Genomic DNA, 288,358 nt, shown 5'->3' on the forward strand with positions numbered 1-288,358 from the left:
TTCATGAAACCTGCGCTTCCCCTACAAGAGTTCGACCTACCATTATAGGAAAACGTGTTTTCGTGAAGAAATCATGACAAACTAACACAAAATGAAGATTTCATTATAACTTGACATTCTGAGTTGATTTCATGAAACCTGCGCTTCCCCTACAAGAGTTCGACCTACCATTATAGGAAAACGTGTTTTCGTGAAGAAATCATGACAAACTAACGCAAAATGAAGATTTCATTATAACTTGACATTCTGAGTTCATTTCATGAAACCTGCGCTTCCCCTACAAGAGTTCGACCTACCATTACAGGAAAACGTGTTTTCGTGAAGGAATCATGACAAACTAACACAAAATGAAGATTTCATTATAACTTGACATTCTGAGCTCATTTCATGAAACCTGCGCTTCCCCTACAAGAGTTCGACCTACCTTTATAGGAAAACGTGTTTTCCTGAAGAAATCATGACAAACTAACACAAAATGAAGATTTCATTATAACTCGACATTCTGAGTTCATTTCATGAAACCTGCGCTTCCCCTACAAGATTTCGACCTACCATTATAGGAAAACGTGTTTTCCTGAAGAAATCATGACAAACTAACACAAAATGAAGATTTCATTATAACTTGACATTTTGAGTTGATTTCATGAAACCTGCGCTTCCCCTACAAGAGTTCGACCTACCATTATAGGAAAACGTGTTTTCCTGAAGAAATCATGACAAACTAACACAAAATGAAGATTTCATTATAACTTGACATTCTGAGTTCATTTCATGAAACCTGCGCTTCCCCTACAAGAGTTCGACCTACCATTGTAGGAAAACGTGTTTTCGTGAAGAAATCATGACAAACTAACACAAAATGAAGATTTCATTATAACTCGACATTCTGAGTTCATTTCATGAAACCTGCGCTTCCCCTACAAGAGTTCGACCTACCATTGTAGGAAAACGTGTTTTCGTGAAGAAATCATGACAAACTAACACAAAATGAAGATTTCATTATAACTTGACATTCTGAGTTCATTTCATGAAACCTGCGCTTCCCCTACAAGAGTTCGACCTACCTTTATAGGAAAACGTGTTTTCCTGAAGAAATCATGACAAACTAACACAAAATGAAGATTTCATTATAACTCGACATTCTGAGTTGATTTCATGAAACCTGCGCTTCCCCTACAAGAGTTCGACCTACCTTTATAGGAAAACGTGTTTTCCTGAAGAAATCATGACAAACTAACACAAAATGAAGATTTCATTATAACTCGACATTCTGAGTTCATTTAATGAAACCTGCGCTTTCCCTACAAGAGTTCAACCTACCATTATAGGAAAACGTGTTTTCGTGAAGAAATCATGACAAACTAACACAAAATGAAGATTTCATTATAACTCGACATTCTGAGTTCATTTAATGAAACCTGCGCTTTCCCTACAAGAGTTCAACCTACCATTATAGGAAAACGTGTTTTCGTGAAGAAATCATGACAAACTAACACAAAATGAAGATTTCATTATAACTCGACATTCTGAGTTCATTTCATGAAACCTGCGCTTCCCCTACAAGAGTTCGACCTACCTTTATAGGAAAACGTGTTTTCGTGAAGGAATCATGACAAACTAACACAAAATGAAGATTTCATTATAACTTGACATTCTGAGTTGATTTCATGAAACCTGCGCTTCCCCTACAAGAGTTCGACCTAACATTATAGGAAAACGTGTTTTCGTGAAGGAATCATGACAAACTAACACAAAATGAAGATTTCATTATAACTTGACATTCTGAGCTCATTTCATGAAACCTGCGCTTCCCTTATAAGAGTTCGACCTACCATTATAGGAAAACGTGTTTTCGTGAAGAAATCATGACAAACTAACACAAAATGAAGATTTCATTATAACTTGACATTCTGAGTTGATTTCATGAAACCTGCGCTTCCCCTACAAGAGTTCGACCTACCTTTATAGGAAAACGTGTTTTCGTGAAGGAATCATGACAAACTAACACAAAATGAAGATTTCATTATAACTTGACATTCTGAGTTGATTTCATGAAACCTGCGCTTCCACTACAAGAGTTCGACCTACCATTATAGGAAAACGTGTTTTCGTGAAGGAATCATGACAAACTAACACAAAATGAAGATTTCATTATAACTTGACATTCTGAGCTCATTTCATGAAACCTGCGCTTCCCTTATAAGAGTTCGACCTACCATTATAGGAAAACGTGTTTTCGTGAAGAAATCATGACAAACTAACACAAAATGAAGATTTCATTATAACTTGACATTCTGAGTTGATTTCATGAAACCTGCGCTTCCACTACAAGAGTTCGACCTACCATTATAGGAAAACGTGTTTTCGTGAAGGAATCATGACAAACTAACACAAAATGAAGATTTCATTATAACTTGACATTCTGAGTTCATCTCATGAAACCTGCGCTTCCCCTACAAGAGTTCGACCTACCATTGTAGGAAAACGTGTTTTCGTGAAGAAATCATGACAAACTAACACAAAATGAAGATTTCATTATAACTTGACATTCTGAGTTCATTTCATGAAACCTGCGCTTCCCCTACAAGAGTTCGACCTACCATTATAGGAAAACGTGTTTTCGTGAAGAAATCATGACAAACTAACGCAAAATGAAGATTTCATTATAACTTGACATTCTGAGTTCATTTCATGAAACCTGCGCTTCCCCTACAAGAGTTCGACCTACCATTATAGGAAAACGTGTTTTCGTGAAGAAATCATGACAAACTAACGCAAAATGAAGATTTCATTATAACTTGACATTCTGAGTTCATTTCATGAAACCTGCGCTTCCCCTACAAGAGTTCGACCCACCATTGTAGGAAAACGTGTTTTCGTGAAGAAATCATGACAAACTAACACAAAATGAAGATTTCATTATAACTTGACATTCTGAGTTCATTTCATGAAACCTGCGCTTCCCCTACAAGAGTTCGACCTACCATTATAGGAAAACGTGTTTTCGTGAAGAAATCATGACAAACTAACGCAAAATGAAGATTTCATTATAACTTGACATTCTGAGTTCATTTCATGAAACCTGCGCTTCCCCTACAAGAGTTCGACCTACCATTGTAGGAAAACGTGTTTTCGTGAAGAAATCATGACAAACTAACACAAAATGAAGATTTCATTATAACTTGACATTCTGAGTTCATTTCATGAAACCTGCGCTTCCCCTACAAGAGTTCGACCTACCATTATAAGAAAACGTGTTTTCGTGAAGAAATCATGACAAACTAACGCAAAATGAAGATTTCATTATAACTTGACATTCTGAGTTCATTTCATGAAACCTGCGCTTCCCCTACAAGAGTTCGACCTACCATTATAGGAAAACGTGTTTTCGTGAAGAAATCATGACAAACTAACGCAAAATGAAGATTTCATTATAACTTGACATTCTGAGCTCATTTCATGAAACCTGCGCTTCCCTTATAAGAGTTCGACCTACCATTATAGGAAAACGTGTTTTCGTGAAGAAATCATGACAAACTAACACAAAATGAAGATTTCATTATAACTTGACATTCTAAGTTGATTTCATGAAACCTGCGCTTCCCCTACAAGAGTTCGACCTACCATTATAGGAAAACGTGTTTTCGTGAAGAAATCATGACAAACTAACGCAAAATGAAGATTTCATTATAACTTGACATTCTGAGTTCATTTCATGAAACCTGCGCTTCCCCTACAAGAGTTCGACCTACCATTATAGGAAAACGTGTTATCGTGAAGAAATCATGACAAACTAACACAAAATGAAGATTTCATTATAACTTGACATTCTGAGTTCATTTCATGAAACCTGCGCTTCCCCTACAAGAGTTCGACCTACCATTATAGGAAAACGTGTTTTCGTGAAGAAATCATGACAAACTAACACAAAATGAAGATTTCATTATAACTTGACATTCTGACTTGATTTCATGAAACCTGCGCTTCCCCTACAAGAGTTCGACCTACCATTATAGGAAAACGTGTTTTCGTGAAGAAATCATGACAAACTAACGCAAAATGAAGATTTCATTATAACTTGACATTCTGAGTTCATTTCATGAAACCTGCGCTTCCCCTACAAGAGTTCGACCTACCATTACAGGAAAACGTGTTTTCGTGAAGGAATCATGACAAACTAACACAAAATGAAGATTTCATTATAACTTGACATTCTGAGCTCATTTCATGAAACCTGCGCTTCCCCTACAAGAGTTCGACCTACCTTTATAGGAAAACGTGTTTTCCTGAAGAAATCATGACAAACTAACACAAAATGAAGATTTCATTATAACTCGACATTCTGAGTTCATTTCATGAAACCTGCGCTTCCCCTACAAGATTTCGACCTACCATTATAGGAAAACGTGTTTTCCTGAAGAAATCATGACAAACTAACACAAAATGAAGATTTCATTATAACTTGACATTTTGAGTTGATTTCATGAAACCTGCGCTTCCCCTACAAGAGTTCGACCTACCATTATAGGAAAACGTGTTTTCGTGAAGGAATCATGACAAACTAACACAAAATGAAGATTTCATTATAACTTGACATTCTGAGTTGATTTCATGAAACCTGCGCTTCCCCTACAAGAGTTCGACCTACCATTATAGGAAAACGTGTTTTCGTGAAGAAATCATGACAAACTAACGCAAAATGAAGATTTCATTATAACTTGACATTCTGAGTTCATTTCATGAAACCTGCGCTTCCCCTACAAGAGTTCGACGTACCATTGTAGGAAAACGTGTTTTCGTGAAGAAATCATGACAAACTAACACAAAATGAAGATTTCATTATAACTTGACATTCTGAGTTCATTTCATGAAACCTGCGCTTCCCCTACAAGAGTTCGACCTACCATTATAGGAAAACGTGTTTTCGTGAAGAAATCATGACAAACTAACGCAAAATGAAGATTTCATTATAACTTGACATTCTGAGTTCATTTCATGAAACCTGCGCTTCCCCTACAAGAGTTCGACCTACCATTATAGGAAAACGTGTTTTCGTGAAGAAATCATGACAAACTAACGCAAAATGAAGATTTCATTATAACTTGACATTCTGAGCTCATTTCATGAAACCTGCGCTTCCCTTATAAGAGTTCGACCTACCATTATAGGAAAACGTGTTTTCGTGAAGAAATCATGACAAACTAACACAAAATGAAGATTTCATTATAACTTGACATTCTAAGTTGATTTCATGAAACCTGCGCTTCCCCTACAAGAGTTCGACCTACCATTACAGGAAAACGTGTTTTCGTGAAGAAATCATGACAAACTAACGCAAAATGAAGATTTCATTATAACTTGACATTCTGAGTTCATTTCATGAAACCTGCGCTTCCCCTACAAGAGTTCGACCTACCATTATAGGAAAACGTGTTATCGTGAAGAAATCATGACAAACTAACACAAAATGAAGATTTCATTATAACTTGACATTCTGAGTTCATTTCATGAAACCTGCGCTTCCCCTACAAGAGTTCGACCTACCATTATAGGAAAACGTGTTTTCGTGAAGAAATCATGACAAACTAACACAAAATGAAGATTTCATTATAACTTGACATTCTGAGTTGATTTCATGAAACCTGCGCTTCCCCTACAAGAGTTCGACCTACCATTATAGGAAAACGTGTTTTCGTGAAGAAATCATGACAAACTAACGCAAAATGAAGATTTCATTATAACTTGACATTCTGAGTTCATTTCATGAAACCTGCGCTTCCCCTACAAGAGTTCGACCTACCATTACAGGAAAACGTGTTTTCGTGAAGGAATCATGACAAACTAACACAAAATGAAGATTTCATTATAACTTGACATTCTGAGCTCATTTCATGAAACCTGCGCTTCCCCTACAAGAGTTCGACCTACCTTTATAGGAAAACGTGTTTTCCTGAAGAAATCATGACAAACTAACACAAAATGAAGATTTCATTATAACTCGACATTCTGAGTTCATTTCATGAAACCTGCGCTTCCCCTACAAGATTTCGACCTACCATTATAGGAAAACGTGTTTTCCTGAAGAAATCATGACAAACTAACACAAAATGAAGATTTCATTATAACTTGACATTCTGAGTTGATTTCATGAAACCTGCGCTTCCCCTACAAGAGTTCGACCTACCATTATAGGAAAACGTGTTTTCCTGAAGAAATCATGACAAACTAACACAAAATGAAGATTTCATTATAACTTGACATTCTGAGTTCATTTCATGAAACCTGCGCTTCCCCTACAAGAGTTCGACCTACCATTGTAGGAAAACGTGTTTTCGTGAAGAAATCATGACAAACTAACACAAAATGAAGATTTCATTATAACTTGACATTCTGAGTTCATTTCATGAAACCTGCGCTTCCCCTACAAGAGTTCGACCTACCATTGTAGGAAAACGTGTTTTCGTGAAGAAATCATGACAAACTAACACAAAATGAAGATTTCATTATAACTTGACATTCTGAGTTGATTTCATGAAACCTGCGCTTCCCCTACAAGAGTTTGACCTACCTTTATAGGAAAACGTGTTTTCCTGAAGAAATCATGACAAACTAACACAAAATGAAGATTTCATTATAACTCGACATTCTGAGTTCATTTAATGAAACCTGCGCTTTCCCTACAAGAGTTCAACCTACCATTATAGGAAAACGTGTTTTCGTGAAGAAATCATGACAAACTAACACAAAATGAAGATTTCATTATAACTTGACATTTTGAGTTGATTTCATGAAACCTGCGCTTCCCCTACAAGAGTTCGACCTACCATTATAGGAAAACGTGTTTTCGTGAAGGAATCATGACAAACTAACACAAAATGAAGATTTCATTATAACTTGACATTCTGAGTTGATTTCATGAAACCTGCGCTTCCCCTACAAGAGTTCGACCTACCATTATAGGAAAACGTGTTTTCGTGAAGAAATCATGACAAACTAACGCAAAATGAAGATTTCATTATAACTTGACATTCTGAGTTCATTTCATGAAACCTGCGCTTCCCCTACAAGAGTTCGACCTACCATTATAGGAAAACGTGTTTTCGTGAAGAAATCATGACAAACTAACGCAAAATGAAGATTTCATTATAACTTGACATTCTGAGCTCATTTCATGAAACCTGCGCTTCCCTTATAAGAGTTCGACCTACCATTATAGGAAAACGTGTTTTCGTGAAGAAATCATGACAAACTAACACAAAATGAAGATTTCATTATAACTTGACATTCTAAGTTGATTTCATGAAACCTGCGCTTCCCCTACAAGAGTTCGACCTACCATTATAGGAAAACGTGTTTTCGTGAAGAAATCATGACAAACTAACGCAAAATGAAGATTTCATTATAACTTGACATTCTGAGTTCATTTCATGAAACCTGCGCTTCCCCTACAAGAGTTCGACCTACCATTATAGGAAAACGTGTTATCGTGAAGAAATCATGACAAACTAACACAAAATGAAGATTTCATTATAACTTGACATTCTGAGTTCATTTCATGAAACCTGCGCTTCCCCTACAAGAGTTCGACCTACCATTATAGGAAAACGTGTTTTCGTGAAGAAATCATGACAAACTAACACAAAATGAAGATTTCATTATAACTTGACATTCTGAGTTGATTTCATGAAACCTGCGCTTCCCCTACAAGAGTTCGACCTACCATTATAGGAAAACGTGTTTTCGTGAAGAAATCATGACAAACTAACGCAAAATGAAGATTTCATTATAACTTGACATTCTGAGTTCATTTCATGAAACCTGCGCTTCCCCTACAAGAGTTCGACCTACCATTACAGGAAAACGTGTTTTCGTGAAGGAATCATGACAAACTAACACAAAATGAAGATTTCATTATAACTTGACATTCTGAGCTCATTTCATGAAACCTGCGCTTCCCCTACAAGAGTTCGACCTACCTTTATAGGAAAACGTGTTTTCCTGAAGAAATCATGACAAACTAACACAAAATGAAGATTTCATTATAACTCGACATTCTGAGTTCATTTCATGAAACCTGCGCTTCCCCTACAAGATTTCGACCTACCATTATAGGAAAACGTGTTTTCCTGAAGAAATCATGACAAACTAACACAAAATGAAGATTTCATTATAACTTGACATTCTGAGTTGATTTCATGAAACCTGCGCTTCCCCTACAAGAGTTCGACCTACCATTATAGGAAAACGTGTTTTCCTGAAGAAATCATGACAAACTAACACAAAATGAAGATTTCATTATAACTTGACATTCTGAGTTCATTTCATGAAACCTGCGCTTCCCCTACAAGAGTTCGACCTACCATTGTAGGAAAACGTGTTTTCGTGAAGAAATCATGACAAACTAACACAAAATGAAGATTTCATTATAACTTGACATTCTGAGTTCATTTCATGAAACCTGCGCTTCCCCTACAAGAGTTCGACCTACCATTGTAGGAAAACGTGTTTTCGTGAAGAAATCATGACAAACTAACACAAAATGAAGATTTCATTATAACTTGACATTCTGAGTTGATTTCATGAAACCTGCGCTTCCCCTACAAGAGTTCGACCTACCTTTATAGGAAAACGTGTTTTCCTGAAGAAATCATGACAAACTAACACAAAATGAAGATTTCATTATAACTCGACATTCTGAGTTCATTTAATGAAACCTGCGCTTTCCCTACAAGAGTTCAACCTACCATTATAGGAAAACGTGTTTTCGTGAAGAAATCATGACAAACTAACACAAAATGAAGATTTCATTATAACTCGACATTCTGAGTTCATTTCATGAAACCTGCGCTTCCCCTACAAGAGTTCGACCTACCTTTATAGGAAAACGTGTTTTCGTGAAGGAATCATGACAAACTAACACAAAATGAAGATTTCATTATAACTTGACATTCTGAGTTGATTTCATGAAACCTGCGCTTCCCCTACAAGAGTTCGACCTAACATTATAGGAAAACGTGTTTTCGTGAAGGAATCATGACAAACTAACACAAAATGAAGATTTCATTATAACTTGACATTCTGAGCTCATTTCATGAAACCTGCGCTTCCCTTATAAGAGTTCGACCTACCATTATAGGAAAACGTGTTTTCGTGAAGAAATCATGACAAACTAACACAAAATGAAGATTTCATTATAACTTGACATTCTGAGTTGATTTCATGAAACCTGCGCTTCCCCTACAAGAGTTCGACCTACCTTTATAGGAAAACGTGTTTTCGTGAAGGAATCATGACAAACTAACACAAAATGAAGATTTCATTATAACTTGACATTCTGAGTTGATTTCATGAAACCTGCGCTTCCCCAGCAAGAGTTCGACCTACCATTATAGGAAAACGTGTTTTCGTGAAGGAATCATGACAAACTAACACAAAATGAAGATTTCATTATAACTTGACATTCTGAGCTCATTTCATGAAACCTGCGCTTCCCTTATAAGAGTTCGACCTACCATTATAGGAAAACGTGTTTTCGTGAAGAAATCATGACAAACTAACACAAAATGAAGATTTCATTATAACTTGACATTCTAAGTTGATTTCATGAAACCTGCGCTTCCCCTACAAGAGTTCGACCTACCATTATAGGAAAACGTGTTTTCGTGAAGAAATCATGACAAACTAACGCAAAATGAAGATTTCATTATAACTTGACATTCTGAGTTCATTTCATGAAACCTGCGCTTCCCCTACAAGAGTTCGACCCACCATTGTAGGAAAACGTGTTTTCGTGAAGAAATCATGACAAACTAACACAAAATGAAGATTTCATTATAACTTGACATTCTGAGTTCATTTCATGAAACCTGCGCTTCCCCTACAAGAGTTCGACCTACCATTATAGGAAAACGTGTTTTCGTGAAGAAATCATGACAAACTAACGCAAAATGAAGATTTCATTATAACTTGACATTCTGAGTTCATTTCATGAAACCTGCGCTTCCCCTACAAGAGTTCGACCTACCATTATAGGAAAACGTGTTTTCGTGAAGAAATCATGACAAACTAACACAAAATGAAGATTTCATTATAACTTGACATTCTGAGTTGATTTCATGAAACCTGCGCTTCCCCTACAAGAGTTCGACCTACCTTTATAGGAAAACGTGTTTTCGTGAAGGAATCATGACAAACTAACACAAAATGAAGATTTCATTATAACTTGACATTCTGAGCTCATTTCATGAAACCTGCGCTTCCCCTACAAGAGTTCGACCTACCATTATAGGAAAACGTGTTTTCGTGAAGGAATCATGACAAACTAACACAAAATGAAGATTTCATTATAACTTGACATTCTGAGTTGATTTCATGAAACCTGCGCTTCCCCTACAAGAGTTCGACCTACCATTATAGGAAAACGTGTTTTCGTGAAGAAATCATGACAAACTAACGCAAAATGAAGATTTCATTATAACTTGACATTCTGAGTTCATTTCATGAAACCTGCGCTTCCCCTACAAGAGTTCGACCTACCATTGTAGGAAAACGTGTTTTCGTGAAGAAATCATGACAAACTAACAAAAATGAAGATTTCATTATAACTTGACATTCTGAGCTCATTTCATGAAACCTGCGCTTCCCCTACAAGAGTTCGACCTACCATTATAGGAAAACGTGTTTTCGTGAAGGAATCATGACAAACTAACACAAAATGAAGATTTCATTATAACTTGACATTCTGAGTTGATTTCATGAAACCTGCGCTTCCCCTACAAGAGTTCGACCTACCATTATAGGAAAACGTGTTTTCGTGAAGAAATCATGACAAACTAACGCAAAATGAAGATTTCATTATAACTTGACATTCTGAGTTCATTTCATGAAACCTGCGCTTCCCCTACAAGAGTTCGACCTACCATTGTAGGAAAACGTGTTTTCGTGAAGAAATCATGACAAACTAACACAAAATGAAGATTTCATTATAACTTGACATTCTGAGTTCATTTCATGAAACCTGCGCTTCCCCTACAAGAGTTCGACCTACCATTATAGGAAAACGTGTTTTCGTGAAGAAATCATGAGAAACTAACGCAAAATGAAGATTTCATTATAACTTGACATTCTGAGTTCATTTCATGAAACCTGCGCTTCCCCTACAAGAGTTCGACCTACCATTATAGGAAAACGTGTTTTCGTGAAGAAATCATGACAAACTAACGCAAAATGAAGATTTCATTATAACTTGACATTCTGAGTTCATTTCATGAAACCTGCGCTTCCCCTACAAGAGTTCGACCTACCATTGTAGGAAAACGTGTTTTCGTGAAGAAATCATGACAAACTAACGCAAAATGAAGATTTCATTATAACTTGACATTCTGAGTTCATTTCATGAAACCTGCGCTTCCCCTACAAGAGTTCGACCTACCATTATAGGAAAACGTGTTTTCGTGAAGAAATCATGACAAACTAACGCAAAATGAAGATTTCATTATAACTTGACATTCTGAGTTCATTTCATGAAACCTGCGCTTCCCCTACAAGAGTTCGACCTACCATTATAGGAAAACGTGTTTTCGTGAAGAAATCATGACAAACTAACACAAAATGAAGATTTCATTATAACTTGACATTCTGAGTTGATTTCATGAAACCTGCGCTTCCCCTACAAGAGTTCGACCTACCATTATAGGAAAACGTGTTTTCGTGAAGAAATCATGACAAACTAACGCAAAATGAAGATTTCATTATAACTTGACATTCTGAGTTCATTTCATGAAACCTGCGCTTCCCCTACAAGAGTTCGACCTACCATTACAGGAAAACGTGTTTTCGTGAAGAAATCATGACAAACTAACACAAAATGAAGATTTCATTATAACTTGACATTCTGAGTTCATTTAATGAAACCTGCGCTTCCCTTATAAGAGTTCGACCTACCATTATAGGAAAACGTGTTTTCGTGAAGAAATCATGACAAACTAACACAAAATGAAGATTTCATTATAACTTGACATTCTGAGTTGATTTCATGAAACCTGCGCTTCCCCTACAAGAGTTCGACCTACCTTTATAGGAAAACGTGTTTTCGTGAAGGAATCATGACAAACTAACACAAAATGAAGATTTCATTATAACTTGACATTCTGAGTTGATTTCATGAAACCTGCGCTTCCCCAGCAAGAGTTCGACCTACCATTATAGGAAAACGTGTTTTCGTGAAGGAATCATGACAAACTAACACAAAATGAAGATTTCATTATAACTTGACATTCTGAGCTCATTTCATGAAACCTGCGCTTCCCTTATAAGAGTTCGACCTACCATTATAGGAAAACGTGTTTTCGTGAAGAAATCATGACAAACTAACACAAAATGAAGATTTCATTATAACTTGACATTCTAAGTTGATTTCATGAAACCTGCGCTTCCCCTACAAGAGTTCGACCTACCATTATAGGAAAACGTGTTTTCGTGAAGAAATCATGACAAACTAACGCAAAATGAAGATTTCATTATAACTTGACATTCTGAGTTCATTTCATGAAACCTGCGCTTCCCCTACAAGAGTTCGACCCACCATTGTAGGAAAACGTGTTTTCGTGAAGAAATCATGACAAACTAACACAAAATGAAGATTTCATTATAACTTGACATTCTGAGTTCATTTCATGAAACCTGCGCTTCCCCTACAAGAGTTCGACCTACCATTATAGGAAAACGTGTTTTCGTGAAGAAATCATGACAAACTAACGCAAAATGAAGATTTCATTATAACTTGACATTCTGAGTTCATTTCATGAAACCTGCGCTTCCCCTACAAGAGTTCGACCTACCATTATAGGAAAACGTGTTTTCGTGAAGAAATCATGACAAACTAACACAAAATGAAGATTTCATTATAACTTGACATTCTGAGTTGATTTCATGAAACCTGCGCTTCCCCTACAAGAGTTCGACCTACCTTTATAGGAAAACGTGTTTTCGTGAAGGAATCATGACAAACTAACACAAAATGAAGATTTCATTATAACTTGACATTCTGAGCTCATTTCATGAAACCTGCGCTTCCCCTACAAGAGTTCGACCTACCATTATAGGAAAACGTGTTTTCGTGAAGGAATCATGACAAACTAACACAAAATGAAGATTTCATTATAACTTGACATTCTGAGTTGATTTCATGAAACCTGCGCTTCCCCTACAAGAGTTCGACCTACCATTATAGGAAAACGTGTTTTCCTGAAGAAATCATGACAAACTAACACAAAATGAAGATTTCATTATAACTTGACATTCTGAGTTCATTTCATGAAACCTGCGCTTCCCCTACAAGAGTTCGACCTACCATTGTAGGAAAACGTGTTTTCGTGAAGAAATCATGACAAACTAACACAAAATGAAGATTTCATTATAACTTGACATTCTGAGTTCATTTCATGAAACCTGCGCTTCCCCTACAAGAGTTCGACCTACCATTGTAGGAAAACGTGTTTTCGTGAAGAAATCATGACAAACTAACACAAAATGAAGATTTCATTATAACTTGACATTCTGAGTTGATTTCATGAAACCTGCGCTTCCCCTACAAGAGTTCGACCTACCTTTATAGGAAAACGTGTTTTCCTGAAGAAATCATGACAAACTAACACAAAATGAAGATTTCATTATAACTCGACATTCTGAGTTCATTTAATGAAACCTGCGCTTTCCCTACAAGAGTTCAACCTACCATTATAGGAAAACGTGTTTTCGTGAAGAAATCATGACAAACTAACACAAAATGAAGATTTCATTATAACTCGACATTCTGAGTTCATTTCATGAAACCTGCGCTTCCCCTACAAGAGTTCGACCTACCTTTATAGGAAAACGTGTTTTCGTGAAGGAATCATGACAAACTAACACAAAATGAAGATTTCATTATAACTTGACATTCTGAGTTGATTTCATGAAACCTGCGCTTCCCCTACAAGAGTTCGACCTAACATTATAGGAAAACGTGTTTTCGTGAAGGAATCATGACAAACTAACACAAAATGAAGATTTCATTATAACTTGACATTCTGAGCTCATTTCATGAAACCTGCGCTTCCCTTATAAGAGTTCGACCTACCATTATAGGAAAACGTGTTTTCGTGAAGAAATCATGACAAACTAACACAAAATGAAGATTTCATTATAACTTGACATTCTGAGTTGATTTCATGAAACCTGCGCTTCCCCTACAAGAGTTCGACCTACCTTTATAGGAAAACGTGTTTTCGTGAAGGAATCATGACAAACTAACACAAAATGAAGATTTCATTATAACTTGACATTCTGAGTTGATTTCATGAAACCTGCGCTTCCCCAGCAAGAGTTCGACCTACCATTATAGGAAAACGTGTTTTCGTGAAGGAATCATGACAAACTAACACAAAATGAAGATTTCATTATAACTTGACATTCTGAGCTCATTTCATGAAACCTGCGCTTCCCTTATAAGAGTTCGACCTACCATTATAGGAAAACGTGTTTTCGTGAAGAAATCATGACAAACTAACACAAAATGAAGATTTCATTATAACTTGACATTCTAAGTTGATTTCATGAAACCTGCGCTTCCCCTACAAGAGTTCGACCTACCATTATAGGAAAACGTGTTTTCGTGAAGAAATCATGACAAACTAACGCAAAATGAAGATTTCATTATAACTTGACATTCTGAGTTCATTTCATGAAACCTGCGCTTCCCCTACAAGAGTTCGACCCACCATTGTAGGAAAACGTGTTTTCGTGAAGAAATCATGACAAACTAACACAAAATGAAGATTTCATTATAACTTGACATTCTGAGTTCATTTCATGAAACCTGCGCTTCCCCTACAAGAGTTCGACCTACCATTATAGGAAAACGTGTTTTCGTGAAGAAATCATGACAAACTAACGCAAAATGAAGATTTCATTATAACTTGACATTCTGAGTTCATTTCATGAAACCTGCGCTTCCCCTACAAGAGTTCGACCTACCATTATAGGAAAACGTGTTTTCGTGAAGAAATCATGACAAACTAACACAAAATGAAGATTTCATTATAACTTGACATTCTGAGTTGATTTCATGAAACCTGCGCTTCCCCTACAAGAGTTCGACCTACCTTTATAGGAAAACGTGTTTTCGTGAAGGAATCATGACAAACTAACACAAAATGAAGATTTCATTATAACTTGACATTCTGAGCTCATTTCATGAAACCTGCGCTTCCCCTACAAGAGTTCGACCTACCATTATAGGAAAACGTGTTTTCGTGAAGGAATCATGACAAACTAACACAAAATGAAGATTTCATTATAACTTGACATTCTGAGTTGATTTCATGAAACCTGCGCTTCCCCTACAAGAGTTCGACCTACCATTATAGGAAAACGTGTTTTCGTGAAGAAATCATGACAAACTAACGCAAAATGAAGATTTCATTATAACTTGACATTCTGAGTTCATTTCATGAAACCTGCGCTTCCCCTACAAGAGTTCGACCTACCATTGTAGGAAAACGTGTTTTCGTGAAGAAATCATGACAAACTAACAAAAATGAAGATTTCATTATAACTTGACATTCTGAGCTCATTTCATGAAACCTGCGCTTCCCCTACAAGAGTTCGACCTACCATTATAGGAAAACGTGTTTTCGTGAAGGAATCATGACAAACTAACACAAAATGAAGATTTCATTATAACTTGACATTCTGAGTTGATTTCATGAAACCTGCGCTTCCCCTACAAGAGTTCGACCTACCATTATAGGAAAACGTGTTTTCGTGAAGAAATCATGACAAACTAACGCAAAATGAAGATTTCATTATAACTTGACATTCTGAGTTCATTTCATGAAACCTGCGCTTCCCCTACAAGAGTTCGACCTACCATTGTAGGAAAACGTGTTTTCGTGAAGAAATCATGACAAACTAACACAAAATGAAGATTTCATTATAACTTGACATTCTGAGTTCATTTCATGAAACCTGCGCTTCCCCTACAAGAGTTCGACCTACCATTATAGGAAAACGTGTTTTCGTGAAGAAATCATGAGAAACTAACGCAAAATGAAGATTTCATTATAACTTGACATTCTGAGTTCATTTCATGAAACCTGCGCTTCCCCTACAAGAGTTCGACCTACCATTATAGGAAAACGTGTTTTCGTGAAGAAATCATGACAAACTAACGCAAAATGAAGATTTCATTATAACTTGACATTCTGAGTTCATTTCATGAAACCTGCGCTTCCCCTACAAGAGTTCGACCTACCATTGTAGGAAAACGTGTTTTCGTGAAGAAATCATGACAAACTAACGCAAAATGAAGATTTCATTATAACTTGACATTCTGAGTTCATTTCATGAAACCTGCGCTTCCCCTACAAGAGTTCGACCTACCATTATAGGAAAACGTGTTTTCGTGAAGAAATCATGACAAACTAACGCAAAATGAAGATTTCATTATAACTTGACATTCTGAGTTCATTTCATGAAACCTGCGCTTCCCCTACAAGAGTTCGACCTACCATTATAGGAAAACGTGTTTTCGTGAAGAAATCATGACAAACTAACACAAAATGAAGATTTCATTATAACTTGACATTCTGAGTTGATTTCATGAAACCTGCGCTTCCCCTACAAGAGTTCGACCTACCATTATAGGAAAACGTGTTTTCGTGAAGAAATCATGACAAACTAACGCAAAATGAAGATTTCATTATAACTTGACATTCTGAGTTCATTTCATGAAACCTGCGCTTCCCCTACAAGAGTTCGACCTACCATTACAGGAAAACGTGTTTTCGTGAAGAAATCATGACAAACTAACACAAAATGAAGATTTCATTATAACTTGACATTCTGAGTTCATTTAATGAAACCTGCGCTTCCCTTATAAGAGTTCGACCTACCATTATAGGAAAACGTGTTTTCGTGAAGAAATCATGACAAACTAACACAAAATGAAGATTTCATTATAACTTGACATTCTGAGTTGATTTCATGAAACCTGCGCTTCCCCTACAAGAGTTCGACCTACCTTTATAGGAAAACGTGTTTTCGTGAAGGAATCATGACAAACTAACACAAAATGAAGATTTCATTATAACTTGACATTCTGAGTTGATTTCATGAAACCTGCGCTTCCCCAGCAAGAGTTCGACCTACCATTATAGGAAAACGTGTTTTCGTGAAGGAATCATGACAAACTAACACAAAATGAAGATTTCATTATAACTTGACATTCTGAGCTCATTTCATGAAACCTGCGCTTCCCTTATAAGAGTTCGACCTACCATTATAGGAAAACGTGTTTTCGTGAAGAAATCATGACAAACTAACACAAAATGAAGATTTCATTATAACTTGACATTCTAAGTTGATTTCATGAAACCTGCGCTTCCCCTACAAGAGTTCGACCTACCATTATAGGAAAACGTGTTTTCGTGAAGAAATCATGACAAACTAACGCAAAATGAAGATTTCATTATAACTTGACATTCTGAGTTCATTTCATGAAACCTGCGCTTCCCCTACAAGAGTTCGACCCACCATTGTAGGAAAACGTGTTTTCGTGAAGAAATCATGACAAACTAACACAAAATGAAGATTTCATTATAACTTGACATTCTGAGTTCATTTCATGAAACCTGCGCTTCCCCTACAAGAGTTCGACCTACCATTATAGGAAAACGTGTTTTCGTGAAGAAATCATGACAAACTAACGCAAAATGAAGATTTCATTATAACTTGACATTCTGAGTTCATTTCATGAAACCTGCGCTTCCCCTACAAGAGTTCGACCTACCATTATAGGAAAACGTGTTTTCGTGAAGAAATCATGACAAACTAACACAAAATGAAGATTTCATTATAACTTGACATTCTGAGTTGATTTCATGAAACCTGCGCTTCCCCTACAAGAGTTCGACCTACCTTTATAGGAAAACGTGTTTTCGTGAAGGAATCATGACAAACTAACACAAAATGAAGATTTCATTATAACTTGACATTCTGAGCTCATTTCATGAAACCTGCGCTTCCCCTACAAGAGTTCGACCTACCATTATAGGAAAACGTGTTTTCGTGAAGGAATCATGACAAACTAACACAAAATGAAGATTTCATTATAACTTGACATTCTGAGTTGATTTCATGAAACCTGCGCTTCCCCTACAAGAGTTCGACCTACCATTATAGGAAAACGTGTTTTCGTGAAGAAATCATGACAAACTAACGCAAAATGAAGATTTCATTATAACTTGACATTCTGAGTTCATTTCATGAAACCTGCGCTTCCCCTACAAGAGTTCGACCTACCATTGTAGGAAAACGTGTTTTCGTGAAGAAATCATGACAAACTAACAAAAATGAAGATTTCATTATAACTTGACATTCTGAGCTCATTTCATGAAACCTGCGCTTCCCCTACAAGAGTTCGACCTACCATTATAGGAAAACGTGTTTTCGTGAAGGAATCATGACAAACTAACACAAAATGAAGATTTCATTATAACTTGACATTCTGAGTTGATTTCATGAAACCTGCGCTTCCCCTACAAGAGTTCGACCTACCATTATAGGAAAACGTGTTTTCGTGAAGAAATCATGACAAACTAACGCAAAATGAAGATTTCATTATAACTTGACATTCTGAGTTCATTTCATGAAACCTGCGCTTCCCCTACAAGAGTTCGACCTACCATTGTAGGAAAACGTGTTTTCGTGAAGAAATCATGACAAACTAACACAAAATGAAGATTTCATTATAACTTGACATTCTGAGTTCATTTCATGAAACCTGCGCTTCCCCTACAAGAGTTCGACCTACCATTATAGGAAAACGTGTTTTCGTGAAGAAATCATGAGAAACTAACGCAAAATGAAGATTTCATTATAACTTGACATTCTGAGTTCATTTCATGAAACCTGCGCTTCCCCTACAAGAGTTCGACCTACCATTATAGGAAAACGTGTTTTCGTGAAGAAATCATGACAAACTAACGCAAAATGAAGATTTCATTATAACTTGACATTCTGAGTTCATTTCATGAAACCTGCGCTTCCCCTACAAGAGTTCGACCTACCATTGTAGGAAAACGTGTTTTCGTGAAGAAATCATGACAAACTAACGCAAAATGAAGATTTCATTATAACTTGACATTCTGAGTTCATTTCATGAAACCTGCGCTTCCCCTACAAGAGTTCGACCTACCATTATAGGAAAACGTGTTTTCGTGAAGAAATCATGACAAACTAACGCAAAATGAAGATTTCATTATAACTTGACATTCTGAGTTCATTTCATGAAACCTGCGCTTCCCCTACAAGAGTTCGACCTACCATTATAGGAAAACGTGTTTTCGTGAAGAAATCATGACAAACTAACACAAAATGAAGATTTCATTATAACTTGACATTCTGAGTTGATTTCATGAAACCTGCGCTTCCCCTACAAGAGTTCGACCTACCATTATAGGAAAACGTGTTTTCGTGAAGAAATCATGACAAACTAACGCAAAATGAAGATTTCATTATAACTTGACATTCTGAGTTCATTTCATGAAACCTGCGCTTCCCCTACAAGAGTTCGACCTACCATTACAGGAAAACGTGTTTTCGTGAAGAAATCATGACAAACTAACACAAAATGAAGATTTCATTATAACTTGACATTCTGAGTTCATTTAATGAAACCTGCGCTTTCCCTACAAGAGTTCAACCTACCATTATAGGAAAACGTGTTTTCGTGAAGAAATCATGACAAACTAACGCAAAATGAAGATTTCATTATAACTTGACATTCTGAGTTCATTTCATGAAACCTGCGCTTCCCCTACAAGAGTTCGACCTACCATTGTAGGAAAACGTGTTTTCGTGAAGAAATCATGACAAACTAACACAAAATGAAGATTTCATTATAACTTGACATTCTGAGTTCATTTCATGAAACCTGCGCTTCCCCGACAAGAGTTCGACCTACCATTATAGGAAAACGTGTTTTCGTGAAGAAATCATGACAAACTAACGCAAAATGAAGATTTCATTATAACTTGACATTCTGAGTTCATTTCATGAAACCTGCGCTTCCCCTACAAGAGTTCGACCTACCATTATAGGAAAACGTGTTTTCGTGAAGAAATCATGACAAACTAACACAAAATGAAGATTTCATTATAACTTGACATTCTGAGTTCATTTCATGAAACCTGCGCTTTCCCTACAAGATTTCGACCTACCATTATAGGAAAACGTGTTTTCGTGAAGAAATCATGACAAACTAACGCAAAATGAAGATTTCATTATAACTTGACATTCTGAGCTCATTTCATGAAACCTGCGCTTCCCCTACAAGAGTTCGACCTACCTTTATAGGAAAACGTGTTTTCCTGAAGAAATCATGACAAACTAACACAAAATGAAGATTTCATTATAACTCGACATTTTGAGTTCATTTCATGAAACCTGCGCTTCCCCTACAAGATTTCGACCTACCATTATAGGAAAACGTGTTTTCGTGAAGAAATCATGACAAACTAACACAAAATGAAGATTTCATTATAACTTGACATTCTGAGTTCATTTAATGAAACCTGCGCTTCCCCTACAAGAGTTCAACCTACCATTATAGGAAAACGTGTTTTCGTGAAGAAATCATGACAAACTAACGCAAAATGAAGATTTCATTATAACTTGACATTCTGAGTTCATTTCATGAAACCTGCGCTTCCCCTACAAGAGTTCGACCTACCATTGTAGGAAAACGTGTTTTCGTGAAGAAATCATGACAAACTAACACAAAATGAAGATTTCATTATAACTTGACATTCTGAGTTGATTTCATGAAACCTGCGCTTCCCCGACAAGAGTTCGACCTACCATTATAGGAAAACGTGTTTTCGTGAAGAAATCATGACAAACTAACGCAAAATGAAGATTTCATTATAACTTGACATTCTGAGTTGATTTCATGAAACCTGCGCTTCCCCTACAAGAGTTCGACCTAACATTATAGGAAAACGTGTTTTCGTGAAGGAATCATGACAAACTAACGCAAAATGAAGATTTCATTATAACTTGACATTCTGAGCTCATTTCATGAAACCTGCGCTTCCCTTATAAGAGTTCGACCTACCATTATAGGAAAACGTGTTTTCGTGAAGAAATCATGACAAACTAACACAAAATGAAGATTTCATTATAACTTGACATTCTGAGTTGATTTCATGAAACCTGCGCTTCCCCTACAAGAGTTCGACCTACCTTTATAGGAAAACGTGTTTTCGTGAAGGAATCATGACAAACTAACACAAAATGAAGATTTCATTATAACTTGACATTCTGAGTTGATTTCATGAAACCTGCGCTTCCCCTACAAGAGTTCGACCTACCATTATAGGAAAACGTGTTTTCGTGAAGGAATCATGACAAACTAACACAAAATGAAGATTTCATTATAACTTGACATTCTGAGCTCATTTCATGAAACCTGCGCTTCCCTTATAAGAGTTCGACCTACCATTATAGGAAAACGTGTTTTCGTGAAGAAATCATGACAAACTAACACAAAATGAAGATTTCATTATAACTTGACATTCTGAGTTGATTTCATGAAACCTGCGCTTCCCCTACAAGAGTTCGACCTACCTTTATAGGAAAACGTGTTTTCGTGAAGGAATCATGACAAACTAACACAAAATGAAGATTTCATTATAACTTGACATTCTGAGTTGATTTCATGAAACCTGCGCTTCCCCAGCAAGAGTTCGACCTACCATTATAGGAAAACGTGTTTTCGTGAAGGAATCATGACAAACTAACACAAAATGAAGATTTCATTATAACTTGACATTCTGAGCTCATTTCATGAAACCTGCGCTTCCCTTATAAGAGTTCGACCTACCATTATAGGAAAACGTGTTTTCGTGAAGAAATCATGACAAACTAACACAAAATGAAGATTTCATTATAACTTGACATTCTAAGTTGATTTCATGAAACCTGCGCTTCCCCTACAAGAGTTCGACCTACCATTATAGGAAAACGTGTTTTCGTGAAGAAATCATGACAAACTAACGCAAAATGAAGATTTCATTATAACTTGACATTCTGAGTTCATTTCATGAAACCTGCGCTTCCCCTACAAGAGTTCGACCTACCATTATAGGAAAACGTGTTATCGTGAAGAAATCATGACAAACTAACACAAAATGAAGATTTCATTATAACTTGACATTCTGAGTTCATTTCATGAAACCTGCGCTTCCCCTACAAGAGTTCGACCTACCATTATAGGAAAACGTGTTTTCGTGAAGAAATCATGACAAACTAACACAAAATGAAGATTTCATTATAACTTGACATTCTGAGTTGATTTCATGAAACCTGCGCTTCCCCTACAAGAGTTCGACCTACCATTATAGGAAAACGTGTTTTCGTGAAGAAATCATGACAAACTAACGCAAAATGAAGATTTCATTATAACTTGACATTCTGAGTTCATTTCATGAAACCTGCGCTTCCCCTACAAGAGTTCGACCTACCATTACAGGAAAACGTGTTTTCGTGAAGGAATCATGACAAACTAACACAAAATGAAGATTTCATTATAACTTGACATTCTGAGCTCATTTCATGAAACCTGCGCTTCCCCTACAAGAGTTCGACCTACCTTTATAGGAAAACGTGTTTTCCTGAAGAAATCATGACAAACTAACACAAAATGAAGATTTCATTATAACTCGACATTCTGAGTTCATTTCATGAAACCTGCGCTTCCCCTACAAGATTTCGACCTACCATTATAGGAAAACGTGTTTTCCTGAAGAAATCATGACAAACTAACACAAAATGAAGATTTCATTATAACTTGACATTTTGAGTTGATTTCATGAAACCTGCGCTTCCCCTACAAGAGTTCGACCTACCATTATAGGAAAACGTGTTTTCCTGAAGAAATCATGACAAACTAACACAAAATGAAGATTTCATTATAACTTGACATTCTGAGTTCATTTCATGAAACCTGCGCTTCCCCTACAAGAGTTCGACCTACCATTGTAGGAAAACGTGTTTTCGTGAAGAAATCATGACAAACTAACACAAAATGAAGATTTCATTATAACTCGACATTCTGAGTTCATTTCATGAAACCTGCGCTTCCCCTACAAGAGTTCGACCTACCATTGTAGGAAAACGTGTTTTCGTGAAGAAATCATGACAAACTAACACAAAATGAAGATTTCATTATAACTTGACATTCTGAGTTCATTTCATGAAACCTGCGCTTCCCCTACAAGAGTTCGACCTACCTTTATAGGAAAACGTGTTTTCCTGAAGAAATCATGACAAACTAACACAAAATGAAGATTTCATTATAACTCGACATTCTGAGTTGATTTCATGAAACCTGCGCTTCCCCTACAAGAGTTCGACCTACCTTTATAGGAAAACGTGTTTTCCTGAAGAAATCATGACAAACTAACACAAAATGAAGATTTCATTATAACTCGACATTCTGAGTTCATTTAATGAAACCTGCGCTTTCCCTACAAGAGTTCAACCTACCATTATAGGAAAACGTGTTTTCGTGAAGAAATCATGACAAACTAACACAAAATGAAGATTTCATTATAACTCGACATTCTGAGTTCATTTAATGAAACCTGCGCTTTCCCTACAAGAGTTCAACCTACCATTATAGGAAAACGTGTTTTCGTGAAGAAATCATGACAAACTAACACAAAATGAAGATTTCATTATAACTCGACATTCTGAGTTCATTTCATGAAACCTGCGCTTCCCCTACAAGAGTTCGACCTACCTTTATAGGAAAACGTGTTTTCGTGAAGGAATCATGACAAACTAACACAAAATGAAGATTTCATTATAACTTGACATTCTGAGTTGATTTCATGAAACCTGCGCTTCCCCTACAAGAGTTCGACCTAACATTATAGGAAAACGTGTTTTCGTGAAGGAATCATGACAAACTAACACAAAATGAAGATTTCATTATAACTTGACATTCTGAGCTCATTTCATGAAACCTGCGCTTCCCTTATAAGAGTTCGACCTACCATTATAGGAAAACGTGTTTTCGTGAAGAAATCATGACAAACTAACACAAAATGAAGATTTCATTATAACTTGACATTCTGAGTTGATTTCATGAAACCTGCGCTTCCCCTACAAGAGTTCGACCTACCTTTATAGGAAAACGTGTTTTCGTGAAGGAATCATGACAAACTAACACAAAATGAAGATTTCATTATAACTTGACATTCTGAGTTGATTTCATGAAACCTGCGCTTCCACTACAAGAGTTCGACCTACCATTATAGGAAAACGTGTTTTCGTGAAGGAATCATGACAAACTAACACAAAATGAAGATTTCATTATAACTTGACATTCTGAGCTCATTTCATGAAACCTGCGCTTCCCTTATAAGAGTTCGACCTACCATTATAGGAAAACGTGTTTTCGTGAAGAAATCATGACAAACTAACACAAAATGAAGATTTCATTATAACTTGACATTCTGAGTTGATTTCATGAAACCTGCGCTTCCACTACAAGAGTTCGACCTACCATTATAGGAAAACGTGTTTTCGTGAAGGAATCATGACAAACTAACACAAAATGAAGATTTCATTATAACTTGACATTCTGAGTTCATCTCATGAAACCTGCGCTTCCCCTACAAGAGTTCGACCTACCATTGTAGGAAAACGTGTTTTCGTGAAGAAATCATGACAAACTAACACAAAATGAAGATTTTATTATAACTCGACATTCTGAGCTCATTTCATGAAACCTGCGCTTCCCCTACAAGAGTTCGACCTACCTTTATAGGAAAACGTGTTTTCCTGAAGAAATCATGACAAACTAACACAAAATGAAGATTTCATTATAACTCGACATTTTGAGTTCATTTCATGAAACCTGCGCTTCCCCTACAAGATTTCGACCTACCATTATAGGAAAACGTGTTTTCGTGAAGAAATCATGACAAACTAACACAAAATGAAGATTTCATTATAACTTGACATTCTGAGTTCATTTAATGAAACCTGCGCTTTCCCTACAAGAGTTCAACCTACCATTATAGGAAAACGTGTTTTCGTGAAGAAATCATGACAAACTAACGCAAAATGAAGATTTCATTATAACTTGACATTCTGAGTTCATTTCATGAAACCTGCGCTTCCCCTACAAGAGTTCGACCTACCATTGTAGGAAAACGTGTTTTCGTGAAGAAATCATGACAAACTAACACAAAATGAAGATTTCATTATAACTTGACATTCTGAGTTCATTTCATGAAACCTGCGCTTCCCCGACAAGAGTTCGACCTACCATTATAGGAAAACGTGTTTTCGTGAAGAAATCATGACAAACTAACGCAAAATGAAGATTTCATTATAACTTGACATTCTGAGTTCATTTCATGAAACCTGCGCTTCCCCTACAAGAGTTCGACCTACCATTATAGGAAAACGTGTTTTCGTGAAGAAATCATGACAAACTAACACAAAATGAAGATTTCATTATAACTTGACATTCTGAGTTGATTTCATGAAACCTGCGCTTCCCCTACAAGAGTTCAACCTACCATTATAGGAAAACGTGTTTTCGTGAAGAAATCATGACAAACTAACACAAAATGAAGATTTCATTATAACTTGACATTCTGAGTTCATTTCATGAAACCTGCGCTTTCCCTACAAGAGTTCGACCTACCATTATAGGAAAACGTGTTTTCGTGAAGAAATCATGACAAACTAACGCAAAATGAAGATTTCATTATAACTTGACATTCTGAGCTCATTTCATGAAACCTGCGCTTCCCCTACAAGAGTTCGACCTACCTTTATAGGAAAACGTGTTTTCCTGAAGAAATCATGACAAACTAACACAAAATGAAGATTTCATTATAACTCGACATTTTGAGTTCATTTCATGAAACCTGCGCTTCCCCTACAAGATTTCGACCTACCATTATAGGAAAACGTGTTTTCGTGAAGAAATCATGACAAACTAACACAAAATGAAGATTTCATTATAACTTGACATTCTGAGTTCATTTAATGAAACCTGCGCTTTCCCTACAAGAGTTCAACCTACCATTATAGGAAAACGTGTTTTCGTGAAGAAATCATGACAAACTAACGCAAAATGAAGATTTCATTATAACTTGACATTCTGAGTTCATTTCATGAAACCTGCGCTTCCCCTACAAGAGTTCGACCTACCATTGTAGGAAAACGTGTTTTCGTGAAGAAATCATGACAAACTAACACAAAATGAAGATTTCATTATAACTTGACATTCTGAGTTGATTTCATGAAACCTGCGCTTCCCCGACAAGAGTTCGACCTACCATTATAGGAAAACGTGTTTTCGTGAAGAAATCATGACAAACTAACGCAAAATGAAGATTTCATTATAACTTGACATTCTGAGTTGATTTCATGAAACCTGCGCTTCCCCTACAAGAGTTCGACCTAACATTATAGGAAAACGTGTTTTCGTGAAGGAATCATGACAAACTAACGCAAAATGAAGATTTCATTATAACTTGACATTCTGAGCTCATTTCATGAAACCTGCGCTTCCCTTATAAGAGTTCGACCTACCATTATAGGAAAACGTGTTTTCGTGAAGAAATCATGACAAACTAACACAAAATGAAGATTTCATTATAACTTGACATTCTGAGTTGATTTCATGAAACCTGCGCTTCCCCTACAAGAGTTCGACCTACCTTTATAGGAAAACGTGTTTTCGTGAAGGAATCATGACAAACTAACACAAAATGAAGATTTCATTATAACTTGACATTCTGAGTTGATTTCATGAAACCTGCGCTTCCCCTACAAGAGTTCGACCTACCATTATAGGAAAACGTGTTTTCGTGAAGGAATCATGACAAACTAACACAAAATGAAGATTTCATTATAACTTGACATTCTGAGCTCATTTCATGAAACCTGCGCTTCCCTTATAAGAGTTCGACCTACCATTATAGGAAAACGTGTTTTCGTGAAGAAATCATGACAAACTAACACAAAATGAAGATTTCATTATAACTTGACATTCTGAGTTGATTTCATGAAACCTGCGCTTCCCCTACAAGAGTTCGACCTACCTTTATAGGAAAACGTGTTTTCGTGAAGGAATCATGACAAACTAACACAAAATGAAGATTTCATTATAACTTGACATTCTGAGTTGATTTCATGAAACCTGCGCTTCCCCAGCAAGAGTTCGACCTACCATTATAGGAAAACGTGTTTTCGTGAAGGAATCATGACAAACTAACACAAAATGAAGATTTCATTATAACTTGACATTCTGAGCTCATTTCATGAAACCTGCGCTTCCCTTATAAGAGTTCGACCTACCATTATAGGAAAACGTGTTTTCGTGAAGAAATCATGACAAACTAACACAAAATGAAGATTTCATTATAACTTGACATTCTAAGTTGATTTCATGAAACCTGCGCTTCCCCTACAAGAGTTCGACCTACCATTATAGGAAAACGTGTTTTCGTGAAGAAATCATGACAAACTAACGCAAAATGAAGATTTCATTATAACTTGACATTCTGAGTTCATTTCATGAAACCTGCGCTTCCCCTACAAGAGTTCGACCTACCATTATAGGAAAACGTGTTATCGTGAAGAAATCATGACAAACTAACACAAAATGAAGATTTCATTATAACTTGACATTCTGAGTTCATTTCATGAAACCTGCGCTTCCCCTACAAGAGTTCGACCTACCATTATAGGAAAACGTGTTTTCGTGAAGAAATCATGACAAACTAACACAAAATGAAGATTTCATTATAACTTGACATTCTGAGTTGATTTCATGAAACCTGCGCTTCCCCTACAAGAGTTCGACCTACCATTATAGGAAAACGTGTTTTCGTGAAGAAATCATGACAAACTAACGCAAAATGAAGATTTCATTATAACTTGACATTCTGAGTTCATTTCATGAAACCTGCGCTTCCCCTACAAGAGTTCGACCTACCATTACAGGAAAACGTGTTTTCGTGAAGGAATCATGACAAACTAACACAAAATGAAGATTTCATTATAACTTGACATTCTGAGCTCATTTCATGAAACCTGCGCTTCCCCTACAAGAGTTCGACCTACCTTTATAGGAAAACGTGTTTTCCTGAAGAAATCATGACAAACTAACACAAAATGAAGATTTCATTATAACTCGACATTCTGAGTTCATTTCATGAAACCTGCGCTTCCCCTACAAGATTTCGACCTACCATTATAGGAAAACGTGTTTTCCTGAAGAAATCATGACAAACTAACACAAAATGAAGATTTCATTATAACTTGACATTTTGAGTTGATTTCATGAAACCTGCGCTTCCCCTACAAGAGTTCGACCTACCATTATAGGAAAACGTGTTTTCCTGAAGAAATCATGACAAACTAACACAAAATGAAGATTTCATTATAACTTGACATTCTGAGTTCATTTCATGAAACCTGCGCTTCCCCTACAAGAGTTCGACCTACCATTGTAGGAAAACGTGTTTTCGTGAAGAAATCATGACAAACTAACACAAAATGAAGATTTCATTATAACTCGACATTCTGAGTTCATTTCATGAAACCTGCGCTTCCCCTACAAGAGTTCGACCTACCATTGTAGGAAAACGTGTTTTCGTGAAGAAATCATGACAAACTAACACAAAATGAAGATTTCATTATAACTTGACATTCTGAGTTCATTTCATGAAACCTGCGCTTCCCCTACAAGAGTTCGACCTACCTTTATAGGAAAACGTGTTTTCCTGAAGAAATCATGACAAACTAACACAAAATGAAGATTTCATTATAACTCGACATTCTGAGTTGATTTCATGAAACCTGCGCTTCCCCTACAAGAGTTCGACCTACCTTTATAGGAAAACGTGTTTTCCTGAAGAAATCATGACAAACTAACACAAAATGAAGATTTCATTATAACTCGACATTCTGAGTTCATTTAATGAAACCTGCGCTTTCCCTACAAGAGTTCAACCTACCATTATAGGAAAACGTGTTTTCGTGAAGAAATCATGACAAACTAACACAAAATGAAGATTTCATTATAACTCGACATTCTGAGTTCATTTAATGAAACCTGCGCTTTCCCTACAAGAGTTCAACCTACCATTATAGGAAAACGTGTTTTCGTGAAGAAATCATGACAAACTAACACAAAATGAAGATTTCATTATAACTCGACATTCTGAGTTCATTTCATGAAACCTGCGCTTCCCCTACAAGAGTTCGACCTACCTTTATAGGAAAACGTGTTTTCGTGAAGGAATCATGACAAACTAACACAAAATGAAGATTTCATTATAACTTGACATTCTGAGTTGATTTCATGAAACCTGCGCTTCCCCTACAAGAGTTCGACCTAACATTATAGGAAAACGTGTTTTCGTGAAGGAATCATGACAAACTAACACAAAATGAAGATTTCATTATAACTTGACATTCTGAGCTCATTTCATGAAACCTGCGCTTCCCTTATAAGAGTTCGACCTACCATTATAGGAAAACGTGTTTTCGTGAAGAAATCATGACAAACTAACACAAAATGAAGATTTCATTATAACTTGACATTCTGAGTTGATTTCATGAAACCTGCGCTTCCCCTACAAGAGTTCGACCTACCTTTATAGGAAAACGTGTTTTCGTGAAGGAATCATGACAAACTAACACAAAATGAAGATTTCATTATAACTTGACATTCTGAGTTGATTTCATGAAACCTGCGCTTCCACTACAAGAGTTCGACCTACCATTATAGGAAAACGTGTTTTCGTGAAGGAATCATGACAAACTAACACAAAATGAAGATTTCATTATAACTTGACATTCTGAGCTCATTTCATGAAACCTGCGCTTCCCTTATAAGAGTTCGACCTACCATTATAGGAAAACGTGTTTTCGTGAAGAAATCATGACAAACTAACACAAAATGAAGATTTCATTATAACTTGACATTCTGAGTTGATTTCATGAAACCTGCGCTTCCACTACAAGAGTTCGACCTACCATTATAGGAAAACGTGTTTTCGTGAAGGAATCATGACAAACTAACACAAAATGAAGATTTCATTATAACTTGACATTCTGAGTTCATCTCATGAAACCTGCGCTTCCCCTACAAGAGTTCGACCTACCATTGTAGGAAAACGTGTTTTCGTGAAGAAATCATGACAAACTAACACAAAATGAAGATTTCATTATAACTTGACATTCTGAGTTCATTTCATGAAACCTGCGCTTCCCCTACAAGAGTTCGACCTACCATTATAGGAAAACGTGTTTTCGTGAAGAAATCATGACAAACTAACGCAAAATGAAGATTTCATTATAACTTGACATTCTGAGTTCATTTCATGAAACCTGCGCTTCCCCTACAAGAGTTCGACCTACCATTATAGGAAAACGTGTTTTCGTGAAGAAATCATGACAAACTAACGCAAAATGAAGATTTCATTATAACTTGACATTCTGAGTTCATTTCATGAAACCTGCGCTTCCCCTACAAGAGTTCGACCCACCATTGTAGGAAAACGTGTTTTCGTGAAGAAATCATGACAAACTAACACAAAATGAAGATTTCATTATAACTTGACATTCTGAGTTCATTTCATGAAACCTGCGCTTCCCCTACAAGAGTTCGACCTACCATTATAGGAAAACGTGTTTTCGTGAAGAAATCATGACAAACTAACGCAAAATGAAGATTTCATTATAACTTGACATTCTGAGTTCATTTCATGAAACCTGCGCTTCCCCTACAAGAGTTCGACCTACCATTGTAGGAAAACGTGTTTTCGTGAAGAAATCATGACAAACTAACACAAAATGAAGATTTCATTATAACTTGACATTCTGAGTTCATTTCATGAAACCTGCGCTTCCCCTACAAGAGTTCGACCTACCATTATAGGAAAACGTGTTTTCGTGAAGAAATCATGACAAACTAACGCAAAATGAAGATTTCATTATAACTTGACATTCTGAGTTCATTTCATGAAACCTGCGCTTCCCCTACAAGAGTTCGACCTACCATTATAGGAAAACGTGTTTTCGTGAAGAAATCATGACAAACTAACGCAAAATGAAGATTTCATTATAACTTGACATTCTGAGCTCATTTCATGAAACCTGCGCTTCCCTTATAAGAGTTCGACCTACCATTATAGGAAAACGTGTTTTCGTGAAGAAATCATGACAAACTAACACAAAATGAAGATTTCATTATAACTTGACATTCTAAGTTGATTTCATGAAACCTGCGCTTCCCCTACAAGAGTTCGACCTACCATTATAGGAAAACGTGTTTTCGTGAAGAAATCATGACAAACTAACGCAAAATGAAGATTTCATTATAACTTGACATTCTGAGTTCATTTCATGAAACCTGCGCTTCCCCTACAAGAGTTCGACCTACCATTATAGGAAAACGTGTTATCGTGAAGAAATCATGACAAACTAACACAAAATGAAGATTTCATTATAACTTGACATTCTGAGTTCATTTCATGAAACCTGCGCTTCCCCTACAAGAGTTCGACCTACCATTATAGGAAAACGTGTTTTCGTGAAGAAATCATGACAAACTAACACAAAATGAAGATTTCATTATAACTTGACATTCTGACTTGATTTCATGAAACCTGCGCTTCCCCTACAAGAGTTCGACCTACCATTATAGGAAAACGTGTTTTCGTGAAGAAATCATGACAAACTAACGCAAAATGAAGATTTCATTATAACTTGACATTCTGAGTTCATTTCATGAAACCTGCGCTTCCCCTACAAGAGTTCGACCTACCATTACAGGAAAACGTGTTTTCGTGAAGGAATCATGACAAACTAACACAAAATGAAGATTTCATTATAACTTGACATTCTGAGCTCATTTCATGAAACCTGCGCTTCCCCTACAAGAGTTCGACCTACCTTTATAGGAAAACGTGTTTTCCTGAAGAAATCATGACAAACTAACACAAAATGAAGATTTCATTATAACTCGACATTCTGAGTTCATTTCATGAAACCTGCGCTTCCCCTACAAGATTTCGACCTACCATTATAGGAAAACGTGTTTTCCTGAAGAAATCATGACAAACTAACACAAAATGAAGATTTCATTATAACTTGACATTTTGAGTTGATTTCATGAAACCTGCGCTTCCCCTACAAGAGTTCGACCTACCATTATAGGAAAACGTGTTTTCGTGAAGGAATCATGACAAACTAACACAAAATGAAGATTTCATTATAACTTGACATTCTGAGTTGATTTCATGAAACCTGCGCTTCCCCTACAAGAGTTCGACCTACCATTATAGGAAAACGTGTTTTCGTGAAGAAATCATGACAAACTAACGCAAAATGAAGATTTCATTATAACTTGACATTCTGAGTTCATTTCATGAAACCTGCGCTTCCCCTACAAGAGTTCGACCTACCATTGTAGGAAAACGTGTTTTCGTGAAGAAATCATGACAAACTAACACAAAATGAAGATTTCATTATAACTTGACATTCTGAGTTCATTTCATGAAACCTGCGCTTCCCCTACAAGAGTTCGACCTACCATTATAGGAAAACGTGTTTTCGTGAAGAAATCATGACAAACTAACGCAAAATGAAGATTTCATTATAACTTGACATTCTGAGTTCATTTCATGAAACCTGCGCTTCCCCTACAAGAGTTCGACCTACCATTATAGGAAAACGTGTTTTCGTGAAGAAATCATGACAAACTAACGCAAAATGAAGATTTCATTATAACTTGACATTCTGAGCTCATTTCATGAAACCTGCGCTTCCCTTATAAGAGTTCGACCTACCATTATAGGAAAACGTGTTTTCGTGAAGAAATCATGACAAACTAACACAAAATGAAGATTTCATTATAACTTGACATTCTAAGTTGATTTCATGAAACCTGCGCTTCCCCTACAAGAGTTCGACCTACCATTATAGGAAAACGTGTTTTCGTGAAGAAATCATGACAAACTAACGCAAAATGAAGATTTCATTATAACTTGACATTCTGAGTTCATTTCATGAAACCTGCGCTTCCCCTACAAGAGTTCGACCTACCATTATAGGAAAACGTGTTATCGTGAAGAAATCATGACAAACTAACACAAAATGAAGATTTCATTATAACTTGACATTCTGAGTTCATTTCATGAAACCTGCGCTTCCCCTACAAGAGTTCGACCTACCATTATAGGAAAACGTGTTTTCGTGAAGAAATCATGACAAACTAACACAAAATGAAGATTTCATTATAACTTGACATTCTGAGTTGATTTCATGAAACCTGCGCTTCCCCTACAAGAGTTCGACCTACCATTATAGGAAAACGTGTTTTCGTGAAGAAATCATGACAAACTAACGCAAAATGAAGATTTCATTATAACTTGACATTCTGAGTTCATTTCATGAAACCTGCGCTTCCCCTACAAGAGTTCGACCTACCATTACAGGAAAACGTGTTTTCGTGAAGGAATCATGACAAACTAACACAAAATGAAGATTTCATTATAACTTGACATTCTGAGCTCATTTCATGAAACCTGCGCTTCCCCTACAAGAGTTCGACCTACCTTTATAGGAAAACGTGTTTTCCTGAAGAAATCATGACAAACTAACACAAAATGAAGATTTCATTATAACTCGACATTCTGAGTTCATTTCATGAAACCTGCGCTTCCCCTACAAGATTTCGACCTACCATTATAGGAAAACGTGTTTTCCTGAAGAAATCATGACAAACTAACACAAAATGAAGATTTCATTATAACTTGACATTCTGAGTTGATTTCATGAAACCTGCGCTTCCCCTACAAGAGTTCGACCTACCATTATAGGAAAACGTGTTTTCCTGAAGAAATCATGACAAACTAACACAAAATGAAGATTTCATTATAACTTGACATTCTGAGTTCATTTCATGAAACCTGCGCTTCCCCTACAAGAGTTCGACCTACCATTGTAGGAAAACGTGTTTTCGTGAAGAAATCATGACAAACTAACACAAAATGAAGATTTCATTATAACTTGACATTCTGAGTTCATTTCATGAAACCTGCGCTTCCCCTACAAGAGTTCGACCTACCATTGTAGGAAAACGTGTTTTCGTGAAGAAATCATGACAAACTAACACAAAATGAAGATTTCATTATAACTTGACATTCTGAGTTGATTTCATGAAACCTGCGCTTCCCCTACAAGAGTTCGACCTACCTTTATAGGAAAACGTGTTTTCCTGAAGAAATCATGACAAACTAACACAAAATGAAGATTTCATTATAACTCGACATTCTGAGTTCATTTAATGAAACCTGCGCTTTCCCTACAAGAGTTCAACCTACCATTATAGGAAAACGTGTTTTCGTGAAGAAATCATGACAAACTAACACAAAATGAAGATTTCATTATAACTTGACATTTTGAGTTGATTTCATGAAACCTGCGCTTCCCCTACAAGAGTTCGACCTACCATTATAGGAAAACGTGTTTTCGTGAAGGAATCATGACAAACTAACACAAAATGAAGATTTCATTATAACTTGACATTCTGAGTTGATTTCATGAAACCTGCGCTTCCCCTACAAGAGTTCGACCTACCATTATAGGAAAACGTGTTTTCGTGAAGAAATCATGACAAACTAACGCAAAATGAAGATTTCATTATAACTTGACATTCTGAGTTCATTTCATGAAACCTGCGCTTCCCCTACAAGAGTTCGACCTACCATTGTAGGAAAACGTGTTTTCGTGAAGAAATCATGACAAACTAACACAAAATGAAGATTTCATTATAACTTGACATTCTGAGTTCATTTCATGAAACCTGCGCTTCCCCGACAAGAGTTCGACCTACCATTATAGGAAAACGTGTTTTCGTGAAGAAATCATGACAAACTAACGCAAAATGAAGATTTCATTATAACTTGACATTCTGAGTTCATTTCATGAAACCTGCGCTTCCCCTACAAGAGTTCGACCTACCATTATAGGAAAACGTGTTTTCGTGAAGAAATCATGACAAACTAACACAAAATGAAGATTTCATTATAACTTGACATTCTGAGTTGATTTCATGAAACCTGCGCTTCCCCTACAAGAGTTCAACCTACCATTATAGGAAAACGTGTTTTCGTGAAGAAATCATGACAAACTAACACAAAATGAAGATTTCATTATAACTTGACATTCTGAGTTCATTTCATGAAACCTGCGCTTTCCCTACAAGAGTTCGACCTACCATTATAGGAAAACGTGTTTTCGTGAAGAAATCATGACAAACTAACGCAAAATGAAGATTTCATTATAACTTGACATTCTGAGCTCATTTCATGAAACCTGCGCTTCCCCTACAAGAGTTCGACCTACCTTTATAGGAAAACGTGTTTTCCTGAAGAAATCATGACAAACTAACACAAAATGAAGATTTCATTATAACTCGACATTTTGAGTTCATTTCATGAAACCTGCGCTTCCCCTACAAGATTTCGACCTACCATTATAGGAAAACGTGTTTTCGTGAAGAAATCATGACAAACTAACACAAAATGAAGATTTCATTATAACTTGACATTCTGAGTTCATTTAATGAAACCTGCGCTTTCCCTACAAGAGTTCAACCTACCATTATAGGAAAACGTGTTTTCGTGAAGAAATCATGACAAACTAACGCAAAATGAAGATTTCATTATAACTTGACATTCTGAGTTCATTTCATGAAACCTGCGCTTCCCCTACAAGAGTTCGACCTACCATTGTAGGAAAACGTGTTTTCGTGAAGAAATCATGACAAACTAACACAAAATGAAGATTTCATTATAACTTGACATTCTGAGTTGATTTCATGAAACCTGCGCTTCCCCGACAAGAGTTCGACCTACCATTATAGGAAAACGTGTTTTCGTGAAGAAATCATGACAAACTAACGCAAAATGAAGATTTCATTATAACTTGACATTCTGAGTTGATTTCATGAAACCTGCGCTTCCCCTACAAGAGTTCGACCTAACATTATAGGAAAACGTGTTTTCGTGAAGGAATCATGACAAACTAACGCAAAATGAAGATTTCATTATAACTTGACATTCTGAGCTCATTTCATGAAACCTGCGCTTCCCTTATAAGAGTTCGACCTACCATTATAGGAAAACGTGTTTTCGTGAAGAAATCATGACAAACTAACACAAAATGAAGATTTCATTATAACTTGACATTCTGAGTTGATTTCATGAAACCTGCGCTTCCCCTACAAGAGTTCGACCTACCTTTATAGGAAAACGTGTTTTCGTGAAGGAATCATGACAAACTAACACAAAATGAAGATTTCATTATAACTTGACATTCTGAGTTGATTTCATGAAACCTGCGCTTCCCCTACAAGAGTTCGACCTACCATTATAGGAAAACGTGTTTTCGTGAAGGAATCATGACAAACTAACACAAAATGAAGATTTCATTATAACTTGACATTCTGAGCTCATTTCATGAAACCTGCGCTTCCCTTATAAGAGTTCGACCTACCATTATAGGAAAACGTGTTTTCGTGAAGAAATCATGACAAACTAACACAAAATGAAGATTTCATTATAACTTGACATTCTGAGTTGATTTCATGAAACCTGCGCTTCCCCTACAAGAGTTCGACCTACCTTTATAGGAAAACGTGTTTTCGTGAAGGAATCATGACAAACTAACACAAAATGAAGATTTCATTATAACTTGACATTCTGAGTTGATTTCATGAAACCTGCGCTTCCCCAGCAAGAGTTCGACCTACCATTATAGGAAAACGTGTTTTCGTGAAGGAATCATGACAAACTAACACAAAATGAAGATTTCATTATAACTTGACATTCTGAGCTCATTTCATGAAACCTGCGCTTCCCTTATAAGAGTTCGACCTACCATTATAGGAAAACGTGTTTTCGTGAAGAAATCATGACAAACTAACACAAAATGAAGATTTCATTATAACTTGACATTCTAAGTTGATTTCATGAAACCTGCGCTTCCCCTACAAGAGTTCGACCTACCATTATAGGAAAACGTGTTTTCGTGAAGAAATCATGACAAACTAACGCAAAATGAAGATTTCATTATAACTTGACATTCTGAGTTCATTTCATGAAACCTGCGCTTCCCCTACAAGAGTTCGACCTACCATTATAGGAAAACGTGTTATCGTGAAGAAATCATGACAAACTAACACAAAATGAAGATTTCATTATAACTTGACATTCTGAGTTCATTTCATGAAACCTGCGCTTCCCCTACAAGAGTTCGACCTACCATTATAGGAAAACGTGTTTTCGTGAAGAAATCATGACAAACTAACACAAAATGAAGATTTCATTATAACTTGACATTCTGAGTTGATTTCATGAAACCTGCGCTTCCCCTACAAGAGTTCGACCTACCATTATAGGAAAACGTGTTTTCGTGAAGAAATCATGACAAACTAACGCAAAATGAAGATTTCATTATAACTTGACATTCTGAGTTCATTTCATGAAACCTGCGCTTCCCCTACAAGAGTTCGACCTACCATTACAGGAAAACGTGTTTTCGTGAAGGAATCATGACAAACTAACACAAAATGAAGATTTCATTATAACTTGACATTCTGAGCTCATTTCATGAAACCTGCGCTTCCCCTACAAGAGTTCGACCTACCTTTATAGGAAAACGTGTTTTCCTGAAGAAATCATGACAAACTAACACAAAATGAAGATTTCATTATAACTCGACATTCTGAGTTCATTTCATGAAACCTGCGCTTCCCCTACAAGATTTCGACCTACCATTATAGGAAAACGTGTTTTCCTGAAGAAATCATGACAAACTAACACAAAATGAAGATTTCATTATAACTTGACATTTTGAGTTGATTTCATGAAACCTGCGCTTCCCCTACAAGAGTTCGACCTACCATTATAGGAAAACGTGTTTTCCTGAAGAAATCATGACAAACTAACACAAAATGAAGATTTCATTATAACTTGACATTCTGAGTTCATTTCATGAAACCTGCGCTTCCCCTACAAGAGTTCGACCTACCATTGTAGGAAAACGTGTTTTCGTGAAGAAATCATGACAAACTAACACAAAATGAAGATTTCATTATAACTCGACATTCTGAGTTCATTTCATGAAACCTGCGCTTCCCCTACAAGAGTTCGACCTACCATTGTAGGAAAACGTGTTTTCGTGAAGAAATCATGACAAACTAACACAAAATGAAGATTTCATTATAACTTGACATTCTGAGTTCATTTCATGAAACCTGCGCTTCCCCTACAAGAGTTCGACCTACCTTTATAGGAAAACGTGTTTTCCTGAAGAAATCATGACAAACTAACACAAAATGAAGATTTCATTATAACTCGACATTCTGAGTTGATTTCATGAAACCTGCGCTTCCCCTACAAGAGTTCGACCTACCTTTATAGGAAAACGTGTTTTCCTGAAGAAATCATGACAAACTAACACAAAATGAAGATTTCATTATAACTCGACATTCTGAGTTCATTTAATGAAACCTGCGCTTTCCCTACAAGAGTTCAACCTACCATTATAGGAAAACGTGTTTTCGTGAAGAAATCATGACAAACTAACACAAAATGAAGATTTCATTATAACTCGACATTCTGAGTTCATTTAATGAAACCTGCGCTTTCCCTACAAGAGTTCAACCTACCATTATAGGAAAACGTGTTTTCGTGAAGAAATCATGACAAACTAACACAAAATGAAGATTTCATTATAACTCGACATTCTGAGTTCATTTCATGAAACCTGCGCTTCCCCTACAAGAGTTCGACCTACCTTTATAGGAAAACGTGTTTTCGTGAAGGAATCATGACAAACTAACACAAAATGAAGATTTCATTATAACTTGACATTCTGAGTTGATTTCATGAAACCTGCGCTTCCCCTACAAGAGTTCGACCTAACATTATAGGAAAACGTGTTTTCGTGAAGGAATCATGACAAACTAACACAAAATGAAGATTTCATTATAACTTGACATTCTGAGCTCATTTCATGAAACCTGCGCTTCCCTTATAAGAGTTCGACCTACCATTATAGGAAAACGTGTTTTCGTGAAGAAATCATGACAAACTAACACAAAATGAAGATTTCATTATAACTTGACATTCTGAGTTGATTTCATGAAACCTGCGCTTCCCCTACAAGAGTTCGACCTACCTTTATAGGAAAACGTGTTTTCGTGAAGGAATCATGACAAACTAACACAAAATGAAGATTTCATTATAACTTGACATTCTGAGTTGATTTCATGAAACCTGCGCTTCCACTACAAGAGTTCGACCTACCATTATAGGAAAACGTGTTTTCGTGAAGGAATCATGACAAACTAACACAAAATGAAGATTTCATTATAACTTGACATTCTGAGCTCATTTCATGAAACCTGCGCTTCCCTTATAAGAGTTCGACCTACCATTATAGGAAAACGTGTTTTCGTGAAGAAATCATGACAAACTAACACAAAATGAAGATTTCATTATAACTTGACATTCTGAGTTGATTTCATGAAACCTGCGCTTCCACTACAAGAGTTCGACCTACCATTATAGGAAAACGTGTTTTCGTGAAGGAATCATGACAAACTAACACAAAATGAAGATTTCATTATAACTTGACATTCTGAGTTCATCTCATGAAACCTGCGCTTCCCCTACAAGAGTTCGACCTACCATTGTAGGAAAACGTGTTTTCGTGAAGAAATCATGACAAACTAACACAAAATGAAGATTTCATTATAACTTGACATTCTGAGTTCATTTCATGAAACCTGCGCTTCCCCTACAAGAGTTCGACCTACCATTATAGGAAAACGTGTTTTCGTGAAGAAATCATGACAAACTAACGCAAAATGAAGATTTCATTATAACTTGACATTCTGAGTTCATTTCATGAAACCTGCGCTTCCCCTACAAGAGTTCGACCTACCATTATAGGAAAACGTGTTTTCGTGAAGAAATCATGACAAACTAACGCAAAATGAAGATTTCATTATAACTTGACATTCTGAGTTCATTTCATGAAACCTGCGCTTCCCCTACAAGAGTTCGACCCACCATTGTAGGAAAACGTGTTTTCGTGAAGAAATCATGACAAACTAACACAAAATGAAGATTTCATTATAACTTGACATTCTGAGTTCATTTCATGAAACCTGCGCTTCCCCTACAAGAGTTCGACCTACCATTATAGGAAAACGTGTTTTCGTGAAGAAATCATGACAAACTAACGCAAAATGAAGATTTCATTATAACTTGACATTCTGAGTTCATTTCATGAAACCTGCGCTTCCCCTACAAGAGTTCGACCTACCATTGTAGGAAAACGTGTTTTCGTGAAGAAATCATGACAAACTAACACAAAATGAAGATTTCATTATAACTTGACATTCTGAGTTCATTTCATGAAACCTGCGCTTCCCCTACAAGAGTTCGACCTACCATTATAGGAAAACGTGTTTTCGTGAAGAAATCATGACAAACTAACGCAAAATGAAGATTTCATTATAACTTGACATTCTGAGTTCATTTCATGAAACCTGCGCTTCCCCTACAAGAGTTCGACCTACCATTATAGGAAAACGTGTTTTCGTGAAGAAATCATGACAAACTAACGCAAAATGAAGATTTCATTATAACTTGACATTCTGAGCTCATTTCATGAAACCTGCGCTTCCCTTATAAGAGTTCGACCTACCATTATAGGAAAACGTGTTTTCGTGAAGAAATCATGACAAACTAACACAAAATGAAGATTTCATTATAACTTGACATTCTAAGTTGATTTCATGAAACCTGCGCTTCCCCTACAAGAGTTCGACCTACCATTATAGGAAAACGTGTTTTCGTGAAGAAATCATGACAAACTAACGCAAAATGAAGATTTCATTATAACTTGACATTCTGAGTTCATTTCATGAAACCTGCGCTTCCCCTACAAGAGTTCGACCTACCATTATAGGAAAACGTGTTATCGTGAAGAAATCATGACAAACTAACACAAAATGAAGATTTCATTATAACTTGACATTCTGACTTGATTTCATGAAACCTGCGCTTCCCCTACAAGAGTTCGACCTACCATTATAGGAAAACGTGTTTTCGTGAAGAAATCATGACAAACTAACGCAAAATGAAGATTTCATTATAACTTGACATTCTGAGTTCATTTCATGAAACCTGCGCTTCCCCTACAAGAGTTCGACCTACCATTACAGGAAAACGTGTTTTCGTGAAGGAATCATGACAAACTAACACAAAATGAAGATTTCATTATAACTTGACATTCTGAGCTCATTTCATGAAACCTGCGCTTCCCCTACAAGAGTTCGACCTACCTTTATAGGAAAACGTGTTTTCCTGAAGAAATCATGACAAACTAACACAAAATGAAGATTTCATTATAACTCGACATTCTGAGTTCATTTCATGAAACCTGCGCTTCCCCTACAAGATTTCGACCTACCATTATAGGAAAACGTGTTTTCCTGAAGAAATCATGACAAACTAACACAAAATGAAGATTTCATTATAACTTGACATTTTGAGTTGATTTCATGAAACCTGCGCTTCCCCTACAAGAGTTCGACCTACCATTATAGGAAAACGTGTTTTCGTGAAGGAATCATGACAAACTAACACAAAATGAAGATTTCATTATAACTTGACATTCTGAGTTGATTTCATGAAACCTGCGCTTCCCCTACAAGAGTTCGACCTACCATTATAGGAAAACGTGTTTTCGTGAAGAAATCATGACAAACTAACGCAAAATGAAGATTTCATTATAACTTGACATTCTGAGTTCATTTCATGAAACCTGCGCTTCCCCTACAAGAGTTCGACCTACCATTGTAGGAAAACGTGTTTTCGTGAAGAAATCATGACAAACTAACACAAAATGAAGATTTCATTATAACTTGACATTCTGAGTTCATTTCATGAAACCTGCGCTTCCCCTACAAGAGTTCGACCTACCATTATAGGAAAACGTGTTTTCGTGAAGAAATCATGACAAACTAACGCAAAATGAAGATTTCATTATAACTTGACATTCTGAGTTCATTTCATGAAACCTGCGCTTCCCCTACAAGAGTTCGACCTACCATTATAGGAAAACGTGTTTTCGTGAAGAAATCATGACAAACTAACGCAAAATGAAGATTTCATTATAACTTGACATTCTGAGCTCATTTCATGAAACCTGCGCTTCCCTTATAAGAGTTCGACCTACCATTATAGGAAAACGTGTTTTCGTGAAGAAATCATGACAAACTAACGCAAAATGAAGATTTCATTATAACTTGACATTCTAAGTTGATTTCATGAAACCTGCGCTTCCCCTACAAGAGTTCGACCTACCATTATAGGAAAACGTGTTTTCGTGAAGAAATCATGACAAACTAACGCAAAATGAAGATTTCATTATAACTTGACATTCTGAGTTCATTTCATGAAACCTGCGCTTCCCCTACAAGAGTTCGACCTACCATTATAGGAAAACGTGTTATCGTGAAGAAATCATGACAAACTAACACAAAATGAAGATTTCATTATAACTTGACATTCTGAGTTCATTTCATGAAACCTGCGCTTCCCCTACAAGAGTTCGACCTACCATTATAGGAAAACGTGTTTTCGTGAAGAAATCATGACAAACTAACACAAAATGAAGATTTCATTATAACTTGACATTCTGAGTTGATTTCATGAAACCTGCGCTTCCCCTACAAGAGTTCGACCTACCATTATAGGAAAACGTGTTTTCGTGAAGAAATCATGACAAACTAACGCAAAATGAAGATTTCATTATAACTTGACATTCTGAGTTCATTTCATGAAACCTGCGCTTCCCCTACAAGAGTTCGACCTACCATTACAGGAAAACGTGTTTTCGTGAAGGAATCATGACAAACTAACACAAAATGAAGATTTCATTATAACTTGACATTCTGAGCTCATTTCATGAAACCTGCGCTTCCCCTACAAGAGTTCGACCTACCTTTATAGGAAAACGTGTTTTCCTGAAGAAATCATGACAAACTAACACAAAATGAAGATTTCATTATAACTCGACATTCTGAGTTCATTTCATGAAACCTGCGCTTCCCCTACAAGATTTCGACCTACCATTATAGGAAAACGTGTTTTCCTGAAGAAATCATGACAAACTAACACAAAATGAAGATTTCATTATAACTTGACATTCTGAGTTGATTTCATGAAACCTGCGCTTCCCCTACAAGAGTTCGACCTACCATTATAGGAAAACGTGTTTTCCTGAAGAAATCATGACAAACTAACACAAAATGAAGATTTCATTATAACTTGACATTCTGAGTTCATTTCATGAAACCTGCGCTTCCCCTACAAGAGTTCGACCTACCATTGTAGGAAAACGTGTTTTCGTGAAGAAATCATGACAAACTAACACAAAATGAAGATTTCATTATAACTTGACATTCTGAGTTCATTTCATGAAACCTGCGCTTCCCCTACAAGAGTTCGACCTACCATTGTAGGAAAACGTGTTTTCGTGAAGAAATCATGACAAACTAACACAAAATGAAGATTTCATTATAACTTGACATTCTGAGTTGATTTCATGAAACCTGCGCTTCCCCTACAAGAGTTCGACCTACCTTTATAGGAAAACGTGTTTTCCTGAAGAAATCATGACAAACTAACACAAAATGAAGATTTCATTATAACTCGACATTCTGAGTTCATTTAATGAAACCTGCGCTTTCCCTACAAGAGTTCAACCTACCATTATAGGAAAACGTGTTTTCGTGAAGAAATCATGACAAACTAACACAAAATGAAGATTTCATTATAACTTGACATTTTGAGTTGATTTCATGAAACCTGCGCTTCCCCTACAAGAGTTCGACCTACCATTATAGGAAAACGTGTTTTCGTGAAGGAATCATGACAAACTAACACAAAATGAAGATTTCATTATAACTTGACATTCTGAGTTGATTTCATGAAACCTGCGCTTCCCCTACAAGAGTTCGACCTACCATTATAGGAAAACGTGTTTTCGTGAAGAAATCATGACAAACTAACGCAAAATGAAGATTTCATTATAACTTGACATTCTGAGTTCATTTCATGAAACCTGCGCTTCCCCTACAAGAGTTCGACCTACCATTATAGGAAAACGTGTTTTCGTGAAGAAATCATGACAAACTAACGCAAAATGAAGATTTCATTATAACTTGACATTCTGAGCTCATTTCATGAAACCTGCGCTTCCCTTATAAGAGTTCGACCTACCATTATAGGAAAACGTGTTTTCGTGAAGAAATCATGACAAACTAACACAAAATGAAGATTTCATTATAACTTGACATTCTAAGTTGATTTCATGAAACCTGCGCTTCCCCTACAAGAGTTCGACCTACCATTATAGGAAAACGTGTTTTCGTGAAGAAATCATGACAAACTAACGCAAAATGAAGATTTCATTATAACTTGACATTCTGAGTTCATTTCATGAAACCTGCGCTTCCCCTACAAGAGTTCGACCTACCATTATAGGAAAACGTGTTATCGTGAAGAAATCATGACAAACTAACACAAAATGAAGATTTCATTATAACTTGACATTCTGAGTTCATTTCATGAAACCTGCGCTTCCCCTACAAGAGTTCGACCTACCATTATAGGAAAACGTGTTTTCGTGAAGAAATCATGACAAACTAACACAAAATGAAGATTTCATTATAACTTGACATTCTGAGTTGATTTCATGAAACCTGCGCTTCCCCTACAAGAGTTCGACCTACCATTATAGGAAAACGTGTTTTCGTGAAGAAATCATGACAAACTAACGCAAAATGAAGATTTCATTATAACTTGACATTCTGAGTTCATTTCATGAAACCTGCGCTTCCCCTACAAGAGTTCGACCTACCATTACAGGAAAACGTGTTTTCGTGAAGGAATCATGACAAACTAACGCAAAATGAAGATTTCATTATAACTTGACATTCTGAGCTCATTTCATGAAACCTGCGCTTCCCCTACAAGAGTTCGACCTACCTTTATAGGAAAACGTGTTTTCCTGAAGAAATCATGACAAACTAACACAAAATGAAGATTTCATTATAACTCGACATTCTGAGTTCATTTCATGAAACCTGCGCTTCCCCTACAAGATTTCGACCTACCATTATAGGAAAACGTGTTTTCCTGAAGAAATCATGACAAACTAACACAAAATGAAGATTTCATTATAACTTGACATTCTGAGTTCATTTCATGAAACCTGCGCTTCCCCTACAAGAGTTCGACCTACCATTGTAGGAAAACGTGTTTTCGTGAAGAAATCATGACAAACTAACACAAAATGAAGATTTCATTATAACTTGACATTCTGAGTTCATTTCATGAAACCTGCGCTTCCCCTACAAGAGTTCGACCTACCATTGTAGGAAAACGTGTTTTCGTGAAGAAATCATGACAAACTAACACAAAATGAAGATTTCATTATAACTTGACATTCTGAGTTGATTTCATGAAACCTGCGCTTCCCCTACAAGAGTTCGACCTACCTTTATAGGAAAACGTGTTTTCGTGAAGAAATCATGACAAACTAACACAAAATGAAGATTTCATTATAACTTGACATTCTGAGTTGATTTCATGAAACCTGCGCTTCCCCTACAAGAGTTCGACCTACCTTTATAGGAAAACGTGTTTTCCTGAAGAAATCATGACAAACTAACACAAAATGAAGATTTCATTATAACTCGACATTCTGAGTTCATTTAATGAAACCTGCGCTTTCCCTACAAGAGTTCAACCTACCATTATAGGAAAACGTGTTTTCGTGAAGAAATCATGACAAACTAACACAAAATGAAGATTTCATTATAACTCGACATTCTGAGTTCATTTCATGAAACCTGCGCTTCCCCTACAAGAGTTCGACCTACCTTTATAGGAAAACGTGTTTTCGTGAAGGAATCATGACAAACTAACACAAAATGAATATTTCATTATAACTTGACATTCTGAGTTGATTTCATGAAACCTGCGCTTCCCCTACAAGAGTTCGACCTAACATTATAGGAAAACGTGTTTTCGTGAAGGAATCATGACAAACTAACACAAAATGAAGATTTCATTATAACTTGACATTCTGAGCTCATTTCATGAAACCTGCGCTTCCCTTATAAGAGTTCGACCTACCATTATAGGAAAACGTGTTTTCGTGAAGAAATCATGACAAACTAACACAAAATGAAGATTTCATTATAACTTGACATTCTGAGTTGATTTCATGAAACCTGCGCTTCCCCTACAAGAGTTCGACCTACCTTTATAGGAAAACGTGTTTTCGTGAAGGAATCATGACAAACTAACACAAAATGAAGATTTCATTATAACTTGACATTCTGAGTTGATTTCATGAAACCTGCGCTTCCCCTACAAGAGTTCGACCTACCTTTATAGGAAAACGTGTTTTCGTGAAGGAATCATGACAAACTAACACAAAATGAAGATTTCATTATAACTTGACATTCTGAGTTGATTTCATGAAACCTGCGCTTCCACTACAAGAGTTCGACCTACCATTATAGGAAAACGTGTTTTCGTGAAGGAATCATGACAAACTAACACAAAATGAAGATTTCATTATAACTTGACATTCTGAGCTCATTTCATGAAACCTGCGCTTCCCTTATAAGAGTTCGACCTACCATTATAGGAAAACGTGTTTTCGTGAAGAAATCATGACAAACTAACACAAAATGAAGATTTCATTATAACTTGACATTCTAAGTTGATTTCATGAAACCTGCGCTTCCCCTACAAGAGTTCGACCTACCATTATAGGAAAACGTGTTTTCGTGAAGAAATCATGACAAACTAACGCAAAATGAAGATTTCATTATAACTTGACATTCTGAGTTCATTTCATGAAACCTGCGCTTCCCCTACAAGAGTTCGACCTACCATTGTAGGAAAACGTGTTTTCGTGAAGAAATCATGACAAACTAACACAAAATGAAGATTTCATTATAACTTGACATTCTGAGTTCATTTCATGAAACCTGCGCTTCCCCTACAAGAGTTCGACCTACCATTATAGGAAAACGTGTTTTCGTGAAGAAATCATGACAAACTAACGCAAAATGAAGATTTCATTATAACTTGACATTCTGAGTTCATTTCATGAAACCTGCGCTTCCCCTACAAGAGTTCGACCTACCATTATAGGAAAACGTGTTTTCGTGAAGAAATCATGACAAACTAACGCAAAATGAAGATTTCATTATAACTTGACATTCTGAGTTCATTTCATGAAACCTGCGCTTCCCCTACAAGAGTTCGACCTACCATTGTAGGAAAACGTGTTTTCGTGAAGAAATCATGACAAACTAACACAAAATGAAGATTTCATTATAACTTGACATTCTGAGTTCATTTCATGAAACCTGCGCTTCCCCTACAAGAGTTCGACCTACCATTATAGGAAAACGTGTTTTCGTGAAGAAATCATGACAAACTAACGCAAAATGAAGATTTCATTATAACTTGACATTCTGAGTTCATTTCATGAAACCTGCGCTTCCCCTACAAGAGTTCGACCTACCATTATAGGAAAACGTGTTTTCGTGAAGAAATCATGACAAACTAACGCAAAATGAAGATTTCATTATAACTTGACATTCTGAGTTCATTTCATGAAACCTGCGCTTCCCCTACAAGAGTTCGACCCACCATTGTAGGAAAACGTGTTTTCGTGAAGAAATCATGACAAACTAACACAAAATGAAGATTTCATTATAACTTGACATTCTGAGTTCATTTCATGAAACCTGCGCTTCCCCTACAAGAGTTCGACCTACCATTATAGGAAAACGTGTTTTCGTGAAGAAATCATGACAAACTAACACAAAATGAAGATTTCATTATAACTTGACATTCTGAGTTGATTTCATGAAACCTGCGCTTCCCCTACAAGAGTTCGACCTACCTTTATAGGAAAACGTGTTTTCGTGAAGGAATCATGACAAACTAACACAAAATGAAGATTTCATTATAACTTGACATTCTGAGCTCATTTCATGAAACCTGCGCTTCCCCTACAAGAGTTCGACCTACCATTATAGGAAAACGTGTTTTCGTGAAGGAATCATGACAAACTAACACAAAATGAAGATTTCATTATAACTTGACATTCTGAGTTGATTTCATGAAACCTGCGCTTCCCCTACAAGAGTTCGACCTACCATTATAGGAAAACGTGTTTTCGTGAAGGAATCATGACAAACTAACACAAAATGAAGATTTCATTATAACTTGACATTCTGAGTTGATTTCATGAAACCTGCGCTTCCCCAGCAAGAGTTCGACCTACCATTATAGGAAAACGTGTTTTCGTGAAGGAATCATGACAAACTAACACAAAATGAAGATTTCATTATAACTTGACATTCTGAGTTCATTTCATGAAACCTGCGCTTCCCCTACAAGATTTCGACCTACCATTATAGGAAAACGTGTTTTCCTGAAGAAATCATGACAAACTAACACAAAATGAAGATTTCATTATAACTTGACATTTTGAGTTGATTTCATGAAACCTGCGCTTCCCCTACAAGAGTTCGACCTACCATTATAGGAAAACGTGTTTTCCTGAAGAAATCATGACAAACTAACACAAAATGAAGATTTCATTATAACTTGACATTCTGAGTTCATTTCATGAAACCTGCGCTTCCCCTACAAGAGTTCGACCTACCATTGTAGGAAAACGTGTTTTCGTGAAGAAATCATGACAAACTAACACAAAATGAAGATTTCATTATAACTTGACATTCTGAGTTCATTTCATGAAACCTGCGCTTCCCCTACAAGAGTTCGACCTACCATTGTAGGAAAACGTGTTTTCGTGAAGAAATCATGACAAACTAACACAAAATGAAGATTTCATTATAACTTGACATTCTGAGTTGATTTCATGAAACCTGCGCTTCCCCTACAAGAGTTCGACCTACCTTTATAGGAAAACGTGTTTTCCTGAAGAAATCATGACAAACTAACACAAAATGAAGATTTCATTATAACTCGACATTCTGAGTTCATTTAATGAAACCTGCGCTTTCCCTACAAGAGTTCAACCTACCATTATAGGAAAACGTGTTTTCGTGAAGAAATCATGACAAACTAACACAAAATGAAGATTTCATTATAACTCGACATTCTGAGTTTATTTCATGAAACCTGCGCTTCCCCTACAAGAGTTCGACCTACCTTTATAGGAAAACGTGTTTTCGTGAAGGAATCATGACAAACTAACACAAAATGAAGATTTCATTATAACTTGACATTCTGAGTTGATTTCATGAAACCTGCGCTTCCCCTACAAGAGTTCGACCTAACATTATAGGAAAACGTGTTTTCGTGAAGGAATCATGACAAACTAACACAAAATGAAGATTTCATTATAACTTGACATTCTGAGCTCATTTCATGAAACCTGCGCTTCCCTTATAAGAGTTCGACCTACCATTATAGGAAAACGTGTTTTCGTGAAGAAATCATGACAAACTAACACAAAATGAAGATTTCATTATAACTTGACATTCTGAGTTGATTTCATGAAACCTGCGCTTCCCCTACAAGAGTTCGACCTACCTTTATAGGAAAACGTGTTTTCGTGAAGGAATCATGACAAACTAACACAAAATGAAGATTTCATTATAACTTGACATTCTGAGTTGATTTCATGAAACCTGCGCTTCCACTACAAGAGTTCGACCTACCATTATAGGAAAACGTGTTTTCGTGAAGGAATCATGACAAACTAACACAAAATGAAGATTTCATTATAACTTGACATTCTGAGCTCATTTCATGAAACCTGCGCTTCCCTTATAAGAGTTCGACCTACCATTATAGGAAAACGTGTTTTCGTGAAGAAATCATGACAAACTAACACAAAATGAAGATTTCATTATAACTTGACATTCTAAGTTGATTTCATGAAACCTGCGCTTCCCCTACAAGAGTTCGACCTACCATTATAGGAAAACGTGTTTTCGTGAAGAAATCATGACAAACTAACGCAAAATGAAGATTTCATTATAACTTGACATTCTGAGTTCATTTCATGAAACCTGCGCTTCCCCTACAAGAGTTCGACCTACCATTGTAGGAAAACGTGTTTTCGTGAAGAAATCATGACAAACTAACACAAAATGAAGATTTCATTATAACTTGACATTCTGAGTTCATTTCATGAAACCTGCGCTTCCCCTACAAGAGTTCGACCTACCATTATAGGAAAACGTGTTTTCGTGAAGAAATCATGACAAACTAACGCAAAATGAAGATTTCATTATAACTTGACATTCTGAGTTCATTTCATGAAACCTGCGCTTCCCCTACAAGAGTTCGACCTACCATTATAGGAAAACGTGTTTTCGTGAAGAAATCATGACAAACTAACGCAAAATGAAGATTTCATTATAACTTGACATTCTGAGTTCATTTCATGAAACCTGCGCTTCCCCTACAAGAGTTCGACCTACCATTGTAGGAAAACGTGTTTTCGTGAAGAAATCATGACAAACTAACACAAAATGAAGATTTCATTATAACTTGACATTCTGAGTTCATTTCATGAAACCTGCGCTTCCCCTACAAGAGTTCGACCTACCATTATAGGAAAACGTGTTTTCGTGAAGAAATCATGACAAACTAACGCAAAATGAAGATTTCATTATAACTTGACATTCTGAGTTCATTTCATGAAACCTGCGCTTCCCCTACAAGAGTTCGACCTACCATTATAGGAAAACGTGTTTTCGTGAAGAAATCATGACAAACTAACGCAAAATGAAGATTTCATTATAACTTGACATTCTGAGTTCATTTCATGAAACCTGCGCTTCCCCTACAAGAGTTCGACCTACCATTGTAGGAAAACGTGTTTTCGTGAAGAAATCATGACAAACTAACACAAAATGAAGATTTCATTATAACTTGACATTCTGAGTTCATTTCATGAAACCTGCGCTTCCCCTACAAGAGTTCGACCTACCATTATAGGAAAACGTGTTTTCGTGAAGAAATCATGACAAACTAACGCAAAATGAAGATTTCATTATAACTTGACATTCTGAGTTCATTTCATGAAACCTGCGCTTCCCCTACAAGAGTTCGACCTACCATTATAGGAAAACGTGTTTTCGTGAAGAAATCATGACAAACTAACACAAAATGAAGATTTCATTATAACTTGACATTCTGAGTTGATTTCATGAAACCTGCGCTTCCCCTACAAGAGTTCGACCTACCATTATAGGAAAACGTGTTTTCGTGAAGAAATCATGACAAACTAACGCAAAATGAAGACTTCATTATAACTTGACATTCTGAGTTCATTTCATGAAACCTGCGCTTCCCCTACAAGAGTTCGACCTACCATTACAGGAAAACGTGTTTTCGTGAAGAAATCATGACAAACTAACACAAAATGAAGATTTCATTATAACTTGACATTCTGAGTTCATTTAATGAAACCTGCGCTTTCCCTACAAGAGTTCAACCTACCATTATAGGAAAACGTGTTTTCGTGAAGAAATCATGACAAACTAACGCAAAATGAAGATTTCATTATAACTTGACATTCTGAGTTCATTTCATGAAACCTGCGCTTCCCCTACAAGAGTTCGACCTACCATTGTAGGAAAACGTGTTTTCGTGAAGAAATCATGACAAACTAACACAAAATGAAGATTTCATTATAACTTGACATTCTGAGTTCATTTCATGAAACCTGCGCTTCCCCGACAAGAGTTCGACCTACCATTATAGGAAAACGTGTTTTCGTGAAGAAATCATGACAAACTAACGCAAAATGAAGATTTCATTATAACTTGACATTCTGAGTTCATTTCATGAAACCTGCGCTTCCCCTACAAGAGTTCGACCTACCATTATAGGAAAACGTGTTTTCGTGAAGAAATCATGACAAACTAACACAAAATGAAGATTTCATTATAACTTGACATTCTGAGTTGATTTCATGAAACCTGCGCTTCCCCTACAAGAGTTCAACCTACCATTATAGGAAAACGTGTTTTCGTGAAGAAATCATGACAAACTAACACAAAATGAAGATTTCATTATAACTTGACATTCTGAGTTCATTTCATGAAACCTGCGCTTTCCCTACAAGAGTTCGACCTACCATTATAGGAAAACGTGTTTTCGTGAAGAAATCATGACAAACTAACGCAAAATGAAGATTTCATTATAACTTGACATTCTGAGCTCATTTCATGAAACCTGCGCTTCCCCTACAAGAGTTCGACCTACCTTTATAGGAAAACGTGTTTTCCTGAAGAAATCATGACAAACTAACACAAAATGAAGATTTCATTATAACTCGACATTTTGAGTTCATTTCATGAAACCTGCGCTTCCCCTACAAGATTTCGACCTACCATTATAGGAAAACGTGTTTTCGTGAAGAAATCATGACAAACTAACACAAAATGAAGATTTCATTATAACTTGACATTCTGAGTTCATTTAATGAAACCTGCGCTTTCCCTACAAGAGTTCAACCTACCATTATAGGAAAACGTGTTTTCGTGAAGAAATCATGACAAACTAACGCAAAATGAAGATTTCATTATAACTTGACATTCTGAGTTCATTTCATGAAACCTGCGCTTCCCCTACAAGAGTTCGACCTACCATTGTAGGAAAACGTGTTTTCGTGAAGAAATCATGACAAACTAACACAAAATGAAGATTTCATTATAACTTGACATTCTGAGTTGATTTCATGAAACCTGCGCTTCCCCGACAAGAGTTCGATCTACCATTATAGGAAAACGTGTTTTCGTGAAGAAATCATGACAAACTAACGCAAAATGAAGATTTCATTATAACTTGACATTCTGAGTTGATTTCATGAAACCTGCGCTTCCCCTACAAGAGTTCGACCTAACATTATAGGAAAACGTGTTTTCGTGAAGGAATCATGACAAACTAACACAAAATGAAGATTTCATTATAACTTGACATTCTGAGCTCATTTCATGAAACCTGCGCTTCCCTTATAAGAGTTCGACCTACCATTATAGGAAAACGTGTTTTCGTGAAGAAATCATGACAAACTAACACAAAATGAAGATTTCATTATAACTCGACATTCTGAGTTCATTTCATGAAACCTGCGCTTCCCCTACAAGATTTCGACCTACCATTATAGGAAAACGTGTTTTCCTGAAGAAATCATGACAAACTAACACAAAATGAAGATTTCATTATAACTTGACATTTTGAGTTGATTTCATGAAACCTGCGCTTCCCCTACAAGAGTTCGACCTACCATTATAGGAAAACGTGTTTTCCTGAAGAAATCATGACAAACTAACACAAAATGAAGATTTCATTATAACTTGACATTCTGAGTTCATTTCATGAAACCTGCGCTTCCCCTACAAGAGTTCGACCTACCATTGTAGGAAAACGTGTTTTCGTGAAGAAATCATGACAAACTAACACAAAATGAAGATTTCATTATAACTTGACATTCTGAGTTCATTTCATGAAACCTGCGCTTCCCCTACAAGAGTTCGACCTACCATTGTAGGAAAACGTGTTTTCGTGAAGAAATCATGACAAACTAACACAAAATGAAGATTTCATTATAACTTGACATTCTGAGTTGATTTCATGAAACCTGCGCTTCCCCTACAAGAGTTCGACCTAACATTATAGGAAAACGTGTTTTCGTGAAGGAATCATGACAAACTAACACAAAATGAAGATTTCATTATAACTTGACATTCTGAGCTCATTTCATGAAACCTGCGCTTCCCTTATAAGAGTTCGACCTACCATTATAGGAAAACGTGTTTTCGTGAAGAAATCATGACAAACTAACACAAAATGAAGATTTCATTATAACTCGACATTCTGAGTTCATTTCATGAAACCTGCGCTTCCCCTACAAGATTTCGACCTACCATTATAGGAAAACGTGTTTTCCTGAAGAAATCATGACAAACTAACACAAAATGAAGATTTCATTATAACTTGACATTTTGAGTTGATTTCATGAAACCTGCGCTTCCCCTACAAGAGTTCGACCTACCATTATAGGAAAACGTGTTTTCCTGAAGAAATCATGACAAACTAACACAAAATGAAGATTTCATTATAACTTGACATTCTGAGTTCATTTCATGAAACCTGCGCTTCCCCTACAAGAGTTCGACCTACCATTGTAGGAAAACGTGTTTTCGTGAAGAAATCATGACAAACTAACACAAAATGAAGATTTCATTATAACTTGACATTCTGAGTTCATTTCATGAAACCTGCGCTTCCCCTACAAGAGTTCGACCTACCTTTATAGGAAAACGTGTTTTCGTGAAGGAATCATGACAAACTAACACAAAATGAAGATTTCATTATAACTTGACATTCTGAGTTGATTTCATGAAACCTGCGCTTCCCCTACAAGAGTTCGACCTACCTTTATAGGAAAACGTGTTTTCGTGAAGGAATCATGACAAACTAACACAAAATGAAGATTTCATTATAACTTGACATTCTGAGCTCATTTCATGAAACCTGCGCTTCCCTTATAAGAGTTCGACCTACCATTATAGGAAAACGTGTTTTCGTGAAGAAATCATGACAAACTAACACAAAATGAAGATTTCATTATAACTTGACATTCTGAGTTGATTTCATGAAACCTGCGCTTCCCCTACAAGAGTTCGACCTACCTTTATAGGAAAACGTGTTTTCGTGAAGGAATCATGACAAACTAACACAAAATGAAGATTTCATTATAACTTGACATTCTGAGTTGATTTCATGAAACCTGCGCTTCCACTACAAGAGTTCGACCTACCATTATAGGAAAACGTGTTTTCGTGAAGGAATCATGACAAACTAACACAAAATGAAGATTTCATTATAATTTGACATTCTGAGCTCATTTCATGAAACCTGCGCTTCCCTTATAAGAGTTCGACCTACCATTATAGGAAAACGTGTTTTCGTGAAGAAATCATGACAAACTAACACAAAATGAAGATTTCATTATAACTTGACATTCTAAGTTGATTTCATGAAACCTGCGCTTCCCCTACAAGAGTTCGACCTACCATTATAGGAAAACGTGTTTTCGTGAAGAAATCATGACAAACTAACGCAAAATGAAGATTTCATTATAACTTGACATTCTGAGTTCATTTCATGAAACCTGCGCTTCCCCTACAAGAGTTCGACCTACCATTATAGGAAAACGTGTTATCGTGAAGAAATCATGACAAACTAACACAAAATGAAGATTTCATTATAACTTGACATTCTGAGTTCATTTCATGAAACCTGCGCTTCCCCTACAAGAGTTCGACCTACCATTATAGGAAAACGTGTTTTCGTGAAGAAATCATGACAAACTAACACAAAATGAAGATTTCATTATAACTTGACATTCTGAGTTGATTTCATGAAACCTGCGCTTCCCCTACAAGAGTTCGACCTACCATTATAGGAAAACGTGTTTTCGTGAAGAAATCATGACAAACTAACGCAAAATGAAGATTTCATTATAACTTGACATTCTGAGTTCATTTCATGAAACCTGCGCTTCCCCTACAAGAGTTCGACCTACCATTGTAGGAAAACGTGTTTTCGTGAAGAAATCATGACAAACTAACACAAAATGAAGATTTCATTATAACTTGACATTCTGAGTTCATTTCATGAAACCTGCGCTTCCCCTACAAGAGTTCGACCTACCATTATAGGAAAACGTGTTTTCGTGAAGAAATCATGACAAACTAACGCAAAATGAAGATTTCATTATAACTTGACATTCTGAGTTCATTTCATGAAACCTGCGCTTCCCCTACAAGAGTTCGACCTACCATTATAGGAAAACGTGTTTTCGTGAAGAAATCATGACAAACTAACGCAAAATGAAGATTTCATTATAACTTGACATTCTGAGTTCATTTCATGAAACCTGCGCTTCCCCTACAAGAGTTCGACCTACCATTGTAGGAAAACGTGTTTTCGTGAAGAAATCATGACAAACTAACACAAAATGAAGATTTCATTATAACTTGACATTCTGAGTTCATTTCATGAAACCTGCGCTTCCCCTACAAGAGTTCGACCTACCATTATAGGAAAACGTGTTTTCGTGAAGAAATCATGACAAACTAACGCAAAATGAAGATTTCATTATAACTTGACATTGAGTTCATTTCATGAAACCTGCGCTTCCCCTACAAGAGTTCGACCTACCATTATAGGAAAACGTGTTTTCGTGAAGAAATCATGACAAACTAACGCAAAATGAAGATTTCATTATAACTTGACATTCTGAGTTCATTTCATGAAACCTGCGCTTCCCCTACAAGAGTTCGACCCACCATTGTAGGAAAACGTGTTTTCGTGAAGAAATCATGACAAACTAACACAAAATGAAGATTTCATTATAACTTGACATTCTGAGTTCATTTCATGAAACCTGCGCTTCCCCTACAAGAGTTCGACCTACCATTATAGGAAAACGTGTTTTCGTGAAGAAATCATGACAAACTAACGCAAAATGAAGATTTCATTATAACTTGACATTCTGAGTTCATTTCATGAAACCTGCGCTTCCCCTACAAGAGTTCGACCTACCATTATAGGAAAACGTGTTTTCGTGAAGAAATCATGACAAACTAACACAAAATGAAGATTTCATTATAACTTGACATTCTGAGTTGATTTCATGAAACCTGCGCTTCCCCTACAAGAGTTCGACCTACCTTTATAGGAAAACGTGTTTTCGTGAAGGAATCATGACAAACTAACACAAAATGAAGATTTCATTATAACTTGACATTCTGAGCTCATTTCATGAAACCTGCGCTTCCCCTACAAGAGTTCGACCTACCATTATAGGAAAACGTGTTTTCGTGAAGGAATCATGACAAACTAACACAAAATGAAGATTTCATTATAACTTGACATTCTGAGTTGATTTCATGAAACCTGCGCTTCCCCTACAAGAGTTCGACCTACCTTTATAGGAAAACGTGTTTTCGTGAAGGAATCATGACAAACTAACACAAAATGAAGATTTCATTATAACTTGACATTCTGAGTTGATTTCATGAAACCTGCGCTTCCCCTACAAGAGTTCGACCTACCTTTATAGGAAAACGTGTTTTCGTGAAGGAATCATGACAAACTAACACAAAATGAAGATTTCATTATAACTTGACATTCTGAGTTCATTTCATGAAACCTGCGCTTCCCCTACAAGAGTTCGACCTACCATTATAGGAAAACGTGTTTTCGTGAAGAAATCATGACAAACTAACACAAAATGAAGATTTCATTATAACTTGACATTCTGAGTTGATTTCATGAAACCTGCGCTTCCCCTACAAGAGTTCGACCTACGTTTATAGGAAAACGTGTTTTCGTGAAGGAATCATGACAAACTAACACAAAATGAAGATTTCATTATAACTTGACATTCTGAGCTCATTTCATGAAACCTGCGCTTCCCCTACAAGAGTTCGACCTACCATTATAGGAAAACGTGTTTTCGTGAAGGAATCATGACAAACTAACACAAAATGAAGATTTCATTATAACTTGACATTCTGAGTTGATTTCATGAAACCTGCGCTTCCCCTACAAGAGTTCGACCTACCTTTATAGGAAAACGTGTTTTCGTGAAGGAATCATGACAAACTAACACAAAATGAAGATTTCATTATAACTTGACATTCTGAGTTGATTTCATGAAACCTGCGTTTCCCCTACAAGTGTTCGACCTACCTTTATAGGAAAACGTGTTTTCGTGAAGGAATCATGACAAACTAACACAAAATGAAGATTTCATTATAACTTGACATTCTGAGTTGATTTCATGAAACCTGCGCTTCCCCTACAAGAGTTCGACCTACCATTATAGGAAAACGTGTTATCGTGAAGAAATCATGACAAACAAACACAAAATGAAGATTTCATTATAACTTGACATTCTGAGTTGATTTCATGAAACCTGCGCTTCCCCTACAAGAGTTCGACCTACCATTATAGGAAAACGTGTTTTCGTGAAGAAATCATGACAAACTAACACAAAATGAAGATTTCATTATAACTTGACATTCTGAGTTGATTTCATGAAACCTGCGCTTCCCCTACAAGAGTTCGACCTACCATTATAGGAAAACGTGTTTTCGTGAAGAAATCATGACAAACTAACGCAAAATGAAGATTTCATTATAACTTGACATTCTGAGTTCATTTCATGAAACCTGCGCTTCCCCTACAAGAGTTCGACCTACCATTGTAGGAAAACGTGTTTTCGTGAAGAAATCATGACAAACTAACACAAAATGAAGATTTCATTATAACTTGACATTCTGAGTTCATTTCATGAAACCTGCGCTTCCCCTACAAGAGTTCGACCTACCATTATAGGAAAACGTGTTTTCGTGAAGAAATCATGACAAACTAACGCAAAATGAAGATTTCATTATAACTTGACATTCTGAGTTCATTTCATGAAACCTGCGCTTCCCCTACAAGAGTTCGACCTACCATTATAGGAAAACGTGTTTTCGTGAAGAAATCATGACAAACTAACGCAAAATGAAGATTTCATTATAACTTGACATTCTGAGTTGATTTCATGAAACCTGCGCTTCCCCTACAAGAGTTCGACCTACCTTTATAGGAAAACGTGTTTTCGTAAAGGAATCATGACAAACTAACACAAAATGAAGATTTCATTATAACTTGACATTCTGAGTTGATTTCATGAAACCTGCGCTTCCCCTACAAGAGTTCGACCTACCATTATAGGAAAACGTGTTTTCGTGAAGGAATCATGACAAACTAACGCAAAATGAAGATTTCATTATAACTTGACATTCTGAGTTCATTTCATGAAACCTGCGCTTCCCCTACAAGAGTTCGACCTACCATTATAGGAAAACGTGTTTTCGTGAAGAAATCATGACAAACTAACACAAAATGAAGATTTCATTATAACTTGACATTCTGAGTTGATTTCATGAAACCTGCGCTTCCCCTACAAGAGTTCGACCTACCATTGTAGGAAAACGTGTTTTCGTGAAGAAATCATGACAAACTAACACAAAATGAAGATTTCATTATAACTTGACATTCTGAGTTCATTTCATGAAACCTGCGCTTTCCCTACAAGAGTTCGACCTATCATTATAGGAAAACGTGTTTTCCTGAAGGAATCATGACAAACTAACACAAAATGAAGATTTCATTATAACTTGACATTCTGAGTTCATTTCATGAAACCTGCGCTTTCCCTACAAGAGTTCGACCTATCATTATAGGAAAACGTGTTTTCCTGAAGGAATCATGACAAACTAACACAAAATGAAGATTTCATTATAACTTGACATTCTGAGTTGATTTCATGAAACCTGCGCTTCCCCTACAAGAGTTCGACCTACCATTATAGGAAAACGTGTTTTCGTGAAGAAATCATGACAAACTAACGCAAAATGAAGATTTCATTATAACTTGACATTCTGAGTTCATTTCATGAAACCTGCGCTTCCCCTACAAGAGTTCGACCTACCATTGTAGGAAAACGTGTTTTCGTGAAGAAATCATGACAAACTAACACAAAATGAAGATTTCATTATAACTTGACATTCTGAGTTCATTTCATGAAACCTGCGCTTCCCCTACAAGAGTTCGACCTACCATTATAGGAAAACGTGTTTTCGTGAAGAAATCATGACAAACTAACGCAAAATGAAGATTTCATTATAACTTGACATTCTGAGTTGATTTCATGAAACCTGCGCTTCCCCTACAAGAGTTCGACCTACCATTATAGGAAAACGTGTTTTCGTGAAGAAATCATGACAAACTAACACAAAATGAAGATTTCATTATAACTTGACATTCTGAGTTGATTTCATGAAACCTGCGCTTCCCCTACAAGAGTTCGACCTACCTTTATAGGAAAACGTGTTTTCGTAAAGGAATCATGACAAACTAACACAAAATGAAGATTTCATTATAACTTGACATTCTGAGTTGATTTCATGAAACCTGCGCTTCCCCTACAAGAGTTCGACCTACCATTATAGGAAAACGTGTTTTCGTGAAGGAATCATGACAAACTAACGCAAAATGAAGATTTCATTATAACTTGACATTCTGAGTTCATTTCATGAAACCTGCGCTTCCCCTACAAGAGTTCGACCTACCTTTATAGGAAAACGTGTTTTCGTAAAGGAATCATGACAAACTAACACAAAATGAAGATTTCATTATAACTTGACATTCTGAGTTGATTTCATGAAACCTGCGCTTCCCCTACAAGAGTTCGACCTACCATTATAGGAAAACGTGTTTTCGTGAAGGAATCATGACAAACTAACGCAAAATGAAGATTTCATTATAACTTGACATTCTGAGTTCATTTCATGAAACCTGCGCTTCCCCTACAAGAGTTCGACCTACCATTATAGGAAAACGTGTTTTCGTGAAGAAATCATGACAAACTAACACAAAATGAAGATTTCATTATAACTTGACATTCTGAGTTGATTTCATGAAACCTGCGCTTCCCCTACAAGAGTTCGACCTACCATTGTAGGAAAACGTGTTTTCGTGAAGAAATCATGACAAACTAACACAAAATGAAGATTTCATTATAACTTGACATTCTGAGTTCATTTCATGAAACCTGCGCTTTCCCTACAAGAGTTCGACCTATCATTATAGGAAAACGTGTTTTCCTGAAGGAATCATGACAAACTAACACAAAATGAAGATTTCATTATAACTTGACATTCTGAGTTCATTTCATGAAACCTGCGCTTTCCCTACAAGAGTTCAACCTATCATTATAGGAAAACGTGTTTTCCTGAAGGAATCATGACAAACTAACACAAAATGAAGATTTCATTATAACTTGACATTCTGAGTTGATTTCATGAAACCTGCGCTTCCCCTACAAGAGTTCGACCTACCATTATAGGAAAACGTGTTTTCGTGAAGAAATCATGACAAACTAACGCAAAATGAAGATTTCATTATAACTTGACATTCTGAGTTCATTTCATGAAACCTGCGCTTCCCCTACAAGAGTTCGACCTACCATTGTAGGAAAACGTGTTTTCGTGAAGAAATCATGACAAACTAACACAAAATGAAGATTTCATTATAACTTGACATTCTGAGTTCATTTCATGAAACCTGCGCTTCCCCTACAAGAGTTCGACCTACCATTATAGGAAAACGTGTTTTCGTGAAGAAATCATGACAAACTAACGCAAAATGAAGATTTCATTATAACTTGACATTCTGAGTTGATTTCATGAAACCTGCGCTTCCCCTACAAGAGTTCGACCTACCATTATAGGAAAACGTGTTTTCGTGAAGAAATCATGACAAACTAACACAAAATGAAGATTTCATTATAACTTGACATTCTGAGTTGATTTCATGAAACCTGCGCTTCCCCTACAAGAGTTCGACCTACCTTTATAGGAAAACGTGTTTTCGTAAAGGAATCATGACAAACTAACACAAAATGAAGATTTCATTATAACTTGACATTCTGAGTTGATTTCATGAAACCTGCGCTTCCCCTACAAGAGTTCGACCTACCATTATAGGAAAACGTGTTTTCGTGAAGGAATCATGACAAACTAACGCAAAATGAAGATTTCATTATAACTTGACATTCTGAGTTCATTTCATGAAACCTGCGCTTCCCCTACAAGAGATCGACCTACCATTATAGGAAAACGTGTTTTCGTGAAGAAATCATGACAAACTAACACAAAATGAAGATTTCATTATAACTTGACATTCTGAGTTGATTTCATGAAACCTGCGCTTCCCCTACAAGAGTTCGACCTACCATTGTAGGAAAACGTGTTTTCGTGAAGAAATCATGACAAACTAACACAAAATGAAGATTTCATTATAACTTGACATTCTGAGTTCATTTCATGAAACCTGCGCTTTCCCTACAAGAGTTCAACCTATCATTATAGGAAAACGTGTTTTCCTGAAGGAATCATGACAAACTAACACAAAATGAAGATTTCATTATAACTTGACATTCTGAGTTCATTTCATGAAACCTGCGCTTCCCCTACAAGAGTTCGACCTACCATTATAGGAAAACGTGTTTTCGTGAAGAAATCATGACAAACTAACGCAAAATGAAGATTTCATTATAACTTGACATTCTGAGTTCATTTCATGAAACCTGCGCTTCCCCTACAAGAGTTCGACCTACCATTATAGGAAAACGTGTTTTCGTGAAGAAATCATGACAAACTAACACAAAATGAAGATTTCATTATAACTTGACATTCTGAGTTGATTTCATGAAACCTGCGCTTCCCCTACAAGAGTTCGACCTACCTTTATAGGAAAACGTGTTTTCGTGAAGGAATCATGACAAACTAACACAAAATGAAGATTTCATTATAACTTGACATTCTGAGTTGATTTCATGAAACCTGCGCTTCCCCTACAAGAGTTCGACTTACCATTATAGGAAAACGTGTTTTCGTGAAGAAATCATGACAAACTAACGCAAAATGAAGATTTCATTATAACTTGACATTCTGAGTTGATTTCATGAAACCTGCGCTTCCCCTACAAGAGTTCGACCTACCATTATAGGAAAACGTGTTTTCGTGAAGAAATCATGACAAACTAACACAAAATGAAGATTTCATTATAACTTGACATTCTGAGTTGATTTCATGAAACCTGCGCTTCCCCTACAAGAGTTCGACCTACCTTTATAGGAAAACGTGTTTTCGTGAAGGAATCATGACAAACTAACACAAAATGAAGATTTCATTATAACTTGACATTCTGAGTTGATTTCATGAAACCTGCGCTTCCCCTACAAGAGTTCGACCTACCATTATAGGAAAACGTGTTTTCGTGAAGGAATCATGACAAACTAACACAAAATGAAGATTTCATTATAACTTGACATTCTGAGTTGATTTCATGAAACCTGCGCTTCCCCTACAAGAGTTCGACCTACCATTATAGGAAAACGTGTTTTCGTGAAGGAATCATGACAAACTAACGCAAAATGAAGATTTCATTATAACTTGACATTCTGAGTTCATTTCATGAAACCTGCGCTTCCCCTACAAGAGTTCGACCTACCATTATAGGAAAACGTGTTTTCGTGAAGAAATCATGACAAACTAACACAAAATGAAGATTTCATTATAACTTGACATTCTGAGTTGATTTCATGAAACCTGCGCTTCCCCTACAAGAGTTCGACCTACCATTATAGGAAAACGTGTTTTCGTGAAGAAATCATGACAAACTAACGCAAAATGAAGATTTCATTATAACTTGACATTCTGAGTTCATTTCATGAAACCTGCGCTTTCCCTACAAGAGTTCGACCTACCATTATAGGAAAACGTGTTTTCCTGAAGGAATCATGACAAACTAACACAAAATGAAGATTTCATTATAACTTGACATTCTGAGTTCATTTCATGAAACCTGCGCTTCCCCTACAAGAGTTCGACCTACCATTATAGGAAAACGTGTTTTCGTGAAGAAATCATGACAAACTAACGCAAAATGAAGATTTCATTATAACTTGACATTCTGAGTTGATTTCATGAAACCTGCGCTTCCCCTACAAGAGTTCGACCTACCATTATAGGAAAACGTGTTTTCGTGAAGAAATCATGACAAACTAACACAAAATGAAGATTTCATTATAACTTGACATTCTGAGTTGATTTCATGAAACCTGCGCTTCCCCTACAAGAGTTCGACCTACCATTATAGGAAAACGTGTTTTCGTGAAGAAATCATGACAAACTAACGCAAAATGAAGATTTCATTATAACTTGACATTCTGAGTTCATTTCATGAAACCTGCGCTTCCCCTACAAGAGTTCGACCTACCATTGTAGGAAAACGTGTTTTCGTGAAGAAATCATGACAAACTAACACAAAATGAAGATTTCATTATAACTTGACATTCTGAGTTCATTTCATGAAACCTGCGCTTCCCCTACAAGAGTTCGACCTACCATTATAGGAAAACGTGTTTTCGTGAAGAAATCATGACAAACTAACGCAAAATGAAGATTTCATTATAACTTGACATTCTGAGTTGATTTCATGAAACCTGCGCTTCCCCTACAAGAGTTCGACCTACCATTATAGGAAAACGTGTTTTCGTGAAGAAATCATGACAAACTAACACAAAATGAAGATTTCATTATAACTTGACATTCTGAGTTGATTTCATGAAACCTGCGCTTCCCCTACAAGAGTTCGACCTACCATTGTAGGAAAACGTGTTTTCGTGAAGAAATCATGACAAACTAACACAAAATGAAGATTTCATTATAACTTGACATTCTGAGTTCATTTCATGAAACCTGCGCTTTCCCTACAAGAGTTCAACTTATCATTATAGGAAAACGTGTTTTCCTGAAGGAATCATGACAAACTAACACAAAATGAAGATTTCATTATAACTTGACATTCTGAGTTCATTTCATGAAACCTGCGCTTCCCCTACAAGAGTTCGACCTACCATTATAGGAAAACGTGTTTTCGTGAAGGAATCATGACAAACTAACGCAAAATGAAGATTTCATTATAACTTGACATTCTGAGTTCATTTCATGAAACCTGCGCTTCCCCTACAAGAGTTCGACCTACCATTATAGGAAAACGTGTTTTCGTGAAGAAATCATGACAAACTAACACAAAATGAAGATTTCATTATAACTTGACATTCGGAGTTCATTTCATGAAACCTGCGCTTCCCCTACAAGAGTTCGACCTACCTTTATAGGAAAACGTGTTTTCGTGAAGGAATCATGACAAACTAACACAAAATGAAGATTTCATTATAACTTGACATTCTGAGTTGATTTCATGAAACCTGCGCTTCCCCTACAAGAGTTCGACCTACCATTATAGGAAAACGTGTTTTCGTGAAGAAATCATGACAAACTAACGCAAAATGAAGATTTCATTATAACTTGACATTCTGAGTTGATTTCATGAAACCTGCGCTTCCCCTACAAGAGTTCGACCTACCATTATAGGAAAACGTGTTTTCGTGAAGAAATCATGACAAACTAACACAAAATGAAGATTTCATTATAACTTGACATTCTGAGTTGATTTCATGAAACCTGCGCTTCCCCTACAAGAGTTCGACCTACCTTTATAGGAAAACGTGTTTTCGTGAAGGAATCATGACAAACTAACACAAAATGAAGATTTCATTATAACTTGACATTCTGAGTTGATTTCATGAAACCTGCGCTTCCCCTACAAGAGTTCGACCTACCATTATAGGAAAACGTGTTTTCGTGAAGGAATCATGACAAACTAACACAAAATGAAGATTTCATTATAACTTGACATTCTGAGTTGATTTCATGAAACCTGCGCTTCCCCTACAAGAGTTCGACCTACCATTATAGGAAAACGTGTTTTCGTGAAGGAATCATGACAAACTAACGCAAAATGAAGATTTCATTATAACTTGACATTCTGAGTTCATTTCATGAAACCTGCGCTTCCCCTACAAGAGTTCGACCTACCATTATAGGAAAACGTGTTTTCGTGAAGAAATCATGACAAACTAACACAAAATGAAGATTTCATTATAACTTGACATTCTGAGTTGATTTCATGAAACCTGCGCTTCCCCTACAAGAGTTCGACCTACCATTGTAGGAAAACGTGTTTTCGTAAAGAAATCATGACAAACTAACACAAAATGAAGATTTCATTATAACTTGACATTCTGAGTTCATTTCATGAAACCTGCGCTTTCCCTACAAGAGTTCGACCTACCATTATAGGAAAACGTGTTTTCCTGAAGGAATCATGACAAACTAACACAAAATGAAGATTTCATTATAACTTGACATTCTGAGTTCATTTCATGAAACCTGCGCTTCCCCTACAAGAGTTCGACCTACCATTATAGGAAAACGTGTTTTCGTGAAGAAATCATGACAAACTAACGCAAAATGAAGATTTCATTATAACTTGACATTCTGAGTTGATTTCATGAAACCTGCGCTTCCCCTACAAGAGTTCGACCTACCATTATAGGAAAACGTGTTTTCGTGAAGAAATCATGACAAACTAACACAAAATGAAGATTTCATTATAACTTGACATTCTGAGTTGATTTCATGAAACCTGCGCTTCCCCTACAAGAGTTCGACCTACCTTTATAGGAAAACGTGTTTTCGTGAAGAAATCATGACAAACTAACGCAAAATGAAGATTTCATTATAACTTGACATTCTGAGTTGATTTCATGAAACCTGCGCTTCCCCTACAAGAGTTCGACCTACCTTTATAGGAAAACGTGTTTTCGTGAAGGAATCATGACAAACTAACACAAAATGAAGATTTCATTATAACTTGACATTCTGAGTTCATTTCATGAAACCTGCGCTTCCCCTACAAGAGTTCAACCTATCATTATAGGAAAACGTGTTTTCCTGAAGGAATCATGACAAACTAACACAAAATGAAGATTTCATTATAACTTGACATTCTGAGTTGATTTCATGAAACCTGCGCTTCCCCTACAAGAGTTCGACCTACCATTATAGGAAAACGTGTTTTCGTGAAGGAATCATGACAAACTAACGCAAAATGAAGATTTCATTATAACTTGACATTCTGAGTTCATTTCATGAAACCTGCGCTTCCCCTACAAGAGTTCGACCTACCATTATAGGAAAACGTGTTTTCGTGAAGAAATCATGACAAACTAACACAAAATGAAGATTTCATTATAACTTGACATTCTGAGTTGATTTCATGAAACCTGCGCTTCCCCTACAAGAGTTCGACCTACCATTGTAGGAAAACGTGTTTTCGTAAAGAAATCATGACAAACTAACACAAAATGAAGATTTCATTATAACTTGACATTCTGAGTTCATTTCATGAAACCTGCGCTTTCCCTACAAGAGTTCGACCTACCATTATAGGAAAACGTGTTTTCCTGAAGGAATCATGACAAACTAACACAAAATGAAGATTTCATTATAACTTGACATTCTGAGTTGATTTCATGAAACCTGCGCTTCCCCTACAAGAGTTCGACCTACCTTTATAGGAAAACGTGTTTTCGTGAAGAAATCATGACAAACTAACGCAAAATGAAGATTTCATTATAACTTGACATTCTGAGTTGATTTCATGAAACCTGCGCTTCCCCTACAAGAGTTCGACCTACCTTTATAGGAAAACGTGTTTTCGTGAAGGAATCATGACAAACTAACACAAAATGAAGATTTCATTATAACTTGACATTCTGAGTTGATTTCATGAAACCTGCGCTTCCCCTACAAGAGTTCGACCTACCTTTATAGGAAAACGTGTTTTCGTGAAGGAATCATGACAAACTAACACAAAATGAAGATTTCATTATAACTTGACATTCTGAGTTGATTTCATGAAACCTGCGCTTCCCCTACAAGAGTTCGACCTACCATTATAGGAAAACGTGTTATCGTGAAGAAATCATGACAAACTAACACAAAATGAAGATTTCATTATAACTTGACATTCTGAGTTCATTTCATGAAACCTGCGCTTCCCCTACAAGAGTTCGACCTACCATTATAGGAAAACGTGTTTTCGTGAAGAAATCATAACAAACTAACACAAAATGAAGATTTCATTATAACTTGACATTCTGAGTTCATTTCATGAAACCTGCGCTTCCCCTACAAGAGTTCGACCTACCATTATAGGAAAACGTGTTTTCGTGAAGAAATCATGACAAACTAACGCAAAATGAAGATTTCATTATAACTTGACATTCTGAGTTGATTTCATGAAACCTGCGCTTCCCCTACAAGAGTTCGACCTACCATTGTAGGAAAACGTGTTTTCCTGAAGGAATCATGACAAACTAACACAAAATGAAGATTTCATTATAACTTGACATTCTGAGTTCATTTCATGAAACCTGCGCTTTCCCTACAAGAGTTCAACCTATCATTATAGGAAAACGTGTTTTCCTGAAGGAATCATGACAAACTAACACAAAATGAAGATTTCATTATAACTTGACATTCTGAGTTGATTTCATGAAACCTGCGCTTCCCCTACAAGAGTTCGACCTACCATTATAGGAAAACGTGTTTTCGTGAAGAAATCATGACAAACTAACGCAAAATGAAGATTTCATTATAACTTGACATTCTGAGTTCATTTCATGAAACCTGCGCTTCCCCTACAAGAGTTCGACCTACCATTGTAGGAAAACGTGTTTTCGTGAAGAAATCATGACAAACTAACACAAAATGAAGATTTCATTATAACTTGACATTCTGAGTTCATTTCATGAAACCTGCGCTTCCCCTACAAGAGTTCGACCTACCATTATAGGAAAACGTGTTTTCGTGAAGAAATCATGACAAACTAACGCAAAATGAAGATTTCATTATAACTTGACATTCTGAGTTGATTTCATGAAACCTGCGCTTCCCCTACAAGAGTTCGACCTACCATTATAGGAAAACGTGTTTTCGTGAAGAAATCATGACAAACTAACACAAAATGAAGATTTCATTATAACTTGACATTCTGAGTTGATTTCATGAAACCTGCGCTTCCCCTACAAGAGTTCGACCTACCTTTATAGGAAAACGTGTTTTCGTAAAGGAATCATGACAAACTAACACAAAATGAAGATTTCATTATAACTTGACATTCTGAGTTGATTTCATGAAACCTGCGCTTCCCCTACAAGAGTTCGACCTACCATTATAGGAAAACGTGTTTTCGTGAAGGAATCATGACAAACTAACGCAAAATGAAGATTTCATTATAACTTGACATTCTGAGTTGATTTCATGAAACCTGCGCTTCCCCTACAAGAGTTCGACCTACCATTGTAGGAAAACGTGTTTTCGTGAAGAAATCATGACAAACTAACACAAAATGAAGATTTCATTATAACTTGACATTCTGAGTTCATTTCATGAAACCTGCGCTTCCCCTACAAGAGTTCGACCTACCATTGTAGGAAAACGTGTTTTCGTGAAGAAATCATGACAAACTAACACAAAATGAAGATTTCATTATAACTTGACATTCTGAGTTCATTTCATGAAACCTGCGCTTTCCCTACAAGAGTTCAACCTATCATTATAGGAAAACGTGTTTTCCTGAAGGAATCATGACAAACTAACACAAAATGAAGATTTCATTATAACTTGACATTCTGAGTTCATTTCATGAAACCTGCGCTTCCCCTACAAGAGTTCGACCTACCATTATAGGAAAACGTGTTTTCGTGAAGAAATCATGACAAACTAACGCAAAATGAAGATTTCATTATAACTTGACATTCTGAGTTCATTTCATGAAACCTGCGCTTCCCCTACAAGAGTTCGACCTACCATTATAGGAAAACGTGTTTTCGTGAAGAAATCATGACAAACTAACACAAAATGAAGATTTCATTATAACTTGACATTCTGAGTTGATTTCATGAAACCTGCGCTTCCCCTACAAGAGTTCGACCTACCTTTATAGGAAAACGTGTTTTCGTGAAGGAATCATGACAAACTAACACAAAATGAAGATTTCATTATAACTTGACATTCTGAGTTGATTTCATGAAACCTGCGCTTCCCCTACAAGAGTTCGACCTACCATTATAGGAAAACGTGTTTTCGTGAAGAAATCATGACAAACTAACGCAAAATGAAGATTTCATTATAACTTGACATTCTGAGTTCATTTCATGAAACCTGCGCTTCCCCTACAAGAGTTCGACCTACCATTATAGGAAAACGTGTTTTCGTGAAGAAATCATGACAAACTAACACAAAATGAAGATTTCATTATAACTTGACATTCTGAGTTGATTTCATGAAACCTGCGCTTCCCCTACAAGAGTTCGACCTACCTTTATAGGAAAACGTGTTTTCGTGAAGGAATCATGACAAACTAACACAAAATGAAGATTTCATTATAACTTGACATTCTGAGTTGATTTCATGAAACCTGCGCTTCCCCTACAAGAGTTCGACCTACCATTATAGGAAAACGTGTTTTCGTGAAGGAATCATGACAAACTAACGCAAAATGAAGATTTCATTATAACTTGACATTCTGAGTTGATTTCATGAAACCTGCGCTTCCCCTACAAGAGTTCGACCTACCATTATAGGAAAACGTGTTTTCGTGAAGGAATCATGACAAACTAACGCAAAATGAAGATTTCATTATAACTTGACATTCTGAGTTCATTTCATGAAACCTGCGCTTCCCCTACAAGAGTTCGACCTACCATTATAGGAAAACGTGTTTTCGTGAAGAAATCATGACAAACTAACACAAAATGAAGATTTCATTATAACTTGACATTCTGAGTTGATTTCATGAAACCTGCGCTTCCCCTACAAGAGTTCGACCTACCATTGTAGGAAAACGTGTTTTCGTGAAGAAATCATGACAAACTAACACAAAATGAAGATTTCATTATAACTTGACATTCTGAGTTCATTTCATGAAACCTGCGCTTTCCCTACAAGAGTTCAACCTATCATTATAGGAAAACGTGTTTTCCTGAAGGAATCATGACAAACTAACACAAAATGAAGATTTCATTATAACTTGACATTCTGAGTTCATTTCATGAAACCTGCGCTTCCCCTACAAGAGTTCGACCTACCATTATAGGAAAACGTGTTTTCGTGAAGAAATCATGACAAACTAACGCAAAATGAAGATTTCATTATAACTTGACATTCTGAGTTCATTTCATGAAACCTGCGCTTCCCCTACAAGAGTTCGACCTACCATTATAGGAAAACGTGTTTTCGTGAAGAAATCATGACAAACTAACACAAAATGAAGATTTCATTATAACTTGACATTCTGAGTTGATTTCATGAAACCTGCGCTTCCCCTACAAGAGTTCGACCTACCTTTATAGGAAAACGTGTTTTCGTGAAGGAATCATGACAAACTAACACAAAATGAAGATTTCATTATAACTTGACATTCTGAGTTGATTTCATGAAACCTGCGCTTCCCCTACAAGAGTTCGACCTACCATTATAGGAAAACGTGTTTTCGTGAAGAAATCATGACAAACTAACGCAAAATGAAGATTTCATTATAACTTGACATTCTGAGTTGATTTCATGAAACCTGCGCTTCCCCTACAAGAGTTCGACCTACCATTGTAGGAAAACGTGTTTTCCTGAAGGAATCATGACAAACTAACACAAAATGAAGATTTCATTATAACTTGACATTCTGAGTTCATTTCATGAAACCTGCGCTTCCCCTACAAGAGTTCGACCTACCATTATAGGAAAACGTGTTTTCGTGAAGAAATCATGACAAACTAACGCAAAATGAAGATTTCATTATAACTTGACATTCTGAGTTGATTTCATGAAACCTGCGCTTCCCCTACAAGAGTTCGACCTACCATTATAGGAAAACGTGTTTTCGTGAAGAAATCATGACAAACTAACACAAAATGAAGATTTCATTATAACTTGACATTCTGAGTTGATTTCATGAAACCTGCGCTTCCCCTACAAGAGTTCGACCTACCTTTATAGGAAAACGTGTTTTCGTGAAGGAATCATGACAAACTAACACAAAATGAAGATTTCATTATAACTTGACATTCTGAGTTGATTTCATGAAACCTGCGCTTCCCCTACAAGAGTTCGACCTACCATTATAGGAAAACGTGTTTTCGTGAAGAAATCATGACAAACTAACGCAAAATGAAGATTTCATTATAACTTGACATTCTGAGTTGATTTCATGAAACCTGCGCTTCCCCTACAAGAGTTCGACCTACCATTGTAGGAAAACGTGTTTTCCTGAAGGAATCATGACAAACTAACACAAAATGAAGATTTCATTATAACTTGACATTCTGAGTTCATTTCATGAAACCTGCGCTTCCCCTACAAGAGTTCGACCTACCATTATAGGAAAACGTGTTTTCGTGAAGAAATCATGACAAACTAACGCAAAATGAAGATTTCATTATAACTTGACATTCTGAGTTGATTTCATGAAACCTGCGCTTCCCCTACAAGAGTTCGACCTACCATTATAGGAAAACGTGTTTTCGTGAAGAAATCATGACAAACTAACACAAAATGAAGATTTCATTATAACTTGACATTCTGAGTTGATTTCATGAAACCTGCGCTTCCCCTACAAGAGTTCGACCTACCTTTATAGGAAAACGTGTTTTCGTGAAGAAATCATGACAAACTAACGCAAAATGAAGATTTCATTATAACTTGACATTCTGAGTTGATTTCATGAAACCTGCGCTTCCCCTACAAGAGTTCGACCTACCTTTATAGGAAAACGTGTTTTCGTGAAGGAATCATGACAAACTAACGCAAAATGAAGATTTCATTATAACTTGACATTCTGAGTTGATTTCATGAAACCTGCGCTTCCCCTACAAGAGTTCGACCTACCTTTATAGGAAAACGTGTTTTCGTGAAGGAATCATGACAAACTAACACAAAATGAAGATTTCATTATAACTTGACATTCTGAGTTGATTTCATGAAACCTGCGCTTCCCCTACAAGAGTTCGACCTACCATTATAGGAAAACGTGTTATCGTGAAGAAATCATGACAAACTAACACAAAATGAAGATTTCATTATAACTTGACATTCTGAGTTCATTTCATGAAACCTGCGCTTCCCCTACAAGAGTTCGACCTACCATTATAGGAAAACGTGTTTTCGTGAAGAAATCATGACAAACTAACACAAAATGAAGATTTCATTATAACTTGACATTCTGAGTTGATTTCATGAAACCTGCGCTTCCCCTACAAGAGTTCGACCTACCATTATAGGAAAACGTGTTTTCGTGAAGAAATCATAACAAACTAACACAAAATGAAGATTTCATTATAACTTGACAATCTGAGTTCATTTCATGAAACCTGCGCTTCCCCTACAAGAGTTCGACCTACCATTATAGGAAAACGTGTTTTCGTGAAGAAATCATGACAAACTAACACAAAATGAAGATTTCATTATAACTTGACATTCTGAGTTCATTTCATGAAACCTGCGCTTCCCCTACAAGAGTTCGACCTACCATTATAGGAAAACGTGTTTTCGTGAAGAAATCATGACAAACTAACGCAAAATGAAGATTTCATTATAACTTGACATTCTGAGTTGATTTCATGAAACCTGCGCTTCCCCTACAAGAGTTCGACCTACCATTGTAGGAAAACGTGTTTTCGTGAAGAAATCATGACAAACTAACACAAAATGAAGATTTCATTATAACTTGACATTCTGAGTTCATTTCATGAAACCTGCGCTTTCCCTACAAGAGTTCGACCTATCATTATAGGAAAACGTGTTTTCCTGAAGGAATCATGACAAACTAACACAAAATGAAGATTTCATTATAACTTGACATTCTGAGTTCATTTCATGAAACCTGCGCTTCCCCTACAAGAGTTCGACCTACCATTATAGGAAAACGTGTTTTCGTGAAGAAATCATGACAAACTAACACAAAATGAAGATTTCATTATAACTTGACATTCTGAGTTGATTTCATGAAACCTGCGCTTCCCCTACAAGAGTTCGACCTACCTTTATAGGAAAACGTGTTTTCGTGAAGGAATCATGACAAACTAACACAAAATGAAGATTTCATTATAACTTGACATTCTGAGTTGATTTCATGAAACCTGCGCTTCCCCTACAAGAGTTCGACCTACCATTATAGGAAAACGTGTTTTCGTGAAGGAATCATGACAAACTAACACAAAATGAAGATTTCATTATAACTTGACATTCTGAGCTCATTTCATGAAACCTGCGCTTCCCTTATAAGAGTTCGACCTACCATTATAGGAAAACGTGTTTTCATGAAGAAATCATGACAAACTAACACAAAATGAAGCTTTCATTATAACTTGACATTCTGAGTTCATTTCATGAAACCTGCGCTTCCCCTACAAGAGTTCGACCTACCATTATAGGAAAACGTGTTTTCGTGAAGAAATCATGACAAACTAACACAAAATGAAGATTTCATTATAACTTGACATTCTGAGTTGATTTCATGAAACCTGCGCTTCCCCTACAAGAGTTCGACCTACCTTTATAGGAAAACGTGTTTTCGTGAAGGAATCATGACAAACTAACACAAAATGAAGATTTCATTATAACTTGACATTCTGAGCTCATTTCATGAAACCTGCGCTTCCCCTACAAGAGTTCGACCTACCATTATAGGAAAACGTGTTTTCGTGAAGAAATCATGACAAACTAACACAAAATGAAGATTTCATTATAACTTGACATTCTGAGTTGATTTCATGAAACCTGCGCTTCCCCTACAAGAGTTCGACCTACCATTATAGGAAAACGTGTTTTCGTGAAGAAATCATGACAAACTAACACAAAATGAAGATTTCATTATAACTTGACATTCTGAGTTGATTTCATGAAACCTGCGCTTCCCCTACAAGAGTTCGACCTACCTTTATAGGAAAACGTGTTTTCGTGAAGGAATCATGACAAACTAACGCAAAATGAAGATTTCATTATAACTTGACATTCTGAGTTGATTTCATGAAACCTGCGCTTCCCCTACAAGAGTTCGACCTACCTTTATAGGAAAACGTGTTTTCGTGAAGGAATCATGACAAACTAACACAAAATGAAGATTTCATTATAACTTGACATTCTGAGTTGATTTCATGAAACCTGCGCTTCCCCTACAAGAGTTCGACCTACCATTATAGGAAAACGTGTTATCGTGAAGAAATCATGACAAACTAACACAAAATGAAGATTTCATTATAACTTGACATTCTGAGTTCATTTCATGAAACCTGCGCTTCCCCTACAAGAGTTCGACCTACCATTATAGGAAAACGTGTTTTCGTGAAGAAATCATGACAAACTAACACAAAATGAAGATTTCATTATAACTTGACATTCTGAGTTGATTTCATGAAACCTGCGCTTCCCCTACAAGAGTTCGACCTACCATTATAGGAAAACGTGTTTTCGTGAAGAAATCATAACAAACTAACACAAAATGAAGATTTCATTATAACTTGACATTCTGAGTTGATTTCATGAAACCTGCGCTTCCCCTACAAGAGTTCGACCTACCATTATAGGAAAACGTGTTTTCGTGAAGAAATCATGACAAACTAACACAAAATGAAGATTTCATTATAACTTGACATTCTGAGTTCATTTCATGAAACCTGCGCTTCCCCTACAAGAGTTCGACCTACCATTATAGGAAAACGTGTTTTCGTGAAGAAATCATGACAAACTAACGCAAAATGAAGATTTCATTATAACTTGACATTCTGAGTTGATTTCATGAAACCTGCGCTTCCCCTACAAGAGTTCGACCTACCATTGTAGGAAAACGTGTTTTCGTGAAGAAATCATGACAAACTAACACAAAATGAAGATTTCATTATAACTTGACATTCTGAGTTCATTTCATGAAACCTGCGCTTTCCCTACAAGAGTTCGACCTATCATTATAGGAAAACGTGTTTTCCTGAAGGAATCATGACAAACTAACACAAAATGAAGATTTCATTATAACTTGACATTCTGAGTTCATTTCATGAAACCTGCGCTTCCCCTACAAGAGTTCGACCTACCATTATAGGAAAACGTGTTTTCGTGAAGAAATCATGACAAACTAACACAAAATGAAGATTTCATTATAACTTGACATTCTGAGTTGATTTCATGAAACCTGCGCTTCCCCTACAAGAGTTCGACCTACCTTTATAGGAAAACGTGTTTTCGTGAAGGAATCATGACAAACTAACACAAAATGAAGATTTCATTATAACTTGACATTCTGAGTTGATTTCATGAAACCTGCGCTTCCCCTACAAGAGTTCGACCTACCATTATAGGAAAACGTGTTTTCGTGAAGGAATCATGACAAACTAACACAAAATGAAGATTTCATTATAACTTGACATTCTGAGCTCATTTCATGAAACCTGCGCTTCCCTTATAAGAGTTCGACCTACCATTATAGGAAAACGTGTTTTCATGAAGAAATCATGACAAACTAACACAAAATGAAGCTTTCATTATAACTTGACATTCTGAGTTCATTTCATGAAACCTGCGCTTCCCCTACAAGAGTTCGACCTACCATTATAGGAAAACGTGTTTTCGTGAAGAAATCATGACAAACTAACACAAAATGAAGATTTCATTATAACTTGACATTCTGAGTTGATTTCATGAAACCTGCGCTTCCCCTACAAGAGTTCGACCTACCTTTATAGGAAAACGTGTTTTCGTGAAGGAATCATGACAAACTAACACAAAATGAAGATTTCATTATAACTTGACATTCTGAGCTCATTTCATGAAACCTGCGCTTCCCCTACAAGAGTTCGACCTACCATTATAGGAAAACGTGTTTTCGTGAAGAAATCATGACAAACTAACACAAAATGAAGATTTCATTATAACTTGACATTCTGAGTTGATTTCATGAAACCTGCGCTTCCCCTACAAGAGTTCGACCTACCATTATAGGAAAACGTGTTTTCGTGAAGAAATCATGACAAACTAACACAAAATGAAGATTTCATTATAACTTGACATTCTGAGTTGATTTCATGAAACCTGCGCTTCCCCTACAAGAGTTCGACCTACCTTTATAGGAAAACGTGTTTTCGTAAAGGAATCATGACAAACTAACACAAAATGAAGATTTCATTATAACTTGACATTCTGAGTTGATTTCATGAAACCTGCGCTTCCCCTACAAGAGTTCGACCTACCATTATAGGAAAACGTGTTTTCGTGAAGGAATCATGACAAACTAACGCAAAATGAAGATTTCATTATAACTTGACATTCTGAGTTCATTTCATGAAACCTGCGCTTCCCCTACAAGAGATCGACCTACCATTATAGGAAAACGTGTTTTCGTGAAGAAATCATGACAAACTAACACAAAATGAAGATTTCATTATAACTTGACATTCTGAGTTGATTTCATGAAACCTGCGCTTCCCCTACAAGAGTTCGACCTACCATTGTAGGAAAACGTGTTTTCGTGAAGAAATCATGACAAACTAACACAAAATGAAGATTTCATTATAACTTGACATTCTGAGTTCATTTCATGAAACCTGCGCTTTCCCTACAAGAGTTCAACCTATCATTATAGGAAAACGTGTTTTCCTGAAGGAATCATGACAAACTAACACAAAATGAAGATTTCATTATAACTTGACATTCTGAGTTCATTTCATGAAACCTGCGCTTCCCCTACAAGAGTTCGACCTACCATTATAGGAAAACGTGTTTTCGTGAAGAAATCATGACAAACTAACGCAAAATGAAGATTTCATTATAACTTGACATTCTGAGTTCATTTCATGAAACCTGCGCTTCCCCTACAAGAGTTCGACCTACCATTATAGGAAAACGTGTTTTCGTGAAGAAATCATGACAAACTAACACAAAATGAAGATTTCATTATAACTTGACATTCTGAGTTGATTTCATGAAACCTGCGCTTCCCCTACAAGAGTTCGACCTACCTTTATAGGAAAACGTGTTTTCGTGAAGGAATCATGACAAACTAACACAAAATGAAGATTTCATTATAACTTGACATTCTGAGTTGATTTCATGAAACCTGCGCTTCCCCTACAAGAGTTCGACCTACCATTATAGGAAAACGTGTTTTCGTGAAGAAATCATGACAAACTAACGCAAAATGAAGATTTCATTATAACTTGACATTCTGAGTTGATTTCATGAAACCTGCGCTTCCCCTACAAGAGTTCGACCTACCATTATAGGAAAACGTGTTTTCGTGAAGAAATCATGACAAACTAACACAAAATGAAGATTTCATTATAACTTGACATTCTGAGTTGATTTCATGAAACCTGCGCTTCCCCTACAAGAGTTCGACCTACCTTTATAGGAAAACGTGTTTTCGTGAAGGAATCATGACAAACTAACACAAAATGAAGATTTCATTATAACTTGACATTCTGAGTTGATTTCATGAAACCTGCGCTTCCCCTACAAGAGTTCGACCTACCATTATAGGAAAACGTGTTTTCGTGAAGAAATCATGACAAACTAACACAAAATGAAGATTTCATTATAACTTGACATTCTGAGTTGATTTCATGAAACCTGCGCTTCCCCTACAAGAGTTCGACCTACCTTTATAGGAAAACGTGTTTTCGTGAAGGAATCATGACAAACTAACACAAAATGAAGATTTCATTATAACTTGACATTCTGAGTTGATTTCATGAAACCTGCGCTTCCCCTACAAGAGTTCGACCTACCATTATAGGAAAACGTGTTTTCGTGAAGGAATCATGACAAACTAACACAAAATGAAGATTTCATTATAACTTGACATTCTGAGTTCATTTCATGAAACCTGCGCTTCCCCTACAAGAGTTCGACCTACCATTATAGGAAAACGTGTTTTCGTGAAGGAATCATGACAAACTAACGCAAAATGAAGATTTCATTATAACTTGACATTCTGAGTTCATTTCATGAAACCTGCGCTTCCCCTACAAGAGTTCGACCTACCATTATAGGAAAACGTGTTTTCGTGAAGAAATCATGACAAACTAACGCAAAATGAAGATTTCATTATAACTTGACATTCTGAGTTGATTTCATGAAACCTGCGCTTCCCCTACAAGAGTTCGACCTACCATTGTAGGAAAACGTGTTTTCGTAAAGAAATCATGACAAACTAACACAAAATGAAGATTTCATTATAACTTGACATTCTGAGTTCATTTCATGAAACCTGCGCTTTCCCTACAAGAGTTCGACCTACCATTATAGGAAAACGTGTTTTCGTGAAGGAATCATGACAAACTAACACAAAATGAAGATTTCATTATAACTTGACATTCTGAGTTCATTTCATGAAACCTGCGCTTCCCCTACAAGAGTTCGACCTACCATTATAGGAAAACGTGTTTTCGTGAAGGAATCATGACAAACTAACGCAAAATGAAGATTTCATTATAACTTGACATTCTGAGTTCATTTCATGAAACCTGCGCTTCCCCTACAAGAGTTAGACCTACCATTATAGGAAAACGTGTTTTCGTGAAGAAATCATGACAAACTAACACAAAATGAAGATTTCATTATAACTTGACATTCTGAGTTGATTTCATGAAACCTGCGCTTCCCCTACAAGAGTTCGACCTACCATTGTAGGAAAACGTGTTTTCGTAAAGAAATCATGACAAACTAACACAAAATGAAGATTTCATTATAACTTGACATTCTGAGTTCATTTCATGAAACCTGCGCTTTCCCTACAAGAGTTCGACCTACCATTATAGGAAAACGTGTTTTCCTGAAGGAATCATGACAAACTAACACAAAATGAAGATTTCATTATAACTTGACATTCTGAGTTCATTTCATGAAACCTGCGCTTCCCCTACAAGAGTTCGACCTACCATTATAGGAAAACGTGTTTTCGTGAAGAAATCATGACAAACTAACGCAAAATGAAGATTTCATTATAACTTGACATTCTGAGTTGATTTCATGAAACCTGCGCTTCCCCTACAAGAGTTCGACCTACCATTATAGGAAAACGTGTTTTCGTGAAGAAATCATGACAAACTAACACAAAATGAAGATTTCATTATAACTTGACATTCTGAGTTGATTTCATGAAACCTGCGCTTCCCCTACAAGAGTTCGACCTACCATTATAGGAAAACGTGTTTTCGTGAAGAAATCATGACAAACTAACGCAAAATGAAGATTTCATTATAACTTGACATTCTGAGTTCATTTCATGAAACCTGCGCTTCCCCTACAAGAGTTCGACCTACCATTGTAGGAAAACGTGTTTTCGTGAAGAAATCATGACAAACTAACACAAAATGAAGATTTCATTATAACTTGACATTCTGAGTTCATTTCATGAAACCTGCGCTTCCCCTACAAGAGTTCGACCTACCATTATAGGAAAACGTGTTTTCGTGAAGAAATCATGACAAACTAACGCAAAATGAAGATTTCATTATAACTTGACATTCTGAGTTCATTTCATGAAACCTGCGCTTCCCCTACAAGAGTTCGACCTACCATTATAGGAAAACGTGTTTTCGTGAAGGAATCATGACAAACTAACGCAAAATGAAGATTTCATTATAACTTGACATTCTGAGTTCATTTCATGAAACCTGCGCTTCCCCTACAAGAGTTCGACCTACCATTATAGGAAAACGTGTTTTCGTGAAGAAATCATGACAAACTAACGCAAAATGAAGATTTCATTATAACTTGACATTCTGAGTTGATTTCATGAAACCTGCGCTTCCCCTACAAGAGTTCGACCTACCATTGTAGGAAAACGTGTTTTCGTAAAGAAATCATGACAAACTAACACAAAATGAAGATTTCATTATAACTTGACATTCTGAGTTCATTTCATGAAACCTGCGCTTTCCCTACAAGAGTTCGACCTACCATTATAGGAAAACGTGTTTTCCTGAAGGAATCATGACAAACTAACACAAAATGAAGATTTCATTATAACTTGACATTCTGAGTTCATTTCATGAAACCTGCGCTTCCCCTACAAGAGTTCGACCTACCATTATAGGAAAACGTGTTTTCGTGAAGAAATCATGACAAACTAACGCAAAATGAAGATTTCATTATAACTTGACATTCTGAGTTGATTTCATGAAACCTGCGCTTCCCCTACAAGAGTTCGACCTACCATTATAGGAAAACGTGTTTTCGTGAAGAAATCATGACAAACTAACACAAAATGAAGATTTCATTATAACTTGACATTCTGAGTTGATTTCATGAAACCTGCGCTTCCCCTACAAGAGTTCGACCTACCTTTATAGGAAAACGTGTTTTCGTGAAGAAATCATGACAAACTAACGCAAAATGAAGATTTCATTATAACTTGACATTCTGAGTTGATTTCATGAAACCTGCGCTTCCCCTACAAGAGTTCGACCTACCTTTATAGGAAAACGTGTTTTCGTGAAGGAATCATGACAAACTAACACAAAATGAAGATTTCATTATAACTTGACATTCTGAGTTGATTTCATGAAACCTGCGCTTCCCCTACAAGAGTTCGACCTACCTTTATAGGAAAACTTGTTTTCGTGAAGGAATCATGACAAACTAACACAAAATGAAGATTTCATTATAACTTGACATTCTGAGTTGATTTCATGAAACCTGCGCTTCCCCTACAAGAGTTCGACCTACCTTTATAGGAAAACGTGTTTTCGTGAAGGAATCATGACAAACTAACACAAAATGAAGATTTCATTATAACTTGACATTCTGAGTTGATTTCATGAAACCTGCGCTTCCCCTACAAGAGTTCGACCTACCATTATAGGAAAACGTGTTATCGTGAAGAAATCATGACAAACTAACACAAAATGAAGATTTCATTATAACTTGACATTCTGAGTTCATTTCATGAAACCTGCGCTTCCCCTACAAGAGTTCGACCTACCATTATAGGAAAACGTGTTTTCGTGAAGAAATCATAACAAACTAACACAAAATGAAGATTTCATTATAACTTGACATTCTGAGTTCATTTCATGAAACCTGCGCTTCCCCTACAAGAGTTCGACCTACCATTATAGGAAAACGTGTTTTCGTGAAGAAATCATGACAAACTAACACAAAATGAAGATTTCATTATAACTTGACATTCTGAGTTCATTTCATGAAACCTGCGCTTCCCCTACAAGAGTTCGACCTACCATTGTAGGAAAACGTGTTTTCGTGAAGAAATCATGACAAACTAACGCAAAATGAAGATTTCATTATAACTTGACATTCTGAGTTGATTTCATGAAACCTGCGCTTCCCCTACAAGAGTTCGACCTACCATTGTAGGAAAACGTGTTTTCCTGAAGGAATCATGACAAACTAACGCAAAATGAAGATTTCATTATAACTTGACATTCTGAGTTGATTTCATGAAACCTGCGCTTCCCCTACAAGAGTTCGACCTACCATTATAGGAAAACGTGTTTTCGTGAAGAAATCATGACAAACTAACACAAAATGAAGATTTCATTATAACTTGACATTCTGAGTTGATTTCATGAAACCTGCGCTTCCCCTACAAGAGTTCGACCTACCTTTATAGGAAAACGTGTTTTCGTGAAGAAATCATGACAAACTAACGCAAAATGAAGATTTCATTATAACTTGACATTCTGAGTTGATTTCATGAAACCTGCGCTTCCCCTACAAGAGTTCGACCTACCTTTATAGGAAAACGTGTTTTCGTGAAGGAATCATGACAAACTAACGCAAAATGAAGATTTCATTATAACTTGACATTCTGAGTTGATTTCATGAAACCTGCGCTTCCCCTACAAGAGTTCGACCTACCTTTATAGGAAAACGTGTTTTCGTGAAGGAATCATGACAAACTAACACAAAATGAAGATTTCATTATAACTTGACATTCTGAGTTGATTTCATGAAACCTGCGCTTCCCCTACAAGAGTTCGACCTACCATTATAGGAAAACGTGTTATCGTGAAGAAATCATGACAAACTAACACAAAATGAAGATTTCATTATAACTTGACATTCTGAGTTCATTTCATGAAACCTGCGCTTCCCCTACAAGAGTTCGACCTACCATTATAGGAAAACGTGTTTTCGTGAAGGAATCATGACAAACTAACACAAAATGAAGATTTCATTATAACTTGACATTCTGAGTTGATTTCATGAAACCTGCGCTTCCCCTACAAGAGTTCGACCTACCATTATAGGAAAACGTGTTATCGTGAAGTAATCATGACAAACTAACACAAAATGAAGATTTCATTATAACTTGACATTCTGAGTTGATTTCATGAAACCTGCGCTTCCCCTACAAGAGTTCGACCTACCATTATAGGAAAACGTGTTTTCGTGAAGAAATCATGACAAACTAACACAAAATGAAGATTTCATTATAACTTGACATTCTGAGTTCATTTCATGAAACCTGCGCTTCCCCTACAAGAGTTCGACCTACCATTGTAGGAAAACGTGTTTTCGTGAAGAAATCATGACAAACTAACACAAAATGAAGATTTCATTATAACTTGACATTCTGAGTTGATTTCATGAAACCTGCGCTTCCCCTACAAGAGTTCGACCTATCATTATAGGAAAACGTGTTTTCGTGAAGAAATCATAACAAACTAACACAAAATGAAGATTTCATTATAACTTGACATTCTGAGTTCATTTCATGAAACCTGCGCTTCCCCTACAAGAGTTCGACCTACCATTATAGGAAAACGTGTTTTCGTGAAGGAATCATGACAAACTAACGCAAAATGAAGATTTTATTATAACTTGACATTCTGAGTTGATTTCATGAAACCTGCGCTTCCCCTACAAGAGTTCGACCTACCATTATAGGAAAACGTGTTTTCGTGAAGAAATCATGACAAACTAACGCAAAATGAAGATTTCATTATAACTTGACATTCTGAGTTGATTTCATGAAACCTGCGCTTCCCCTACAAGAGTTCGACCTACCATTATAGGAAAACGTGTTTTCGTGAAGAAATCATGACAAACTAACACAAAATGAAGATTTCATTATAACTTGACATTCTGAGTTGATTTCATGAAACCTGCGCTTCCCCTACAAGAGTTCGACCTACCATTATAGGAAAACGTGTTATCGTGAAGTAATCATGACAAACTAACACAAAATGAAGATTTCATTATAACTTGACATTCTGAGTTGATTTCATGAAACCTGCGCTTCCCCTACAAGAGTTCGACCTACCATTATAGGAAAACGTGTTTTCGTGAAGAAATCATGACAAACTAACACAAAATGAAGATTTCATTATAACTTGACATTCTGAGTTCATTTCATGAAACCTGCGCTTCCCCTACAAGAGTTCGACCTACCATTGTAGGAAAACGTGTTTTCGTGAAGAAATGATGACAAACTAACACAAAATGAAGATTTCATTATAACTTGACATTCTGAGTTGATTTCATGAAACCTGCGCTTCCCCTACAAGAGTTCGACCTACCATTATAGGAAAACGTGTTTTCGTGAAGAAATCATAACAAACTAACACAAAATGAAGATTTCATTATAACTTGACATTCTGAGTTCATTTCATGAAACCTGCGCTTCCCCTACAAGAGTTCGACCTACCATTATAGGAAAACGTGTTTTCGTGAAGGAATCATGACAAACTAACGCAAAATGAAGATTTTATTATAACTTGACATTCTGAGTTGATTTCATGAAACCTGCGCTTCCCCTACAAGAGTTCGACCTACCATTATAGGAAAACGTGTTTTCGTGAAGAAATCATGACAAACTAACACAAAATGAAGATTTCATTATAACTTGACATTCTGAGTTGATTTCATGAAACCTGCGCTTCCCCTACAAGAGTTCGACCTACCATTATAGGAAAACGTGTTTTCGTGAAGAAATCATGACAAACTAACACAAAATGAAGATTTCATTATAACTTGACATTCTGAGTTCATTTCATGAAACCTGCGCTTCCCCTACAAGAGTTCGACCTACCATTATAGGAAAACGTGTTTTCGTGAAGAAATCATGACAAACTAACACAAAATGAAGATTTCATTATAACTTGACATTCTGAGTTCATTTCATGAAACCTGCGCTTCCCCTACAAGAGTTCGACCTACCATTATAGGAAAACGTGTATTCGTGAAGAAATCATGACAAACTAACGCAAAATGAAGATTTCATTATAACTTGACATTCTGAGTTCATTTCATGAAACCTGCGCTTCCCCTACAAGAGTTCGACCTACCATTATAGGAAAACGTGTTTTCGTGAAGAAATCATGACAAACTAACACAAAATGAAGATTTCATTATAACTTGACCTTCTGAGCTCATTTCATGAAACCTGCGCTTCCCCTACAAGAGTTCGACCTACCATTGTAGGAAAACGTGTTTTCGTGAAGAAATCATGACAAACTAACACAAAATGAAGATTTCATTATAACTTGACATTCTGAGTTCATTTCATGAAACCTGCGCTTTCCCTACAAGAGTTCAACCTATCATTATAGGAAAACGTGTTTTCCTGAAGGAATCATGACAAACTAACACAAAATGAAGATTTCATTATAACTTGACATTCTGAGTTCATTTCATGAAACCTGCGCTTCCCCTACAAGAGTTCGACCTACCATTATAGGAAAACGTGTTTTCGTGAAGAAATCATGACAAACTAACGCAAAATGAAGATTTCATTATAACTTGACATTCTGAGTTCATTTCATGAAACCTGCGCTTCCCCTACAAGAGTTCGACCTACCATTATAGGAAAACGTGTTTTCGTGAAGAAATCATGACAAACTAACACAAAATGAAGATTTCATTATAACTTGACATTCTGAGTTCATTTCATGAAACCTGCGCTTCCCCTACAAGAGTTCGACCTACCATTATAGGAAAACGTGTTTTCGTGAAGAAATCATGACAAACTAACGCAAAATGAAGATTTCATTATAACTTGACATTCTGAGTTGATTTCATGAAACCTGCGCTTCCCCTACAAGAGTTCGACCTACCATTATAGGAAAACGTGTTTTCGTGAAGAAATCATGACAAACTAACACAAAATGAAGATTTCATTATAACTTGACATTCTGAGTTGATTTCATGAAACCTGCGCTTCCCCTACAAGAGTTCGACCTACCATTATAGGAAAACGTGTTTTCGTGAAGAAATCATGACAAACTAACGCAAAATGAAGATTTCATTATAACTTGACATTCTGAGTTGATTTCATGAAACCTGCGCTTCCCCTACAAGAGTTCGACCTACCATTATAGGAAAACGTGTTTTCGTGAAGGAATCATGACAAACTAACACAAAATGAAGATTTCATTATAACTTGACATTCTGAGTTGATTTCATGAAACCTGCGCTTCCCTTATAAGAGTTCGACCTACCATTATAGGAAAACGTGTTTTCGTGAAGAAATCATGACAAACTAACACAAAATGAAGATTTCATTATAACTTGACATTCTGAGTTGATTTCATGAATCCTGCGCTTCCCCTACAAGAGTTCGACCTACCTTTATAGGAAAACGTGTTTTCGTGAAGGAATCATGACAAACTAACACAAAATGAAGATTTCATTATAACTTGACATTCTGAGTTGATTTCATGAAACCTGCGCTTCCCCTACAAGAGTTCGACCTACCATTATAGGAAAACGTGTTTTCGTGAAGGAATCATGACAAACTAACACAAAATGAAGATTTCATTATAACTTGACATTCTGAGTTGATTTCATGAAACCTGCGCTTCCCCTACAAGAGTTCGACCTACCATTATAGGAAAACGTGTTTTCGTGAAGGAATCATGACAAACTAACACAAAATGAAGATTTCATTATAACTTGACATTCTGAGTTGATTTCATGAAACCTGCGCTTCCCCTACAAGAGTTCGACCTACCATTATAGGAAAACGTGTTTTCGTGAAGAAATCATGACAAACTAACACAAAATGAAGATTTCATTATAACTTGACATTCTGAGCTGATTTCATGAAACCTGCGCTTCCCCTACAAGAGTTCGACCTACCATTATTGGAAAACGTGTTTTCGTGAAGAAATCATGACAAACTAACACAAAATGAAGATTTCATTATAACTTGACATTCTGAGCTGATTTCATGAAACCTGCGCTTCCCCTACAAGAGTTCGACCTACCATTATAGGAAAACGTGTTTTCGTGAAGGAATCATGACAAACTAACGCAAAATGAAGATTTCATTATAACTTGACATTCTGAGTTGATTTCATGAAACCTGCGCATCCCCTACAAGAGTTTGACCTACCATTACAGGAAAACGTGTTTTCGTGAAGGAATCATGACAAACTAACATAAAATGAAGATTTCATTATAACTTGACATTCTGAGTTCATTTCATGAAACCTGCGCTTCCCCTACAAGAGTTCGACCTACCATTATAGGAAAACGTGTTTTCGTGAAGAAATCATGACAAACTAACACAAAATGAAGATTTCATTATAACTTGACATTCTGAGTTCATTTCATGAAACCTGCGCTTCCCCTACAAGAGTTCGACCTACCATTATAGGAAAACGTGTTTTCGTGAAGAAATCATGACAAACTAACACAAAATGAAGATTTCATTATAACTTGACATTCTGAGTTCATTTCATGAAACCTGCGCTTCCCCTACAAGAGTTCGACCTACCATTATAGGAAAACGTGTTTTCGTGAAGAAATCATGACAAACTAACACAAAATGAAGATTTCATTATAACTTGACATTCTGAGTTCATTTCATGAAACCTGCGCTTCCCCTACAAGAGTTCGACCTACCTTTATAGGAAAACGTGTTTTTGTGAAGGAATCATGACAAACTAACACAAAATGAAGATTTCATTATAACTTGACATTCTGAGTTGATTTCATGAAACCTGCGCTTCCCCTACAAGAGTTCGACCTACCATTATAGGAAAACGTGTTTTCGTGAAGGAATCATGACAAACTAACACAAAATGAAGATTTCATTATAACTTGACATTCTGAGCTCATTTCATGAAACCTGCGCTTCCCTTATAAGAGTTCGACCTACCATTATAGGAAAACGTGTTTTCGTGAAGAAATCATGACAAACTAACACAAAATGAAGATTTCATTATAACTTGACATTCTGAGTTGATTTCATGAAACCTGCGCTTCCCCTACAAGAGTTCGACCTACCTTTATAGGAAAACGTGTTTTCGTGAAGGAATCATGACAAACTAACACAAAATGAAGATTTCATTATAACTTGACATTCTGAGTTGATTTCATGAAACCTGCGCTTCCCCTACAAGAGTTCGACCTACCATTATAGGAAAACGTGTTTTCGTGAAGGAATCATGACAAACTAACACAAAATGAAGATTTCATTATAACTTGACATTCTGAGTTCATTTCATGAAACCTGCGCTTCCCCTACAAGAGTTCGACCTACCATTATAGGAAAACGTGTTTTCCTGAAGAAATCATGACAAACTAACACAAAATGAAGATTTCATTATAACTTGACATTCTGAGTTGATTTCATGAAACCTGCGCTTCCCCTACAAGAGTTCGACCTACCATTATAGGAAAACGTGTTTTCGTGAAGGAATCATGACAAACTAACACAAAATGAAGATTTCATTATAACTTGACATTCTGAGTTGATTTCATGAAACCTGCGCTTCCCCTACAAGAGTTCGACCTACCATTATAGGAAAACGTGTTTTCGTGAAGAAATCATGACAAACTAACACAAAATGAAGATTTCATTATAACTTGACATTCTGAGTTGATTTCATGAAACCTGCGCTTCCCCTACAAGAGTTCGACCTACCTTTATAGGAAAACGTGTTTTCGTGAAGGAATCATGACAAACTAACACAAAATGAAGATTTCATTATAACTTGACATTCTGAGTTGATTTCATGAAACCTGCGCTTCCCCTACAAGAGTTCGACCTACCATTATAGGAAAACGTGTTATCGTGAAGTAATCATGACAAACTAACACAAAATGAAGATTTCATTATAACTTGACATTCTGAGTTGATTTCATGAAACCTGCGCTTCCCCTACAAGAGTTCGACCTACCATTATAGGAAAACGTGTTTTCGTGAAGAAATCATGACAAACTAACACAAAATGAAGATTTCATTATAACTTGACATTCTGAGTTCATTTCATGAAACCTGCGCTTCCCCTACAAGAGTTCGACCTACCATTGTAGGAAAACGTGTTTTCGTGAAGAAATGATGACAAACTAACACAAAATGAAGATTTCATTATAACTTGACATTCTGAGTTGATTTCATGAAACCTGCGCTTCCCCTACAAGAGTTCGACCTACCATTATAGGAAAACGTGTTTTCGTGAAGAAATCATAACAAACTAACACAAAATGAAGATTTCATTATAACTTGACATTCTGAGTTCATTTCATGAAACCTGCGCTTCCCCTACAAGAGTTCGACCTACCATTATAGGAAAACGTGTTTTCGTGAAGGAATCATGACAAACTAACGCAAAATGAAGATTTTATTATAACTTGACATTCTGAGTTGATTTCATGAAACCTGCGCTTCCCCTACAAGAGTTCGACCTACCATTATAGGAAAACGTGTTTTCGTGAAGAAATCATGACAAACTAACACAAAATGAAGATTTCATTATAACTTGACATTCTGAGTTGATTTCATGAAACCTGCGCTTCCCCTACAAGAGTTCGACCTACCATTATAGGAAAACGTGTTTTCGTGAAGAAATCATGACAAACTAACACAAAATGAAGATTTCATTATAACTTGACATTCTGAGTTCATTTCATGAAACCTGCGCTTCCCCTACAAGAGTTCGACCTACCATTATAGGAAAACGTGTTTTCGTGAAGAAATCATGACAAACTAACACAAAATGAAGATTTCATTATAACTTGACATTCTGAGTTCATTTCATGAAACCTGCGCTTCCCCTACAAGAGTTCGACCTACCATTATAGGAAAACGTGTATTCGTGAAGAAATCATGACAAACTAACGCAAAATGAAGATTTCATTATAACTTGACATTCTGAGTTCATTTCATGAAACCTGCGCTTCCCCTACAAGAGTTCGACCTACCATTATAGGAAAACGTGTTTTCGTGAAGAAATCATGACAAACTAACACAAAATGAAGATTTCATTATAACTTGACCTTCTGAGCTCATTTCATGAAACCTGCGCTTCCCCTACAAGAGTTCGACCTACCATTGTAGGAAAACGTGTTTTCGTGAAGAAATCATGACAAACTAACACAAAATGAAGATTTCATTATAACTTGACATTCTGAGTTCATTTCATGAAACCTGCGCTTTCCCTACAAGAGTTCAACCTATCATTATAGGAAAACGTGTTTTCCTGAAGGAATCATGACAAACTAACACAAAATGAAGATTTCATTATAACTTGACATTCTGAGTTCATTTCATGAAACCTGCGCTTCCCCTACAAGAGTTCGACCTACCATTATAGGAAAACGTGTTTTCGTGAAGAAATCATGACAAACTAACGCAAAATGAAGATTTCATTATAACTTGACATTCTGAGTTCATTTCATGAAACCTGCGCTTCCCCTACAAGAGTTCGACCTACCATTATAGGAAAACGTGTTTTCGTGAAGAAATCATGACAAACTAACACAAAATGAAGATTTCATTATAACTTGACATTCTGAGTTCATTTCATGAAACCTGCGCTTCCCCTACAAGAGTTCGACCTACCATTATAGGAAAACGTGTTTTCGTGAAGAAATCATGACAAACTAACGCAAAATGAAGATTTCATTATAACTTGACATTCTGAGTTGATTTCATGAAACCTGCGCTTCCCCTACAAGAGTTCGACCTACCATTATAGGAAAACGTGTTTTCGTGAAGAAATCATGACAAACTAACACAAAATGAAGATTTCATTATAACTTGACATTCTGAGTTGATTTCATGAAACCTGCGCTTCCCCTACAAGAGTTCGACCTACCATTATAGGAAAACGTGTTTTCGTGAAGAAATCATGACAAACTAACGCAAAATGAAGATTTCATTATAACTTGACATTCTGAGTTGATTTCATGAAACCTGCGCTTCCCCTACAAGAGTTCGACCTACCATTATAGGAAAACGTGTTTTCGTGAAGGAATCATGACAAACTAACACAAAATGAAGATTTCATTATAACTTGACATTCTGAGTTGATTTCATGAAACCTGCGCTTCCCTTATAAGAGTTCGACCTACCATTATAGGAAAACGTGTTTTCGTGAAGAAATCATGACAAACTAACACAAAATGAAGATTTCATTATAACTTGACATTCTGAGTTGATTTCATGAATCCTGCGCTTCCCCTACAAGAGTTCGACCTACCTTTATAGGAAAACGTGTTTTCGTGAAGGAATCATGACAAACTAACACAAAATGAAGATTTCATTATAACTTGACATTCTGAGTTGATTTCATGAAACCTGCGCTTCCCCTACAAGAGTTCGACCTACCATTATAGGAAAACGTGTTTTCGTGAAGGAATCATGACAAACTAACACAAAATGAAGATTTCATTATAACTTGACATTCTGAGTTGATTTCATGAAACCTGCGCTTCCCCTACAAGAGTTCGACCTACCATTATAGGAAAACGTGTTTTCGTGAAGGAATCATGACAAACTAACACAAAATGAAGATTTCATTATAACTTGACATTCTGAGTTGATTTCATGAAACCTGCGCTTCCCCTACAAGAGTTCGACCTACCATTATAGGAAAACGTGTTTTCGTGAAGAAATCATGACAAACTAACACAAAATGAAGATTTCATTATAACTTGACATTCTGAGCTGATTTCATGAAACCTGCGCTTCCCCTACAAGAGTTCGACCTACCATTATTGGAAAACGTGTTTTCGTGAAGAAATCATGACAAACTAACACAAAATGAAGATTTCATTATAACTTGACATTCTGAGCTGATTTCATGAAACCTGCGCTTCCCCTACAAGAGTTCGACCTACCATTATAGGAAAACGTGTTTTCGTGAAGGAATCATGACAAACTAACGCAAAATGAAGATTTCATTATAACTTGACATTCTGAGTTGATTTCATGAAACCTGCGCATCCCCTACAAGAGTTTGACCTACCATTACAGGAAAACGTGTTTTCGTGAAGGAATCATGACAAACTAACATAAAATGAAGATTTCATTATAACTTGACATTCTGAGTTCATTTCATGAAACCTGCGCTTCCCCTACAAGAGTTCGACCTACCATTATAGGAAAACGTGTTTTCGTGAAGAAATCATGACAAACTAACACAAAATGAAGATTTCATTATAACTTGACATTCTGAGTTCATTTCATGAAACCTGCGCTTCCCCTACAAGAGTTCGACCTACCATTATAGGAAAACGTGTTTTCGTGAAGAAATCATGACAAACTAACACAAAATGAAGATTTCATTATAACTTGACATTCTGAGTTCATTTCATGAAACCTGCGCTTCCCCTACAAGAGTTCGACCTACCATTATAGGAAAACGTGTTTTCGTGAAGAAATCATGACAAACTAACACAAAATGAAGATTTCATTATAACTTGACATTCTGAGTTCATTTCATGAAACCTGCGCTTCCCCTACAAGAGTTCGACCTACCTTTATAGGAAAACGTGTTTTTGTGAAGGAATCATGACAAACTAACACAAAATGAAGATTTCATTATAACTTGACATTCTGAGTTGATTTCATGAAACCTGCGCTTCCCCTACAAGAGTTCGACCTACCATTATAGGAAAACGTGTTTTCGTGAAGGAATCATGACAAACTAACACAAAATGAAGATTTCATTATAACTTGACATTCTGAGCTCATTTCATGAAACCTGCGCTTCCCTTATAAGAGTTCGACCTACCATTATAGGAAAACGTGTTTTCGTGAAGAAATCATGACAAACTAACACAAAATGAAGATTTCATTATAACTTGACATTCTGAGTTGATTTCATGAAACCTGCGCTTCCCCTACAAGAGTTCGACCTACCTTTATAGGAAAACGTGTTTTCGTGAAGGAATCATGACAAACTAACACAAAATGAAGATTTCATTATAACTTGACATTCTGAGTTGATTTCATGAAACCTGCGCTTCCCCTACAAGAGTTCGACCTACCATTATAGGAAAACGTGTTTTCGTGAAGGAATCATGACAAACTAACACAAAATGAAGATTTCATTATAACTTGACATTCTGAGTTCATTTCATGAAACCTGCGCTTCCCCTACAAGAGTTCGACCTACCATTATAGGAAAACGTGTTTTCCTGAAGAAATCATGACAAACTAACACAAAATGAAGATTTCATTATAACTTGACATTCTGAGTTGATTTCATGAAACCTGCGCTTCCCCTACAAGAGTTCGACCTACCATTATAGGAAAACGTGTTTTCGTGAAGGAATCATGACAAACTAACACAAAATGAAGATTTCATTATAACTTGACATTCTGAGTTGATTTCATGAAACCTGCGCTTCCCCTACAAGAGTTCGACCTACCATTATAGGAAAACGTGTTTTCGTGAAGAAATCATGACAAACTAACACAAAATGAAGATTTCATTATAACTTGACATTCTGAGTTGATTTCATGAAACCTGCGCTTCCCCTACAAGAGTTCGACCTACCTTTATAGGAAAACGTGTTTTCGTGAAGGAATCATGACAAACTAACACAAAATGAAGATTTCATTATAACTTGACATTCTGAGTTGATTTCATGAAACCTGCGCTTCCCCTACAAGAGTTCGACCTACCTTTATAGGAAAACGTGTTTTTGTGAAGGAATCATGACAAACTAACACAAAATGAAGATTTCATTATAACTTGACATTCTGAGTTGATTTCATGAAACCTGCGCTTCCCCTACAAGAGTTCGACCTACCATTATAGGAAAACGTGTTTTCGTGAAGGAATCATGACAAACTAACACAAAATGAAGATTTCATTATAACTTGACATTCTGAGCTCATTTCATGAAACCTGCGCTTCCCTTATAAGAGTTCGACCTACCATTATAGGAAAACGTGTTTTCGTGAAGAAATCATGACAAACTAACACAAAATGAAGATTTCATTATAACTTGACATTCTGAGTTGATTTCATGAAACCTGCGCTTCCCCTACAAGAGTTCGACCTACCTTTATAGGAAAACGTGTTTTCGTGAAGGAATCATGACAAACTAACACAAAATGAAGATTTCATTATAACTTGACATTCTGAGTTGATTTCATGAAACCTGCGCTTCCCCTACAAGAGTTCGACCTACCTTTATAGGAAAACGTGTTTTCGTGAAGGAATCATGACAAACTAACACAAAATGAAGATTTCATTATAACTTGACATTCTGAGTTGATTTCATGAAACCTGCGCTTCCCCTACAAGAGTTCGACCTACCATTATAGGAAAACGTGTTTTCGTGAAGGAATCATGACAAACTAACACAAAATGAAGATTTCATTATAACTTGACATTCTGAGTTGATTTCATGAAACCTGCGCTTCCCCTACAAGAGTTCGACCTACCATTATAGGAAAACGTGTTTTCCTGAAGAAATCATGACAAACTAACACAAAATGAAGATTTCATTATAACTTGACATTCTGAGTTGATTTCATGAAACCTGCGCTTCCCCTACAAGAGTTCGACCTACCATTATAGGAAAACGTGTTTTCGTGAAGGAATCATGACAAACTAACACAAAATGAAGATTTCATTATAACTTGACATTCTGAGTTGATTTCATGAAACCTGCGCTTCCCCTACAAGAGTTCGACCTACCATTATAGGAAAACGTGTTTTCGTGAAGAAATCATGACAAACTAACACAAAATGAAGATTTCATTATAACTTGACATTCTGAGTTCATTTCATGAAACCTGCGCTTCCCCTACAAGAGTTCGACCTACCATTATAGGAAAACGTGTTTTCGTGAAGAAATCATGGCAAACTAACACAAAATGAAGATTTCATTATAACTTGACATTCTGAGTTGATTTCATGAAACCTACGCTTCCCCTACAAGAGTTCGACCTACCTTTATAGGAAAACGTGTTTTCGTGAAGGAATCATGACAAACTAACACAAAATGAAGATTTCATTATAACTTGACATTCTGAGTTGATTTCATGAAACCTGCGCTTCCCCTACAAGAGTTCGACCTACCATTATAGGAAAACGTGTTTTCGTGAAGGAATCATGACAAACTAACACAAAATGAAGATTTCATTATAACTTGACATTCTGAGTTGATTTCATGAAACCTGCGCTTCCCCTACAAGAGTTCGACCTACCATTATAGGAAAACGTGTTTTCGTGAAGAAATCATGACAAACTAACACAAAATGAAGATTTCATTATAACTTGACATTCTGAGTTGATTTCATGAAACCTGCGCTTCCCCTACAAGAGTTCGACCTACCTTTATAGGAAAACGTGTTTTCGTGAAGGAATCATGACAAACTAACACAAAATGAAGATTTCATTATAACTTGACATTCTGAGTTGATTTCATGAAACCTGCGCTTCCCCTACAAGAGTTCGACCTACCTTTATAGGAAAACGTGTTTTCGTGAAGGAATCATGACAAACTAACACAAAATGAAGATTTCATTATAACTTGACATTCTGAGTTGATTTCATGAAACCTGCGCTTCCCCTACAAGAGTTCGACCTACCATTATAGGAAAACGTGTTTTCGTGAAGGAATCATGACAAACTAACACAAAATGAAGATTTCATTATAACTTGACATTCTGAGTTGATTTCATGAAACCTGCGCTTCCCCTACAAGAGTTCGACCTACCATTATAGGAAAACGTGTTTTCCTGAAGGAATCATGACAAACTAACACAAAATGAAGATTTCATTATAACTTGACATTCTGAGTTGATTTCATGAAACCTGCGCTTCCCCTACAAGAGTTCGACCTACCATTATAGGAAAACGTGTTTTCGTGAAGGAATCATGACAAACTAACACAAAATGAAGATTTCATTATAACTTGACATTCTGAGTTGATTTCATGAAACCTGCGCTTCCCCTACAAGAGTTCGACCTACCATTATAGGAAAACGTGTTTTCGTGAAGAAATCATGACAAACTAACACAAAATGAAGATTTCATTATAACTTGACATTCTGAGTTCATTTCATGAAACCTGCGCTTCCCCTACAAGAGTTCGACCTACCATTATAGGAAAACGTGTTTTCGTGAAGAAATCATGACAAACTAACACAAAATGAAGATTTCATTATAACTTGACATTCTGAGTTGATTTCATGAAACCTACGCTTCCCCTACAAGAGTTCGACCTACCTTTATAGGAAAACGTGTTTTCGTGAAGGAATCATGACAAACTAACACAAAATGAAGATTTCATTATAACTTGACATTCTGAGTTGATTTCATGAAACCTGCGCTTCCCCTACAAGAGTTCGACCTACCATTATAGGAAAACGTGTTTTCGTGAAGGAATCATGACAAACTAACACAAAATGAAGATTTCATTATAACTTGACATTCTGAGCTCATTTCATGAAACCTGCGCTTCCCTTATAAGAGTTCGACCTACCATTATAGGAAAACGTGTTTTCGTGAAGAAATCATGACAAACTAACACAAAATGAAGATTTCATTATAACTTGACATTCTGAGTTGATTTCATGAAACCTGCGCTTCCCCTACAAGAGTTCGACCTACCATTATAGGAAAACGTGTTTTCGTGAAGAAATCATGACAAACTAACACAAAATGAAGATTTCATTATAACTTGACATTCTGAGTTCATTTCATGAAACCTGCGCTTCCCCTACAAGAGTTCGACCTACCATTATAGGAAAACGTGTTTTCGTGAAGAAATCATGACAAACTAACGCAAAATGAAGATTTAATTATAACTTGACATTCTGAGTTCATTTCATGAAACCTGCGCTTCCCCTGCAAGAGTTCGACCTACCATTATAGGAAAACGTGTTTTCGTGAAGAAATCATGACAAACTAACACAAAATGAAGATTTCATTATAACTTGACATTCTGAGTTGATTTCATGAAACCTGCGCTTCCCCTACAAGAGTTCGACCTACCTTTATAGGAAAACGTGTTTTCGTGAAGGAATCATGACAAACTAACACAAAATGAAGATTTCATTATAACTTGACATTCTGAGTTGATTTCATGAAACCTGCGCTTCCCCTACAAGAGTTCGACCTACCATTATAGGAAAACGTGTTTTCGTGAAGGAATCATGACAAACTAACGCAAAATGAAGATTTCATTATAACTTGACATTCTGAGCTCATTTCATGAAACCTGCGCTTCCCTTATAAGAGTTCGACCTACCATTATAGGAAAACGTGTTTTCGTGAAGAAATCATGACAAACTAACACAAAATGAAGATTTCATTATAACTTGACATTCTGAGTTGATTTCATGAAACCTGCGCTTCCCCTACAAGAGTTCGACCTACCTTTATAGGAAAACGTGTTTTCGTGAAGGAATCATGACAAACTAACACAAAATGAAGATTTCATTATAACTTGACATTCTGAGTTGATTTCATGAAACCTGCGCTTCCCCTACAAGAGTTCGACCTACCATTATAGGAAAACGTGTTTTCGTGAAGAAATCATGACAAACTAACACAAAATGAAGATTTCATTATAACTTGACATTCTGAGCTCATTTCATGAAACCTGCGCTTCCCCTACAAGAGTTCGACCTACCATTATAGGAAAACGTGTTTTCGTGAAGAAATCATGACAAACTAACACAAAATGAAGATTTCATTATAACTTGACATTCTGAGTTCATTTCATGAAACCTGCGCTTCCCCTACAAGAGTTCGACCTACCATTATAGGAAAACGTGTTTTCGTGAAGGAATCATGACAAACTAACACAAAATGAAGATTTCATTATAACTTGACATTCTGAGTTCATTTCATGAAACCTGCGCTTCCCCTACAAGAGTTCGACCTACCATTATAGGAAAACGTGTTTTCGTGAAGAAATCATGACAAACTAACACAAAATGAAGATTTCATTATAACTTGACATTCTGAGTTGATTTCATGAAACCTGCGCTTCCCCTACAAGAGTTCGACCTACCTTTATAGGAAAACGTGTTTTCGTGAAGGAATCATGACAAACTAACACAAAATGAAGATTTCATTATAACTTGACATTCTGAGTTGATTTCATGAAACCTGCGCTTCCCCTACAAGAGTTCGACCTACCATTATAGGAAAACGTGTTTTCGTGAAGGAATCATGACAAACTAACGCAAAATGAAGATTTCATTATAACTTGACATTCTGAGCTCATTTCATGAAACCTGCGCTTCCCTTATAAGAGTTCGACCTACCATTATAGGAAAACGTGTTTTCGTGAAGAAATCATGACAAACTAACACAAAATGAAGATTTCATTATAACTTGACATTCTGAGTTGTTTTCATGAAACCTGCGCTTCCCCTACAAGAGTTCGACCTACCATTATAGGAAAACGTGTTTTCGTGAAGAAATCATGACAAACTAACACAAAATGAAGATTTCATTATAACTTGACATTCTGAGTTGTTTTCATGAAACCTGCGCTTCCCCTATAAGAGTTCAACCTACCATTATAGAAAAACGTGTTTTCGTGAAGAAATCATGACAAACTAACACAAAATGAAGATTTCATTATAACTTGACATTCTGAGTTGTTTTCATGAAACCTGCGCTTCCCCTATAAGAGTTCAACCTACCATTATAGAAAAACGTATTTTCGTGAAGAAATCATGACAAACTAACACAAAATGAAGATTTCATTATTACTTGACATTCTGAGTTGTTTTCATGAAACCTCCGCTTCCCCTACAAGGGTTCAACCTACCATTATAGGAAAACGTGTTTTCGTGAAGAAATCATGACAAACTAACACAAAATGAAGATTTTATTATAACTTGACATTCTGAGTTGTTTTCATGAAACCTGCGCTTCCCCTATAAGAGTTCAACCTACCATTATAGAAAAACGTGTTTTCGTGAAGAAATCATGACAAACTAACACAAAATGAAGATTTCATTATTACTTGACATTCTGAGTTGTTTTCATGAAACCTGCGCTTCCCCTACAAGGGTTCAACCTACCATTATAGGAAAACGTGTTTTCGTGAAGAAATCATGACAAACTAACACAAAATGAAGATTTCATTATAACTTGACATTCTGAGTTGTTTTCATGAAACCTGCGCTTCCCCTACAAGAGTTCGACCTACCATTATAGGAAAACGTGTTTTCGTGAAGAAATCATGACAAACTAACACAAAATGAAGATTTCATTATAACTTGACATTCTGAGTTGTTTTCATGAAACCTGCGCTTCCCCTACAAGAGTTCGACCTACCATTATAGGAAAACGTGTTTTCGTGAAGAAATCATGACAAACTAACACAAAATGAAGATTTCATTATAACTTGACATTCTGAGTTGTTTTCATGAAACCTGCGCTTCCCCTACAAGAGTTCGACCTACCATTATAGGAAAACGTGTTTTCGTGAAGAAATCATGACAAACTAACACAAAATGAAGATTTCATTATAACTTGACATTCTGAGTTGTTTTCATTAAACCTGCGCTTCCCCTACAAGAGTTCGACCTACCATTATAGGAAAACGTGTTTTCGTGAAGAAATCATGACAAACTAACACAAAATGAAGATTTCATTATAACTTGACATTCTGAGTTGTTTTCATGAAACCTGCGCTTCCCCTACAAGAGTTCGACCTACCATTATAGGAAAACGTGTTTTCGTGAAGAAATCATGACAAACTAACACAAAATGAAGATTTCATTATAACTTGACATTCTGAGTTGTTTTCATGAAACCTGCGCTTCCCCTACAAGAGTTCGACCTACCATTATAGGAAAACGTGTTTTCGTGAAGAAATCATGACAAACTAACACAAAATGAAGATTTCATTATAACTTGACATTCTGAGTTGTTTTCATGAAACCTGCGCTTCCCCTATAAGAGTTCAACCTACCATTATAGAAAAACGTGTTTTCGTGAAGAAATCATGACAAACTAACACAAAATGAAGATTTCATTATTACTTGACATTCTGAGTTGTTTTCATGAAACCTGCGCTTCCCCTACAAGGGTTCAACCTACCATTATAGGAAAACGTGTTTTCGTGAAGAAATCATGACAAACTAACACAAAATGAAGATTTCATTATAACTTGACATTCTGAGTTGTTTTCATGAAACCTGCGCTTCCCCTACAAGAGTTCGACCTACCATTATAGGAAAACGTGTTTTCGTGAAGAAATCATGACAAACTAACACAAAATGAAGATTTCATTATAACTTGACATTCTGAGTTGATTTCATGAAACCTGCGCTTCCCCTACAAGAGTTCGACCTACCTTTATAGGAAAACGTGTTTTCGTGAAGGAATCATGACAAACTAACACAAAATGAAGATTTCATTATAACTTGACATTCTGAGTTGATTTCATGAAACCTGCGCTTCCCCTACAAGAGTTCGACCTACCATTATAGGAAAACGTGTTTTCGTGAAGGAATCATGACAAACTAACGCAAAATGAAGATTTCATTATAACTTGACATTCTGAGCTCATTTCATGAAACCTGCGCTTCCCTTATAAGAGTTCGACCTACCATTATAGGAAAACGTGTTTTCGTGAAGAAATCATGACAAACTAACACAAAATGAAGATTTCATTATAACTTGACATTCTGAGTTGTTTTCATGAAACCTGCGCTTCCCCTACAAGAGTTCGACCTACCATTATAGGAAAACGTGTTTTCGTGAAGAAATCATGACAAACTAACACAAAATGAAGATTTCATTATAACTTGACATTCTGAGTTGTTTTCATGAAACCTGCGCTTCCCCTATAAGAGTTCAACCTACCATTATAGAAAAACGTGTTTTCGTGAAGAAATCATGACAAACTAACACAAAATGAAGATTTCATTATAACTTGACATTCTGAGTTGTTTTCATGAAACCTGCGCTTCCCCTATAAGAGTTCGACCTACCATTATAGAAAAACGTGTTTTCGTGAAGAAATCATGACAAACTAACACAAAATGAAGATTTCATTATTACTTGACATTCTGAGTTGTTTTCATGAAACCTGCGCTTCCCCTACAAGGGTTCAACCTACCATTATAGGAAAACGTGTTTTCGTGAAGAAATCATGACAAACTAACACAAAATGAAGATTTTATTATAACTTGACATTCTGAGTTGTTTTCATGAAACCTGCGCTTCCCCTATAAGAGTTCAACCTACCATTATAGAAAAACGTGTTTTCGTGAAGAAATCATGACAAACTAACACAAAATGAAGATTTCATTATTACTTGACATTCTGAGTTGTTTTCATGAAACCTGCGCTTCCCCTACAAGGGTTCAACCTACCATTATAGGAAAACGTGTTTTCATGAAGAAATCATGACAAACTAACACAAAATGAAGATTTCATTATAACTTGACATTCTGAGTTGTTTTCATGAAACCTGCGCTTCCCCTACAAGAGTTCGACCTACCATTATAGGAAAACGTGTTTTCGTGAAGAAATCATGACAAACTAACACAAAATGAAGATTTCATTATAACTTGACATTCTGAGTTGTTTTCATGAAACCTGCGCTTCCCCTACAAGAGTTCGACCTACCATTATAGGAAAACGTGTTTTCGTGAAGAAATCATGACAAACTAACACAAAATGAAGATTTCATTATAACTTGACATTCTGAGTTGTTTTCATTAAACCTGCGCTTCCCCTACAAGAGTTCGACCTACCATTATAGGAAAACGTGTTTTCGTGAAGAAATCATGACAAACTAACACAAAATGAAGATTTCATTATAACTTGACATTCTGAGTTGTTTTCATGAAACCTGCGCTTCCCCTACAAGAGTTCGACCTACCATTATAGGAAAACGTGTTTTCGGGAAGAAATCATGACAAACTAACACAAAATGAAGATTTCATTATAACTTGACATTCTGAGTTGTTTTCATGAAACCTGCGCTTCCCCTACAAGAGTTCGACCTACCATTATAGGAAAACGTGTTTTCGTGAAGAAATCATGACAAACTAACACAAAATGAAGATTTCATTATAACTTGACATTCTGAGTTGTTTTCATGAAACCTGCGCTTCCCCTACAAGAGTTCAACCTACCATTATAGAAAAACGTGTTTTCGTGAAGAAATCATGACAAACTAACACAAAATGAAGATTTCATTATTACTTGACATTCTGAGTTGTTTTCATGAAACCTGCGCTTCCCCTACAAGGGTTCAACCTACCATTATAGGAAAACGTGTTTTCGTGAAGAAATCATGACAAACTAACACAAAATGAAGATTTCATTATAACTTGACATTCTGAGTTGTTTTCATGAAACCTGCGCTTCCCCTACAAGAGTTCGACCTACCATTATAGGAAAACGTGTTTTCGTGAAGAAATCATGACAAACTAACACAAAATGAAGATTTCATTATAACTTGACATTCTGAGTTGTTTTCATTAAACCTGCGCTTCCCCTACAAGAGTTCGACCTACCATTATAGGAAAACGTGTTTTCGTGAAGAAATCATGACAAACTAACACAAAATGAAGATTTCATTATAACTTGACATTCTGAGTTGATTTCATGAAACCTGCGCTTCCCCTACAAGAGTTCGACCTACCATTGTAGGAAAACGTGTTTTCGTGAAGGAATCATGACAAACTAACACAAAATGAAGATTTCATTATAACTTGACATTCTGAGTTGATTTCATGAAACCTGCGCTTCCCCTACAAGAGTTCGACCTACCATTATAGGAAAACGTGTTTTCGTGAAGGAATCATGACAAACTAACGCAAAATGAAGATTTCATTATAACTTGACATTCTGAGCTCATTTGATGAAACCTGCGCTTCCCTTATAAGAGTTCGACCTACCATTATAGGAAAACGTGTTTTCGTGAAGAAATCATGACAAACTAACACAAAATGAAGATTTCATTATAACTTGACATTCTGAGTTGTTTTCATGAAACCTGCGCTTCCCCTACAAGAGTTCGACCTACCATTATAGGAAAACGTGTTTTCGTGAAGAAATCATGACAAACTAACACAAAATGAAGATTTCATTATAACTTGACATTCTGAGTTGTTTTCATGAAACCTGCGCTTCCCCTATAAGAGTTCAATCTACCATTATAGAAAAACGTGTTTTCGTGAAGAAATCATGACAAACTAACACAAAATGAAGATTTCATTATAACTTGACATTCTGAGTTCATTTCATGAAACCTGCGCTTCCCCTACAAGAGTTCGACCTACCATTATAGGAAAACGTGTTTTCGTGAAGAAATCATGACAAACTAACACAAAATGAAGATTTCATTATAACTTGACATTCTGAGTTCATTTCATGAAACCTGCGCTTCCCCTACAAGAGTTCGACCTACCATTATAGGAAAACGTGTTTTCGTGAAGAAATCATGACAAACTAACGCAAAATGAAGATTTCATTATAACTTGACATTCTGAGTTCATTTCATGAAACCTGCGCTTCCCCTGCAAGAGTTCGACCTACCATTATAGGAAAACGTGTTTTCGTGAAGAAATCATGACAAACTAACGCAAAATGAAGATTTCATTATAACTTGACATTCTGAGTTCATTTCATGAAACCTGCGCTTCCCCTGCAAGAGTTCGACCTACCATTATAGGAAAACGTGTTTTCGTGAAGAAATCATGACAAACTAACACAAAATGAAGATTTCATTATAACTTGACATTCTGAGTTGATTTCATGAAACCTGCGCTTCCCCTACAAGAGTTCGACCTACCTTTATAGGAAAACGTGTTTTCGTGAAGGAATCATGACAAACTAACACAAAATGAAGATTTCATTATAACTTGACATTCTGAGTTGATTTCATGAAACCTGCGCTTCCCCTACAAGAGTTCGACCTACCATTATAGGAAAACGTGTTTTCGTGAAGGAATCATGACAAACTAACGCAAAATGAAGATTTCATTATAACTTGACATTCTGAGCTCATTTCATGAAACCTGCGCTTCCCTTATAAGAGTTCGACCTACCATTATAGGAAAACGTGTTTTCGTGAAGAAATCATGACAAACTAACACAAAATGAAGATTTCATTATAACTTGACATTCTGAGTTGATTTCATGAAACCTGCGCTTCCCCTACAAGAGTTCGACCTACCTTTATAGGAAAATGTGTTTTCGTGAAGGAATCATGACAAACTAACGCAAAATGAAGATTTCATTATAACTTGACATTCTGAGCTCATTTCATGAAACCTGCGCTTCCCTTATAAGAGTTCGACCTACCATTATAGGAAAATGTGTTTTCGTGAAGGAATCATGACAAACTAACGCAAAATGAAGATTTCATTATAACTTGACATTCTGAGTTCATTTCATGAAACCTGCGCTTCCCCTACAAGAGTTCGACCTACCATTATAGGAAAACGTGTTTTCGTGAAGGAATCATGACAAACTAACACAAAATGAAGATTTCATTATAACTTGACATTCTGAGTTCATTTCATGAAACCTGCGCTTCCCCTACAAGAGTTCGACCTACCATTATAGGAAAACGTGTTTTCGTGAAGAAATCATGACAAACTAACACAAAATGAAGATTTCATTATAACTTGACATTCTGAGTTGATTTCATGAAACCTGCGCTTCCCCTACAAGAGTTCGACCTACCTTTATAGGAAAACGTGTTTTCGTGAAGGAATCATGACAAACTAACACAAAATGAAGATTTCATTATAACTTGACATTCTGAGTTGATTTCATGAAACCTGCGCTTCCCCTACAAGAGTTCGACCTACCATTATAGGAAAACGTGTTTTCGTGAAGGAATCATGACAAACTAACGCAAAATGAAGATTTCATTATAACTTGACATTCTGAGCTCATTTCATGAAACCTGCGCTTCCCTTATAAGAGTTCGACCTACCATTATAGGAAAACGTGTTTTCGTGAAGAAATCATGACAAACTAACACAAAATGAAGATTTCATTATAACTTGACATTCTGAGTTGTTTTCATGAAACCTGCGCTTCCCCTATAAGAGTTCAACCTACCATTATAGAAAAACGTGTTTTCGTGAAGAAATCATGACAAACTAACACAAAATGAAGATTTCATTATAACTTGACATTCTGAGTTCATTTCATGAAACCTGCGCTTCCCCTACAAGAGTTCGACCTACCATTATAGGAAAACGTGTTTTCGTGAAGAAATCATGACAAACTAACACAAAATGAAGATTTCATTATAACTTGACATTCTGAGTTGTTTTCATGAAACCTGCGCTTCCCCTATAAGAGTTCGACCTACCATTATAGAAAAACGTGTTTTCGTGAAGAAATCATGACAAACTAACACAAAATGAAGATTTCATTATTACTTGACATTCTGAGTTGTTTTCATGAAACCTGCGCTTCCCCTACAAGGGTTCAACCTACCATTATAGGAAAACGTGTTTTCGTGAAGAAATCATGACAAACTAACACAAAATGAAGATTTTATTATAACTTGACATTCTGAGTTGTTTTCATGAAACCTGCGCTTCCCCTATAAGAGTTCAACCTACCATTATAGAAAAACGTGTTTTCGTGAAGAAATCATGACAAACTAACACAAAATGAAGATTTCATTATTACTTGACATTCTGAGTTGTTTTCATGAAACCTGCGCTTCCCCTACAAGGGTTCAACCTACCATTATAGGAAAACGTGTTTTCATGAAGAAATCATGACAAACTAACACAAAATGAAGATTTCATTATAACTTGACATTCTGAGTTGTTTTCATGAAACCTGCGCTTCCCCTACAAGAGTTCGACCTACCATTATAGGAAAACGTGTTTTCGTGAAGAAATCATGACAAACTAACACAAAATGAAGATTTCATTATAACTTGACATTCTGAGTTGTTTTCATGAAACCTGCGCTTCCCCTACAAGAGTTCGACCTACCATTATAGGAAAACGTGTTTTCGTGAAGAAATCATGACAAACTAACACAAAATGAAGATTTCATTATAACTTGACATTCTGAGTTGTTTTCATTAAACCTGCGCTTCCCCTACAAGAGTTCGACCTACCATTATAGGAAAACGTGTTTTCGTGAAGAAATCATGACAAACTAACACAAAATGAAGATTTCATTATAACTTGACATTCTGAGTTGTTTTCATGAAACCTGCGCTTCCCCTACAAGAGTTCGACCTACCATTATAGGAAAACGTGTTTTCGGGAAGAAATCATGACAAACTAACACAAAATGAAGATTTCATTATAACTTGACATTCTGAGTTGTTTTCATGAAACCTGCGCTTCCCCTACAAGAGTTCGACCTACCATTATAGGAAAACGTGTTTTCGTGAAGAAATCATGACAAACTAACACAAAATGAAGATTTCATTATAACTTGACATTCTGAGTTGTTTTCATGAAACCTGCGCTTCCCCTACAAGAGTTCAACCTACCATTATAGAAAAACGTGTTTTCGTGAAGAAATCATGACAAACTAACACAAAATGAAGATTTCATTATTACTTGACATTCTGAGTTGTTTTCATGAAACCTGCGCTTCCCCTACAAGGGTTCAACCTACCATTATAGGAAAACGTGTTTTCGTGAAGAAATCATGACAAACTAACACAAAATGAAGATTTCATTATAACTTGACATTCTGAGTTGTTTTCATGAAACCTGCGCTTCCCCTACAAGAGTTCGACCTACCATTATAGGAAAACGTGTTTTCGTGAAGAAATCATGACAAACTAACACAAAATGAAGATTTCATTATAACTTGACATTCTGAGTTGTTTTCATTAAACCTGCGCTTCCCCTACAAGAGTTCGACCTACCATTATAGGAAAACGTGTTTTCGTGAAGAAATCATGACAAACTAACACAAAATGAAGATTTCATTATAACTTGACATTCTGAGTTGATTTCATGAAACCTGCGCTTCCCCTACAAGAGTTCGACCTACCATTGTAGGAAAACGTGTTTTCGTGAAGGAATCATGACAAACTAACACAAAATGAAGATTTCATTATAACTTGACATTCTGAGTTGATTTCATGAAACCTGCGCTTCCCCTACAAGAGTTCGACCTACCATTATAGGAAAACGTGTTTTCGTGAAGGAATCATGACAAACTAACGCAAAATGAAGATTTCATTATAACTTGACATTCTGAGCTCATTTGATGAAACCTGCGCTTCCCTTATAAGAGTTCGACCTACCATTATAGGAAAACGTGTTTTCGTGAAGAAATCATGACAAACTAACACAAAATGAAGATTTCATTATAACTTGACATTCTGAGTTGTTTTCATGAAACCTGCGCTTCCCCTACAAGAGTTCGACCTACCATTATAGGAAAACGTGTTTTCGTGAAGAAATCATGACAAACTAACACAAAATGAAGATTTCATTATAACTTGACATTCTGAGTTGTTTTCATGAAACCTGCGCTTCCCCTATAAGAGTTCAATCTACCATTATAGAAAAACGTGTTTTCGTGAAGAAATCATGACAAACTAACACAAAATGAAGATTTCATTATAACTTGACATTCTGAGTTCATTTCATGAAACCTGCGCTTCCCCTACAAGAGTTCGACCTACCATTATAGGAAAACGTGTTTTCGTGAAGAAATCATGACAAACTAACACAAAATGAAGATTTCATTATAACTTGACATTCTGAGTTCATTTCATGAAACCTGCGCTTCCCCTACAAGAGTTCGACCTACCATTATAGGAAAACGTGTTTTCGTGAAGAAATCATGACAAACTAACGCAAAATGAAGATTTCATTATAACTTGACATTCTGAGTTCATTTCATGAAACCTGCGCTTCCCCTGCAAGAGTTCGACCTACCATTATAGGAAAACGTGTTTTCGTGAAGAAATCATGACAAACTAACGCAAAATGAAGATTTCATTATAACTTGACATTCTGAGTTCATTTCATGAAACCTGCGCTTCCCCTGCAAGAGTTCGACCTACCATTATAGGAAAACGTGTTTTCGTGAAGAAATCATGACAAACTAACACAAAATGAAGATTTCATTATAACTTGACATTCTGAGTTGATTTCATGAAACCTGCGCTTCCCCTACAAGAGTTCGACCTACCTTTATAGGAAAACGTGTTTTCGTGAAGGAATCATGACAAACTAACACAAAATGAAGATTTCATTATAACTTGACATTCTGAGTTGATTTCATGAAACCTGCGCTTCCCCTACAAGAGTTCGACCTACCATTATAGGAAAACGTGTTTTCGTGAAGGAATCATGACAAACTAACGCAAAATGAAGATTTCATTATAACTTGACATTCTGAGCTCATTTCATGAAACCTGCGCTTCCCTTATAAGAGTTCGACCTACCATTATAGGAAAACGTGTTTTCGTGAAGAAATCATGACAAACTAACACAAAATGAAGATTTCATTATAACTTGACATTCTGAGTTGATTTCATGAAACCTGCGCTTCCCCTACAAGAGTTCGACCTACCTTTATAGGAAAATGTGTTTTCGTGAAGGAATCATGACAAACTAACGCAAAATGAAGATTTCATTATAACTTGACATTCTGAGCTCATTTCATGAAACCTGCGCTTCCCTTATAAGAGTTCGACCTACCATTATAGGAAAATGTGTTTTCGTGAAGGAATCATGACAAACTAACGCAAAATGAAGATTTCATTATAACTTGACATTCTGAGTTCATTTCATGAAACCTGCGCTTCCCCTACAAGAGTTCGACCTACCATTATAGGAAAACGTGTTTTCGTGAAGGAATCATGACAAACTAACACAAAATGAAGATTTCATTATAACTTGACATTCTGAGTTCATTTCATGAAACCTGCGCTTCCCCTACAAGAGTTCGACCTACCATTATAGGAAAACGTGTTTTCGTGAAGAAATCATGACAAACTAACACAAAATGAAGATTTCATTATAACTTGACATTCTGAGTTGATTTCATGAAACCTGCGCTTCCCCTACAAGAGTTCGACCTACCTTTATAGGAAAACGTGTTTTCGTGAAGGAATCATGACAAACTAACACAAAATGAAGATTTCATTATAACTTGACATTCTGAGTTGATTTCATGAAACCTGCGCTTCCCCTACAAGAGTTCGACCTACCATTATAGGAAAACGTGTTTTCGTGAAGGAATCATGACAAACTAACGCAAAATGAAGATTTCATTATAACTTGACATTCTGAGCTCATTTCATGAAACCTGCGCTTCCCTTATAAGAGTTCGACCTACCATTATAGGAAAACGTGTTTTCGTGAAGAAATCATGACAAACTAACACAAAATGAAGATTTCATTATAACTTGACATTCTGAGTTGTTTTCATGAAACCTGCGCTTCCCCTATAAGAGTTCAACCTACCATTATAGAAAAACGTGTTTTCGTGAAGAAATCATGACAAACTAACACAAAATGAAGATTTCATTATAACTTGACATTCTGAGTTCATTTCATGAAACCTGCGCTTCCCCTACAAGAGTTCGACCTACCATTATAGGAAAACGTGTTTTCGTGAAGAAATCATGACAAACTAACACAAAATGAAGATTTCATTATAACTTGACATTCTGAGTTCATTTCATGAAACCTGCGCTTCCCCTACAAGAGTTCGACCTACCATTATAGGAAAACGTGTTTTCGTGAAGAAATCATGACAAACTAACGCAAAATGAAGATTTCATTATAACTTGACATTCTGAGTTCATTTCATGAAACCTGCGCTTCCCCTGCAAGAGTTCGACCTACCATTATAGGAAAACGTGTTTTCGTGAAGAAATCATGACAAACTAACACAAAATGAAGATTTCATTATAACTTGACATTCTGAGTTGATTTCATGAAACCTGCGCTTCCCCTACAAGAGTTCGACCTACCTTTATAGGAAAACGTGTTTTCGTGAAGGAATCATGACAAACTAACACAAAATGAAGATTTCATTATAACTTGACATTCTGAGTTGATTTCATGAAACCTGCGCTTCCCCTACAAGAGTTCGACCTACCATTATAGGAAAACGTGTTTTCGTGAAGGAATCATGACAAACTAACGCAAAATGAAGATTTCATTATAACTTGACATTCTGAGCTTATTTCATGAAACCTGCGCTTCCCTTATAAGAGTTCGACCTACCATTATAGGAAAACGTGTTTTCGTGAAGAAATCATGACAAACTAACACAAAATGAAGATTTCATTATAACTTGACATTCTGAGTTGATTTCATGAAACCTGCGCTTCCCCTACAAGAGTTCGACCTACCTTTATAGGAAAATGTGTTTTCGTGAAGGAATCATGACAAACTAACGCAAAATGAAGATTTCATTATAACTTGACATTCTGAGCTCATTTCATGAAACCTGCGCTTCCCTTATAAGAGTTCGACCTACCATTATAGGAAAACGTGTTTTCGTGAAGAAATCATGACAAACTAACACAAAATGAAGATTTCATTATAACTTGACATTCTGAGTTGATTTCATGAAACCTGCGCTTCCCCTACAAGAGTTCGACCTACCTTTATAGGAAAACGTGTTTTCGTGAAGGAATCAAGACAAACTAACACAAAATGAAGATTTCATTATAACTTGACATTCTGAGCTCATTTCATGAAACCTGCGCTTCCCCTACAAGAGTTCGACCTACCATTATAGGAAAACGTGTTTTCGTGAAGAAATCATGACAAACTAACACAAAATGAAGATTTCATTATAACTTGACATTCTGAGCTCATTTCATGAAACCTGCGCTTCCCCTACAAGAGTTCGACCTACCATTATAGGAAAACGTGTTTTCGTGAAGAAATCATGACAAACTAACACAAAATGAAGATTTCATTATAACTTGACATTCTGAGTTCATTTCATGAAACCTGCGCTTCCCCTACAAGAGTTCGACCTACCATTATAGGAAAACGTGTTTTCGTGAAGGAATCATGACAAACTAACACAAAATGAAGATTTCATTATAACTTGACATTCTGAGTTCATTTCATGAAACCTGCGCTTCCCCTACAAGAGTTCGACCTACCATTATAGGAAAACGTGTTTTCGTGAAGAAATCATGACAAACTAACACAAAATGAAGATTTCATTATAACTTGACATTCTGAGTTGATTTCATGAAACCTGCGCTTCCCCTACAAGAGTTCGACCTACCTTTATAGGAAAACGTGTTTTCGTGAAGGAATCATGACAAACTAACACAAAATGAAGATTTCATTATAACTTGACATTCTGAGTTGATTTCATGAAACCTGCGCTTCCCCTACAAGAGTTCGACCTACCATTATAGGAAAACGTGTTTTCGTGAAGGAATCATGACAAACTAACGCAAAATGAAGATTTCATTATAACTTGACATTCTGAGCTCATTTCATGAAACCTGCGCTTCCCTTATAAGAGTTCGACCTACCATTATAGGAAAACGTGTTTTCGTGAAGAAATCATGACAAACTAACGCAAAATGAAGATTTCATTATAACTTGACATTCTGAGTTGTTTTCATGAAACCTGCGCTTCCCCTACTAGAGTTCGACCTACCATTATAGGAAAACGTGTTTTCGTGAAGAAATCATGACAAACTAACACAAAATGAAGATTTCATTATAACTTGACATTCTGAGTTGTTTTCATGAAACCTGCGCTTCCCCTATAAGAGTTCAACCTACCATTATAGAAAAACGTGTTTTCGTGAAGAAATCATGACAAACTAACACAAAATGAAGATTTCATTATAACTTGACATTCTGAGTTGTTTTCATGAAACCTGCGCTTCCCCTATAAGAGTTCAACCTACCATTATAGAAAAACGTGTTTTCGTGAAGAAATCATGACAAACTAACACAAAATGAAGATTTCATTATTACTTGACATTCTGAGTTGTTTTCATGAAACCTGCGCTTCCCCTACAAGGGTTCAACCTACCATTATAGGAAAACGTGTTTTCGTGAAGAAATCATGACAAACTAACACAAAATGAAGATTTTATTATAACTTGACATTCTGAGTTGTTTTCATGAAACCTGCGCTTCCCCTATAAGAGTTCAACCTACCATTATAGAAAAACGTGTTTTCGTGAAGAAATCATGACAAACTAACACAAAATGAAGATTTCATTATTACTTGACATTCTGAGTTGTTTTCATGAAACCTGCGCTTCCCCTACAAGGGTTCAACCTACCATTATAGGAAAACGTGTTTTCGTGAAGAAATCATGACAAACTAACACAAAATGAAGATTTCATTATAACTTGACATTCTGAGTTGTTTTCATGAAACTTGCGCTTCCCCTACAAGAGTTCGACCTACCATTATAGGAAAACGTGTTTTCGTGAAGAAATCATGACAAACTAACACAAAATGAAGATTTCATTATAACTTGACATTCTGAGTTGTTTTCATGAAACCTGCGCTTCCCCTACAAGAGTTCGACCTACCATTATAGGAAAACGTGTTTTCGTGAAGAAATCATGACAAACTAACACAAAATGAAGATTTCATTATAACTTGACATTCTGAGTTGTTTTCATTAAACCTGCGCTTCCCCTACAAGAGTTCGACCTACCATTATAGGAAAACGTGTTTTCGTGAAGAAATCATGACAAACTAACACAAAATGAAGATTTCATTATAACTTGACATTCTGAGTTGTTTTCATGAAACCTGCGCTTCCCCTACAAGAGTTCGACCTACCATTATAGGAAAACGTGTTTTCGTGAAGAAATCATGACAAACTAACACAAAATGAAGATTTCATTATAACTTGACATTCTGAGTTGTTTTCATGAAACCTGCGCTTCCCCTACAAGAGTTCGACCTACCATTATAGGAAAACGTGTTTTCGTGAAGAAATCATGACAAACTAACACAAAATGAAGATTTCATTATAACTTGACATTCTGAGTTGTTTTCATGAAACCTGCGCTTCCCCTATAAGAGTTCAACCTACCATTATAGAAAAACGTGTTTTCGTGAAGAAATCATGACAAACTAACACAAAATGAAGATTTCATTATTACTTGACATTCTGAGTTGTTTTCATGAAACCTGCGCTTCCCCTACAAGGGTTCAACCTACCATTATAGGAAAACGTGTTTTCGTGAAGAAATCATGACAAACTAACACAAAATGAAGATTTCATTATAACTTGACATTCTGAGTTGTTTTCATGAAACCTGCGCTTCCCCTACAAGAGTTCGACCTACCATTATAGGAAAACGTGTTTTCGTGAAGAAATCATGACAAACTAACACAAAATGAAGATTTCATTATAACTTGACATTCTGAGTTGTTTTCATTAAACCTGCGCTTCCCCTACAAGAGTTCGACCTACCATTATAGGAAAACGTGTTTTCGTGAAGAAATCATGACAAACTAACACAAAATGAAGATTTCATTATAACTTGACATTCTGAGTTGTTTTCATGAAACCTGCGCTTCCCCTACAAGAGTTCGACCTACCATTATAGGAAAACGTGTTTTCGTGAAGAAATCATGACAAACTAACACAAAATGAAGATTTCATTATAACTTGACATTCTGAGTTGTTTTCATGAAACCTGCGCTTCCCCTACAAGAGTTCGACCTACCATTATAGGAAAACGTGTTTTCGTGAAGAAATCATGACAAACTAACACAAAATGAAGATTTCATTATAACTTGACATTCTGAGTTGTTTTCATGAAACCTGCGCTTCCCCTACAAGAGTTCGACCTACCATTATAGGAAAACGTGTTTTCGTGAAGAAATCATGACAAACTAACACAAAATGAAGATTTCATTATAACTTGACATTCTGAGTTGTTTTCATGAAACCTGCGCTTCCCCTACAAGAGTTCGACCTACCATTATAGGAAAACGTGTTTTCGTGAAGAAATCATGACAAACTAACACAAAATGAAGATTTCATTATAACTTGACATTCTGAGTTGTTTTCATGAAACCTGCGCTTCCCCTACAAGAGTTCGACCTACCATTATAGGAAAACGTGTTTTCGTGAAGAAATCATGACAAACTAACACAAAATGAAGATTTCATTATAACTTGACATTCTGAGTTGTTTTCATGAAACCTGCGCTTCCCCTACAAGAGTTCGACCTACCATTATAGGAAAACGTGTTTTCGTGAAGAAATCATGACAAACTAACACAAAATGAAGATTTCATTATAACTTGACATTCTGAGTTCATTTCATGAAACCTGCGCTTCCCCTACAAGAGTTCGACCTACCATTATAGGAAAACGTGTTTTCGTGAAGAAATCATGACAAACTAACGCAAAATGAAGATTTCATTATAACTTGACATTCTGAGTTGATTTCATGAAACCTGCGCTTCCCCTACAAGAGTTCGACCTACCATTATAGGAAAACGTGTTTTCGTGAAGGAATCATGACAAACTAACGCAAAATGAAGATTTCATTATAACTTGACATTCTGAGCTTATTTCATGAAACCTGCGCTTCCCTTATAAGAGTTCGACCTACCATTATAGGAAAACGTGTTTTCGTGAAGAAATCATGACAAACTAACACAAAATGAAGATTTCATTATAACTTGACATTCTGAGTTGATTTCATGAAACCTGCGCTTCCCCTACAAGAGTTCGACCTACCTTTATAGGAAAATGTGTTTTCGTGAAGGAATCATGACAAACTAACGCAAAATGAAGATTTCATTATAACTTGACATTCTGAGCTCATTTCATGAAACCTGCGCTTCCCTTATAAGAGTTCGACCTACCATTATAGGAAAACGTGTTTTCGTGAAGAAATCATGACAAACTAACACAAAATGAAGATTTCATTATAACTTGACATTCTGAGTTGATTTCATGAAACCTGCGCTTCCCCTACAAGAGTTCGACCTACCTTTATAGGAAAACGTGTTTTCGTGAAGGAATCAAGACAAACTAACACAAAATGAAGATTTCATTATAACTTGACATTCTGAGTTGATTTCATGAAACCTGCGCTTCCCCTACAAGAGTTCGACCTACCATTATAGGAAAACGTGTTTTCGTGAAGAAATCATGACAAACTAACACAAAATGAAGATTTCATTATAACTTGACATTCTGAGCTCATTTCATGAAACCTGCGCTTCCCCTACAAGAGTTCGACCTACCTTTATAGGAAAACGTGTTTTCGTGAAGGAATCATGACAAACTAACACAAAATGAAGATTTCATTATAACTTGACATTCTGAGTTGATTTCATGAAACCTGTGCTGCCCCTACAAGAGTTCGACCTACCATTATAGGAAAACGTGTTTTCGTGAAGGAATCATGACAAACTAACGCAAAATGAAGATTTCATTATAACTTGACATTCTGAGCTCATTTCATGAAACCTGCGCTTCCCTTATAAGAGTTCGACCTACCATTATAGGAAAACGTGTTTTCGTGAAGAAATCATGACAAACTAACACAAAATGAAGATTTCATTATAACTTGACATTCTGAGTTGTTTTCATGAAACCTGCGCTTCCCCTACTAGAGTTCGACCTACCATTATAGGAAAACGTGTTTTCGTGAAGAAATCATGACAAACTAACACAAAATGAAGATTTCATTATAACTTGACATTCTGAGTTGTTTTCATGAAACCTGCGCTTCCCCTATAAGAGTTCAACCTACCATTATAGAAAAACGTGTTTTCGTGAAGAAATCATGACAAACTAACACAAAATGAAGATTTCATTATAACTTGACATTCTGAGTTGTTTTCATGAAACCTGCGCTTCCCCTATAAGAGTTCAACCTACCATTATAGAAAAACGTGTTTTCGTGAAGAAATCATGACAAACTAACACAAAATGAAGATTTCATTATTACTTGACATTCTGAGTTGTTTTCATGAAACCTGCGCTTCCCCTACAAGGGTTCAACCTACCATTATAGGAAAACGTGTTTTCGTGAAGAAATCATGACAAACTAACACAAAATGAAGATTTTATTATAACTTGACATTCTGAGTTGTTTTCATTAAACCTGCGCTTCCCCTACAAGAGTTCGACCTACCATTATAGGAAAACGTGTTTTCGTGAAGAAATCATGACAAACTAACACAAAATGAAGATTTCATTATAACTTGACATTCTGAGTTGTTTTCATGAAACCTGCGCTTCCCCTACAAGAGTTCGACCTACCATTATAGGAAAACGTGTTTTCGTGAAGAAATCATGACAAACTAACACAAAATGAAGATTTCATTATAACTTGACATTCTGAGTTGTTTTCATGAAACCTGCGCTTCCCCTACAAGAGTTCGACCTACCATTATAGGAAAACGTGTTTTCGTGAAGAAATCATGACAAACTAACACAAAATGAAGATTTCATTATAACTTGACATTCTGAGTTGTTTTCATGAAACCTGCGCTTCCCCTATAAGAGTTCAACCTACCATTATAGAAAAACGTGTTTTCGTGAAGAAATCATGACAAACTAACACAAAATGAAGATTTCATTATTACTTGACATTCTGAGTTGTTTTCATGAAACCTGCGCTTCCCCTACAAGGGTTCAACCTACCATTATAGGAAAACGTGTTTTCGTGAAGAAATCATGACAAACTAACACAAAATGAAGATTTCATTATAACTTGACATTCTGAGTTGTTTTCATGAAACCTGCGCTTCCCCTACAAGAGTTCGACCTACCATTATAGGAAAACGTGTTTTCGTGAAGAAATCATGACAAACTAACACAAAATGAAGATTTCATTATAACTTGACATTCTGAGTTGTTTTCATTAAACCTGCGCTTCCCCTACAAGAGTTCGACCTACCATTATAGGAAAACGTGTTTTCGTGAAGAAATCATGACAAACTAACACAAAATGAAGATTTCATTATAACTTGACATTCTGAGTTGTTTTCATGAAACCTGCGCTTCCCCTACAAGAGTTCGACCTACCATTATAGGAAAACGTGTTTTCGTGAAGAAATCATGACAAACTAACACAAAATGAAGATTTCATTATAACTTGACATTCTGAGTTGTTTTCATGAAACCTGCGCTTCCCCTACAAGAGTTCGACCTACCATTATAGGAAAACGTGTTTTCGTGAAGAAATCATGACAAACTAACACAAAATGAAGATTTCATTATAACTTGACATTCTGAGTTGTTTTCATGAAACCTGCGCTTCCCCTACAAGAGTTCGACCTACCATTATAGGAAAACGTGTTTTCGTGAAGAAATCATGACAAACTAACACAAAATGAAGATTTCATTATAACTTGACATTCTGAGTTGTTTTCATGAAACCTGCGCTTCCCCTACAAGAGTTCGACCTACCATTATAGGAAAACGTGTTTTCGTGAAGAAATCATGACAAACTAACACAAAATGAAGATTTCATTATAACTTGACATTCTGAGTTGTTTTCATGAAACCTGCGCTTCCCCTACAAGAGTTCGACCTACCATTATAGGAAAACGTGTTTTCGTGAAGAAATCATGACAAACTAACACAAAATGAAGATTTCATTATAACTTGACATTCTGAGTTGTTTTCATGAAACCTGCGCTTCCCCTACAAGAGTTCGACCTACCATTATAGGAAAACGTGTTTTCGTGAAGAAATCATGACAAACTAACACAAAATGAAGATTTCATTATAACTTGACATTCTGAGTTCATTTCATGAAACCTGCGCTTCCCCTACAAGAGTTCGACCTACCATTATAGGAAAACGTGTTTTCGTGAAGAAATCATGACAAACTAACGCAAAATGAAGATTTCATTATAACTTGACATTCTGAGTTGATTTCATGAAACCTGCGCTTCCCCTACAAGAGTTCGACCTACCTTTATAGGAAAACGTGTTTTCGTGAAGGAATCATGACAAACTAACACAAAATGAAGATTTCATTATAACTTGACATTCTGAGTTGATTTCATGAAACCTGCGCTTCCCCTACAAGAGTTCGACCTACCATTATAGGAAAACGTGTTTTCGTGAAGAAATCATGACAAACTAACACAAAATGAAGATTTCATTATAACTTGACATTCTGAGCTCATTTCATGAAACCTGCGCTTCCCCTACAAGAGTTCGACCTACCATTATAGGAAAACGTGTTTTCGTGAAGAAATCATGACAAACTAACACAAAATGAAGATTTCATTATAACTTGACATTCTGAGTTCATTTCATGAAACCTGCGCTTCCCCTACAAGAGTTCGACCTACCATTATAGGAAAACGTGTTTTCGTGAAGAAATCATGACAAACTAACGCAAAATGAAGATTTCATTATAACTTGACATTCTGAGTTCATTTCATGAAACCTGCGCTTCCCCTACAAGAGTTCGACCTACCATTATAGGAAAACGTGTTTTCGTGAAGAAATCATGACAAACTAACGCAAAATGAAGATTTCATTATAACTTGACATTCTGAGTTGATTTCATGAAACCTGCGCTTCCCCTACAAGAGTTCGACCTACCATTATAGGAAAACGTGTTTTCGTGAAGAAATCATGACAAACTAACACAAAATGAAGATTTCATTATAACTTGACATTCTGAGTTGATTTCATGAAACCTGCGCTTCCCCTACAAGAGTTCGACCTACCTTTATAGGAAAACGTGTTTTCGTGAAGGAATCATGACAAACTAACACAAAATGAAGATTTCATTATAACTTGACATTCTGAGTTGATTTCATGAAACCTGCGCTTCCCCTACAAGAGTTCGACCTACCATTATAGGAAAACGTGTTTTCGTGAAGGAATCATGACAAACTAACGCAAAATGAAGATTTCATTATAACTTGACATTCTGAGCTCATTTCATGAAACCTGCGCTTCCCTTATAAGAGTTCGACCTACCATTATAGGAAAACGTGTTTTCGTGAAGAAATCATGACAAACTAACACAAAATGAAGATTTCATTATAACTTGACATTCTGAGTTGTTTTCATGAAACCTGCGCTTCCCCTACAAGAGTTCGACCGACCATTATAGGAAAACGTGTTTTCGTGAAGAAATCATGACAAACTAACACAAAATGAAGATTTCATTATAACTTGACATTCTGAGTTGTTTTCATGAAACCTGCGCTTCCCCTATAAGAGTTCAACCTACCATTATAGAAAAACGTGTTTTCGTGAAGAAATCATGACAAACTAACACAAAATGAAGATTTCATTATAACTTGACATTCTGAGTTGTTTTCATGAAACCTGCGCTTCCCCTATAAGAGTTCAACCTACCATTATAGAAAAACGTGTTTTCGTGAAGAAATCATGACAAACTAACACAAAATGAAGATTTCATTATTACTTGACATTCTGAGTTGTTTTCATGAAACCTGCGCTTCCCCTACAAGGGTTCAACCTACCATTATAGGAAAACGTGTTTTCGTGAAGAAATCATGACAAACTAACACAAAATGAAGATTTTATTATAACTTGACATTCTGAGTTGTTTTCATGAAACCTGCGCTTCCCCTATAAGAGTTCAACCTACCATTATAGAAAAACGTGTTTTCGTGAAGAAATCATGACAAACTAACACAAAATGAAGATTTCATTATTACTTGACATTCTGAGTTGTTTTCATGAAACCTGCGCTTCCCCTACAAGGGTTCAACCTACCATTATAGGAAAACGTGTTTTCGTGAAGAAATCATGACAAACTAACACAAAATGAAGATTTCATTATAACTTGACATTCTGAGTTGTTTTCATGAAACCTGCGCTTCCCCTACAAGAGTTCGACCTACCATTATAGGAAAACGTGTTTTCGTGAAGAAATCATGACAAACTAACACAAAATGAAGATTTCATTATAACTTGACATTCTGAGTTGTTTTCATGAAACCTGCGCTTCCCCTACAAGAGTTCGACCTACCATTATAGGAAAACGTGTTTTCGTGAAGAAATCATGACAAACTAACACAAAATGAAGATTTCATTATAACTTGACATTCTGAGTTGTTTTCATTAAACCTGCGCTTCCCCTACAAGAGTTCGACCTACCATTATAGGAAAACGTGTTTTCGTGAAGAAATCATGACAAACTAACACAAAATGAAGATTTCATTATAACTTGACATTCTGAGTTGTTTTCATGAAACCTGCGCTTCCCCTACAAGAGTTCGACCTACCATTATAGGAAAACGTGTTTTCGTGAAGAAATCATGACAAACTAACACAAAATGAAGATTTCATTATAACTTGACATTCTGAGTTGTTTTCATGAAACCTGCGCTTCCCCTACAAGAGTTCGACCTACCATTATAGGAAAACGTGTTTTCGTGAAGAAATCATGACAAACTAACACAAAATGAAGATTTCATTATAACTTGACATTCTGAGTTGTTTTCATGAAACCTGCGCTTCCCCTATAAGAGTTCAACCTACCATTATAGAAAAACGTGTTTTCGTGAAGAAATCATGACAAACTAACACAAAATGAAGATTTCATTATTACTTGACATTCTGAGTTGTTTTCATGAAACCTGCGCTTCCCCTACAAGGGTTCAACCTACCATTATAGGAAAACGTGTTTTCGTGAAGAAATCATGACAAACTAACACAAAATGAAGATTTCATTATAACTTGACATTCTGAGTTGTTTTCATGAAACCTGCGCTTCCCCTACAAGAGTTCGACCTACCATTATAGGAAAACGTGTTTTCGTGAAGAAATCATGACAAACTAACACAAAATGAAGATTTCATTATAACTTGACATTCTGAGTTGTTTTCATTAAACCTGCGCTTCCCCTACAAGAGTTCGACCTACCATTATAGGAAAACGTGTTTTCGTGAAGAAATCATGACAAACTAACACAAAATGAAGAATTCATTATAACTTGACATTCTGAGTTGTTTTCATGAAACCTGCGCTTCCCCTACAAGAGTTCGACCTACCATTATAGGAAAACGTGTTTTCGTGAAGAAATCATGACAAACTAACACAAAATGAAGATTTCATTATAACTTGACATTCTGAGTTGATTTCATGAAACCTGCGCTTCCCCTACAAGAGTTCGACCTACCATTATAGGAAAACGTGTTTTCGTGAAGAAATCATGACAAACTAACACAAAATGAAGATTTCATTATAACTTGACATTCTGAGTTGATTTCATGAAACCTACGCTTCCCCTACAAGAGTTCGACCTACCTTTATAGGAAAACGTGTTTTCGTGAAGGAATCATGACAAACTAACACAAAATGAAGATTTCATTATAACTTGACATTCTGAGTTGATTTCATGAAACCTGCGCTTCCCCTACAAGAGTTCGACCTACCATTATAGGAAAACGTGTTTTCGTGAAGGAATCATGACAAACTAACACAAAATGAAGATTTCATTATAACTTGACATTCTGAGCTCATTTCATGAAACCTGCGCTTCCCTTATAAGAGTTCGACCTACCATTATAGGAAAACGTGTTTTCGTGAAGAAATCATGACAAACTAACACAAAATGAAGATTTCATTATAACTTGACATTCTGAGTTGATTTCATGAAACCTGCGCTTCCCCTACAAGAGTTCGACCTACCATTATAGGAAAACGTGTTTTCGTGAAGAAATCATGACAAACTAACACAAAATGAAGATTTCATTATAACTTGACATTCTGAGTTCATTTCATGAAACCTGCGCTTCCCCTACAAGAGTTCGACCTACCATTATAGGAAAACGTGTTTTCGTGAAGAAATCATGACAAACTAACGCAAAATGAAGATTTCATTATAACTTGACATTCTGAGTTCATTTCATGAAACCTGCGCTTCCCCTGCAAGAGTTCGACCTACCATTATAGGAAAACGTGTTTTCGTGAAGAAATCATGACAAACTAACACAAAATGAAGATTTCATTATAACTTGACATTCTGAGTTGATTTCATGAAACCTGCGCTTCCCCTACAAGAGTTCGACCTACCTTTATAGGAAAACGTGTTTTCGTGAAGGAATCATGACAAACTAACACAAAATGAAGATTTCATTATAACTTGACATTCTGAGTTGATTTCATGAAACCTGCGCTTCCCCTACAAAAGTTCGACCTACCATTATAGGAAAACGTGTTTTCGTGAAGGAATCATGACAAACTAACGCAAAATGAAGATTTCATTATAACTTGACATTCTGAGCTCATTTCATGAAACCTGCGCTTCCCTTATAAGAGTTCGACCTACCATTATAGGAAAACGTGTTTTCGTGAAGAAATCATGACAAACTAACACAAAATGAAGATTTCATTATAACTTGACATTCTGAGTTGATTTCATGAAACCTGCGCTTCCCCTACAAGAGTTCGACCTACCTTTATAGGAAAACGTGTTTTCGTGAAGGAATCATGACAAACTAACACAAAATGAAGATTTCATTATAACTTGACATTCTGAGTTCATTTCATGAAACCTGCGCTTCCCCTACAAGAGTTCGACCTACCATTATAGGAAAACGTGTTTTCGTGAAGAAATCATGACAAACTAACGCAAAATGAAGATTTCATTATAACTTGACATTCTGAGTTCATTTCATGAAACCTGCGCTTCCCCTGCAAGAGTTCGACCTACCATTATAGGAAAACGTGTTTTCGTGAAGAAATCATGACAAACTAACACAAAATGAAGATTTCATTATAACTTGACATTCTGAGTTGATTTCATGAAACCTGCGCTTCCCCTACAAGAGTTCGACCTACCTTTATAGGAAAACGTGTTTTCGTGAAGGAATCATGACAAACTAACACAAAATGAAGATTTCATTATAACTTAACATTCTGAGTTGATTTCATGAAACCTGCGCTTCCCCTACAAGAGTTCGACCTACCATTATAGGAAAACGTGTTTTCGTGAAGGAATCATGACAAACTAACGCAAAATGAAGATTTCATTATAACTTGACATTCTGAGCTCATTTCATGAAACCTGCGCTTCCCTTATAAGAGTTCGACCTACCATTATAGGAAAACGTGTTTTCGTGAAGAAATCATGACAAACTAACACAAAATGAAGATTTCATTATAACTTGACATTCTGAGTTGATTTCATGAAACTGCGCTTCCCCTACAAGAGTTCGACCTACCTTTATAGGAAAACGTGTTTTCGTGAAGGAATCATGACAAACTAACACAAAATGAAGATTTCATTATAACTTGACATTCTGAGTTGATTTCATGAAACCTGCGCTTCCCCTACAAGAGTTCGACCTACCATTATAGGAAAACGTGTTTTCGTGAAGAAATCATGACAAACTAACACAAAATGAAGATTTCATTATAACTTGACATTCTGAGCTCATTTCATGAAACCTGCGCTTCCCCTACAAGAGTTCGACCTACCATTATAGGAAAACGTGTTTTCGTGAAGAAATCATGACAAACTAACACAAAATGAAGATTTCATTATAACTTGACATTCTGAGTTCATTTCATGAAACCTGCGCTTCCCCTACAAGAGTTCGACCTACCATTATAGGAAAACGTGTTTTCGTGAAGGAATCATGACAAACTAACACAAAATGAAGATTTCATTATAACTTGACATTCTGAGTTCATTTCATGAAACCTGCGCTTCCCCTACAAGAGTTCGACCTACCATTATAGGAAAACGTGTTTTCGTGAAGAAATCATGACAAACTAACACAAAATGAAGATTTCATTATAACTTGACATTCTGAGTTGATTTCATGAAACCTGCGCTTCCCCTACAAGAGTTCGACCTACCTTTATAGGAAAACGTGTTTTCGTGAAGGAATCATGACAAACTAACACAAAATGAAGATTTCATTATAACTTGACATTCTGAGTTGTTTTCATGAAACCTGCGCTTCCCCTACAAGAGTTCGACCTACCATTATAGGAAAACGTGTTTTCGTGAAGAAATCATGACAAACTAACACAAAATGAAGATTTCATTATAACTTGACATTCTGAGTTGATTTCATGAAACCTGCGCTTCCCCTACAAGAGTTCGACCTACCATTATAGGAAAACGTGTTTTCGTGAAGAAATCATGACAAACTAACACAAAATGAAGATTTCATTATAACTTGACATTCTGAGTTGATTTCATGAAACCTACGCTTCCCCTACAAGAGTTCGACCTACCTTTATAGGAAAACGTGTTTTCGTGAAGGAATCATGACAAACTAACACAAAATGAAGATTTCATTATAACTTGACATTCTGAGTTGATTTCATGAAACCTGCGCTTCCCCTACAAGAGTTCGACCTACCATTATAGGAAAACGTGTTTTCGTGAAGGAATCATGACAAACTAACACAAAATGAAGATTTCATTATAACTTGACATTCTGAGCTCATTTCATGAAACCTGCGCTTCCCTTATAAGAGTTCGACCTACCATTATAGGAAAACGTGTTTTCGTGAAGAAATCATGACAAACTAACACAAAATGAAGATTTCATTATAACTTGACATTCTGAGTTGATTTCATGAAACCTGCGCTTCCCCTACAAGAGTTCGACCTACCATTATAGGAAAACGTGTTTTCGTGAAGAAATCATGACAAACTAACACAAAATGAAGATTTCATTATAACTTGACATTCTGAGTTCATTTCATGAAACCTGCGCTTCCCCTACAAGAGTTCGACCTACCATTATAGGAAAACGTGTTTTCGTGAAGAAATCATGACAAACTAACGCAAAATGAAGATTTCATTATAACTTGACATTCTGAGTTCATTTCATGAAACCTGCGCTTCCCCTGCAAGAGTTCGACCTACCATTATAGGAAAACGTGTTTTCGTGAAGAAATCATGACAAACTAACACAAAATGAAGATTTCATTATAACTTGACATTCTGAGTTGATTTCATGAAACCTGCGCTTCCCCTACAAGAGTTCGACCTACCATTATAGGAAAACGTGTTTTCGTGAAGGAATCATGACAAACTAACACAAAATGAAGATTTCATTATAACTTGACATTCTGAGCTCATTTCATGAAACCTGCGCTTCCCTTATAAGAGTTCGACCTACCATTATAGGAAAACGTGTTTTCGTGAAGAAATCATGACAAACTAACACAAAATGAAGATTTCATTATAACTTGACATTCTGAGTTGATTTCATGAAACCTGCGCTTCCCCTACAAGAGTTCGACCTACCATTATAGGAAAACGTGTTTTCGTGAAGAAATCATGACAAACTAACACAAAATGAAGATTTCATTATAACTTGACATTCTGAGTTCATTTCATGAAACCTGCGCTTCCCCTACAAGAGTTCGACCTACCATTATAGGAAAACGTGTTTTCGTGAAGAAATCATGACAAACTAACGCAAAATGAAGATTTCATTATAACTTGACATTCTGAGTTCATTTCATGAAACCTGCGCTTCCCCTGCAAGAGTTCGACCTACCATTATAGGAAAACGTGTTTTCGTGAAGAAATCATGACAAACTAACACAAAATGAAGATTTCATTATAACTTGACATTCTGAGTTGATTTCATGAAACCTGCGCTTCCCCTACAAGAGTTCGACCTACCTTTATAGGAAAACGTGTTTTCGTGAAGGAATCATGACAAACTAACACAAAATGAAGATTTCATTATAACTTGACATTCTGAGTTGATTTCATGAAACCTGCGCTTCCCCTACAAAAGTTCGACCTACCATTATAGGAAAACGTGTTTTCGTGAAGGAATCATGACAAACTAACGCAAAATGAAGATTTCATTATAACTTGACATTCTGAGCTCATTTCATGAAACCTGCGCTTCCCTTATAAGAGTTCGACCTACCATTATAGGAAAACGTGTTTTCGTGAAGAAATCATGACAAACTAACACAAAATGAAGATTTCATTATAACTTGACATTCTGAGTTGATTTCATGAAACCTGCGCTTCCCCTACAAGAGTTCGACCTACCTTTATAGGAAAACGTGTTTTCGTGAAGGAATCATGACAAACTAACACAAAATGAAGATTTCATTATAACTTGACATTCTGAGTTGATTTCATGAAACCTGCGCTTCCCCTACAAGAGTTCGACCTACCATTATAGGAAAACGTGTTTTCGTGAAGAAATCATGACAAACTAACACAAAATGAAGATTTCATTATAACTTGACATTCTGAGTTGATTTCATGAAACCTGCGCTTCCCCTACAAGAGTTCGACCTACCATTATAGGAAAACGTGTTTTCGTGAAGAAATCATGACAAACTAACGCAAAATGAAGATTTCATTATAACTTGACATTCTGAGTTCATTTCATGAAACCTGCGCTTCCCCTACAAGAGTTCGACCTACCATTATAGGAAAACGTGTTTTCGTGAAGAAATCATGACAAACTAACGCAAAATGAAGATTTCATTATAACTTGACATTCTGAGTTCATTTCATGAAACCTGCGCTTCCCCTGCAAGAGTTCGACCTACCATTATAGGAAAACGTGTTTTCGTGAAGAAATCATGACAAACTAACACAAAATGAAGATTTCATTATAACTTGACATTCTGAGTTGATTTCATGAAACCTGCGCTTCCCCTACAAGAGTTCGACCTACCTTTATAGGAAAACGTGTTTTCGTGAAGGAATCATGACAAACTAACACAAAATGAAGATTTCATTATAACTTAACATTCTGAGTTGATTTCATGAAACCTGCGCTTCCCCTACAAGAGTTCGACCTACCATTATAGGAAAACGTGTTTTCGTGAAGGAATCATGACAAACTAACGCAAAATGAAGATTTCATTATAACTTGACATTCTGAGCTCATTTCATGAAACCTGCGCTTCCCTTATAAGAGTTCGACCTACCATTATAGGAAAACGTGTTTTCGTGAAGAAATCATGACAAACTAACACAAAATGAAGATTTCATTATAACTTGACATTCTGAGTTGATTTCATGAAACCTGCGCTTCCCCTACAAGAGTTCGACCTACCTTTATAGGAAAACGTGTTTTCGTGAAGGAATCATGACAAACTAACACAAAATGAAGATTTCATTATAACTTGACATTCTGAGTTGATTTCATGAAACCTGCGCTTCCCCTACAAGAGTTCGACCTACCATTATAGGAAAACGTGTTTTCGTGAAGAAATCATGACAAACTAACACAAAATGAAGATTTCATTATAACTTGACATTCTGAGCTCATTTCATGAAACCTGCGCTTCCCCTACAAGAGTTCGACCTACCATTATAGGAAAACGTGTTTTCGTGAAGAAATCATGACAAACTAACACAAAATGAAGATTTCATTATAACTTGACATTCTGAGTTGTTTTCATGAAACCTGCGCTTCCCCTACAAGAGTTCGACCTACCATTATAGGAAAACGTGTTTTCGTGAAGAAATCATGACAAACTAACACAAAATGAAGATTTCATTATAACTTGACATTCTGAGTTGTTTTCATGAAACCTGCGCTTCCCCTACAAGAGTTCGACCTACCATTATAGGAAAACGTGTTTTCGTGAAGAAATCATGACAAACTAACACAAAATGAAGATTTCATTATAACTTGACATTCTGAGTTGTTTTCATTAAACCTGCGCTTCCCCTACAAGAGTTCGACCTACCATTATAGGAAAACGTGTTTTCGTGAAGAAATCATGACAAACTAACACAAAATGAAGATTTCATTATAACTTGACATTCTGAGTTGTTTTCATGAAACCTGCGCTTCCCCTACAAGAGTTCGACCTACCATTATAGGAAAACGTGTTTTCGTGAAGAAATCATGACAAACTAACACAAAATGAAGATTTCATTATAACTTGACATTCTGAGTTGTTTTCATGAAACCTGCGCTTCCCCTACAAGAGTTCGACCTACCATTATAGGAAAACGTGTTTTCGTGAAGAAATCATGACAAACTAACACAAAATGAAGATTTCATTATAACTTGACATTCTGAGTTGTTTTCATTAAACCTGCGCTTCCCCTACAAGAGTTCGACCTACCATTATAGGAAAACGTGTTTTCGTGAAGAAATCATGACAAACTAACACAAAATGAAGATTTCATTATAACTTGACATTCTGAGTTGTTTTCATGAAACCTGCGCTTCCCCTACAAGAGTTCGACCTACCATTATAGGAAAACGTGTTTTCGTGAAGAAATCATGACAAACTAACACAAAATGAAGATTTCATTATAACTTGACATTCTGAGTTGTTTTCATTAAACCTGCGCTTCCCCTACAAGAGTTCGACCTACCATTATAGGAAAACGTGTTTTCGTGAAGAAATCATGACAAACTAACACAAAATGAAGATTTCATTATAACTTGACATTCTGAGTTGTTTTCATTAAACCTGCGCTTCCCCTACAAGAGTTCGACCTACCATTATAGGAAAACGTGTTTTCGTGAAGAAATCATGACAAACAAACACAAAATGAAGATTTCATTATAACTTGACATTCTGAGTTGTTTTCATGAAACCTGCGCTTCCCCTACAAGAGTTCGACCTACCATTATAGGAAAACGTGTTTTCGTGAAGAAATCATGACAAACTAACACAAAATGAAGATTTCATTATAACTTGACATTCTGAGTTGTTTTCATTAAACCTGCGCTTCCCCTACAAGAGTTCGACCTACCATTATAGGAAAACGTGTTTTCGTGAAGAAATCATGACAAACTAACACAAAATGAAGATTTCATTATAACTTGACATTCTGAGTTGTTTTCATTAAACCTGCGCTTCCCCTACAAGAGTTCGACCTACCATTATAGGAAAACGTGTTTTCGTGAAGAAATCATGACAAACTAACACAAAATGAAGATTTCATTATAACTTGACATTCTGAGTTGTTTTCATTAAACCTGCGCTTCCCCTACAAGAGTTCGACCTACCATTATAGGAAAACGTGTTTTCGTGAAGAAATCATGACAAACTAACACAAAATGAAGATTTCATTATAACTTGACATTCTGAGTTGTTTTCATGAAACCTGCGCTTCCCCTACAAGAGTTCGACCTACCATTATAGGAAAACGTGTTTTCGTGAAGAAATCATGACAAACTAACACAAAATGAAGATTTCATTATAACTTGACATTCTGAGTTGATTTCATGAAACCTGCGCTTCCCCTACAAGAGTTCGACCTACCATTATAGGAAAACGTGTTTTCGTGAAGAAATCATGACAAACTAACACAAAATGAAGATTTCATTATAACTTGACATTCTGAGTTGTTTTCATGAAACCTGCGCTTCCCCTACAAGAGTTCGACCTACCATTATAGGAAAACGTGTTTTCGTGAAGGAATCATGACAAAGTAACACAAAATGAAGATTTCATTATAACTTGACATTCTGAGCTCATTTCATGAAACCTGCGCTTCCCTTATAAGAGTTCGACCTACCATTATAGGAAAACGTGTTTTCGTGAAGAAATCATGACAAACTAACACAAAATGAAGATTTCATTATAACTTGACATTCTGAGTTGATTTCATGAATCCTGCGCTTCCCCTACAAGAGTTCGACCTACCTTTATAGGAAAACGTGTTTTCGTGAAGGAATCATGACAAACTAACACAAAATGAAGATTTCATTATAACTTGACATTCTGAGTTGATTTCATGAAACCTGCGCTTCCCCTACAAGAGTTCGACCTACCATTATAGGAAAACGTGTTTTCGTGAAGGAATCATGACAAACTAACACAAAATGAAGATTTCATTATAACTTGACATTCTGAGTTGATTTCATGAAACCTGCGCTTCCCCTACAAGAGTTCGACCTACCATTATAGGAAAACGTGTTTTCGTGAAGGAATCATGACAAACTAACACAAAATGAAGATTTCATTATAACTTGACATTCTGAGTTGATTTCATGAAACCTGCGCTTCCCCTACAAGAGTTCGACCTACCATTATAGGAAAACGTGTTTTCGTGAAGAAATCATGACAAACTAACACAAAATGAAGATTTCATTATAACTTGACATTCTGAGTTCATTTCATGAAACCTGCGCTTCCCCTACAAGAGTTCGACCTACCATTATAGGAAAACGTGTTTTCGTGAAGAAATCATGACAAACTAACGCAAAATGAAGATTTCATTATAACTTGACATTCTGAGTTGATTTCATGAAACCTGCGCTTCCCCTACAAGAGTTCGACCTACCATTATAGGAAAACGTGTTTTCGCGAAGAAATCATGACAAACTAACGCAAAATGAAGATTTCATTATAACTTGACATTCTGAGTTGATTTCATGAAACCTGCGCTTCCCCTACAAGAGTTCGACCTACCTTTATAGGAAAACGTGTTTTCGTGAAGGAATCATGACAAACTAACACAAAATGAAGATTTCATTATAACTTGACATTCTGAGTTGTTTTCATGAAACCTGCGCTTCCCCTATAAGAGTTCAACCTACCATTATAGAAAAACGTGTTTTCGTGAAGAAATCATGACAAACTAACACAAAATGAAGATTTCATTATAACTTGACATTCTGAGTTGTTTTCATGAAACCTGCGCTTCCCCTATAAGAGTTCAACCTACCATTATAGAAAAACGTGTTTTCGTGAAGAAATCATGACAAACTAACACAAAATGAAGATTTCATTATTACTTGACATTCTGAGTTGTTTTCATGAAACCTGCGCTTCCCCTACAAGGGTTCAACCTACCATTATAGGAAAACGTGTTTTCGTGAAGAAATCATGACGAACTAACACAAAATGAAGATTTCATTATAACTTGACATTCTGAGTTGTTTTCATGAAACCTGCGCTTCCCCTACAAGAGTTCGACCTACCATTATAGGAAAACGTGTTTTCGTGAAGAAATCATGACAAACTAACACAAAATGAAGATTTCATTATAACTTGACATTCTGAGATGTTTTCATGAAACCTGCGCTTCCCCTACAAGAGTTCAACCTACCATTATAGAAAAACGTGTTTTCGTGAAGAAATCATGACAAACTAACACAAAATGAAGATTTCATTATAACTTGACATTCTGAGATGTTTTCATGAAACCTGCGCTTCCCCTATAAGAGTTCGACCTACCATTATAGGAAAACGTGTTTTCGTGAAGAAATCATGACGAACTAACACAAAATGAAGATTTCATTATAACTTGACATTCTGAGTTGTTTTCATTAAACCTGCGCTTCCCCTACAAGAGTTCAACCTACCATTATAGGAAAACGTGTTTTCGTGAAGAAATCATGACGAACTAACACAAAATGAAGATTTCATTATAACTTGACATTCTGAGTTGTTTTCATGAAACCTGCGCTTCCCCTATAAGAGTTCAACCTACCATTATAGAAAAACGTGTTTTCGTGAAGAAATCATGACAAACTAACACAAAATGAAGATTTCATTATAACTTGACATTCTGAGATGTTTTCATGAAACCTGCGCTTCCCCTATAAGAGTTCGACCTACCATTATAGGAAAACGTGTTTTCGTGAAGAAATCATGACAAACTAACACAAAATGAAGATTTCATTATAACTTGACATTCTGAGTTGTTTTCATTAAACCTGCGCTTCCCCTACAAGAGTTCAACCTACCATTATAGGAAAACGTGTTTTCGTGAAGAAATCATGACAAACTAACACAAAATGAAGATTTCATTATAACTTGACATTCTGAGTTGTTTTCATGAAACCTGCGCTTCCCCTATAAGAGTTCAACCTACCATTATAGAAAAACGTGTTTTCGTGAAGAAATCATGACAAACTAACACAAAATGAAGATTTCATTATAACTTGACATTCTGAGTTGTTTTCATGAAACCTGCGCTTCCCCTACAAGAGTTCGACCTACCATTATAGGAAAACGTGTTTTCGTGAAGAAATCATGACAAACTAACACAAAATGAAGATTTCATTATAACTTGACATTCTGAGTTGTTTTCATGAAACCTGCGCTTCCCCTACAAGAGTTCGACCTACCATTATAGGAAAACGTGTTTTCGTGAAGAAATCATGACAAACTAACACAAAATGAAGATTTCATTATTACTTGACATTCTGAGTTGTTTTCATGAAACCTGCGCTTCCCCTACAAGGGTTCAACCTACCATTATAGGAAAACGTGTTTTCGTGAAGAAATCATGACAAACTAACACAAAATGAAGATTTCATTATAACTTGACATTCTGAGTTGTTTTCATGAAACTTGCGCTTCCCCGATAAGAGTTCAACCTACCATTATAGGAAAACGTGTTTTCGTGAAGAAATCATGACAAACTAACACAAAATGAAGATTTCATTATAACTTGACATTCTGAGTTGTTTTCATGAAACCTGCGCTTCCCCTACAAGGGTTCAACCTACCATTATAGGAAAACGTGTTTTCGTGAAGAAATCATGACAAACTAACACAAAATAAAGATTTCATTATAACTTGACATTCTGAGTTGTTTTCATGAAACCTGCGCTTCCCCTACAAGAGTTCAACCTACCATTATAGGAAAACGTGTTTTCGTGAAGAAATCATGACAAACTAACACAAAATGAAGATTTCATTATAACTTGACATTCTGAGTTGTTTTCATTAAACCTGCGCTTCCCCTACAAGAGTTCGACCTACCATTATAGGAAAACGTGTTTTCGTGAAGAAATCATGACAAACTAACACAAAATGAAGATTTCATTATAACTTGACATTCTGAGTTGTTTTCATTAAACCTGCGCTTCCCCTACAAGAGTTCGACCTACCATTATAGGAAAACGTGTTTTCGTGAAGAAATCATGACAAACTAACACAAAATGAAGATTTCATTATAACTTGACATTCTGAGTTGTTTTCATGGAACCTGCGCTTCCCCTACAAGAGTTCGACCTACCATTATAGGAAAACGTGTTTTCGTGAAGAAATCATGACAAACTAACACAAAATGAAGATTTCATTATAACTTGACATTCTGAGTTGTTTTCATGAAACCTGCGCTTCCCCTACAAGAGTTCGACCTACCATTATAGGAAAACGTATTTTCGTGAAGAAATCATGACAAACTAACACAAAATGAAGATTTCATTATAACTTGACATTCTGAGTTGATTTCATGAAACCTGCGCTTCCCCTACAAGAGTTCGACCTACCTTTATAGGAAAACGTGTTTTCGTGAAGGAATCATGACAAACTAACACAAAATGAAGATTTCATTATAACTTGACATTCTGAGTTGATTTCATGAAACCTGCGCTTCCCCTACAAGAGTTCGACCTACCATTATAGGAAAACGTGTTTTCGTGAAGGAATCATGACAAACTAACACAAAATGAAGATTTCATTATAACTTGACATTCTGAGCTCATTTCATGAAACCTGCGCTTCCCTTATAAGAGTTCGACCTACCATTATAGGAAAACGTGTTTTCGTGAAGAAATCATGACAAACTAACACAAAATGAAGATTTCATTATAACTTGACATTCTGAGTTGATTTCATGAATCCTGCGCTTCCCCTACAAGAGTTCGACCTACCTTTATAGGAAAACGTGTTTTCGTGAAGGAATCATGACAAACTAACACAAAATGAAGATTTCATTATAACTTGACATTCTGAGTTGATTTCATGAAACCTGCGCTTCCCCTACAAGAGTTCGACCTACCATTATAGGAAAACGTGTTTTCGTGAAGGAATCATGACAAACTAACACAAAATGAAGATTTCATTATAACTTGACATTCTGAGTTGTTTTCATTAAACCTGCGCTTCCCCTACAAGAGTTCGACCTACCATTATAGGAAAACGTGTTTTCGTGAAGAAATCATGACAAACTAACACAAAATGAAGATTTCATTATAACTTGACATTCTGAGTTGTTTTCATTAAACCTGCGCTTCCCCTACAAGAGTTCGACCTACCATTATAGGAAAACGTGTTTTCGTGAAGAAATCATGACAAACTAACACAAAATGAAGATTTCATTATAACTTGACATTCTGAGTTGTTTTCATGAAACCTGCGCTTCCCCTACAAGAGTTCGACCTACCATTATAGGAAAACGTGTTTTCGTGAAGAAATCATGACAAACTAACACAAAATGAAGATTTCATTATAACTTGACATTCTGAGTTGTTTTCATTAAACCTGCGCTTCCCCTACAAGAGTTCGACCTACCATTATAGGAAAACGTGTTTTCGTGAAGAAATCATGACAAACTAACACAAAATGAAGATTTCATTATAACTTGACATTCTGAGTTGTTTTCATTAAACCTGCGCTTCCCCTACAAGAGTTCGACCTACCATTATAGGAAAACGTGTTTTCGTGAAGAAATCATGACAAACTAACACAAAATGAAGATTTCATTATAACTTGACATTCTGAGTTGTTTTCATTAAACCTGCGCTTCCCCTACAAGAGTTCGACCTACCATTATAGGAAAACGTGTTTTCGTGAAGAAATCATGACAAACTAACACAAAATGAAGATTTCATTATAACTTGACATTCTGAGTTGTTTTCATGAAACCTGCGCTTCCCCTACAAGAGTTCGACCTACCATTATAGGAAAACGTGTTTTCGTGAAGAAATCATGACAAACTAACACAAAATGAAGATTTCATTATAACTTGACATTCTGAGTTGATTTCATGAAACCTGCGCTTCCCCTACAAGAGTTCGACCTACCATTATAGGAAAACGTGTTTTCGTGAAGAAATCATGACAAACTAACACAAAATGAAGATTTCATTATAACTTGACATTCTGAGTTGTTTTCATGAAACCTGCGCTTCCCCTACAAGAGTTCGACCTACCATTATAGGAAAACGTGTTTTCGTGAAGGAATCATGACAAAGTTACACAAAATGAAGATTTCATTATAACTTGACATTCTGAGCTCATTTCATGAAACCTGCGCTTCCCTTATAAGAGTTCGACCTACCATTATAGGAAAACGTGTTTTCGTGAAGAAATCATGACAAACTAACACAAAATGAAGATTTCATTATAACTTGACATTCTGAGTTGATTTCATGAATCCTGCGCTTCCCCTACAAGAGTTCGACCTACCTTTATAGGAAAACGTGTTTTCGTGAAGGAATCATGACAAACTAACACAAAATGAAGATTTCATTATAACTTGACATTCTGAGTTGATTTCATGAAACCTGCGCTTCCCCTACAAGAGTTCGACCTACCATTATAGGAAAACGTGTTTTCGTGAAGGAATCATGACAAACTAACACAAAATGAAGATTTCATTATAACTTGACATTCTGAGTTGATTTCATGAAACCTGCGCTTCCCCTACAAGAGTTCGACCTACCATTATAGGAAAACGTGTTTTCGTGAAGGAATCATGACAAACTAACACAAAATGAAGATTTCATTATAACTTGACATTCTGAGTTGATTTCATGAAACCTGCGCTTCCCCTACAAGAGTTCGACCTACCATTATAGGAAAACGTGTTTTCGTGAAGAAATCATGACAAACTAACACAAAATGAAGATTTCATTATAACTTGACATTCTGAGTTCATTTCATGAAACCTGCGCTTCCCCTACAAGAGTTCGACCTACCATTATAGGAAAACGTGTTTTCGTGAAGAAATCATGACAAACTAACGCAAAATGAAGATTTCATTATAACTTGACATTCTGAGTTGATTTCATGAAACCTGCGCTTGCCCTACAAGAGTTCGACCTACCATTATAGGAAAACGTGTTTTCGCGAAGAAATCATGACAAACTAACGCAAAATGAAGATTTCATTATAACTTGACATTCTGAGTTGTTTTCATGAAACCTGCGCTTCCCCTACAAGAGTTCGACCTACCATTATAGGAAAACGTGTTTTCGTGAAGAAATCATGACAAACTAACACAAAATGAAGATTTCATTATTACTTGACATTCTGAGTTGTTTTCATGAAACCTGCGCTTCCCCTACAAGGGTTCAACCTACCATTATAGGAAAACGTGTTTTCGTGAAGAAATCATGACAAACTAACACAAAATGAAGATTTCATTATAACTTGACATTCTGAGTTGTTTTCATGAAACTTGCGCTTCCCCGATAAGAGTTCAACCTACCATTATAGGAAAACGTGTTTTCGTGAAGAAATCATGACAAACTAACACAAAATGAAGATTTCATTATAACTTGACATTCTGAGTTGTTTTCATGAAACCTGCGCTTCCCCTACAAGGGTTCAACCTACCATTATAGGAAAACGTGTTTTCGTGAAGAAATCATGACAAACTAACACAAAATAAAGATTTCATTATAACTTGACATTCTGAGTTGATTTCATGAAACCTGCGCTTCCCCTACAAGAGTTCGACCTACCATTATAGGAAAACGTGTTTTCGTGAAGGAATCATGACAAACTAACACAAAATGAAGATTTCATTATAACTTGACATTCTGAGTTGATTTCATGAAACCTGCGCTTCCCCTAGAAGAGTTCGACCTACCATTATAGGAAAACGTGTTTTCGTGAAGGAATCATGACAAACTAACACAAAATGAAGATTTCATTATAACTTGACATTCTGAGTTGATTTCATGAAACCTGCGCTTCCCCTACAAGAGTTCGACCTACCATTATAGGAAAACGTGTTTTCGTGAAGAAATCATGACAAACTAACACAAAATGAAGATTTCATTATAACTTGACATTCTGAGTTGATTTCATGAATCCTGCGCTTCCCCTACAAGAGTTCGACCTACCTTTATAGGAAAACGTGTTTTCGTGAAGGAATCATGACAAACTAACACAAAATGAAGATTTCATTATAACTTGACATTCTGAGTTGATTTCATGAAACCTGCGCTTCCCCTACAAGAGTTCGACCTACCATTATAGGAAAACGTGTTTTCGTGAAGGAATCATGACAAACTAACACAAAATGAAGATTTCATTATAACTTGACATTCTGAGTTGATTTCATGAAACCTGCGCTTCCCCTAGAAGAGTTCGACCTACCATTATAGGAAAACGTGTTTTCGTGAAGGAATCATGACAAACTAACACAAAATGAAGATTTCATTATAACTTGACATTCTGAGTTGATTTCATGAAACCTGCGCTTCCCCTACAAGAGTTCGACCTACCATTATAGGAAAACGTGTTTTCGTGAAGAAATCATGACAAACTAACACAAAATGAAGATTTCATTATAACTTGACATTCTGAGTTGATTTCATGAAACCTGCGCTTCCCCTACAAGAGTTCGACCTACCTTTATAGGAAAACGTGTTTTCGTGAAGGAATCATGACAAACTAACACAAAATGAAGATTTCATTATAACTTGACATTCTGAGTTGTTTTCATGAAACCTGCGCTTCCCCTATAAGAGTTCGACCTACCATTATAGAAAAACGTGTTTTCGTGAAGAAATCATGACAAACTAACACAAAATGAAGATTTCATTATAACTTGACATTCTGAGTTGTTTTCATGAAACCTGCGCTTCCCCTATAAGAGTTCAACCTACCATTATAGAAAAACGTGTTTTCGTGAAGAAATCATGACAAACTAACACAAAATGAAGATTTCATTATTACTTGACATTCTGAGTTGTTTTCATGAAACCTGCGCTTCCCCTACAAGGGTTCAACCTACCATTATAGGAAAACGTGTTTTCGTGAAGAAATCATGACGAACTAACACAAAATGAAGATTTCATTATAACTTGACATTCTGAGTTGTTTTCATGAAACCTGCGCTTCCCCTACAAGAGTTCAACCTACCATTATAGGAAAACGTGTTTTCGTGAAGAAATCATGACGAACTAACACAAAATGAAGATTTCATTATAACTTGACATTCTGAGTTGTTTTCATGAAACCTGCGCTTCCCCTACAAGAGTTCGACCTACCATTATAGGAAAATGTGTTTTCGTGAAGAAATCATGACAAACTAACACAAAATGAAGATTTCATTATAACTTGACATTCTGAGATGTTTTCATGAAACCTGCGCTTCCCCTACAAGAGTTCAACCTACCATTATAGAAAAACGTGTTTTCGTGAAGAAATCATGACAAACTAACACAAAATGAAGATTTCATTATAACTTGACATTCTGAGATGTTTTCATGAAACCTGCGCTTCCCCTATAAGAGTTCGACCTACCATTATAGGAAAACGTGTTTTCGTGAAGAAATCATGACGAACTAACACAAAATGAAGATTTCATTATAACTTGACATTCTGAGTTGTTTTCATTAAACCTGCGCTTCCCCTACAAGAGTTCAACCTACCATTATAGGAAAACGTGTTTTCGTGAAGAAATCATGACAAACTAACACAAAATGAAGATTTCATTATAACTTGACATTCTGAGTTGTTTTCATGAAACCTGCGCTTCCCCTATAAGAGTTCAACCTACCATTATAGAAAAACGTGTTTTCGTGAAGAAATCATGACAAACTAACACAAAATGAAGATTTCATTATAACTTGACATTCTGAGATGTTTTCATGAAACCTGCGCTTCCCCTATAAGAGTTCAACCTACCATTATAGAAAAACGTGTTTTCGTGAAGAAATCATGACAAACTAACACAAAATGAAGATTTCATTATAACTTGACATTCTGAGTTGTTTTCATGAAACCTGCGCTTCCCCTATAAGAGTTCAACCTACCATTATAGAAAAACGTGTTTTCGTGAAGAAATCATGACAAACTAACACAAAATGAAGATTTCATTATTACTTGACATTCTGAGTTGTTTTCATGAAACCTGCGCTTCCCCTACAAGGGTTCAACCTACCATTATAGGAAAACGTGTTTTCGTGAAGAAATCATGACGAACTAACACAAAATGAAGATTTCATTATAACTTGACATTCTGAGTTGTTTTCATGAAACCTGCGCTTCCCCTACAAGAGTTCGACCTACCATTATAGGAAAACGTGTTTTCGTGAAGAAATCATGACGAACTAACACAAAATGAAGATTTCATTATAACTTGACATTCTGAGTTGTTTTCATGAAACCTGCGCTTCCCCTACAAGAGTTCGACCTACCATTATAGGAAAACGTGTTTTCGTGAAGAAATCATGACAAACTAACACAAAATGAAGATTTCATTATAACTTGACATTCTGAGATGTTTTCATGAAACCTGCGCTTCCCCTACAAGAGTTCAACCTACCATTATAGAAAAACGTGTTTTCGTGAAGAAATCATGACAAACTAACACAAAATGAAGATTTCATTATAACTTGACATTCTGAGATGTTTTCATGAAACCTGCGCTTCCCCTATAAGAGTTCGACCTACCATTATAGGAAAACGTGTTTTCGTGAAGAAATCATGACGAACTAACACAAAATGAAGATTTCATTATAACTTGACATTCTGAGTTGTTTTCATTAAACCTGCGCTTCCCCTACAAGAGTTCAACCTACCATTATAGGAAAACGTGTTTTCGTGAAGAAATCATGACAAACTAACACAAAATGAAGATTTCATTATAACTTGACATTCTGAGTTGTTTTCATGAAACCTGCGCTTCCCCTATAAGAGTTCAACCTACCATTATAGAAAAACGTGTTTTCGTGAAGAAATCATGACAAACTAACACAAAATGAAGATTTCATTATAACTTGACATTCTGAGATGTTTTCATGAAACCTGCGCTTCCCCTATAAGAGTTCGACCTACCATTATAGGAAAACGTGTTTTCGTGAAGAAATCATGACAAACTAACACAAAATGAAGATTTCATTATAACTTGACATTCTGAGTTGTTTTCATTAAACCTGCGCTTCCCCTACAAGAGTTCAACCTACCATTATAGGAAAACGTGTTTTCGTGAAGAAATCATGACAAACTAACACAAAATGAAGATTTCATTATAACTTGACATTCTGAGTTGTTTTCATGAAACCTGCGCTTCCCCTATAAGAGTTCAACCTACCATTATAGAAAAACGTGTTTTCGTGAAGAAATCATGACAAACTAACACAAAATGAAGATTTCATTATAACTTGACATTCTGAGTTGTTTTCATGAAACCTGCGCTTCCCCTACAAGAGTTCGACCTACCATTATAGGAAAACGTGTTTTCGTGAAGAAATCATGACAAACTAACACAAAATGAAGATTTCATTATAACTTGACATTCTGAGTTGTTTTCATGAAACCTGCGCTTCCCCTACAAGAGTTCGACCTACCATTATAGGAAAACGTGTTTTCGTGAAGAAATCATGACAAACTAACACAAAATGAAGATTTCATTATTACTTGACATTCTGAGTTGTTTTCATGAAACCTGCGCTTCCCCTACAAGGGTTCAACCTACCATTATAGGAAAACGTGTTTTCGTGAAGAAATCATGACAAACTAACACAAAATGAAGATTTCATTATAACTTGACATTCTGAGTTGTTTTCATGAAACTTGCGCTTCCCCGATAAGAGTTCAACCTACCATTATAGGAAAACGTGTTTTCGTGAAGAAATCATGACAAACTAACACAAAATGAAGATTTCATTATAACTTGACATTCTGAGTTGTTTTCATGAAACCTGCGCTTCCCCTACAAGGGTTCAACCTACCATTATAGGAAAACGTGTTTTCGTGAAGAAATCATGACAAACTAACACAAAATAAAGATTTCATTATAACTTGACATTCTGAGTTGATTTCATGAAACCTGCGCTTCCCCTACAAGAGTTCGACCTACCATTATAGGAAAACGTGTTTTCGTGAAGGAATCATGACAAACTAACACAAAATGAAGATTTCATTATAACTTGACATTCTGAGTTGATTTCATGAAACCTGCGCTTCCCCTAGAAGAGTTCGACCTACCATTATAGGAAAACGTGTTTTCGTGAAGGAATCATGACAAACTAACACAAAATGAAGATTTCATTATAACTTGACATTCTGAGTTGATTTCATGAAACCTGCGCTTCCCCTACAAGAGTTCGACCTACCATTATAGGAAAACGTGTTTTCGTGAAGAAATCATGACAAACTAACACAAAATGAAGATTTCATTATAACTTGACATTCTGAGTTGATTTCATGAATCCTGCGCTTCCCCTACAAGAGTTCGACCTACCTTTATAGGAAAACGTGTTTTCGTGAAGGAATCATGACAAACTAACACAAAATGAAGATTTCATTATAACTTGACATTCTGAGTTGATTTCATGAAACCTGCGCTTCCCCTACAAGAGTTCGACCTACCATTATAGGAAAACGTGTTTTCGTGAAGGAATCATGACAAACTAACACAAAATGAAGATTTCATTATAACTTGACATTCTGAGTTGATTTCATGAAACCTGCGCTTCCCCTAGAAGAGTTCGACCTACCATTATAGGAAAACGTGTTTTCGTGAAGGAATCATGACAAACTAACACAAAATGAAGATTTCATTATAACTTGACATTCTGAGTTGATTTCATGAAACCTGCGCTTCCCCTACAAGAGTTCGACCTACCATTATAGGAAAACGTGTTTTCGTGAAGAAATCATGACAAACTAACACAAAATGAAGATTTCATTATAACTTGACATTCTGAGTTGATTTCATGAAACCTGCGCTTCCCCTACAAGAGTTCGACCTACCTTTATAGGAAAACGTGTTTTCGTGAAGGAATCATGACAAACTAACACAAAATGAAGATTTCATTATAACTTGACATTCTGAGTTGTTTTCATGAAACCTGCGCTTCCCCTATAAGAGTTCGACCTACCATTATAGAAAAACGTGTTTTCGTGAAGAAATCATGACAAACTAACACAAAATGAAGATTTCATTATAACTTGACATTCTGAGTTGTTTTCATGAAACCTGCGCTTCCCCTATAAGAGTTCAACCTACCATTATAGAAAAACGTGTTTTCGTGAAGAAATCATGACAAACTAACACAAAATGAAGATTTCATTATTACTTGACATTCTGAGTTGTTTTCATGAAACCTGCGCTTCCCCTACAAGGGTTCAACCTACCATTATAGGAAAACGTGTTTTCGTGAAGAAATCATGACGAACTAACACAAAATGAAGATTTCATTATAACTTGACATTCTGAGTTGTTTTCATGAAACCTGCGCTTCCCCTACAAGAGTTCAACCTACCATTATAGGAAAACGTGTTTTCGTGAAGAAATCATGACGAACTAACACAAAATGAAGATTTCATTATAACTTGACATTCTGAGTTGTTTTCATGAAACCTGCGCTTCCCCTACAAGAGTTCGACCTACCATTATAGGAAAATGTGTTTTCGTGAAGAAATCATGACAAACTAACACAAAATGAAGATTTCATTATAACTTGACATTCTGAGATGTTTTCATGAAACCTGCGCTTCCCCTACAAGAGTTCAACCTACCATTATAGAAAAACGTGTTTTCGTGAAGAAATCATGACAAACTAACACAAAATGAAGATTTCATTATAACTTGACATTCTGAGATGTTTTCATGAAACCTGCGCTTCCCCTATAAGAGTTCGACCTACCATTATAGGAAAACGTGTTTTCGTGAAGAAATCATGACGAACTAACACAAAATGAAGATTTCATTATAACTTGACATTCTGAGTTGTTTTCATTAAACCTGCGCTTCCCCTACAAGAGTTCAACCTACCATTATAGGAAAACGTGTTTTCGTGAAGAAATCATGACAAACTAACACAAAATGAAGATTTCATTATAACTTGACATTCTGAGTTGTTTTCATGAAACCTGCGCTTCCCCTATAAGAGTTCAACCTACCATTATAGAAAAACGTGTTTTCGTGAAGAAATCATGACAAACTAACACAAAATGAAGATTTCATTATAACTTGACATTCTGAGATGTTTTCATGAAACCTGCGCTTCCCCTATAAGAGTTCGACCTACCATTATAGGAAAACGTGTTTTCGTGAAGAAATCATGACAAACTAACACAAAATGAAGATTTCATTATAACTTGACATTCTGAGTTGTTTTCATTAAACCTGCGCTTCCCCTACAAGAGTTCAACCTACCATTATAGGAAAACGTGTTTTCGTGAAGAAATCATGACAAACTAACACAAAATGAAGATTTCATTATAACTTGACATTCTGAGTTGTTTTCATGAAACCTGCGCTTCCCCTATAAGAGTTCAACCTACCATTATAGAAAAACGTGTTTTCGTGAAGAAATCATGACAAACTAACACAAAATGAAGATTTCATTATAACTTGACATTCTGAGTTGTTTTCATTAAACCTGCGCTTCCCCTACAAGAGTTCGACCTACCATTATAGGAAAACGTGTTTTCGTGAAGAAATCATGACAAACTAACACAAAATGAAGATTTCATTATAACTTGACATTCTGAGTTGTTTTCATGGAACCTGCGCTTCCCCTACAAGAGTTCGACCTACCATTATAGGAAAACGTGTTTTCGTGAAGAAATCATGACAAACTAACACAAAATGAAGATTTCATTATAACTTGACATTCTGAGTTGTTTTCATGAAACCTGCGCTTCCCCTACAAGAGTTCGACCTACCATTATAGGAAAACGTATTTTCGTGAAGAAATCATGACAAACTAACACAAAATGAAGATTTCATTATAACTTGACATTCTGAGTTGATTTCATGAAACCTGCGCTTCCCCTACAAGAGTTCGACCTACCTTTATAGGAAAACGTGTTTTCGTGAAGGAATCATGACAAACTAACACAAAATGAAGATTTCATTATAACTTGACATTCTGAGTTGATTTCATGAAACCTGCGCTTCCCCTACAAGAGTTCGACCTACCATTATAGGAAAACGTGTTTTCGTGAAGGAATCATGACAAACTAACACAAAATGAAGATTTCATTATAACTTGACATTCTGAGCTCATTTCATGAAACCTGCGCTTCCCTTATAAGAGTTCGACCTACCATTATAGGAAAACGTGTTTTCGTGAAGAAATCATGACAAACTAACACAAAATGAAGATTTCATTATAACTTGACATTCTGAGTTGATTTCATGAATCCTGCGCTTCCCCTACAAGAGTTCGACCTACCTTTATAGGAAAACGTGTTTTCGTGAAGGAATCATGACAAACTAACACAAAATGAAGATTTCATTATAACTTGACATTCTGAGTTGATTTCATGAAACCTGCGCTTCCCCTACAAGAGTTCGACCTACCATTATAGGAAAACGTGTTTTCGTGAAGGAATCATGACAAACTAACACAAAATGAAGATTTCATTATAACTTGACATTCTGAGTTGATTTCATGAAACCTGCGCTTCCCCTAGAAGAGTTCGACCTACCATTATAGGAAAACGTGTTTTCGTGAAGGAATCATGACAAACTAACACAAAATGAAGATTTCATTATAACTTGACATTCTGAGTTGATTTCATGAAACCTGCGCTTCCCCTACAAGAGTTCGACCTACCATTATAGGAAAACGTGTTTTCGTGAAGAAATCATGACAAACTAACACAAAATGAAGATTTCATTATAACTTGACATTCTGAGTTCATTTCATGAAACCTGCGCTTCCCCTACAAGAGTTCGACCTACCATTATAGGAAAACGTGTTTTCGTGAAGAAATCATGACAAACTAACGCAAAATGAAGATTTCATTATAACTTGACATTCTGAGTTGATTTCATGAAACCTGCGCTTCCCCTACAAGAGTTCGACCTACCATTATAGGAAAACGTGTTTTCGTGAAGAAATCATGACAAACTAACGCAAAATGAAGATTTCATTATAACTTGACATTCTGAGTTGATTTCATGAAACCTGCGCTTCCCCTACAAGAGTTCGACCTACCTTTATAGGAAAACGTGTTTTCGTGAAGGAATCATGACAAACTAACACAAAATGAAGATTTCATTATAACTTGACATTCTGAGTTGTTTTCATGAAACCTGCCCTTCCCCTATAAGAGTTCGACCTACCATTATAGAATAACGTGTTTTCGTGAAGAAATCATGACAAACTAACACAAAATGAAGATTTCATTATAACTTGACATTCTGAGTTGTTTTCATGAAACCTGCGCTTCCCCTATAAGAGTTCAACCTACCATTATAGAAAAACGTGTTTTCGTGAAGAAATCATGACAAACTAACACAAAATGAAGATTTCATTATTACTTGACATTCTGAGTTGTTTTCATGAAACCTGCGCTTCCCCTATAAGAGTTCGACCTACCATTATAGAAAAACGTGTTTTCGTGAAGAAATCATGACAAACTAACACAAAATGAAGATTTCATTATAACTTGACATTCTGAGTTGTTTTCATGAAACCTGCGCTTCCCCTACAAGAGTTCGACCTACCATTATAGGAAAACGTGTTTTCGTGAAGAAATCATGACAAACTAACACAAAATGAAGATTTCACTATAACTTGACATTCTGAGTTGATTTCATGAAACCTGCGCTTCCCCTACAAGAGTTCGACCTACCTTTATAGGAAAACGTGTTTTCGTGAAGGAATCATGACAAACTAACACAAAATGAAGATTTCATTATAACTTGACATTCTGAGTTGATTTCATGAAACCTGCGCTTCCCCTACAAGAGTTCGACCTACCATTATAGGAAAACGTGTTTTCGTGAAGAAATCATGACAAACTAACACAAAATGAAGATTTTATTATAACTCGACATTCTGAGCTCATTTCATGAAACCTGCGCTTCCACTACAAGAGTTCGACCTACCATTATAGGAAAACGTGTTTTCCTGAAGAAATCATGACAAACTAACACAAAATGAAGATTTCATTATAACTTGACATTCTGAGTTGATTTCATGAAACCTGCGCTTCCCCTACAAGAGTTCGACCTACCATTATAGGAAAACGTGTTTTCGTGAAGGAATCATGACAAACTAACACAAAATGAAGATTTCATTATAACTTGACATTCTGAGCTCATTTCATGAAACCTGCGCTTCCCTTATAAGAGTTCGACCTACCATTATAGGAAAACGTGTTTTCGTGAAGAAATCATGACAAACTAACACAAAATGAAGATTTCATTATAACTTGACATTCTGAGTTGATTTCATGAATCCTGCGCTTCCCCTACAAGAGTTCGACCTACCTTTATAGGAAAACGTGTTTTCGTGAAGGAATCATGACAAACTAACACAAAATGAAGATTTCATTATAACTTGACATTCTGAGTTGATTTCATGAAACCTGCGCTTCCCCTACAAGAGTTCGACCTACCATTATAGGAAAACGTGTTTTCGTGAAGGAATCATGACAAACTAACACAAAATGAAGATTTCATTATAACTTGACATTCTGAGTTGATTTCATGAAACCTGCGCTTCCCCTAGAAGAGTTCGACCTACCATTATAGGAAAACGTGTTTTCGTGAAGGAATCATGACAAACTAACACAAAATGAAGATTTCATTATAACTTGACATTCTGAGTTGATTTCATGAAACCTGCGCTTCCCCTACAAGAGTTCGACCTACCATTATAGGAAAACGTGTTTTCGTGAAGAAATCATGACAAACTAACACAAAATGAAGATTTCATTATAACTTGACATTCTGAGTTCATTTCATGAAACCTGCGCTTCCCCTACAAGAGTTCGACCTACCATTATAGGAAAACGTGTTTTCGTGAAGAAATCATGACAAACTAACGCAAAATGAAGATTTCATTATAACTTGACATTCTGAGTTGATTTCATGAAACCTGCGCTTCCCCTACAAGAGTTCGACCTACCATTATAGGAAAACGTGTTTTCGTGAAGAAATCATGACAAACTAACGCAAAATGAAGATTTCATTATAACTTGACATTCTGAGTTGATTTCATGAAACCTGCGCTTCCCCTACAAGAGTTCGACCTACCTTTATAGGAAAACGTGTTTTCGTGAAGGAATCATGACAAACTAACACAAAATGAAGATTTCATTATAACTTGACATTCTGAGTTGTTTTCATGAAACCTGCCCTTCCCCTATAAGAGTTCGACCTACCATTATAGAATAACGTGTTTTCGTGAAGAAATCATGACAAACTAACACAAAATGAAGATTTCATTATAACTTGACATTCTGAGTTGTTTTCATGAAACCTGCGCTTCCCCTATAAGAGTTCAACCTACCATTATAGAAAAACGTGTTTTCGTGAAGAAATCATGACAAACTAACACAAAATGAAGATTTCATTATTACTTGACATTCTGAGTTGTTTTCATGAAACCTGCGCTTCCCCTATAAGAGTTCGACCTACCATTATAGAAAAACGTGTTTTCGTGAAGAAATCATGACAAACTAACACAAAATGAAGATTTCATTATAACTTGACATTCTGAGTTGTTTTCATGAAACCTGCGCTTCCCCTACAAGAGTTCGACCTACCATTATAGGAAAACGTGTTTTCGTGAAGAAATCATGACAAACTAACACAAAATGAAGATTTCACTATAACTTGACATTCTGAGTTGATTTCATGAAACCTGCGCTTCCCCTACAAGAGTTCGACCTACCTTTATAGGAAAACGTGTTTTCGTGAAGGAATCATGACAAACTAACACAAAATGAAGATTTCATTATAACTTGACATTCTGAGTTGATTTCATGAAACCTGCGCTTCCCCTACAAGAGTTCGACCTACCATTATAGGAAAACGTGTTTTCGTGAAGAAATCATGACAAACTAACACAAAATGAAGATTTTATTATAACTCGACATTCTGAGCTCATTTCATGAAACCTGCGCTTCCACTACAAGAGTTCGACCTACCATTATAGGAAAACGTGTTTTCCTGAAGAAATCATGACAAACTAACACAAAATGAAGATTTCATTATAACTTGACATTCTGAGTTGATTTCATGAAACCTGCGCTTCCCCTACAAGAGTTCGACCTACCATTATAGGAAAACGTGTTTTCGTGAAGGAATCATGACAAACTAACGCAAAATGAAGATTTCATTATAACTTGACATTCTGAGCTCATTTCATGAAACCTGCGCTTCCCTTATAAGAGTTCGACCTACCATTATAGGAAAACGTGTTTTCGTGAAGAAATCATGACAAACTAACACAAAATGAAGATTTCATTATAACTTGACATTCTGAGTTGATTTCATGAAACCTGCGCTTCCCCTACAAGAGTTCGACCTACCTTTATAGGAAAACGTGTTTTCGTGAAGGAATCATGACAAACTAACACAAAATGAAGATTTCATTATAACTTGACATTCTGAGTTGATTTCATGAAACCTGCGCTTCCCCTACAAGAGTTCGACCTACCATTATAGGAAAACGTGTTTTCGTGAAGGAATCATGACAAACTAACGCAAAATGAAGATTTCATTATAACTTGACATTCTGAGCTCATTTCATGAAACCTGCGCTTCCCTTATAAGAGTTCGACCTACCATTATAGGAAAACGTGTTTTCGTGAAGAAATCATGACAAACTAACACAAAATGAAGATTTCATTATAACTTGACATTCTGAGTTGATTCCATGAAACCTGCGCTTCCCCTACAAGAGTTCGACCTACCTTTATAGGAAAACGTGTTTTCGTGAAGGAATCATGACAAACTAACACAAAATGAAGATTTCACTATAACTTGACATTCTGAGTTGATTTCATGAAACCTGCGCTTCCCCTACAAGAGTTCGACCTACCTTTATAGGAAAACGTGTTTTCGTGAAGGAATCATGACAAACTAACACAAAATGAAGATTTCATTATAACTTGACATTCTGAGTTGATTTCATGAAACCTGCGCTTCCCCTACAAGAGTTCGACCTACCATTATAGGAAAACGTGTTTTCGTGAAGGAATCATGACAAACTAACACAAAATGAAGATTTCATTATAACTTGACATTCTGAGCTCATTTCATGAAGCCTGCGCTTCCCTTATAAGAGTTCGACCTACCATTATAGGAAAACGTGTTTTCGTGAAGAAATCATGACAAACTAACACAAAATGAAGATTTCATTATAACTTGACATTCTGAGTTGATTTCATGAAACCTGCGCTTCCCCTACAAGAGTTCGACCTACCTTTATAGGAAAACGTGTTTTCGTGAAGGAATCATGACAAACTAACACAAAATGAAGATTTCATTATAACTTGACATTCTGAGTTGATTTCATGAAACCTGCGCTTCCCCTACAAGAGTTCGACCTACCATTATTGGAAAACGTGTTTTCGTGAAGAAATCATGACAATCTAACACAAAATGAAGATTTCATTATAACTTGACATTCTGAGCTGATTTCATGAAACCTGCGCTTCCCCTACAAGAGTTCGACCTGCCATTATAGGAAAACGAGTTTTCGTGAAGAAATCATGACAAACTAACGCAAAATGAAGATTTCATTATAACTTGACATTCTGAGTTGATTTCATGAAACCTGCGCTTCCCCTACAAGAGTTCGACCTACCATTATAGGAAAACGTGTTTTCGTGAAGGAATCATGACAAACTAACACAAAATGAAGATTTCATTATAACTTGACATTCTGAGTTGATTTCATGAAACCTGCGCTTCCCCTACAAGAGTTCGACCTACCATTATAGGAAAACGTGTTTTCGTGAAGAAATCATGACAAACTAACACAAAATGAAGATTTCATTATAACTTGACATTCTGAGTTGATTTCATGAAACCTGCGCTTCCCCTACTAGAGTTCGACCTACCTTTATAGGAAAACGTGTTTTCGTGAAGGAATCATGACAAACTAACACAAAATGAAGATTTCATTATAACTTGACATTCTGAGTTGATTTCATGAAACCTGCGCTTCCCCTACAAGAGTTCGACCTACCATTATAGGAAAACGTGTTTTCGTGAAGAAATCATGACAAACTAACACAAAATGAAGATTTCATTATAACTTGACATTCTGAGTTCATTTCATGAAACCTGCGCTTCCCCTACAAGAGTTCGACCTACCATTATAGGAAAACGTGTTTTCGTGAAGAAATCATGACAAACTAACACAAAATGAAGATTTCATTATAACTTGACATTCTGAGTTGTTTTCATGAAACCTGCGCTTCCCCTATAAGAGTTCAACCTACCATTATAGAAAAACGTGTTTTCGTGAAGAAATCATGACAAACTAACACAAAATGAAGATTTCATTATAACTTGACATTCTGAGATGTTTTCATGAAACCTGCGCTTCCCCTATAAGAGTTCGACCTACCATTATAGGAAAACGTGTTTTCGTGAAGAAATCATGACAAACTAACACAAAATGAAGATTTCATTATAACTTGACATTCTGAGTTGATTCCATGAAACCTGCGCTTCCCCTATAAGAGTTCAACCTACCATTATAGGAAAACGTGTTTTCGTGAAGGAATCATGACAAACTAACGCAAAATGAAGATTTCATTATAACTTGACATTCTGAGCTCATTTCATGAAACCTGCGCTTCCCTTATAAGAGTTCGACCTACCATTATAGGAAAACGTGTTTTCGTGAAGAAATCATGACAAACTAACACAAAATGAAGATTTCATTATAACTTGACATTCTGAGTTGATTCCATGAAACCTGCGCTTCCCCTACAAGAGTTCGACCTACCTTTATAGGAAAACGTGTTTTCGTGAAGGAATCATGACAAACTAACACAAAATGAAGATTTCACTATAACTTGACATTCTGAGTTGATTTCATGAAACCTGCGCTTCCCCTACAAGAGTTCGACCTACCTTTATAGGAAAACGTGTTTTCGTGAAGGAATCATGACAAACTAACACAAAATGAAGATTTCATTATAACTTGACATTCTGAGTTGATTTCATGAAACCTGCGCTTCCCCTACAAGAGTTCGACCTACCATTATAGGAAAACGTGTTTTCGTGAAGGAATCATGACAAACTAACACAAAATGAAGATTTCATTATAACTTGACATTCTGAGCTCATTTCATGAAGCCTGCGCTTCCCTTATAAGAGTTCGACCTACCATTATAGGAAAACGTGTTTTCGTGAAGAAATCATGACAAACTAACACAAAATGAAGATTTCATTATAACTTGACATTCTGAGTTGATTTCATGAAACCTGCGCTTCCCCTACAAGAGTTCGACCTACCTTTATAGGAAAACGTGTTTTCGTGAAGGAATCATGACAAACTAACACAAAATGAAGATTTCATTATAACTTGACATTCTGAGTTGATTTCATGAAACCTGCGCTTCCCCTACAAGAGTTCGACCTACCATTATTGGAAAACGTGTTTTCGTGAAGAAATCATGACAATCTAACACAAAATGAAGATTTCATTATAACTTGACATTCTGAGCTGATTTCATGAAACCTGCGCTTCCCCTACAAGAGTTCGACCTGCCATTATAGGAAAACGAGTTTTCGTGAAGAAATCATGACAAACTAACGCAAAATGAAGATTTCATTATAACTTGACATTCTGAGTTGATTTCATGAAACCTGCGCTTCCCCTACAAGAGTTCGACCTACCTTTATAGGAAAACGTGTTTTCGTGAAGGAATCATGACAAACTAACACAAAATGAAGATTTCACTATAACTTGACATTCTGAGTTGATTTCATGAAACCTGCGCTTCCCCTACAAGAGTTCGACCTACCTTTATAGGAAAACGTGTTTTCGTGAAGGAATCATGACAAACTAACACAAAATGAAGATTTCATTATAACTTGACATTCTGAGTTGATTTCATGAAACCTGCGCTTCCCCTACAAGAGTTCGACCTACCATTATAGGAAAACGTGTTTTCGTGAAGGAATCATGACAAACTAACACAAAATGAAGATTTCATTATAACTTGACATTCTGAGCTCATTTCATGAAGCCTGCGCTTCCCTTATAAGAGTTCGACCTACCATTATAGGAAAACGTGTTTTCGTGAAGAAATCATGACAAACTAACACAAAATGAAGATTTCATTATAACTTGACATTCTGAGTTGATTTCATGAAACCTGCGCTTCCCCTACAAGAGTTCGACCTACCTTTATAGGAAAACGTGTTTTCGTGAAGGAATCATGACAAACTAACACAAAATGAAGATTTCATTATAACTTGACATTCTGAGTTGATTTCATGAAACCTGCGCTTCCCCTACAAGAGTTCGACCTACCATTATTGGAAAACGTGTTTTCGTGAAGAAATCATGACAATCTAACACAAAATGAAGATTTCATTATAACTTGACATTCTGAGCTGATTTCATGAAACCTGCGCTTCCCCTACAAGAGTTCGACCTGCCATTATAGGAAAACGAGTTTTCGTGAAGAAATCATGACAAACTAACGCAAAATGAAGATTTCATTATAACTTGACATTCTGAGTTGATTTCATGAAACCTGCGCTTCCCCTACAAGAGTTCGACCTACCATTATAGGAAAACGTGTTTTCGTGAAGGAATCATGACAAACTAACACAAAATGAAGATTTCATTATAACTTGACATTCTGAGTTGATTTCATGAAACCTGCGCTTCCCCTACAAGAGTTCGACCTACCATTATAGGAAAACGTGTTTTCGTGAAGAAATCATGACAAACTAACACAAAATGAAGATTTCATTATAACTTGACATTCTGAGTTGATTTCATGAAACCTGCGCTTCCCCTACTAGAGTTCGACCTACCTTTATAGGAAAACGTGTTTTCGTGAAGGAATCATGACAAACTAACACAAAATGAAGATTTCATTATAACTTGACATTCTGAGTTGATTTCATGAAACCTGCGCTTCCCCTACAAGAGTTCGACCTACCATTATAGGAAAACGTGTTTTCGTGAAGAAATCATGACAAACTAACACAAAATGAAGATTTCATTATAACTTGACATTCTGAGTTCATTTCATGAAACCTGCGCTTCCCCTACAAGAGTTCGACCTACCATTATAGGAAAACGTGTTTTCGTGAAGAAATCATGACAAACTAACACAAAATGAAGATTTCATTATAACTTGACATTCTGAGTTCATTTCATGAAACCTGCGCTTCCCCTACAAGAGTTCGACCTACCATTATAGGAAAACGTGTTTTCGTGAAGAAATCATGACAAACTAACACAAAATGAAGATTTCATTATAACTTGACATTCTGAGTTGATTTCATGAAACCTGCGCTTCCCCTACAAGAGTTCGACCTACCATTATAGGAAAACGTGTTTTCCTGAAGAAATCATGACAAACTAACAGAAAATGAAGATTTCATTATAACTTGACATTCTGAGTTCATTTCATGAAACCTGCGCTTCCCCTACAAGAGTTCGACCTACCATTATAGGAAAACGTGTTTTCGTGAAGAAATCATGACAAACTAACTCAAAATGAAGATTTCATTATAACTTGACATTCTGAGTTGATTTCATGAAACCTGCGCTTCCCCTACAAGAGTTCGACCTACCTTTATAGGAAAACGTGTTTTCGTGAAGGAATCATGACAAACTAACACAAAATGAAGATTTCATTATAACTTGACATTCTGAGTTGATTACATGAAACCTGCGCTTCCCCTACAAGAGTTCGACCTACCATTATAGGAAAACGTGTTTTCGTGAAGAAATCATGACAAACTAACACAAAATGAAGATTTCATTATAACTTGACATTCTGAGTTGATTTCATGAAACCTGCGCTTCCCCTACAAGAGTTCGACCTACCATTATAGGAAAACGTGTTTTCCTGAAGGAATCATGACAAACTAACACAAAATTAAGATTTCATTATAACTTGACATTCTGAGCTCATTTCATGAAACCTGCGCTTCCCCTTCAAGAGTTCGACCTACCTATATAGGAAAACGTGTTTTCCTGAAGAAATCATGACAAACTAACACAAAATTAAGATTTCATTATAACTCGACATTCTGAGTTCATTTCATGAAACCTGCGCTTCCCCTACAAGAGTTCGACCTACCATTATAGGAAAACGTGTTTTCCTGAAGAAATCATGACAAACTAACACAAAATGAAGATTTCATTATAACTTGACATTCTGAGTTGATTTCATGAAACCTGCGATTCCCCTACAAGAGTTCGACCTACCATTATAGGAAAACGTGTTTTCGTGAAGAAATCATGACAAACTAACACAAAATGAAGATTTCATTATAACTTGACATTCTGAGTTCATTTCATGAAACCTGCGCTTCCCCTACAAGAGTTCGACCTACCATTATAGGAAAACGTGTTTTCGTGAAGAAATCATGACAAACTAACACAAAATGAAGATTTCATTATAACTTGACATTCTGAGTTCATTTCATGAAACCTGCGCTTCCCCTACAAGAGTTCGACCTACCATTATAGGAAAACGTGTTTTCGTGAAGAAATCATGACAAACTAACACAAAATGAAGATTTCATTATAACTTGACATTCTGAGTTGATTTCATGAAACCTGCGCTTCCCCTACAAGAGTTCGACCTACCATTATAGGAAAACGTGTTTTCCTGAAGAAATAATGACAAACTAACAGAAAATGAAGATTTCATTATAACTTGACATTCTGAGTTCATTTCATGAAACCTGCGCTTCCCCTACAAGAGTTCGACCTACCATTATAGGAAAACGTGTTTTCGTGAAGAAATCATGACAAACTAACACAAAATGAAGATTTCATTATAACTTGACATTCTGAGTTGATTTCATGAAACCTGCGCTTCCCCTATAAGAGTTCGACCTACCATTATAGGAAAACGTGTTTTCCTGAAGAAATCATGACAAACTAACACAAAATGAAGATTTCATTATAACTTCACCTTCTGAGCTCATTTCATGAAACCTGCGCTTCCCCTATAAGAGTTCGACCTACCATTATAGGAAAACGTGTTTTCCTGAAGAAATCATGACAAACTAACACAAAATGAAGATTTCATTATAACTTGACATTCTGAGCTCATTTCATGAAACCTGCGCTTCCCCTAGAAGAATTCGACCTACCATTATAGGAAAACGTGTTTTCGTGAAGAAATCATGACAAACTAACACAAAATGAAGATTTCATTATAACTCGACATTCTGAGTTCATTTCATGAAACCTGCGCTTCACCTACAAGAGTTCGACCTACCATTATAGGAAAACGTGTTTTCGTGAAGAAATCATGACAAACTAACACAAAATGAAGATTTCATTATAACTTGACATTCTGAGTTCATTTCATGAAACCTGCGCTTCCCCTACAAGAGTTCGACCTACCATTATAGGAAAACGTGTTTTCGTGAAGAAATCATGACAAACTAACTCAAAATGAAGATTTCATTATAACTTGACATTCTGAGTTGATTTCATGAAACCTGCGCTTCCCCTACAAGAGTTCGACCTACCATTATAGGAAAACGTGTTTTCGTGAAGAAATCATGACAAACTAACACAAAATGAAGATTTCATTATAACTTGACATTCTGAGTTGATTTCATGAAAACTGCGCTTCCCCTACAAGAGTGCGACCTACCATTATAGGAAAACGTGTTTTCCTGAAGAAATCATGACAAACTAACACAAAATGAAGATTTCATTATAACTTGACATTCTGAGTTGATTTCATGAAACCTGCGCTTCCCCTACAAGAGTTCGACCTACCTTTATAGGAAAACGTGTTTTCGTGAAGGAATCATGACAAACTAACACAAAATGAAGATTTCATTATAACTTGACATTCTGAGTTGATTTCATGAAACCTGCGCTTCCCCTACAAGAGTTCGACCTACCTTTATAGGAAAACGTGTTTTCGTGAAGGAATCATGACAAACTAACACAAAATGAAGATTTCATTATAACTTGACATTCTGAGTTCATTTCATGAAACCTGCGCTTCCCCTACAAGAGTTCGACCTACCATTGTAGGAAAACGTGTTTTCGTGAAGAAATCATGACAAACTAACACAAAATGAAGATTTCATTATAACTTGACATTCTGAGTTCATTTCATGAAACCTGCGCTTCCCCTACAAGAGTTCGACCTACCATTGTAGGAAAACGTGTTTTCGTGAAGAAATCATGACAAACTAACACAAAATGAAGATTTCATTATAACTTGACATTCTGAGTTCATTTCATGAAACCTGCGCTTCCCCTAAAAGAGTTCGACCTACCATTATAGGAAAACGTGTTTTCGTGAAGAAATCATGACAAACTAACTCAAAATGAAGATTTCATTATAACTCGACATTCTGAGTTGATTTCATGAAACCTGCGCTTCCCCTACAAGAGTTCGACCTACCATTATAGGAAAACGTGTTTTCGTGAAGAAATCATGACAAACTAACACAAAATGAAGATTTTATTATAACTCGACATTCTGAGTTGATTTCATGAAACCTGCGCTTCCCCTACAAGAGTTCGACCTACCATTATAGGAAAACGTGTTTTCGTGAAGAAATCATGACAAACTAACACAAAATGAAGATTTCAATATAACTTGACATTCTGAGTCGATTTCATGAAACCTTCGCTTCCCCTACAAGAGTTCGACCTACCATTATAGGAAAACGTGTTTTCGTGAAGAAATCATGACAAAATAACTCAAAATGAAGATTTCATTATAACTCGACATTCTGAGTTGATTTCATGAAACCTGCGCTTCCCCTACAAGAGTTCGACCTACCATTATAGGAAAACGTGTTTTCCTGAAGAAATCATGACAAACTAACACAAAATGAAGATTTCATTATAACTTGACATTCTGAGCTCATTTCATGAAACCTGCGCTTCCCCTAGAAGAATTCGACCTACCATTATAGGAAAACGTGTTTTCGTGAAGAAATCATGACAAACTAACACAAAATGAAGATTTCATTATAACTTGACATTCTGAGTTCATTTCATGAAACCTGCGCTTCACCTACAAGAGTTCGACCTACCATTATAGGAAAACGTGTTTTCGTGAAGAAATCATGACAAACTAACACAAAATGAAGATTTCATTATAACTTGACATTCTGAGTTCATTTCATGAAACCTGCGCTTCCCCTACAAGAGTTCGACCTACCATTATAGGAAAACGTGTTTTCGTGAAGAAATCATGACAAACTAACTCAAAATGAAGATTTCATTATAACTTGACATTCTGAGTTGATTTCATGAAACCTGCGCTTCCCCTACAAGAGTTCGACCTACCATTATAGGAAAACGTGTTTTCGTGAAGAAATCATGACAAACTAACACAAAATGAAGATTTCATTATAACTTGACATTCTGAGTTGATTTCATGAAAACTGCGCTTCCCCTACAAGAGTGCGACCTACCATTATAGGAAAACGTGTTTTCCTGAAGAAATCATGACAAACTAACACAAAATGAAGATTTCATTATAACTTGACATTCTGAGTTGATTTCATGAAACCTGCGCTTCCCCTACAAGAGTTCGACCTACCTTTATAGGAAAACGTGTTTTCGTGAAGGAATCATGACAAACTAACACAAAATGAAGATTTCATTATAACTTGACATTCTGAGTTGATTTCATGAAACCTGCGCTTCCCCTACAAGAGTTCGACCTACCTTTATAGGAAAACGTGTTTTCGTGAAGGAATCATGACAAACTAACACAAAATGAAGATTTCATTATAACTTGACATTCTGAGTTCATTTCATGAAACCTGCGCTTCCCCTACAAGAGTTCGACCTACCATTGTAGGAAAACGTGTTTTCGTGAAGAAATCATGACAAACTAACACAAAATGAAGATTTCATTATAACTTGACATTCTGAGTTCATTTCATGAAACCTGCGCTTCCCCTAAAAGAGTTCGACCTACCATTATAGGAAAACGTGTTTTCGTGAAGAAATCATGACAAACTAACTCAAAATGAAGATTTCATTATAACTCGACATTCTGAGTTGATTTCATGAAACCTGCGCTTCCCCTACAAGAGTTCGACCTACCATTATAGGAAAACGTGTTTTCGTGAAGAAATCATGACAAACTAACACAAAATGAAGATTTTATTATAACTCGACATTCTGAGTTGATTTCATGAAACCTGCGCTTCCCCTACAAGAGTTCGACCTACCATTATAGGAAAACGTGTTTTCGTGAAGAAATCATGACAAACTAACACAAAATGAAGATTTCAATATAACTTGACATTCTGAGTCGATTTCATGAAACCTTCGCTTCCCCTACAAGAGTTCGACCTACCATTATAGGAAAACGTGTTTTCGTGAAGAAATCATGACAAACTAACTCAAAATGAAGATTTCATTATAACTCGACATTCTGAGTTGATTTCATGAAACCTGCGCTTCCCCTACAAGAGTTCGACCTACCATTATAGGAAAACGTGTTTTCCTGAAGAAATCATGACAAACTAACACAAAATGAAGATTTCATTATAACTTGACATTCTGAGTTGATTTCATGAAACCTGCGCTTCCCCTACAAGAGTTCGACCTACCATTATAGGAAAACGTGTTTTCGTGAAGAAATCATGACAAACTAACACAAAATGAAGATTTCAATATAACTTGACATTCTGAGTCGATTTCATGAAACCTTCGCTTCCCCTACAAGAGTTCGACCTACCATTATAGGAAAACGTGTTTTCGTGAAGGAATCATGACAAACTAACACAAAATGAAGATTTCATTATAACTTGACATTCTGAGCTCATTTCATGAAACCTGCGCTTCCCCTACAAGAGTTCGACCTACCTTTATAGGAAAACGTGTTTTCGTGAAGGAATCATGACAAACTAACACAAAATGAAGATTTCATTATAACTTGACATTCTGAGTTCATTTCATGAAACCTGCGCTTCACCTACAAGAGTTCGACCTACCATTGTAGGAAAACGTGTTTTCGTGAAGAAATCATGACAAACTAACACAAAATGAAGATTTCATTATAACTTGACATTCTGAGTTCATTTCATGAAACCTGCGCTTCCCCTACAAGAGTTCGACCTACCATTATAGTAAAACGTGTTTTCCTGAAGAAATCATGACAAACTAACACAAAATGAAGATTTCATTATAACTTGACATTCTGAGTTCATTTCATGAAACCTGCGCTTCCCCTACAAGAGTTCGACCTACCATTGTAGGAAAACGTGTTTTCGTGAAGAAATCATGACAAACTAACACAAAATGAAGATTTCATTATAACTTGACATTCTGAGTTGATTTCATGAAACCTGCGCTTCCCCTACAAGAGTTCGACCTACCATTATAGGAAAACGTGTTTTCGTGAAGAAATCATGACAAACTAACACAAAATGAAGATTTCATTATAACTTGACATTCTGAGTTGATTTCATGAAACCTGCGCTTCCCCTACAAGAGTTCGACCTACCATTATAGGAAAACGTGTTTTCGTGAAGAAATCATGACAAACTAACACAAAATGAAGATTTCATTATAACTTGACATTCTGAGTTGATTTCATGAAACCTGCGCTTCCCCTACAAGAGTGCGACCTACCATTATAGGAAAACGTGTTTTCCTGAAGAAATCATGACAAACTAACACAAAATGAAGATTTCATTATAACTTGACATTCTGAGTTGATTTCATGAAACCTGCGCTTCCCCTACAAGAGTTCGACCTACCTTTATAGGAAAACGTGTTTTCGTGAAGGAATCATGACAAACTAACACAAAATGAAGATTTCATTATAACTTGACATTCTGAGTTGATTTCATGAAACCTGCACTTCCCCTACAAGAGTTCGACCTACCATTATAGGAAAACGTGTTTTCCTGAAGAAATCATGACAAACTAACACAAAATGAAGATTTCATTATAACTTGACATTCTGAGCTCATTTCATGAAACCTGCCCTTCCCCTATAAGAGTTCGACCTACCATTATAGGAAAACGTGTTTTCCTGAAGAAATCATGACAAACTAACACAAAATTAAGATTTCATTATAACTTGACATTCTGAGTTCATTTCATGAAACCTGCGCTTCCCCTACAAGAGTTCGACCTACCATTATAGGAAAACGTGTTTTCGTGAAGAAATCATGACAAACTAACACAAAATGAAGATTTCATTATAACTTGACATTCTGAATTCATTTCATGAAACCTGCGCTTCCCCTAAAAGAGTTCGACCTACCATTATAGGAAAACGTGTTTTCGTGAAGAAATCATGACAAACTAACACAAAATGAAGATTTCATTATAACTTGACATTCTGAGTTCATTTCATGAAACCTGCGCTTCCCCTACAAGAGTTCGACCTACCATTATAGGAAAACGTGTTTTCGTGAAGAAATCATGACAAACTAACACAAAATGAAGATTTCATTATAACTTGACATTCTGAGTTGATTTCATGAAACCTGCGCTTCCCCTACAAGAGTTCGACCTACCTTTATAGGAAAACGTGTTTTCGTGAAGGAATCATGACAAACTAACACAAAATGAAGATTTCATTATAACTTGACCTTCTGAGCTCATTTCATGAAACCTGCGCTTCCCCTATAAGAGTTCGACCTACCATTATAGGAAAACGTGTTTTCCTGAAGGAATCATGACAAACTAACACAAAATGAAGATTTCATTATAACTTGACATTCTGAGCTCATTTCATGAAACCTGCGCTTCCCCTATAAGAGAACGACCTACCATTATAGGAAAACGTGTTTTCCTGAAGAAATCATGACAAACTAACACAAAATGAAGATTTCATTATAACTTGACATTCTGAGTTGATTTCATGAAACCTGCGCTTCCCCTACAAGGGTTCGACCTACCATTATAGGAAAACGTGTTTTCGTGAAGGAATCATGACAAACTAACACAAAATGAAGATTTCAGTATAACTTGACATTCTGAGCTCATTTCATGAAACCTGCGCTTCCCTTATAAGAGTTCGACCTACCATTATAGGAAAACATGTTTTCGTGAAGAAATCATGACAAACTAACACAAAATGAAGATTTCATTATAACTTGACATTCTGAGTTGATTTCATGAAACCTGCGCTTCCCCTACAAGAGTTCGACCTACCTTTATAGGAAAACGTGTTTTCGTGAAGGAATCATGACAAACTAACACAAAATGAAGATTTCATTATAACTTGACATTCTGAGTTGATTTCATGAAACCTGCGCTTCCCCTACAAGAGTTCGACCTACCATTATAGGAAAACGTGTTTTCGTGAAGAAATCATGACAAACTAACACAAAATGAAGATTTCATTATAACTTGACATTCTGAGCTCATTTCATGAAACCTGCGCTTCCCATATAAGAGTTCGACCTACCATTATAGGAAAACGTGTTTTCGTGAAGAAATCATGACAAACTAACACAAAATGAAGATTTCATTATAACTTGACATTCTGAGTTCATTTCATGAAACCTGCGCTTCCCCTACAAGAGTTCGACCTACCATTATAGGAAAACGTGTTTTCGTGAAGAAATCATGACAAACTAACGCAAAATGAAGATTTCATTATAACTTGACATTCTGAGTTCATTTCATGAAACCTGCGCTTCCCCTACAAGAGTTCGACCTACCATTATAGGAAAACGTCTTTTCGTGAAGAAATCATGACAAACTAACACAAAATGAAGATTTCATTATAACTTGACATTCTGAGTTCATTTCATGAAACCTGCGCTTCCCCTACAAGAGTTCGACCTACCATTATAGGAAAACGTGTTTTCGTGAAGAAATCATGACAAACTAACGCAAGATGAAGATTTCATTATAACTTGACATTCTGAGTTCATTTCATGAAACCTGCGCTTCCCCTACAAGAGTTCGACCTACCATTATAGGAAAACGTGTTTTCGTGAAGAAATCATGACAAACTAACTCAAAATGAAGATTTCATTATAACTCGACATTCTGAGTTGATTTCATGAAACCTGCGATTCCCCTACAAGAGTTCGACCTACCATTATAGGAAAACGTGTTTTCGTGAAGAAATCATGACAAACTAACACAAAATGAAGATTTTATTATAACTCGACATTCTGAGCTCATTTCATGAAACCTGCGCTTCCCCTACAAGAGTTCGACCTACCATTATAGGAAAACGTGTTTTCCTGAAGAAATCATGACAAACTAACACAAAATGAAGATTTCATTATAACTTGACATTCTGAGTTGATTTCATGAAACCTGCGCTTCCCCTACAAGAGTTCGACCTACCATTATAGGAAAACGTGTTTTCGTGAAGAAATCATGACAAACTAACACAAAATGAAGATTTCAATATAACTTGACATTCTGAGTCGATTTCATGAAACCTTCGCTTCCCCTACAAGAGTTCGACCTACCATTATAGGAAAACGTGTTTTCGTGAATGAATCATGACAAACTAACACAAAATGAAGATTTCATTATAACTTGACATTCTGAGCTCATTTCATGAAACCTGCGCTTCCCCTACAAGAGTTCGACCTACCTTTATAGGAAAACGTGTTTTCGTGAAGGAATCATGACAAACTAACACAAAATGAAGATTTCATTATAACTTGACATTCTGAGTTCATTTCATGAAACCTGCGCTTCCCCTACAAGAGTTCGACCTACCATTGTAGGAAAACGTGTTTTCGTGAAGAAATCATGACAAACTAACACAAAATGAAGATTTCATTATAACTTGACATTCTGAGTTCATTTCATGAAACCTGCGCTTCCCCTACAAGAGTTCGACCTACCATTGTAGGAAAACGTGTTTTCGTGAAGAAATCATGACAAACTAACACAAAATGAAGATTTCATTATAACTTGACATTCTGAGTTCATTTCATGAAACCTGCGCTTCCCCTACAAGAGTTCGACCTACCATTGTAGGAAAACGTGTTTTCGTGAAGAAATCATGACAAACTAACACAAAATGAAGATTTCATTATAACTTGACATTCTGAGTTCATTTCATGAAACCTGCGCTTCCCCTAAAAGAGTTCGACCTACCATTATAGGAAAACGTGTTTTCGTGAAGAAATCATGACAAACTAACTCAAAATGAAGATTTCATTATAACTCGACATTCTGAGTTGATTTCATGAAACCTGCGCTTCCCCTACAAGAGTTCGACCTACCATTATAGGAAAACGTGTTTTCCTGAAGAAATCATGACAAACTAACACAAAATGAAGATTTCATTATAACTTGACATTCTGAGTTGATTTCATGAAACCTGCGCTTCCCCTACAAGGGTTCGACCTACCATTATAGGAAAACGTGTTTTCGTGAAGGAATCATGACAAACTAACACAAAATGAAGATTTCAGTATAACTTGACATTCTGAGCTCATTTCATGAAACCTGCGCTTCCCTTATAAGAGTTCGACCTACCATTATAGGAAAACATGTTTTCGTGAAGAAATCATGACAAACTAACACAAAATGAAGATTTCATTATAACTTGACATTCTGAGTTGATTTCATGAAACCTGCGCTTCCCCTACAAGAGTTCGACCTACCTTTATAGGAAAACGTGTTTTCGTGAAGGAATCATGACAAACTAACACAAAATGAAGATTTCATTATAACTTGACATTCTGAGTTGATTTCATGAAACCTGCGCTTCCCCTACAAGAGTTCTACCTAACATTATAGGAAAACGTGTTTTCGTGAAGGAATCATGACAAACTAACACAAAATGAAGATTTCATTATAACTTGACATTCTGAGCTCATTTCATGAAACCTGCGCTTCCCATATAAGAGTTCGACCTACCATTATAGGAAAACGTGTTTTCGTGAAGAAATCATGACAAACTAACACAAAATGAAGATTTCATTATAACTTGACATTCTGAGTTCATTTCATGAAACCTGCGCTTCCCCTACAAGAGTTCGACCTACCATTATAGGAAAACGTGTTTTCGTGAAGAAATCATGACAAACTAACGCAAAATGAAGATTTCATTATAACTTGACATTCTGAGTTCATTTCATGAAACCTGCGCTTCCCCTACAAGAGTTCGACCTACCATTATAGGAAAACGTCTTTTCGTGAAAAAATCATGACAAACTAACACAAAATGAAGATTTCATTATAACTTGACATTCTGAGTTCATTTCATGAAACCTGCGCTTCCCCTACAAGAGTTCGACCTACCATTATAGGAAAACGTGTTTTCGTGAAGAAATCATGACAAACTAACGCAAAATGAAGATTTCATTATAACTTGACATTCTGAGTTCATTTCATGAAACCTGCGCTTCCCCTACAAGAGTTCGACCTACCATTATAGGAAAACGTGTTTTCGTGAAGAAATCATGACAAACTAACACAAAATGAAGATTTCATTATAACTTGACATTCTGAGCTCATTTCATGAAACCTGCGCTTCCCCTACAAGAGTTCGACCTACCATTGTAGGAAAACGTGTTTTCGTGAAGAAATCATGACAAACTAACACAAAATGAAGATTTCATTATAACTTGACATTCTGAGTTCATTTCATGAAACCTGCGCTTCCCCTAAAAGAGTTCGACCTACCATTATAGGAAAACGTGTTTTCGTGAAGAAATCATGACAAACTAACTCAAAATGAAGATTTCATTATAACTCGACATTCTGAGTTGATTTCATGAAACCTGCGCTTCCCCTACAAGAGTTCGACCTACCATTATAGGAAAACGTGTTTTCGTGAAGAAATCATGACAAACTAACACAAAATGAAGATTTTATTATAACTCGACATTCTGAGTTGATTTCATGAAACCTGCGCTTCCCCTACAAGAGTTCGACCTACCATTATAGGAAAACGTGTTTTCGTGAAGAAATCATGACAAACTAACACAAAATGAAGATTTCAATATAACTTGACATTCTGAGTCGATTTCATGAAACCTTCGCTTCCCCTACAAGAGTTCGACCTACCATTATAGGAAAACGTGTTTTCGTGAAGAAATCATGACAAACTAACTCAAAATGAAGATTTCATTATAACTCGACATTCTGAGTTGATTTCATGAAACCTGCGCTTCCCCTACAAGAGTTCGACCTACCATTATAGGAAAACGTGTTTTCCTGAAGAAATCATGACAAACTAACACAAAATGAAGATTTCATTATAACTTGACATTCTGAGTTGATTTCATGAAACCTGCGCTTCCCCTACAAGAGTTCGACCTACCATTATAGGAAAACGTGTTTTCGTGAAGAAATCATGACAAACTAACACAAAATGAAGATTTCAATATAACTTGACATTCTGAGTCGATTTCATGAAACCTTCGCTTCCCCTACAAGAGTTCGACCTACCATTATAGGAAAACGTGTTTTCGTGAAGGAATCATGACAAACTAACACAAAATGAAGATTTCATTATAACTTGACATTCTGAGCTCATTTCATGAAACCTGCGCTTCCCCTACAAGAGTTCGACCTACCTTTATAGGAAAACGTGTTTTCGTGAAGGAATCATGACAAACTAACACAAAATGAAGATTTCATTATAACTTGACATTCTGAGTTCATTTCATGAAACCTGCGCTTCACCTACAAGAGTTCGACCTACCATTGTAGGAAAACGTGTTTTCGTGAAGAAATCATGACAAACTAACACAAAATGAAGATTTCATTATAACTTGACATTCTGAGTTCATTTCATGAAACCTGCGCTTCCCCTACAAGAGTTCGACCTACCATTATAGTAAAACGTGTTTTCCTGAAGAAATCATGACAAACTAACACAAAATGAAGATTTCATTATAACTTGACATTCTGAGTTCATTTCATGAAACCTGCGCTTCCCCTACAAGAGTTCGACCTACCATTGTAGGAAAACGTGTTTTCGTGAAGAAATCATGACAAACTAACACAAAATGAAGATTTCATTATAACTTGACATTCTGAGTTGATTTCATGAAACCTGCGCTTCCCCTACAAGAGTTCGACCTACCATTATAGGAAAACGTGTTTTCGTGAAGAAATCATGACAAACTAACACAAAATGAAGATTTCATTATAACTTGACATTCTGAGTTGATTTCATGAAACCTGCGCTTCCCCTACAAGAGTTCGACCTACCATTATAGGAAAACGTGTTTTCGTGAAGAAATCATGACAAACTAACACAAAATGAAGATTTCATTATAACTTGACATTCTGAGTTGATTTCATGAAACCTGCGCTTCCCCTACAAGAGTGCGACCTACCATTATAGGAAAACGTGTTTTCCTGAAGAAATCATGACAAACTAACACAAAATGAAGATTTCATTATAACTTGACATTCTGAGTTGATTTCATGAAACCTGCGCTTCCCCTACAAGAGTTCGACCTACCTTTATAGGAAAACGTGTTTTCGTGAAGGAATCATGACAAACTAACACAAAATGAAGATTTCATTATAACTTGACATTCTGAGTTGATTTCATGAAACCTGCACTTCCCCTACAAGAGTTCGACCTACCATTATAGGAAAACGTGTTTTCCTGAAGAAATCATGACAAACTAACACAAAATGAAGATTTCATTATAACTTGACATTCTGAGCTCATTTCATGAAACCTGCCCTTCCCCTATAAGAGTTCGACCTACCATTATAGGAAAACGTGTTTTCCTGAAGAAATCATGACAAACTAACACAAAATTAAGATTTCATTATAACTTGACATTCTGAGTTCATTTCATGAAACCTGCGCTTCCCCTACAAGAGTTCGACCTACCATTATAGGAAAACGTGTTTTCGTGAAGAAATCATGACAAACTAACACAAAATGAAGATTTCATTATAACTTGACATTCTGAATTCATTTCATGAAACCTGCGCTTCCCCTAAAAGAGTTCGACCTACCATTATAGGAAAACGTGTTTTCGTGAAGAAATCATGACAAACTAACACAAAATGAAGATTTCATTATAACTTGACATTCTGAGTTCATTTCATGAAACCTGCGCTTCCCCTACAAGAGTTCGACCTACCATTATAGGAAAACGTGTTTTCGTGAAGAAATCATGACAAACTAACACAAAATGAAGATTTCATTATAACTTGACATTCTGAGTTGATTTCATGAAACCTGCGCTTCCCCTACAAGAGTTCGACCTACCTTTATAGGAAAACGTGTTTTCGTGAAGGAATCATGACAAACTAACACAAAATGAAGATTTCATTATAACTTGACCTTCTGAGCTCATTTCATGAAACCTGCGCTTCCCCTATAAGAGTTCGACCTACCATTATAGGAAAACGTGTTTTCCTGAAGGAATCATGACAAACTAACACAAAATGAAGATTTCATTATAACTTGACATTCTGAGCTCATTTCATGAAACCTGCGCTTCCCCTATAAGAGAACGACCTACCATTATAGGAAAACGTGTTTTCCTGAAGAAATCATGACAAACTAACACAAAATGAAGATTTCATTATAACTTGACATTCTGAGTTGATTTCATGAAACCTGCGCTTCCCCTACAAGGGTTCGACCTACCATTATAGGAAAACGTGTTTTCGTGAAGGAATCATGACAAACTAACACAAAATGAAGATTTCAGTATAACTTGACATTCTGAGCTCATTTCATGAAACCTGCGCTTCCCTTATAAGAGTTCGACCTACCATTATAGGAAAACATGTTTTCGTGAAGAAATCATGACAAACTAACACAAAATGAAGATTTCATTATAACTTGACATTCTGAGTTGATTTCATGAAACCTGCGCTTCCCCTACAAGAGTTCGACCTACCTTTATAGGAAAACGTGTTTTCGTGAAGGAATCATGACAAACTAACACAAAATGAAGATTTCATTATAACTTGACATTCTGAGTTGATTTCATGAAACCTGCGCTTCCCCTACAAGAGTTCGACCTACCATTATAGGAAAACGTGTTTTCGTGAAGAAATCATGACAAACTAACACAAAATGAAGATTTCATTATAACTTGACATTCTGAGCTCATTTCATGAAACCTGCGCTTCCCATATAAGAGTTCGACCTACCATTATAGGAAAACGTGTTTTCGTGAAGAAATCATGACAAACTAACACAAAATGAAGATTTCATTATAACTTGACATTCTGAGTTCATTTCATGAAACCTGCGCTTCCCCTACAAGAGTTCGACCTACCATTATAGGAAAACGTGTTTTCGTGAAGAAATCATGACAAACTAACGCAAAATGAAGATTTCATTATAACTTGACATTCTGAGTTCATTTCATGAAACCTGCGCTTCCCCTACAAGAGTTCGACCTACCATTATAGGAAAACGTCTTTTCGTGAAGAAATCATGACAAACTAACACAAAATGAAGATTTCATTATAACTTGACATTCTGAGTTCATTTCATGAAACCTGCGCTTCCCCTACAAGAGTTCGACCTACCATTATAGGAAAACGTGTTTTCGTGAAGAAATCATGACAAACTAACGCAAGATGAAGATTTCATTATAACTTGACATTCTGAGTTCATTTCATGAAACCTGCGCTTCCCCTACAAGAGTTCGACCTACCATTATAGGAAAACGTGTTTTCGTGAAGAAATCATGACAAACTAACTCAAAATGAAGATTTCATTATAACTCGACATTCTGAGTTGATTTCATGAAACCTGCGATTCCCCTACAAGAGTTCGACCTACCATTATAGGAAAACGTGTTTTCGTGAAGAAATCATGACAAACTAACACAAAATGAAGATTTTATTATAACTCGACATTCTGAGCTCATTTCATGAAACCTGCGCTTCCCCTACAAGAGTTCGACCTACCATTATAGGAAAACGTGTTTTCCTGAAGAAATCATGACAAACTAACACAAAATGAAGATTTCATTATAACTTGACATTCTGAGTTGATTTCATGAAACCTGCGCTTCCCCTACAAGAGTTCGACCTACCATTATAGGAAAACGTGTTTTCGTGAAGAAATCATGACAAACTAACACAAAATGAAGATTTCAATATAACTTGACATTCTGAGTCGATTTCATGAAACCTTCGCTTCCCCTACAAGAGTTCGACCTACCATTATAGGAAAACGTGTTTTCGTGAATGAATCATGACAAACTAACACAAAATGAAGATTTCATTATAACTTGACATTCTGAGCTCATTTCATGAAACCTGCGCTTCCCCTACAAGAGTTCGACCTACCTTTATAGGAAAACGTGTTTTCGTGAAGGAATCATGACAAACTAACACAAAATGAAGATTTCATTATAACTTGACATTCTGAGTTCATTTCATGAAACCTGCGCTTCCCCTACAAGAGTTCGACCTACCATTGTAGGAAAACGTGTTTTCGTGAAGAAATCATGACAAACTAACACAAAATGAAGATTTCATTATAACTTGACATTCTGAGTTCATTTCATGAAACCTGCGCTTCCCCTACAAGAGTTCGACCTACCATTGTAGGAAAACGTGTTTTCGTGAAGAAATCATGACAAACTAACACAAAATGAAGATTTCATTATAACTTGACATTCTGAGTTCATTTCATGAAACCTGCGCTTCCCCTACAAGAGTTCGACCTACCATTGTAGGAAAACGTGTTTTCGTGAAGAAATCATGACAAACTAACACAAAATGAAGATTTCATTATAACTTGACATTCTGAGTTCATTTCATGAAACCTGCGCTTCCCCTAAAAGAGTTCGACCTACCATTATAGGAAAACGTGTTTTCGTGAAGAAATCATGACAAACTAACTCAAAATGAAGATTTCATTATAACTCGACATTCTGAGTTGATTTCATGAAACCTGCGCTTCCCCTACAAGAGTTCGACCTACCATTATAGGAAAACGTGTTTTCCTGAAGAAATCATGACAAACTAACACAAAATGAAGATTTCATTATAACTTGACATTCTGAGTTGATTTCATGAAACCTGCGCTTCCCCTACAAGGGTTCGACCTACCATTATAGGAAAACGTGTTTTCGTGAAGGAATCATGACAAACTAACACAAAATTAAGATTTCAGTATAACTTGACATTCTGAGCTCATTTCATGAAACCTGCGCTTCCCTTATAAGAGTTCGACCTACCATTATAGGAAAACATGTTTTCGTGAAGAAATCATGACAAACTAACACAAAATGAAGATTTCATTATAACTTGACATTCTGAGTTGATTTCATGAAACCTGCGCTTCCCCTACAAGAGTTCGACCTACCTTTATAGGAAAACGTGTTTTCGTGAAGGAATCATGACAAACTAACACAAAATGAAGATTTCATTATAACTTGACATTCTGAGTTGATTTCATGAAACCTGCGCTTCCCCTACAAGAGTTCTACCTAACATTATAGGAAAACGTGTTTTCGTGAAGGAATCATGACAAACTAACACAAAATGAAGATTTCATTATAACTTGACATTCTGAGCTCATTTCATGAAACCTGCGCTTCCCATATAAGAGTTCGACCTACCATTATAGGAAAACGTGTTTTCGTGAAGAAATCATGACAAACTAACACAAAATGAAGATTTCATTATAACTTGACATTCTGAGTTCATTTCATGAAACCTGCGCTTCCCCTACAAGAGTTCGACCTACCATTATAGGAAAACGTGTTTTCGTGAAGAAATCATGACAAACTAACGCAAAATGAAGATTTCATTATAACTTGACATTCTGAGTTCATTTCATGAAACCTGCGCTTCCCCTACAAGAGTTCGACCTACCATTATAGGAAAACGTCTTTTCGTGAAAAAATCATGACAAACTAACACAAAATGAAGATTTCATTATAACTTGACATTCTGAGTTCATTTCATGAAACCTGCGCTTCCCCTACAAGAGTTCGACCTACCATTATAGGAAAACGTGTTTTCGTGAAGAAATCATGACAAACTAACGCAAAATGAAGATTTCATTATAACTTGACATTCTGAGTTCATTTCATGAAACCTGCGCTTCCCCTACAAGAGTTCGACCTACCATTATAGGAAAACGTGTTTTCGTGAAGAAATCATGACAAACTAACTCAAAATGAAGATTTCATTATAACTCGACATTCTGAGTTGATTTCATGAAACCTGCGATTCCCCTACAAGAGTTCGACCTACCATTATAGGAAAACGTGTTTTCGTGAAGAAATCATGACAAACTAACACAAAATGAAGATTTTATTATAACTCGACATTCTGAGCTCATTTCATGAAACCTGCGCTTCCCCTACAAGAGTTCGACCTACCATTATAGGAAAACGTGTTTTCCTGAAGAAATCATGACAAACTAACACAAAATGAAGATTTCATTATAACTTGACATTCTGAGTTGATTTCATGAAACCTGCGCTTCCCCTACAAGAGTTCGACCTACCATTATAGGAAAACGTGTTTTCGTGAAGAAATCATGACAAACTAACACAAAATGAAGATTTCAATATAACTTGACATTCTGAGTCGATTTCATGAAACCTTCGCTTCCCCTACAAGAGTTCGACCTACCATTATAGGAAAACGTGTTTTCGTGAATGAATCATGACAAACTAACACAAAATGAAGATTTCATTATAACTTGACATTCTGAGCTCATTTCATGAAACCTGCGCTTCCCCTACAAGAGTTCGACCTACCTTTATAGGAAAACGTGTTTTCGTGAAGGAATCATGACAAACTAACACAAAATGAAGATTTCATTATAACTTGACATTCTGAGTTCATTTCATGAAACCTGCGCTTCCCCTACAAGAGTTCGACCTACCATTGTAGGAAAACGTGTTTTCGTGAAGAAATCATGACAAACTAACACAAAATGAAGATTTCATTATAACTTGACATTCTGAGTTCATTTCATGAAACCTGCGCTTCCCCTACAAGAGTTCGACCTACCATTGTAGGAAAACGTGTTTTCGTGAAGAAATCATGACAAACTAACACAAAATGAAGATTTCATTATAACGTGACATTCTGAGTTCATTTCATGAAACCTGCGCTTCCCCTACAAGAGTTCGACCTACCATTGTAGGAAAACGTGTTTTCGTGAAGAAATCATGACAAACTAACACAAAATGAAGATTTCATTATAACTTGACATTCTGAGTTCATTTCATGAAACCTGCGCTTCCCCTAAAAGAGTTCGACCTACCATTATAGGAAAACGTGTTTTCGTGAAGAAATCATGACAAACTAACTCAAAATGAAGATTTCATTATAACTCGACATTCTGAGTTGATTTCATGAAACCTGCGCTTCCCCTACAAGAGTTCGACCTACCATTATAGGAAAACGTGTTTTCGTGAAGAAATCATGACAAACTAACACAAAATGAAGATTTTATTATAACTCGACATTCTGAGTTGATTTCATGAAACCTGCGCTTCCCCTACAAGAGTTCGACCTACCATTATAGGAAAACGTGTTTTCGTGAAGAAATCATGACAAACTAACACAAAATGAAGATTTCAATATAACTTGACATTCTGAGTCGATTTCATGAAACCTTCGCTTCCCCTACAAGAGTTCGACCTACCATTATAGGAAAACGTGTTTTCGTGAAGAAATCATGACAAACTAACTCAAAATGAAGATTTCATTATAACTCGACATTCTGAGTTGATTTCATGAAACCTGCGCTTCCCCTACAAGAGTTCGACCTACCATTATAGGAAAACGTGTTTTCCTGAAGAAATCATGACAAACTAACACAAAATGAAGATTTCATTATAACTTGACATTCTGAGTTGATTTCATGAAACCTGCGCTTCCCCTACAAGAGTTCGACCTACCATTATAGGAAAACGTGTTTTCGTGAAGAAATCATGACAAACTAACACAAAATGAAGATTTCAATATAACTTGACATTCTGAGTCGATTTCATGAAACCTTCGCTTCCCCTACAAGAGTTCGACCTACCATTATAGGAAAACGTGTTTTCGTGAAGGAATCATGACAAACTAACACAAAATGAAGATTTCATTATAACTTGACATTCTGAGCTCATTTCATGAAACCTGCGCTTCCCCTACAAGAGTTCGACCTACCTTTATAGGAAAACGTGTTTTCGTGAAGGAATCATGACAAACTAACACAAAATGAAGATTTCATTATAACTTGACATTCTGAGTTCATTTCATGAAACCTGCGCTTCACCTACAAGAGTTCGACCTACCATTGTAGGAAAACGTGTTTTCGTGAAGAAATCATGACAAACTAACACAAAATGAAGATTTCATTATAAATTGACATTCTGAGTTCATTTCATGAAACCTGCGCTTCCCCTACAAGAGTTCGACCTACCATTATAGTAAAACGTGTTTTCCTGAAGAAATCATGACAAACTAACACAAAATGAAGATTTCATTATAACTTGACATTCTGAGTTCATTTCATGAAACCTGCGCTTCCCCTACAAGAGTTCGACCTACCATTGTAGGAAAACGTGTTTTCGTGAAGAAATCATGACAAACTAACACAAAATGAAGATTTCATTATAACTTGACATTCTGAGTTGATTTCATGAAACCTGCGCTTCCCCTACAAGAGTTCGACCTACCATTATAGGAAAACGTGTTTTCGTGAAGAAATCATGACAAACTAACACAAAATGAAGATTTCATTATAACTTGACATTCTGAGTTGATTTCATGAAACCTGCGCTTCCCCTACAAGAGTTCGACCTACCATTATAGGAAAACGTGTTTTCGTGAAGAAATCATGACAAACTAACACAAAATGAAGATTTCATTATAACTTGACATTCTGAGTTGATTTCATGAAACCTGCGCTTCCCCTACAAGAGTGCGACCTACCATTATAGGAAAACGTGTTTTCCTGAAGAAATCATGACAAACTAACACAAAATGAAGATTTCATTATAACTTGACATTCTGAGTTGATTTCATGAAACCTGCGCTTCCCCTACAAGAGTTCGACCTACCTTTATAGGAAAACGTGTTTTCGTGAAGGAATCATGACAAACTAACACAAAATGAAGATTTCATTATAACTTGACATTCTGAGTTGATTTCATGAAACCTGCACTTCCCCTACAAGAGTTCGACCTACCATTATAGGAAAACGTGTTTTCCTGAAGAAATCATGACAAACTAACACAAAATGAAGATTTCATTATAACTTGACATTCTGAGCTCATTTCATGAAACCTGCCCTTCCCCTATAAGAGTTCGACCTACCATTATAGGAAAACGTGTTTTCCTGAAGAAATCATGACAAACTAACACAAAATTAAGATTTCATTATAACTTGACATTCTGAGTTCATTTCATGAAACCTGCGCTTCCCCTACAAGAGTTCGACCTACCATTATAGGAAAACGTGTTTTCGTGAAGAAATCATGACAAACTAACACAAAATGAAGATTTCATTATAACTTGACATTCTGAATTCATTTCATGAAACCTGCGCTTCCCCTAAAAGAGTTCGACCTACCATTATAGGAAAACGTGTTTTCGTGAAGAAATCATGACAAACTAACACAAAATGAAGATTTCATTATAACTTGACATTCTGAGTTCATTTCATGAAACCTGCGCTTCCCCTACAAGAGTTCGACCTACCATTATAGGAAAACGTGTTTTCGTGAAGAAATCATGACAAACTAACACAAAATGAAGATTTCATTATAACTTGACATTCTGAGTTGATTTCATGAAACCTGCGCTTCCCCTACAAGAGTTCGACCTACCTTTATAGGAAAACGTGTTTTCGTGAAGGAATCATGACAAACTAACACAAAATGAAGATTTCATTATAACTTGACCTTCTGAGCTCATTTCATGAAACCTGCGCTTCCCCTATAAGAGTTCGACCTACCATTATAGGAAAACGTGTTTTCCTGAAGGAATCATGACAAACTAACACAAAATGAAGATTTCATTATAACTTGACATTCTGAGCTCATTTCATGAAACCTGCGCTTCCTCTACAAGAGTTCGACCTACCATTATAGGAAAACGTGTTTTCGTGAAGAAATCATGACAAACTAACACAAAATGAAGATTTCATTATAACTTGACATTCTGAGCTCATTTCATGAAACCTGCGCTTCCCCTATAAGAGTTCGACCTACCATTATAGGAAAACGTGTTTTCGTGAAGAAATCATGACAAACTAACACAAAATGAAGATTTCATTATAACTAGACATTCTGAGTTGTTTTCATGAAACCTGCGCTTCCCCTACAAGAGTTCAACCTACCATTATAGGAAAACGTGTTTTCGTGAAGAAATCATGACAAACTAACACAAAATGAAGATTTCATTATAACTTGACATTCTGAGCTCATTTCATGAAACCTGCGCTTCCCTTATAAGAGTTCGCCCTACCATTATAGGAAAACGTGTTTTCGTGAAGATATCATGACAAACTAACACAAAATGAAGATTTCATTATAACTTGACCTTCTGAGCTCATTTCATGAAACCTGCGCTTCCCCTATAAGAGTTCGACCTACCATTATAGGAAAACGTGTTTTCGTGAAGAAATCATGACAAACTAACACAAAATGAAGATTTCATTATAACTTGACATTCTGAGTCGATTTCATGAAACCTGCGCTTCCCCTACAAGAGATCGACCTACCATTATAGGAAAACGTGTTTTCGTGAAGAAATCATGACAAACTAACACAAAATGAAGATTTCATTATAACTTGACATTCTGAGTTCATTTCATGAAACCTGCGCTTCCTCTACAAGAGTTCGACCTACCATTATAGGAAAACGTGTTTTCCAGAAGAAATCATGACAAACTAACACAAAATGAAGATTTCATTATAACTTGACATTCTGAGCTCATTTCATGAAACCTGCGCTTCCCCTACAAGAGTTCGACCTACCATTATAGGAAAACGTGTTTTCGTGAAGAAATCATGACAAACTAACACAAAATGAAGATTTCATTATAACTCGACATTCTGAGTCGATTTCATGAAACCTGCGCTTCCCCTACAAGAGTTCGACCTACCATTATAGGAAAACGTGTTTTCGTGAAGAAATCATGACAAACTAACACAAAATGAAGATTTCATTATAACTTGACATTCTGAGTCGATTTCATGAAACCTTCGCTTCCCCTACAAGAGTTCGACCTAACATTATAGGAAAACGTGTTTTCGTGAAGGAATCATGACAAACTAACACAAAATGAAGATTTCATTATAACTTGACATTCTGAGCTCATTTCATGAAACCTGCGCTTCCCCTACAAGAGTTCGACCTACCTTTATAGGAAAACGTGTTTTCGTGAAGAAATCATGACAAACTAACTCAAAATGAAGATTTCATTATAACTCGACATTCTGAGTTGATTTCATGAAACCTGCGCTTCCCCTACAAGAGTTCGACCTACCATTATAGGAAAACGTGTTTTCGTGAAGAAATCATGACAAACTAACACAAAATGAAGATTTTATTATAACTCGACATTCTGAGTTGATTTCATGAAACCTGCGCTTCCCCTACAAGAGTTCGACCTACCATTATAGGAAAACGTGTTTTCGTGAAGAAATCATGACAAACTAACACAAAATGAAGATTTCAATATAACTTGACATTCTGAGTCGATTTCATGAAACCTTCGCTTCCCCTACAAGAGTTCGACCTACCATTATAGGAAAACGTGTTTTCGTGAAGAAATCATGACAAACTAACTCAAAATGAAGATTTCATTATAACTCGACATTCTGAGTTGATTTCATGAAACCTGCGCTTCCCCTACAAGAGTTCGACCTACCATTATAGGAAAACGTGTTTTCCTGAAGAAATCATGACAAACTAACACAAAATGAAGATTTCATTATAACTTGACATTCTGAGTCGATTTCATGAAACCTGCGCTTCCCCTACAAGAGTTCGACCTACCATTATAGGAAAACGTGTTTTCGTGAAGAAATCATGACAAACTAACACAAAATGAAGATTTCAATATAACTTGACATTCTGAGTCGATTTCATGAAACCTTCGCTTCCCCTACAAGAGTTCGACCTACCATTATAGGAAAACGTGTTTTCGTGAAGGAATCATGACAAACTAACACAAAATGAAGATTTCATTATAACTTGACATTCTGAGCTCATTTCATGAAACCTGCGCTTCCCCTACAAGAGTTCGACCTACCTTTATAGGAAAACGTGTTTTCGTGAAGGAATCATGACAAACTAACACAAAATGAAGATTTCATTATAACTTGACATTCTGAGTTCATTTCATGAAACCTGCGCTTCACCTACAAGAGTTCGACCTACCATTGTAGGAAAACGTGTTTTCGTGAAGAAATCATGACAAACTAACACAAAATGAAGATTTCATTATAACTTGACATTCTGAGTTCATTTCATGAAACCTGCGCTTCCCCTACAAGAGTTCGACCTACCATTGTAGGAAAACGTGTTTTCGTGAAGAAATCATGACAAACTAACACAAAATGAAGATTTCATTATAACTTGACATTCTGAGTTGATTTCATGAAACCTGCGCTTCCCGTACAAGAGTTCGACCTACCATTGTAGGAAAACGTGTTTTCGTGAAGAAATCATGACAAACTAACACAAAATGAAGATTTCATTATAACTTGACATTCTGAGCTCATTTCATGAAACCTGCGCTTCCCTTATAAGAGTTCGACCTACCATTATAGGAAAACGTGTTTTCGTGAAGAAATCATGACAAACTAACACAAAATGAAGATTTCATTATAACTTGACATTCTGAGTTGATTTCATGAAACCTGCGCTACCCCTACAAGAGTTCGCCCTACCATTATAGGAAAACGTGTTTTCGTGAAGAAATCATGTCAAACTAACACAAAATGAAGATTTCATTATAACTTGACATTCTGAGCTCATTTCATGAAACCTGCGCTTCCCTTATATGAGTTCGCCCTACCATTATAGGAAAACGTGTTTTCGTGAAGATATCAAGACAAACTAACACAAAATGAAGATTTCATTATAACTTGACCTTCTGAGCTCATTTCATGAAACCTGCGCTTCCCCTATAAGAGTTCGACCTACCATTATAGGAAAACGTGTTTTCGTGAAGAAATCATGACAAACTAACACAAAATGAAGATTTCATTATAACTTGACATTCTGAGTTGATTTCTTGAAACCTGCGCTTCCCCTACAAGAGATCGACCTACCATTATAGGAAAACGTGTTTTCGTGAAGAAATCATGACAAACTAACACAAAATGAAGATTTCATTATAACTTGACATTCTGAGTTCATTTCATGAAACCTGCGCTTCCTCTACAAGAGTTCGACCTACCATTATAGGAAAACGTGTTTTCCAGAAGAAATCAAGACAAACTAACACAAAATGAAGATTTCATTATAACTTGACATTCTGAGCTCATTTCATGAAACCTGCGCTTCCCCTTCAAGAGTTCGACCTACCATTATAGGAAAACGTGTTTTCGTGAAGAAATCATGACAAACTAACACAAAATGAAGATTTCATTATAACTTGACATTCTGAGTCGATTTCATGAAACCTGCGCTTCCCCTACAAGAGTTCGACCTACCATTATAGGAAAACGTGTTTTCGTGAAGAAATCATGACAAACTAACACAAAATGAAGATTTCATTATAACTTGACATTCTGAGTCGATTTCATGAAACCTTCGCTTCCCCTACAAGAGTTCGACCTAACATTATAGGAAAATGTGTTTTCGTGAAGGAATCATGACAAACTAACACAAAATGAAGATTTCATTATAACTTGACATTCTGAGCTCATTTCATGAAACCTGCGCTTCCCCTACAAGAGTTCGACCTACCTTTATAGGAAAACGTGTTTTCGTGAAGGAATCATGACAAACTAACACAAAATGAAGATTTCATTATAACTTGACATTCTGAGTTCATTTCATGAAACCTGCGCTTCCCCTACAAGAGTTCGACCTACCATTGTAGGAAAACGTGTTTTCGTGAAGGAATCATGACAAACTAACACAAAATGAAGATTTCATTATAACTTGACATTCTGAGTTCATTTCATGAAACCTGCGCTTCCCCTACAAGAGTTCGACCTACCATTGTAGGAAAACGTGTTTTCGTGAAGAAATCATGACAAACTAACACAAAATGAAGATTTCATTATAACTTGACATTCTGAGCTCATTTCATGAAACCTGCGCTTCCCTTATAAGAGTTCGACCTACCATTATAGGAAAACGTGTTTTCGTGAAGAAATCATGACAAACTAACACAAAATGAAGATTTCATTATAACTTGACATTCTGAGTTGATTTCATGAAACCTGCGCTTCCCCTACAAGAGTTCGCCCTACCATTATAGGAAAACGTGTTTTCGTGAAGAAATCATGACAAACTAACACAAAATGAAGATGTCATTATAACTTGACATTCTGAGCTCATTTCATGAAACCTGCGCTTCCCTTATAAGAGTTCGCCCTACCATTATAGGAAAACGTGTTTTCGTGAAGATATCATGACAAACTAACACAAAATGAAGATTTCATTATAACTTGACCTTCTGAGCTCATTTCATGAAACCTGCGCTTCCCCTATAAGAGTTCGACCTACCATTATAGGAAAACGTGTTTTCGTGAAGAAATCATGACAAACTAACACAAAATGAAGATTTCATTATAACTTGACATTCTGAGTTGATTTCATGAAACCTGCGCTTCCCCTACAAGAGATCGACCTACCATTATAGGAAAACGTGTTTTCGTGAAGAAATCATGACAAACTAACACAAAATGAAGATTTCATTATAACTTGACATTCTGAGTTCATTTCATGAAACCTGCGCTTCCTCTACAAGAGTTCGACCTACCATTATAGGAAAACGTGTTTTCCAGAAGAAATCATGACAAACTAACAAAAAATGAAGATTTCATTATAACTTGACATTCTGAGCTCATTTCATGAAACCTGCGCTTCCCCTATAAGAGTTCGACCTACCATTATAGGAAAACGTGTTTTCTTGAAGAAATCATGACAAACTAACACAAAATGAAGATTTCATTATAACTTGACATTCTGAGTTGATTTCATGAAACCTGCGCTTCCCCTAAAAGAGTTCGACCTACCATTATAGGAAAACGTGTTTTCGTGAAGAAATCATGACAAACTAACTCAAAATGAAGATTTCATTATAACTCGACATTCTGAGTTGATTTCATGAAACCTGCGCTTCCCCTACAAGAGTTCGACCTACCATTATAGGAAAACGTGTTTTCGTGAAGAAATCATGACAAACTAACACAAAATGAAGATTTTATTATAGCTCGACATTCTGAGCTCATTTCATGAAACCTGCGCTTCAGCTACAAGAGTTCGACCTACCATTATAGGAAAACGTGTTTTCCTGAAGAAATCATGACAAACTAACACAAAATGAAGATTTCATTATAACTTGACATTCTGAGTTGATTTCATGAAACCTGCGCTTCCCCTACAAGAGTTCGACCTACCATTATAGGAAAACGTGTTTTCGTGAAGAAATCATGACAAACTAACACAAAATGAAGATTTCATTATAACTAGACATTCTGAGTTGTTTTCATGAAACCTGCGCTTCCCCTACAAGAGTTCAACCTACCATTATAGGAAAACGTGTTTTCGTGAAGAAATCATGACAAACTAACACAAAATGAAGATTTCATTATAACTTGACATTCTGAGCTCATTTCATGAAACCTGCGCTTCCCTTATAAGAGTTCGCCCTACCATTATAGGAAAACGTGTTTTCGTGAAGATATCATGACAAACTAACACAAAATGAAGATTTCATTATAACTTGACCTTCTGAGCTCATTTCATGAAACCTGCGCTTCCCCTATAAGAGTTCGACCTACCATTATAGGAAAACGTGTTTTCGTGAAGAAATCATGACAAACTAACACAAAATGAAGATTTCATTATAACTTGACATTCTGAGTCGATTTCATGAAACCTGCGCTTCCCCTACAAGAGATCGACCTACCATTATAGGAAAACGTGTTTTCGTGAAGAAATCATGACAAACTAACACAAAATGAAGATTTCATTATAACTTGACATTCTGAGTTCATTTCATGAAACCTGCGCTTCCTCTACAAGAGTTCGACCTACCATTATAGGAAAACGTGTTTTCCAGAAGAAATCATGACAAACTAACACAAAATGAAGATTTCATTATAACTTGACATTCTGAGCTCATTTCATGAAACCTGCGCTTCCCCTACAAGAGTTCGACCTACCATTATAGGAAAACGTGTTTTCGTGAAGAAATCATGACAAACTAACACAAAATGAAGATTTCATTATAACTTGACATTCTGAGTCGATTTCATGAAACCTGCGCTTCCCCTACAAGAGTTCGACCTACCATTATAGGAAAACGTGTTTTCGTGAAGAAATCATGACAAACTAACACAAAATGAAGATTTCATTATAACTTGACATTCTGAGTCGATTTCATGAAACCTTCGCTTCCCCTACAAGAGTTCGACCTAACATTATAGGAAAACGTGTTTTCGTGAAGGAATCATGACAAACTAACACAAAATGAAGATTTCATTATAACTTGACATTCTGAGCTCATTTCATGAAACCTGCGCTTCCCCTACAAGAGTTCGACCTACCTTTATAGGAAAACGTGTTTTCGTGAAGGAATCATGACAAACTAACCCAAAATGAAGATTTCATTATAACTTGACATTCTGAGTTCATTTCATGAAACCTGCGCTTCCCCTACAAGAGTTCGACCTACCATTGTAGGAAAACGTGTTTTCGTGAAGGAATCATGACAAACTAACACAAAATGAAGATTTCATTATAACTTGACATTCTGAGTTCATTTCATGAAACCTGCGCTTCCCCTACAAGAGTTCGACCTACCATTGTAGGAAAACGTGTTTTCGTGAAGTAATCATGACAAACTAACACAAAATGAAGATTTCATTATAACTTGACATTCTGAGTTGATTTCATGAAACCTGCGCTTCCCCTACAAGAGTTCGACCTACCATTGTAGGAAAACGTGTTTTCGTGAAGAAATCATGACAAACTAACACAAAATGAAGATTTCATTATAACTTGACATTCTGAGCTCATTTCATGAAACCTGCGCTTCCCTTATAAGAGTTCGACCTACCATTATAGGAAAACGTGTTTTCGTGAAGAAATCATGACAAACTAACACAAAATGAAGATTTCATTATAACTTGACATTCTGAGTTGATTTCATGAAACCTGCGCATCCCCTACAAGAGTTCGCCCTACCATTATAGGAAAACGTGTTTTCGTGAAGAAATCATGACAAACTAACACAAAATGAAGATTTCATTATAACTTGACATTCTGAGCTCATTTCATGAAACCTGCGCTTCCCTTATAAGAGTTCGCCCTACCATTATAGGAAAACGTGTTTTCGTGAAGATATCATGACAAACTAACACAAAATGAAGATTTCATTATAACTTGACCTTCTGAGCTCATTTCATGAAACCTGCGCTTCCCCTATAAGAGTTCGACCTACCATTATAGGAAAACGTGTTTTCGTGAAGAAATCATGACAAACTAACACAAAATGAAGATTTCATTATAACTTGACATTCTGAGTTGATTTCATGAAACCTGCGCTTCCCCTACAAGAGATCGACCTACCATTATAGGAAAACGTGTTTTCGTGAAGAAATCATGACAAACTAACACAAAATGAAGATTTCATTATAACTTGACATTCTGAGTTCATTTCATGAAACCTGCGCTTCCTCTACAAGAGTTCGACCTACCATTATAGGAAAACGTGTTTTCGTGAAGAAATCATGACAAACTAACACAAAATGAAGATTTCATTATAACTTGACATTCTGAGTTGATTTCATGAAACCTGCGCTTCCCCTACAAGAGTTCGACCTACCTTTATAGGAAAACGTGTTTTCGTGAAGGAATCATGACAAACTAACACAAAATGAAGATTTCATTATAACTTGACCTTCTGAGTTGATTTCATGAAACCTGCGCTTCCCCTACAAGAGTTCGACCTACCATTATAGGAAAACGTGTTTTCCTGAAGAAATCATGACAAACTAACACAAAATGAAGATTTCATTATAACTTGACATTCTGAGTTGATTTCATGAAACCTGCGCTTCCCCTACAAGAGTTCGACCTACCATTATATGAAAACGTGTTTTCGTGAAGGAATCATGACAAACTAACACAAAATGAAGATTTCATTATAACTTGACATTCTGAGTTCATTTCATGAAACCTGCGCTTCCCCTAGAAGAGTTCGACCTACCATTATAGGAAAACGTGTTTTCGTGAAGAAATCATGACAAACTAACACAAAATGAAGATTTCATTATAACTTGACATTCTGAGTTGATTTCATGAAACCTGCGCTTCCCCTACAAGAGTTCGACCTACCTTTATAGGAAAACGTGTTTTCGTGAAGGAATCATGACAAACTAACACAAAATGAAGATTTCATTATAACTTGACATTCTGAGTTGATTTCATGAAACCTGCGCTTCCCCTACAAGAGTTCGACCTACCATTATAGGAAAACGTGTTTTCCTGAAGAAATCATGACACACTAACACAAAATGAAGATTTCATTATAACTTGACATTCTGAGTTCATTTCATGAAACCTGCGCTTCCCCTACAAGAGTGCGACCTACCATTATAGGAAAACGTGTTTTCGTGAAGGAATCATGACAAACTAACACAAAATGAAGATTTCATTATAACTTGACATTCTGAGTTGATTTCATGAAACCTGCGCTTCCCCTACAAGAGTTCGACCTACCATTATAGGAAAACGTGTTTTCCTGAAGAAATCATGACACACTAACACAAAATGAAGATTTCATTATAACTTGACATTCTGAGTTCATTTCATGAAACCTGCGCTTCCCCTACAAGAGTGCGACCTACCATTATAGGAAAACGTGTTTTCCTGAAGAAATCATGACAAACTAACACAAAATGAAGATTTCATTATAACTTGACATTCTGAGTTGATTTCATGAAACCTGCGCTTCCCCTACAAGAGTTCGACCTACCTTTATAGGAAAACATGTTTTCGTGAAGGAATCATGACAAACTAACACAAAATGAAGATTTCATTATAACTTGACATTCTGAGTTGATTTCATGAAACCTGCGCTTCCCCTACAAGAGTTCGACCTACCATTATAGGAAAACGTGTTTTCGTGAAGAAATCATGACAAACTAACTCAAAATGAAGATTTCATTATAACTCGACATTCTGAGTTGATTTCATGAAACCTGCGATTCCCCTACAAGAGTTCGACCTACCATTATAGGAAAACGTGTTTTCGTGAAGAAATCATGACAAACTAACACAAAATGAAGATTTTATTATAACTCGACATTCTGAGCTCATTTCATGAAACCTGCGCTTCCCCTACAAGAGTTCGACCTACCATTATAGGAAAACGTGTTTTCCTGAAGAAATCATGACAAACTAACACAAAATGAAGATTTCATTATAACTTGACATTCTGAGTTGATTTCATGAAACCTGCGCTTCCCCTACAAGAGTTCGACCTACCATTATAGGAAAACGTGTTTTCGTGAAGAAATCATGACAAACTAACACAAAATGAAGATTTCAATATAACTTGACATTCTGAGTCGATTTCATGAAACCTTCGCTTCCCCTACAAGAGTTCGACCTACCATTATAGGAAAACGTGTTTTCGTGAATGAATCATGACAAACTAACACAAAATGAAGATTTCATTATAACTTGACATTCTGAGCTCATTTCATGAAACCTGCGCTTCCCCTACAAGAGTTCGACCTACCTTTATAGGAAAACGTGTTTTCGTGAAGGAATCATGACAAACTAACACAAAATGAAGATTTCATTATAACTTGACATTCTGAGTTCATTTCATGAAACCTGCGCTTCCCCTACAAGAGTTCGACCTACCATTGTAGGAAAACGTGTTTTCGTGAAGAAATCATGACAAACTAACACAAAATGAAGATTTCATTATAACTTGACATTCTGAGTTCATTTCATGAAACCTGCGCTTCCCCTACAAGAGTTCGACCTACCATTGTAGGAAAACGTGTTTTCGTGAAGAAATCATGACAAACTAACACAAAATGAAGATTTCATTATAACTTGACATTCTGAGTTCATTTCATGAAACCTGCGCTTCCCCTACAAGAGTTCAACCTACCATTGTAGGAAAACGTGTTTTCGTGAAGAAATCATGACAAACTAACACAAAATGAAGATTTCATTATAACTTGACATTCTGAGTTCATTTCATGAAACCTGCGCTTCCCCTAAAAGAGTTCGACCTACCATTATAGGAAAACGTGTTTTCGTGAAGAAATCATGACAAACTAACTCAAAATGAAGATTTCATTATAACTCGACATTCTGAGTTGATTTCATGAAACCTGCGCTTCCCCTACAAGAGTTCGACCTACCATTATAGGAAAACGTGTTTTCGTGAAGAAATCATGACAAACTAACACAAAATGAAGATTTTATTATAACTCGACATTCTGAGTTGATTTCATGAAACCTGCGCTTCCCCTACAAGAGTTCGACCTACCATTATAGGAAAACGTGTTTTCGTGAAGAAATCATGACAAACTAACACAAAATGAAGATTTCAATATAACTTGACATTCTGAGTCGATTTCATGAAACCTTCGCTTCCCCTACAAGAGTTCGACCTACCATTATAGGAAAACGTGTTTTCGTGAAGAAATCATGACAAACTAACTCAAAATGAAGATTTCATTATAACTCGACATTCTGAGTTGATTTCATGAAACCTGCGCTTCCCCTACAAGAGTTCGACCTACCATTATAGGAAAACGTGTTTTCCTGAAGAAATCATGACAAACTAACACAAAATGAAGATTTCATTATAACTTGACATTCTGAGTTGATTTCATGAAACCTGCGCTTCCCCTACAAGAGTTCGACCTACCATTATAGGAAAACGTGTTTTCGTGAAGAAATCATGACAAACTAACACAAAATGAAGATTTCAATATAACTTGACATTCTGAGTCGATTTCATGAAACCTTCGCTTCCCCTACAAGAGTTCGACCTACCATTATAGGAAAACGTGTTTTCGTGAAGGAATCATGACAAACTAACACAAAATGAAGATTTCATTATAACTTGACATTCTGAGCTCATTTCATGAAACCTGCGCTTCCCCTACAAGAGTTCGACCTACCTTTATAGGAAAACGTGTTTTCGTGAAGGAATCATGACAAACTAACACAAAATGAAGATTTCATTATAACTTGACATTCTGAGTTCATTTCATGAAACCTGCGCTTCACCTACAAGAGTTCGACCTACCATTGTAGGAAAACGTGTTTTCGTGAAGAAATCATGACAAACTAACACAAAATGAAGATTTCATTATAACTTGACATTCTGAGTTCATTTCATGAAACCTGCGCTTCCCCTACAAGAGTTCGACCTACCATTGTAGGAAAACGTGTTTTCGTGAAGAAATCATGACAAACTAACACAAAATGAAGATTTCATTATAACTTGACATTCTGAGTTGATTTCATGAAACCTGCGCTTCCCGTACAAGAGTTCGACCTACCATTGTAGGAAAACGTGTTTTCGTGAAGAAATCATGACAAACTAACACAAAATGAAGATTTCATTATAACTTGACATTCTGAGCTCATTTCATGAAACCTGCGCTTCCCTTATAAGAGTTCGACCTACCATTATAGGAAAACGTGTTTTCGTGAAGAAATCATGACAAACTAACACAAAATGAAGATTTCATTATAACTTGACATTCTGAGTTGATTTCATGAAACCTGCGCTTCCCCTACAAGAGTTCGCCCTACCATTATAGGAAAACGTGTTTTCGTGAAGAAATCATGTCAAACTAACACAAAATGAAGATTTCATTATAACTTGACATTCTGAGCTCATTTCATGAAACCTGCGCTTCCCTTATATGAGTTCGCCCTACCATTATAGGAAAACGTGTTTTCGTGAAGATATCAAGACAAACTAACACAAAATGAAGATTTCATTATAACTTGACCTTCTGAGCTCATTTCATGAAACCTGCGCTTCCCCTATAAGAGTTCGACCTACCATTATAGGAAAACGTGTTTTCGTGAAGAAATCATGACAAACTAACACAAAATGAAGATTTCATTATAACTTGACATTCTGAGTTGATTTCTTGAAACCTGCGCTTCCCCTACAAGAGATCGACCTACCATTATAGGAAAACGTGTTTTCGTGAAGAAATCATGACAAACTAACACAAAATGAAGATTTCATTATAACTTGACATTCTGAGTTCATTTCATGAAACCTGCGCTTCCTCTACAAGAGTTCGACCTACCATTATAGGAAAACGTGTTTTCCAGAAGAAATCAAGACAAACTAACACAAAATGAAGATTTCATTATAACTTGACATTCTGAGCTCATTTCATGAAACCTGCGCTTCCCCTTCAAGAGTTCGACCTACCATTATAGGAAAACGTGTTTTCGTGAAGAAATCATGACAAACTAACACAAAATGAAGATTTCATTATAACTTGACATTCTGAGTCGATTTCATGAAACCTGCGCTTCCCCTACAAGAGTTCGACCTACCATTATAGGAAAACGTGTTTTCGTGAAGAAATCATGACAAACTAACACAAAATGAAGATTTCATTATAACTTGACATTCTGAGTCGATTTCATGAAACCTTCGCTTCCCCTACAAGAGTTCAACCTAACATTATAGGAAAATGTGTTTTCGTGAAGGAATCATGACAAACTAACACAAAATGAAGATTTCATTATAACTTGACATTCTGAGCTCATTTCATGAAACCTGCGCTTCCCCTACAAGAGTTCGACCTACCTTTATAGGAAAACGTGTTTTCGTGAAGGAATCATGACAAACTAACACAAAATGAAGATTTCATTATAACTTGACATTCTGAGTTCATTTCATGAAACCTGCGCTTCCCCTACAAGAGTTCGACCTACCATTGTAGGAAAACGTGTTTTCGTGAAGGAATCATGACAAACTAACACAAAATGAAGATTTCATTATAACTTGACATTCTGAGTTCATTTCATGAAACCTGCGCTTCCCCTACAAGAGTTCGACCTACCATTGTAGGAAAACGTGTTTTCGTGAAGAAATCATGACAAACTAACACAAAATGAAGATTTCATTATAACTTGACATTCTGAGTTGATTTCATGAAACCTGCGCTTCCCCTACAAGAGTTCGACCTACCATTGTAGGAAAACGTGTTTTCGCGAAGAAATCATGACAAACTAACACAAAATGAAGATTTCATTATAACTTGACATTCTGAGCTCATTTCATGAAACCTGCGCTTCCCTTATAAGAGTTCGACCTACCATTATAGGAAAACGTGTTTTCGTGAAGAAATCATGACAAACTAACACAAAATGAAGATTTCATTATAACTTGACATTCTGAGTTGATTTCATGAAACCTGCGCTTCCCCTACAAGAGTTCGCCCTACCATTATAGGAAAACGTGTTTTCGTGAAGAAATCATGACAAACTAACACAAAATGAAGATGTCATTATAACTTGACATTCTGAGCTCATTTCATGAAACCTGCGCTTCCCTTATAAGAGTTCGCCCTACCATTATAGGAAAACGTGTTTTCGTGAAGATATCATGACAAACTAACACAAAATGAAGATTTCATTATAACTTGACCTTCTGAGCTCATTTCATGAAACCTGCGCTTCCCCTATAAGAGTTCGACCTACCATTATAGGAAAACGTGTTTTCGTGAAGAAATCATGACAAACTAACACAAAATGAAGATTTCATTATAACTTGACATTCTGAGTTGATTTCATGAAACCTGCGCTTCCCCTACAAGAGATCGACCTACCATTATAGGAAAACGTGTTTTCGTGAAGAAATCATGACAAACTAACACAAAATGAAGATTTCATTATAACTTGACATTCTGAGTTCATTTCATGAAACCTGCGCTTCCTCTACAAGAGTTCGACCTACCATTATAGGAAAACGTGTTTTCCAGAAGAAATCATGACAAACTAACAAAAAATGAAGATTTCATTATAACTTGACATTCTGAGCTCATTTCATGAAACCTGCGCTTCCCCTATAAGAGTTCGACCTACCATTATAGGAAAACGTGTTTTCTTGAAGAAATCATGACAAACTAACACAAAATGAAGATTTCATTATAACTTGACATTCTGAGTTGATTTCATGAAACCTGCGCTTCCCCTAAAAGAGTTCGACCTACCATTATAGGAAAACGTGTTTTCGTGAAGAAATCATGACAAACTAACTCAAAATGAAGATTTCATTATAACTCGACATTCTGAGTTGATTTCATGAAACCTGCGCTTCCCCTACAAGAGTTCGACCTACCATTATAGGAAAACGTGTTTTCGTGAAGAAATCATGACAAACTAACACAAAATGAAGATTTTATTATAGCTCGACATTCTGAGCTCATTTCATGAAACCTGCGCTTCAGCTACAAGAGTTCGACCTACCATTATAGGAAAACGTGTTTTCCTGAAGAAATCATGACAAACTAACACAAAATGAAGATTTCATTATAACTTGACATTCTGAGTTGATTTCATGAAACCTGCGCTTCCCCTACAAGAGTTCGACCTACCATTATAGGAAAACGTGTTTTCGTGAAGAAATCATGACAAACTAACACAAAATGAAGATTTCATTATAACTAGACATTCTGAGTTGTTTTCATGAAACCTGCGCTTCCCGTACAAGAGTTCAACCTACCATTATAGGAAAACGTGTTTTCGTGAAGAAATCATGACAAACTAACACAAAATGAAGATTTCATTATAACTTGACATTCTGAGCTCATTTCATGAAACCTGCGCTTCCCTTATAAGAGTTCGCCCTACCATTATAGGAAAACGTGTTTTCGTGAAGATATCATGACAAACTAACACAAAATGAAGATTTCATTATAACTTGACCTTCTGAGCTCATTTCATGAAACCTGCGCTTCCCCTATAAGAGTTCGACCTACCATTATAGGAAAACGTGTTTTCGTGAAGAAATCATGACAAACTAACACAAAATGAAGATTTCATTATAACTTGACATTCTGAGTCGATTTCATGAAACCTGCGCTTCCCCTACAAGAGATCGACCTACCATTATAGGAAAACGTGTTTTCGTGAAGAAATCATGACAAACTAACACAAAATGAAGATTTCATTATAACTTGACATTCTGAGTTCATTTCATGAAACCTGCGCTTCCTCTACAAGAGTTCGACCTACCATTATAGGAAAACGTGTTTTCCAGAAGAAATCATGACAAACTAACACAAAATGAAGATTTCATTATAACTTGACATTCTGAGCTCATTTCATGAAACCTGCGCTTCCCCTACAAGAGTTCGACCTACCATTATAGGAAAACGTGTTTTCGTGAAGAAATCATGACAAACTAACACAAAATGAAGATTTCATTATAACTTGACATTCTGAGTCGATTTCATGAAACCTGCGCTTCCCCTACAAGAGTTCGACCTACCATTATAGGAAAACGTGTTTTCGTGAAGAAATCATGACAAACTAACACAAAATGAAGATTTCATTATAACTTGACATTCTGAGTCGATTTCATGAAACCTTCGCTTCCCCTACAAGAGTTCGACCTAACATTATAGGAAAACGTGTTTTCGTGAAGGAATCATGACAAACTAACACAAAATGAAGATTTCATTATAACTTGACATTCTGAGCTCATTTCATGAAACCTGCGCTTCCCCTACAAGAGTTCGACCTACCTTTATAGGAAAACGTGTTTTCGTGAAGGAATCATGACAAACTAACCCAAAATGAAGATTTCATTATAACTTGACATTCTGAGTTCATTTCATGAAACCTGCGCTTCCCCTACAAGAGTTCGACCTACCATTGTAGGAAAACGTGTTTTCGTGAAGGAATCATGACAAACTAACACAAAATGAAGATTTCATTATAACTTGACATTCTGAGTTCATTTCATGAAACCTGCGCTTCCCCTACAAGAGTTCGACCTACCATTGTAGGAAAACGTGTTTTCGTGAAGTAATCATGACAAACTAACACAAAATGAAGATTTCATTATAACTTGACATTCTGAGTTGATTTCATGAAACCTGCGCTTCCCCTACAAGAGTTCGACCTACCATTGTAGGAAAACGTGTTTTCGTGAAGAAATCATGACAAACTAACACAAAATGAAGATTTCATTATAACTTGACATTCTGAGCTCATTTCATGAAACCTGCGCTTCCCTTATAAGAGTTCGACCTACCATTATAGGAAAACGTGTTTTCGTGAAGAAATCATGACAAACTAACACAAAATGAAGATTTCATTATAACTTGACATTCTGAGTTGATTTCATGAAACCTGCGCATCCCCTACAAGAGTTCGCCCTACCATTATAGGAAAACGTGTTTTCGTGAAGAAATCATGACAAACTAACACAAAATGAAGATTTCATTATAACTTGACATTCTGAGCTCATTTCATGAAACCTGCGCTTCCCTTATAAGAGTTCGCCCTACCATTATAGGAAAACGTGTTTTCGTGAAGATATCATGACAAACTAACACAAAATGAAGATTTCATTATAACTTGACCTTCTGAGCTCATTTCATGAAACCTGCGCTTCCCCTATAAGAGTTCGACCTACCATTATAGGAAAACGTGTTTTCGTGAAGAAATCATGACAAACTAACACAAAATGAAGATTTCATTATAACTTGACATTCTGAGTTGATTTCATGAAACCTGCGCTTCCCCTACAAGAGATCGACCTACCATTATAGGAAAACGTGTTTTCGTGAAGAAATCATGACAAACTAACACAAAATGAAGATTTCATTATAACTTGACATTCTGAGTTCATTTCATGAAACCTGCGCTTCCTCTACAAGAGTTCGACCTACCATTATAGGAAAACGTGTTTTCGTGAAGAAATCATGACAAACTAACACAAAATGAAGATTTCATTATAACTTGACATTCTGAGTTGATTTCATGAAACCTGCGCTTCCCCTACAAGAGTTCGACCTACCTTTATAGGAAAACGTGTTTTCGTGAAGGAATCATGACAAACTAACACAAAATGAAGATTTCATTATAACTTGACCTTCTGAGTTGATTTCATGAAACCTGCGCTTCCCCTACAAGAGTTCGACCTACCATTATAGGAAAACGTGTTTTCCTGAAGAAATCATGACAAACTAACACAAAATGAAGATTTCATTATAACTTGACATTCTGAGTTGATTTCATGAAACCTGCGCTTCCCCTACAAGAGTTCGACCTACCATTATATGAAAACGTGTTTTCGTGAAGGAATCATGACAAACTAACACAAAATGAAGATTTCATTATAACTTGACATTCTGAGTTCATTTCATGAAACCTGCGCTTCCCCTAGAAGAGTTCGACCTACCATTATAGGAAAACGTGTTTTCGTGAAGAAATCATGACAAACTAACACAAAATGAAGATTTCATTATAACTTGACATTCTGAGTTGATTTCATGAAACCTGCGCTTCCCCTACAAGAGTTCGACCTACCTTTATAGGAAAACGTGTTTTCGTGAAGGAATCATGACAAACTAACACAAAATGAAGATTTCATTATAACTTGACATTCTGAGTTGATTTCATGAAACCTGCGCTTCCCCTACAAGAGTTCGACCTACCATTATAGGAAAACGTGTTTTCCTGAAGAAATCATGACAAACTAACACAAAATGAAGATTTCATTATAACTTGACATTCTGAGTTGATTTCATGAAACCTGCGCTTCCCCTACAAGAGTTCGACCTACCTTTATAGGAAAACGTGTTTTCGTGAAGGAATCATGACAAACTAACACAAAATGAAGATTTCATTATAACTTGACATTCTGAGTTGATTTCATGAAACCTGCGCTTCCCCTACAAGAGTTCGACCTACCATTATAGGAAAACGTGTTTTCCTGAAGAAATCATGACACACTAACACAAAATGAAGATTTCATTATAACTTGACATTCTGAGTTCATTTCATGAAACCTGCGCTTCCCCTACAAGAGTGCGACCTACCATTATAGGAAAACGTGTTTTCCTGAAGAAATCATGACAAACTAACACAAAATGAAGATTTCATTATAACTTGACATTCTGAGTTGATTTCATGAAACCTGCGCTTCCCCTACAAGAGTTCGACCTACCTTTATAGGAAAACATGTTTTCGTGAAGGAATCATGACAAACTAACACAAAATGAAGATTTCATTATAACTTGACATTCTGAGTTGATTTCATGAAACCTGCGCTTCCCCTACAAGAGTTCGACCTACCATTATAGGAAAACGTGTTTTCCTGAAGAAATCATGACAAACTAACACAAAATGAAGATTTCATTATAACTTGACATTCTGAGTTCATTTCATGAAACCTGCGCTTCCCCTACAAGAGTTCGACCTACCATTATAGGAAAACGTGTTTTCGTGAAGGAATCATGACAAACTAACAGAAAATGAAGATTTCATTATAACTTGACATTCTGAGTTGATTTCATGAAACCTGCGCTTCCCCTACAAGAGTTCGACCTACCATTATATGAAAACGTGTTTTCGTGAAGGAATCATGACAAACTAACACAAAATGAAGATTTCATTATAACTTGACATTCTGAGTTCATTTCATGAAACCTGCGCTTCCCCTACAAGAGTTCGACCTACCATTATAGGAAAACGTGTTTTCGTGAAGGAATCATGACAAACTAACACAAAATGAAGATTTCATTATAACTTGACATTCTGAGTTGATTTCATGAAACCTGCGCTTCCCCTACAAGAGTTCGACCTACCATTATATGAAAACGTGTTTTCGTGAAGGAATCATGACAAACTAACACAAAATGAAGATTTCATTATAACTTGACATTCTGAGTTCATTTCATGAAACCTGCGCTTCCCGTACAAGAGTTCGACCTACCATTATAGGAAAACGTGTTTTCGTGAAGGAATCATGACAAACTAACACAAAATGAAGATTTCATTATAACTTGACATTCTGAGTTGATTTCATGAAACCTGCGCTTCCCCTACAAGAGTTCGACCTACCATTATATGAAAACGTGTTTTCGTGAAGGAATCATGACAAACTAACACAAAATGAAGATTTCATTATAACTTGACATTCTGAGTTCATTTCATGAAACCTGCGCTTCCCCTACAAGAGTTCGACCTACCATTATAGGAAAACGTGTTTTCGTGAAGAAATCATGACAAACTAACACAAAATGAAGATTTCATTATAACTTGACATTCTGAGTTGATTTCATGAAACCTGCGCTTCCCCTACAAGAGTTCGACCTACCTTTATAGGAAAACGTGTTTTCGTGAAGGAATCATGACAAACTAACACAAAATGAAGATTTCATTATAACTTGACATTCTGAGTTGATTTCATGAAACCTGCGCTTCCCCTATAAGAGTTCGACCTACCATTATAGGAAAACGTGTTTTCCTGAAGAAATCATGACAAACTAACACAAAATGAAGATTTCATTATAACTTGACATTCTGAGTTGATTTCATGAAACCTGCGCTTCCCCTACAAGAGTTCGACCTACCTTTATAGGAAAACGTGTTTTCGTGAAGGAATCATGACAAACTAACACAAAATGAAGATTTCATTATAACTTGACATTCTGAGTTGATTTCATGAAACCTGCGCTTCCCCTACAAGAGTTCGACCTACCATTATAGGAAAACGTGTTTTCCTGAAGAAATCATGACAAACTAACACAAAATGAAGATTTCATTATAACGACATTCTGAGTTCATTTCATGAAACCTGCGCTTCCCCTACAAGAGTTCGACCTACCATTGTAGGAAAACGTGTTTTCGTGAAGGAATCATGACAAACTAACACAAAATGAAGATTTCATTATAACTTGACATTCTGAGTTGATTTCATGAAACCTGCGGTTCCCCTACAAGAGTTCGACCTACCTTTATAGAAAAACGTGTTTTCGTGAAGAAATCATGACAAACTAACACAAAATGAAGATTTCATTATAACTTGACATTCTGAGTTGATTTCATGAAACCTGCGCTTCCCCTATAAGAGTTCGACCTACCATTATAGGAAAACGTGTTTTCGTGAAGAAATCATGACAAACTAACACAAAATGAAGATTTCATTATAACTTGACATTCTGAGCTCATTTCATGAAACCTGCGCTTCCCCTATAAGAGTTCGCCCTACCATTATAGGAAAACGTGTTTTCGTGAAGAAATCATGACAAACTAACACAAAATGAAGATTTCATTATAACTTGACATTCTGAGTTGATTTCATGAAACCTGCGCTTCCCCTACAAGAGTTCGACCTACCATTATAGGAAAACGTGTTTTCCTGAAGAAATCATGACAAACTAACACAAAATGAAGATTTCATTATAACTTGACATTCTGAGTTCATTTCATGAAACCTGCGCTTCCCCTACAAGAGTTCGACCTACCATTATAGGAAAACGTGTTTTCGTGAAGGAATCATGACAAACTAACAGAAAATGAAGATTTCATTATAACTTGACATTCTGAGTTGATTTCATGAAACCTGCGCTTCCCCTACAAGAGTTCGACCTACCATTATATGAAAACGTGTTTTCGTGAAGGAATCATGACAAACTAACACAAAATGAAGATTTCATTATAACTTGACATTCTGAGTTCATTTCATGAAACCTGCGCTTCCCCTACAAGAGTTCGACCTACCATTATAGGAAAACGTGTTTTCGTGAAGGAATCATGACAAACTAACACAAAATGAAGATTTCATTATAACTTGACATTCTGAGTTGATTTCATGAAACCTGCGCTTCCCCTACAAGAGTTCGACCTACCATTATATGAAAACGTGTTTTCGTGAAGGAATCATGACAAACTAACACAAAATGAAGATTTCATTATAACTTGACATTCTGAGTTCATTTCATGAAACCTGCGCTTCCCGTACAAGAGTTCGACCTACCATTATAGGAAAACGTGTTTTCGTGAAGGAATCATGACAAACTAACACAAAATGAAGATTTCATTATAACTTGACATTCTGAGTTGATTTCATGAAACCTGCGCTTCCCCTACAAGAGTTCGACCTACCATTATATGAAAACGTGTTTTCGTGAAGGAATCATGACAAACTAACACAAAATGAAGATTTCATTATAACTTGACATTCTGAGTTCATTTCATGAAACCTGCGCTTCCCCTACAAGAGTTCGACCTACCATTATAGGAAAACGTGTTTTCGTGAAGAAATCATGACAAACTAACACAAAATGAAGATTTCATTATAACTTGACATTCTGAGTTGATTTCATGAAACCTGCGCTTCCCCTACAAGAGTTCGACCTACCTTTATAGGAAAACGTGTTTTCGTGAAGGAATCATGACAAACTAACACAAAATGAAGATTTCATTATAACTTGACATTCTGAGTTGATTTCATGAAACCTGCGCTTCCCCTATAAGAGTTCGACCTACCATTATAGGAAAACGTGTTTTCCTGAAGAAATCATGACAAACTAACACAAAATGAAGATTTCATTATAACTTGACATTCTGAGTTGATTTCATGAAACCTGCGCTTCCCCTACAAGAGTTCGACCTACCTTTATAGGAAAACGTGTTTTCGTGAAGGAATCATGACAAACTAACACAAAATGAAGATTTCATTATAACTTGACATTCTGAGTTGATTTCATGAAACCTGCGCTTCCCCTACAAGAGTTCGACCTACCATTATAGGAAAACGTGTTTTCCTGAAGAAATCATGACAAACTAACACAAAATGAAGATTTCATTATAACGACATTCTGAGTTCATTTCATGAAACCTGCGCTTCCCCTACAAGAGTTCGACCTACCATTGTAGGAAAACGTGTTTTCGTGAAGGAATCATGACAAACTAACACAAAATGAAGATTTCATTATAACTTGACATTCTGAGTTGATTTCATGAAACCTGCGGTTCCCCTACAAGAGTTCGACCTACCTTTATAGAAAAACGTGTTTTCGTGAAGAAATCATGACAAACTAACACAAAATGAAGATTTCATTATAACTTGACATTCTGAGTTGATTTCATGAAACCTGCGCTTCCCCTATAAGAGTTCGACCTACCATTATAGGAAAACGTGTTTTCGTGAAGAAATCATGACAAACTAACACAAAATGAAGATTTCATTATAACTTGACATTCTGAGCTCATTTCATGAAACCTGCGCTTCCCCTATAAGAGTTCGCCCTACCATTATAGGAAAACGTGTTTTCGTGAAGAAATCATGACAAACTAACACAAAATGAAGATTTCATTATAACTTGACATTCTGAGTTGATTTCATGAAACCTGCGCTTCCCCTACAAGAGTTCGACCTACCTTTATAGGAAAACGTGTTTTCGTGAAGGAATCATGACAAACTAACACAAAATGAAGATTTCATTATAACTTGACATTCTGAGTTGATTTCATGAAACCTGCGCTTCCCCTACAAGAGTTCGACCTACCATTATAGGAAAACGTGTTTTCGTGAAGGAATCATGACAAACTAACACAAAATGAAGATTTCATTATAACTTGACATTCTGAGTTGATTTCATGAAACCTGCGCTTCCCCTACAAGAGATCGACCTACCATTATAGGAAAACGTGTTTTCGTGAAGAAATCATGACAAACTAACACAAAATGAAGATTTCATTATAACTTGACATTCTGAGTTCATTTCATAAAACCTGCGCTTCCTCTACAAGAGTTCGACCTACCATTATAGGAAAACGTGTTTTCTTGAAGAAATCATGACAAACTAACACAAAATGAAGATTTCATTATAACTTGACATTCTGAGTTGATTTCATGAAACCTGCGCTTCCCCTACAAGAGTTCGACCTACCATTGTAGGAAAACGTGTTTTCGTGAAGGAATCATGACAAACTAACACAAAATGAAGATTTCATTATAACTTGACATTCTGAGTTGATTTCATGAAACCTGCGCTTCCCCTACAAGAGTTCGACCTACCATTATAGGAAAACGTGTTTTCCTGAAGAAATCATGACAAACTAACACAAAATGAAGATTTCATTATAACTTGACATTCTGAGCTCATTTCATGAAACCTGCGCTTCCCCTATAAGAGTTCGACCTACTATTATAGGAAAACGTGTTTTCGTGAAGAAATCATGACAAACTAACACAAAATGAAGATTTCATTATAACTTGACATTCTGAGTTGATTTCATGAAACCTGCGCTTCCCCTACAAGAGTTCGACCTACCATTGTAGGAAAACGTGTTTTCGTGAAGGAATCATGACAAACTAACACAAAATGAAGATTTCATTATAACTTGACATTCTGAGTTGATTTCATGAAACCTGCGCTTCCCCTACAAGAGTTCGACCTACCTTTATAGAAAAACGTGTTTTCGTGAAGAAATCATGACAAACTAACACAAAATGAAGATTTCATTATAACTTGACATTCTGAGTTGATTTCATGAAACCTGCGCTTCCCCTATAAGAGTTCGACCTACCATTATAGGAAAACGTGTTTTCGTGAAGAAATCATGACAAACTAACACAAAATGAAGATTTCATTATAACTTGACATTCTGAGCTCATTTCATGAAACCTGCGCTTCCCCTATAAGAGTTCGCCCTACCATTATAGGAAAACGTGTTTTCGTGAAGAAATCATGACAAACTAACACAAAATGAAGATTTCATTATAACTTGACATTCTGAGTTGATTTCATGAAACCTGCGCTTCCCCTACAAGAGTTCGACCTACCTTTATAGGAAAACGTGTTTTCGTGAAGGAATCATGACAAACTAACACAAAATGAAGATTTCATTATAACTTGACATTCTGAGTTGATTTCATGAAACCTGCGCTTCCCCTACAAGAGTTCGACCTACCATTATAGGAAAACGTGTTTTCGTGAAGGAATCATGACAAACTAACACAAAATGAAGATTTCATTATAACTTGACATTCTGAGTTGATTTCATGAAACCTGCGCTTCCCCTACAAGAGATCGACCTACCATTATAGGAAAACGTGTTTTCGTGAAGAAATCATGACAAACTAACACAAAATGAAGATTTCATTATAACTTGACATTCTGAGTTCATTTCATAAAACCTGCGCTTCCTCTACAAGAGTTCGACCTACCATTATAGGAAAACGTGTTTTCTTGAAGAAATCATGACAAACTAACACAAAATGAAGATTTCATTATAACTTGACATTCTGAGCTCATTTCATGAAACCTGCGCTTCCCCTACAAGAGTTCGACCTACCATTGTAGGAAAACGTGTTTTCGTGAAGGAATCATGACAAACTAACACAAAATGAAGATTTCATTATAACTTGACATTCTGAGCTCATTTCATGAAACCTGCGCTTCCCTTATAAGAGTTCGCCCTACCATTATAGGGAAACGTGTTTTCGTGAAGAAATCATGACATACTAACACAAAATGAAGATTTCATTATAACTTGACATTCTGAGTTGATTTCATGAAACCTGCGCTTCCCCTACAAGAGTTCGACCTACCTTTATAGGAAAACGTGTTTTCGTGAAGGAATCATGACAAACTAACACAAAATGAAGATTTCATTATAACTTGACATTCTGAGTTGATTTCATGAAACCTGCGCTTCCCCTACAAGAGTTCGACCTACCATTATAGGAAAACGTGTTTTCCTGAAGAAATCATGACAAACTAACACAAAATGAAGATTTCATTATAACGACATTCTGAGTTCATTTCATGAAACCTGCGCTTCCCCTACAAGAGTTCGACCTACCATTGTAGGAAAACGTGTTTTCGTGAAGGAATCATGACAAACTAACACAAAATGAAGATTTCATTATAACTTGACATTCTGAGTTCATTTCATGAAACCTGCGCTTCCCCTACAAGAGTTCGACCTACCATTGTAGGAAAACGTGTTTTCGTGAAGAAATCATGACAAACTAACACAAAATGAAGATTTCATTATAACTTGACCTTCTGAGCTCATTTCATGAAACCTGCGCTTCCCCTATAAGAGTTCGACCTACCATTATAGGAAAACGTGTTTTCCTGAAGAAATCATGACAAACTAACACAAAATGAAGATTTCATTATAACTTGACATTCTGAGCTCATTTCATGAAACCTGCGCTTCCCCTATAAGAGTTCGACCTACCATTATAGGAAAACGTGTTTTCGTGAAGAAATCATGACAAACTAACACAAAATGAAGATTTCATTATAACTTGACATTCTGAGTTCATTTCATGAAACCTGCGCTTCCCCTACAAGAGTTCGACCTACCATTATAGGAAAACGTGTTTTCGTGAAGAAATCATGACAAACTAACACAAAATGAAGATTTCATTATAACTTGACATTCTCAGTTGATTTCATGAAACCTGCGCTTCCCCTACAAGAGTTCGACCTACCATTATAGGAAAACGTGTTTTCGTGAAGAAATCATGACAAACTAACACAAAATGAAGATTTCATTATAACTTGACATTCTGAGCTCATTTCATGAAACCTGCGCTTCCCTTATAAGAGTTCGCCCTACCATTATAGGAAAACGTGTTTTCGTGAAGATATCATGACAAACTAACACAAAATGAAGATTTCATTATAACTTGACCTTCTGAGCTCATTTCATGAAACCTGCGCTTCCCCTATAAGAGTTCGACCTACCATTATAGGAAAACGTGTTTTCGTGAAGAAATCATGACAAACTAACACAAAATGAAGATTTCATTATAACTTGACATTCTGAGTTCATTTCATGAAACCTGCGCTTCCCCTACAAGAGATCGACCTACCATTATAGGAAAACGTGTTTTCGTGAAGAAATCATGACAAACTAACACAAAATGAAGATTTCATTATAACTTGACATTCTGAGTTCATTTCATGAAACCTGCGCTTCCTCTACAAGAGTTCGACCTACCATTATAGGAAAACGTGTTTTCTTGAAGAAATCATGACAAACTAACACAAAATGAAGATTTCATTATAACTTGACATTCTGAGTTGATTTCATGAAACCTGCGCTTCCCCTACAAGAGTTCGACCTACCATTGTAGGAAAACGTGTTTTCGTGAAGGAATCATGACAAACTAACACAAAATGAAGATTTCATTATAACTTGACATTCTGAGTTGATTTCATGAAACCTGCGCTTCCCCTACAAGAGTTCGACCTACCATTATAGGAAAACGTGTTTTCCTGAAGAAATCATGACAAACTAACACAAAATGAAGATTTCATTATAACTTGACCTTCTGAGCTCATTTCATGAAACCTGCGCTTCCCCTATAAGAGTTCGACCTACCATTATAGGAAAACGTGTTTTCCTGAAGAAATCATGACAAACTAACACAAAATGAAGATTTCATTATAACTTGACCTTCTGAGCTCATTTCATGAAACCTGCGCTTCCCCTATAAGAGTTCGACCTACCATTATAGGAAAACGTGTTTTCGTGAAGAAATCATGACAAACTAACACAAAATGAAGATTTCATTATAACTTGACATTCTGAGTTGATTTCATGAAACCTGCGCTTCCTCTACAAGAGTTCGACCTACCATTATAGGAAAACGTGTTTTCGTGAAGAAATCATGACAAACTAACACAAAATGAAGATTTCATTATAACTTGACATTCTGAGCTCATTTCATGAAACCTGCGCTTCCCTTATAAGAGTTCGCCCTACCATTATAGGAAAACGTGTTTTCGTGAAGATATCATGACAAACTAACACAAAATGAAGATTTCATTATAACTTGACCTTCTGAGTTGATTTCATGAAACCTGCGCTTCCCCTACAAGAGTTCGACCTACCATTGTAGGAAAACGTGTTTTCGTGAAGATATCATGACAAACTAACACAAAATGAAGATTTCATTATAACTTGACATTCTGAGTTCATTTCATGAAACCTGCGCTTCCCCTACAAGAGTTTGACCTACCTTTATAGGAAAACGTGTTTTCGTGAAGGAATCATAACAAACTAACACAAAATGAAGATTTCATTATAACTTGACATTCTGAGTTCATTTCATGAAACCTGCGCTTCCCCTACAAGAGTTCGCCCTACCATTATAGGAAAACGTGTTTTCGTGAAGAAATCATGACAAACTAACACAAAATGAAGATTTCATTATAACTTGACATTCTGAGCTCATTTCATGAAACCTGCGCTTCCCTTATAAGAGTTCGCCCTACCATTATAGGAAAACGTGTTTTCGTGAAGATATCATGACAAACTAACACAAAATGAAGATTTCATTATAACTTGACCTTCTGAGCTCATTTCATGAAACCTGCGCTTCCCCTATAAGAGTTCGACCTACCATTATAGGAAAACGTGTTTTCGTGAAGAAATCATGACAAACTAACACAAAATGAAGATTTCATTATAACTTGACATTCTGAGTTGATTTCATGAAACCTGCGCTTCCCCTACAAGAGATCGACCTACCATTATAGGAAAACGTGTTTTCGTGAAGAAATCATGACAAACTAACACAAAATGAAGATTTCATTATAACTTGACATTCTGAGTTGATTTCATGAAACCTGCGCTTCCCCTACAAGAGATCGACCTACCATTATAGGAAAACGTGTTTTCCTGAAGAAATCATGACAAACTAACACAAAATGAAGATTTCATTATAACTTGACCTTCTGAGCTCATTTCATGAAACCTGCGCTTCCCCTATAAGAGTTCGACCTACCATTATAGGAAAACGTGTTTTCCTGAAGAAATCATGACAAACTAACACAAAATGAAGATTTCATTATAACTTGACCTTCTGAGCTCATTTCATGAAACCTGCGCTTCCCCTATAAGAGTTCGACCTACCATTATAGGAAAACGTGTTTTCCTGAAGAAATCATGACAAACTAACACAAAATGAAGATTTCATTATAACTTGACATTCTGAGCTCATTTCATGAAACCTGCGCTTCCCCTACAAGAGTTCGACCTACCATTATAGGAAAACGTGTTTTCGTGAAGAAATCATGACAAACTAACACAAAATGAAGATTTCATTATAACTTGACATTCTGAGTTCATTTCATGAAACCTGCGCTTCCCCTACAAGAGTTCGACCTACCTTTATAGGAAAACGTGTTTTCGTGAAGAAATCATGACAAACTAACACAAAATGAAGATTTCATTATAACTTGACATTCTGAGTTGATTTCATGAAACCTGCGCTTCCCCTACAAGAGTTCGCCCTACCATTATAGGAAAACGTGTTTTCGTGAAGAAATCATGACAAACTAACACAAAATGAAGATTTCATTATAACTTGACATTCTGAGCTCATTTCATGAAACCTGCGCTTCCCTTATAAGAGTTCGCCCTACCATTATAGGAAAACGTGTTTTCGTGAAGAAATCATGACAAACTAACACAAAATGAAGATTTCATTATAACTTGACATTCTGAGCTCATTTCATGAAACCTGCGCTTCCCTTATAAGAGTTCGCCCTACCATTATAGGAAAACGTGTTTTCGTGAAGATATCATGACAAACTAACACAAAATGAAGATTTCATTATAACTTGACCTTCTGAGTTGATTTCATGAAACCTGCGCTTCCCCTACAAGAGTTCGACCTACCATTGTAGGAAAACGTGTTTTCGTGAAGATATCATGACAAACTAACACAAAATGAAGATTTCATTATAACTTGACATTCTGAGTTCATTTCATGAAACCTGCGCTTCCCCTACAAGAGTTTGACCTACCTTTATAGGAAAACGTGTTTTCGTGAAGGAATCATAACAAACTAACACAAAATGAAGATTTCATTATAACTTGACATTCTGAGTTCATTTCATGAAACCTGCGCTTCCCCTACAAGAGTTCGCCCTACCATTATAGGAAAACGTGTTTTCGTGAAGAAATCATGACAAACTAACACAAAATGAAGATTTCATTATAACTTGACATTCTGAGTTGATTTCATGAAACCTGCGCTTCCCCAGAAGAGATCGACCTACCATTATAGGAAAACGTGTTTTCGTGAAGAAATCATGACAAACTAACACAAAATGAAGATTTCATTATAACTTGACATTCTGAGTTCATTTCATGAAACCTGCGCTTCCTCTACAAGAGTTCGACCTACCATTATAGGAAAACGTGTTTTCGTGAAGAAATCATGACAAACTAACACAAAATGAAGATTTCATTATAACTTGACATTCTGAGCTCATTTCATGAAACCTGCGCTTCCCTTATAAGAGTTCGCCCTACCATTATAGGAAAACGTGTTTTCGTGAAGATATCATGACAAACTAACACAAAATGAAGATTTCATTATAACTTGACCTTCTGAGCTCATTTCATGAAACCTGCGCTTCCCCTATAAGAGTTCGACCTACCATTATAGGAAAACGTGTTTTCGTGAAGAAATCATGACAAACTAACACAAAATGAAGATTTCATTATAACTTGACATTCTGAGTTCATTTCATGAAACCTGCGCTTCCCCTACAAGAGATCGACCTACCATTATAGGAAAACGTGTTTTCGTGAAGAAATCATGACAAACTAACACAAAATGAAGATTTCATTATAACTTGACATTCTGAGCTCATTTCATGAAACCTGCGCTTCCCTTATAAGAGTTCGCCCTACAATTATAGGAAAACGTGTTTTCGTGAAGAAATCATGACAAACTAACACAAAATGAAGATTTCATTATAACTTGACATTCTGAGCTCATTTCATGAAACCTGCGCTTCCCTTATAAGAGTTCGCCCTACAATTATAGGAAAACGTGTTTTCGTGAAGAAATCATGACAAACTAACACAAAATGAAGATTTCATTATAACTTGACATTCTGAGTTGATTTCATGAAACCTGCGCTTCCCCTACAAGAGTTCGACCTACCTTTATAGGAAAACGTGTTTTCGTGAAGGAATCATGACAAACTAACACAAAATGAAGATTTCATTATAACTTGACATTCTGAGTTGATTTCATGAAACCTGCGCTTCCCCTACAAGAGTTCGACCTACCATTATAGGAAAACGTGTTTTCCTGAAGAAATCATGACAAACTAACACAAAATGAAGATTTCATTATAACGACATTCTGAGTTCATTTCATGAAACCTGCGCTTCCCCTACAAGAGTTCGACCTACCATTGTAGGAAAACGTGTTTTTGTGAAGAAATCATGACAAACTAACACAAAATGAAGATTTCATTATAACTTGACATTCTGAGTTGATTTCATGAAACCTGCGCTTCCCCTACAAGAGTTCGACCTACCATTGTAGGAAAACGTGTTTTCGTGAAGAAATCATGACAAACTAACACAAAATGAAGATTTCATTATAACTTGACCTTCTGAGCTCATTTCATGAAACCTGCGCTTCCCCTATAAGAGTTCGACCTACCATTATAGGAAAACGTGTTTTCCTGAAGAAATCATGACAAACTAACACAAAATGAAGATTTCATTATAACTTGACATTCTGAGTTGATTTCATGAAACCTGCGCTTCCCCTACAAGAGTTCGGCCTACCTTTATAGGAAAACGTGTTTTCGTGAAGGAATCATGACAAACTAACACAAAATGAAGATTTCATTATAACTTGACCTTCTGAGCTCATTTCATGAAACCTGCGCTTCCCCTACAAGAGTTCGACCTACCATTATAGGAAAACGTGTTTTCGTGAAGGAATCATGACAAACTAACACAAAATGAAGATTTCATTATAACTTGACATTCTGAGTTGATTTCATGAAACCTGCGCTTCCCCTACAAGAGTTCGACCTACCTTTATAGGAAAACGTGTTTTCGTGAAGGAATCATGACAAACTAACACAAAATGAAGATTTCATTATAACTTGACATTCTGAGTTGATTTCATGAAACCTGCGCTTCCCCTACAAGAGTTCGACCTACCATTATAGGAAAACGTGTTTTCCTGAAGAAATCATGACAAACTAACACAAAATGAAGATTTCATTATAACGACATTCTGAGTTCATTTCATGAAACCTGCGCTTCCCCTACAAGAGTTCGACCTACCATTGTAGGAAAACGTGTTTTTGTGAAGAAATCATGACAAACTAACACAAAATGAAGATTTCATTATAACTTGACATTCTGAGTTGATTTCATGAAACCTGCGCTTCCCCTACAAGAGTTCGACCTACCATTGTAGGAAAACGTGTTTTCGTGAAGAAATCATGACAAACTAACACAAAATGAAGATTTCATTATAACTTGACCTTCTGAGCTCATTTCATGAAACCTGCGCTTCCCCTATAAGAGTTCGACCTACCATTATAGGAAAACGTGTTTTCCTGAAGAAATCATGACAAACTAACACAAAATGAAGATTTCATTATAACTTGACATTCTGAGTTGATTTCATGAAACCTGCGCTTCCCCTACAAGAGTTCGGCCTACCTTTATAGGAAAACGTGTTTTCGTGAAGGAATCATGACAAACTAACACAAAATGAAGATTTCATTATAACTTGACCTTCTGAGCTCATTTCATGAAACCTGCGCTTCCCCTACAAGAGTTCGACCTACCATTATAGGAAAACGTGTTTTCGTGAAGGAATCATGACAAACTAACACAAAATGAAGATTTCATTATAACTTGACATTCTGAGTTGATTTCATGAAACCTGCGCTTCCCCTACAAGAGTTCGACCTACCTTTATAGGAAAACGTGTTTTCGTGAAGAAATCATGACAAACTAACACAAAATGAAGATTTCATTATAACTTGACATTCTGAGTTGATTTCATGAAACCTGCGCTTCCCCTATAAGAGTTCGACCTACCATTATAGGAAAACGTGTTTTCGTGAAGAAATCATGACAAACTAACACAAAATGAAGATTTCATTATAACTTGACATTCTGAGTTGATTTCATGAAACCTGCGCTTCCCCTACAAGAGATCGACCTACCATTATAGGAAAACGTGTTTTCGTGAAGAAATCATGACAAACTAACACAAAATGAAGATTTCATTATAACTTGACATTCTGAGTTCATTTCATGAAACCTGCGCTTCCTCTACAAGAGTTCGACCTACCATTATAGGAAAACGTGTTTTCTTGAAGAAATCATGACAAACTAACACAAAATGAAGATTTCATTATAACTTGACATTCTGAGTTGATTTCATGAAACCTGCGCTTCCCCTACAAGAGTTCGACCTACCATTGTAGGAAAACGTGTTTTCGTGAAGGAATCATGACAAACTAACACAAAATGAAGATTTCATTATAACTTGACATTCTGAGTTGATTTCATGAAACCTGCGCTTCCCCTACAAGAGTTCGACCTACCATTATAGGAAAACGTGTTTTCCTGAAGAAATCATGACAAACTAACACAAAATGAAGATTTCATTATAACTTGACCTTCTGAGCTCATTTCATGAAACCTGCGCTTCCCCTATAAGAGTTCAACCTACCATTATAGGAAAACGTGTTTTCCTGAAGAAATCATGACAAACTAACACAAAATGAAGATTTCATTATAACTTGACCTTCTGAGCTCGTTTCATGAAACCTGCGCTTCCCCTATAAGAGTTCGACCTACCATTATAGGAAAACGTGTTTTCCTGAAGAAATCATGACAAACTAACACAAAATGAAGATTTCATTATAACTTGACCTTCTGAGCTCATTTCATGAAACCTGCGCTTCCCCTATAAGAGTTCGACCTACCATTATAGGAAAACGTGTTTTCCTGAAGAAATCATGACAAACTAACACAAAATGAAGATTTCATTATAACTTGACCTTCTGAGCTCATTTCATGAAACCTGCGCTTCCCCTATAAGAGTTCGAACTACCATTATAGGAAAACGTGTTTTCCTGAAGAAATCATGACAAACTAACACAAAATGAAGATTTCATTATAACTTGACATTCTGAGCTCATTTCATGAAACCTGCGCTTCCCCTATAAGAGTTCGACCTACCATTATAGGAAAACGTGTTTTCGTGAAGAAATCATGACAAACTAACACAAAATGAAGATTTCATTATAACTTGACATTCTGAGTTCATTTCATGAAACCTGCGCTTCCCCTACAAGAGTTCGACCTACCATTATAGGAAAACGTGTTTTCGTGAAGAAATCATGACGAACTAACACAAAATGAAGATTTCATTATAACTTGACATTCTGAGTTCATTTCATGAAACCTGCGCTTCCCCTACAAGAGTTCGACCTACCTTTATAGGAAAACGTGTTTTCGTGAAGGAATCATGACAAACTAACACAAAATGAAGATTTCATTATAAATTGACATTCTGAGTTGATTTCATGAAACCTGCGCTTCCCCTACAAGAGTTCGCCCTACCATTATAGGAAAACGTGTTTTCGTGAAGAAATCATGACAAACTAACACAAAATGAAGATTTCATTATAACTTGACATTCTGAGCTCATTTCATGAAACCTGCGCTTCCCTTATAAGAGTTCGCCCTACCATTATAGGAAAACGTGTTTTCGTGAAGATATCATGACAAACTAACACAAAATAAAGATTTCATTATAACTTGACCTTCTGAGCTCATTTCATGAAACCTGCGCTTCCCCTATAAGAGTTCGACCTACCATTATAGGAAAACGTGTTTTCGTGAAGAAATCATGACAAACTAACACAAAATGAAGATTTCATTATAACTTGACATTCTGAGTTCATTTCATGAAACCTGCGCTTCCCCTACAAGAGATCGACCTACCATTATAGGAAAACGTGTTTTCGTGAAGAAATCATGACAAACTAACACAAAATGAAGATTTCATTATAACTTGACATTCTGAGTTCATTTCATGAAACCTGCGCTTCCTCTACAAGAGTTCGACCTACCATTATAGGAAAACGTGTTTTCGTGAAGAAATCATGACAAACTAACACAAAATGAAGATTTCATTATAACTTGACATTCTGAGCTCATTTCATGAAACCTGCGCTTCCCCTATAAGAGTTCGACCTACCATTATAGGAAAACGTGTTTTCTTGAAGAAATCATGACAAACTAACACAAAATGAAGATTTCATTATAACTTGACATTCTGAGTTGATTTCATGAAACCTGCGCTTCCCCTAAAAGAGTTCGACCTACCATTATAGGAAAACGTGTTTTCGTTTAGAAATCATGACAAACTAACACAAAATGAAGATTTCATTATAACTTGACATTCTGAGTTGATTTTATGAAACCTGCGCTTCCCCTACAAGAGTTCGACCTACCATTATAGGAAAACGTGTTTTCGTGAAGAAATCATGACAAACTAACACAAAATGAAGATTTCATTATAACTTGACATTCTGAGTTGATTTCATGAAACCTGCGCTTCCCCTACAAGAGTTCGACCTACCATTGTAGGAAAACGTGTTTTCGTGAAGGAATCATGACAAACTAACACAAAATGAAGATTTTATTATAACTTGACATTCTGAGCTCATTTCATGAAACCTGCGCTTCCCTTATAAGAGTTCGCCCTACCATTATAGGAAAACGTGTTTTCGTGAAGATATCATGACAAACTAACACAAAATGAAGATTTCATTATAACTTGACCTTCTGAGCTCATTTCATGAAACCTGCGCTTCCCCTATAAGAGTTCGACCTACCATTATAGGAAAACGTGTTTTCGTGAAGAAATCATGACAAACTAACACAAAATGAAGATTTCATTATAACTTGACATTCTGAGCTCATTTCATGAAACCTGCGCTTCCCTTATAAGAGTTCGCCCTACCATTATAGGAAAACGTGTTTTCGTGAAGATATCATGACAAACTAACACAAAATAAAGATTTCATTATAACTTGACCTTCTGAGCTCATTTCATGAAACCTGCGCTTCCCCTATAAGAGTTCGACCTACCATTATAGGAAAACGTGTTTTCGTGAAGAAATCATGACAAACTAACACAAAATGAAGATTTCATTATAACTTGACATTCTGAGTTCATTTCATGAAACCTGCGCTTCCCCTACAAGAGATCGACCTACCATTATAGGAAAACGTGTTTTCGTGAAGAAATCATGACAAACTAACACAAAATGAAGATTTCATTATAACTTGACATTCTGAGTTCATTTCATGAAACCTGCGCTTCCTCTACAAGAGTTCGACCTACCATTATAGGAAAACGTGTTTTCGTGAAGAAATCATGACAAACTAACACAAAATGAAGATTTCATTATAACTTGACATTCTGAGCTCATTTCATGAAACCTGCGCTTCCCCTATAAGAGTTCGACCTACCATTATAGGAAAACGTGTTTTCTTGAAGAAATCATGACAAACTAACACAAAATGAAGATTTCATTATAACTTGACATTCTGAGTTGATTTCATGAAACCTGCGCTTCCCCTAAAAGAGTTCGACCTACCATTATAGGAAAACGTGTTTTCGTTTAGAAATCATGACAAACTAACACAAAATGAAGATTTCATTATAACTTGACATTCTGAGTTGATTTCATGAAACCTGCGCTTCCCCTACAAGAGTTCGACCTACCATTATAGGAAAACGTGTTTTCGTGAAGAAATCATGACAAACTAACACAAAATGAAGATTTCATTATAACTTGACATTCTGAGTTGATTTCATGAAACCTGCGCTTCCCCTACAAGAGTTCGACCTACCATTGTAGGAAAACGTGTTTTCGTGAAGGAATCATGACAAACTAACACAAAATGAAGATTTCATTATAACTTGACATTCTGAGATGATTTCATGAAACCTGCGCTTCCCCTACAAGAGTTCGACCTACCATTATAGGAAAACGTGTTTTCCTGAAGAAATCATGACAAACTAACACAAAATGAAGATTTCATTATAACTTGACCTTCTGAGCTCATTTCATGAAACCTGCGCTTCCCCTATAAGAGTTTGACCTACCATTATAGAAAAACGTGTTTTCCTGAAGAAATCATGACAAACTAACACAAAGTGAAGATTTCATTATAACTTGACCTTCTGAGCTCATTTCATGAAACCTGCGCTTCCCCTATAAGAGTTGGACCTACCATTATAGGAAAACGTGTTTTCCTGAAGAAATCATGACAAACTAACACAAAATGAAGATTTCATTATAACTTGACATTCTGAGTTGATTTCATGAAACCTGCGCTTCCCCTACAAGAGTTCGCCCTACCATTATAGGAAAACGTGTTTTCGTGAAGAAATCATGACAAACTAACACAAAATGAAGATTTCTTTATAACTTGACATTCTGAGCTCATTTCATGAAACCTGCGCTTCCCTTATAAGAGTTCGCCCTACCATTATAGGAAAACGTGTTTTCGTGAAGATATCATGACAAACTAACACAAAATGAAGATTTCATTATAACTTGACCTTCTGAGCTCATTTCATGAAACCTGCGCTTCCCCTATAAAAGTTCGACCTACCATTATAGGAAAACGTGTTTTCGTGAAGAAATCATGACAAACTAACACAAAATGAAGATTTCATTATAACTTGACATTCTGAGTTGATTTCATGAAACCTGCGCTTCCCCTACAAGAGATCGACCTACCATTATAGGAAAACGTGTTTTCGTGAAGAAATCATGACAAACTAACACAAAATGAAGATTTCATTATAACTTGACATTCTGAGTTGATTTCATGAAACCTGCGCTTCCCCTAAAAGAGTTCGACCTACCTTTATAGGAAAACGTGTTTTCGTGAAGGAATCATGACAAACTAACACAAAATGAAGATTTCATTATAACTTGACATTCTGAGTTGATTTCATGAAACCTGCGCTTCCCCTACAAGAGTTCGCCCTACCATTATAGGAAAACGTGTTTTCGTGAAGAAATCATGACAAACTAACACAAAATGAAGATTTCATTATAACTTGACATTCTGAGTTGATTTCATGAAACCTGCGCTTCCCCTACAAGAGTTTGACCTACCTTTATAGGAAAACGTGTTTTCGTGAAGGAATCATAACAAACTAACACAAAATGAAGATTTCATTATAACTTGACATTCTGAGTTCATTTCATGAAACCTGCGCTTCCCCTACAAGAGTTCGCCCTACCATTATAGGAAAACGTGTTTTCGTGAAGAAATCATGACAAACTAACACAAAATGAAGATTTCATTATAACTTGACATTCTGAGCTCATTTCATGAAACCTGCGCTTCCCTTATAAGAGTTCGCCCTACCATTATAGGAAAACGTGTTTTCGTGAAGAAATCATGACAAACTAACACAAAATGAAGATTTCATTATAACTTGACATTCTGAGTTGATTTCATGAAACCTGCGCTTCCCCTATAAGAGTTCGACCTACCATTATAGGAAAACGTGTTTTCGTGAAGAAATCATGACAAACTAACACAAAATGAAGATTTCATTATAACTTGACATTCTGAGTTGATTTCATGAAACCTGCGCTTCCCCTACAAGAGATCGACCTACCATTATAGGAAAACGTGTTTTCGTGAAGAAATCATGACAAACTAACACAAAATGAAGATTTCATTATAACTTGACATTCTGAGTTGATTTCATGAAACCTGCGCTTCCTCTACAAGAGTTCGACCTACCATTATAGGAAAACGTGTTTTCGTGAAGAAATCATGACAAACTAACACAAAATGAAGATTTCATTATAACTTGACATTCTGAGCTCATTTCATGAAACCTGCGCTTCCCTTATAAGAGTTCGCCCTACCATTATAGGAAAACGTGTTTTCGTGAAGATATCATGACAAACTAACACAAAATGAAGATTTCATTATAACTTGACCTTCTGAGCTCATTTCATGAAACCTGCGCTTCCCCTATAAGAGTTCGACCTACCATTATAGGAAAACGTGTTTTCGTGAAGAAATCATGACAAACTAACACAAAATGAAGATTTCATTATAACTTGACATTCTGAGTTCATTTCATGAAACCTGCGCTTCCCCTACAAGAGATCGACCTACCATTATAGGAAAACGTGTTTTCGTGAAGAAATCATGACAAACTAACACAAAATGAAGATTTCATTATAACTTGACATTCTGAGCTCATTTCATGAAACCTGCGCTTCCCTTATAAGAGTTCGCCCTACCATTATAGGAAAACGTGTTTTCGTGAAGAAATCATGACAAACTAACACAAAATGAAGATTTCATTATAACGACATTCTGAGTTCATTTCATGAAACCTGCGCTTCCCCTACAAGAGTTCGACCTACCATTGTAGGAAAACGTGTTTTTGTGAAGAAATCATGACAAACTAACACAAAATGAAGATTTCATTATAACTTGACATTCTGAGTTGATTTCATGAAACCTGCGCTTCCCCTACAAGAGTTCGACCTACCATTGTAGGAAAACGTGTTTTCGTGAAGAAATCATGACAAACTAACACAAAATGAAGATTTCATTATAACTTGACCTTCTGAGCTCATTTCATGAAACCTGCGCTTCCCCTATAAGAGTTCGACCTACCATTATAGGAAAACGTGTTTTCCTGAAGAAATCATGACAAACTAACACAAAATGAAGATTTCATTATAACTTGACATTCTGAGCTCATTTCATGAAACCTGCGCTTCCCCTATAAGAGTTCGACCTACCATTGTAGGAAAACGTGTTTTCGTGAAGAAATCATGACAAACTAACACATAATGAAGATTTCATTATAACTTGACCTTCAGAGCTCATTTCATGAAACCTGCGCTTCCCCTATAAGAGTTCGACCTACCATTATAGGAAAACGTGTTTTCCTGAAGAAATCATGACAAACTAACACAAAATGAAGATTTCATTATAACTTGACATTCTGAGCTCATTTCATGAAACCTGCGCTTCCCCTATAAGAGTTCGACCTACCATTATAGGAAAACGTGTTTTCGTGAAGAAATCATGACAAACTAACACAAAATGAAGATTTCATTATAACTTGACATTCTGAGTTCATTTCATGAAACCTGCGCTTCCCCTACAAGAGTTCGACCTACCATTATAGGAAAACGTGTTTTCGTGAAGAAATCATGACAAACTAACACAAAATGAAGATTTCATTATAACTTGACATTCTGAGTTGATTTCATGAAACCTGCGCTTCCCCTACAAGAGTTCGGCCTACCTTTATAGGAAAACGTGTTTTCGTGAAGGAATCATGACAAACTAACACAAAATGAAGATTTCATTATAACTTGACCTTCTGAGCTCATTTCATGAAACCTGCGCTTCCCCTACAAGAGTTCGACCTACCATTATAGGAAAACGTGTTTTCGTGAAGGAATCATGACAAACTAACACAAAAAGAAGATTTCATTATAACTTGACATTCTGAGTTGATTTCATGAAACCTGCGCTTCCCCTACAAGAGATCGACCTACCATTATAGGAAAACGTGTTTTCGTGAAGAAATCATGACAAACTAACACAAAATGAAGATTTCATTATAACTTGACATTCTGAGTTGATTTCATGAAACCTGCGCTTCCCCTACAAGAGATCGACCTACCATTATAGGAAAACGTGTTTTCGTGAAGAAATCATGACAAACTAACACAAAATGAAGATTTCATTATAACTTGACATTCTGAGTTCATTTCATGAAACCTGCGCTTCCTCTACAAGAGTTCGACCTACCATTATAGGAAAACGTGTTTTCTTGAAGAAATCATGACAAACTAACACAAAATGAAGATTTCATTATAACTTGACATTCTGAGTTGATTTCATGAAACCTGCGCTTCCCCTACAAGAGTTCGACCTACCATTGTAGGAAAACGTGTTTTCGTGAAGGAATCATGACAAACTAACACAAAATGAAGATTTCATTATAACTTGACATTCTGAGTTGATTTCATGAAACCTGCGCTTCCCCTACAAGAGTTCGACCTACCATTATAGGAAAACGTGTTTTCCTGAAGAAATCATGACAAACTAACACAAAATGAAGATTTCATTATAACTTGACCTTCTGAGCTCATTTCATGAAACCTGCGCTTCCCCTATAAGAGTTCGACCTACCATTATAGGAAAACGTGTTTTCCTGAAGAAATCATGACAAACTAACACAAAATGAAGATTTCATTATAACTTGACCTTCTGAGCTCATTTCATGAAACCTGCGCTTCCCCTATAAGAGTTCGACCTACCATTATAGGAAAACGTGTTTTCCTGAAGAAATCATGACAAACTAACACAAAATGAAGATTTCATTATAACTTGACCTTCTGAGCTCATTTCATGAAACCTGCGCTTCCCCTATAAGAGTTCGAACTACCATTATAGGAAAACGTGTTTTCCTGAAGAAATCATGACAAACTAACACAAAATGAAGATTTCATTATAACTTGACATTCTGAGCTCATTTCATGAAACCTGCGCTTCCCCTATAAGAGTTCGACCTACCATTATAGGAAAACGTGTTTTCGTGAAGAAATCATGACAAACTAACACAAAATGAAGATTTCATTATAACTTGACATTCTGAGTTCATTTCATGAAACCTGCGCTTCCCTTATAAGAGTTCGCCCTACCATTATAGGAAAACGTGTTTTCGTGAAGATATCATGACAAACTAACACAAAATGAAGATTTCATTATAACTTGACCTTCTGAGCTCATTTCATGAAACCTGCGCTTCCCCTATAAGAGTTCGACCTACCATTATAGGAAAACGTGTTTTCGTGAAGAAATCATGACAAACTAACACAAAATGAAGATTTCATTATAACTTGACATTCTGAGTTGATTTCATGAAACCTGCGCTTCCCCTACAAGAGATCGACCTACCATTATAGGAAAACGTGTTTTCGTGAAGAAATCATGACAAACTAACACAAAATGAAGATTTCATTATAACTTGACATTCTGAGTTGATTTCATGAAACCTGCGCTTCCCCTAAAAGAGTTCGACCTACCTTTATATGAAAACGTGTTTTCGTGAAGGAATCATGACAAACTAACACAAAATGAAGATTTCATTATAACTTGACATTCTGAGTTGATTTCATGAAACCTGCGCTTCCCCTACAAGAGTTCGCCCTACCATTATAGGAAAACGTGTTTTCGTGAAGAAATCATGACAAACTAACACAAAATGAAGATTTCATTATAACTTGACATTCTGAGCTCATTTCATGAAACCTGCGCTTCCCTTATAAGAGTTCGCCCTACCATTATAGGAAAACGTGTTTTCGTGAAGATATCATGACAAACTAACACAAAATGAAGATTTCATTATAACTTGACCTTCTGAGCTCATTTCATGAAACCTGCGCTTCCCCTATAAGAGTTCGACCTACCATTATAGGAAAACGTGTTTTCGTGAAGAAATCATGACAAACTAACACAAAATGAAGATTTCATTATAACTTGACATTCTGAGTTCATTTCATGAAACCTGCGCTTCCCCTACAAGAGATCGACCTACCATTATAGGAAAACGTGTTTTCGTGAAGAAATCATGACAAACTAACACAAAATGAAGATTTCATTATAACTTGACATTCTGAGTTCATTTCATGAAACCTGCGCTTCCTCTACAAGAGTTCGACCTACCATTATAGGAAAACGTGTTTTCGTGAAGAAATCATGACAAACTAACACAAAATGAAGATTTCATTATAACTTGACATTCTGAGCTCATTTCATGAAACCTGCGCTTCCCCTATAAGAGTTCGACCTACCATTATAGGAAAACGTGTTTTCTTGAAGAAATCATGACAAACTAACACAAAATGAAGATTTCATTATAACTTGACATTCTGAGTTGATTTCATGAAACCTGCGCTTCCCCTAAAAGAGTTCGACCTACCATTATAGGAAAACGTGTTTTCGTGAAGAAATCATGACAAACTAACACAAAATGAAGATTTCATTATAACTTGACCTTCTGAGCTCATTTTATGAAACCTGCGCTTCCCCTACAAGAGTTCGACCTACCATTATAGGAAAACGTGTTTTCCTGAAGAAATCATGACAAACTAACACAAAATGAAGATTTCATTATAACTTGACCTTCTGAGCTCATTTTATGAAACCTGCGCTTCCCCTATAAGAGTTCGACCTACCATTATAGGAAAACGTGTTTTCCTGAAGAAATCATGACAAACTAACACAAAATGAAGATTTCATTATAACTTGACCTTCTGAGCTCATTTCATGAAACCTGCGCTTCCCTTATAAGAGTTCGCCCTACCATTATAGGAAAACGTGTTTTCGTGAAGATATCATGACAAACTAACACAAAATGAAGATTTCATTATAACTTGACCTTCTGAGCTCATTTCATGAAACCTGCGCTTCCCCTATTAGAGTTCGACCTACCATTATAGGAAAACGTGTTTTCGTGAAGAAATCATGACAAACTAACACAAAATGAAGATTTCATTATAACTTGACATTCTGAGTTGATTTCATGAAACCTGCGCTTCCCCTACAAGAGATTGACCTACCATTATAGGAAAACGTGTTTTCGTGAAGAAATCATGACAAACTAACACAAAATGAAGATTTCATTATAACTTGACATTCTGAGTTGATTTCATGAAACCTGCGCTTCCCCTAAAAGAGTTCGACCTACCTTTATAGGAAAACGTGTTTTCGTGAAGGAATCATGACAAACTAACACAAAATGAAGATTTCATTATAACTTGACATTCTGAGTTGATTTCATGAAACCTGCGCTTCCCCTACAAGAGTTCGCCCTACCATTATAGGAAAACGTGTTTTCGTGAAGAAATCATGACAAACTAACACAAAATGAAGATTTCATTATAACTTGACATTCTGAGCTCATTTCATGAAACCTGCGCTTCCCTTATAAGAGTTCGCCCTACCATTATAGGAAAACGTGTTTTCGTGAAGATATCATGACAAACTTACACAAAATGAAGATTTCATTATAACTTGACCTTCTGAGCTCATTTCATGAAACCTGCGCTTCCCCTATAAGAGTTCGACCTACCATTATAGGAAAACGTGTTTTCTTGAAGAAATCATGACAAACTAACACAAAATGAAGATTTCATTATAACTTGACATTCTGAGTTCATTTCATGAAGCCTGCGCTTCCCCTACAAGAGTTTGACCTACCTTTATAGGAAAACGTGTTTTCGTGAAGGAATCATAACAAACTAACACAAAATGAAGATTTCATTATAACTTGACATTCTGAGTTCATTTCATGAAACCTGCGCTTCCCCTACAAGAGTTCGCCCTACCATTATAGGAAAACGTGTTTTCGTGAAGAAATCATGACAAACTAACACAAAATGAAGATTTCATTATAACTTGACATTCTGAGCTCATTTCATGAAACCTGCGCTTCCCTTATAAGAGTTCGCCCTACCATTATAGGAAAACGTGTTTTCGTGAAGATATCATGACAAACTAACACAAAATGAAGATTTCATTATAACTTGACCTTCTGAGCTCATTTCATGAAACCTGCGCTTCCCCTATAAGAGTTCGACCTACCATTATAGGAAAACGTGTTTTCGTGAAGAAATCATGACAAACTAACACAAAATGAAGATTTCATTATAACTTGACATTCTGAGTTGATTTCATGAAACCTGCGCTTCCCCTACAAGAGATCGACCTACCATTATAGGAAAACGTGTTTTCGTGAAGAAATCATGACAAACTAACACAAAATGAAGATTTCATTATAACTTGACATTCTGAGTTGATTTCATGAAACCTGCGCTTCCCCTACAAGAGATCGACCTACCATTATAGGAAAACGTGTTTTCCTGAAGAAATCATGACAAACTAACACAAAATGAAGATTTCATTATAACTTGACCTTCTGAGCTCATTTCATGAAACCTGCGCTTCCCCTATAAGAGTTCGACCTACCATTATAGGAAAACGTGTTTTCCTGAAGAAATCATGACAAACTAACACAAAATGAAGATTTCATTATAACTTGACCTTCTGAGCTCATTTCATGAAACCTGCGCTTCCCCTATAAGAGTTCGACCTACCATTATAGGAAAACGTGTTTTCCTGAAGAAATCATGACAAACTAACACAAAATGAAGATTTCATTATAACTTGACATTCTGAGTTGATTTCATGAAACCTGCGCTTCCCCTACAAGAGTTCGCCCTACCATTATAGGAAAACGTGTTTTCGTGAAGAAATCATGACAAACTAACACAAAATGAAGATTTCTTTATAACTTGACATTCTGAGCTCATTTCATGAAACCTGCGCTTCCCTTATAAGAGTTCGCCCTACCATTATAGGAAAACGTGTTTTCGTGAAGATATCATGACAAACTAACACAAAATGAAGATTTCATTATAACTTGACCTTCTGAGCTCATTTCATGAAACCTGCGCTTCCCCTATAAAAGTTCGACCTACCATTATAGGAAAACGTGTTTTCGTGAAGAAATCATGACAAACTAACACAAAATGAAGATTTCATTATAACTTGACATTCTGAGTTGATTTCATGAAACCTGCGCTTCCCCTACAAGAGATCGACCTACCATTATAGGAAAACGTGTTTTCGTGAAGAAATCATGACAAACTAACACAAAATGAAGATTTCATTATAACTTGACATTCTGAGTTGATTTCATGAAACCTGCGCTTCCCCTAAAAGAGTTCGACCTACCTTTATAGGAAAACGTGTTTTCGTGAAGGAATCATGACAAACTAACACAAAATGAAGATTTCATTATAACTTGACATTCTGAGTTGATTTCATGAAACCTGCGCTTCCCCTACAAGAGTTCGCCCTACCATTATAGGAAAACGTGTTTTCGTGAAGAAATCATGACAAACTAACACAAAATGAAGATTTCATTATAACTTGACATTCTGAGTTGATTTCATGAAACCTGCGCTTCCCCTACAAGAGTTTGACCTACCTTTATAGGAAAACGTGTTTTCGTGAAGGAATCATAACAAACTAACACAAAATGAAGATTTCATTATAACTTGACATTCTGAGTTCATTTCATGAAACCTGCGCTTCCCCTACAAGAGTTCGCCCTACCATTATAGGAAAACGTGTTTTCGTGAAGAAATCATGACAAACTAACACAAAATGAAGATTTCATTATAACTTGACATTCTGAGCTCATTTCATGAAACCTGCGCTTCCCTTATAAGAGTTCGCCCTACCATTATAGGAAAACGTGTTTTCGTGAAGAAATCATGACAAACTAACACAAAATGAAGATTTCATTATAACTTGACATTCTGAGTTGATTTCATGAAACCTGCGCTTCCCCTATAAGAGTTCGACCTACCATTATAGGAAAACGTGTTTTCGTGAAGAAATCATGACAAACTAACACAAAATGAAGATTTCATTATAACTTGACATTCTGAGTTGATTTCATGAAACCTGCGCTTCCCCTACAAGAGATCGACCTACCATTATAGGAAAACGTGTTTTCGTGAAGAAATCATGACAAACTAACACAAAATGAAGATTTCATTATAACTTGACATTCTGAGTTGATTTCATGAAACCTGCGCTTCCTCTACAAGAGTTCGACCTACCATTATAGGAAAACGTGTTTTCGTGAAGAAATCATGACAAACTAACACAAAATGAAGATTTCATTATAACTTGACATTCTGAGCTCATTTCATGAAACCTGCGCTTCCCTTATAAGAGTTCGCCCTACCATTATAGGAAAACGTGTTTTCGTGAAGATATCATGACAAACTAACACAAAATGAAGATTTCATTATAACTTGACCTTCTGAGCTCATTTCATGAAACCTGCGCTTCCCCTATAAGAGTTCGACCTACCATTATAGGAAAACGTGTTTTCGTGAAGAAATCATGACAAACTAACACAAAATGAAGATTTCATTATAACTTGACATTCTGAGTTCATTTCATGAAACCTGCGCTTCCCCTACAAGAGATCGACCTACCATTATAGGAAAACGTGTTTTCGTGAAGAAATCATGACAAACTAACACAAAATGAAGATTTCATTATAACTTGACATTCTGAGCTCATTTCATGAAACCTGCGCTTCCCTTATAAGAGTTCGCCCTACCATTATAGGAAAACGTGTTTTCGTGAAGAAATCATGACAAACTAACACAAAATGAAGATTTCATTATAACGACATTCTGAGTTCATTTCATGAAACCTGCGCTTCCCCTACAAGAGTTCGACCTACCATTGTAGGAAAACGTGTTTTTGTGAAGAAATCATGACAAACTAACACAAAATGAAGATTTCATTATAACTTGACATTCTGAGTTGATTTCATGAAACCTGCGCTTCCCCTACAAGAGTTCGACCTACCATTGTAGGAAAACGTGTTTTCGTGAAGAAATCATGACAAACTAACACAAAATGAAGATTTCATTATAACTTGACCTTCTGAGCTCATTTCATGAAACCTGCGCTTCCCCTATAAGAGTTCGACCTACCATTATAGGAAAACGTGTTTTCCTGAAGAAATCATGACAAACTAACACAAAATGAAGATTTCATTATAACTTGACATTCTGAGCTCATTTCATGAAACCTGCGCTTCCCCTATAAGAGTTCGACCTACCATTGTAGGAAAACGTGTTTTCGTGAAGAAATCATGACAAACTAACACATAATGAAGATTTCATTATAACTTGACCTTCAGAGCTCATTTCATGAAACCTGCGCTTCCCCTATAAGAGTTCGACCTACCATTATAGGAAAACGTGTTTTCCTGAAGAAATCATGACAAACTAACACAAAATGAAGATTTCATTATAACTTGACATTCTGAGCTCATTTCATGAAACCTGCGCTTCCCCTATAAGAGTTCGACCTACCATTATAGGAAAACGTGTTTTCGTGAAGAAATCATGACAAACTAACACAAAATGAAGATTTCATTATAACTTGACATTCTGAGTTCATTTCATGAAACCTGCGCTTCCCCTACAAGAGTTCGACCTACCATTATAGGAAAACGTGTTTTCGTGAAGAAATCATGACAAACTAACACAAAATGAAGATTTCATTATAACTTGACATTCTGAGTTGATTTCATGAAACCTGCGCTTCCCCTACAAGAGTTCGGCCTACCTTTATAGGAAAACGTGTTTTCGTGAAGGAATCATGACAAACTAACACAAAATGAAGATTTCATTATAACTTGACCTTCTGAGCTCATTTCATGAAACCTGCGCTTCCCCTACAAGAGTTCGACCTACCATTATAGGAAAACGTGTTTTCGTGAAGGAATCATGACAAACTAACACAAAAAGAAGATTTCATTATAACTTGACATTCTGAGTTGATTTCATGAAACCTGCGCTTCCCCTACAAGAGATCGACCTACCATTATAGGAAAACGTGTTTTCGTGAAGAAATCATGACAAACTAACACAAAATGAAGATTTCATTATAACTTGACATTCTGAGTTGATTTCATGAAACCTGCGCTTCCCCTACAAGAGATCGACCTACCATTATAGGAAAACGTGTTTTCGTGAAGAAATCATGACAAACTAACACAAAATGAAGATTTCATTATAACTTGACATTCTGAGTTCATTTCATGAAACCTGCGCTTCCTCTACAAGAGTTCGACCTACCATTATAGGAAAACGTGTTTTCTTGAAGAAATCATGACAAACTAACACAAAATGAAGATTTCATTATAACTTGACATTCTGAGTTGATTTCATGAAACCTGCGCTTCCCCTACAAGAGTTCGACCTACCATTGTAGGAAAACGTGTTTTCGTGAAGGAATCATGACAAACTAACACAAAATGAAGATTTCATTATAACTTGACATTCTGAGTTGATTTCATGAAACCTGCGCTTCCCCTACAAGAGTTCGACCTACCATTATAGGAAAACGTGTTTTCCTGAAGAAATCATGACAAACTAACACAAAATGAAGATTTCATTATAACTTGACCTTCTGAGCTCATTTCATGAAACCTGCGCTTCCCCTATAAGAGTTCGACCTACCATTATAGGAAAACGTGTTTTCCTGAAGAAATCATGACAAACTAACACAAAATGAAGATTTCATTATAACTTGACCTTCTGAGCTCATTTCATGAAACCTGCGCTTCCCCTATAAGAGTTCGACCTACCATTATAGGAAAACGTGTTTTCCTGAAGAAATCATGACAAACTAACACAAAATGAAGATTTCATTATAACTTGACCTTCTGAGCTCATTTCATGAAACCTGCGCTTCCCCTATAAGAGTTCGAACTACCATTATAGGAAAACGTGTTTTCCTGAAGAAATCATGACAAACTAACACAAAATGAAGATTTCATTATAACTTGACATTCTGAGCTCATTTCATGAAACCTGCGCTTCCCCTATAAGAGTTCGACCTACCATTATAGGAAAACGTGTTTTCGTGAAGAAATCATGACAAACTAACACAAAATGAAGATTTCATTATAACTTGACATTCTGAGTTCATTTCATGAAACCTGCGCTTCCCTTATAAGAGTTCGCCCTACCATTATAGGAAAACGTGTTTTCGTGAAGATATCATGACAAACTAACACAAAATGAAGATTTCATTATAACTTGACCTTCTGAGCTCATTTCATGAAACCTGCGCTTCCCCTATAAGAGTTCGACCTACCATTATAGGAAAACGTGTTTTCGTGAAGAAATCATGACAAACTAACACAAAATGAAGATTTCATTATAACTTGACATTCTGAGTTGATTTCATGAAACCTGCGCTTCCCCTACAAGAGATCGACCTACCATTATAGGAAAACGTGTTTTCGTGAAGAAATCATGACAAACTAACACAAAATGAAGATTTCATTATAACTTGACATTCTGAGTTGATTTCATGAAACCTGCGCTTCCCCTAAAAGAGTTCGACCTACCTTTATATGAAAACGTGTTTTCGTGAAGGAATCATGACAAACTAACACAAAATGAAGATTTCATTATAACTTGACATTCTGAGTTGATTTCATGAAACCTGCGCTTCCCCTACAAGAGTTCGCCCTACCATTATAGGAAAACGTGTTTTCGTGAAGAAATCATGACAAACTAACACAAAATGAAGATTTCATTATAACTTGACATTCTGAGCTCATTTCATGAAACCTGCGCTTCCCTTATAAGAGTTCGCCCTACCATTATAGGAAAACGTGTTTTCGTGAAGATATCATGACAAACTAACACAAAATGAAGATTTCATTATAACTTGACCTTCTGAGCTCATTTCATGAAACCTGCGCTTCCCCTATAAGAGTTCGACCTACCATTATAGGAAAACGTGTTTTCGTGAAGAAATCATGACAAACTAACACAAAATGAAGATTTCATTATAACTTGACATTCTGAGTTCATTTCATGAAACCTGCGCTTCCCCTACAAGAGATCGACCTACCATTATAGGAAAACGTGTTTTCGTGAAGAAATCATGACAAACTAACACAAAATGAAGATTTCATTATAACTTGACATTCTGAGTTCATTTCATGAAACCTGCGCTTCCTCTACAAGAGTTCGACCTACCATTATAGGAAAACGTGTTTTCGTGAAGAAATCATGACAAACTAACACAAAATGAAGATTTCATTATAACTTGACATTCTGAGCTCATTTCATGAAACCTGCGCTTCCCCTATAAGAGTTCGACCTACCATTATAGGAAAACGTGTTTTCTTGAAGAAATCATGACAAACTAACACAAAATGAAGATTTCATTATAACTTGACATTCTGAGTTGATTTCATGAAACCTGCGCTTCCCCTAAAAGAGTTCGACCTACCATTATAGGAAAACGTGTTTTCGTGAAGAAATCATGACAAACTAACACAAAATGAAGATTTCATTATAACTTGACCTTCTGAGCTCATTTTATGAAACCTGCGCTTCCCCTACAAGAGTTCGACCTACCATTATAGGAAAACGTGTTTTCCTGAAGAAATCATGACAAACTAACACAAAATGAAGATTTCATTATAACTTGACCTTCTGAGCTCATTTTATGAAACCTGCGCTTCCCCTATAAGAGTTCGACCTACCATTATAGGAAAACGTGTTTTCCTGAAGAAATCATGACAAACTAACACAAAATGAAGATTTCATTATAACTTGACCTTCTGAGCTCATTTCATGAAACCTGCGCTTCCCTTATAAGAGTTCGCCCTACCATTATAGGAAAACGTGTTTTCGTGAAGATATCATGACAAACTAACACAAAATGAAGATTTCATTATAACTTGACCTTCTGAGCTCATTTCATGAAACCTGCGCTTCCCCTATTAGAGTTCGACCTACCATTATAGGAAAACGTGTTTTCGTGAAGAAATCATGACAAACTAACACAAAATGAAGATTTCATTATAACTTGACATTCTGAGTTGATTTCATGAAACCTGCGCTTCCCCTACAAGAGATTGACCTACCATTATAGGAAAACGTGTTTTCGTGAAGAAATCATGACAAACTAACACAAAATGAAGATTTCATTATAACTTGACATTCTGAGTTGATTTCATGAAACCTGCGCTTCCCCTAAAAGAGTTCGACCTACCTTTATAGGAAAACGTGTTTTCGTGAAGGAATCATGACAAACTAACACAAAATGAAGATTTCATTATAACTTGACATTCTGAGTTGATTTCATGAAACCTGCGCTTCCCCTACAAGAGTTCGCCCTACCATTATAGGAAAACGTGTTTTCGTGAAGAAATCATGACAAACTAACACAAAATGAAGATTTCATTATAACTTGACATTCTGAGCTCATTTCATGAAACCTGCGCTTCCCTTATAAGAGTTCGCCCTACCATTATAGGAAAACGTGTTTTCGTGAAGATATCATGACAAACTTACACAAAATGAAGATTTCATTATAACTTGACCTTCTGAGCTCATTTCATGAAACCTGCGCTTCCCCTATAAGAGTTCGACCTACCATTATAGGAAAACGTGTTTTCTTGAAGAAATCATGACAAACTAACACAAAATGAAGATTTCATTATAACTTGACATTCTGAGTTGATTTCATGAAACCTGCGCTTCCCCTACAAGAGTTCGACCTACCATTGTACGAAAACGTGTTTTCGTGAAGGAATCATGACAAACTAACACAAAATGAAGATTTCATTATAACTTGACATTCTGAGTTGATTTCATGAAACCTGCGCTTCCCCTACAAGAGTTCGACCTACCATTATAGGAAAACGTGTTTTCCTGAAGAAATCATGACAAACTAACACAAAATGAAGATTTCATTATAACTTGACCTTCTGAGCTCATTTCATGAAACCTGCGCTTCCCCTATAAGAGTTTGACCTACCATTATAGGAAAACGTGTTTTCCTGAAGAAATCATGACAAACTAACACAAAATGAAGATTTCATTATAACTTGACCTTCTGAGCTCATTTCATGAAACCTGCGCTTCCCCTATAAGAGTTCGACCTACCATTATAGGAAAACGTGTTTTCCTGAAGAAATCATGACAAACTAACACAAAATGAAGATTTCATTATAACTTGACATTCTGAGCTCATTTCATGAAACCTGCGCTTCCCCTATAAGAGTTCGACCTACCATTATAGGAAAACGTGTTTTCGTGAAGAAATCATGACAAACTAACACAAAATGAAGATTTCATTATAACTTGACATTCTGAGTTCATTTCATGAAACCTGCGCTTCCCCTACAAGAGTTCGACCTACCATTATAGGAAAACGTGTTTTCGTGAAGAAATCATGACAAACTAACACAAAATGAAGATTTCATTATAACTTGACATTCTGAGTTCATTTCATGAAGCCTGCGCTTCCCCTACAAGAGTTTGACCTACCTTTATAGGAAAACGTGTTTTCGTGAAGGAATCATAACAAACTAACACAAAATGAAGATTTCATTATAACTTGACATTCTGAGTTCATTTCATGAAACCTGCGCTTCCCCTACAAGAGTTCGCCCTACCATTATAGGAAAACGTGTTTTCGTGAAGAAATCATGACAAACTAACACAAAATGAAGATTTCATTATAACTTGACATTCTGAGCTCATTTCATGAAACCTGCGCTTCCCTTATAAGAGTTCGCCCTACCATTATAGGAAAACGTGTTTTCGTGAAGATATCATGACAAACTAACACAAAATGAAGATTTCATTATAACTTGACCTTCTGAGCTCATTTCATGAAACCTGCGCTTCCCCTATAAGAGTTCGACCTACCATTATAGGAAAACGTGTTTTCGTGAAGAAATCATGACAAACTAACACAAAATGAAGATTTCATTATAACTTGACATTCTGAGTTGATTTCATGAAACCTGCGCTTCCCCTACAAGAGATCGACCTACCATTATAGGAAAACGTGTTTTCGTGAAGAAATCATGACAAACTAACACAAAATGAAGATTTCATTATAACTTGACATTCTGAGTTGATTTCATGAAACCTGCGCTTCCCCTACAAGAGATCGACCTACCATTATAGGAAAACGTGTTTTCCTGAAGAAATCATGACAAACTAACACAAAATGAAGATTTCATTATAACTTGACCTTCTGAGCTCATTTCATGAAACCTGCGCTTCCCCTATAAGAGTTCGACCTACCATTATAGGAAAACGTGTTTTCCTGAAGAAATCATGACAAACTAACACAAAATGAAGATTTCATTATAACTTGACCTTCTGAGCTCATTTCATGAAACCTGCGCTTCCCCTATAAGAGTTCGACCTACCATTATAGGAAAACGTGTTTTCCTGAAGAAATCATGACAAACTAACACAAAATGAAGATTTCATTATAACTTGACATTCTGAGCTCATTTCATGAAACCTGCGCTTCCCCTACAAGAGTTCGACCTACCATTATAGGAAAACGTGTTTTCGTGAAGAAATCATGACAAACTAACACAAAATGAAGATTTCATTATAACTTGACATTCTGAGTTCATTTCATGAAACCTGCGCTTCCCCTACAAGAGTTCGACCTACCTTTATAGGAAAACGTGTTTTCGTGAAGAAATCATGACAAACTAACACAAAATGAAGATTTCATTATAACTTGACATTCTGAGTTGATTTCATGAAACCTGCGCTTCCCCTACAAGAGTTCGCCCTACCATTATAGGAAAACGTGTTTTCGTGAAGAAATCATGACAAACTAACACAAAATGAAGATTTCATTATAACTTGACATTCTGAGCTCATTTCATGAAACCTGCGCTTCCCTTATAAGAGTTCGCCCTACCATTATAGGAAAACGTGTTTTCGTGAAGATATCATGACAAACTAACACAAAATGAAGATTTCATTATAACTTGACCTTCTGAGCTCATTTCATGAAACCTGCGCTTCCCCTATAAGAGTTCGACCTACCATTATAGGAAAACGTGTTTTCGTGAAGAAATCATGACAAACTAACACAAAATGAAGATTTCATTATAACTTGACATTCTGAGTTGATTTCATGAAACCTGCGCTTCCCCTAAAAGAGTTCGACCTACCTTTATAGGAAAACGTGTTTTCGTGAAGGAATCATGACAAACTAACACAAAATGAAGATTTCATTATAACTTGACATTCTGAGTTGATTTCATGAAACCTGCGCTTCCCCTAAAAGAGTTCGACCTACCTTTATAGGAAAACGTGTTTTCGTGAAGGAATCATGACAAACTAACACAAAATGAAGATTTCATTATAACTTGACATTCTGAGCTCATTTCTTGAAACCTGCGCTTCCCCTATAAGAGTTCGACCTACCATTATAGGAAAACGTGTTTTCGTGAAGGAATCATGACAAACTAACACAAAATGAAGATTTCATTATAACTTGACATTCTGAGTTGATTTCATGAAACCTGCGCTTCCCCTACAAGAGTTCGACCTACCATTATAGGAAAACGTGTTTTCCTGAAGAAATCATGACAAACTAACACAAAATGAAGATTTCATTATAACTTGACCTTCTGAGCTCATTTTATGAAACCTGCGCTTCCCCTATAAGAGTTCGACCTACCATTATAGGAAAACGTGTTTTCCTGAAGAAATCATGACAAACTAACACAAAATGAAGATTTCATTATAACTTGACCTTCTGAGCTCATTTCATGAAACCTGCGCTTCCCTTATAAGAGTTCGCCCTACCATTATAGGAAAACGTGTTTTCGTGAAGATATCATGACAAACTAACACAAAATGAAGATTTCATTATAACTTGACCTTCAGAGCTCATTTCATGAAACCTGCGCTTCCCCTATAAGAGTTCGACCTACCATTATAGGAAAACGTGTTTTCGTGAAGAAATCATGACAAACTAACACAAAATGAAGATTTCATTATAACTTGACATTCTGAGTTCATTTCATGAAACCTGCGCTTCCTCTACAAGAGTTCGACCTACCATTATAGGAAAACGTGTTTTCGTGAAGAAATCATGACAAACTAACACAAAATGAAGATTTCATTATAACTTGACATTCTGAGCTCATTTCATGAAACCTGCGCTTCCCCTATAAGAGTTCGACCTACCATTATAGGAAAACGTGTTTTCTTGAAGAAATCATGACAAACTAACACAAAATGAAGATTTCATTATAACTTGACATTCTGAGTTGATTTCATGAAACCTGCGCTTCCCCTAAAAGAGTTCGACCTACCATTATAGGAAAACGTGTTTTCGTGAAGAAATCATGACAAACTAACACAAAATGAAGATTTCATTATAACTTGACATTCTGAGTTGATTTCATGAAACCTGCGCTTCCCCTACAAGAGTTCGACCTACCATTGTAGGAAAACGTGTTTTCGTGAAGGAATCATGACAAACTAACACAAAATGAAGATTTCATTATAACTTGACATTCTGAGTTGATTTCATGAAACCTGCGCTTCCCCTACAAGAGTTCGACCTACCATTATAGGAAAACGTGTTTTCCTGAAGAAATCATGACAAACTAACACAAAATGAAGATTTCATTATAACTTGACCTTCTGAGCTCATTTTATGAAACCTGCGCTTCCCCTATAAGAGTTCGACCTACCATTATAGGAAAACGTGTTTTCCTGAAGAAATCATGACAAACTAACACAAAATGAAGATTTCATTATAACTTGACCTTCTGAGCTCATTTCTTGAAACCTGCGCTTCCCCTATAAGAGTTCGACCTACCATTATAGGAAAACGTGTTTTCCTGAAGAAATCATGACAAACTAACACAAAATGAAGATTTCATTATAACTTGACATTCTGAGCTCATTTCATGAAACCTGCGCTTCCCCTATAAGAGTTCGACCTACCATTATAGGAAAACGTGTTTTCGTGAAGAAATCATGACAAACTAACACAAAATGAAGATTTCATTATAACTTGACATTCTGAGTTCATTTCATGAAACCTGCGCTTCCCTTACAAGAGTTCGACCTACCTTTATAGGAAAACGTGTTTTCGTGAAGGAATCATGACAAACTAACACAAAATGAAGATTTCATTATAACTTGACATTCTGAGTTGATTTCATGAAACCTGCGCTTCCCCTACAAGAGTTCGCCCTACCATTATAGGAAAACGTGTTTTCGTGAAGAAATCATGACAAACTAACACAAAATGAAGATTTCATTATAACTTGACATTCTGAGCTCATTTCATGAAACCTGCGCTTCCCTTATAAGAGTTCGCCCTACCATTATAGGAAAACGTGTTTTCGTGAAGATATCATGACAAACTAACACAAAATGAAGATTTCATTATAACTTGACCTTCTGAGCTCATTTCATGAAACCTGCGCTTCCCCTATAAGAGTTCGACCTACCATTATAGGAAAACGTGTTTTCGTGAAGAAATCATGACAAACTAACACAAAATGAAGATTTCATTATAACTTGACATTCTGAGTTGATTTCATGAAACCTGCGCTTCCCCTACAAGAGATCGACCTACCATTATAGGAAAACGTGTTTTCGTGAAGAAATCATGACAAACTAACACAAAATGAAGATTTCATTATAACTTGACATTCTGAGTTGATTTCATGAAACCTGCGCTTCCCCTAAAAGAGTTCGACCTACCTTTATATGAAAACGTGTTTTCGTGAAGGAATCATGACAAACTAACACAAAATGAAGATTTCATTATAACTTGACATTCTGAGTTGATTTCATGAAACCTGCGCTTCCCCTACAAGAGTTCGCCCTACCATTATAGGAAAACGTGTTTTCGTGAAGAAATCATGACAAACTAACACAAAATGAAGATTTCATTATAACTTGACATTCTGAGCTCATTTCATGAAACCTGCGCTTCCCTTATAAGAGTTCGCCCTACCATTATAGGAAAACGTGTTTTCGTGAAGATATCATGACAAACTAACACAAAATGAAGATTTCATTATAACTTGACCTTCTGAGCTCATTTCATGAAACCTGCGCTTCCCCTATAAGAGTTCGACCTACCATTATAGGAAAACGTGTTTTCGTGAAGAAATCATGACAAACTAACACAAAATGAAGATTTCATTATAACTTGACCTTCAGAGCTCATTTCATGAAACCTGCGCTTCCCCTATAAGAGTTCGACCTACCATTATAGGAAAACGTGTTTTCGTGAAGAAATCATGACAAACTAACACAAAATGAAGATTTCATTATAACTTGACATTCTGAGTTCATTTCATGAAACCTGCGCTTCCTCTACAAGAGTTCGACCTACCATTATAGGAAAACGTGTTTTCGTGAAGAAATCATGACAAACTAACACAAAATGAAGATTTCATTATAACTTGACATTCTGAGCTCATTTCATGAAACCTGCGCTTCCCCTATAAGAGTTCGACCTACCATTATAGGAAAACGTGTTTTCTTGAAGAAATCATGACAAACTAACACAAAATGAAGATTTCATTATAACTTGACATTCTGAGTTGATTTCATGAAACCTGCGCTTCCCCTAAAAGAGTTCGACCTACCATTATAGGAAAACGTGTTTTCGTGAAGAAATCATGACAAACTAACACAAAATGAAGATTTCATTATAACTTGACATTCTGAGTTGATTTCATGAAACCTGCGCTTCCCCTACAAGAGTTCGACCTACCATTGTAGGAAAACGTGTTTTCGTGAAGGAATCATGACAAACTAACACAAAATGAAGATTTCATTATAACTTGACATTCTGAGTTGATTTCATGAAACCTGCGCTTCCCCTACAAGAGTTCGACCTACCATTATAGGAAAACGTGTTTTCCTGAAGAAATCATGACAAACTAACACAAAATGAAGATTTCATTATAACTTGACCTTCTGAGCTCATTTTATGAAACCTGCGCTTCCCCTATAAGAGTTCGACCTACCATTATAGGAAAACGTGTTTTCCTGAAGAAATCATGACAAACTAACACAAAATGAAGATTTCATTATAACTTGACCTTCTGAGCTCATTTCTTGAAACCTGCGCTTCCCCTATAAGAGTTCGACCTACCATTATAGGAAAACGTGTTTTCCTGAAGAAATCATGACAAACTAACACAAAATGAAGATTTCATTATAACTTGACATTCTGAGCTCATTTCATGAAACCTGCGCTTCCCCTATAAGAGTTCGACCTACCATTATAGGAAAACGTGTTTTCGTGAAGAAATCATGACAAACTAACACAAAATGAAGATTTCATTATAACTTGACATTCTGAGTTCATTTCATGAAACCTGCGCTTCCCTTACAAGAGTTCGACCTACCTTTATAGGAAAACGTGTTTTCGTGAAGGAATCATGACAAACTAACACAAAATGAAGATTTCATTATAACTTGACATTCTGAGTTGATTTCATGAAACCTGCGCTTCCCCTACAAGAGTTCGCCCTACCATTATAGGAAAACGTGTTTTCGTGAAGAAATCATGACAAACTAACACAAAATGAAGATTTCATTATAACTTGACATTCTGAGCTCATTTCATGAAACCTGCGCTTCCCTTATAAGAGTTCGCCCTACCATTATAGGAAAACGTGTTTTCGTGAAGATATCATGACAAACTAACACAAAATGAAGATTTCATTATAACTTGACCTTCTGAGCTCATTTCATGAAACCTGCGCTTCCCCTATAAGAGTTCGACCTACCATTATAGGAAAACGTGTTTTCGTGAAGAAATCATGACAAACTAACACAAAATGAAGATTTCATTATAACTTGACATTCTGAGTTGATTTCATGAAACCTGCGCTTCCCCTACAAGAGATCGACCTACCATTATAGGAAAACGTGTTTTCGTGAAGAAATCATGACAAACTAACACAAAATGAAGATTTCATTATAACTTGACATTCTGAGTTCATTTCATGAAACCTGCGCTTCCTCTACAAGAGTTCGACCTACCATTATAGGAAAACGTGTTTTCGTGAAGAAAGCATGACAAACTAACACAAAATGAAGATTTCATTATAACTTGACATTCTGAGCTCATTTCATGAAACCTGCGCTTCCCCTATAAGAGTTCGACCTACCATTATAGGAAAACGTGTTTTCTTGAAGAAATCATGACAAACTAACACAAAATGAAGATTTCATTATAACTTGACATTCTGAGTTGATTTCATGAAACCTGCGCTTCCCCTAAAAGAGTTCGACCTACCATTATAGGAAAACGTGTTTTCGTGAAGAAATCATGACAAACTAACACAAAATGAAGATTTCATTATAACTTGACCTTCTGAGCTCATTTTATGAAACCTGCGCTTCCCCTACAAGAGTTCGACCTACCATTATAGGAAAACGTGTTTTCCTGAAGAAATCATGACAAACTAACACAAAATGAAGATTTCATTATAACTTGACCTTCTGAGCTCATTTTATGAAACCTGCGCTTCCCCTATAAGAGTTCGACCTACCATTATAGGAAAACGTGTTTTCCTGAAGAAATCATGACAAACTAACACAAAATGAAGATTTCATTATAACTTGACCTTCTGAGCTCATTTCATGAAACCTGCGCTTCCCTTATAAGAGTTCGCCCTACCATTATAGGAAAACGTGTTTTCGTGAAGATATCATGACAAACTAACACAAAATGAAGATTTCATTATAACTTGACCTTCTGAGCTCATTTCATGAAACCTGCGCTTCCCCTATTAGAGTTCGACCTACCATTATAGGAAAACGTGTTTTCGTGAAGAAATCATGACAAACTAACACAAAATGAAGATTTCATTATAACTTGACATTCTGAGTTGATTTCATGAAACCTGCGCTTCCCCTACAAGAGATCGACCTACCATTATAGGAAAACGTGTTTTCGTGAAGAAATCATGACAAACTAACACAAAATGAAGATTTCATTATAACTTGACATTCTGAGTTGATTTCATGAAACCTGCGCTTCCCCTAAAAGAGTTCGACCTACCTTTATAGGAAAACGTGTTTTCGTGAAGGAATCATGACAAACTAACACAAAATGAAGATTTCATTATAACTTGACATTCTGAGTTGATTTCATGAAACCTGCGCTTCCCCTACAAGAGTTCGCCCTACCATTATAGGAAAACGTGTTTTCGTGAAGAAATCATGACAAACTAACACAAAATGAAGATTTCATTATAACTTGACATTCTGAGCTCATTTCATGAAACCTGCGCTTCCCTTATAAGAGTTCGCCCTACCATTATAGGAAAACGTGTTTTCGTGAAGATATCATGACAAACTAACACAAAATGAAGATTTCATTATAACTTGACCTTCTGAGCTCATTTCATGAAACCTGCGCTTCCCCTATAAGAGTTCGACCTACCATTATAGGAAAACGTGTTTTCTTGAAGAAATCATGACAAACTAACACAAAATGAAGATTTCATTATAACTTGACATTCTGAGTTGATTTCATGAAACCTGCGCTTCCCCTACAAGAGTTCGACCTACCATTGTACGAAAACGTGTTTTCGTGAAGGAATCATGACAAACTAACACAAAATGAAGATTTCATTATAACTTGACATTCTGAGTTGATTTCATGAAACCTGCGCTTCCCCTACAAGAGTTCGACCTACCATTATAGGAAAACGTGTTTTCCTGAAGAAATCATGACAAACTAACACAAAATGAAGATTTCATTATAACTTGACCTTCTGAGCTCATTTCATGAAACCTGCGCTTCCCCTATAAGAGTTTGACCTACCATTATAGGAAAACGTGTTTTCCTGAAGAAATCATGACAAACTAACACAAAATGAAGATTTCATTATAACTTGACCTTCTGAGCTCATTTCATGAAACCTGCGCTTCCCCTATAAGAGTTCGACCTACCATTATAGGAAAACGTGTTTTCCTGAAGAAATCATGACAAACTAACACAAAATGAAGATTTCATTATAACTTGACATTCTGAGCTCATTTCATGAAACCTGCGCTTCCCCTATAAGAGTTCGACCTACCATTATAGGAAAACGTGTTTTCGTGAAGAAATCATGACAAACTAACACAAAATGAAGATTTCATTATAACTTGACATTCTGAGTTCATTTCATGAAACCTGCGCTTCCCCTACAAGAGTTCGACCTACCATTATAGGAAAACGTGTTTTCGTGAAGAAATCATGACAAACTAACACAAAATGAAGATTTCATTATAACTTGACATTCTGAGTTCATTTCATGAAACCTGCGCTTCCCCTACAAGAGTTTGACCTACCTTTATAGGAAAACGTGTTTTCGTGAAGGAATCATAACAAACTAACACAAAATGAAGATTTCATTATAACTTGACATTCTGAGTTCATTTCATGAAACCTGCGCTTCCCCTACAAGAGTTCGCCCTACCATTATAGGAAAACGTGTTTTCGTGAAGAAATCATGACAAACTAACACAAAATGAAGATTTCATTATAACTTGACATTCTGAGCTCATTTCATGAAACCTGCGCTTCCCTTATAAGAGTTCGCCCTACCATTATAGGAAAACGTGTTTTCGTGAAGATATCATGACAAACTAACACAAAATGAAGATTTCATTATAACTTGACCTTCTGAGCTCATTTCATGAAACCTGCGCTTCCCCTATAAGAGTTCGACCTACCATTATAGGAAAACGTGTTTTCGTGAAGAAATCATGACAAACTAACACAAAATGAAGATTTCATTATAACTTGACATTCTGAGTTGATTTCATGAAACCTGCGCTTCCCCTACAAGAGATCGACCTACCATTATAGGAAAACGTGTTTTCGTGAAGAAATCATGACAAACTAACACAAAATGAAGATTTCATTATAACTTGACATTCTGAGTTGATTTCATGAAACCTGCGCTTCCCCTACAAGAGATCGACCTACCATTATAGGAAAACGTGTTTTCCTGAAGAAATCATGACAAACTAACACAAAATGAAGATTTCATTATAACTTGACCTTCTGAGCTCATTTCATGAAACCTGCGCTTCCCCTATAAGAGTTCGACCTACCATTATAGGAAAACGTGTTTTCCTGAAGAAATCATGACAAACTAACACAAAATAAAGATTTCATTATAACTTGACCTTCTGAGCTCATTTCATGAAACCTGCGCTTCCCCTATAAGAGTTCGACCTACCATTATAGGAAAACGTGTTTTCCTGAAGAAATCATGACAAACTAACACAAAATGAAGATTTCATTATAACTTGACATTCTGAGCTCATTTCATGAAACCTGCGCTTCCCCTACAAGAGTTCGACCTACCATTATAGGAAAACGTGTTTTCGTGAAGAAATCATGACAAACTAACACAAAATGAAGATTTCATTATAACTTGACATTCTGAGTTCATTTCATGAAACCTGCGCTTCCCCTACAAGAGTTCGACCTACCTTTATAGGAAAACGTGTTTTCGTGAAGAAATCATGACAAACTAACACAAAATGAAGATTTCATTATAACTTGACATTCTGAGTTGATTTCATGAAACCTGCGCTTCCCCTACAAGAGTTCGCCCTACCATTATAGGAAAACGTGTTTTCGTGAAGAAATCATGACAAACTAACACAAAATGAAGATTTCATTATAACTTGACATTCTGAGCTCATTTCATGAAACCTGCGCTTCCCTTATAAGAGTTCGCCCTACCATTATAGGAAAACGTGTTTTCGTGAAGATATCATGACAAACTAACACAAAATGAAGATTTCATTATAACTTGACCTTCTGAGCTCATTTCATGAAACCTGCGCTTCCCCTATAAGAGTTCGACCTACCATTATAGGAAAACGTGTTTTCGTGAAAAAATCATGACAAACTAACACAAAATGAAGATTTCATTATAACTTGACATTCTGAGTTGATTTCATGAAACCTGCGCTTCCCCTAAAAGAGTTCGACCTACCTTTATAGGAAAACGTGTTTTCGTGAAGGAATCATGACAAACTAACACAAAATGAAGATTTCATTATAACTTGACATTCTGAGTTGATTTCATGAAACCTGCGCTTCACCTACAAGAGTTCGCCCTACCATTATAGGAAAACGTGTTTTCGTGAAGAAATCATGACAAACTAACACAAAATGAAGATTTCATTATAACTTGACATTCTGAGCTCATTTCATGAAACCTGCGCTTCCCCTATAAGAGTTCGACCTACCATTATAGGAAAACGTGTTTTCGTGAAGAAATCATGACAAACTAACACAAAATGAAGATTTCATTATAACTTGACATTCTGAGTTCATTTCATGAAACCTGCGCTTCCTCTACAAGAGTTCGACCTACCATTATAGGAAAACGTGTTTTCGTGAAGAAATCATGACAAACTAACACAAAATGAAGATTTCATTATAACTTGACATTCTGAGCTCATTTCATGAAACCTGCGCTTCCCCTATAAGAGTTCGACCTACCATTATAGGAAAACGTGTTTTCTTGAAGAAATCATGACAAACTAACACAAAATGAAGATTTCATTATAACTTGACATTCTGAGTTGATTTCATGAAACCTGCGCTTCCCCTAAAAGAGTTCGACCTACCATTATAGGAAAATGTGTTTTCGTGAAGAAATCATGACAAACTAACACAAAATGAAGATTTCATTATAACTTGACATTCTGAGTTGATTTCATGAAACCTGCGCTTCCCCTACAAGAGTTCGACCTACCATTGTAGGAAAACGTGTTTTCGTGAAGGAATCATGACAAACTAACACAAAATGAAGATTTCATTATAACTTGACATTCTGAGTTGATTTCATGAAACCTGCGCTTCCCCTACAAGAGTTCGACCTACCATTATAGGAAAACGTGTTTTCCTGAAGAAATCATGACAAACTAACACAAAATGAAGATTTCATTATAACTGGACCTTCTGAGCTCATTTTATGAATCCTGCGCTTCCCCTATAAGAGTTCGACCTACCATTATAGGAAAACGTGTTTTCCTGAAGAAATCATGACAAACTAACACAAAATGAAGATTTCATTATAACTTGACCTTCTGAGCTCATTTCTTGAAACCTGCGCTTCCCCTATAAGAGTTCGACCTACCATTATAGGAAAACGTGTTTTCCTGAAGAAATCATGACAAACTAACACAAAATGAAGATTTCATTATAACTTGACATTCTGAGCTCATTTCATGAAACCTGCGCTTCCCCTATAAGAGTTCGACCTACCATTATAGGAAAACGTGTTTTCGTGAAGAAATCATGACAAACTAACACAAAATGAAGATTTCATTATAACTTGACATTCTGAGTTCATTTCATGAAACCTGCGCTTCCCCTACAAGAGTTCAACCTACCATTATAGGAAAACGTGTTTTCGTGAAGAAATCATGACGAACTAACACAAAATGAAGATTTCATTATAACTTGACATTCTGAGTTCATTTCATGAAACCTGCGCTTCCCTTACAAGAGTTCGACCTACCTTTATAGGAAAACGTGATTTCGTGAAGGAATCATGACAAACTAACACAAAATGAAGATTTCATTATAACTTGACATTCTGAGTTGATTTCATGAAACCTGCGCTTCCCCTAAAAGAGTTCGACCTACCATTATAGGAAAACGTGTTTTCGTGAAGAAATCATGACAAACTAACACAAAATGAAGATTTCATTATAACTTGACATTCTGAGTTGATTTCATGAAACCTGCGCTTCCCCTACAAGAGTTCGACCTACCATTGTAGGAAAACGTGTTTTCGTGAAGGAATCATGACAAACTAACACAAAATGAAGATTTCATTATAACTTGACATTCTGAGTTGATTTCATGAAACCTGCGCTTCCCCTACAAGAGTTCGACCTACCATTATAGGAAAACGTGTTTTCGTGAAGAAATCATGACGAACTAACACAAAATGAAGATTTCATTATAACTTGACCTTCTGAGCTCATTTTATGAAACCTGCGCTTCCCCTATAAGAGTTCGACCTACCATTATAGGAAAACGTGTTTTCCTGAAGAAATCATGACAAACTAACACAAAATGAAGATTTCATTATAACTTGACCTTCTGAGCTCATTTCATGAAACCTGCGCTTCCCCTATAAGAGTTCGACCTACCATTATAGGAAAACGTGTTTTCCTGAAGAAATCATGACAAACTAACACAAAATGAAGATTTCATTATAACTTGACATTCTGAGCTCATTTCATGAAACCTGCGCTTCCCCTATAAGAGTTCGACCTACCATTATAGGAAAACGTGTTTTCGTGAAGAAATCATGACAAACTAACACAAAATGAAGATTTCATTATAACTTGACATTCTGAGTTCATTTCATGAAACCTGCGCTTCCCCTACAAGAGTTCGACCTACCATTATAGGAAAACGTGTTTTCGTGAAGAAATCATGACGAACTAACACAAAATGAAGATTTCATTATAACTTGACATTCTGAGTTCATTTCATGAAACCTGCGCTTCCCCTACAAGAGTTCGACCTACCTTTATAGGAAAACGTGTTTTCGTGAAGGAATCATGACAAACTAACACAAAATGAAGATTTCATTATAACTTGACATTCTGAGTTGATTTCATGAAACCTGCGCTTCCCCTACAAGAGTTCGCCCTACCATTATAGGAAAACGTGTTTTCGTGAAGAAATCATGACAAACTAACACAAAATGAAGATTTCATTATAACTTGACATTCTGAGCTCATTTCATGAAACCTGCGCTTCCCTTATAAGAGTTCGCCCTACCATTATAGGAAAACGTGTTTTCGTGAAGATATCATGACAAACTAACACAAAATGAAGATTTCATTATAACTTGACCTTCAGAGCTCATTTCATGAAACCTGCGCTTCCCCTATAAGAGTTCGACCTACCATTATAGGAAAACGTGTTTTCGTGAAGAAATCATGACAAACTAACACAAAATGAAGATTTCATTATAACTTGACATTCTGAGTTCATTTCATGAAACCTGCGCTTCCTCTACAAGAGTTCGACCTACCATTATAGGAAAACGTGTTTTCGTGAAGAAATCATGACAAACTAACACAAAATGAAGATTTCATTATAACTTGACATTCTGAGCTCATTTCATGAAACCTGCGCTTCCCCTATAAGAGTTCGACCTACCATTATAGGAAAACGTGTTTTCTTGAAGAAATCATGACAAACTAACACAAAATGAAGATTTCATTATAACTTGACATTCTGAGTTGATTTCATGAAACCTGCGCTTCCCCTAAAAGAGTTCGACCTACCATTATAGGAAAACGTGTTTTCGTGAAGAAATCATGACAAACTAACACAAAATGAAGATTTCATTATAACTTGACATTCTGAGTTGATTTCATGAAACCTGCGCTTCCCCTACAAGAGTTCGACCTACCATTATAGGAAAACGTGTTTTCCTGAAGAAATCATGACAAACTAACACAAAATGAAGATTTCATTATAACTTGACCTTCTGAGCTCATTTTATGAAACCTGCGCTTCCCCTATAAGAGTTCGACCTACCATTATAGGAAAACGTGTTTTCCTGAAGAAATCATGACAAACTAACACAAAATGAAGATTTCATTATAACTTGACCTTCTGAGCTCATTTCTTGAAACCTGCGCTTCCCCTATAAGAGTTCGACCTACCATTATAGGAAAACGTGTTTTCCTGAAGAAATCATGACAAACTAACACAAAATGAAGATTTCATTATAACTTGACATTCTGAGCTCATTTCATGAAACCTGCGCTTCCCCTATAAGAGTTCGACCTACCATTATAGGAAAACGTGTTTTTGTGAAGAAATCATGACAAACTAACACAAAATGAAGATTTCATTATAACTTGACATTCTGAGTTCATTTCATGAAACCTGCGCTTCCCTTACAAGAGTTCGACCTACCTTTATAGGAAAACGTGTTTTCGTGAAGGAATCATGACAAACTAACACAAAATGAAGATTTCATTATAACTTGACATTCTGAGTTGATTTCATGAAACCTGCGCTTCCCCTACAAGAGTTCGCCCTACCATTATAGGAAAACGTGTTTTCGTGAAGAAATCATGACAAACTAACACAAAATGAAGATTTCATTATAACTTGACATTCTGAGCTCATTTCATGAAACCTGCGCTTCCCTTATAAGAGTTCGCCCTACCATTATAGGAAAACGTGTTTTCGTGAAGATATCATGACAAACTAACACAAAATGAAGATTTCATTATAACTTGACCTTCTGAGCTCATTTCATGAAACCTGCGCTTCCCCTATAAGAGTTCGACCTACCATTATAGGAAAACGTGTTTTCGTGAAGAAATCATGACAAACTAACACAAAATGAAGATTTCATTATAACTTGACATTCTGAGTTGATTTCATGAAACCTGCGCTTCCCCTACAAGAGATCGACCTACCATTATAGGAAAACGTGTTTTCGTGAAGAAATCATGACAAACTAACACAAAATGAAGATTTCATTATAACTTGACATTCTGAGTTGATTTCATGAAACCTGCGCTTCCCCTAAAAGAGTTCGACCTACCATTATAGGAAAACGTGTTTTCGTGAAGAAATCATGACAAACTAACACAAAATGAAGATTTCATTATAACTTGACCTTCTGAGCTCTTTTTATGAAACCTGCGCTTCCCCTACAAGAGTTCGACCTACCATTATAGGAAAACGTGTTTTCCTGAAGAAATCATGACAAACTAACACAAAATGAAGATTTCATTATAACTTGACCTTCTGAGCTCATTTCATGAAACCTGCGCTTCCCCTATAAGAGTTCGACCTACCATTATAGGAAAAGGTGTTTTCCTGAAGAAATCATGACAAACTAACACAAAATGAAGATTTCATTATAACTTGACCTTCTGAGCTCATTTCATGAAACCTGCGCTTCCCTTATAAGAGTTCGACCTACCATTATAGGAAAACGTGTTTTCCTGAAGAAATCATGACAAACTAACACAAAATGAAGATTTCATTATAACTTGACCTTCTGAGCTCATTTCATGAAACCTGCGCTTCCCCTATTAGAGTTCGACCTACCATTATAGGAAAACGTGTTTTCGTGAAGAAATCATGACAAACTAACACAAAATGAAGATTTCATTATAACTTGACATTCTGAGTTGATTTCATGAAACCTGCGCTTCCCCTACAAGAGATCGACCTACCATTATAGGAAAACGTGTTTTCGTGAAGAAATCATGACAAACTAACACAAAATGAAGATTTCATTATAACTTGACATTCTGAGTTGATTTCATGAAACCTGCGCTTCCCCTAAAAGAGTTCGACCTACCTTTATAGGAAAACGTGTTTTCGTGAAGGAATCATGACAAACTAACACAAAATGAAGATTTCATTATAACTTGACATTCTGAGTTGATTTCATGAAACCTGCGCTTCCCCTACAAGAGTTCGCCCTACCATTATAGGAAAACGTGTTTTCGTGAAGAAATCATGACAAACTAACACAAAATGAAGATTTCATTATAACTTGACATTCTGAGCTCATTTCATGAAACCTGCGCTTCCCTTATAAGAGTTCGCCCTACCATTATAGGAAAACGTGTTTTCGTGAAGATATCATGACAAACTAACACAAAATGAAGATTTCATTATAACTTGACCTTCTGAGCTCATTTCATGAAACCTGCGCTTCCCCTATAAGAGATCGACCTACCATTATAGGAAAACGTGTTTTCGTGAAGAAATCATGACAAACTAACACAAAATGAAGATTTCATTATAACTTGACATTCTGAGTTCATTTCATGAAACCTGCTATTCCCCTACAAGAGATCGACCTACCATTATAGGAAAACGTGTTTTCGTGAAGAAATCATGACAAACTAACACAAAATGAAGATTTCATTATAACTTGACATTCTGAGTTCATTTCATGAAACCTGCGCTTCCTCTACAAGAGTTCGACCTACCATTATAGGAAAACGTGTTTTCGTGAAGAAATCATGACAAACTAACACAAAATGAAGATTTCATTATAACTTGACATTCTGAGCTCATTTCATGAAACCTGCGCTTCCCCTATAAGAGTTCGACCTACCATTATAGGAAAACGTGTTTTCTTGAAGAAATCATGACAAACTAACACAAAATGAAGATTTCATTATAACTTGACATTCTGAGTTGATTTCATGAAACCTGCGCTTCCCCTAAAAGAGTTCGACCTACCATTATAGGAAAACGTGTTTTCGTGAAGAAATCATGACAAACTAACACAAAATGAAGATTTCATTATAACTTGACCTTCTGAGCTCATTTTATGAAACCTGCGCTTCCCCTACAAGAGTTCGACCTACCATTATAGGAAAACGTGTTTTCCTGAAGAAATCATGACAAACTAACACAAAATGAAGATTTCATTATAACTTGACCTTCTGAGCTCATTTTATGAAACCTGCGCTTCCCCTATAAGAGTTCGACCTACCATTATAGGAAAACGTGTTTTCCTGAAGAAATCATGACAAACTAACACAAAATGAAGATTTCATTATAACTTGACCTTCTGAGCTCATTTCATGAAACCTGCGCTTCCCCTATAAGAGTTCGACCTACCATTATAGGAAAACGTGTTTTCCTGAAGAAATCATGACAAACTAACACAAAATGAAGATTTCATTATAACTTGACATTCTGAGCTCATTTCATGAAACCTGCGCTTCCCCTATAAGAGTTCGACCTACCATTATAGGAAAACGTGTTTTCGTGAAGAAATCATGACAAACTAACACAAAATGAAGATTTCATTATAACTTGACATTCTGAGTTGATTTCATGAAACCTGCGCTTCCCCTACAAGAGATCGACCTACCATTATAGGAAAACGTGTTTTCGTGAAGAAATCATGACAAACTAACACAAAATGAAGATTTCATTATAACTTGACATTCTGAGTTGATTTCATGAAACCTGCGCTTCCCCTAAAAGAGTTCGACCTACCTTTATAGGAAAACGTGTTTTCGTGAAGGAATCATGACAAACTAACACAAAATGAAGATTTCATTATAACTTGACATTCTGAGTTGATTTCATGAAACCTGCGCTTCCCCTACAAGAGTTCGCCCTACCATTATAGGAAAACGTGTTTTCGTGAAGAAATCATGACAAACTAACACAAAATGAAGATTTCATTATAACTTGACCTTCTGAGCTCATTTCATGAAACCTGCGCTTCCCCTATAAGAGTTCGACCTACCATTATAGGAAAACGTGTTTTCGTGAAGAAATCATGACAAACTAACACAAAATGAAGATTTCATTATAACTTGACATTCTGAGTTCATTTCATGAAACCTGCGCTTCCTCTACAAGAGTTCGACCTACCATTATAGGAAAACGTGTTTTCGTGAAGAAATCATGACAAACTAACACAAAATGAAGATTTCATTATAACTTGACATTCTGAGTTCATTTCATGAAACCTGCGCTTCCTCTACAAGAGTTCGACCTACCATTATAGGAAAACGTGTTTTCTTGAAGAAATCATGACAAACTAACACAAAATGAAGATTTCATTATAACTTGACATTCTGAGTTGATTTCATGAAACCTGCGCTTCCCCTACAAGAGTTCGACCTACCATTGTACGAAAACGTGTTTTCGTGAAGGAATCATGACAAACTAACACAAAATGAAGATTTCATTATAACTTGACATTCTGAGTTGATTTCATGAAACCTGCGCTTCCCCTACAAGAGTTCGACCTACCATTATAGGAAAACGTGTTTTCCTGAAGAAATCATGACAAACTAACACAAAATGAAGATTTCATTATAACTTGACCTTCTGAGCTCATTTCATGAAACCTGCGCTTCCCCTATAAGAGTTTGACCTACCATTATAGGAAAACGTGTTTTCCTGAAGAAATCATGACAAACTAACACAAAATGAAGATTTCATTATAACTTGACCTTCTGAGCTCATTTCATGAAACCTGCGCTTCCCCTATAAGAGTTCGACCTACCATTATAGGAAAACGTGTTTTCCTGAAGAAATCATGACAAACTAACACAAAATGAAGATTTCATTATAACTTGACATTCTGAGCTCATTTCATGAAACCTGCGCTTCCCCTATAAGAGTTCGACCTACCATTATAGGAAAACGTGTTTTCGTGAAGAAATCATGACAAACTAACACAAAATGAAGATTTCATTATAACTTGACATTCTGAGTTCATTTCATGAAACCTGCGCTTCCCCTACAAGAGTTCGACCTACCATTATAGGAAAACGTGTTTTCGTGAAGAAATCATGACAAACTAACACAAAATGAAGATTTCATTATAACTTGACATTCTGAGTTCATTTCATGAAACCTGCGCTTCCCCTACAAGAGTTTGACCTACCTTTATAGGAAAACGTGTTTTCGTGAAGGAATCATAACAAACTAACACAAAATGAAGATTTCATTATAACTTGACATTCTGAGTTCATTTCATGAAACCTGCGCTTCCCCTACAAGAGTTCGCCCTACCATTATAGGAAAACGTGTTTTCGTGAAGAAATCATGACAAACTAACACAAAATGAAGATTTCATTATAACTTGACATTCTGAGCTCATTTCATGAAACCTGCGCTTCCCTTATAAGAGTTCGCCCTACCATTATAGGAAAACGTGTTTTCGTGAAGATATCATGACAAACTAACACAAAATGAAGATTTCATTATAACTTGACCTTCTGAGCTCATTTCATGAAACCTGCGCTTCCCCTATAAGAGTTCGACCTACCATTATAGGAAAACGTGTTTTCGTGAAGAAATCATGACAAACTAACACAAAATGAAGATTTCATTATAACTTGACATTCTGAGTTGATTTCATGAAACCTGCGCTTCCCCTACAAGAGATCGACCTACCATTATAGGAAAACGTGTTTTCGTGAAGAAATCATGACAAACTAACACAAAATGAAGATTTCATTATAACTTGACATTCTGAGTTGATTTCATGAAACCTGCGCTTCCCCTACAAGAGATCGACCTACCATTATAGGAAAACGTGTTTTCCTGAAGAAATCATGACAAACTAACACAAAATGAAGATTTCATTATAACTTGACCTTCTGAGCTCATTTCATGAAACCTGCGCTTCCCCTATAAGAGTTCGACCTACCATTATAGGAAAACGTGTTTTCCTGAAGAAATCATGACAAACTAACACAAAATGAAGATTTCATTATAACTTGACCTTCTGAGCTCATTTCATGAAACCTGCGCTTCCCCTATAAGAGTTCGACCTACCATTATAGGAAAACGTGTTTTCCTGAAGAAATCATGACAAACTAACACAAAATGAAGATTTCATTATAACTTGACATTCTGAGCTCATTTCATGAAACCTGCGCTTCCCCTACAAGAGTTCGACCTACCATTATAGGAAAACGTGTTTTCGTGAAGAAATCATGACAAACTAACACAAAATGAAGATTTCATTATAACTTGACATTCTGAGTTCATTTCATGAAACCTGCGCTTCCCCTACAAGAGTTCGACCTACCTTTATAGGAAAACGTGTTTTCGTGAAGAAATCATGACAAACTAACACAAAATGAAGATTTCATTATAACTTGACATTCTGAGTTGATTTCATGAAACCTGCGCTTCCCCTACAAGAGTTCGCCCTACCATTATAGGAAAACGTGTTTTCGTGAAGAAATCATGACAAACTAACACAAAATGAAGATTTCATTATAACTTGACATTCTGAGCTCATTTCATGAAACCTGCGCTTCCCTTATAAGAGTTCGCCCTACCATTATAGGAAAACGTGTTTTCGTGAAGATATCATGACAAACTAACACAAAATGAAGATTTCATTATAACTTGACCTTCTGAGCTCATTTCATGAAACCTGCGCTTCCCCTATAAGAGTTCGACCTACCATTATAGGAAAACGTGTTTTCGTGAAGAAATCATGACAAACTAACACAAAATGAAGATTTCATTATAACTTGACATTCTGAGTTGATTTCATGAAACCTGCGCTTCCCCTAAAAGAGTTCGACCTACCTTTATAGGAAAACGTGTTTTCGTGAAGGAATCATGACAAACTAACACAAAATGAAGATTTCATTATAACTTGACATTCTGAGTTGATTTCATGAAACCTGCGCTTCACCTACAAGAGTTCGCCCTACCATTATAGGAAAACGTGTTTTCGTGAAGAAATCATGACAAACTAACACAAAATGAAGATTTCATTATAACTTGACATTCTGAGCTCATTTCATGAAACCTGCGCTTCCCCTATAAGAGTTCGACCTACCATTATAGGAAAACGTGTTTTCGTGAAGAAATCATGACAAACTAACACAAAATGAAGATTTCATTATAACTTGACATTCTGAGTTCATTTCATGAAACCTGCGCTTCCTCTACAAGAGTTCGACCTACCATTATAGGAAAACGTGTTTTCGTGAAGAAATCATGACAAACTAACACAAAATGAAGATTTCATTATAACTTGACATTCTGAGCTCATTTCATGAAACCTGCGCTTCCCCTATAAGAGTTCGACCTACCATTATAGGAAAACGTGTTTTCTTGAAGAAATCATGACAAACTAACACAAAATGAAGATTTCATTATAACTTGACATTCTGAGTTGATTTCATGAAACCTGCGCTTCCCCTAAAAGAGTTCGACCTACCATTATAGGAAAATGTGTTTTCGTGAAGAAATCATGACAAACTAACACAAAATGAAGATTTCATTATAACTTGACATTCTGAGTTGATTTCATGAAACCTGCGCTTCCCCTACAAGAGTTCGACCTACCATTGTAGGAAAACGTGTTTTCGTGAAGGAATCATGACAAACTAACACAAAATGAAGATTTCATTATAACTTGACATTCTGAGTTGATTTCATGAAACCTGCGCTTCCCCTACAAGAGTTCGACCTACCATTATAGGAAAACGTGTTTTCCTGAAGAAATCATGACAAACTAACACAAAATGAAGATTTCATTATAACTGGACCTTCTGAGCTCATTTTATGAATCCTGCGCTTCCCCTATAAGAGTTCGACCTACCATTATAGGAAAACGTGTTTTCCTGAAGAAATCATGACAAACTAACACAAAATGAAGATTTCATTATAACTTGACCTTCTGAGCTCATTTCTTGAAACCTGCGCTTCCCCTATAAGAGTTCGACCTACCATTATAGGAAAACGTGTTTTCCTGAAGAAATCATGACAAACTAACACAAAATGAAGATTTCATTATAACTTGACATTCTGAGCTCATTTCATGAAACCTGCGCTTCCCCTATAAGAGTTCGACCTACCATTATAGGAAAACGTGTTTTCGTGAAGAAATCATGACAAACTAACACAAAATGAAGATTTCATTATAACTTGACATTCTGAGTTCATTTCATGAAACCTGCGCTTCCCCTACAAGAGTTCAACCTACCATTATAGGAAAACGTGTTTTCGTGAAGAAATCATGACGAACTAACACAAAATGAAGATTTCATTATAACTTGACATTCTGAGTTCATTTCATGAAACCTGCGCTTCCCTTACAAGAGTTCGACCTACCTTTATAGGAAAACGTGTTTTCGTGAAGGAATCATGACAAACTAACACAAAATGAAGATTTCATTATAACTTGACATTCTGAGTTGATTTCATGAAACCTGCGCTTCCCCTAAAAGAGTTCGACCTACCATTATAGGAAAACGTGTTTTCGTGAAGAAATCATGACAAACTAACACAAAATGAAGATTTCATTATAACTTGACATTCTGAGTTGATTTCATGAAACCTGCGCTTCCCCTACAAGAGTTCGACCTACCATTGTAGGAAAACGTGTTTTCGTGAAGGAATCATGACAAACTAACACAAAATGAAGATTTCATTATAACTTGACATTCTGAGTTGATTTCATGAAACCTGCGCTTCCCCTACAAGAGTTCGACCTACCATTATAGGAAAACGTGTTTTCCTGAAGAAATCATGACAAACTAACACAAAATGAAGATTTCATTATAACTTGACCTTCTGAGCTCATTTTATGAAACCTGCGCTTCCCCTATAAGAGTTCGACCTACCATTATAGGAAAACGTGTTTTCCTGAAGAAATCATGACAAACTAACACAAAATGAAGATTTCATTATAACTTGACCTTCTGAGCTCATTTCATGAAACCTGCGCTTCCCCTATAAGAGTTCGACCTACCATTATAGGAAAACGTGTTTTCCTGAAGAAATCATGACAAACTAACACAAAATGAAGATTTCATTATAACTTGACATTCTGAGCTCATTTCATGAAACCTGCGCTTCCCCTATAAGAGTTCGACCTACCATTATAGGAAAACGTGTTTTCGTGAAGAAATCATGACAAACTAACACAAAATGAAGATTTCATTATAACTTGACATTCTGAGTTCATTTCATGAAACCTGCGCTTCCTCTACAAGAGTTCGACCTACCATTATAGGAAAACGTGTTTTCGTGAAGAAATCATGACAAACTAACACAAAATGAAGATTTCATTATAACTTGACATTCTGAGCTCATTTCATGAAACCTGCGCTTCCCCTATAAGAGTTCGACCTACCATTATAGGAAAACGTGTTTTCTTGAAGAAATCATGACAAACTAACACAAAATGAAGATTTCATTATAACTTGACATTCTGAGTTGATTTCATGAAACCTGCGCTTCCCCTAAAAGAGTTCGACCTACCATTATAGGAAAACGTGTTTTCGTGAAGAAATCATGACAAACTAACACAAAATGAAGATTTCATTATAACTTGACATTCTGAGTTGATTTCATGAAACCTGCGCTTCCCCTACAAGAGTTCGACCTACCATTGTAGGAAAACGTGTTTTCGTGAAGGAATCATGACAAACTAACACAAAATGAAGATTTCATTATAACTTGACATTCTGAGTTGATTTCATGAAACCTGCGCTTCCCCTACAAGAGTTCGACCTACCATTATAGGAAAACGTGTTTTCCTGAAGAAATCATGACAAACTAACACAAAATGAAGATTTCATTATAACTTGACCTTCTGAGCTCATTTTATGAAACCTGCGCTTCCCCTATAAGAGTTCGACCTACCATTATAGGAAAACGTGTTTTCCTGAAGAAATCATGACAAACTAACACAAAATGAAGATTTCATTATAACTTGACCTTCTGAGCTCATTTCTTGAAACCTGCGCTTCCCCTATAAGAGTTCGACCTACCATTATAGGAAAACGTGTTTTCCTGAAGAAATCATGACAAACTAACACAAAATGAAGATTTCATTATAACTTGACATTCTGAGCTCATTTCATGAAACCTGCGCTTCCCCTATAAGAGTTCGACCTACCATTATAGGAAAACGTGTTTTCGTGAAGAAATCATGACAAACTAACACAAAATGAAGATTTCATTATAACTTGACATTCTGAGTTCATTTCATGAAACCTGCGCTTCCCTTACAAGAGTTCGACCTACCTTTATAGGAAAACGTGTTTTCGTGAAGGAATCATGACAAACTAACACAAAATGAAGATTTCATTATAACTTGACATTCTGAGTTGATTTCATGAAACCTGCGCTTCCCCTACAAGAGTTCGCCCTACCATTATAGGAAAACGTGTTTTCGTGAAGAAATCATGACAAACTAACACAAAATGAAGATTTCATTATAACTTGACATTCTGAGCTCATTTCATGAAACCTGCGCTTCCCTTATAAGAGTTCGCCCTACCATTATAGGAAAACGTGTTTTCGTGAAGATATCATGACAAACTAACACAAAATGAAGATTTCATTATAACTTGACCTTCTGAGCTCATTTCATGAAACCTGCGCTTCCCCTATAAGAGTTCGACCTACCATTATAGGAAAACGTGTTTTCGTGAAGAAATCATGACAAACTAACACAAAATGAAGATTTCATTATAACTTGACATTCTGAGTTGATTTCATGAAACCTGCGCTTCCCCTACAAGAGATCGACCTACCATTATAGGAAAACGTGTTTTCGTGAAGAAATCATGACAAACTAACACAAAATGAAGATTTCATTATAACTTGACATTCTGAGTTGATTTCATGAAACCTGCGCTTCCCCTAAAAGAGTTCGACCTACCTTTATATGAAAACGTGTTTTCGTGAAGGAATCATGACAAACTAACACAAAATGAAGATTTCATTATAACTTGACATTCTGAGTTGATTTCATGAAACCTGCGCTTCCCCTACAAGAGTTCGCCCTACCATTATAGGAAAACGTGTTTTCGTGAAGAAATCATGACAAACTAACACAAAATGAAGATTTCATTATAACTTGACATTCTGAGCTCATTTCATGAAACCTGCGCTTCCCTTATAAGAGTTCGCCCTACCATTATAGGAAAACGTGTTTTCGTGAAGATATCATGACAAACTAACACAAAATGAAGATTTCATTATAACTTGACCTTCTGAGCTCATTTCATGAAACCTGCGCTTCCCCTATAAGAGTTCGACCTACCATTATAGGAAAACGTGTTTTCGTGAAGAAATCATGACAAACTAACACAAAATGAAGATTTCATTATAACTTGACATTCTGAGTTCATTTCATGAAACCTGCGCTTCCCCTACAAGAGATCGACCTACCATTATAGGAAAACGTGTTTTCGTGAAGAAATCATGACAAACTAACACAAAATGAAGATTTCATTATAACTTGACATTCTGAGTTCATTTCATGAAACCTGCGCTTCCTCTACAAGAGTTCGACCTACCATTATAGGAAAACGTGTTTTCGTGAAGAAATCATGACAAACTAACACAAAATGAAGATTTCATTATAACTTGACATTCTGAGCTCATTTCATGAAACCTGCGCTTCCCCTATAAGAGTTCGACCTACCATTATAGGAAAACGTGTTTTCTTGAAGAAATCATGACAAACTAACACAAAATGAAGATTTCATTATAACTTGACATTCTGAGTTGATTTCATGAAACCTGCGCTTCCCCTAAAAGAGTTCGACCTACCATTATAGGAAAACGTGTTTTTGTGAAGAAATCATGACAAACTAACACAAAATGAAGATTTCATTATAACTTGACCTTCTGAGCTCATTTTATGAAACCTGCGCTTCCCCTACAAGAGTTCGACCTACCATTATAGGAAAACGTGTTTTCCTGAAGAAATCATGACAAACTAACACAAAATGAAGATTTCATTATAACTTGACCTTCTGAGCTCATTTTATGAAACCTGCGCTTCCCCTATAAGAGTTCGACCTACCATTATAGGAAAACGTGTTTTCCTGAAGAAATCATGACAAACTAACACAAAATGAAGATTTCATTATAACTTGACCTTCTGAGCTCATTTCATGAAACCTGCGCTTCCCTTATAAGAGTTCGCCCTACCATTATAGGAAAACGTGTTTTCGTGAAGATATCATGACAAACTAACACAAAATGAAGATTTCATTATAACTTGACCTTCTGAGCTCATTTCATGAAACCTGCGCTTCCCCTATAAGAGTTCGACCTACCATTATAGGAAAACGTGTTTTCGTGAAGAAATCATGACAAACTAACACAAAATGAAGATTTCATTATAACTTGACATTCTGAGTTGATTTCATGAAACCTGCGCTTCCCCTACAAGAGATCGACCTACCATTATAGGAAAACGTGTTTTCGTGAAGAAATCATGACAAACTAACACAAAATGAAGATTTCATTATAACTTGACATTCTGAGTTGATTTCATGAAACCTGCGCTTCCCCTAAAAGAGTTCGACCTACCTTTATAGGAAAACGTGTTTTCGTGAAGGAATCATGACAAACTAACACAAAATGAAGATTTCATTATAACTTGACATTCTGAGTTGATTTCATGAAACCTGCGCTTCCCCTACAAGAGTTCGCCCTACCATTATAGGAAAACGTGTTTTCGTGAAGAAATCATGACAAACTAACACAAAATGAAGATTTCATTATAACTTGACATTCTGAGCTCATTTCATGAAACCTGCGCTTCCCCTATAAGAGTTCGCCCTACCATTATAGGAAAACGTGTTTTCGTGAAGATATCATGACAAACTAACACAAAATGAAGATTTCATTATAACTTGACCTTCTGAGCTCATTTCATGAAACCTGCGCTTCCCCTATAAGAGTTCGACCTACCATTATAGGAAAACGTGTTTTCGTGAAGAAATCATGACAAACTAACACAAAATGAAGATTTCATTATAACTTGACATTCTGAGTTCATTTCATGAAACCTGCGCTTCCCCTACAAGAGATCGACCTACCATTATAGGAAAACGTGTTTTCGTGAAGAAATCATGACAAACTAACACAAAATGAAGATTTCATTATAACTTGACATTCTGAGTTCATTTCATGAAACCTGCGCTTCCTCTACAAGAGTTCGACCTACCATTATAGGAAAACGTGTTTTCGTGAAGAAATCATGACAAACTAACACAAAATGAAGATTTCATTATAACTTGACATTCTGAGCTCATTTCATGAAACCTGCGCTTCCCCTATAAGAGTTCGACCTACCATTATAGGAAAACGTGTTTTCTTGAAGAAATCATGACAAACTAACACAAAATGAAGATTTCATTATAACTTGACATTCTGAGTTGATTTCATGAAACCTGCGCTTCCCCTAAAAGAGTTTGACCTACCATTATAGGAAAACGTGTTTTCGTGAAGAAATCATGACAAACTAACACAAAATGAAGATTTCATTATAACTTGACCTTCTGAGCTCATTTTATGAAACCTGCGCTTCCCCTACAAGAGTTCGACCTACCATTATAGGAAAACGTGTTTTCCAGAAGAAATCATGACAAACTAACACAAAATGAAGATTTCATTATAACTTGACCTTCTGAGCTCATTTTATGAAACCTGCGCTTCCCCTATAAGAGTTCGACCTACCATTATAGGAAAACGTGTTTTCCTGAAGAAATCATGACAAACTAACACAAAATGAAGATTTCATTATAACTTGACCTTCTGAGCTCATTTCATGAAACCTGCGCTTCCCCTATAAGAGTTCGACCTACCATTATAGGAAAACGTGTTTTCCTGAAGAAATCATGACAAACTAACACAAAATGAAGATTTCATTATAACTTGACATTCTGAGCTCATTTCATGAAACCTGCGCTTCCCCTATAAGAGTTCGACCTACCATTATAGGAAAACGTGTTTTCGTGAAGAAATCATGACAAACTAACACAAAATGAAGATTTCATTATAACTTGACATTCTGAGTTGATTTCATGAAACCTGCGCATCCCCTACAAGAGATCGACCTACCATTATAGGAAAACGTGTTTTCGTGAAGAAATCATGACAAACTAACACAAAATGAAGATTTCATTATAACTTGACATTCTGAGTTGATTTCATGAAACCTGCGCTTCCCCTAAAAGAGTTCGACCTACCTTTATAGGAAAACGTGTTTTCGTGAAGGAATCATGACAAACTAACACAAAATGAAGATTTCATTATAACTTGACATTCTGAGTTGATTTCATGAAACCTGCGCTTCCCCTACAAGAGTTCGCCCTACCATTATAGGAAAACGTGTTTTCGTGAAGAAATCATGACAAACTAACACAAAATGAAGATTTCATTATAACTTGACCTTCTGAGCTCATTTCATGAAACCTGCGCTTCCCCTATAAGAGTTCGACCTACCATTATAGGAAAACGTGTTTTCGTGAAGAAATCATGACAAACTAACACAAAATGAAGATTTCATTATAACTTGACATTCTGAGTTCATTTCATGAAACCTGCGCTTCCTCTACAAGAGTTCGACCTACCATTATAGGAAAACGTGTTTTCGTGAAGAAATCATGACAAACTAACACAAAATGAAGATTTCATTATAACTTGACATTCTGAGTTCATTTCATGAAACCTGCGCTTCCCCTACAAGAGTTCGACCTACCTTTATAGGAAAACGTGTTTTCGTGAAGGAATCATGACAAACTAACACAAAATGAAGATTTCATTATAACTTGACATTCTGAGTTGATTTCATGAAACCTGCGCTTCCCCTACAAGAGTTCGCCCTACCATTATAGGAAAACGTGTTTTCGTGAAGAAATCATGACAAACTAACACAAAATGAAGATTTCATTATAACTTGACATTCTGAGCTCATTTCATGAAACCTGCGCTTCCCTTATAAGAGTTCGCCTTACCATTATAGGAAAACGTGTTTTCGTGAAGATATCATGACAAACTAACACAAAATGAAGATTTCATTATAACTTGACCTTCTGAGCTCATTTCATGAAACCTGCGCTTCCCCTATAAGAGTTCGACCTACCATTATAGGAAAACGTGTTTTCGTGAAGAAATCATGACAAACTAACACAAAATGAAGATTTCATTATAACTTGACATTCTGAGTTGATTTCATGAAACCTGCGCTTCCCCTACAAGAGATCGACCTACCATTATAGGAAAACGTGTTTTCGTGAAGAAATCATGACAAACTAACACAAAATGAAGATTTCATTATAACTTGACATTCTGAGTTGATTTCATGAAACCTGCGCTTCCCCTAAAAGAGTTCGACCTACCTTTATAGGAAAACGTGTTTTCGTGAAAGAATCATGACAAACTAACACAAAATGAAGATTTCATTATAACTTGACATTCTGAGTTGATTTCATGAAACCTGCGCTTCCCCTACAAGAGTTCGCCCTACCATTATAGGAAAACGTGTTTTCGTGAAGAAATCATGACAAACTAACACAAAATGAAGATTTCATTATAACTTGACATTCTGAGCTCATTTCATGAAACCTGCGCTTCCCTTATAAGAGTTCGCCCTACCATTATAGGAAAACGTGTTTTCGTGAAGATATCATGACAAACTAACACAAAATGAAGATTTCATTATAACTTGACCTTCTGAGCTCATTTCATGAAACCTGCGCTTCCCCTATAAGAGTTCGACCTACCATTATAGGAAAACGTGTTTTCGTGAAGAAATCATGACAAACTAACACAAAATGAAGATTTCATTATAACTTGACATTCTGAGTTCATTTCATGAAACCTGCGCTTCCCCTACAAGAGATCGACCTACCATTATAGGAAAACGTGTTTTCGTGAAGAAATCATGACAAACTAACACAAAATGAAGATTTCATTATAACTTGACATTCTGAGTTCATTTCATGAAACCTGCGCTTCCTCTACAAGAGTTCGACCTACCATTATAGGAAAACGTGTTTTCGTGAAGAAATCATGACAAACTAACACAAAATGAAGATTTCATTATAACTTGACATTCTGAGCTCATTTCATGAAACCTGCGCTTCCCCTATAAGAGTTCGACCTACCATTATAGGAAAACGTGTTTTCTTGAAGAAATCATGACAAACTAACACAAAATGAAGATTTCATTATAACTTGACATTCTGAGTTGATTTCATGAAACCTGCGCTTCCCCTAAAAGAGTTCGACCTACCATTATAGGAAAACGTGTTTTCGTGAAGAAATCATGACAAACTAACACAAAATGAAGATTTCATTATAACTTGACATTCTGAGTTGATTTCATGAAACCTGCGCTTCCCCTACAAGAGATCGACCTACCATTGTAGGAAAACGTGTTTTCGTGAAGGAATCATGACAAACTAACACAAAATGAAGATTTCATTATAACTTGACATTCTGAGTTGATTTCATGAAACCTGCGCTTCCCCTACAAGAGTTCGACCTACCATTATAGGAAAACGTGTTTTCCTGAAGAAATCATGACAAACTAACACAAAATGAAGATTTCATTATAACTTGACATTCTGAGTTCATTTCATGAAACCTGCGCTTTCCCTACAAGAGTTCGCCCTACCATTATAGGAAAACGTGTTTTCGTGAAGAAATCATGACAAACTAACACAAAATGAAGATTTCATTATAACTTGACCTTCTGAGCTCATTTCATGAAACCTGCGCTTCCCCTATAAGAGTTCGACCTACCATTATAGGAAAACGTGTTTTCCTGAAGAAATCATGACAAACTAACACAAAATGAAGATTTCATTATAACTTGACCTTCTGAGCTCATTTCATGAAACCTGCGCTTCCCCTATAAGAGTTCGACCTACCATTATAGGAAAACGTGTTTTCGTGAAGAAATCATGACAAACTAACACAAAATGAAGATTTCATTATAACTTGACATTCTGAGTTGATTTCATGAAACCTGCGCTTCCCCTACAAGAGTTCGACCTACCATTATAGGAAAACGTGTTTTCGTGAAGAAATCATGACAAACTAACACAAAATGAAGATTTCATTATAACTTGACATTCTGAGTTCATTTCATGAAACCTGCGCTTCCTCTACAAGAGTTCGACCTACCATTATAGGAAAACGTGTTTTCGTGAAGAAATCATGACAAACTAACACAAAATGAAGATTTCATTATAACTTGACATTCTGAGTTGATTTCATGAAACCTGCGCTTCCCCTACAAGAGTTCGACCTCCCATTGTAGGAAAACGTGTTTTCGTGAAGAAATCATGACAAACTAACACAAAATGAAGATTTCATTATAACTTGACATTCTGAGTTCATTTCATGAAACCTGCGCTTCCCCTACAAGAGTTCGACCTACCATTATAGGAAAACGTGTTTTCCTGAAGAAATCATGACAAACTAACACAAAATGAAGATTTCATTATAACTTGACCTTCTGAGCTCATTTCATGAAACCTGCGCTTCCCCTATAAGAGTTCGACCAACCATTACAGGAAAACGTGTTTTCCTGAAGAAATCATGTCAAACTAACACAAAATGAAGATTTCATTATAACTTGACATTCTGAGCTCATTTCATGAAACCTGCGCTTCCCCTATAAGAGTTCGACCTACCATTATAGGAAAACGTGTTTTCGTGAAGAAATCATGACAAACTAACACAAAATGAAGATTTCATTATAACTTGACATTCTGAGTTCATTTCATGAAACCTGCGCTTCCCCTACAAGAGTTCGACCTACCATTATAGGAAAACGTGTTTTCGTGAAGAAATCATGACAAACTAACACAAAATGAAGATTTCATTATAACTTGACATTCTGAGTTCATTTCATGAAACCTGCGCTTCCCCTACAAGAGTTTGACCTACCTTTATAGGAAAACGTGTTTTCGTGAAGGAATCATAACAAACTAACACAAAATGAAGATTTCATTATAACTTGACATTCTGAGTTCATTTCATGAAACCTGCGCTTCCCCTACAAGAGTTCGCCCTACCATTATAGGAAAACGTGTTTTCGTGAAGAAATCATGACAAACTAACACAAAATGAAGATTTCATTATAACTTGACATTCTGAGCTCATTTCATGAAACCTGCGCTTCCCTTATAAGAGTTCGCCCTACCATTATAGGAAAACGTGTTTTCGTGAAGATATCATGACAAACTAACACAAAATGAAGATTTCATGATAACTTGACCTTCTGAGCTCATTTCATGAAACCTGCGCTTCCCCTATAAGAGTTCGACCTACCATTATAGGAAAACGTGTTTTCGTGAAGAAATCATGACAAACTAACACAAAATGAAGATTTCATTATAACTTGACATTCTGAGTTGATTTCATGAAACCTGCGCTTCCCCTACAAGAGATCGACCTACCATTATAGGAAAACGTGTTTTCGTGAAGAAATCATGACAAACTAACACAAAATGAAGATTTCATTATAACTTGACATTCTGAGCTGATTTCATGAAACCTGCGCTTCCCCTACAAGAGATCGACCTACCATTATAGGAAAACGTGTTTTCCTGAAGAAATCATGACAAACTAACACAAAATGAAGATTTCATTATAACTTGACCTTCTGAGCTCATTTCATGAAACCTGCGCTTCCCCTATAAGAGTTCGACCTACCATTATAGGAAAACGTGTTTTCCTGAAGAAATCATGACAAACTAACACAAAATGAAGATTTCATTATAACTTGACCTTCTGAGCTCATTTCATGAAACCTGCGCTTCCCCTATAAGAGTTCGACCTACCATTATAGGAAAACGTGTTTTCCTGAAGAAATCATGACAAACTAACACAAAATGAAGATTTCATTATAACTTGACCTTCTGAGCTCATTTCATGAAACCTGCGCTTCCCCTATAAGAGTTCGACCTACCATTATAGGAAAACGTGTTTTCCTGAAGAAATCATGACAAACTAACACAAAATGAAGATTTCATTATAACTTGACCTTCTGAGCTCATTTCATGAAACCTGCGCTTCCCCTATAAGAGTTCGACCTACCATTATAGGAAAACGTGTTTTCGTGAAGAAATCATGACAAACTAACACAAAATGAAGATTTCATTATAACTTGACATTCTGAGCTCATTTCATGAAACCTGCGCTTCCCCTATAAGAGTTCGACCTACCATTATAGGAAAACGTGTTTTCGTGAAGAAATCATGACAAACTAACACAAAATGAAGATTTCATTATAACTTGACATTCTGAGCTCATTTCATGAAACCTGCGCTTCCCTTATAAGAGTTCGCCCTACCATTATAGGAAAACGTGTTTTCGTGAAGATATCATGACAAACTAACACAAAATGAAGATTTCATTATAACTTGACCTTCTGAGCTCATTTCATGAAACCTGCGCTTCCCCTATAAGAGTTCGACCTACCATTATAGGAAAACGTGTTTTCGTGAAGAAATCATGACAAACTAACACAAAATGAAGATTTCATTATAACTTGACATTCTGAGTTGATTTCATGAAACCTGCGCTTCCCCTACAAGAGATCGACCTACCATTATAGGAAAACGTGTTTTCGTTAAGAAATCATGACAAACTAACACAAAATGAAGATTTCATTATAACTTGACATTCTGAGTTCATTTCATGAAACCTGCGCTTCCCCTACAAGAGATCGACCTACCATTATAGGAAAACGTATTTTCCTGAAGAAATCATGACAAACTTACACAAAATGAAGATTTCATTATAACTTGACCTTCTGAGCTCATTTCATGAAACCTGCGCTTCCCCTATAAGAGTTCGAACTACCATTATAGGAAAACGTGTTTTCCTGAAGAAATCATGACAAACTAACACAAAATGAAGATTTCATTATAACTTGACCTTCTGAGCTCATTTCATGAAACCTGCGCTTCCCCTATAAGAGTTCGACCTACCATTATAGGAAAACGTGTTTTCCTGAAGAAATCATGACAAACTAACACAAAATGAAGATTTCATTATAACTTGACATTCTGAGTTCATTTCATGAAACCTGCGCTTCCCCTACAAGAGTTCGACCTACCATTATAGGAAAACGTGTTTTCGTGAAGAAATCATGACAAACTAACACAAAATGAAGATTTCATTATAACTTGACATTCTGAGTTGATTTCATGAAACCTGCGCTTCCCCTACAAGAGATCGACCTACCATTATAGGAAAACGTGTTTTCGTGAAGAAATCATGACAAACTAACACAAAATGAAGATTTCATTATAACTTGACATTCTGAGTTGATTTCATGAAACCTGCGCTTCCCCTAAAAGAGTTCGACCTACCTTTATAGGAAAACGTGTTTTCGTGAAAGAATCATGACAAACTAACACAAAATGAAGATTTCATTATAACTTGACATTCTGAGTTGATTTCATGAAACCTGCGCTTCCCCTACAAGAGTTCGCCCTACCATTATAGGAAAACGTGTTTTCGTGAAGAAATCATGACAAACTAACACAAAATGAAGATTTCATTATAACTTGACATTCTGAGCTCATTTCATGAAACCTGCGCTTCCCTTATAAGAGTTCGCCCTACCATTATAGGAAAACGTGTTTTCGTGAAGATATCATGACAAACTAACACAAAATGAAGATTTCATTATAACTTGACCTTCTGAGCTCATTTCATGAAACCTGCGCTTCCCCTATAAGAGTTCGACCTACCATTATAGGAAAACGTGTTTTCGTGAAGAAATCATGACAAACTAACAAAAAATGAAGATTTCATTATAACTTGACATTCTGAGTTCATTTCATGAAACCTGCGCTTCCCCTACAAGAGATCGACCTACCATTATAGGAAAACGTGTTTTCGTGAAGAAATCATGACAAACTAACACAAAATGAAGATTTCATTATAACTTGACATTCTGAGCTCATTTCATGAAACCTGCGCTTCCCCTATAAGAGTTCGACCTACCATTATAGGAAAACGTGTTTTCTTGAAGAAATCATGACAAACTAACACAAAATGAAGATTTCATTATAACTTGACATTCTGAGTTGATTTCATGAAACCTGCGCTTCCCCTAAAAGAGTTCGACCTACCATTATAGGAAAACGTGTTTTCGTGAAGAAATCATGACAAACTAACACAAAATGAAGATTTCATTATAACTTGACATTCTGAGTTGATTTCATGAAACCTGCGCTTCCCCTACAAGAGTTCGACCTACCATTGTAGGAAAACGTGTTTTCGTGAAGGAATCATGACAAACTAACACAAAATGAAGATTTCATTATAACTTGACATTCTGAGTTGATTTCATGAAACCTGCGCTTCCCCTACAAGAGTTCGACCTACCATTATAGGAAAACGTGTTTTCCTGAAGAAATCATGACAAACTAACACAAAATGAAGATTTCATTATAACTTGACATTCTGAGTTGATTTCATGAAACCTGCGCTTCCCCTACAAGAGTTCGCCCTACCATTATAGGAAAACGTGTTTTCGTGAAGAAATCATGACAAACTAACACAAAATGAAGATTTCATTATAACTTGACCTTCTGAGCTCATTTCATGAAACCTGCGCTTCCCCTATAAGAGTTCGACCTACCATTATAGGAAAACGTGTTTTCCTGAAGAAATCATGACAAACTAACACAAAATGAAGATTTCATTATAACTTGACCTTCTGAGCTCATTTCATGAAACCTGCGCTTCCCCTATAAGAGTTCGACCTACCATTATAGGAAAACGTGTTTTCGTGAAGAAATCATGACAAACTAACACAAAATGAAGATTTCATTATAACTTGACATTCTGAGTTGATTTCATGAAACCTGCGCTTCCCCTACAAGAGTTCGACCTACCATTATAGGAAAACGTGTTTTCGTGAAGAAATCATGACAAACTAACACAAAATGAAGATTTCATTATAACTTGACATTCTGAGTTCATTTCATGAAACCTGCGCTTCCTCTACAAGAGTTCGACCTACCATTATAGGAAAACGTGTTTTCGTGAAGAAATCATGACAAACTAACACAAAATGAAGATTTCATTATAACTTGACATTCTGAGTTGATTTCATGAAACCTGCGCTTCCCCTACAAGAGTTCGACCTACCATTGTAGGAAAACGTGTTTTCGTGAAGAAATCATGACAAACTAACACAAAATGAAGATTACATTATAACTTGACATTCTGAGTTCATTTCATGAAACCTGCGCTTCCCCTACAAGAGTTCGACCTACCATTATAGGAAAACGTGTTTTCCTGAAGAAATCATGACAAACTAACACAAAATGAAGATTTCATTATAACTTGACCTTCTGAGCTCATTTCATGAAACCTGCGCTTCCCCTATAAGAGTTCGACCTACCATTACAGGAAAACGTGTTTTCCTGAAGAAATCATGACAAACTAACACAAAATGAAGATTTCATTATAACTTGACATTCTGAGCTCATTTCATGAAACCTGCGCTTCCCCTATAAGAGTTCGACCTACCATTATAGGAAAACGTGTTTTCGTGAAGAAATCATGACAAACTAACACAAAATGAAGATTTCATTATAACTTGACATTCTGAGTTCATTTCATGAAACCTGCGCTTCCCCTACAAGAGTTCGACCTACCATTATAGGAAAACGTGTTTTCGTGAAGAAATCATGACAAACTAACACAAAATGAAGATTTCATTATAACTTGACATTCTGAGTTCATTTCATGAAACCTGCGCTTCCCCTACAAGAGTTTGACCTACCTTTATAGGAAAACGTGTTTTCGTGAAGGAATCATAACAAACTAACACAAAATGAAGATTTCATTATAACTTGACATTCTGAGTTCATTTCATGAAACCTGCGCTTCCCCTACAAGAGTTCGCCCTACCATTATAGGAAAACGTGTTTTCGTGAAGAAATCATGACAAACTAACACAAAATGAAGATTTCATTATAACTTGACATTCTGAGCTCATTTCATGAAACCTGCGCTTCCCTTATAAGAGTTCGCCCTACCATTATAGGAAAACGTGTTTTCGTGAAGATATCATGACAAACTAACACAAAATGAAGATTTCATTATAACTTGACCTTCTGAGCTCATTTCATGAAACCTGCGCTTCCCCTATAAGAGTTCGACCTACCATTATAGGAAAACGTGTTTTCGTGAAGAAATCATGACAAACTAACACAAAATGAAGATTTCATTATAACTTGACATTCTGAGTTGATTTCATGAAACCTGCGCTTCCCCTACAAGAGATCGACCTACCATTATAGGAAAACGTGTTTTCGTGAAGAAATCATGACAAACTAACACAAAATGAAGATTTCATTATAACTTGACATTCTGAGTTGATTTCATGAAACCTGCGCTTCCCCTACAAGAGATCGACCTACCATTATAGGAAAACGTGTTTTCCTGAAGAAATCATGACAAACTAACACAAAATGAAGATTTCATTATAACTTGACCTTCTGAGCTCATTTCATGAAACCTGCGCTTCCCCTATAAGAGTTCGACCTACCATTATAGGAAAACGTGTTTTCCTGAAGAAATCATGACAAACTAACACAAAATGAAGATTTCATTATAACTTGACCTTCTGAGCTCATTTCATGAAACCTGCGCTTCCCCTATAAGAGTTCGACCTACCATTATAGGAAAACGTGTTTTCCTGAAGAAATCATGACAAACTAACACAAAATGAAGATTTCATTATAACTTGACCTTCTGAGCTCATTTCATGAAACCTGCGCTTCCCCTATAAGAGTTCGACCTACCATTATAGGAAAACGTGTTTTCCTGAAGAAATCATGACAAACTAACACAAAATGAAGATTTCATTATAACTTGACATTCTGAGCTCATTTCATGAAACCTGCGCTTCCCCTATAAGAGTTCGACCTACCATTATAGGAAAACGTGTTTTCGTGAAGAAATCATGACAAACTAACACAAAATGAAGATTTCATTATAACTTGACATTCTGAGCTCATTTCATGAAACCTGCGCTTCCCTTATAAGAGTTCGCCCTACCATTATAGGAAAACGTGTTTTCGTGAAGATATCATGACAAACTAACACAAAATGAAGATTTCATTATAACTTGACCTTCTGAGCTCATTTCATGAAACCTGCGCTTCCCCTATAAGAGTTCGACCTACCATTATAGGAAAACGTGTTTTCTTGAAGAAATCATGACAAACTAACACAAAATGAAGATTTCATTATAACTTGACCTTCTGAGCTCATTTCATGAAACCTGCGCTTCCCCTATAAGAGTTCGACCTACCATTATAGGAAAACGTGTTTTCCTGAAGAAATCATGACAAACTAACACAAAATGAAGATTTCATTATAACTTGACATTCTGAGTAGATTTCATGAAACCTGCGCTTCCCCTACAAGAGATCGACCTACCATTATAGGAAAACGTGTTTTCCTGAAGAAATCATGACAAACTAACACAAAATGAAGATTTCATTATAACTTGACCTTCTGAGCTCATTTCATGAAACCTGCGCTTCCCGTATAAGAGTTCGACCTACCATTATAGGAAAACGTGTTTTCCTGAAGAAATCATGACAAACTAACACAAAATGAAGATTTCATTATAACTTGACCTTCTGAGCTCATTTCATGAAACCTGCGCTTCCCCTATAAGAGTTCGACCTACCATTATAGGAAAACGTGTTTTCCTGAAGAAATCATGACAAACTAACACAAAATGAAGATTTCATTATAACTTGACATTCTGAGTTCATTTCATGAAACCTGCGCTTCCCCTACAAGAGTTCGACCTACCATTATAGGAAAACGTGTTTTCGTGAAGAAATCATGACAAACTAACACAAAATGAAGATTTCATTATAACTTGACCTTCTGAGTTGATTTCATGAAACCTGCGCTTCCCCTACAAGAGTTCGACCTACCTTTATAGGAAAACGTGTTTTCGTGAAGGAATCATGACAAACTAACACAAAATGAAGATTTCATTATAACTTGACATTCTGAGTTGATTTCATGAAACCTGCGCTTCCCCTACAAGAGTTCGCCCTACCATTATAGGAAAACGTGTTTTCGTGAAGAAATCATGACAAACTAACACAAAATGAAGATTTCATTATAACTTGACCTTCTGAGCTCATTTCATGAAACCTGCGCTTCCCCTATAAGAGTTCGACCTACCATTATAGGAAAACGTGTTTTCGTGAAGAAATCATGACAAACTAACACAAAATGAAGATTTCATTATAACTTGACATTCTGAGTTCATTTCATGAAACCTGCGCTTCCTCTACAAGAGTTCGACCTACCATTATAGGAAAACGTGTTTTCGTGAAGAAATCATGACAAACTAACACAAAATGAAGATTTCATTATAACTTGACATTCTGAGTTCATTTCATGAAACCTGCGCTTCCTCTACAAGAGTTCGACCTACCATTATAGGAAAACGTGTTTTCTTGAAGAAATCATGACAAACTAACACAAAATGAAGATTTCATTATAACTTGACATTCTGAGTTGATTTCATGAAACCTGCGCTTCCCCTACAAGAGTTCGACCTACCATTGTACGAAAACGTGTTTTCGTGAAGGAATCATGACAAACTAACACAAAATGAAGATTTCATTATAACTTGACATTCTGAGTTGATTTCATGAAACCTGCGCTTCCCCTACAAGAGTTCGACCTACCATTATAGGAAAACGTGTTTTCCTGAAGAAATCATGACAAACTAACACAAAATGAAGATTTCATTATAACTTGACCTTCTGAGCTCATTTCATGAAACCTGCGCTTCCCCTATAAGAGTTTGACCTACCATTATAGGAAAACGTGTTTTCCTGAAGAAATCATGACAAACTAACACAAAATGAAGATTTCATTATAACTTGACCTTCTGAGCTCATTTCATGAAACCTGCGCTTCCCCTATAAGAGTTCGACCTACCATTATAGGAAAACGTGTTTTCCTGAAGAAATCATGACAAACTAACACAAAATGAAGATTTCATTATAACTTGACATTCTGAGCTCATTTCATGAAACCTGCGCTTCCCCTATAAGAGTTCGACCTACCATTATAGGAAAACGTGTTTTCGTGAAGAAATCATGACAAACTAACACAAAATGAAGATTTCATTATAACTTGACATTCTGAGTTCATTTCATGAAACCTGCGCTTCCCCTACAAGAGTTCGACCTACCATTATAGGAAAACGTGTTTTCGTGAAGAAATCATGACAAACTAACACAAAATGAAGATTTCATTATAACTTGACATTCTGAGTTCATTTCATGAAACCTGCGCTTCCCCTACAAGAGTTTGACCTACCTTTATAGGAAAACGTGTTTTCGTGAAGGAATCATAACAAACTAACACAAAATGAAGATTTCATTATAACTTGACATTCTGAGTTCATTTCATGAAACCTGCGCTTCCCCTACAAGAGTTCGCCCTACCATTATAGGAAAACGTGTTTTCGTGAAGAAATCATGACAAACTAACACAAAATGAAGATTTCATTATAACTTGACATTCTGAGCTCATTTCATGAAACCTGCGCTTCCCTTATAAGAGTTCGCCCTACCATTATAGGAAAACGTGTTTTCGTGAAGATATCATGACAAACTAACACAAAATGAAGATTTCATTATAACTTGACCTTCTGAGCTCATTTCATGAAACCTGCGCTTCCCCTATAAGAGTTCGACCTACCATTATAGGAAAACGTGTTTTCGTGAAGAAATCATGACAAACTAACACAAAATGAAGATTTCATTATAACTTGACATTCTGAGTTGATTTCATGAAACCTGCGCTTCCCCTACAAGAGATCGACCTACCATTATAGGAAAACGTGTTTTCGTGAAGAAATCATGACAAACTAACACAAAATGAAGATTTCATTATAACTTGACATTCTGAGTTGATTTCATGAAACCTGCGCTTCCCCTACAAGAGATCGACCTACCATTATAGGAAAACGTGTTTTCCTGAAGAAATCATGACAAACTAACACAAAATGAAGATTTCATTATAACTTGACCTTCTGAGCTCATTTCATGAAACCTGCGCTTCCCCTATAAGAGTTCGACCTACCATTATAGGAAAACGTGTTTTCCTGAAGAAATCATGACAAACTAACACAAAATGAAGATTTCATTATAACTTGACCTTCTGAGCTCATTTCATGAAACCTGCGCTTCCCCTATAAGAGTTCGACCTACCATTATAGGAAAACGTGTTTTCCTGAAGAAATCATGACAAACTAACACAAAATGAAGATTTCATTATAACTTGACATTCTGAGCTCATTTCATGAAACCTGCGCTTCCCCTACAAGAGTTCGACCTACCATTATAGGAAAACGTGTTTTCGTGAAGAAATCATGACAAACTAACACAAAATGAAGATTTCATTATAACTTGACATTCTGAGTTCATTTCATGAAACCTGCGCTTCCCCTACAAGAGTTCGACCTACCTTTATAGGAAAACGTGTTTTCGTGAAGAAATCATGACAAACTAACACAAAATGAAGATTTCATTATAACTTGACATTCTGAGTTGATTTCATGAAACCTGCGCTTCCCCTACAAGAGTTCGCCCTACCATTATAGGAAAACGTGTTTTCGTGAAGAAATCATGACAAACTAACACAAAATGAAGATTTCATTATAACTTGACATTCTGAGCTCATTTCATGAAACCTGCGCTTCCCTTATAAGAGTTCGCCCTACCATTATAGGAAAACGTGTTTTCGTGAAGATATCATGACAAACTAACACAAAATGAAGATTTCATTATAACTTGACCTTCTGAGCTCATTTCATGAAACCTGCGCTTCCCCTATAAGAGTTCGACCTACCATTATAGGAAAACGTGTTTTCGTGAAGAAATCATGACAAACTAACACAAAATGAAGATTTCATTATAACTTGACATTCTGAGTTGATTTCATGAAACCTGCGCTTCCCCTAAAAGAGTTCGACCTACCTTTATAGGAAAACGTGTTTTCGTGAAGGAATCATGACAAACTAACACAAAATGAAGATTTCATTATAACTTGACATTCTGAGTTGATTTCATGAAACCTGCGCTTCACCTACAAGAGTTCGCCCTACCATTATAGGAAAACGTGTTTTCGTGAAGAAATCATGACAAACTAACACAAAATGAAGATTTCATTATAACTTGACATTCTGAGCTCATTTCATGAAACCTGCGCTTCCCCTATAAGAGTTCGACCTACCATTATAGGAAAACGTGTTTTCGTGAAGAAATCATGACAAACTAACACAAAATGAAGATTTCATTATAACTTGACATTCTGAGTTCATTTCATGAAACCTGCGCTTCCTCTACAAGAGTTCGACCTACCATTATAGGAAAACGTGTTTTCGTGAAGAAATCATGACAAACTAACACAAAATGAAGATTTCATTATAACTTGACATTCTGAGCTCATTTCATGAAACCTGCGCTTCCCCTATAAGAGTTCGACCTACCATTATAGGAAAACGTGTTTTCTTGAAGAAATCATGACAAACTAACACAAAATGAAGATTTCATTATAACTTGACATTCTGAGTTGATTTCATGAAACCTGCGCTTCCCCTAAAAGAGTTCGACCTACCATTATAGGAAAATGTGTTTTCGTGAAGAAATCATGACAAACTAACACAAAATGAAGATTTCATTATAACTTGACATTCTGAGTTGATTTCATGAAACCTGCGCTTCCCCTACAAGAGTTCGACCTACCATTGTAGGAAAACGTGTTTTCGTGAAGGAATCATGACAAACTAACACAAAATGAAGATTTCATTATAACTTGACATTCTGAGTTGATTTCATGAAACCTGCGCTTCCCCTACAAGAGTTCGACCTACCATTATAGGAAAACGTGTTTTCCTGAAGAAATCATGACAAACTAACACAAAATGAAGATTTCATTATAACTGGACCTTCTGAGCTCATTTTATGAATCCTGCGCTTCCCCTATAAGAGTTCGACCTACCATTATAGGAAAACGTGTTTTCCTGAAGAAATCATGACAAACTAACACAAAATGAAGATTTCATTATAACTTGACCTTCTGAGCTCATTTCTTGAAACCTGCGCTTCCCCTATAAGAGTTCGACCTACCATTATAGGAAAACGTGTTTTCCTGAAGAAATCATGACAAACTAACACAAAATGAAGATTTCATTATAACTTGACATTCTGAGCTCATTTCATGAAACCTGCGCTTCCCCTATAAGAGTTCGACCTACCATTATAGGAAAACGTGTTTTCGTGAAGAAATCATGACAAACTAACACAAAATGAAGATTTCATTATAACTTGACATTCTGAGTTCATTTCATGAAACCTGCGCTTCCCCTACAAGAGTTCAACCTACCATTATAGGAAAACGTGTTTTCGTGAAGAAATCATGACGAACTAACACAAAATGAAGATTTCATTATAACTTGACATTCTGAGTTCATTTCATGAAACCTGCGCTTCCCTTACAAGAGTTCGACCTACCTTTATAGGAAAACGTGTTTTCGTGAAGGAATCATGACAAACTAACACAAAATGAAGATTTCATTATAACTTGACATTCTGAGTTGATTTCATGAAACCTGCGCTTCCCCTAAAAGAGTTCGACCTACCATTATAGGAAAACGTGTTTTCGTGAAGAAATCATGACAAACTAACACAAAATGAAGATTTCATTATAACTTGACATTCTGAGTTGATTTCATGAAACCTGCGCTTCCCCTACAAGAGTTCGACCTACCATTGTAGGAAAACGTGTTTTCGTGAAGGAATCATGACAAACTAACACAAAATGAAGATTTCATTATAACTTGACATTCTGAGTTGATTTCATGAAACCTGCGCTTCCCCTACAAGAGTTCGACCTACCATTATAGGAAAACGTGTTTTCCTGAAGAAATCATGACAAACTAACACAAAATGAAGATTTCATTATAACTTGACCTTCTGAGCTCATTTTATGAAACCTGCGCTTCCCCTATAAGAGTTCGACCTACCATTATAGGAAAACGTGTTTTCCTGAAGAAATCATGACAAACTAACACAAAATGAAGATTTCATTATAACTTGACCTTCTGAGCTCATTTCATGAAACCTGCGCTTCCCCTATAAGAGTTCGACCTACCATTATAGGAAAACGTGTTTTCCTGAAGAAATCATGACAAACTAACACAAAATGAAGATTTCATTATAACTTGACATTCTGAGCTCATTTCATGAAACCTGCGCTTCCCCTATAAGAGTTCGACCTACCATTATAGGAAAACGTGTTTTCGTGAAGAAATCATGACAAACTAACACAAAATGAAGATTTCATTATAACTTGACATTCTGAGTTCATTTCATGAAACCTGCGCTTCCTCTACAAGAGTTCGACCTACCATTATAGGAAAACGTGTTTTCGTGAAGAAATCATGACAAACTAACACAAAATGAAGATTTCATTATAACTTGACATTCTGAGCTCATTTCATGAAACCTGCGCTTCCCCTATAAGAGTTCGACCTACCATTATAGGAAAACGTGTTTTCTTGAAGAAATCATGACAAACTAACACAAAATGAAGATTTCATTATAACTTGACATTCTGAGTTGATTTCATGAAACCTGCGCTTCCCCTAAAAGAGTTCGACCTACCATTATAGGAAAACGTGTTTTCGTGAAGAAATCATGACAAACTAACACAAAATGAAGATTTCATTATAACTTGACATTCTGAGTTGATTTCATGAAACCTGCGCTTCCCCTACAAGAGTTCGACCTACCATTGTAGGAAAACGTGTTTTCGTGAAGGAATCATGACAAACTAACACAAAATGAAGATTTCATTATAACTTGACATTCTGAGTTGATTTCATGAAACCTGCGCTTCCCCTACAAGAGTTCGACCTACCATTATAGGAAAACGTGTTTTCCTGAAGAAATCATGACAAACTAACACAAAATGAAGATTTCATTATAACTTGACCTTCTGAGCTCATTTTATGAAACCTGCGCTTCCCCTATAAGAGTTCGACCTACCATTATAGGAAAACGTGTTTTCCTGAAGAAATCATGACAAACTAACACAAAATGAAGATTTCATTATAACTTGACCTTCTGAGCTCATTTCTTGAAACCTGCGCTTCCCCTATAAGAGTTCGACCTACCATTATAGGAAAACGTGTTTTCCTGAAGAAATCATGACAAACTAACACAAAATGAAGATTTCATTATAACTTGACATTCTGAGCTCATTTCATGAAACCTGCGCTTCCCCTATAAGAGTTCGACCTACCATTATAGGAAAACGTGTTTTCGTGAAGAAATCATGACAAACTAACACAAAATGAAGATTTCATTATAACTTGACATTCTGAGTTCATTTCATGAAACCTGCGCTTCCCTTACAAGAGTTCGACCTACCTTTATAGGAAAACGTGTTTTCGTGAAGGAATCATGACAAACTAACACAAAATGAAGATTTCATTATAACTTGACATTCTGAGTTGATTTCATGAAACCTGCGCTTCCCCTACAAGAGTTCGCCCTACCATTATAGGAAAACGTGTTTTCGTGAAGAAATCATGACAAACTAACACAAAATGAAGATTTCATTATAACTTGACATTCTGAGCTCATTTCATGAAACCTGCGCTTCCCTTATAAGAGTTCGCCCTACCATTATAGGAAAACGTGTTTTCGTGAAGATATCATGACAAACTAACACAAAATGAAGATTTCATTATAACTTGACCTTCTGAGCTCATTTCATGAAACCTGCGCTTCCCCTATAAGAGTTCGACCTACCATTATAGGAAAACGTGTTTTCGTGAAGAAATCATGACAAACTAACACAAAATGAAGATTTCATTATAACTTGACATTCTGAGTTGATTTCATGAAACCTGCGCTTCCCCTACAAGAGATCGACCTACCATTATAGGAAAACGTGTTTTCGTGAAGAAATCATGACAAACTAACACAAAATGAAGATTTCATTATAACTTGACATTCTGAGTTGATTTCATGAAACCTGCGCTTCCCCTAAAAGAGTTCGACCTACCTTTATATGAAAACGTGTTTTCGTGAAGGAATCATGACAAACTAACACAAAATGAAGATTTCATTATAACTTGACATTCTGAGTTGATTTCATGAAACCTGCGCTTCCCCTACAAGAGTTCGCCCTACCATTATAGGAAAACGTGTTTTCGTGAAGAAATCATGACAAACTAACACAAAATGAAGATTTCATTATAACTTGACATTCTGAGCTCATTTCATGAAACCTGCGCTTCCCTTATAAGAGTTCGCCCTACCATTATAGGAAAACGTGTTTTCGTGAAGATATCATGACAAACTAACACAAAATGAAGATTTCATTATAACTTGACCTTCTGAGCTCATTTCATGAAACCTGCGCTTCCCCTATAAGAGTTCGACCTACCATTATAGGAAAACGTGTTTTCGTGAAGAAATCATGACAAACTAACACAAAATGAAGATTTCATTATAACTTGACATTCTGAGTTCATTTCATGAAACCTGCGCTTCCCCTACAAGAGATCGACCTACCATTATAGGAAAACGTGTTTTCGTGAAGAAATCATGACAAACTAACACAAAATGAAGATTTCATTATAACTTGACATTCTGAGTTCATTTCATGAAACCTGCGCTTCCTCTACAAGAGTTCGACCTACCATTATAGGAAAACGTGTTTTCGTGAAGAAATCATGACAAACTAACACAAAATGAAGATTTCATTATAACTTGACATTCTGAGCTCATTTCATGAAACCTGCGCTTCCCCTATAAGAGTTCGACCTACCATTATAGGAAAACGTGTTTTCTTGAAGAAATCATGACAAACTAACACAAAATGAAGATTTCATTATAACTTGACATTCTGAGTTGATTTCATGAAACCTGCGCTTCCCCTAAAAGAGTTCGACCTACCATTATAGGAAAACGTGTTTTTGTGAAGAAATCATGACAAACTAACACAAAATGAAGATTTCATTATAACTTGACCTTCTGAGCTCATTTTATGAAACCTGCGCTTCCCCTACAAGAGTTCGACCTACCATTATAGGAAAACGTGTTTTCCTGAAGAAATCATGACAAACTAACACAAAATGAAGATTTCATTATAACTTGACCTTCTGAGCTCATTTTATGAAACCTGCGCTTCCCCTATAAGAGTTCGACCTACCATTATAGGAAAACGTGTTTTCCTGAAGAAATCATGACAAACTAACACAAAATGAAGATTTCATTATAACTTGACCTTCTGAGCTCATTTCATGAAACCTGCGCTTCCCTTATAAGAGTTCGCCCTACCATTATAGGAAAACGTGTTTTCGTGAAGATATCATGACAAACTAACACAAAATGAAGATTTCATTATAACTTGACCTTCTGAGCTCATTTCATGAAACCTGCGCTTCCCCTATAAGAGTTCGACCTACCATTATAGGAAAACGTGTTTTCGTGAAGAAATCATGACAAACTAACACAAAATGAAGATTTCATTATAACTTGACATTCTGAGTTGATTTCATGAAACCTGCGCTTCCCCTACAAGAGATCGACCTACCATTATAGGAAAACGTGTTTTCGTGAAGAAATCATGACAAACTAACACAAAATGAAGATTTCATTATAACTTGACATTCTGAGTTGATTTCATGAAACCTGCGCTTCCCCTAAAAGAGTTCGACCTACCTTTATAGGAAAACGTGTTTTCGTGAAGGAATCATGACAAACTAACACAAAATGAAGATTTCATTATAACTTGACATTCTGAGTTGATTTCATGAAACCTGCGCTTCCCCTACAAGAGTTCGCCCTACCATTATAGGAAAACGTGTTTTCGTGAAGAAATCATGACAAACTAACACAAAATGAAGATTTCATTATAACTTGACATTCTGAGCTCATTTCATGAAACCTGCGCTTCCCTTATAAGAGTTCGCCCTACCATTATAGGAAAACGTGTTTTCGTGAAGATATCATGACAAACTAACACAAAATGAAGATTTCATTATAACTTGACCTTCTGAGCTCATTTCATGAAACCTGCGCTTCCCCTATAAGAGTTCGACCTACCATTATAGGAAAACGTGTTTTCGTGAAGAAATCATGACAAACTAACACAAAATGAAGATTTCATTATAACTTGACATTCTGAGTTCATTTCATGAAACCTGCGCTTCCCCTACAAGAGATCGACCTACCATTATAGGAAAACGTGTTTTCGTGAAGAAATCATGACAAACTAACACAAAATGAAGATTTCATTATAACTTGACATTCTGAGTTCATTTCATGAAACCTGCGCTTCCTCTACAAGAGTTCGACCTACCATTATAGGAAAACGTGTTTTCGTGAAGAAATCATGACAAACTAACACAAAATGAAGATTTCATTATAACTTGACATTCTGAGCTCATTTCATGAAACCTGCGCTTCCCCTATAAGAGTTCGACCTACCATTATAGGAAAACGTGTTTTCTTGAAGAAATCATGACAAACTAACACAAAATGAAGATTTCATTATAACTTGACATTCTGAGTTGATTTCATGAAACCTGCGCTTCCCCTAAAAGAGTTTGACCTACCATTATAGGAAAACGTGTTTTCGTGAAGAAATCATGACAAACTAACACAAAATGAAGATTTCATTATAACTTGACCTTCTGAGCTCATTTTATGAAACCTGCGCTTCCCCTACAAGAGTTCGACCTACCATTATAGGAAAACGTGTTTTCCAGAAGAAATCATGACAAACTAACACAAAATGAAGATTTCATTATAACTTGACCTTCTGAGCTCATTTTATGAAACCTGCGCTTCCCCTATAAGAGTTCGACCTACCATTATAGGAAAACGTGTTTTCCTGAAGAAATCATGACAAACTAACACAAAATGAAGATTTCATTATAACTTGACCTTCTGAGCTCATTTCATGAAACCTGCGCTTCCCCTATAAGAGTTCGACCTACCATTATAGGAAAACGTGTTTTCCTGAAGAAATCATGACAAACTAACACAAAATGAAGATTTCATTATAACTTGACATTCTGAGCTCATTTCATGAAACCTGCGCTTCCCCTATAAGAGTTCGACCTACCATTATAGGAAAACGTGTTTTCGTGAAGAAATCATGACAAACTAACACAAAATGAAGATTTCATTATAACTTGACATTCTGAGTTGATTTCATGAAACCTGCGCATCCCCTACAAGAGATCGACCTACCATTATAGGAAAACGTGTTTTCGTGAAGAAATCATGACAAACTAACACAAAATGAAGATTTCATTATAACTTGACATTCTGAGTTGATTTCATGAAACCTGCGCTTCCCCTAAAAGAGTTCGACCTACCTTTATAGGAAAACGTGTTTTCGTGAAGGAATCATGACAAACTAACACAAAATGAAGATTTCATTATAACTTGACATTCTGAGTTGATTTCATGAAACCTGCGCTTCCCCTACAAGAGTTCGCCCTACCATTATAGGAAAACGTGTTTTCGTGAAGAAATCATGACAAACTAACACAAAATGAAGATTTCATTATAACTTGACCTTCTGAGCTCATTTCATGAAACCTGCGCTTCCCCTATAAGAGTTCGACCTACCATTATAGGAAAACGTGTTTTCGTGAAGAAATCATGACAAACTAACACAAAATGAAGATTTCATTATAACTTGACATTCTGAGTTCATTTCATGAAACCTGCGCTTCCTCTACAAGAGTTCGACCTACCATTATAGGAAAACGTGTTTTCGTGAAGAAATCATGACAAACTAACACAAAATGAAGATTTCATTATAACTTGACATTCTGAGTTCATTTCATGAAACCTGCGCTTCCCCTACAAGAGTTCGACCTACCTTTATAGGAAAACGTGTTTTCGTGAAGGAATCATGACAAACTAACACAAAATGAAGATTTCATTATAACTTGACATTCTGAGTTGATTTCATGAAACCTGCGCTTCCCCTACAAGAGTTCGCCCTACCATTATAGGAAAACGTGTTTTCGTGAAGAAATCATGACAAACTAACACAAAATGAAGATTTCATTATAACTTGACATTCTGAGCTCATTTCATGAAACCTGCGCTTCCCTTATAAGAGTTCGCCTTACCATTATAGGAAAACGTGTTTTCGTGAAGATATCATGACAAACTAACACAAAATGAAGATTTCATTATAACTTGACCTTCTGAGCTCATTTCATGAAACCTGCGCTTCCCCTATAAGAGTTCGACCTACCATTATAGGAAAACGTGTTTTCGTGAAGAAATCATGACAAACTAACACAAAATGAAGATTTCATTATAACTTGACATTCTGAGTTGATTTCATGAAACCTGCGCTTCCCCTACAAGAGATCGACCTACCATTATAGGAAAACGTGTTTTCGTGAAGAAATCATGACAAACTAACACAAAATGAAGATTTCATTATAACTTGACATTCTGAGTTGATTTCATGAAACCTGCGCTTCCCCTAAAAGAGTTCGACCTACCTTTATAGGAAAACGTGTTTTCGTGAAAGAATCATGACAAACTAACACAAAATGAAGATTTCATTATAACTTGACATTCTGAGTTGATTTCATGAAACCTGCGCTTCCCCTACAAGAGTTCGCCCTACCATTATAGGAAAACGTGTTTTCGTGAAGAAATCATGACAAACTAACACAAAATGAAGATTTCATTATAACTTGACATTCTGAGCTCATTTCATGAAACCTGCGCTTCCCTTATAAGAGTTCGCCCTACCATTATAGGAAAACGTGTTTTCGTGAAGATATCATGACAAACTAACACAAAATGAAGATTTCATTATAACTTGACCTTCTGAGCTCATTTCATGAAACCTGCGCTTCCCCTATAAGAGTTCGACCTACCATTATAGGAAAACGTGTTTTCGTGAAGAAATCATGACAAACTAACACAAAATGAAGATTTCATTATAACTTGACATTCTGAGTTCATTTCATGAAACCTGCGCTTCCCCTACAAGAGATCGACCTACCATTATAGGAAAACGTGTTTTCGTGAAGAAATCATGACAAACTAACACAAAATGAAGATTTCATTATAACTTGACATTCTGAGTTCATTTCATGAAACCTGCGCTTCCTCTACAAGAGTTCGACCTACCATTATAGGAAAACGTGTTTTCGTGAAGAAATCATGACAAACTAACACAAAATGAAGATTTCATTATAACTTGACATTCTGAGCTCATTTCATGAAACCTGCGCTTCCCCTATAAGAGTTCGACCTACCATTATAGGAAAACGTGTTTTCTTGAAGAAATCATGACAAACTAACACAAAATGAAGATTTCATTATAACTTGACATTCTGAGTTGATTTCATGAAACCTGCGCTTCCCCTAAAAGAGTTCGACCTACCATTATAGGAAAACGTGTTTTCGTGAAGAAATCATGACAAACTAACACAAAATGAAGATTTCATTATAACTTGACATTCTGAGTTGATTTCATGAAACCTGCGCTTCCCCTACAAGAGATCGACCTACCATTGTAGGAAAACGTGTTTTCGTGAAGGAATCATGACAAACTAACACAAAATGAAGATTTCATTATAACTTGACATTCTGAGTTGATTTCATGAAACCTGCGCTTCCCCTACAAGAGTTCGACCTACCATTATAGGAAAACGTGTTTTCCTGAAGAAATCATGACAAACTAACACAAAATGAAGATTTCATTATAACTTGACATTCTGAGTTCATTTCATGAAACCTGCGCTTTCCCTACAAGAGTTCGCCCTACCATTATAGGAAAACGTGTTTTCGTGAAGAAATCATGACAAACTAACACAAAATGAAGATTTCATTATAACTTGACCTTCTGAGCTCATTTCATGAAACCTGCGCTTCCCCTATAAGAGTTCGACCTACCATTATAGGAAAACGTGTTTTCCTGAAGAAATCATGACAAACTAACACAAAATGAAGATTTCATTATAACTTGACCTTCTGAGCTCATTTCATGAAACCTGCGCTTCCCCTATAAGAGTTCGACCTACCATTATAGGAAAACGTGTTTTCGTGAAGAAATCATGACAAACTAACACAAAATGAAGATTTCATTATAACTTGACATTCTGAGTTGATTTCATGAAACCTGCGCTTCCCCTACAAGAGTTCGACCTACCATTATAGGAAAACGTGTTTTCGTGAAGAAATCATGACAAACTAACACAAAATGAAGATTTCATTATAACTTGACATTCTGAGTTCATTTCATGAAACCTGCGCTTCCTCTACAAGAGTTCGACCTACCATTATAGGAAAACGTGTTTTCGTGAAGAAATCATGACAAACTAACACAAAATGAAGATTTCATTATAACTTGACATTCTGAGTTGATTTCATGAAACCTGCGCTTCCCCTACAAGAGTTCGACCTCCCATTGTAGGAAAACGTGTTTTCGTGAAGAAATCATGACAAACTAACACAAAATGAAGATTTCATTATAACTTGACATTCTGAGTTCATTTCATGAAACCTGCGCTTCCCCTACAAGAGTTCGACCTACCATTATAGGAAAACGTGTTTTCCTGAAGAAATCATGACAAACTAACACAAAATGAAGATTTCATTATAACTTGACCTTCTGAGCTCATTTCATGAAACCTGCGCTTCCCCTATAAGAGTTCGACCAACCATTACAGGAAAACGTGTTTTCCTGAAGAAATCATGTCAAACTAACACAAAATGAAGATTTCATTATAACTTGACATTCTGAGCTCATTTCATGAAACCTGCGCTTCCCCTATAAGAGTTCGACCTACCATTATAGGAAAACGTGTTTTCGTGAAGAAATCATGACAAACTAACACAAAATGAAGATTTCATTATAACTTGACATTCTGAGTTCATTTCATGAAACCTGCGCTTCCCCTACAAGAGTTCGACCTACCATTATAGGAAAACGTGTTTTCGTGAAGAAATCATGACAAACTAACACAAAATGAAGATTTCATTATAACTTGACATTCTGAGTTCATTTCATGAAACCTGCGCTTCCCCTACAAGAGTTTGACCTACCTTTATAGGAAAACGTGTTTTCGTGAAGGAATCATAACAAACTAACACAAAATGAAGATTTCATTATAACTTGACATTCTGAGTTCATTTCATGAAACCTGCGCTTCCCCTACAAGAGTTCGCCCTACCATTATAGGAAAACGTGTTTTCGTGAAGAAATCATGACAAACTAACACAAAATGAAGATTTCATTATAACTTGACATTCTGAGCTCATTTCATGAAACCTGCGCTTCCCTTATAAGAGTTCGCCCTACCATTATAGGAAAACGTGTTTTCGTGAAGATATCATGACAAACTAACACAAAATGAAGATTTCATGATAACTTGACCTTCTGAGCTCATTTCATGAAACCTGCGCTTCCCCTATAAGAGTTCGACCTACCATTATAGGAAAACGTGTTTTCGTGAAGAAATCATGACAAACTAACACAAAATGAAGATTTCATTATAACTTGACATTCTGAGTTGATTTCATGAAACCTGCGCTTCCCCTACAAGAGATCGACCTACCATTATAGGAAAACGTGTTTTCGTGAAGAAATCATGACAAACTAACACAAAATGAAGATTTCATTATAACATGACATTCTGAGCTGATTTCATGAAACCTGCGCTTCCCCTACAAGAGATCGACCTACCATTATAGGAAAACGTGTTTTCCTGAAGAAATCATGACAAACTAACACAAAATGAAGATTTCATTATAACTTGACCTTCTGAGCTCATTTCATGAAACCTGCGCTTCCCCTATAAGAGTTCGACCTACCATTATAGGAAAACGTGTTTTCCTGAAGAAATCATGACAAACTAACACAAAATGAAGATTTCATTATAACTTGACCTTCTGAGCTCATTTCATGAAACCTGCGCTTCCCCTATAAGAGTTCGACCTACCATTATAGGAAAACGTGTTTTCCTGAAGAAATCATGACAAACTAACACAAAATGAAGATTTCATTATAACTTGACCTTCTGAGCTCATTTCATGAAACCTGCGCTTCCCCTATAAGAGTTCGACCTACCATTATAGGAAAACGTGTTTTCCTGAAGAAATCATGACAAACTAACACAAAATGAAGATTTCATTATAACTTGACCTTCTGAGCTCATTTCATGAAACCTGCGCTTCCCCTATAAGAGTTCGACCTACCATTATAGGAAAACGTGTTTTCGTGAAGAAATCATGACAAACTAACACAAAATGAAGATTTCATTATAACTTGACATTCTGAGCTCATTTCATGAAACCTGCGCTTCCCCTATAAGAGTTCGACCTACCATTATAGGAAAACGTGTTTTCGTGAAGAAATCATGACAAACTAACACAAAATGAAGATTTCATTATAACTTGACATTCTGAGCTCATTTCATGAAACCTGCGCTTCCCTTATAAGAGTTCGCCCTACCATTATAGGAAAACGTGTTTTCGTGAAGATATCATGACAAACTAACACAAAATGAAGATTTCATTATAACTTGACCTTCTGAGCTCATTTCATGAAACCTGCGCTTCCCCTATAAGAGTTCGACCTACCATTATAGGAAAACGTGTTTTCGTGAAGAAATCATGACAAACTAACACAAAATGAAGATTTCATTATAACTTGACATTCTGAGTTGATTTCATGAAACCTGCGCTTCCCCTACAAGAGATCGACCTACCATTATAGGAAAACGTGTTTTCGTTAAGAAATCATGACAAACTAACACAAAATGAAGATTTCATTATAACTTGACATTCTGAGTTCATTTCATGAAACCTGCGCTTCCCCTACAAGAGATCGACCTACCATTATAGGAAAACGTATTTTCCTGAAGAAATCATGACAAACTTACACAAAATGAAGATTTCATTATAACTTGACCTTCTGAGCTCATTTCATGAAACCTGCGCTTCCCCTATAAGAGTTCGAACTACCATTATAGGAAAACGTGTTTTCCTGAAGAAATCATGACAAACTAACACAAAATGAAGATTTCATTATAACTTGACCTTCTGAGCTCATTTCATGAAACCTGCGCTTCCCCTATAAGAGTTCGACCTACCATTATAGGAAAACGTGTTTTCCTGAAGAAATCATGACAAACTAACACAAAATGAAGATTTCATTATAACTTGACATTCTGAGTTCATTTCATGAAACCTGCGCTTCCCCTACAAGAGTTCGACCTACCATTATAGGAAAACGTGTTTTCGTGAAGAAATCATGACAAACTAACACAAAATGAAGATTTCATTATAACTTGACATTCTGAGTTGATTTCATGAAACCTGCGCTTCCCCTACAAGAGATCGACCTACCATTATAGGAAAACGTGTTTTCGTGAAGAAATCATGACAAACTAACACAAAATGAAGATTTCATTATAACTTGACATTCTGAGTTGATTTCATGAAACCTGCGCTTCCCCTAAAAGAGTTCGACCTACCTTTATAGGAAAACGTGTTTTCGTGAAAGAATCATGACAAACTAACACAAAATGAAGATTTCATTATAACTTGACATTCTGAGTTGATTTCATGAAACCTGCGCTTCCCCTACAAGAGTTCGCCCTACCATTATAGGAAAACGTGTTTTCGTGAAGAAATCATGACAAACTAACACAAAATGAAGATTTCATTATAACTTGACATTCTGAGCTCATTTCATGAAACCTGCGCTTCCCTTATAAGAGTTCGCCCTACCATTATAGGAAAACGTGTTTTCGTGAAGATATCATGACAAACTAACACAAAATGAAGATTTCATTATAACTTGACCTTCTGAGCTCATTTCATGAAACCTGCGCTTCCCCTATAAGAGTTCGACCTACCATTATAGGAAAACGTGTTTTCGTGAAGAAATCATGACAAACTAACAAAAAATGAAGATTTCATTATAACTTGACATTCTGAGTTCATTTCATGAAACCTGCGCTTCCCCTACAAGAGATCGACCTACCATTATAGGAAAACGTGTTTTCGTGAAGAAATCATGACAAACTAACACAAAATGAAGATTTCATTATAACTTGACATTCTGAGCTCATTTCATGAAACCTGCGCTTCCCCTATAAGAGTTCGACCTACCATTATAGGAAAACGTGTTTTCTTGAAGAAATCATGACAAACTAACACAAAATGAAGATTTCATTATAACTTGACATTCTGAGTTGATTTCATGAAACCTGCGCTTCCCCTAAAAGAGTTCGACCTACCATTATAGGAAAACGTGTTTTCGTGAAGAAATCATGACAAACTAACACAAAATGAAGATTTCATTATAACTTGACATTCTGAGTTGATTTCATGAAACCTGCGCTTCCCCTACAAGAGTTCGACCTACCATTGTAGGAAAACGTGTTTTCGTGAAGGAATCATGACAAACTAACACAAAATGAAGATTTCATTATAACTTGACATTCTGAGTTGATTTCATGAAACCTGCGCTTCCCCTACAAGAGTTCGACCTACCATTATAGGAAAACGTGTTTTCCTGAAGAAATCATGACAAACTAACACAAAATGAAGATTTCATTATAACTTGACATTCTGAGTTGATTTCATGAAACCTGCGCTTCCCCTACAAGAGTTCGCCCTACCATTATAGGAAAACGTGTTTTCGTGAAGAAATCATGACAAACTAACACAAAATGAAGATTTCATTATAACTTGACCTTCTGAGCTCATTTCATGAAACCTGCGCTTCCCCTATAAGAGTTCGACCTACCATTATAGGAAAACGTGTTTTCCTGAAGAAATCATGACAAACTAACACAAAATGAAGATTTCATTATAACTTGACCTTCTGAGCTCATTTCATGAAACCTGCGCTTCCCCTATAAGAGTTCGACCTACCATTATAGGAAAACGTGTTTTCGTGAAGAAATCATGACAAACTAACACAAAATGAAGATTTCATTATAACTTGACATTCTGAGTTGATTTCATGAAACCTGCGCTTCCCCTACAAGAGTTCGACCTACCATTATAGGAAAACGTGTTTTCGTGAAGAAATCATGACAAACTAACACAAAATGAAGATTTCATTATAACTTGACATTCTGAGTTCATTTCATGAAACCTGCGCTTCCTCTACAAGAGTTCGACCTACCATTATAGGAAAACGTGTTTTCGTGAAGAAATCATGACAAACTAACACAAAATGAAGATTTCATTATAACTTGACATTCTGAGTTGATTTCATGAAACCTGCGCTTCCCCTACAAGAGTTCGACCTACCATTGTAGGAAAACGTGTTTTCGTGAAGAAATCATGACAAACTAACACAAAATGAAGATTACATTATAACTTGACATTCTGAGTTCATTTCATGAAACCTGCGCTTCCCCTACAAGAGTTCGACCTACCATTATAGGAAAACGTGTTTTCCTGAAGAAATCATGACAAACTAACACAAAATGAAGATTTCATTATAACTTGACCTTCTGAGCTCATTTCATGAAACCTGCGCTTCCCCTATAAGAGTTCGACCTACCATTACAGGAAAACGTGTTTTCCTGAAGAAATCATGACAAACTAACACAAAATGAAGATTTCATTATAACTTGACATTCTGAGCTCATTTCATGAAACCTGCGCTTCCCCTATAAGAGTTCGACCTACCATTATAGGAAAACGTGTTTTCGTGAAGAAATCATGACAAACTAACACAAAATGAAGATTTCATTATAACTTGACATTCTGAGTTCATTTCATGAAACCTGCGCTTCCCCTACAAGAGTTCGACCTACCATTATAGGAAAACGTGTTTTCGTGAAGAAATCATGACAAACTAACACAAAATGAAGATTTCATTATAACTTGACATTCTGAGTTCATTTCATGAAACCTGCGCTTCCCCTACAAGAGTTTGACCTACCTTTATAGGAAAACGTGTTTTCGTGAAGGAATCATAACAAACTAACACAAAATGAAGATTTCATTATAACTTGACATTCTGAGTTCATTTCATGAAACCTGCGCTTCCCCTACAAGAGTTCGCCCTACCATTATAGGAAAACGTGTTTTCGTGAAGAAATCATGACAAACTAACACAAAATGAAGATTTCATTATAACTTGACATTCTGAGCTCATTTCATGAAACCTGCGCTTCCCTTATAAGAGTTCGCCCTACCATTATAGGAAAACGTGTTTTCGTGAAGATATCATGACAAACTAACACAAAATGAAGATTTCATTATAACTTGACCTTCTGAGCTCATTTCATGAAACCTGCGCTTCCCCTATAAGAGTTCGACCTACCATTATAGGAAAACGTGTTTTCGTGAAGAAATCATGACAAACTAACACAAAATGAAGATTTCATTATAACTTGACATTCTGAGTTGATTTCATGAAACCTGCGCTTCCCCTACAAGAGATCGACCTACCATTATAGGAAAACGTGTTTTCGTGAAGAAATCATGACAAACTAACACAAAATGAAGATTTCATTATAACTTGACATTCTGAGTTGATTTCATGAAACCTGCGCTTCCCCTACAAGAGATCGACCTACCATTATAGGAAAACGTGTTTTCCTGAAGAAATCATGACAAACTAACACAAAATGAAGATTTCATTATAACTTGACCTTCTGAGCTCATTTCATGAAACCTGCGCTTCCCCTATAAGAGTTCGACCTACCATTATAGGAAAACGTGTTTTCCTGAAGAAATCATGACAAACTAACACAAAATGAAGATTTCATTATAACTTGACCTTCTGAGCTCATTTCATGAAACCTGCGCTTCCCCTATAAGAGTTCGACCTACCATTATAGGAAAACGTGTTTTCCTGAAGAAATCATGACAAACTAACACAAAATGAAGATTTCATTATAACTTGACCTTCTGAGCTCATTTCATGAAACCTGCGCTTCCCCTATAAGAGTTCGACCTACCATTATAGGAAAACGTGTTTTCCTGAAGAAATCATGACAAACTAACACAAAATGAAGATTTCATTATAACTTGACATTCTGAGCTCATTTCATGAAACCTGCGCTTCCCCTATAAGAGTTCGACCTACCATTATAGGAAAACGTGTTTTCGTGAAGAAATCATGACAAACTAACACAAAATGAAGATTTCATTATAACTTGACATTCTGAGCTCATTTCATGAAACCTGCGCTTCCCTTATAAGAGTTCGCCCTACCATTATAGGAAAACGTGTTTTCGTGAAGATATCATGACAAACTAACACAAAATGAAGATTTCATTATAACTTGACCTTCTGAGCTCATTTCATGAAACCTGCGCTTCCCCTATAAGAGTTCGACCTACCATTATAGGAAAACGTGTTTTCTTGAAGAAATCATGACAAACTAACACAAAATGAAGATTTCATTATAACTTGACCTTCTGAGCTCATTTCATGAAACCTGCGCTTCCCCTATAAGAGTTCGACCTACCATTATAGGAAAACGTGTTTTCCTGAAGAAATCATGACAAACTAACACAAAATGAAGATTTCATTATAACTTGACATTCTGAGTAGATTTCATGAAACCTGCGCTTCCCCTACAAGAGATCGACCTACCATTATAGGAAAACGTGTTTTCCTGAAGAAATCATGACAAACTAACACAAAATGAAGATTTCATTATAACTTGACCTTCTGAGCTCATTTCATGAAACCTGCGCTTCCCGTATAAGAGTTCGACCTACCATTATAGGAAAACGTGTTTTCCTGAAGAAATCATGACAAACTAACACAAAATGAAGATTTCATTATAACTTGACCTTCTGAGCTCATTTCATGAAACCTGCGCTTCCCCTATAAGAGTTCGACCTACCATTATAGGAAAACGTGTTTTCCTGAAGAAATCATGACAAACTAACACAAAATGAAGATTTCATTATAACTTGACCTTCTGAGCTCATTTCATGAAACCTGCGCTTCCCCTATAAGAGTTCGACCTACCATTATAGGAAAACGTGTTTTCTTGAAGAAATCATGACAAACTAACACAAAATGAAGATTTCATTATAACTTGACCTTCTGAGCTCATTTCATGAAACCTGCGCTTCCCCTATAAGAGTTCGACCTACCATTATAGGAAAACGTGTTTTCCTGAAGAAATCATGACAAACTAACACAAAATGAAGATTTCATTATAACTTGACATTCTGAGCTCATTTCATGAAACCTGCGCTTCCCCTATAAGAGTTCGACCTACCATTATAGGAAAACGTGTTTTCGTGAAGAAATCATGACAAACTAACACAAAATGAAGATTTCATTATAACTTGACATTCTGAGCTCATTTCATGAAACCTGCGCTTCCCTTATAAGAGTTCGCCCTACCATTATAGGAAAACGTGTTTTCGTGAAGATATCATGACAAACTAACACAAAATGAAGATTTCATTATAACTTGACCTTCTGAGCTCATTTCATGAAACCTGCGCTTCCCCTATAAGAGTTCGACCTACCATTATAGGAAAACGTGTTTTCGTGAAGAAATCATGACAAACTAACACAAAATGAAGATTTCATTATAACTTGACATTCTGAGTTGATTTCATGAAACCTGCGCTTCCCCTACAAGAGATCGACCTACCATTATAGGAAAACGTGTTTTCGTGAAGAAATCATGACAAACTAACACAAAATGAAGATTTCATTATAACTTGACATTCTGAGTTGATTTCATGAAACCTGCGCTTCCCCTACAAGAGATCGACCTACCATTATAGGAAAACGTATTTTCCTGAAGAAATCATGACAAACTAACACAAAATGAAGATTTCATTATAACTTGACCTTCTGAGCTCATTTCATGAAACCTGCGCTTCCCCTATAAGAGTTCGAACTACCATTATAGGAAAACGTGTTTTCCTGAAGAAATCATGACAAACTAACACAAAATGAAGATTTCATTATAACTTGACCTTCTGAGCTCATTTCATGAAACCTGCGCTTCCCCTATAAGAGTTCGACCTACCATTATAGGAAAACGTGTTTTCCTGAAGAAATCATGACAAACTAACACAAAATGAAGATTTCATTATAACTTGACATTCTGAGCTCATTTCATGAAACCTGCGCTTCCCCTATAAGAGTTCGACCTACCATTATAGGAAAACGTGTTTTCGTGAAGAAATCATGACAAACTAACACAAAATGAAGATTTCATTATAACTTGACATTCTGAGTTGATTTCATGAAACCTGCGCTTCCCCTACAAGAGTTCGACCTACCATTATAGGAAAACGTGTTTTCGTGAAGAAATCATGACAAACTAACACAAAATGAATATTTCATTATAACTTGACATTCTGAGTTGATTTCATGAAACCTGCGCTTCCTCTACAAGAGTTCGACCTACCATTATAGGAAAACGTGTTTTCCTGAAGAAATCATGACAAACTAACACAAAATGAAGATTTCATTATAACTTGACCTTCTGAGCTCATTTCATGAAACCTGCGCTTCCCCTATAAGAGTTCGACCTACCATTATAGGAAAACGTGTTTTCCTGAAGAAATCATGACAAACTAACACAAAATGAAGATTTCATTATAACTTGACATTCTGAGCTCATTTCATGAAACCTGCGCTTCCCCTATAAGAGTTCGACCTACCATTATAGGAAAACGTGTTTTCGTGAAGAAATCATGACAAACTAACACAAAATGAAGATTTCATTATAACTTGACATTCTGAG

This window comes from Paramormyrops kingsleyae, chromosome 1 (assembly GCF_048594095.1).
Source record: "Paramormyrops kingsleyae isolate MSU_618 chromosome 1, PKINGS_0.4, whole genome shotgun sequence".
Classification (NCBI taxonomy): domain Eukaryota; kingdom Metazoa; phylum Chordata; class Actinopteri; order Osteoglossiformes; family Mormyridae; genus Paramormyrops; species Paramormyrops kingsleyae.